Source organism: Dipodomys merriami, unplaced genomic scaffold (assembly GCF_024711535.1).
Source record: "Dipodomys merriami isolate MVZ:Mamm:240054 unplaced genomic scaffold, mDipMer1.0.p SCAF_20, whole genome shotgun sequence".
Classification (NCBI taxonomy): Eukaryota; Metazoa; Chordata; class Mammalia; order Rodentia; family Heteromyidae; genus Dipodomys; species Dipodomys merriami.
This window is the reverse complement of record NW_027203382.1, coordinates 18,974,777-19,263,134: the sequence shown is the minus strand read 5'-3', so window position 1 is coordinate 19,263,134 and position 288,358 is coordinate 18,974,777. Positions and strand designations below refer to the sequence as shown.

General features: G+C 34.5%; 2 protein-coding genes and 1 non-coding gene across 4 annotated transcripts; 1 reads left to right on the top strand and 2 right to left on the bottom strand.

Moving 5' to 3' along the window:
- Positions 1 to 63,737: 63,737 nt before the first annotated feature.
- Positions 63,738 to 82,010, bottom strand: Tmem167a (transmembrane protein 167A). Its single transcript, XM_070031148.1, has 4 exons — positions 81,923 to 82,010; positions 73,876 to 73,985; positions 71,449 to 71,483; positions 63,738 to 64,784 (listed from the first exon to the last, which is right to left on the bottom strand). Exons 1-4 carry the CDS (start codon positions 81,923 to 81,925, stop codon positions 64,714 to 64,716), a joined length of 219 nt encoding a protein of 72 aa, XP_069887249.1. The 5' UTR covers positions 81,926 to 82,010; the 3' UTR covers positions 63,738 to 64,713.
- LOC138833070 (small nucleolar RNA U109) lies at positions 73,008 to 73,141 on the bottom strand. The gene has a single exon (XR_011373782.1). It is a non-coding gene; the product is annotated as a small nucleolar RNA U109 (small nucleolar RNA).
- Positions 82,011 to 82,121: 111 nt separating the features above from the next.
- On the top strand, positions 82,122 to 275,989 carry Xrcc4 (X-ray repair cross complementing 4). 2 transcript variants are annotated; one of them, XM_070031146.1, is made up of 8 exons: positions 82,122 to 82,216; positions 98,757 to 98,905; positions 106,833 to 107,008; positions 157,931 to 158,097; positions 166,012 to 166,164; positions 167,155 to 167,261; positions 197,599 to 197,746; positions 274,891 to 275,989. In XM_070031146.1, exons 2-8 carry the CDS (start codon positions 98,767 to 98,769, stop codon positions 275,000 to 275,002), a joined length of 1,002 nt encoding a protein of 333 aa, XP_069887247.1. In that variant the 5' UTR covers positions 82,122 to 82,216; positions 98,757 to 98,766; the 3' UTR covers positions 275,003 to 275,989. The 2 variants fall into 2 exon arrangements, with proteins under 2 accessions (XP_069887247.1, XP_069887248.1); XM_070031147.1 differs by lacking the exon at positions 106,833 to 107,008 and having other exon boundaries at positions 82,130 to 82,216; positions 98,757 to 98,778.
- Positions 275,990 to 288,358: the final 12,369 nt, after the last annotated feature.

Here is a 288,358-nt window from a genome sequence, read left to right as displayed (position 1 = left end):
TGTCTTTTAAAGTAAAGCTAAAATAGATTATGTAAAGATTTTCCTTCATAAATCCTGTTTAGAACACCTTATCTTTCATGTACTTCTCCATAGTTGCTGACTCTTATGCCCAGTCCAAATAAATACACATAAAGGAGCTATCATGTCAGCATAACTATGCTGCAGTAGAGGTAAATGTGGAAGAGAAACATTTGTCTCCGTGCTTAGTCAAGCAGATCAAGGCAGGAAAACTGCACACAAAAGCAGCTTTCATTGTCCAGGGATTAAATGTCTTAGTATTTATTGTAAGAACGTGGGACATCAGCTATGATTAATTTTTCCCTTTAAGAAAATGTGTGAAAAAGGAAACTGACAGAATTTAATCCCAAAATTACCTCATTTTCAATCATAAGTATTCTCAGAAGGTGAAAGGTGGATTTATTTTGTAGGAATTTCTTTTTAATTAATTTAATTTGTTTGGGCTGGCAAAAGTGTCAACTTCATGCTATCATCTGGAAACTGAATGCTGAAGGGGGTCAGCAGAAGTTAGTTCATTTTCTCTAATTGGAATCTGAAATGGTTTATCTTTGGAAGGATGAAGGGAGCTTAGAAGAAGAAATGAAATTCTTCAACAAAAGGCTTTGATTTGCAAGAGACAACTTGTTCCTGGAAAGAAACAACTTTGAACTCTCCTGAGGTTTTAGTGGTGGGTTTTAGGAGTCACTGGTTTACTGTGTAAGACACCACATCCCCTCCATTAGTGATTCCCAAACACTTTATAAAAAAGGGAAATGAAGGGAAGGGAATGGAAGTAACAGAAAGGTAGGGAAGGAAAGGAGACAAATCTGCATAATAGCTTTTCTTTTAAGGATATACATAATGGTAATGTCATTGGAATAAATGTTTTATTGTGAAAGATTACCACCATACATTTGAAGATATAAGCTTCATGAGAGTCTAAACAAAGAATGTGTCAAAAGATGAAACTTCACCACTTTTTTCTTATATCAACATCCATTTTTCCCCCCAAACATACCCACAGACTTGATTTAAGCATTGATCTCAGTGTGTCCCTGCAGATTACCAGTAAGGTTCTTCATTACAATTCCAAGTGAAATCACTGCAAAAGTGTTTTTATGAGCTCCCCTGGAAAGCCCACGGATGGCTGGAATCAAGGCTCACATGTTATTTGTCTATGTCCCTCTCTCTGCAGTTTTTCTCTAGGCTGGCTTCTAGCAACTCTAGGCCTATCTATCTCAGGGGAGAAAACCTCCATCCCTGTACCTTTGTCAGTCCTGGATTGGGTTTTACTGATTTAACTTAAGTTTTCTGCCTATCTCTTAGCCAATTGCTGCATTCCAAGGAATGAATGTTCTTACTGGCAGTATAAAATCCAGCATCCACTTTACAGAAGACACTCATTTGCACTAAATGCAAAGTGCAAGAGATGTATTCCCAGAAGAAATTTAGGTGTTTTACCAAAACAAGAGTTAGTGTTCTACCAAAAGCAAAATTACTCAAGTCACTCCACCTCAGAAATTTGTGCAACAACAAAGGAAGTTTGCTTAATGACCATATTCTGGTAGGTCCTGGATCCACAGGGATCATGGCACTGTGGCTCTCAGGTTGGATGCAAAGGCTCTGCAGGCTGGCCCTGGCAGTTGTGACCAGTGAGGAATACAGGAAACTCCTCATGCTGTGGATCCACAAAGCCTGATGACTTGGAGGGTGGAGGGACTGGGTACTGAAGTTAGAATTCAAGATCTCATGCTTACTCAACTACTTGCATTTCTGGTGCTCTACTACTTCAACCATACCTCCAGCCCTGTTTTGCCTCTATTTTTGGACTCTCTTGAACTTTTTCTACCTAGTTGCATTCAAATTGCATTCCTCTCTCAGCCTCCTGACAGTTAAAATTACAGAAGAAGCCAGTGGTGCCTGATAATTTTAATATAAATGTGAGGAAAGAAACCAAATGGTAAGAATAACAGAATTTCCTATCAGCCTGGTATGATGAGTGCTTGGTGTTTGATGACTAATATTTATATGAAAACCCATATTATTTACAGAAAGTATTTGAATATATATAAATCCGGGCCATCGTAAAAATTATATGGCACTTTATGAATTGGTAACCATTCTGTATATCTAATATTTTTGAGATTTGGAAAATGAACACATTCCTAAGAATACCAAAATTTCTCTTAATATGAAACATTGAGAATTTACAAAATACACAATTAATTAGTATGTCCAATAAGAATACAGGTTTTGTAGTTAGACTGATTGGGTTCAAGTTCCCACTTCCAAAACAGACCAAAAATAAATAAAGAAAGAGAGAAGTGTTTCATCATTTCTAGCAGGGTGGTCTTGGCAAAGACTGAAAAGTCTCAGTCTCAGTTCATCTTTAAAATAGAAATTAAAGCAATACCTACCTCATAGGTTGATATAGGGATTAATGAAGCTATTGCTTATAAGGCATTAACGTATTTGACACATAAGTAACTTCTCGATAAATGCCAGCTGCTATGGGTCACTTCCCAAGAAAGTCTGAAATGGCCAGGGTATACCCATCACCACATTTCAAGCATCAGGGAAAATGGTAGCCTAAGCACATTTAGATACCATTGTCTGAAACTCTGAAAAGCAGACTTGCGAAGCAATGAAGAAGAGGTATACAGTAGACCCTTGGGTTCCAAGGAGTCCACCAATGAGGGAAAACCGTGAATAGTCAGAATACGTAGAGTTCTGAACTGCAGATACTTGATTCATTTTTCTCATAATGCCACTCAACTTTCACTAAAGACATGCTCCTTTCAATAAATCTAAATTTTTGGCTATTGTACTATTCACAGTAGCCAAACTAAGGAGTCAACCATGGTGCTCAACAACAGATGAGTGGATAGAGAAGATATGGTATGTTCATAGCATGGAATATTACACAGGGATAAAGGAAAATGAAACAATTTCTTCCTTGTACATAGGGAGCCAATATTTAGTGGAAAAAGCCAAGAAACACAGGACGTCAGGACATCTGCCTTTAAACCTCGGCCCACCATGTGCAATGAAGCCTACCTAAAATAAATAAATAGGATGTAGTATTTCAGGAGACAAATAGAGTAGCATAATGTGCAGCAAAATCAGTATGGTTTTAAAAAATGAATGGAGTCAACATAAAATAGCATTAAAATGAAGCTGAATTGATTTTTAAGTCTCAGTGGAAATTAGAATAGTTTCCCACAGTTAACATTCTATACAGAACTTTTATGGTCACTAAAATTAATTTTTGCTTATTTTTGGGCTCATATTGCTGACTTAATCCCAAGAAAAATTGTTGAAGATACAACGTAGATTGCTTTTATAAGCAGTAGAAATTTTAGACATGAAAGAACATCATTTGGCAGACTTTTCTTTCCCTACTTAAACAGTGATATTTAAATTGCAAAATATTTTTCATGTAGTTCCGCAAGAATAGATATACATTTTTAAAACTTCTCTGATTATTGGAATTGGCCCTAGAATTTTCTCAAAGGGTAGATTCTCAGCTGCATCCAAAATTAGTACCCTGAAAAGTTGAGCTCAGATTATCTGTGTTATTTCTAAGAATTTCTGTGACAAAGCTTCTAGTTTTTAAGCACAGATCTTGAACATTACACACTAACTATGTCTGGAAAGAGTTTATTGTTAAAAAAGAAATTGTAATTGTACTCATGTCATTCATAAACACATCCACTCAGTGGACAATGGGTGATAGAATAGTTATCAAGCTAAATAATCCTGCCTACTATCCTGATAAAAAGAAATGTGTAAACTGGGCACTAGTGGCTACTCAGGAGGCTGAGATCTGAGGATCATGGTTCAAAGCCAGCCCTGGAAGGAAAGTCCGTGAGACTCTTTTCACCAATAAACCACCAGAAATCTGGAAGTAGCACTGTGGCTCAAGTGGTAAAGCACTAGCCTTGGGCTGAAGAGCTAAAGGACAGCACCCAGGCCCAGAGTTCAAGCCCTATGACTGACAAAAAAATAAGTGAATGCAAAATTCAAATTTTATTAACACTAAGAGGCCATTGATTGCATGGTACATCATCATGTATGTACCAAGAGGAGCCAAAGTACTAATTAAGCTAGCATTCCATAAGTTGTAAGATTATGGTTTTAAAGATGATTAAAACATGCATCTTAAAATTGATGAAGTGTATAATAAATCCTACTTTTGTAATTGGAGTTATGTTGTCTGTCAGGTTGGTATTAAGTAAAAGAGGGAGATAAACCATTAGAATATTACAAGGGGAAACACACACCCATATTAATGATTCACACAAGAAACCTCTGTTGATATCTTATATGAATCTTCTCCTAAGGCTCTTCTGATAAACAGAAGTCTATTCTTGCTGAGCTCTGAGATACTATGATGGCATGCAGTACTTTGAATAAAATTGCTGGCAGGATAAAACCAGTCATCTATATGTTTGACTATAATGTATACACAGTATACACATGCACAACACAAGAATTTCTCTGAGAAGTCACCAAGAAACAAAGAATTGAAGTCAAAAAGTATTTTTCACAAGGATGACATTCAGTTATTGTTGTATATTGAAGTGAGTGAACTGATTTTAATAAGTTTCAAACTATTATTGCTTCTAAAAAAATGTAGGTTTTATAAAATTTCCTCCTGCACTAATTCAGCTTGATTCTCTTGATAAGTGCAGTAATCTTAGTTTCTCTCATTCACAAAGAGGACTTAAATGGCACATTTTTACTTTCAATCAGAAAGTAGTTTTGAAAAATTATAAAATATATTCTGGCTAAACTAACCATTTTTCCATTCTTTCCTCTTTGTATTTGTATTAAATAATGATAGTTTAGATGTATGTGTATTTTTTCACAAATATTCGTGTTAATTTTATGAACACAGTATCTTTCTTTAATGTCATATACTGTTATACTGGTTGCTTCATTAATTCTATTTCTTACAATATTCAATAGCTTGCTTCCTTTGTGCTATTGGGATAATAGCATAAAGTGTATTATATTTTTGGAAAGTGTATTTATCTACTTTATTGAGAGTACTGATGGGATTGTCTGTAGTGACTTCTTTTTTTGTTAGTCCTAGGGCTTGAACTAAGGGTCTGGAAGCCTTCCATGAGTTTTTTGCTTAAGATTAGCACTTTATTTCTTGAGCCACAGCTCTACTTCTGGATTTTTATTTTTTATTTTTGTCACTTGTGGGGCTTGAACTCAGGGCCTGGGAACTGTTCTTCCACTCTGAGCCACAATGCTACTTCCAGTTTTTTGGTGGCTAATTGAAATAAGAGTCTCATATACTTTCCTACCCAGGCTGGCTTTGAACCATGATCCTCAGATCTCAGCCTCCTGAGTATCTAGGATTACATGTATGAGCCACTGGTGGCTGGCTTGAAACATCTATTCTTATAGTTTCTTTGAAAGAAAGTAAGAACTGGTGCTGTATTTTGCGTAGAACATTGTTTTCATGGAGTCCAGGGGAAAGGCAGGATACACCACTGGAAAATATCTGCCCTCATCATCATAGATGATACGCCTTCATCTAAACACCAACTATCAGGAGCACTGCTCTTCCTCTTGGACCAGAGTGCCAATTTTTTATTGTTCACAGTTGGAGGTAGATTTCTGGGTTAGGTTTTTCATGTCCAAGCGAAGGAGATGAGCCTCACTATCCATTTCTGCTTTCCTACTAATGAACTGCAAATAATCACCTTAGCCAAGGCAAAGATCCCAGCTATGCTTGGCTTCTTCTAGCACTACTACTATTCCCCTGTGTGCAGTCTATTCACTATATTTCTGTTCAATTTGATCCTACTCTTCTTGTAATATTAATAAATTTGTGTACAGGTTTTGGTCTCCTGAGTCCTACAGCTCATTTTTAGGAGCATATATATATATTCATACATGATATGTTATATTTTCAGAAGTTAAATGGAGGATTGGATAGCTATTTAGCTTTATCTCTTCTCTGCTTCATATTTTAGGAAACTTCAGTTTCTAAATTTCCTTGTTTACTTCTGGGTCAGTTTGCTAACAGCAGATTCTGGCAAAAAGTAGAAGACTGAATTTGGCAGAAGGCCAGCATATTTTTTTCTTCTCTGTTTCTTTTGGCATCGCTAGAAATGGCTCTGTTTTCTCTGTAGCTTCAGCACTTACACACCACATCCTTTGGGAGCCTCCAGTAAAGGCAGGACCCTCTGGATAGCTCTAATCTCTCAGTTCTTACCAGAATACTAAAATACTGGTACCATGCTGTTGTATATCATTTATTGCTCTCATTGTCTCTTTTTTCTGCTTTTTAAATATTTTTGCTATGCCTTACCAGGTGGTAATTAATCTATATTAAATATCTTTTATTTAAATGATGGCTTATAGCCAGGTGAGAGTGGATCACATCTATAATTCTAGCTATTCAAGGAAGTTGAGGTATAGAGGATTACAACTAGAGGCCAACTGGGAAGAAAAGTTCACTGGAGTCCATCTGCAAAATAACCAACATAAAGCATGAATGGAGGCATGGCTCTCCTAATAGAGAGCACCTACCTAGCAAGCAAAAGTCCTTGAGTTCAAATCCCAGTGCTAAAACATTAAAAAGAAGAACAAGAAGAAAGATATGGCTTGTTTACTTGATGATCCATGAATAATACCAAGTAGGAGCCTGAAGAATATTTTGAGGTCACTATCCTGAATATCACAAAATCTTAATACATATTAAGGACACATTTTGTTGTTTAAAATCATGTAATAAACAACAAATACATTTTCAAGTTTAATTCAAGGACCACCTAGCTAAGTAATTTCTTTCCTTTTTTCTTTATGGATGTATTTGTGTTTGAACTCAGAGCCTTGTACTTGTACTAGGCATGTGCTAGGCTGAGCCAAGTTTCTATACTTTTGGGGAAGTTACTTGGATTTCAACTCACTAGAGAGGTGCTCTTCCAGTTCAGCCACTCTGCTAGCCCCACTGAACTGGTTATTTTGAAGATTTCCTGCTTGAGTGCTGACTTGGATATGATTCGCCTAGCCTTTGTTTTCTGTCATATCTGAGATGATGCGTGTGTGACATTATACTCAGCATCTTCCATTTATGGATTTTTCTGAATGGACTCTTCTGAAACTGCAGTCCTTATAATCTTAGTCTTCTATATAGCCTGGGTGAGAGGCAAGTAGCAATATGCCCATCTATGAGTTCAGAAGGGATTTCATAAACTTTTCTGCTCTGGCCTGCCTTGAATGGAAGGATTTCTCTTCTCTGCCTTCTGAGTAGCTAAGATTACAGGCAAAAGCCTCTGGTACCAAGTCTAACTAAGTAATGTGGTAGGAATTGGAATCATTGCATAGCTCTCCATTTTTCAGGATAGCAACTTCTTATTTCTTTTTCTTTTTTTTTTTTTTTTTTTGGGTCCGGTCGTGGGGCCTGAACTCTGGGCCTGGGTGCTGTCCCTCAGCTCTTCAGCTCAAGGCTAGTGCTCTACCACTTGAGCCAGAGTGCCACTTCCGGCTTTTTTTCTTTTTTGCTTATGTGGTGCTGAGGAATCGAACCCAGGGCCTCATGCATGCAAGGCAAGCGCTCTACCACTGAGCCACCTTCCCAGACCCACAACTTCTTGTTTCTATTTTGATCGTCTCAACCTGGTATAAATTTTTTAAAAAAAATTAAATTTGGGGTTGGGAATGTGGTTTAATGGTAGAGTGCTTGCCTAGCATGCATGAAGCACTGGGGTTCGATTCCTCAGTACCACATGAACAGAAAAAGCCAGAGGTGGTGCTGTGATAGAGTACTAGCCATGAGCAAAAGAAGTGAGGGACAGTACCCAGGCCCAGAGTTGTCTCCAGTACTGGCAATAAATAAATAAATAAATATTAAACTTGCATTGCATCTATTTTTGTGCTCAAAAGAGTAGCCTGGTTTTAGTGAGGAGTCACTTCCAAAGCTACCATGCTTAAAGCATAGCATAGGCAATTCCTTTACTCACCATCAATCTGGAATTACTTATATATTTTAATTTCTTTGGAAATAATTTTGTCTCTATTCACTTCAAGAACTCATGATCCTTGTACCTTCATTGTCCAGGTCTCTCGCACACTCTCTTGTTCTCTGCATTCTTGCTGATTCATGACTGGAGATGAATGACAATAATTAAGGAGTCACTGTAAGTAAACCAGGTTTTCTTTGCAAAGTGTTTTTTTTTTTTTATAGCATCTATTGCCTATACAAGAAGATTCTTTAAAATGTTTCTATACATACAATTATATCTTCATCAATTTACCCTCTTTCTCTTCCTCATCTTCCCTCCTCCTTATTATTTTAAAAACAGATTTCATTCTTCTTCATTATTCTCTAGCAAGAAAAGAATCCAAATCCATAAGCAGAGCCTGGGTTCCTTTCAAGAATCCATAAGTAGCTTCTCTCCCAATTTTCTCCTTTCTCTCAACTAACATTTGAAAATCAAATCTGCTATGTATTACTTAATATAAATGATTTAGAATTATCCAGGAACTAGTTCAGCAAGACGTATATTTTAAGTAGAGATTTTAATGGCCATACTTCTTTTTTCTTTTAATGAATGTTTATAGTTGAACTAAATACCGGAGCTTTAAATCTTCCAAGTGATGGTTTGTTCATAGGTATTTGCAATTAAAGGCAAGTCTATTTTTTAAAAATCTTTCCTATGTGAATAAGCTTCGTACTATGAATTATAAACATTCATTATAATTAAATATAATTAAAATATTCAGTTTGCATCTTCCTTTTAAAAATTAAATTTAAACCCCTCAGATTGTTTTCAAGTCAAGTAGAAACCAGTTCAGTTTTATAGCTATATAATTTTTAAAAAGTACTCTATGAAGGACTGAGTGTGCTGATACACACCTATAATCCCAGCTATTTGTGGTACAAAGGAAGGGAAATCGCAGTACAAGAGCAAAAGAGTGAGACTCTACCTGAAACTCAAACTAAGTGTAAAGAGGACTGAAGCCATGGTTCAAGAAGTACATCTCTTACAAATGTGAGGCCCAACGTGTTACAACCAGTACTACCTATCACACACAGCCTGTAGTTTTAAGAGTTCTATCCCTTCTTTGTTGAAATAAAAAAGTACTAGTTGGTTTACTTGGTGTCAAAGATTTCCAAGAACTGCTACCAGGTAAGAAAAAGAATGTTTCCTGGAATTTGCAATTGATGATTTTTCCTTCTCTTCAATTACCCATTAGTAGTGTGTTTCATCCACTGTTCTGATATACCTTATGTCAGATATTTGTTCTAATGAAAAATGCTTTCTTTCTTTCTTTCTTTCTTTCTTTCTTTCTTTCTTTCTTTCTTTCTTTCTCTTTCTTTCTTTCTTTCTTCCCTTCTTTCTTTCTTTCTTTCTTTTTCTTTCTTCCTTCCTTTCTTCCCTCCTTCCCTTCTTCCCTCTTTTCTTCCCTCCTTCCCTTCTTCCCTCCTTTCTTTCTTTCTTTGTTTCTTTCTTTCTCTCTTTCTTTCCTTCTTTCTTTCTTTCCTTCTTTCTTTCCTTTCCTGCCCAGGCTGGCTTTGAACCATGATCTTCAGATCTCAGCCTCCTGAGTAGGTAGGATAACTGGCACAAGGCAATAGCACCCGACTCAAAAAATTGCTTTATTTCTGAGAGCTAAAACAAGACACCATGGCATAGGAGTACCTCTATGGCAAGGGTCCTTTACTGAGAAAGCAGATAATGTGTATGATTTTTCTATACTGATTTACTTCCTTCAACTTTCCATGTGAATAGTAGTATTTTCAAGAAACTACTATAAACATGTGGAGGGCCAGTTTGAAAAACTGTATGAGTTCCAATGCTTCAGACATTACCTTTATTCATGTCAAGATTGGGTTCCATGGGTGTCAGCCAATGTAGGCACATTGGCTTAGTTCTAGATAACTTCTTCCTGCCTGATTTTCTGAGCAACAGAAGCTCCAATTGTGCCTACCTACTGTCTCACTGGAAATTGCCACTGAAGTAACATTTTAAAAGGGCTTTTCTACCCATTAAGCATATCTTCTTGCTAGAAGATGGCCCTCAGAAAGAAAGGTGTATGATGCCCTTATGTTTTGAGGTTATGTTTCGCTATTTTTTCATCTGATTCTTTAAGCTTTGATACTCATGGCCTCATAGTCACAACATTTTGCTTTGATTTTCAACTTTATTCAAAACCCATTATAAGTACTATAACAAGTTCAGACAAACCAGATGACAGAATTCAACCACATCCATTCACTAAACCAATTTGTTGCTGTTTTCTTAGGTTTCTGGTTCTCTATCCATGTGGCTTGGTTTGTGTGAGGCCTGATTCAATATTTTTGTCTAACTAAAGGAGTGTTAATCATTTCCACTTAATGGAGAGGTTAACATTTTTATTGCTACTTTACTGATGCAATGCCTTTCCCTAGGCAAGAAACAATAATAGAATCCCTCCTACCTGCCTATCGCAAAAGAATTCTAATCTGTCTGGGAAATAACAAACCTCAAATGATGTTGCCCTTGTTAGGATGTGAGGGGGTAGGATGTCCTCTTTGTGATGCGCTGAGACCTTATGGTGCAGTTTTTAAAAGCATTAAATTAACCAGATGGAAAGAAAAAGCTTTGAACTTGGACTCAAGAGTTCTGGGTTCTGATTCCTTTTTGATACCTGTAACCCTGGAACAAACAACCTTGAATGGCTTAGTTTTTTACATGAATTTTGAAGGATGTCAGCAAGGCTATGATAATTCTTGATCCACAACTCAACATTATATATTATGCATTAATATATATTAATATTCTATTATATGCAATATAGTATATATAACAATTACATAATATCAATATATAATATTAATATAATATTAACATCATAATATTAGTATATGATATTCATATGATAATGCTTATTAATATACAATATAATAATATTAATATATAATAAAAAGCACAGAAAGGTTCAATAACCTGCTCAAGTCTGAAAAGCTAACAATTTTCAAAGTCAGGAACTAGGTCCGGGTTTTAGTTTTCTGACTCCAAAGCCTTCCACTATACTACGATAAATAATTTTTCTTTTCTGGGTCTTAGTTATTTTAATCTTAAAAAAATAAGGTGATCTTCTAAACCTCAAAACCCCTTGACCTTGGATACTCTCTGATCCTATAATTGAGGGTAGTTCTTAAACTTGGGGAGAATACAATTTGGTTCAGTTCAAGCAAACAATACACATATTTATAAAATAAAGTTGAGCAACATTGGGTAGGAGGTGGTGTGAGATTAAGGGTCTGGTATTAATCTGGGAAAGCTTCCGGACTCAAGAGTTTTCATCTGGTACAAGCAGGAAGAGGGGAGATGTCCGGTGGCAGGTGGGAGGGGGTCAGATCAAGCCTCTGCAGACCTGGAAGAGGCACACACTGCAGAGGATTCAAAGTGAGGGGTCATTAAGCCTGTCTGCCTGACCGAATGACAGTCTCAAGATCAGGCATCATGCTGAGGAAAATGAAAATGGGCCTCTTACTCAGAATGCTTCCCTCTGTGGGAATTCAGAAAACATTATTGACTGACTGACTGAGGTGAACTGAACTTCAGAATTGCTTTGAAGCCTGCAGTTACAAGGTATAATTGAGAAACTGTCCAGAGATTCAAATTCATGGAAACCCATGAAAGAAGAATGTTTCCATGTTGCAGAGCTTGCCAAAATATAAAGTTTCCTTTCTGCTGTTAATTTCCTCCCTCTTCTAATTCATTTTTTAAAAAAAAACTTTTACATCAAGGGAAATTCTATTTTGTAACTATCCATAATTAATGTTTAGCATCTTTCTTTTCAGCGTGTTCAAAATGTTAGCAAATGTTGGCAATGTAACTTTTCTAGCAAGCTAAGGAGAAAAGGTCACTAGCTGTGCAAACTGCTATACTTTTTCCTAGGTTAAGAGAAACATTACTAAGAAAGGAATTCTAAGATCCATAGGCTTAGTACTTACAAAAATAACTAAAAAATACAAGTTGTTTTTGTTAATGTTCTTTTTTTCTAATCATCTGCTCCAAAGCTTAAGAAATGTAATCATTGAATCTATAAAAATAATTGTAACTACTAATGTGCCAGAGACCTTTTGGTAGATACTTGTTATGCATTATATTTAATTTTCTCCAAAACGGAGAAAAATTTAAAAACAGATTCAATAAAATGCAAAGTCAGGGATGCAACAATACTCTTTTTTACTCCAAATGCTTGGCTCCTTCTACTGTGTATCTGTACGCATTAGAATTATATGGGCCAACAGCTATCTGTGCTTAACCTTTGAGAAAAGTAACTGACAACATATTTAATAGTGACTTCAGAATATCTTTATACTAGCTCTTCACAGTATCCCTTGATATATGCTAGAAACCACAAGTCCAAAATATATTTCACTTTGCCTGAAAGAATAATTTTAATTTTAAAGTAAATGTATGAAACTGCTAAGAAGAATTGTGGGGGGGGGGGAAACTTGACCAGAAAACATTACTGCCTAAATGAACATCTTTGTTATGACAAAAAAAGGCAAATCTTGTGTTTGGGCAACCTTGAAATGAATGGGATCATTTTTATTTGTCACCTTGGAAGAGATAATCTTGCTGTTAGTGGGATGACACCTTAGAAAGGCTGGCTACAGAAATGACATGTAGGTCTGGTTTCCTAGACTTGAAGTTCAGAACAAATAAAAGATGGAAGAATGTTGGTCAACTGTCCACCATGGATTCCTGTCCACTCCAGGAGGCTCTGTCAGCAGCATTTGGAACAATTGCTGTAATATGAACAATATTAACCACTCCAAAAGCAGTTGATGAATTTCCTTTTTCTTTTTTAATGTGTATTTCTGCACTTACTCTTGCCAATAAAATTGTCTTTTATTCAAAGTGAAAGTCACCTCTTTTTTAAAAAAACTTATTTCATGTCTTCACTCAGGAAAAGAAATCTTTAATTTTCTTAAGATATACATAGACTTTTCTTAGTCCTTTACAATAATGTTTTTCCTTTTTCGTGCTTTTCAAGTAAGTCACCAAATAGGACTAGTAAGAATTTTTTTTCAAATTCACACAATTGAATTAGAAGACTCTAGTCATTATAGCAATTGAACAAACATTTGGAGCTTTTCCCTTATAAAAAGGTGCCAGAATAGGTGGCCCTTAAAGTTCTTTGATATATCAAACTCCTGATGCTTTCTGGGGAAGAACATGTTCATATGAATTTGGCACTACTATTAAGGATCCTAATGATTATTAATGAGACAACAAGCAAAGGAGATAGTCTATGTGTACTGACTTTGGCTCACTAAAACCTTTGCTTATAGTACCTCAAACATTAAACTACACTTTTACACACAGATTTGTCAGATCATTGAATGGACAGTCTCTGGAATAATAACCATATTTATTGCAATAACTGCTGTGTCTGATATTTGAATTATCCTCAACATTTTTCAGTAGCATTACATTTTATTACAAAATAAAAACCAAACCTAAAAAACCCTTAAGAACCAAACCTTTAATTTTTTAAATTTTATTTTATTGTAAAGATGCTATACAGAGGAGTTACAGTTACATTACAGGTAATGAGTGCATTTCTTGTCAAACCTTTATTTTTATAGATGTGGGTTAAAGAACAATCAGGCCCAAAAGGCATGATCTCTTCTTTAAATCAATGGGATTTAAGTTCTGATTGTTAATCTGTTTCAGTATTTTAAAATAAAATTGTAGTCACCAGAATTCCTTTCAGGAAAGACAATGAAATTCTTCAGGTTAAAAAATAGCCATGAATAATTTTCGGTTAAAGGAGTAAAATATATTTTTATAGTAGAATTTAGTTTTCTATTTAATAAGTATTAAATAATGCTTATTTAATAAGTACTATTGTTAATAATAAATTCCAGAATATAATTTGAATTTTAATATAAATAAATTTTTATAGGCTGCTCTGTCAAACCCAATCAAATGATGTCCTAGTTACATCAGAAAAGTGTGAAGCAAAGGAAGTGTGTGGGAAAGAAGGGAAAAGGGACAAAAAGCTTCTACTCCAAAGTAAAGCCTCATTCCCTTCATATCACAAAAAAAACCCACAGGACCTCTGCTAACTGCACTCTCTATGAGGATTAACAAATGAATACATTCATATATTTACTTATCAAAAGAGGCAAGAAGAAGAGTGTCTGGGACTAAAGAGGCTTTTACCAGAGAAGTACAAACAGCTAAAGGAAGGGAAGAAAAGCTAACGTTTAGGAATGTGCCCAGTTTTACTAATAAATACTTCAATGGAAAAACAGAGTCTGTCTGGGTTTCCTAAAGTTTTTCCAGACCCTTCTGAACACATCATAGTGAGATTCTCAGGCACAGTAATCTCCCATGTAGAAAAACACCTGTATAGAATATAGTAATCGTTGCTATTGCCTTAGATGAATTGTTTTATACTTCACGTTAGTGAGGATTTATGTATCTTATAAACTTACACTTTATCCCTATAATTCTCCGAATATTCTCCAGTGAGTTCAAACCTGGGCTGGTTAGGGACAAATGGAAATATATCAGGGACCTCTTATGTATCTGTGCAGGTTTCAAAGAATGTATAAATTTTCAAAATGTTTAAAAATTGTCAGGACTCATGATTTTAATGTATGTAGATGAAGCAAATTGTAAATGCTCTGTATGCTATTACCATGTGACAGTCCTATCTTTAGCTGAGAAATGTTAGCACTTGCCACCTCTTTTGAGTCATATGAAAAAATAAGTCTTAAATTATGCATGCCATTCAAAGGGTTCAGGAATGTGTCTTTAACAGAGTCTACCATAACCTGTTATTAAAGAAATTGTGAAGGATATCTGAGTGTGGCTCATATGAAATATGGAATTTAAATGATATGGCAGTAACAAAAATGGCAGGATGTCATTTCAGAAAGAGAAAAGAAGACATGGAGACAAGAAATCTGTGTGTGTGTAGGCAAGAGCCTATGGTCTCATTCCTTTGGAGAGCAAGTGAAAAGACTCAGCCTTGGGAGTCGGCTCTTGGTAGAAGTATTATGATGTTCTCATAATAGAACAGTGGTCAGTATCATTCAGTAAGCTTTTGATACAGCATTTGTTATAGTGAAAACCCAGAAGCAAAAGGCTGGAGGAAGCTGTATTGACTACAGCTGGGAAATTGGAGCAAATACCATGAATGTATCACTGTTCCCTGTCTTCTCCATACATTTATATGCTCAAAAGGAGTAAATGCCCTATCTTTCTGTTCTCCATACACCTAGGAGAGTCATGCTTTGTTGTTCCATCCTTTAGCCTCTCACATTGAAAAATTTAAACTAAACTATTTGAGAAGCATATGAAGGCCTTTGACACTGTATTGGTACATAATACAATATAACCATCTTCAGAAACGTTCAATATGCAGGCTGAATATAGGTTCACTTTAAAAAAAGAGTATCAAAAGCAAAATTAGATCAGAACCAGAAGTTTAAAAATACTCTCTACAGGGGGCAGCTCAACACTGTTTAATTTGAACATCAATATAATTTATATTCATTAGGTTAGTCTGCTCAGGAGCTATTATGGAAGGCATAAATGACAGACTAAGAGGATTTTGCTTAATAGGGAGCCATTGAGGGCTGCTAAACAGAGTGATGATGTGATTAGTTTTCTTCTGTAGGTAGAGGTAGCTATTAATCAATTTAAATGAGAGGAAAAAATAGTAAACAAGTGAAATCAGTAAGGGGACATTGAAATATGGCCAATGAAAGATAATGAGGAAGCTTTTTTTTTTTTAGAAACAATGGGAAAAGAGAACAAGGTATTGGTAAAGTAAAATGAGCAGGAAATTTTTAAGAGGAGAAGAGTTGTGGCTTTTTAAAGATGATAATACTTTTTCATTATGTAGAGGAATGGAAATACCATTAACAGAAGTGAGAATGCTAGAGCAAATACTGACTTCAAGGTAAAAAAGCTCAATCTTGCTTATGTCATTTCAGATATACAGGTGGATCAGCTTTATAGGAGATCTCAAGTGAACAAAAATAAAACATAAACTCAAGCCAGTTGCTCCTGGTTCATGCCTTCTAAACCTAGCTACTCAGGTGTTTGAGATTTGAGGATCTCGCCTTAGGGAGAAAAGTCTGTGAGATGCTTATCTCCAAATGATCAGAAAATAAATTGGAAGTGGAGCTGTGGCTCAAGTGGCAGAGCAACAGCCTTGAGCATAAAAGCTAAGAAACAACACCTAGTCCCTGAGTTTAAGTCCCAGTAAACACTATATATATCTTCCTTAGATATCTAATTATATTTTCAGCCAATAATACATGTGAATTAATAAATTAGTGAACATTTTCAGTTTTTATGTATCCTTATTTACAATTCTTTCCCTTTTTATATTCAAATAATATGAAATACATGTTATAGTAACAGATGTATGAACATACTCAGAAAACATTTTAAAGAAAGAATGACAGTAGTAAGTGATGAATTTGTCCCATAGTGTTTGTATTATAACTCCAGACATTGTAACATTTGTTAATTCCACTCAAGTTAATTCTACAGCAGTTGTTAGAAATTATATTTCCTTTCAATTACAAAGAGCGGGAAGAGGGCCTTCAGGCAACAACTTGGGAATAATTTTTTTTGTTTTTTTTTATCATAAAAATAGTGTACAGGGGGGTTACAGTTACACGAGTAAGGTAATGAGTACATTTCCTATCGAGTTGGAGAGTCCATAGCCAAAGTACAGCCATTCTGGACTTAGACTCCATTGTGAAGGCCTTTCCCGAAAGTACCCGTTGTAAAGACTTTCACCGAAAGTGAGAACTCAGGTTCCTCGAAAAACTGCGAAATGTCCCAATAATGTTCTGCCGGTAACTCCCCTAGCAATAGTCATCAGCGGATGACGGGAAGGTACCTAAAGCTCCAAATGTTTCTTAAGATAGCACAGTTAACATAGTTTGCTGCTTAACTGCTTAGCCTGCACACGCTAGCCAATAAGATTGTTACAAGATTCCCTCACTAAATATCAACCAATCATGTCACTGACAAGCTAGGAACCCCCTTACCTCAACTCTATACCCTATAAAAACCCTGTGAACTGAAGGGTCAGGGGCTCTCAATTCTGAACTGCTGACAGTTGTGAGTCCAGGCTCCAGCTTGCAATAAACGACTCTCGTGTGCTTGCATCGGAATCGGCTCCTTTGTGGTCTTTGGGGATCCTTATCTGGGCACAAGACATTGTTACCTCCTCTTTTGTTTTTCCTACCACCCCTTCCCTCCCCACATCCCCAACTCCTCCCTCCCTCCCCGCCACAAGTTGTAAAGTTCAGTTTTAGCATGGTGTCTTGTACATCTCGTTGTTACAATGGGTCAACCTGTATCCTTATTTCAACATTTTGTTATTTCCCTTCCCCTCTCCAAATTAGGAAACTGTATAAACAAGATGCAGGGCACCGACATTAAATACATAGAAAACAGGGGTTATACCGTGGGGGAAGCACATACAAAAGAAGCAAAAATAAATAAATAAATAAATAAATAAATAAATAAATAAATAAATAAATAACAGTACATTTTAAATACGTTAAAAACAATAGCAAGAAAGAAAAAAAATGCGTATCCCTATCTTGGGATTCATTTCTCTTAACATCATCTTATATGGTCATATGTACATAGCTTTTGACCTTTTCTGCTTGTCCTAGACATATACTACTTATTGCAAATTAGGTAAACCATGGGACTTATGTTTCTTTGGGCCTGGCTTACTTCGCTCAATATAATTTTTTCCAAGTCTTGGAAATAATTTTTAAGGTAAATATTTTTAAATTTCATGAGTGGACGGAGCTTCTCTATACTCAGCACTAACCTATGACTGATCTACTTTTGTCCCAGCATCAGCTTTCAGAACAAATAGACACTACAAAGATGAAGTTCTTTTTACCAGGCTCCTTAGTGTTGCTGATTCCTCAGCGAGACACGGGAACGGGCGTCTGGTAGGCAGAAAGCGGACCACACCATGCGGGAAAGGTTTAAAACATCATTTGCTTATATACAGCATACGGGCATAGAAAGTAAATCTGCAGTCACGGGGCAGTGAAGGGACAGTCATGGAACAGAAAGTTAACCTGAAACAATTTTCTGGGAATGCAGACAATGAGAGTTAACGACCTTTAATCAGTGAGCAGGAAGAGTTGTGAACAAAGATGGAGAAGTTCCATGGGATCAATAAAGAGATAATAAAGAGAAAGCATTGTACAGGTGGGCTCCATGAGAAAGCACAAAAGGAATCTCGAGGCATGGTTCTACGGAATGATTTGGAGGAGCACGAAGGGCACATTCCCCATGTCCTCCACCCAAGGTCGTGGTCGGGCATCCAGACCTTCGTCCAGATAGAGAAAGAGCTTCCTCTTTTCCCACCTGGAGATTGCATCTGGGAGCTTTCTCCTCGATTGTCAGCATACACGCTCACACAGCACACGAATCCTCAGGCGGCGTCACACGAGTCTGTGTCTCTGGCACCTTAGATACCAAACTCTTCCAAGCTCCTTCCTTCACCACTGTCTTGTGTAAAAAAGCTTCATCCAGAACACTCAGTTTCTAAATGGGGCAAATTTTCATTCAAAATTCTAGGTTAAAGGAAATGGACAGTGCATGCACATTGCATATAACACGTGTATATTGAAAGTCTTTTTGGTCTTTACACATCATGCCCTGGAGATGTTCTCTCATAATAGTGGGGCCCATCATTCAAAATTTTAATCTGTCACGATTCCCCCCTTTGGACTGCATGAAAGTCAAAAAATGGGGACAAAAGAAAACAACACCTGGTGTTGAGTTCAGAAATGAAAACCAGATATGCTTCCTTATCCGCATTTCAGTACACATGATTACAGTTCCGGAATGGCAAAAAAGGAAAAGGCTTAGTAATTTAATTTTTGTTTTGTTTTTGAAGAACTAGCAGAAATATTTGAAGGCCCAAAGTGGTTGTGCTCCTTTAAAAATATACAGACCATCCCTGATGATATACATAAAGAATATTAGAATTAACATAATTTTGAGAAGTAGCATCTAAAGAATTTGGGTAAGAGCTAAGTAACAGCAACCAGATAGTATTAAGGGTTCATAGATGGCTTTAATAACTTGTTTTCTGCAAATTTATGGGAGATGGCTTTCTAAATAAAAATAGAAAGCAAATAGTCAACTTGATTCAACAGTTTCATTGCCAATTCAGAATGTCATTACAAAAGAAGAAATAAACTTTTTGTTTGAAAATTTCAAGCAATGATTTACAGTATGCAACTACTAACTGAAAATATATGAAGAAATTTTGGGATAGTGATGAATAAATTTCCAATTGTGTGATTATTGCCAAGCAGCTTTCACCTCATTTAGGTTACCTTTATAAGAACCTTAACTAAAGTATATACTACTATTTCCCTTGAACAGATGACAAAAATTGCAATCTGAAAGTATATATTATATTTAAATATACAATGGTGTATTTTAGATCAAACTTCTTTCAGTTATTTTATGCTCTATTTAAAAATTACTAAAAAAAAAAAAATACAGCAAGCTATAGCCCTACATGGTTAGTATTTGGCACTTAAAAAAATTTTTTTTTCGGTCGTAGGACTTGAATCTGGGTTTGGGCACTGTCCCTGCTCTCTTCAGGTCAAGGCAAGCATTCTACCCCTTGAGCCACAACGCCATTTCTGGTTTCCTAGTGGTTTATTGGAGATAAAAGTCTTAAGACTTTCCTTGCCAGGGCTGGCTTTGAACTGTGATCCTCAGATCTCAGCATCCTGAGTAGTTAGGATTACAGGTGTGAGCCACGGGCACCTGGATGGCACTTAAGATTTTAACAGCCCTAGAAAAAATTGATTGTGTAGGCCATCAGTATTTTAAAACAAACATTAATATTGAACTTGGAATATCAGTCTAGCAAAGAATCCAACAGATATGGAACTCATTTCTTTAGTAATGAATTTTTTTCTAATTGACTTTGTAAATAAGATTTCGTTTTTACTTGCTTAGTTATATTACATGTGAACTTTTCCATTCCAAGTAATTGTATAGTTATAAAAAACAGGTCCTTTATTTAAACAAGTACAGAAAGAAAATTTTCGAATGCATAGTCTGCATTAATAAGATTTATTTTTCCTTTTGTTAGAGGGTATGGGAGGGCATCTCTTAAAATCTGTTGTACATCTTATAAATGAGAATATTGAAATGGAATCTTCCCATTTTTAAAATGGGATTTTTCTGTTTCACCATGGCACAGCCTTAGGCTATGCTTCTGAGTTAAGTTCTAAAGCTTATTCCAGTACTAGATTATCAAATTATCCAAAATAAGCACTAAGCACTAGCCCTGGGGCATTTCTCCTTTTTTTTTTTTTACTATCTCTCAATTAATGGATTATACATCTTGTCCCTTTATCTAGGATTAATAACAACAATAAACACATTTTTATTACAAGTTAATATTTCCAAATGTGAAAAAGCAGAAAAATTAGAAAATAATGGCAATATATTCTATGTGTGTATATGTGTGTGTGTGTGTGTGTAACTTATAGTATATACAGCATAGATTGTCCCTCAAAACCTATCACATAGGCAGTGAAGCTTGAATTTTTCTGTGCTAAATAAATTTCAATAATGGTTCAGAGAAGATCATTAAGATATGCAAGATTACATTGTCAGTAAATGAAAGAGTTGGGTTAAGAATCCAGGCAAATATCTGTACTCTACAAATAATTTTCAGGGGGAGTTGATCTATTAGTTTCTCTCTAATTCTAAGGCTATGATCACTTTGTTTTGCTTTGCTTTGCTTTTCTCTCTGAGTGGCATTTTTTTTGAAGTTTTAATTTACTTACTTTATTATTCTTCAGTAGTTGTACAAAGTTGCACAACCCAAAGTATCAGTTTGTGATTACCATGAAATTTGAACAGTGTCAACCCTTTCATGATCACTTTAAATAACAAGCTGAGACAAATGTGAGCTGTTGAAATGGGTGAGCTCTGAAGTCTTGTTTCAGCCCATGTGCCTGTTTTAGTGCTCTGGAGCATCATGGCATCATAGTTAAAGTACTGGCACTAAAGAGAATGCATACCTTACATTCCATACCCATTCTTATACTTAATCCCTTACCAGGATTCAGGAAGCAACTTCCTTTCAGTCAGTGTCCTCATCAATAAAATAGAAACCAGGGACCCTAAATACAAACATAAAGGCAGAATTTTTGGCCACAATAAATGTTACATAAATGTTGCTATGAGCACTTCATTTTATGATTTGTCTTTTTTCAATAAATCTCAGAAATAAATATTATGTATATAAAATATCATAGAGAAGAGAAAATTAAAACTTTTATTATTTTTAATTGCGCACAAAAAAATGGAATCGCACATGAACACTTTTCACCCAGGGGTTTGTAGTCAACCTCTTAAATTATTGCAAAGATCCTTGAATCCAGATGTGTAGGATGTATTTCTTTGCACTAAATAAGTTAATCCATCTTACATAGCTAGATGATCCCATACTCATTTCTGTATTTTAGTGGATGAAATTAACACTAATTGAAAATCTTTACTCAATTCATATGGATTTTTATTGTTATTATAAAGGTGATGTACAGATGGTTACATCCATATGGATTCCTGATGAATAAATAATGCACCATTGTAATTGTATAGTACAGAAAGGCATTGCTCTGAAAACATATTTGACTTCACTCAAAAGGGATACAAATGTTCTGGGGAAGTCTAGGTGTTAAATCTCAATCAACACTAATCTGTACAAATTATATTTTGAAAATGACTCAGTTTGATATTGATTCCTAGAGATTAGAGGATTTCTTTTCATGGATCCATTTCTTGAATGTACTTAACAACTAAATCAAGATTGTATTTGATGAAATAAATATAATTGTAAATAATACCTATTTTTCCCCTTGTGTTCTCTTGAGTTGTTTATCATCTCCAAATTGCAGTCCAGTCAACAAATCATAAATGAGGGGAATCTCTATCATAATTCCAAGTTCATTCAAAGACATTCCCAAATGCTTTCTGCAAATATAAGATTGTGCTGATTTTGTTAACATGGTTGTGTGAATAAATTCAGAATATATGCATATCTTTTCATATGCTCCCAGTTATAAGTAATATAAAAGTCAAAATCACTTAAACACTAAGGAAATTATTGGTTTGTATAGCTGAAAATTAAGAGACAAGGTGAAGTTCAGGGGGAAATATTATTGACTGGGTTGTTTTTTTGTCTTTGTTCTACCCTACTCCACAGATAATATAACTCTCCATCTGTTAGAAGATGGCTTCAGAAGGAAGATGTAAGTATAACAATTGTAAGAACAATAAGACAAATTTTTAAAGAGAGCTCTCACATCTTTCATAAAAGCAGAATACTTCTTTATTAATTCCCCAGCATCACTCTCACTCAAATAACTTTGATTAAAAGGCAGTAAACAAAAAGGCAGTGGGCAGTAGAATAATAGTTCCTCAAGGTCAGTTTCCCCTTAGTAACCAGTGATGAGAAAACAAAATTGGGATTACTTTGAAAATGCATACAACTTTATGGTGATCATAGTATCTTCTATCTCTTCCCATACCACCCATTCATTTTTGAAGAGTATTAACTAAGCTAATAAAGATGCTGAAAAATGAATACCCTTTCTGAATGCCCTTGAGAGAAAAGCCAGTGATTGAGATACTAAATAAAGTGGGTTGAGATGTGAACTCTTTATACTTCTGTCAAGAAACCATATCACAACCCTGGATGAAATTAAACCTTAAGTTTAATGGATGGGAAAAGTTCAAGTACAGGAGAACATGTAAATTACATTAAAAAGGGAAGCAGGTTTCTTATGGAAAGCAATCCTCTTTGGAAGTAGACATTAAGATTCTTAATAATTCTAGAGACTACTATAATATACAGATTAGTTTCAACCAATGATCGGTCCAAAACCTAGTATTGGACAGAAACTGCAAAATGAGATTTTTACTTATAAATTAGTTTATATATTACTGGTAATATTTACTGTAGTTTCAAAAAGTAAAAAATTAAAAACCACAACAACAAAGAAGAACCACTGTGTCCATACCTTGGGGTTCATTTCACTTAGCATCATCTTATATGATCATATGTACGTAGCTTTTGAGCTTTTCTGCTCATCTGATAAAATTATCCTAAATGTATACTAGTTTTTGCAAATGAGGGAAAACATGGGGGAAAAAAACAATAGAGTAAAAGAGAAAACTGTATAGAGGGTCTAATGAGAGCCTCTTTTTTCCAAAAGTTGGAGTTGGGATACAAGTGTTTCTTCTTTGTTGTTGTTGTTGTTGTTAATGTACTATGCGATTGTTTTGTTTCCTTTGTATGTTCTTTACCCTATGGTATATCTCCTATTGTCACTGTAGTTGATATTGGTACCCAGCATCTTCTTTTAAATTGTGAAAATATCATACAGAGGGGTTACAATTACATGAGCAAGGTAATGAGTACATTCTTATCAAGCAAGCATTGTTGACTCCTTCTTTGTTTCCCCTTCCCATTCCTTCTCCCCGCCCTCCCATTCCCTCCCCCACCCCCCACCCCGCGCTAAAGTTGTAAAGTTCGTTTTCGACATAACGTCTTGTACATCTCATCGTTGCAATGGGTCCACCTGTATCCCTATTTAAACAATTTAGTTTTTTTTTTTCCCTTCCCCTCCCCAAATTATACCATCAAATACAGTGAAAACAGGGGTTATACCGTGGGGAAGAGACATACAAAGCAACAAAGAAATATCTTTTTTTTAAAATTTAATTTTATTTTATTTGTGAACATACTGTACAGAGGAGTTACAATTATGTGGGCAGGATAATGCGTACATTTCTTACCAAGCATTGCAGCCTCCTCCTTTGTTTACCCTTCACATCCCTTCCCAGCCTCCCCCCTCCCCCCCCAATCCCAATCCTTCTCCTTCTCCCCCTCCCCCCCAAAGAAATATCTTATAAATATGTTAGAAACAGTAGCAAGCAAGAAAGAAAAACATTTGAGTCCTTATCTTTGGGTTCATTTCACCTCACATCAACTTATCTGACCGTTTTTGCTTGTCTCAGACATATACTAGTTACTGCAAATAAAGGAAACCATGGGACCTATGTTTCTTTGGGCCTGGCTTACTTCACTTAATATAATTTTTTCCAAGTCTTTCCATTTCCTAACAAATGGGGCAATGCCATTCTTTCTGAAAGAGGCATAGAATTCTAGTGTGTGTGTGTGTGTGTGTGTGTGTGTGTGTGTGTGTGTGTGTGTGTGTATACATATATACCACATTTTCTTGATCCATTCAGCTACAAAGGGACATCTGTGTTGGTTCTATATCTTAGCTATGGTAAATAATGCTGCGATAAACATATTTGTGCTGGTAGCCTATGGTAAATAATGCTGCGATAAACATAGTTGCGCTGGTAGCTTTAGTATGGCCTTGTTTGTGATCCTTTGGGTAAATGTCCAAAAGTGGGATTGCTGGGTCATAGGGGAGCTGTATGTGGAGTCTTTTGAGGAACCGCCATACTACTTTCCAAAGTGGTTAAACAAGTTTACACTCCCACCAACAATGCAGTAAGGTTCCCTTCTGTCCACATCCCCTCCAGCATCTGTTGTTATTAGAGTTCTTGATTCTAGCCATTCTAACTGGGGTGAAGTGTACCCAGCATCTTGTATATACATTTGCCCAATTTGGGGAGGGGAAAAGGAATAACAAAACGCTGAAATAAGGACACAGGATGACCCATTACAACGATGATACACACAAGACACTATATTGGAAATGAACTTTGCAACTGGGGGGTGGGAGTATGGGAGGTGGGGGAGGGAAGGGATAGTGGGAGAATAACAAAGGAGGGAGTAACAAGAAATGTACTCATTACTTATGTGACTGTAACCCCTCTGTATTACATCTTTACAATAAAATAAAATGTTAAAAAAGTAAAAAAAATGAGGGATTTTTTCAAAGCTCTCATAAAGAAAGCCATGAGGAAAATACAGACTTTACAGAAATTTTGAAGAATTAATACTTCATGAATGCAAGAACTTTTTCTAGAGTTTATTTTATTTAATTTCTTGTTCTTAAAGTACCTCCAAATAGCTATTCTTTAAGCAATTAGCATTTTTCTTTTTTAAAAATTTACTGTTGTCTTAGAGGTGACATACATCAGGGTTACCTTCACATACATCAGGTAATAAGTACACTTCCTTTCGCACAGTGTCATCTGCTCCCTCATTCTCTCCCATTCCCTACCTCCCATCTCCACACATGAGTTGCATAGTTCACTTTCATCGATGTCCAGTGCAGTCAGTTGATCTACTGCTGCACTTTTTCACCCTTTTTCCTCCCCACACCCTTCCACAGATGTGCACATGATAAGGTGAATGAGGATTTTTCTAAAACCTATTAATATTGAAAATTTATTATTTAAGTATTTTTATTTATTTTTATTTTTTTAAATTTTAACAGTTACTTTATTAAGCATCTTTTTTTATTTTATTTTATTTGTGAACATATTGTACAGAGGGGTTACTATATATATATATATATATTTATTTAAGTATTTTTAAAAAGAGGTATTATGTGTCCAGAAAGAATTATAATGTGTACTTCTTGCCCTTTAAGAGTTTTAAACTAAGCCGGGTGCCAATGGCTCATGCCTGTAATCCTAGCTATTCAGAAGGCTGAGTACCAGCCTGCACAGGAAAGTCAGTGAGACTCTAATCTCCAATTAACCACCAGAAAACCAGAAGTGGCACTGTGGCTCAATTGGTAGAATGCTTGCCTTGAGCTGAAGAGCTGAGGGACATGGCGCCCAAGCCCAGAGTTCCAGCCCTATGACCGACAAAAAAAAAAAAAAAAGTTTTAAACTATTTGAGAGATGCAGGACAGTACACAAGATTCACTCCTGTGATCCCAGCTTTTTATAATTATTAGCCTGGACACAAAAGTCCATAAGACTCTATCTCCAGCTAATCAGCAAAAAACAGGGCTGGAGTCATGGTTCAAATGGTAGAGCATTTACTGTGAGCAAGAAAGCGAAGAAAAAATAAAAAGCTCTAAGCCTAGCCTACAGTATACATGGGTACACACACACACACACACACACACACACACACACACACACACACGCCAAAACTATTTGAGAATCAATCAAACAATAAGAAACAATTGATAGTCATTAAAAGAAAACATTAAATCATCCCTTAAGTTATAGATAATAACAAATTTATGTAGAGAAGTTCAGATGAGGACAATGTGTAATTTAGGGCAACTGCAGAAATCTTCCTCATATACTAACACATGATGTACTTATGTACCATGTATTTTCCATAACACATCAGTTAGTCTAACAGTAAACCTAAATTTCCAAAAATTACTATCAATATTCTATAGATTAGGGTTTAAGACTTAAAAAGATTAACTTTCCCAAAGTAAAGAAAACACATTAATAAGAAGGACTAGCAATTAAGTACATATAATAAGATGTATAATTCAATTGCTCAGTATTTTGCCTTCATGGACCAAGATGAACCTAATGAGCACTTTGCAGGAATACAAATTTTAATCAAAGACAATGAAGGAGGGCCAGTAACAGTGAAAACATAGTTGTCAGAAAACATATGGTATATAGTGGGACTCTTAAAGAAATTGCCAGACTAAGACTAATGTGTGGACCTGTATTCAGGGAGAAAAGATTAGACATATCCAGTAAGGCTGTATTGAAGACTTTAATAAAGGTATTGATGAGTTTAAAGACTCTCATTACAAAATAAACTAGTGCAATCTCTCTGGCCTCGTTCATTCTTAGTTACACTTGAAAACTTCTAAAGCACTTAAAATGCATCACCAGAGACCACCCAAAATCCTTCAAATGTTTAGATTAAACTCCAAAGTTCAGAAGTGTTCTTAATAGCTAAAAGGTTAATACTTTTCAAATCCTGGGTCAGACTTCTCCAGGGAGAAAGCAAAAGACATATTAGTGACCTGGAAATCCCAGAGATCCCAGGTGGCCTCCAGAGGCTGCTTGTCCACATTCCACATACTTTATAGTGTGGAATGGCCCTGTCAGCCCTGGAGTGCAGGCTGCATCCTGTCAGAGTGGAAGGTTTCCTGAACTGACACGGAAAGAGCTCCAAAAGCAAGCTCATATATATGTGTTTCTAAATATATGGATAATCTCTGGAAGGAAACACTGATTTTGAAGGCTGCATATATCTTATTATGTCTTCACACACACACACACACACACACACACACACACACACACACACACACATAATAGGAACTTTTTATTGAAGATCTCAAATTCTTTCCATTTTTAAGTGATTTCTGGTTTGTGAAACCCTTATTGTACTGCCAAGTCTTTTATTAGTGCCTCCAAACTAGATATAATACTACAGATATTTTCTGGTACCAAAGCTTATAAAGAAACTGTATTCCTTATTTGCACAGCTTCATAGTTTAATTGGGCCAGCAGCTACATTATGTTGACTACATTATGTAGCTACATTATGTATGAGGTCAATTCACTGTTACTGCCAAGTTCATCTTCCACAGAATATACTTCTATAGCTGCCATTCTTAATATTCATCAATAAATCTGTTTGGTCTATTATTTCAGTCCATCAAGGCCTTTATTTGGATTTGACTCTACAACTATTCCTTTATTGTCTTTCTTTTTATGGTGTTGGGGTTTGAATTCAAGGGCTTACAATTGCTAGGCAGGTACTTTACCATATGAGCCATGGACCCAGCCCTTTAAAAATATTGTTTTTGTTTTAGTTGTTTCTTTTTTTAGGTAGGGGCTTGTGTATTTGCTTAAGACTAGCCTCACATTACAGTCTGTATACCTAAGCCTCCTCTTAGCTAGGATGATAGTCACATGTCACCAAGTCAGGTGAGGCTCTCTCTCTCTCTCTCTCTCTCTCTCTCTCTCTCTCCCTCTCCCCCCTTCTCTCCCCCTTCCTCTTTTTGCTTGAGCTTGCCTTGAATCATAATCCTCCAAATCTTACCTCTTGTGTAGATGTGAGCTACTGCATATTGTCTGCATCTCTTCTTTCTGGATTTCTACATCTGTCAATTTAATGAAGATGTCACTAAGTCATTCCTCAAGATCACTAGAAAACAAGTGGAATGGAAAGGGACCTAGCTTCAGGCTGCTAGTTTTTTTTCTGTCACCAATTCATCTGACTCACTATGCATATTCTTACTTTAACTTCAAGATGATTATGAAAAAATTGAATTTCTTGCCCAAAATAAATTAATACACACATGGATGCATTTTATAAGATGTGGTTGGGTCATTTAGGCTTAACTATTGATCAATATAAGTGAGAGAGAAAAATACGAAACAAATACCAGGTGAAAGATAGTAAAGAAGCATATTTTTAATAAATGGAATAGAAAGGAGAATTTGGCAAGGTCTTGATAAAGCAAAATGAACAGAAAAGTTTTAAGAGGAAAAAAGGTTTGACAAATATGGCAGCTATAGCTTCTGAAAATGGCAGTAGTATGTATGTATGAGAAGATTCACACATGTACCTAAAGGTACAAATATATACACTTTCCTTGGGAGAGAACACATAAGTTTCACTGGATTTTTTATAATTTTCCTGGTATATATTATGTACTCATAATAAAACTTGACCACAAAAGCCAAGATTAATGAAAAACTAAAATAAAGCATGTGTCATAGTGATACCTACGAAAGGACTAAACTAGAACAAAGTAAGGGAATGGCAAAGGCTCCCATGTTCAATGACATTTGTATAACAAACTAAATGAACTAAGGTAAGTGGGGAAAGAAGACCCCCGGCAGACAGAGCAGCAAGAACAGGGCAGGATGCTTAAAAAAAAGCCTAGCCTACCTAATAAGCCACAAAGTTGTAGCAGAGTGAGCCATGGAAGGTAGTAACGATGAGTATGACAGAAGGATGAACCGGAGGGCCAAAATAGTTCTTCACTGGGGGCCATAGTATAGCTTTCAGGTCTCTGGGTGATTTGTGCGAATGACTTTTGGTTTCCCAGTGAATATTAATTTGTTTGTACCCACACAAATAACTGTTCTATCCAAAATCTCAACAGCAACACTTTGAGAGACTCATAACTTTAGCTATTATATGAACTCTTGGTTTTATTCTGAATAAGATTAGGAACTATTAAAGGTGGTGGTGAAGAAGAATGAATGGTCTAATTTATATTATTCAAGAACCAGTTTAGCCTTTGCATTGGAGGTGAAAGTGCCCATTACAGAGACCACTTAGGAGACTGCCACAAAGCTAGACTTGGTAGTACATACTTGTAATAACATCGTGCAGGAGTAAGAGGCAGTAGGGTTATGGGTTTGAGACCAGTTTGGGCCATATAATGAGATCCAGTTAGGAAAGAGAGAGAGAGAGAGAGAGAGAGAGAGAGAGAGAGAGAGAGAGAGAGAGAGAGAGAGAGAGAGAGAGAGAGAGAGAGAGAGAGAGAGAGAGAGAGAGAGAGAGAGAGAGAGAGAGAGAGAGAGAGAGAGAGAGAGAGAGAGAGAGAAAGAAAGAAAGAAAGAAAGAAAGAAAGAAAGAAAGAAAGAAAGAAAGAAAGAAAGAAAGAAAGAAAGAAAGAAAGAAGAAAGAAAGAAAGAAAGAAAGAGAGAGAAAGGAAGGAAGGAAGAAAGAAAGAAAGAAAGGAAAGAAGGAAGGAAGGAAGGAAGGAAGGAAGGAAGGAAGGAAGGAAATATAACCCCAAAATTCTAGCTAGAATAGGAAAGAATAGATGCACACACTTCCTGGGTTGAGCATAAACATATAAGATGGAATCAGCAAGTATAACTAGTAAAGAAAGAAGAAATGTACCCTGAGCAATTGAGAAAACAGAATTGTCATTGGTTCTGATGGAAAATACCAGGGAAAGATGTGATTGGAGAAGGAGGGATTAAGAGGAAAGGCCACATATGACAACTCTTAGGTTAACAGATACACGTGTATAAGGTTAGGCATCATAGTTATAGAGAGATGAAGGTATAAGTATGGATATTGGCAGAGATAAAAATATATAATAATGATACACAAATATAGAAAGCAATCTAAAAGAGACCAGAAAAACGTTGACTAGTGCTATCTCTAGTTTTTCCGATCATTAGTAGTTGCTTTTTTTTTTTTTTTGCCTGTCCTGGGCTTGAACTCTGGGCCTGCGCACTGTCCCTGAGCTCTTCAGCTCAAGGTGAGCACTAGACCATTTGAGTCACAGTGCCACTTGCAGTTTTCTGGTGGTTAATTGGAGGTAAGAATCTCACCGACTTTCCTTGCCTGGGCTGGCTTTGAACTGTGCTTCTCAGCTCTCAGCCTCCTGAGTAGCTAGGATTACAGTGTGAACCATCAGTGCCCAGCTCTTACTTCTTTTTTTCTCACATATTTTCCAAATTATTTGCATCAAAGATATCTTAATTTTATGAAATGGAAAAATATTTTGAATAACCACAATGTAACCTTACTTTCTAAAGCTAGCTAATAACTAGCCTCTACTTTGATTTTTTTTTTTTTTTTTGTCTTTTTACTGGCCTTTCTGCTCATCTTTCTCCAATTGCTTACTCATCAGCTACCAACTGATTCTCCACTTAACAGATGCCACTTGTAGGGGTTGTTAGAGCTCAGACTTATTCTTCTGTGGTCATTATAACCACTCAATACATTTCCAGACCCCCAGGACTTGATTCCAGCGAGAAATGGTGGAATTGTTTGCAGCTGGATGTTCTTTGAAAGAGTAAGCTGCACTTATTTACCAGAGCTTTAGGGAATTGTAGAGGAGAGAAACAATTGTCACTCCAGTCCCATTCCCTGGCAGTACCTCAAAGGTTACAAAGTGAGAACAGCAGTGCCCAGCTGCCCTGAAAAGCCAAAGAGAGAGTGAAATTTAAGACTTGAATTGCCTCTCTCTCTCCTCATTATGTATTATTTGTCAATCATGGATAAAAGGTGGTTTTCACCCTCCAGCTGTTAAGCCCTGGGGTGCCTATATCACTCACTGGTTCCACTTTCTTGTGGAATATTTCAAGAGAAATCAATGATTTCACCTTTCTTTGAAAGGTGGGCTTTTTCTCTCATATTTTTTTCTTTTTCATTTTTAATCAAATGGTTTAAGCTAAGAAGGCAAGTCATGTGAACAACAAAAAAGAAAACATAAATTTTGTTCTCACAATAATAGACAACTAAGGTTTTGAAATGATACAGTTTAAAACACATATAAGGTACGTTTTGCCTTTATAGGATCCAAAATGTCTGAAATTTACTGGATTATGATAGGCAGGGGATGTTGTACTCCTTTGGATTAGGCCTTGCAAATGGGCAATAATTTGGACACTGTCTCTCAGTGGAAAATACAGAAATACAGACTTTATTTAATAGAGTCTCATTCATGGCAGCCTTTCAAATATATTTCACAACATCAGAACACATTTCTCTCATTTGTACATTTTATTTATGTGTCATAGGAATTAACTTTTAAAAATTTTAGTACCATATTAGGCCTAAGGAAACTTTTAATGGAATTATGAAGGGAGGGATAGACATGAAGTTCAGATGTTTTAAGATCATGTGCTGAATACACACCAAGTCATATCACACATTACCTAAGTTTTAATATTCAAAACAAAGTCCTAAAGCATTGTGCATCATATTCAAGTACATTCATAGAAGAAACTCTTAAGTGTCTATTTGTTCCTACAGTTTGAGTCTGAGTTTTTTATTCAGGAGAAATATAAAAAAGTGCTGAACTTTTCTTAGGATTATTTAACCAGAAAAGTACACTGAAAGCATAAATAGGCATTTTTTCTTTCAAAGTTAAATATCACTCAAAACAATTATATTGTGATAAATGTATGTATTTTACAAGTTCATCAAAATGCAACATAATTGATAACAGCAACAATCAGAGATTGATGGAACAAGATGATAGAATTTCCCCTTGTTACCCTTTTGTGCTTTGTTTCATAATTTCATCTATGAGAAGAAGTTTAAACTAATTGGAAAAATTCAATCATGGAAGCCTTAGCAAGTCAAATTTCCTTGTCATCTATTTACATGGTAATGGAAGATCATTGTCTCTATTGTTAGTTTTATAAATCATGGATTTAGGCACTGAGGCAGGTCAATGTTTTTGCCCTAACTATTTCTTCAGGCCTCTTATTTTGGCTGGGCAGGTTGGGCATCCTGAATTAGCCTCAGGATCAAATTGAAATAAAACCACTGGGAAAAACCAGTGAGAGGCCCTGAACTGCTCAGGCTTCCTCTTAAAGCTGTGCAATGCCATAAGATTTCACATTATTTCCAACTGAAAGTAAGAAGGACTAGGGAATATCTATCCATACCTTTGAATCTTTTAGGCTCCCACCTGGCCTGCTTCTGATTTATGCCTACCTGACTCCAGGCTCCCTAGAAGTCAACTTTGGTTAACTTGATACAAGTTCAAATATTCATAATCCAACCTGAAATTCAAAAGATTTGTATGAGAATCAATATCAAAATGAAGACATGTCTTTCCAAGAGATGTTTGCAATGACTGTTGATTATTTAGCCCTAATATCTGTCCCTTTTAATGTGGTGCATTCCTCAATACCTAGAATGCGTAAGAAAATTGGAACTTACAGGAAAAGCATTTGGGGACTTGGGGGTTATACAACAAACTGATTTTGAAGTATATCCTATAAAGGAGCTTCCAAATGAGAATTCTGTGGTCTTTGGAAACTAGTACCTGGTATTTTGACATTCTTCTTTTATTCTTCTCTTCCTATAAACTCACGCAACCAAAAGTGAGATATGAAGTCAGCCAAACTGAACGATAGCCCTTTTGATCTGGTCTTTTCTGTCCTTCACCTGAAATAATGTTTCTTTCCTCTACTGTATGCAATACCTACACTGTTCAGAAGACCCAGTCTATAGCTTCTTTATCCATGGAGCCTTTCCTGAATCAACTAGAAATTAATCCCTTTTATGTAGATTTGCACAGTTCTATTGAGTGATCTCACCATCATGATGTATATACACATATTGTCGCTCACATACAAATCATAACATACATACGGTCAGGAATAATGCATCCTTCTGTCACTCAAGTGTTAGAAAAATGATAGTCTCTCACTGATGTATTCAAAGAATAATTAATTAATTAATTAATGTTCATGTTTTGCAAACAAAGTCAGAAAAGACGAACATAACCTGTAATTCCCAGTGTGAAAGAGGATTATGAAGAAAACACTTTCAGGGATTTATTACTCTTTTATATTGCTACCACCCAGAAGGGCAAGCACCTCAAGTTTTCATCCACTGCTATATCCCATGCCTCATTGCTGTAACTGGCATATAACAAACACTGAATGATATTTTTTGAATCAATAACACAATGAATTTGTTGTTGGTCCTGAGGCTTCAACTGGAGGCCTTGGCACTGTCCCTGAGTTCTTTTTTGCTCATGGCCACAGCTCCACCTCTGTTTTATGAGTGGCTAATTGGAGGTAAGAGTCTTTTCTGCCCAGGGACTTTTCTGCCCAGACTGCCTCTGAACCTCAATCTTCAGATCTCAGTCTCCTGAGTAGCTAGGATTCAGCTATGCACCACCAGTGGTGCCCAGTTACAACAATACATTTGAAAAGACAGGGACTCTCTAAACAGTATAAACCTTTGGGCTAAAAGAGAAAGCTTTTGAGGCATCTGAAGATATACGTCTTAAATCAAACTACTAAAGAGGATCTGTCAATTTCTCTTATCTTGTCTAAGACTTCTTGAGCTTTGAGCTCTCCTTTACAATGTCACACTGGTGAGGCAGTCATACGCAGTCATCCATGTAAACTTAACCAATCTCTCCTTACCCCAGAGCAAACTGTACACATTGATTCTATTCCTGTGAAAGCTCTTCTCTAGAGCATTCTATTTCCAAAGTAACTCCCAATTTTTTTATAAGATCCAAATCTTTAGAGATAAGATTAACATCAAACACACAGGGGACTCAATTACATTAAGTCAAAGTAACATGTTATTTGACAGAATATTTATCTTCCCTTCTAGGCTGTGTTATTTTGCTGTGTTATTTGTACAACTTGACCCATGGGAATTCTTTTACCTAGCTATCTAGTCCTTTTTACTTCATAGACTTGATTAACTAGACATCTAAATATCTTTAATTTATAAAGTTTCAGATAGTTCTTGATTTGCTGAACATTTTATTATTTCATGCTTTATTTCATATATAAAATAAGTAATGCAAACAAATGCCTAAAAGAGAGCACATTAGGGGCTGGGAAGGTGGCTCAGTGGTAGAACGCTTGCCTTGCATGCTTGAGGCCCTGGGTTCGATTCCTCAGCACCACATAAGCAGAAAAAAAAAGCCAGGAGTAGCGCTGTGGCTCAAGTGGTAGAGTGCTAGCCTTGAGCTGAAGAGCTGAGGGACAGCACCCAGGCCCAGAGTTCAGACCCCACGACCGGACCTCTCCCCCCCCAAAAAAAAAAAGAAAAAAAAAGAGAGCACATTAGTATCACATGGAATCTTTAAAAAGTTGTGCAATGGGCCACCATTTACAAAGGAATGAAGGAAGGTTGTTGTACATTTTAATTAATTTAGTAAGGCAGGTAATATCTTGTTTGAAATTCCTCACATTTCCAGAGAGTTCATGTGCTTTTTGATGGCATCATACCTTATTTAAAAATATGCAGAAACTTTATTTATAGAATTAAATATTGTCATATCTTTTCCATAATGATTATAGGAAATTTATCATCATTTTAAGAACAAAGAAGTCATTGTTCTTTTTAAAAATATTATCTACCTGGATAATGAAAGTAAGCAGTATAAGTAAGATTATAGAGAAGTATAAGCTACTTTAATTCCTCACATACCTTTAACAGTTTAATGAGCTTCATTCACATGTTGACTACTTAGGCAGGAAATATTTTCAGTCATTAAAGTAAAATGAGAAAAATACAACCAAAATCTGTCTCTATCTAATTATATGTAAATTATTATTAGTAAGTTACTGGTTATTTTTATTTAGTTATTATAAAGAAGCTCTTTATGTTAATTTTGTCTGTTGCTATTTTCTATTGCAACTATAGCAATTAAATGTCTATAAAATGTTTAAAAAGCATATTAGTATCATATTCTCTCTTAAACTCCACTTTTATAATAACAAGAATCACTCAGTCACTTATTTTATTTTAAAATGTTAGGTTATTTGGTGCTTTATGTGTGATATGCATTCTAAGAAACTACTCATGTGATAAATTCCAATCTCAAATACAAACTATAATTTCATGCATAATTGCATTTCTGAGTTGGACTTGTGCAGTAAAATGATTCCAGAATTTTGATAAGGAAAGACTTCTCTCATTATTTTTAGTTCTAAATTTTTCATTCAAAAGCACTAAGTGACAGTCTCAATGTTGAGTTTTAGTGTAATTATATGTTCTAAGGGTTTCATTAGTCATTAGATGACAAATGGCCATAAAACCCATAATTTTTACTATGCCCTCACTCAGAACTTACTTCAGGCTGAAACAATGCTACAGTAGTCCCTATTTGTGACACTCAAAATAAGTGTGTTTAGGGGTAAGACAGATATTTCTCCTTCACTTTACATTTGAGAAATTTGAGGTACAGAGATTCTAAGGTAGTTCCTCAAGATCACACAGTAAGCAGAAGACACAGAGAGCCAGACTTGGGGTAAGGGAAGCAGAAACTAATAAAATATTATGCACTCAGATCTGCCTGAACCACCAATTCTATTTCCAATATATTTTTAAAGCAGCTGATTTGATTTTCTATGAATCATGCTAATTGATTTTTACTCTAATGAATATGTTAGTATGTTCTCTATATGTGATTTCTTTATTCCAGTCAGATTTCCAGTCAAATTTATTCCAGTCAGATTGCCCTTGGATCAAGTGGTAATAACCTTATGCAATTATTTCTATATTGTCAATCCAAAGTCATAGAAATCATCCATATTTTCAAATCAACCTGTTTTTGACAGAAATGAGGAGACTAGAAATACAATTCAGCCAGTTCAAAAACATATCCCAGAGGTAAAAATTCATTTTTCATACAGTCATGTAATAAATATTCATTAGATTCTTCCCATGTATCTGACAATGACTGAAGAAGACATTACCTAATGTTGAAAACATGCATTAAACCAACAGATGACCATAGTGTGTTACCGTATGTGGTCTAATTAGAAGAACAAGACAGAAAGCACTGAGAAATTGGAGAGTTAAAGATGGTTGTTAGAAAAGGGTACAACTAATATGGCCACTGAAAGATGAAAGGTAATTATTAGCAAGTAAAGAAGGGTAATCAGGCAGAGTACACAAGAGAGAGAGAGAGAGAGAGACAGAGACAGAGACAGAGACAGACAGAGACAGAGAGAAAGAGAGAGAGAAAAAAGAGAGTTATCAAATTAGATGTGGCACCTTTAAAGATTTTTTTTATTGTGAAAATACTGTACAGAGGGGTTACAATTACATGGGCAAGATAATGAGTACATTTCTTATCAAACATTGTAGCTTCCTCCTTTGTTTCCCCTTCCCATCCCTTCCCTTCCTCCTCCTACCCCCCCCACCCAATCCTCCCCGGCCCCCCTCCACCAAAGTTGTAAAGTTCGTTTTCAACATAACGACTTGTACATCTCATTGTTGCAATGGGTCCACCTGTATCCCTATTTAAACGATTTGTTTTCCCTTTCCCCTCACTATACCTTTAAAGATTTTTGCCTTTCTGGCAGAAAGTGATGTGTCCCATGGAACAGGGATTTTAGAATGGAAAATCTCCATATTAAAAAATCTGAACTTGATTTGGTAGTAAGGGTGAGCCATTGAAAAGTTTTAAAGCTGGGATATGCTTACATATTCATTTTAAAGGATTATTCTGAGTCTGACTCCCTAATCTATTTCATTTTTAGAATATTGGTGTTGGTCATAGGAAAATAAAAACACACTGTTATCTTCCAAATCAGTAACCCAGCCATTCAGGAAAGGAGCCCACCTGCTGGTTTTTTATTGCCCCTATAGCTAGCACTCCAAGTATCTTTGCTATCTTCTTTTTTAAAATGAATTGTTTGAGTCATCCAACCACCAGGAAAAAAGCCTCAGGTCAGCAATTCAGCAGCCAAGAAATGCATGGAAGGATAAAGAATGATTCCTAAATCTCTCATTACAAAAGCTTTGCTGGTTTATTCTTGATAAGCAGAAAGCAACTTTTTATCAAACCATATTTACTTATGCAGATACCCCAAGGTTCACTCAGTTGAAATTCAGACTGATAGGAAAAGACAAACTGGCTTTCCATGCTCAGGCTTAGAAAACACAAACCGCAAAAACAAAAACCAGATTGCTTTCTTTTTAACCATGTGTCTCATGACTCAACTGCATCACCTGTAATAATTTTCTGGAGTGAATCAGTCAACTGGGACCCTCTTTCCAACACAAATGGCAGCTGCTGTGTGTTTCTGAATGGACTGTTGCAGTTTAAATGTCTCATTCCATGGGGAGCTAAAGGAGGTGACATAACCCAGGAGTTCAGAAGTGAGAGTGTTAGTGGGGGTGGCTGAACTGTGTGACCTTCAGGGGCTACCCTCCAGTGCAGAGCCTCTGGGGTCAAAGAATGTGCTTCAGAACTTCTAGGAGCTCAGGACAAGCTTCTTGGGTGGTTTCTTTGAAATTAGAAGAAACGTTAGTCTGCAAGTAGTGGATATGATCAAAGGGTTTCTTCTATCATCTTCCACAGAAACATATTTGTAAGTAGCTAGTTAAATGATGGATGGCTGGAATGACTTCAGTTAAGACAAAAGAGGAAGTTAGTCTCAAACAAAATCCATACTACAGTGGGGTCCTTGGGCAGCAGTAACAGACAAGGATCAAGCAGATGCCAGAAAACTGAATTAACTCTGTGCCCTCCCTATTTATTGTTTTCAGCAAGAGGAAAAGAAGCCAGCACTGTTGCTTGAATATGGAATCCAAGCTACTCAGGAGGCTAATATCTTGATTAGAACCAGGCCAGGAAAGAAAAATCGAAAAGATCTTTATCTCTAACCAACAAAAACTGCAAATGGAGGTATGACTCAAGTGGTAGAGCACAGCCTGAATGAAAAATCTGAGTAACAGTGTGAAGCCCCAGGATTAAGCCCCAGTAATGATAGTTTGAAAAAAAGAAAAAGAGAATATTGAGACTATTGTAAAAACCCTGAAACCTGCATGCATGCCCGTATACACACACACACACACACACACACACACACACACACACACACACCACACACACACACACACACACACCACACACACACACACACACACACACACACACACACACACACACACTACATTGTTGGGATGAATTTTCTCATGAAGGGAAAATTTTATTTTATATTCTCAAAGTTCAATCCTAAAACTTCATTCTGGGTCAGTTTTTCTACTAAGTAGTATCCATCAGTTAGCATTCAAGAATTCCTAACACACTTGCATCAAAATTTGGGTTTTGAATTATACTCTAAAAGATATAATGCTATATAAAATTCTCTTTAACACTGGCTAAACATTCAATGTGAATATTCAAAGTGAACATTCAATGTGAATATTCCTTGAAAACTATCTATCAATATTGATCCCCTTTATGTTGGGCCGATAGTATTTTCTAGCTATATATTTTATTAATTACATTTAACAGTAATATGTACAATCAATATTTTGGAAACATTCTAGCTAGCTTACCCATCTTATCATTAAGGCTAAGATTACTATTAAAGCCAACAATAATGAAAGGATCATGGTGAGATCAAGAAAGTATTTGAAGACTGTGTGTAAAAATATATAAGGTCACTGGATAAGGCTTCATTATCATGGTAAAAGGTCATGCTTTTGATTTTACCATGATCTCCTCCTGAGTTGTATGAGCCTGAAATTTCCCAATGGATTATAGTCATATATTCCAAAGTATTCTGTGTTACATGGCTCACGAGGCTCATAGGCTCCCACCCTATGAAGTGCCACAGAATTTCTAGTGGTTATAAACAGCAAGTGGACATTGGACATGGGAGGACCCTGTCACTTTCCTATTGAGATTCTACTGACGGAAGGGTCTGGACTTCAAATCTAAAACTGCTTCCATAATACAATTTGGAAGCCAAGCACACCTAATTAAAGTTGTAAAGACTATTCCCAAAAGTTCTTTTTGAGAATAAGCTTGAGGTTCTTTTTAAGCCTTCACTGAAGGCTCCCTTCCCAACTACTGCTGTCTCTCTCTTTCTCTCTGTCTCTGTCTGTCTCTGTCTGTCTCTCTCTCTCACTCTCTCTCTCATCCCCTCTCTCTCTCTCACCCCTTCCTTTTGACTTAGAACTGGCACCATCTGTCAAATCTTTGATTCTAAGAAGACAGTTAGAAATGAAACCACTGCTTCCACAAATCAAATCCTGAAGAACTACATGTGTCACAACAGCAGAACTGATTCAACCACATCAAACTTCCTTTTGCTTCTTCTGGCCCCTTAGTCCTTAGTTGCTGGCTTTGACTCTGTTTTTATTCTCTTGTTTCTGGCTTATTTTCATGCTTGCCTTGCAAGGTTTAAATAAAACAGTTTAAAGAATGATAGTTAATAGATTAACGGAAGATCCAATGTAGTGTTCAAGAAAGTCTGTGCAGGTGATCTTCCTTGTCCTTTTCTCATATTAATCAATTCCAATGACTTGGATCAGACCATATAGCATACTTGTTAGATATTCAAAATTTAGGTGGTGGAATTAATATTGATATATTTTATATTTATGGAGTACTTTGCTGTTTCAAAAATTGTATATACTATTTGATTTGATTCTCAAATGATAGGTACAAATCATTTCATTTCAATTAAAAGGCAGCTTCTACAGATTGAGCTGTCCAACTGAAACAACAAGCCCCACAAAGAAGTGAGTTTAAGGCCATGAAGATCCTTGAGTTAAATACAAATATAATTCGAGGATTTTGTAGAAAGATCCTTGATTTGAGTAAACATTTGTATTGACAACATAATATAAGTAATAATATTGTTAGGAAAGAAATAATTGAGAACACAAAATACAGGATTTAAGAAAATTGTTTGTGTTTGTGTTTTTTGTACTCTTAGCTACTCATGAGGCAAAGATAGGAAGGACATTGGCTTGGGGCTTGCCGAGTCAAACGTGTTTTAGACTCCTCTCGCAACCAATAAAATCTGGATAGGATGGCATTTGTCTAACCATGCAGTTGTGTGAAAGGCATAAACTGAAAGATTGCAGTCCAGGGCAGCCTGGACATAAATGTGAGCTGTTGTATAAAAAATGAGTAGGGCAAAAATGGATGGGGGATATGATATGGTTTAAGTGGTAGAAAATCTACTAGCAAGCTCAAATTCCTAGTGAATTCAGACCTTACGATGATTACCACAAAAAGCATTAGCTAGTATGACCAAGAAAAAGAAAAAAAAAGTTTTTAAAAAGCAAAACCTTTGTTCAGATTATGAACAAACTTCTCAATTCACATTTAACATAGAGCTTTAAATGTTCAGTAGTTGAGCAATTCATAATTTTATAGGTTTTGTTCCAAAGTTCAATAAAAGTCTGTGGTAGTGTGGATTTAAATTGCGGCCTCTGACGAATACTAGGGGTGTGTAGCTTTTTAGGATTAATTTCAAGTGGAAGCAAGATACATTGAACTCTGAAGATATGTCTAAGACTAGGAGTATAGTATCCTGTAGAAAATGCGGGGTGGCCAGATGAAGAGGCTAGATAAAGAGCGTGGGGTTACCAAACCAGGATGAGGCAGGCCTGGATGAGGTCACTGCCTTACTGAATTAGAAACTGAGAAATCAGAACAAACCCTAGAACTGGTTTGTATTAGTGCTTCTGTAGTTGGAAGGAATACCTCTCTTCATTGCTCCAAGCCCAGTTCAATAGAATGTCTTAGTAAAATTGTCACTTGGCTTAGTCTAATTCTGTCTTAAGAAATGATGACTCCACGACTTCTTTGACAGAAAATACTAATGATTTTGTGGCATTGGGGCAAAAGAGGAGCAATACAAGGAATCTGGTCATTAGACTGACCAAATACAATTTTATTCCTAGTACAGAGGATTGAACAGAAGGTCTTGAATATGTTAGGAAAGCATTTCCCCCTATTTTCCAAGTGGGCCCTCCACTCCCACTATTTTAGGCAGGGGCAAAGGGAAAAAGAGCAGGCTTTCTCTATGTAGCCCATATAGAACTTGAACTTGTGATGCTCCTGCCTTGGCTAGTTGAGTAACCATTAGGCCTAATTTATATTCTCTTTTAATGATGAAAATATTACCAAACTACATGCTTATATTAAGATTCAACATTTATAAATTAGTTACAATTTGATCCAATAGTTTAAGAAACAATTGTATGCTATATACAAGTGCCCTGTACACAGTGCCTTTTTATCTTCAAAAACATAATCTTTTTTTTTTTTGTCGGTTGTGGGGCTCGAACTCTGGGCCTGAGCGCTGCCCCTCAGCTCTTTAGCTCAGGGCTAGCACTCTACCACTTGAGCTACAGTGCCACTTTCCAGTTTTCTGGTGGTTTATTGGAGATAAGAGTTTCATGGACTTTCCTGCCAGGGCTGGCTTTGAACCACAATCCTCAGATCTCAGCCTCCTGAGTAGCTAGGATTACAGACATGAGCCACCGGCACTCGGCCAAAAACATAATCTTTAAAAACCTTACAACCTAGTAAACAACCTAGTAAGCTCAATGACAAAATCTTAATCTTTTTTTTTTAGTTTGATAGTAGTTTTTATTTCACTTTGCATTAATACATTTCTTTCTCTGTTTTGAGGTTCAATGTGGATTTTTGCCTAACTTTGATCAGCAGAAAGGATTTGGGGGAATGTGAAGATGGGTAGTATAAAACTATGATGCTATAATTTATGATTTGTACAATGAGGGAATTACAAGAGATGCATTCCCCAAGTGGTTAGAAATAACCTGGATCTGTAATTCTACAAAACCCGGGAAAGGCACAGAAAGCCTGAGTTATTTGCAGTTACTTCATCTTTGGGGTGGAAGGTGGGACTGGTATTCTAGGTTTTATCTGTGGTTCTCCTTTTGCCTCTCTCATAAAAACCATGCGAGCAGACATACTTGTAGCAGTTTGAGAAAGTACGTAAGGATTGAACTTGATTCTTCTCTTTGAACAGAAAGAGAAAAGCCACCTGTATCTGTTTACAGTACATCTCCCACTGAGACCATCCCTGCTTGGCATTATGAATGTCATTCTCATTGCTTCGCTATGGATCTTTCCAAATGGCATTATTTTGCCTTGTAGGGCTCAATTTGATCAACTCACAGACCTTTGCAAAAAACTGTCAAATCTACAAAGCTGTCATATTACACTCTCAGTAAGAATCTTTACATGCGTTCTTATGAACACAGGAAGCAGAAAACATATCCAGTGTGTTTAAGCCCTTGTGCAAGACAGATATATTTGTCACTCTGCTCAGGAAAGGAGCCACCTCAGTGTTTTCCCAGTGTTCCAGCTTTGAAACTCAACTGTACAGGTAAGGACCAGCAAAACTCTCCCTGCCCTAGTGTGCATGGCTGAAGCACATCAAGTACTCAGCAGCTGCATGAATTGAGGTCCCTGCCAAGGGCCAGTAATTTTGCTCCCTATCATTCGTTAGCTTGTTCCTCCCCTGGGCATCTAGCCACATTGAAGAAAGTGAGTAATTGGTGATGAATAGGACAACACAGACACAGAGCCACCTTCACCTTAACACAAAACTATTGTAGCGTAGTCTTCACCTTTAACTTGTTTAAGAATTGAGCCACTGGCAGCAAGGAGGCTACAAGGAGCAGTTCATTTAATTAATTATATAGCCAATGTAAAGCATTTAATGAAGACATAATAATAAGCAGGATATCATTCATAAGTTGTGCTTTAGAGTGCATTATAAATAAAACAATAGTTTTGTGAAGCTTAACTTGTTGGCTAGTTAAATTGTTTGCTAGTTCAAATAAATTTAAAACATTAAAAAAGAAAAAAAAATGAAAAAGAAAAACAAGCAAATCTCCTGTGAGACTTGGGTAATGTGGAACCAAAAGTATATCAGAGGGTAATGGATAGTGTGTATGTGTGCAGAGGTAGAATTGAGGAAATCTTGACTGCATTGGTGTGTAAAGCATCTCTAATCTTACTCTGTAAAATCTGTCTCACCTTCTCTCTTGTCCAGGTCAGATTTATCATTTCAGTATCAAATGCTATTCACCACAGCATTATTGTTACAGCTTATTTTTATTTTTTAAAAATGGTAGCTCTTTGTAACAGGCTCCTTGGCTTCTGTTTGTGGTATTCTAGCTTTGTGATTGCAGTGAAACTTTGGGTTTAAAATTTATTTTAAATAACAACATGATGGATGTGATCTTTCCTTTCACTGGCCTCAGGAACAATTTGCATTTAAAGTTACAGAATCTATTTGGTCTTCAGATCAAATTTTATTTTTTGAATATGCAAGAAAAATTAAAATGTCTGTTTTACAGCCCTTGAGCTAATACGGAATGGCTAGCACAGTTTCTGAATGTGAACAATAGGTTAGTTCTGTAATATTGAAAAGAGAGGGCAATGCTATTCCAGTGACAGCAAGCATGCTTTAAAAATCTGCATATAGTGCTTGGTAAGAAATGTATGCATTATCCTGCCCATGCAATTGTAACCCCTCTGTACAGTATGTTCACAAATAAAATAAAATAAAATTAAAAAAATCTGCATATATGGTTTATCAAGAAATTGAAATCTTAAAGCATCCTGTGGTCTTAATCACCTAGAAGTTCTAAACAGTGCATCATCCAATTAAAAAAGAACTTCATTACTTAAAGCCTTAAAAGCAGCATTTGTTTTAAACAAGGAATATTGGTTAATCACACATTAGGGATGATTCCTTTGTTCATTATGTGAAAGTGGTCCTAGCAGATATTCTTATATTCCCATATACAACATTTGCCCTGGAAAGACAAACTAATTCAGACAGGCCAGTGTGACTTAAATAATGTTCTCTTTTTAAAATTCCTCTTAGAAAACAATTTAAGGGGTTTTACTATGTAAGTAGGATTTTTCCTTCCCCCCCAACCCTCCCCCCTCCCCCCCCCCCCGTCTTCAAAAGATTTTCTTTCAACCTCATTTTCTTTCTGTTCAGCTATAAAATGTGCCCATTACGGGCTTATCTGTCAACCACAAAGGAAGAAGTCTTCTTCTCTTTCAGCAGGTATGAATCCCAATAGCTATCTTAATCTCCAGAGAGTTCACTTCTACTCTATTTAATAAAGCACAGCACTTTAGTTATCATAGTCATTAGGAAGAAGCAAGATTGAAAAAAGGGAGAGCTTTAATCTATTTTTGTATCATATGTAATTATACCACTTATTTTTCTCAAAGGGCTTTTCAGGTTTTCAGAATTTTTTTCTTTTTTAGGAATTTTTCTGAAGGAAAATCTCTAATATGTAAAATGAAGATAAAATTAGAATTAAAAATATTCTTTCAGATACCAACATAATTCTATTACCAGACAATTAGCACAAGCAGGTGCCAGGATGTTATTATTTCCTAAATATCTCCTGAATATCATTGCTACTCTGAAGCATATCTGTTGAACCAACTGTGCCCTTTGGTCTAGTACATAGATTCAAGTTTGATAAACTTTGTGAGTAATTATCATATTGGACCATAGAAAGGACCCATAAATATTAGTTATAAAGTGTGTATTTTCAAGCTAAAATCAGAAATCCAGTATTATATTAGTATACAACAATTATAGCCAATTATTTTTTCTGATTAACTATTCCTTAAGAAACAAAAACAGTTACAATTAGTTCAAAGAGCAAAATATCCCAAAATCATTCAGTGTCATGTCCATACTAGGTGGACTTCAATGGCTGTCCATTAAGGGCATCAGATCTTCAAGGTCATCCAGATCTTAATCCTACAGTATGGCTGAGTTATGGGTTTGGTCATCTCCCACATCTTGAGTGATGATTATTTCGCACATGACCAGAAAGGGAACTAGTATCCTCTAATCATTCCTAAACCAGAAGAATTGATCATTGATCTAATCATTCCTAAACCTGAACAATTGATTTGGAAGATTTTAACTAGAGTTTCTAAACTCCCTGAGTATGTAAACAAAATGTTTATATGCATGTTCATACTTCTAGGAAGAGGATTTTAGATTTGTAATCACTTTAGATTATTTTTTTTCTGTCAAGGTGATGTACAGAGGGGTTACAGTCAGGCAATAAGTACATATCTTGTTATCCCTTCCCTCATTTCCTCCCTAGTTCCCTTCCAATTCCCCCAATCACTTAGATTCTAAGAGATTTATGACCAAAGAAAATGTAAAAGTTATTAATTTATTAATCTAGTTTTTTACCTCCATAATTTTTCTCTATAATAATATGTATTATCCTATGAATAAATAAACAACACTTTTTTCCCCTTATGTAACAGGCTGATCAATCTACCAGTGAGCATTCTGTATGTCCTCAGTTGTGCCTGGTGACAATCTCTATAAGCAATTGGTACAGTGGACATAATGTATACAATCAGAAATTTGACACCACCAATACTACCGACTACTTATCCTTGGTTCTCTAGTCAATTGTTTTATTTTAAATTGGCTATAGAAACTAAAAATCTTTATCTTTTATAAATTCATGTTGGTTTTTCAAAACTAAATTTTGTTTTATAACGTCACTTAAACAAAACTTTTTTTTTTTACATATTCAGACTTCTTGCCAATACATCAGTTAGGTGTATGCGGCTATAATTTAGAGTATTTCAGGCTTGAAATCGGAAATATGAATTTCATTGAGGGGTGAACTAGAAACCTATAAAGATGATGGGTGACATATGCACCATATGGAAAACATTGTTCAAAATTCAAATTGTATCTTTCAAGTATCTCTTGCTTCTCAACATGGTTGTGTTTTCCTAATATGAAAAGGTCAGATCGTGGGTAGGCAGTGTCTGTTGGCTAGATTTGACATCTTGAGGCACCGGAGGGTCTGCATTTATTTTGCTTTTGGACTATTTTCCTGCTGTTTGCTTACTCTCCTTTCTCCTCCACCTCTCTTATCACACATGTTCTGTGTTCTTCCCTTCCTGCTCTGCTTTCTCAATAACAAAAAGAAAGTGAAATTTGGAATGTTAGGAAAAATGAATATAAACTATCCTGAAAATTATGTGGAAACCAATACATTTATGGGTTTGTAAGTCGTTTCATCTAAATTCAAGGTGATTGTCTCTCATCAGAAATGTCTGGGAGCAGAAATGTTTCAAAATTCAGACTTTTTCAGATTGTGGAATATTTGACTACATGCAATGACCTGTGTTAGAGATAAGAGCCAAGCATAAATATAAAATGCATTTATGTTTTACATACATAGCCTGAAGATAATTTTATACAGTGTTTTTGGTGTAGCTGTATTTGACCATTTCCCATCATATAAAGCTAGGTGCATATGTTTTACCTGTGAGATCACAACATCACTCAAAAACATTTGGATTTTAGAGAATTTTATATTTCAGATGGGGAATGTTTGTAGTAACTGAAGTCAAAAGATTCACAGTGATCTGAAAATTAGGGGAGGGGATAATAGTTTAAAAATTCATTTAAAATTTAGGGTGACAGATCTTTGTGTAGATCTATTCAAGAAAAAGGGCACATGCTTGCTATCCTTTTTTTTTTCAAGTCAAGAATTCTTTTTTTAAAATTGTTCTTGAAGCTAGTGCTTCTTATTTTCTACATGCATATTCCACTAACTTCAACACTGATGACATTCATGTGTAGCTCTCACCACATTTCAGACGTGTGTTATATGAAGAAATCTGATCTTGGTGTCAGCCAAAATCTGAACTTTGAAGCATCATTAACACTGTGACTAGTGACTCAATCTTATGAAGCTGTAGTTTATTTATGAAATGTAAACAATAATGATATCTACTTAATAATCTTATGGTCAGTGTTCAATAAGATCAGGAATAGAAAACAAAATGATACACTAGGCATACAAAATCATATTTATTAATATAGTGTTTTATTATTGTTAAACTCTGAAACTTGTGCTCTCAAATCAGGTAACATGCTTCCGTGTCCTCTATTGAGCTTATAGCTTTTTCATTTTACTTTCCTGCTAGTTCTTAGGCTTGGTCTGAATCAGAATTTCCTGGAAATCTTGCTAAAATTAATTGCTGGACTCCATTTCCAGAGTTTATAATTCAAAAGTTTGGCATCAGCCCAAGTCTTTGCATTTGTAATAACTTTCTAAGTGGTCATGACGCTGCCAGTCAAGAACTAGACTTTGTACTTGGATATGTTGGCTCAAGTTTGTAACCTCAGATGCTCAGCAGGCAGAATTCAGAAGGCTCAGAGTTCAATGCCAGGCAGGGCAAAAGCTTTAAAAAAAAAGTTATCAAGAACACTATTTCAACTGAAAATGCTGGGCATTGGTGATATGTGCTTGTCAACCCAGACGTATGGAGAGTGTATAGAAGGGTTACAGTCTAATTATCCCAAGCATAGCATGGGACTCTCTTTGCAGATATAACAAAATAAAAACTAAAATGGCTGGAGGGGGTATGGCTTAAGTGGTACACCACCTGCTTAACAAGCACAATGGAACCTTGTATTGCTTAAATAAATAAATAAAGTCTCATTCAGAGTACCTGTGGTTTATACCAGAGATTGGCAAACTTTTTATGAGGCACTAGATTATGTATTTCAAAAGCGGCCACAGATAATATGTAGACTGGTGAGAGAGTATGTTTATGTTTTAGCTAATTCATTTATGCACACTGAAATTGGAATTTTCTAACAATTTCAGGTCATGATATTTTAAAATCTTGAACACTTAAAAATATGAAACTATTCTGAGCTTGTGAGTCATATAGAAATCAATGATGGTTTTTATTTGGCCTGTGGACTGATGGGAGGTATTTAGTCCATGAGGGCTTTTTACTTATGAATAGATTATTGTTCATTATAAAAAGTATACTCCCCTCTTCCTCTCTCCCTTTTTCCATCTATCTTTTTTTCCTTTTTCTTGCTTTCTTCCTTCTTTCCCTTTCTTCCCTCTTTTCTCTCCTTTTCTCTCTCCATCTTTCATCTCTCTCCCTCCACCTCCCTCACTCCTTTTCTTTTTCTTTTTTCTTTCTCCTTCTTTCTTCATTTTTGTCTCTGTCTCTTTCCCATCTTCTATAATCCTTCTGCCTTTGCCTTCTGCCTTCTGCCTTCTGCAATCAGATCATCAGGTGATGAAGAAAGAAAGTCCTAAATATACTTCTCCTGAATCTTGGTCCTCCCAGGCACCAGAACTGTGAATTATGATCATAATAAATTATCCAGTGCTAACACAAAATGTATTAAGACATACATGTTTTGCAGAATTCAAGGAATTGCTATCCAAATGCAAATTGGAGTTCATTTATGTTTAAGGTTTTCTTCTCAAGGAATTATCAATATCTTTGAAAAATGTTATTTGAAAAGAATCACATGCAGCATTCTGGAGGCCAAAATTAGAGTAAAAAATAAAGGTGTTGGACAGATGTGGATTTCGGTCTAAGTTGAGTGCACCATCTAACCATGGGTAAGTTACACAATTTACTACACTTACTAAGTTTCATTTTCATCTATAAACAGACTAATAACTACACTGACACTGTTTCCAGGATTATGAGATAGCACTGTTTCTGGCACCAGAGAGCTAAAGTATTAACTGAGTAAGTGCTTTATAAAATTCATTAACTTCAGAAGCAATAAAAAAAACAATAAATATTTCTCTTCTCTTTTTTTCTTGTGGGATATACTTCAATTAGGCATTATACTAAGAAGTAAGGGATAACAAGACAACTGATTAAACAATGTCTGTGATCTTCTTTTTTTTTTTTTCCAGGGCTGAGGACCGAACCCAGAGCCTTGCGCATGCTGGACAAGTGCCCTTCTGCTGGGCTAAACCCACAGCCCCAATGTCTGTGATCTTAATAACCACTACTTTAATGAAATTCTTGGTGTGGCAGAAAGAAATGGTTTCTTCCCATCTGTTATATCAAAAGACCATTTGAGGAAGTGAAAGGACTTTTCAAGACAAGCTGGCAGGAATTTTAAGCATTCTTTGATTCTTTCTCATATATTGTTTTTCATTATAGAGAAACCTATAACGTATCTGGAAACATCTGCATACTTTGAGGACTCTTTTGAACATAAAGTGCTTGACTAAAGCATAATTGTGACTTTTCAAGTAGAGTTAGATTCCAATTTAGACAAGTCTTGTAGAGTCTTCCAGTTTTAAAAAGCATCACTAAGCTGTTGTTTGTTTGATTTATCTACATGTTCTTGTCCTAGTAAGATGATGGGATCCATTTAGCTAGTCTCTTATTTTTAAGGATGTTAATAGGGAACACTTAACACCAAGCTCGGTTCTCTGGTAGGCATACAATAATACTCCATATTGTAAAAGTCTCTTGGGGAGGCTTGTATTCATTAAATCTGTCTTTCTACACAGGGAGCATATTTTATATTGTTAGTTTAGTTGAGCTAATTTAAGAGGCAAAAGTAAAAAAAAAAAGAATTAATGGATGAATAGGAGAAGAAAAGTTACTGGAAAAAATTTGAATGTTTTTATGATTATCTTGTCAGAATGCTCCCATTAATGTATCTTGACTCTACTAATCCCTAGCCAAAACAGACAGATTTCTTGGGTTGATCAAGTACCATCAACACCTGGATGTATCAGCTAAGTAAGGTTACTCTTGAATAAAGAAGAAAACAGCTTGGTACTCTAAGAAAGTCCAATATCAGTCCAGTATTCAGCAGTATCATTAATTTGACTAAGGTTCCTCCGACTTAGTTCTTGTCTCATTTCTCCTTTTGATTTGCTCATCTAGACTATTCTATGAGATAGCTGATATTATTCCAATGTATTTTTTCTACTTAATTTGATCTAGGTTAGCATCTGCTATTTGCAATAAAAGCCATACCTGAATTAGTCTTTATGTTTTATTGGCGGTAGAGGATTTGGAAAACTGAAATGAATTCAATAGTGGAAAAAGCAAGAATATTAGTTCATGGGATCCACAGGCAGTGGTATGGAGAATAATTTCTCTATACTGTACATACATCTTTCCCTTTTATATTTCTGAGAAGTGTCAATAGTTTCCCTTCATAAAAGCCATTTGAATAGTAAGGTAGGTAGGAAGGGTATAATTCAAAAGGAGTGCTTATTATATTTTTAATCAGTAAGATGATCTTCCTAATCTGAACATGAGTTGTACCACATTAGCACTTCTGAGCAAGTTCTAATTTCTGTACTTTGACACTCTTCTGATAAGTTAAGAACTCCTAGTGTTGAAATAATTGAGTAAAAAAATTTTGATTGAGAGACATAAATTCTACATAACACACTTCTCCAACATGGTATCCACCATTAATCTTGCTTCAATGATTAGTGTGATTATAGAAAACATTTTAAAATGTTCAAAGCCATACTTAACTACTACAAACTTATTCCCACACAGATTTTCTATTTTTTTTTTTTATTAGTTAACTCTTTTGAGGGGTCTGGTTCTTGGTAAAGTTTCAGTTTTTCAACTCTCAAAGTGCATATAATTGAATGGTATAATAAATGCCAGATTCTTCAGTATTTTACAAGGTATGTAAAATGAATAGAGATATGTTTGCCATTATTGTCATAAACCAGAAAACCAGGGAAATTTTATAAAGTTGAAACTTTTGTGCCATGAAATCCCAGATAGATGCACTGTATTTCATTTAAGACAGAAGAAAAATGTATTTCTTCATTCGAAAAAAAATATTGGACATTAGAAATTGGATCACACTCTGTTGTGTGTGAAACTTTCATTGACTAGTATATCTACATGTTAAGTTTATTATCTTTTGACTTTAGGTAAAACCCTTCGGCAGACTTTTTAAATGCATATACATTTGGGAGACGACCGAGTCTGCTTCTTGTCAGTTTTAAATGTAAATGATTTGCTTTTCTTGATGGTTGAAAATGCTTGAAGTCAAGGCATTAGAGGGCAAATTTAGTCCATTTGTGCTTCTTCAAAGAATTAAGAATTTACATGATAGATGGAAGTTTACTAAATATTGTTCACATTCTGGATTTCCCAAGACAAACAAGGAGTGACCACCCTTTAAAGACTTAGTTCATATAAAACATCCAGTTTTGAGAAAACGAGTGTGTGTGTGGGGGGGGGATATAATTTAAAAACAAAAGGAGACAGAGCAAAGATTCAGAGAAAAAAACAAGTCTTTTCCTATTTTCATAGGAATGAAACCAAGAAGAAAAAAATTAGTAATGAAAGTTACAATAAGAGTTGGAATATCAAATGGGCATAAAAGAATGGGACATGAAGGCTAGAAAGGTGGCTCAGTGGTAGAGCGCTTGCCTTGCATGCATGAGGCCCTGGGTTCCATTCCTCAGCACCACATAAGCAGAAAAAGCCTGAAGTGGCGCTGTGGCTCAAGTGGTAGAGCACTAGCCTTGAGCTGAAGAGTTGAGGGACAGCACTCAGGCCCAGAGTTCAGGTCCCATGGCCAACAACAACAACAACAACAACAACAAAAGGGACATGAAATGCAATGCATTGCTATTTATTTTATCATAGCCTTTACTAAAAATACATGGATAAAAAAAAAAGAAAAACATTTAATCCTCTTCTAGGTGAAACCATTCTTAATGCATTGTTATGCATATTTATAATTCTTTGCCTGTAAGTGTATGCACATACACGGATATCAGAAGTATTACAGTAAGGTATAACACTCCATAAACTATTCTGTAATATGACTTCATATTACGTGTATCTGCTCATGCCAAAATTTCACTTCATGTATACTAAATGACTGTACATACTCATACTTTTTTAACTTTCTTTTTTTAATTTTAATTTTTATTGTGAAAATACTGTACAGAGGGGTTACAATTACATGGGCAAGCTAATGAGTACATTTCTTATCAAGCATTGTAGCCTCCTCCTTTGTTTACCCTTCCCATCCTTTCCCATCCTCCCCCACCCATCCAATTCTCCTCCCCCACAAAGTTGTAAAGTTCGTTTTTCCACAGAAAGACTTGTTCATCTCATTGTTGCAATGGATCCACCTGTATCTCTATTTAAACGATTTGTTTTTTCCCTTCCCCTCCACAAATTATACCAACCTCAAATACAGTGAAAGCAGGTGTTATACCATGGGGGAGGGACATACAAAGCAACAAAGAAATAATCTTATAAATGTGTTAGAAACAATCATCTGAAAGAAAAAAAAACACATTAGAATACATATCTTAGGGTTCATTTCCCTTAGATCAACTTATCTGACCTTTTCTGCTTGACTCAGACATATACTAGATATTGCAAATAAGGGAAACCATGGGACCTAAGTTTCTTTGGGCCTGGCTTACTTCACTTAATATAATTTTTTCCAAGTCTTTTCATTTCCTAACAAATGGGATAATGTCATTCTTTCTGAAAGAGGCATAGAATTCCAGTGTGTGTGTGTGAGTATATATATATATATATATATATATACCACATTTTCTTGATCCATTCATCTACTGAGGGGCATCTGGGTTGGTTCCATATCTTCGCAATGGCAAATAATGCTGCAATAAACATTGAACAAGTTTACACTCCCACATCCCCTGTCCACATCCCCTCCAGCATCTGTTGTTTAATTAGAGTTCTTGATTCGAGCCATTCTAACTAGGATGAGGTGGTATCTCAATGTTGTTTTGATTTGTATTTCTTTTATGGCTAGGGAGGTTGAGCATTTCTTCATGTGTCTATTGGCCTTCCTTCTTTCTTCTTCAGAGAAGTTTCTCTTCAAGTCTTTAGCCCACTTATTTATTGGGCAGTTGTTTCTTTGAAGATTTGTTGTTGGGGGATTTAATTTTTTTGAGTTCCAGGTATATTTTAGATATAAGACCCTTGTTTATTGTAAGGCTAGTGAAGATCTTCTCCCAATCCGTGGCCTTTCTATTGATCTTGCTAGCTATGTCCTTTGCCATACAGAAGCTCTGCAATTTCATGCAATCCCATTTGTCTAACCTTTCTTGATTTGTTGTGTTTCTGGGTCTCTATTAAGAGAATTTTGGCCTGTGCCGAGGAGTCCTAGGTTTCTCCTATTCCATCCTGTAATGTTTTCAGGGTGTCTGCTTTGACTCCGAGTTCTTTGATCCATTTGGAGTTGATCTTTGGAGGTGATGTATAAGGATCTAGCTTTAGTTTTCTGCAAGTAGTTAACCAATTTTGCCAGCACCATTTACTGAAGAGGCTGTCTTTCTTCCATTCTATTTTGTCAGCTCCCTTATCGAAGATTAAATGGCTATAGGTCTGTAGGTTCATTTCTGGGTTTTCAATTCTATTCCATTGGTCCTGAGGTCTGTTCTTGTGCCAGTACCAAGCTGTTTTGATTACTATGGCTTTGTAGTAGAGCTTGAAATTTGGTATTGATATTCCTTCAGCACTGTTCTTTCTGTTAAGGATCATTTTTACTATTCATTTATTGTTCCATATGAATTTTTGGATTGCCTCTTCTATTTCCTTGAAGAATGAGGATGGAATATTGATAGGTATAGCATTGACTTTGTAGATAGCCATTTTCACAATGTTGATCTTTCCAGTCCAGGAGCATGGGAGTTTTTTTGCCACTTTCTAAGTTCTGTTTTGATTTCCCTCTTTAAGTTTTTAAAGTTTTCATCATAGAGGTCCTTCACTTCTTTGGTTAAGTTAATTCCTAGGTATTTTATCTTTTGTTGGAGCTATTATGAATGGAATTGCTTTCCTGATTTCGGCCACGTTTTTTTTTTTAACTTTCTTAAAATTAAATTTAATTGTAAAGGTGGTATACAGAAATGGTTATAGTTGTGTAAGTAAGGTAATGAGTATATTTCTTGTTAAAAAGTGCTATCCCTATTTACTTAAAATTATCGTAAAAGTAATGTACAGAGGGGTTACAATTACATAAGTTAGGTAATGAGTACATTTCTTTTCGAACAGTGTCACCCCTCCCTCATTTTCATACTTGTTTTTTGTAGAATAAAGAATTAATGAAATCTATAAAAAATTCTCATACATTGACACCCTCCCAATTCAATTATTAAACTAGAGCTATTGCCCCACTGCACCCTGAAGGTGTAAAAAAAAATATAGATGCAAGCTGGGCACTTGTGGCTCATGCCTGTAATCCTAGGTACTCAGGAGGCTGAGATCTGAGGACTACAGTTCAAAGCCAGCCCGGGCAGGATAAGTCCGTGAGACTCTTATCTCCAATAAACCACCAGAAAACTGGAAGTGACGCTGTGGCTCAAGTGGTAGAGCACTTGCCTTGAGCTGAAGAGCTGAGGGACAGTGCCCAGTCTAAGAGTTCAAGCCCTACACCAACAGAAAACAAAGAAAAAAATCTAGAAGCAAAGATGGTGAGACAATGAGCCACATGGCATTTATTCTGTTATATCAAAGGGCTTTGGTGGACTGCTCTCTGGAACCTCACCATCTTAGCTTACTGTCATAGCTCTTGTGTCCATTATTCCATCTCTATGACTTTCCAGTTGGCTAGGGTTTAATAAAAAATTTTGAATATATGGGCTGGGAAGGTGGCTCAGTGGTAGAGTGCTTGCCTTGCATGCATGAGACCCTGGGTTCGATTCTCCAGCACCACATAAGCAAAAAGAAAAAAAGCCAGAAGTGGCGCTGTAGCTCAGGTGGTAGAGCACTAGCCTTGAGCTGAAGAGCTGAGGGATAGCGCCCAGGCCCAGAGTTCAGGCCCCACGACCAGACCCCTACCCCCCCCAAAAGTTTTGAATATAGTTATTTATCTTCATTTTGATCAATATCTTGTATTGTTTCATAGACGTAGATTTAAATACAGAACTCCAGTGGCTGATACTCTTACCTATTGTGTGTAGGTACTTCATCCAGACTCATAGTGAGAGGAAGAAATTGTGTAAAATTCAGTGAGGTGCTCTGTACTCTCTACCAAAAGTTTACAAAGTACAAATACCAAGCTTTTGTCAAAATGCCATTTCAAGTTACAAGTAGGGTTGAATAGATATTTCCAAGTGACCCCAAAATAAAATTAACATTTTTGCCAACATACGTACAGTATATCTAGAACAAAAAATCCTGTTTATGAAAATTGAAGGTAACATTTTATCTTAAATACATGTGTGATATAATCTTCAAAGGATACTGATGTGATTTTTGCCATGCTGTATTACAGAATATGTCATTTCCTGAGTAGGAACAAGTTTTAAATAAATTATATTCTACAGTGAAACACTTTTTCTTTTTAAGTGGTAGAAAAGCAAAAATCTGTAAGTTATGCAAAGATGCTTCTAATGAACTACTGAATGTCAAGAGGAAGATAAAACCAGCATGTATCATTCATCTGATGAAAACAAATTGTTTTCTTCTTTACATGTGGGTACTTTGGGCTGGAAATCTTCTTTGTGAGAAAAAATGGACTGTTTTGTACATTTGTGAATCTACAAACTTCAGTTTGTAAGAAAATTCAGCATCTTTGGAGTGAGGTCAGGGTATCATGAAATTTTGTCTCCTAGGATTCTGAAGGACTTATTGCGTCATCTTTTGAGCACAGGGTTTGAAACTTAGAGGAACACCAGAACCATCCCTTACGGTGATTGCTGTGCTAGAGGAATCACTGGGAAGAGGCAACTACATGAGTGTGTTGCTTTGGCTCACAGAAAGTAAAAACACAGAGTAGGGGAAAATAATAGGTAATTAAAGCTCCAGAAGTAACTTTATTTCTGTATTTTTTTCTCTTGTGGGTATTTCCCTTTGCATGGAATAGTCAATGAGTAAGTCAATTTTTGCTGATATTCCTAGATAAATAAGGTTAATAATTAAGTCAGGAAAGGAGTAATAAATCTATGTTCCATGAACATGTCCAGCTGAAGTAATTGTTGGTGCAATTTAGTTATCTCCTCTAAGTCCTCACAAAGAATTAAGTGTGCTAGTAAGTCATTTCTGGAAGGGATTTTCTGAGTACCTTACACAAATGCAGAACTTCCAATGATAGTTTTATTCAAAACACTATCTTTGGAAAAAAAAACTCATCACTCTCTAAAAACATAGTCCATGTTCACAAAATTTCTGGGAAACAGAAATGGGCTTAAGTGAAGAACAACTTCAACTATAAATACAGGACAGTCATTGACTTTTAGAGCTGGGAAGGCTTTTGAGATTTCCTAACCCAAACCTGAGATGATTCCCAAATTCTGCACCTACTCTATAGACTGTTACTGTCCCCCTCCCTCCACCCCCCTCCCCCCAGCTCCCATGACTCCTTCCTTTCATGTGAGGGGGAAAAGAGAATTGCATTAATTTTCTCAGGCTGACCATTCTATCCTTTCTGTTTCCTCATAGTTTCTTTTGGCATTGGTGTCATACCAGCGATTATATATAGTTTATTGGATGAAATAAGAAAAAGAGTGATTTTTCTTTAAAAGAAAATTAACTATAACACTTGACATCTTATTTTTGAAGCTCATCATTTTTATCTTCTGAGAGCAGGTTATTCTGGATTTCCATGACTAATTAAAAGATGACAAGTTTGGATGGAATAGAAAAGGCTCCTATGGGATAGATTAAGGAGTGTTAATATAGTTAAGTAGAAAGGAAAGTCTTGCAGAATTGGTGATGCATGACTCAGGTAATTGTGAGGCTCTGTAAAGTAACACTGGCCACACAGACCAGCAACAGCTTCTCCAGTACCTTTCAGCAACCACTTATTTCCTTGTAACTCCACTGGGTGTGATGTGCAGAGGATCCAACATCATCTATCATTTTGTTGGACTTCTTCACCACCCCTCTGTTTCCTGGCTGAGTTATTTATGTAACGCTACCCCACATGGGAAGGCCCAGCTGTTAAAGTTTTAGAATCAGGAACAAGAACACATTTTTATTAGATCTTTCATCTTGTCTGCAGTGTTTTTCTTGGTTTAAATAATGGTAACAGCATGCTAGCTCCTCCACCATAACTCACTCACTTCTCTGTTCATGCTTTTGGAGTGCAGAATGTCCTTTTTATACTTCTGGGGCTTTAGAAGGGGATTTCTTTCAAACTAAATAGGGAATCAATGTATGGGATTTTATAACCACTGTTAAGTTTGAACTCAACATTTAGTTCAAGGCTCTATGGAGGTAAAACAATGGAACTGGTTGCAGATGGGTGATAGCAATAGGGACATGAGGAAGAAGGACATCTAGAACACTAACATGGAGATGAAGTGGTCCTGGTTTTGAAGTTAGGAAACCAAGAAGCAGATTTAGAGAGAATTCAGCTTGGCTGGGAGGAAATCTATATTGAACAGTCTCAAAGGCTCTGATGACTTTTTATCAATTTGATTAAGCTGTTCTCCATTTCTTATAATTGTTCTCCTGTGTCCCCATGTCCTATAATTGTCCTCCATGTAAAGTTCTAGTGTGGGTCATAGGAAAGAAGTGAAACTTGTTTGGCAAAGGTCGAGTAGCAATTTTACATCAGGTATAGGCCACAGACCTGCTGACTAAACTTGCTGCAAAAGGCAATGTGTGGGTCAACAACCACTTTGTCTATGGGCCAGATGTACTTAACTCTAAGACAGGCTCTGTTTTCTGCAGGTCAGTCACCATAGCAAAAGTAGAACTGATAGGTTTCAGCCTGTCCTGAAGCTTTTACCCTTCTCTTCTTGAATAATTGCCTTGGAATTTCAGCTCCAATATTAAACACAGCAGTCTTATCCACTACTATACCAGCTCTTACAATTGTGTAAAGGCAACTCTTTCAATGAGTAAGCTAGCCTTACTCACTGAAAAAAGGCTAAAAGCCCTTGGATCATTTCTTTCAAATTCATAGCATTAGTCGCTTCATTCATTGTTTATTCTCCATACTAGTGTTCTATCAGTTTCTCTAATACTTTAATTCTAAGCTTTTATCTTTCTCTTTTTATTTGCCAGTACCAGGGATTTTATACTTTCTTGGCTGATTCTCTTTATCTCTTGAGTCCTATCTCATTTGACCTTTTTGCTGCATATTTCATAGGGAGGGGGTCTCATGGACTTATCTGGGCTGTTTTTTGAATTGTGCTCTTTAAATATGCTGTTTCTTCTGTTTCTTTGATCATACTTTTAGCTGCCTTAGCCTAACCATTAGTTTCTTGGATTGGCCATCTCTGACCAACCCATTTAAATTATTAGGCTGTTTGCCATTGTCTTTAAGAAGTTGTATATGCTTTTGTAATATTTTTCAATCAGTCTTCAACAGAATTTAGGTTCTAGAAGCTGTATTTGTTTGTTGCATGATGAATACCAGGCAGTTTGGTACATGCCAGATGTCAAATCAAAGGATTTTTCTAGGAATGGGAGATATGGGAGGACTCTACACTGTGGATCTGGACTGACAGAGGCATTATTTTTTCATTCTTCAGATGGCTTAAAGTTTATTCAAGAGTTTACCTTTTTTTCTTTTTTTTACCCTTTTTCATGGGCACACTAATTGCTTAAGGATCGAATGATCATCTCAATAATACATTACATTTCTTTCTGTGACCTGTTGATAGCCTTTTCTGAAGATACTTGTAAGTAAATACTGGGAAATAGTAAGAAAAAAAATACAAGTAAAACCAATCCAACCACTACATTTTGGTTATCCACTTAGAGATAAAAGCAGTGATCCATTAGTAGATATAAGAATGCATACTTATGCAACTGTTTAAAAAAAAAGTCATCCAACATTAGTTTTCTGCAAGGTTCTTAATTCCATACTAAAAATGCATTTTACTATCCAATATTTTCATTTTCCAGGATTTCCTATTTTAACACTAGTTAAAAAGCAGATTAGATAGCATTTTTATGAAATAAAGTCATACTGTCCTTTCTCCAGGAGCCCTGACATATGTTATAGTCTCAGTATTTCCACTTCTCTAATTTTCAAGGTCACATCTTTTGGTGTTGTCCTGAACATACACAGCAGTTTTCTGTAACATGTAGAAGATTCTCTCCTTAAGGCTGGCTTCGTCAAAATTGTCCGTGCTTTCAATGTTTTGTCTGTATGTATACATGTATGTGCCTGTGCAGACTTGGGACTCAGATCTCTCATGTGTTTGCTGGAGCTTTTCACTCAAAGCCACTACTTGAGCCGTAACAATAGTCTAGCTTTTTTTTGTTGTTGTTGTTTGTTTTGGTTAACTGGGCTAAGTCTTGTGGACTTTTTCTGCCTGGGCTGGCTTTGAATCTTGAGATCTCAGCCTTAAGAGTTGTTAGAATAGGGATGAACCACTAGTACCCAGATGCTTTTCTTTTCTTCTAAACAGGACTTTAATATCTTTGCACAATACCTTTTCAGTATTTAATCTAGAATGAGTAGTTGATCAATCTTGTTGGAAGAGGCTGACAAACTCCAGGGACTGGCAACAAGCCCTAGGCCCCTACTACACATCTGTCCTAGGTCCCAGCCCCTTCCCTTGTCAAATGATGCTCTAATTAATAGAAGCACCTATGTGTCACACTATTCCTGAGTACTCTCATCCTCCACTAAGCATATATGAAGTAACATATTTTAATTCCCAAATTTATGCTTTTATATTTGTTCCTACAGATGACTGTTTCAGTGATGCCATAAATGTAAACCTTATGCTTCCTGGATACGTTAAAGTCAATGCCCTACCAAAGCCATTTTAAAGACATTTTGATTGTTTAGTCAGCAGTGACACATTCAAAGAAATGACTAAGAGTCTGTTTTTCTATACATGCCTGTAAAATAGCCAAAAACAGATATAGTTCCTTTAGTTAGATAAAAATCTTTCTATTACCAGATTTAACAGAGGTTTGCCTGTGTTACTGTTTTTCCAAGACTTTTCTTATGTTTCAAAATGTAGAAATAAAATGGCTGAATAATCTGTTTCTGACAGTCAATCAGACTTTGGCTAGAAAATGATAGATACATGTGTATCTGAAGGATCTCACTTTAGAAAAGAGAAATAATTGCTAGTTACTAGCAATTGTCACTTTCAGTTAAATCAACTGTTATCACCTCTGGGGGAATTAAAGATTCTATACCCAAAGCAAACCTACTAAGTCATTTCAGTTTTTGAAAGAAACAACAATATGACAGTAAGAACAGTTTAAGACACAAAATAATAAAAGCATTACCACTCAAAAGCCAATTATGGCCATCTATAAACTAAGTACAGGTAAAATAAAGTTTCTCTGTATGAACCTTACTAAAAAAAGGTGACAATTCCAATTATTTACCTCTAAATAATCGATTAACAAGTCTAGCAATAAGACAAAATTAGAAGTCTCTTGGCAGTTGATTGTGATTTTTATTATACATCAGACATATGAACCAGACATTAGAATGATTATCTGAACTCCTAAAAAAAAAATAGGAAATTTCCATCTCCTCCTGGCATTTTCAGATTTTAGGATTAGTTTGAGGCAAAGAATTGGAGATAGTGTATAAATAACAATTATGAAGGTAGTTTCCAGAAGCAAGTAGTGACTTTGGTTATTAAGGCTGTATGCATTGTCCAAAAAGCTATTTGTCAGCTATATTTTGGCATGTGTATTCTTACTAAATGGACACCAAAAAAGGAAAGAGTGGTTTGTGAGATTATTCCAATCTTGTTTCTTGGGACCAATACCTTTTCTAGGCTTCTACAAAAGCACAAACCTTTGCTTATTGTAGATATTTTTCTGTGCACTAGGAAATGTATAGTGCAATCTCCTCGTTTTATTCAGGTGTATACTCTTGGCAAGGACAGACGCTGTTGAAGAGTTCTTGAAAATTATGGTCCTATAGGCTAGTATTCTCCATCCTATGAACAAACTACTTAGGTGTGTCTTTGTAGGCTATACTTTTGTATTCCTGGTCCAAAATTAAAGTGGCCATGAAAACATTCAACCCTGTCAGGTCAATAGTTTTACTTCTTGAAGAACTTTGTGTTAGGTGGGAGGAAAAACATACTCAATGTCAATTTTGAGGTAATAGATAGGAACAAGAGAAATACAAAACCCTCTAGCATCGCACCTGTTTATTTTGGCCTATGTTTCAATATTTTGAAAGTGGCACAAGCAGCTGCCCTTCACATACCACTGTGATTTTGCATAGTGCTGTCTCTCTCTCTCTTTTTTTTTTGTCGGTCGTAGAGCTTGAAATCTAGGTCTGGGTGCTGTCTCTCAGCTCTTCAGCTCAAGGCAAGTGCTCTACTGCATGAGCCACAGCGCAACTTCTGGTAGCGCTCTACTACTTGAGCCACAGCACAACTTCCAGTTTTGTAGTGGTTTATTGAAGATAAAGAGTCTCACAGACTTTCCTGCCCAAGCTGGCTTTGAACTGTGATCCTCAGATCTCAGCCTCCTGAGAGCTAGAATTACAAGCCTGAGCTACCAGTGCCCGACTTGCATAGTGCCCTCATTTAGCTTATCCATTGCTCTTGTAGAAGGAAGTTCAAATCCTCAATGAATTGGCATTCTTCTTTGTTTTCTTCTAGAATCTTTTGACTATATCAATAATCACATATAATTTACACACATGAATTAGCCTACTATCATAACTATAGGGATGTCGATTTTCAATGGTAATTAAACACATGCATTCTATAAATGCTTCTTGAAAGAAATACATTTATTTACAAGTGTTAGTTTTATTTTTGAATTCTAAAATTGGAAAAGTTAATACATTTACACATCTATTTTGTCAAGTAAAGGTAGATGTATCATCTTATTACCAAGATGAAAGAATTTGTAGCTGGGCGCTGGTGGCTTACGCCTGTAAGCCTTGCAACTGGGAGGCTGAGATCTCAGGATCATGGTTCAAAGCCAGCCTGGGAAGGAAAATCCTTGAGACTCTTATTTCCAATAAACCACCAGAAAACTGCAAGTGGTATTGTGGCTCAAATGTTAGAGAGCTAGCCTTGAGCTGAAGAGCTGAAGGCAGTGCCCAGTCCCAGAGTTCAAGCCCCACAACCGACAAAAAAGAAAAAAAAAAAGAATTTATTATGGATTACTACTATTCCCAGCAGGAAAAAGTCTGAATTAAAGCCTTTAGGATTATGCCTGTCACAGACTAGGTATTAACAAAACATTGGGCTTGAATCTGAATTTTAATCCATAGAGAACTTTACAGATTCTGTGGCCTTTTCATATTTCTGCCTGGTCAGACATGCCCAACCAGGAACCAAATATCAGCACAAAACAAATTCCAAGAGACATGGAACTGAAAGATTCTAGAGTAAAAAATGGAGGACAGAGAACATTTGAACTAAACAAACATGTAGACTATTGATGGGTAAGCTGATCTTTAATTTTCCCTGAAATCCATTACTTCCCACCCACAAAGTACATAACTAAATATTCTGTGGGCTTAAGCCCACCTATACTCAGCCAGGTACCAGTGGCTCATACGAATAATTCTAACTACTCACAAAATTGAGATTTGAAGATTATGGTTCAAAACCAGAGTAGACAGGAAGGTTTGGGACTCTTATCTCCAATTAACCACCAAAAGTGCTGGAAGTCAAATTGTAGATCAAGTATTAGAACACTAACTTTGAGAAAAAAAGCTTAGGGATAGTGTCTAAGCCCCAGGGTGCTTTTTCTCTCTTCCCCCCTACACAGACACAGACACAGACACAGACACACACTCACTCTCTCTTAGCCTTTCTGTCAGCTTTCAAAGTACTAGTATTTATAGTCAGTGTGATTGGATTTGGAAATAAGCTGCCTTCTCACTGCCCAGCATCTACACATAAGTAAAATGCTAACAGTTTTCAATTTCTTTCTTTCTCTTCTTTCTACCTACCTCCACTGAAATGTCAAATTCAATGTCTTAAAATAGACTCCATATTTTTCTCTTTTCTATATTAGATATATGTTTGTGTTAACAACAAAGTTGGAAAAGCTTCTAAATTCAAAAGTCGTATTAGCAGCAGAAATGGACAGCAGATGGCTACCCAGAAATCAGAGTCCAAAAGGTGAAATACTCTGCATGACCATGCTGATACAAATTCTATTTTGGAATACCCTAAAAACCCTTGACCTAATGTAAACTCTAAGAGGCAGTTCAGAGACGAACAGTGACCATAACCTCATTCTCTGTCCAAAGCAAAATACAATCATTTAACTACCCACAGACATGAAAAAATACAAACACTTCAATAGCCTACCGCAGCTCATTTGTAAAAAAATAAAATCAGCACAAAATGGGCTTTCTTGATGCTTCCCTATAATTAATTCAAAGTAGTTTAACATGGCCTTTAAAAATCGGTTGCTTAGCTGGGCCTGGTGTTACATGCCTATAACGCTAACACTGCTCAGTCTGAGGCAGAAGGACTGCCAGTTCAAGGTCAACTAGGAGACACAGTAAAAATCTGGCTCAAAAAAAAAAAAGTTTTTGAAGAAATAGCTACTAATGACTAGTTAATTACTAAATACTACCTATAATGAGTAATTTTTAGCTAAGATTTAAATTGCTCCTAGCTTTAAAATAACTGAGTTTCAGTTGAACTTTCAGAAATACTAATCATTCTTATAACTGCCCAATTAATATATTTTACCAGTATTTCTCTTGGGTAGATTAAAGTTGCTGAGTCTTCTTTCAACAGTAAAGACATTTATACTGTAACATACAGATTAAGTAGACCTGAGAGCTGTTTATCACAGATTTATCATCACAGAAGAGATTCCAGTTCATGTTGACAGAAAGTACATAAACTAGATTTAAAGTGCTATATTAAAAATAAATAAAAAGTAAAAATTCATGGCATTTTTTGATAATATAATTAAGCATTTGATTTTAAGAGTTGACACTAAAAATGATAAAAAAAAACACATATAGTATTATTATTCTCCAATTGTATTTTACTCTTTTCATTTTATGAAGTTTGTCTTTTTCACAGAATGACTGGTCACAGTTGTGCTTAAGACATCTATACTTGACCATAGACCTTAGAGGCTACTACACCCACTGATTTTTTAAACTTTTTTTTATGTTAAATATGAACATCTTCTTGGTACTTCTTTAAATCACATCTCATTTATCTTAAGAACTGCACATGCTCATTTTAAATACTTTTAACACCTGTAATCAACCACAGAAGTTGATAGAAGTAGAGGTATACTGGCTAATGATCGAGATGTGTACAGAGGAAAAGTAAACATCACTAAGTATGAATGTAACCCTTATCAACACAACAGTGGACCGTTTTTTTCTCAATAAAAAAAGGCTATTCAAAAAAGGGACTTCTTTCATAAAGATTTGTCATTTTTAGGAATTTGAAAGGAACTTGAGTATAAATTTTGTTTTCTTCTATATACCTTAAGGACACCTTAGGAAAAACTAGTGTCTTACACAACAGAATGGCATTTGCAGAATGTAATATTAAAATGACAGTACTGGGGTTGATTACTGCGGACTGTAAGACTCTGTGTATTAAATGGTTACATCTTAACAATGTATTTAGAACATTGGTCCAATAACATAAAAATAGAGGAAAAGCATCTGGAAATTTATCTCATTCAGTATTCAGAGATAAAAAGGTTAGCATTCATTCCATTATTTCCCATAGGTAAGTCCTTGTTCACACTGAAATCTGATGGTAATTGCATTCTGGCATTTTTCCAAACTATTGTATGAAGAGGATGCTGAAGGCCATCACTATACAGCACACTGCAACATATGGACTCTTTCGTTCACCTGTTGAGAAAAAGATTTTCATCCTGATTAAATGAGTGATTCACATGGATATGACAGGTTATTACTGTGGGAGAGGGATAGATTAAAAGACATGGGAAAAAATAAGAAATTAGAAACATGAAAAAAAAACAGTTCAATGTAGAAGGAGCGAAACTGATATTTGAGACAACATAATTTTCCTTAGAAAATCTTGAAAGCACCATTCCTATGCAACTGTATTATCTGAATATTAAAGAATACCATATACTCCCTCTCATCATAGTGTCTTGTATATCTCATTGTTACAATGGGTCCACCTGTATCCCTATTTAAGCATTTTGTTTTTTCTCTTCCCCTCTCCAAATTAGACTAACATCAAATACAGTGAAAACAGGGGTTATACCATGGGGGATGAACATACAAAGCAACAAAAAAAATCACATGATACACGATAAATACATTAGAAGCAATAGGAAGAAAGAAAAAAAACACTTGTGTTTCTATCTTGGGGTTCATTTTGCTTAACATCATCTCATCTGGTCATATAGCTTTTGACCTTTTCTGCTTTGTACCAGACATATACTAGTTATTCCAAGTAAGGGAAACCATGGGACCTATGTTTCTTTGGGCCTAGTTTACTTCACTTAATATAATTTTTTCCAAGTCTTTCCATTTCCTAACAAATGGGGCGATGCTATTTTTTGATGGAGGTAGAGAATTTCATTGTGCGCGCGCGCGCGCATGTGTGTGTGTATACACACCACATTTTCTTGATCCATTCATCTACTGAGGAGCATCTGGGTTGGTTCCATGTAGTTGTAGAGGTGGGAGGGAAGAAATGGTAGGGGAAAAACAAAGGAGGCAACAGTGCTTGATAGGAAATGTACTCATTTCCTTGCTCATGTAACTGTAACCTCTCCGTACAGCATTTTAACAACAAAAAACTTATTAAAAAGTATACCATGCAGAGCCAAGTTTCAGTGGCTCATGCCTGTAATCTAGCTACTCAGGAGGCTGAGATATGAGGATCTTGATTCAAAGCCAGCCTGGGCAGGAAAGTCCGTGAAAATCTTATCTCATTAAACCAGGAATGACATTGTAGCCCAAAGTAGTAGAGCATTAGCCTTGAGCACAAGAGCTCAGGGACAGTATATTGGCCTGAATTCATGTCCTAGAATTGGCACACACACAAAAACCCCTCAAAACAAACAAATGAAACAACTACAAAAACAACCCATGCAGCATGAACCACAAAGATTTATTAAATTTTTGAGTATTCAGTTTGAGTATTTAACATTTGTGATGTAGAACTGAAAAAGGTAGTACTTAAAAACAACCACTTCTATATGCGTCAATTATCATAATTGTTTTAGGAGTGCTTATATTTGGGACTTTACACATGCTGATCTGAATTGGTTTATGAAATTGTCTTGCAAATAGAGAGCCAGTGACTGTGAGTCAAACTCACCTTAATCTCTTTAGGTTAATTGTTTAGCAATTGCAAGGCTATATTAATTCATAAGACACCAAATATAAGAAAACTCTTCTAGAGTCAAAGCTCATAGAATTCACAAACTTTATAGAGTATAACAATGACAATTTGCCTCATGAAGGTTAGAATGTTTGTGACTTTAAATATCACTATCTCAAAATACTCTGAAATTTATGTAATCACTTAATCACAATAAAAATTATATATAGGGTCTGGGAAGGTGGCTCAGTGGTAGAGTGCTTGCCTTGCATGCCTGAGGCCCTGGGTTCGATTCCTCCACATAAGCAAAAAGAAAAAAGCCGGAAGTGGCGCTGTGGCTCAGGTGGTAGAACTCTAGCCTTGAGCTGAAGAGCTGAGGGACAGCGCCCAGGCCCAGAGTTCAGGCCCCACGACTGGACCCCCCCAAAAAAATAAAAATAAAAATTAGATATAAATAAAAAGTCTTCTAGAGTCCTCTATTAGAGATTTATGATTGCTTCCCTTGTGTGGAATTTTTTTTTTTTTTCTGGTCCTGGTAAATGAAGTTTGGGCCTGGGTGATGTTCTTGAGCTTCTTTTTCGCTCAAGGCTAGTATTCTATCACTTGAGCCACAGTGCCACTTCCAGGCTTTTCTGTGATTAATTGGATATAAAAGTCTCATGGACTTTCTGGCTTTGAACCTCAATCCTCAAATCTCAGCCTCCAGACTAGCTTGGATTACAGGCATGAGCAATTAGCATTGGGCTATCCTTGTGTGTTTTTTACAATAATATTTGAGTGTTATTTTTTTTTTTAAGCTTAAAATTAGCTCTTTCCTAGTAAAGAGGTTTTCCAGGAGCAAGTTCAATAAATTACTTCTGGAAAATGCCAATCTTTTTAATATTTTAACTTTTTATTGTTATTATAAAGGTGAAATACCAAGGACTTATAGTTACCTAAGTCAGGTAATAAGTCCATTTCTTTTTGGACAATGCCAACCACTTCTGTTGCTCTCTCAATTTTTCCCTCCTATTCTCTCCCACAGTTGTATAGTTGATTTTCAACATGTTTAGTGAGTACCACTGCTGGGGAAAATGCCAATCTTAACTAATCTTTCAACTAAAACTCCAAAAGTCATTTTCATTTCCAGAGCCTTCTCATTGATCTCACATTGGTATTTTATTAATAAGTTTAAATCAAGACTTTATTCCCAATAGTCAAATTATGGACTCAGGCTAGGTTCTGATCAATGGGTAAATGGATATGAAAAAGTAGAATGGATATATACAATGGGATTCTACTTAGCCATTAAGAAGAATGTAATTATGCCCTTCTCTGGTAAATGGATGGAACTAGAATCATCATGCTGTGATAATAAGCCAGCCCTACCAAGATAAGCTAGGGGAAAAGAAAACAAAATAAAATAACCAAGATTAAAGGGAGGAGGAAGAGGATAAGCAAAAGCAAAGGGATGGTGAATGTGATGTAAATACATACACACACACACACACACACACACACACACACACACACACACACACACACACACACACACACACACACACACACACACACACACACACACACACACACACACACACACACACGGAAGTATCATTGAAAATAATAAATATTATTTCTAAACACAAAGTTTCCTCAAAGAAAAGACACAGAAATATCACCTATATTAAATTAAAAAAATCCAAACATTTGGTACTTTTCTTAAAACTTTTTAAATGCACAGATATTTGACCTTCAGTTAACTATATTCAGTTACAGAAATACCTTCATTTACAGAAAACATTAGAAAGTGAAAGGTGCTTTTGTAATACTATCACTTAAACTGGAAAAAAATCTTTTATAACTTAAAAAAATACACTGGGTTACCATTTTAAATAATGTTAATTCTTTTCTTTCTTCACAGAAAATCAAACACTTCATATATAAATATGTAGATGTCATAAGTAAGTATGTTACTCTTATTAGAGCTAGATATGCTCATTATTTAGGATAGTCTAATTCATTATCTAAAGGAAGTAATTAATAATCTCCTAAACTTTCCATCTGATGAAAATTAATTTTTGTGGAAGTTCTTTTCTTCCCTATCCCCCAACCTAGAAATGCTATAATTAACATATGGCTTTCATTTTCCTGTTTTTAATTTTCTTAAAAGAGACTGCCATGTGGTAGAGCTAAACATTTTAGGCTGAACTTGAATATAAATGTTACTTCTTGTCTAGTCTTAGGTCTGTGTAAGTGAATGTGAAACAGTTGCTGTAATGTGATGTGTAACATGATAAGATGATTTGGCTAGAGCTTTTCTCATTAAAATTGCATCCTTTCTTTGTGGATATATTGTGTGTCAAGAAGAGAGGAGCATGTGCTTGGGAAAGCAGTATGTCAGCATCAATATTTTTGGGGATAATTTGCCAAAATAAAAAGCTAATGTTTTCATATAATTGGTAAGAATGAATACTTTAGACCCTTTCAACTTATGGCATTCATACAATTGAGGGAGAAATGGAAAAAAAATAAATGAACAGCAACAACAAAAGGGAGCATTTATAACTAGGTATAAAAATGGATATTATAAAAAAATCATTAAGCTACATACTTAATATCTTCCTTTTTTTTTTTTTTTTTTGGTTATTTGGAGATACAGACTGGAGGATCTTTCTGTCCCAGCTGATTTCAAACTGTGATCCTTAGATTTTAGGGCTCCTGAGTAGGGAGGATTACAGACATAGGCGAATGGCACTTGACTTAAACTGTTATATATTCTCTTGATCTTGTGAACAAAAGACTACATGAGCTGGCTTCTGAATAGACCTGTACCCATTTCTTTGTTACACAAAAAGGGTTTAAAATACCTTAATATTTTCTTAGCAACTTAAAGATAAAACTGGGCTGGAAATTCAGCCGCTTAACACCAGACCTACTCTGTCATTATTTTCTCTTTGCAGTTTACTTGCAGTAATTGCACTAACTCTATTCCTTGGCAATGTCTTTATCTTTCTTTTCCAGGGTGACTTGCCTCTGAAGCAAGCAGTTTGGTTTAAATATAGTTATATTTCCCGTTAGCTATTAGCATTAACTACCAATGGTGCTATTTTATCTCTATCTTTCTTTTCTTGATTCCTTTTGAAGTACTTAAGATTTCTTCTGTTATTGTAGGGTTTGCAGCTGTTGTATGTCTGAGTGCCAGATAAGTCTGTACCACAAATCTCTGCAGATCCAGGCCAGGGCTTCTGAACTCCAGTACTATTGGCATGTTGGCTTGGATCATTATGTTATGAGGGGCTGCTCTGAACATCTTAGCCAGATGCCTGACCTAAAAGCACTATATATCCTTATTCTAGTGTTGATAATAAAAAACTTTAGACATTCACAAATGTCCCCTGCCTATACACTCTTATTTAAGCTACTTTTTTTTTTTTTTTGGTACAAGACAAAATGAAGTATGACAAAGAATACAGAGGGAAGATAACGGAACACATTAGAAGCACATTGAATTTGCTGGGAGAGGTCTGTTTCATAGTCACTATATTAGAAAAAGGGCTTTGACAAAAGTACTTTCCTTTGAAGTCCATTACCCTGATGTCATCACTTTATGGATTTGACAAGCCATTCCCATCATCAGATTCAGAAAAGGACTTCTAGACATCTATGACTTCCAGACTTCTACTTGTATTATCAGAAAAAGTTTAATGGAAGTTTCTTTTGTATGTTCTTCCCCCATGGTATAACCCCTGTTTTCACTGTATTTGATTCTGGTGCCCTGTATTTTGTATATACATTTTTTAAATTTGGGGATGGGAAGGGAAATAACAAAATGTTGAAATAAGGATACAGGTTGACCCATTATAACAATGAGATTCACAGACACTATGTTGAAAATGAACTTTACAGCTTTGGTGGGGGGAGGGGAAGACGTTAGGGAGGCAGGGAGGGAAGGGATGGTAGAGGAAAAACAAAGAAGGGGGTAACAATGCTCAATAGGAAATGGACTCATTACCTCACTCATGTAACTGTTACCCCTTTGTACAGTATCTTTATAATAAAAAATATATTAAAAAAACAAAAGAAGTTTAATGGAAAACAAAAAACCCTTGTGAAAATTCAATGACTAACAATGTAAGATGTTTTAAAGACATAAGTATTTTTATGCAAAAAATGTTTTCAAGTCATTTTCCTTAGAAAAATTTCTCAGTATTTTAAGAACTTTGCAGTCTTCAATTTTTAACCAATATTGTTTCTTATTCTAGACCTACTTTCTAAAATTTCCACATCTCTAAGAAGTTGAAAGACAAGATAAAAGGAACATAGCTTTTCTAAAAGAAAAGGCTGTTTTTTTTTTTAACTGTATGTTTTTTGTCTTTTCTTTTTTGGTACTGGGGATCGAACCCAGGATGTTGCACTTGCTAGGCAAGTGCTTTGCCACTGAGCTACATCCCAGCCCAAGGAAAGACTCTTAAGTCCTCTATCATACTTAAAGAGCTGGTTTAAGTCATTGAGAATTTGTTAAACTGGCTATCCTGATATATAAACTATTTTTTGCATTATGAAAGCATGACAACTGTATGAAAGAAAAAGTAGTCATGCATAAACTTAACGTTAAAGAATGATGAATTTGAAAAATATTTTTACTCTTAATAACTTAAAAGAGGGTAAGAAATATTATTCATTGCAATCAGTCCAAGTGGGTATGGGTATAAATTCCATACACACACACATACATTATATCTATATCTGTTTCTGTATATATATCTTAAGTAATCAGGCAAGTTAAGAACATGTAGAGAGTTTGTTATTCAAAAATACTTTATTCAGTTTGAGTCTACTATATGATGGGCACAGTGTTATATGTTTTCATGTCTATCTATCTATAAACGCACAGTTTATCTATAAACGCATAGTTTATCATCAATATCTACACTTATATAATGTAAACAAGTATACATGAAACTATACGTATACTTGTTCGAAACCTCTTCAAAAATCAGAGTATTTAATATCTGAATTACAAAGATTTGCTTCTATATATGTAATTATTGTAAGGAAGTTATCAAGTCTAGTTTTAAATAGTACAAGTAAAAAAAACTTGGTGGAACTCTATAAAAGTTCACATTGTGGGGAAGACTGCACTTTTAAGAACATTTGATTTCTGGATTATGACATAAATAAATTTGTCAACAATCTGTAGCTGAAGAAATGGAGAATGAGTTTAACACTTACCAATCCTGGCACACTTCCAAAATATTCCCAACAGTCTGCACAGAACAAAAGAACACAAGTGGCTACTGAATATGGGAAAGGTAAATTATTGCTGCCAGTATCATATAAAACAGTAACTATAGACTGACATTTTAGCCTTTAATGCTTTCACTTCTGAAACACTGAGCCAACATGTATCTATGAACACAGGACACAATAGGCTACTAGTCACTGATGGAAAGAAACTTCCACAAATTACAATGTATAACAGGCCAAAAGTAGAGTGAATAAATGTGAGAGTGGCAAAATTTTGCCTAAGGGCTTACTGTATTAATTCATCAACATCGTTTGCCACCTTTGAAACGAGAAAATTTATATGTTTGCTAAATTTGAGAAAATGACAAATAAAAATGACCATTTCAGATGAATTTTAACAGGTATACTAAAAAGAATTTTTCTTTTTTGTCAGTCCTGGGGTTTAAACTCTGAGTCTCGTGCTGTCCCTCAACACTTCAGCTCAAGGCTAATGTTCTACCACTTGAGCCACAGCACCACTTCCAGTTTTTCTGGTGGTTAACTGGAGATAAGAGTCTCACAGACTTTCCTGCCCAGGTTGGCTTTGAACCACGATCCATAGATCTCAGCCTCCTAAGTAGATAGGATTAGTAGCACCCGACTTAAAAATAAGAACCTTCTAAGTTTAGTGAATGGGAAAAATAGAATTTTTTTTCAAAGAATGGCTAGCTAAACAATTTTACTTTAGAAATAAAAGGATTATAGCCAAAAACATTTCTGAAAATAGTACAAGTAAACATAAAGGTAAGATTGTGCTTTAATTCAGTCATGCTTATTGCATACACAACTGTGGTCAAGTTTATTTTCTCTCTTTAATAATAGCATCTATCATCCTAAGTTATTAAATGAATGATTATACAGAAAGTCTCCAAAATAGTGATTAATATGTGCTAAAGTCATATACAGGCTAAAGTCACATGTGATATTACTTACAGATATTACTTAAAATCAGTTTCAGTTTCTTTGTCAGTAAAGAGAAGATAAAGAATAGGCATACACAAAGCCAGAATGTTCCTTGATCTCTAAATCAAGGTTTTTCTAGGTTGAATATTCTAGAAATAACAAAGTATTAATAGAGAATAGGCATAATAGTATATTAAAATCTTTTAAATGAACGAAGAATTCTAACTTTGATTTAACATAAAGATTTGTAATTACCAGTTTGGTTGTTTCAACATTATTTGTCTATGTAAGATACATTTCTGTTATATCTCAAATGGTTAAAAAACATCCAATTAGCTGATAAAAGTTGATGCAAATAATGCTTACCACAAATGCTAATCATGGTAACAGGTCTAAAAAAACTAAGTAAAATACATGTAACTGTAATAAGAAAGGATAGAAAACCAAATTTTTACAAAATATATTTGCCATATATAACAATAAAAAACATTTAACATCTAGTTAAATAGAAAGATTTTTAAAATGGCTTTCAAAACAGTTGTCCATATTAGTGTAAACTTTAGACTAGAAATGTAATAACAGGCATGCTTTTTGTCTGTTTTTTAATTAGGAGAAATATACTACAACTCAACTTCTACTATATGGCTGACAGCCTTGAGAACTTCTTTTATAATGTAGAATGTTATAGATGCATACCTATCCCAAAGGAATTTGGGGTAGACATTTCTGAATGCAAACTTCTTCCAAGAATAAAATTCACACAGCATCAAAAAAGTGCAAATATTTCATTGTATGGTTATGTAAATCTTATTTTAGTTTTTAGTGATACTGGGGGTTTGAACTCAGGGCATTGCACTTGCTTGGCTGGTGTTCCTCCATTTTAGAGTCACATATATGTCTCAAAGAGGTCTGGACTGTAATCTTACTGTTGGTTCTTCTAGAACAGCTAGGATGACATTTACAGAATTACTATGCTCAGCATTTAATGTCTGAAATGAGGTCTTGAATACGTTTTGTTCAAACTGACCTTGACTCATGATCTCCTCTCACTTCCTGATTAGTTAAGATTACAGACCTGAACCATTGCACTTGACTTCTGTGACAATTTTATTAGAAAAATGTATCATAATACCCATGTATTACATTTGAGCCCCAAATATCAGATCAACGCAAGTAAGCAGAGTACTGGTTTAGAGAACAAAATAAGACACTATCTAAAAGGAGTGTGAAACTACCGTAAGAATTGATGAATAAGTAGTATTTGTTTTAATCTTCATTCTGCTTTTTAAAAATAGATTCTATTTCAGCTTACATAATAGATCAGGTTTGAAATTTAACTTTTAATAAGACATTATGAGTCAGGATTTTAGACTTTTAAGAAATAGAGAAAAATAACAAAGTTCTTAAAAAGTAAATTATAACTAGAATTAAATGGATGGTTTGGATGGTTAGACATCATTAGCAACGTACCCAGTTTTATTTCTGTCCAGGATGCTGGGTGCCATGGATCGGATGTAAGCACACGTACATATAAGCAGCAAGATTACAGTCAACAGACTCTGAAAGTTGAAAATGGCAGACTAAAAAGAGAAAACAAAATGAAACAAATTAATATTTCAGGAAAAACTGCCTAGTAAAAAATGCAAGACAAATCTATAAGAAATTGTTTTTATTTCTTCAAAAAGTCAAACAATACAATATGTGTAATTGCCATATAAAACTGAATCATGAAATATTCTAAAAATGTACTTTCTTATGCATTTTCTGGGGCTAAAGAATGCAGGAGGTGTCACAGAAATATAAAATTTGAAAAATACCATAAACTCCAAATGGCTGACTAGAGCTGAGTCAGCCTGTAATTGCTACAGATATTCTAAGAGCCCAGACAACTTGACAGACATTCAGGTCTATTTGCTCTGCCAGTCACTGGCTAGATGGATCCTGTGCAATCACTGCCTCTCAAACTATCTTAGAACAGTAAAGCTGGTTGGAGACTGCAAAGACTGAGTATTGACTAATGTATTTTTCAATTTTGATTTATTTTCTGGGATAAGTATTTAATAGACCATGTTTCTGGTATACTGACAAATATTAGCTTATTACATATTGGTCAAAGAAAATCACCTGCTTTTCCATTTGGCCCATTTGAAAAAGGAGAGGGGTTGATTTCATATCTTGGCTATGGTAAACAATGCTGCAACAAACATGGGTTGTACTGTTAGATTTAGTGTGTCCTGTTTTGTGGCCAACTGGATAAATACACTTGCTGGATCATAGGGAAGCTCTATGTTTAGTCTTTTGAGGAACCTCCATACTGCTTTCCAGACTGGTGAAACAAGTTTACATTCCCATCAACAGTGCAGTAGTGTTCCCTTTTTGGCTATCCCAGGCAGCATCTGTTTTTGTTAGATTCCTTGATAATGGCCATTTTAGGGGTGAAGTGAATCTGAATGTTGTTCTGAATTGCATTTCTTTTATGGCCAGAGATCTTAAAAACATTTCACTTGTCTATTGGTCATTCTTACTTCTTCTTCTGAGAAGTCTCTCTTTAGCCCATTTTAATTGGGTTGTTTCTTTGAGGATTTGATTTTGGAAGGGTTTTTTTGAGCTCTGAGTATATTTTAGATATGAGGCCCTTGTCTGATGCGTAGCTAGTAAAGATCTTCTCCCAGTCTGTGGGCTTTCTATTTATCTTGCTAGTTATGTCCTCTGCTGTGTAGAAACTTTTCAGTTTGATGAAATGTGCATATGATCATATAAAATGTTTATTGAAATGAACCAAGAAATGGAAACAAGGTTTGTTCTTTTTCAATTTTCCCCCATTTCTTGCTGTTTTTATTTCTGTACATTTTGTCTTATATGCAAGTTTATGTTTTGGGGAGGGTAAGGGGAAGAACAGAAATGGTGGGATAAAGGGTAAATTAATTCAGCTGTGATACTAGTCACTAGGTTGAAAATGAACTATACAACTTGCAGAGGAAGGGGGAAGAAGGAATGGGGAACTGGGAGAAAATTAGGGAGGGAGGAGTTGACACTGTTCATATTATTTCAAAAATTAAAAAAACAATAATAAAGAATCCCTCAAGTTAAGTGCAATCTTTTTGAGGACTCCATCTTCACTCCCATCTTGTATTTCATACACAACTCTTTTCTTTCCCTCTTCTTTTTTCTTGAGACAAGGTGTTGCTATCTAACCCAGGGGTGGCTTCAAATGTGTAGGAGCCTCCCATGTGCTGGGTCTATAGGTATATGCTATATGACTGGCCCTAGAATTCTCTTGATGTACCTGATTCATGGAAGCTCAAGTAAGATATATTTTAAGAATAAAACGAGTTTTAAAAAGTATAGATATACTGCATATAATAATGAAAATTTTCATTATTCCTATAATCAGACACAGCAACCAGAAATATGCCTCTTTAGTAAACTCAGGACTCTTAAAAATCAAGAGTGAATAACAGCTATAAAATAATTCAAAAGAGGCAAAATTTCTTACTTGCAGTATGAGTGCTTATCTGAATAGTCCAAAAGAATCTAGTGAAAAATGGCTATAGACCTAAAGGGAACTAATCATGGTGTCTGAGGATATAATAAAATATTTACAATAGCTTTCATAATTATATTATCACTTAATTGACAGACATAAAAAATCGAAAAGATTGCACATCTTCTTTACCAATATTCTTTAAAACAAAAAGTACTTATATACAATGTACAAAAACTATGTGGTATGCAAAACAGGATACAAGATTTCATAGCCAGCATAGCTTTAGCTACGGAAAACTTTAAGTATGAGTAAGAGAGTTCAGTGGTTATCTCTGATAGATTTCACCTAATTCTCAACTTCTCTGGCTTTCTCAAAGACTTTGTTGCTTTTATTAGTCTGCAAAAGATTAAAAAAAAAAGATTTGCCATTAAACTTTTAAAATTTGTTTTTTTGTGCAAAGGCTTTTCTCATTGATATAGCAAAGGCAGAGTTCAATGTGGCTTGATTTTAACTAAACTGGGTTTTAATTTTATATCTATGATCATTTCCAGATAGAAAGCACAGGTTTCAAAATGCTTATCTTTTAATAGTTATAATGGCGAGCATTTATATGAGTGTTTTAATAAATAGTATTAGATAATAATTTAAAAAATACAAAGCATATTTCCTTAGTCAAATGACTAAATGTGCATGCACTATGTCTGGGGAGAGGATAGACAATCAGGACTGAAAAGGTACATGACCTGATTCCTTCCTGGAGTTTATAACTAATAATTACTGATATTCCAATAAGTGCTGTTCTGTACTTTCTAATATCTGAGATAGACATTTCTATTATCCTTACCAGATGAGTACTACTACTGAGAATATAAAGCAGTTATACTCAAGTCCGATCAAGAAATGTGCTTTCAAAATTGAATAGCAAATCACTGTTCACATTCAAGTAAAGTCTGGAACTATGGGGATAAAGGCTGTTTTCATAAAGAAAAAACTTTAAGGAGAAAGAAGGAATAGAATTGAAATACCAAGGGGAAAATTTAGGTGGAAAGCAGGCTCCCGATGAGACAGAAACATGGGGGAAAATATCCCCCAAAATAAGGATTTTCTATGTTCAGAGAATAAAAGATATTGTACTAAGGAAAAGATTCCTGCAAAGAAATTTGCCAAGTGGGTTTGTCATCTTCCTAATAGTGTCTAAGCTCAGAGTTTGGTTATATGTTCACTCTACTCCAGTGAATATCTTAATACCATATGGTTAAATGAAATGATGCTCATGCTTTTCCCTATGTTTGTAGTTGATGGTAAAATTAGTATATGGAAGGTCCTCTTATCCTTCTTTTTTACCTTCATATGTTTGAAGTATTTCATAATAAAAGATAAAAAGGCCCTTGAGAACATGCCTATTATTAAAGTGTATATATACATACATTTGCCTGTGTGCTGTCATTTATAAATGAAAACCATTTACAAGTACAAAATAAATTATAAATACAACTTTGTCTAGGGCTTAAAGACTCCAAAATTTAAACAAATAATCTTAGATGGTAAAGCCTTTTAGATGTACTTAAAACTCTGGTCAAAAGAGTGTTTCTAAGTTACAGACATTAGCCTGTCACCTATCACATTCCTCCTCCTAATGCTTTGCATCTGTTCATTGGTATAAAATTATAGTTTCAGGGTTAGATGAAACAGATGTCCCTGTTCAGTAGAAAAATGGGAATTTTAATATGAAAATGTCACTAAGAGAGAAAGCCAAAGAAGCTAAGGCTACATAATCATAAAAGATAATAGAAAAGATGGTTAGAAAGTAAAATTCATTCATTAAGTTTATTTTTTAACCCTTTAATTCATGAGCCCTTTTCCAAGGTACTGTTTTGTACATATGATAATTACTTTTGACATACTAGTGAATTAAGTCATTCTTTCAGTCTAAATTTGAGTTACCTGATCTATGAAGTCATTCCTGTCTTCACTCTACCCATTGATCTGTACTATAATTGTTTTCTCTATTTCAATGAAATTCTAATCAGTACCATGAATATTAAACAAAATGATATATAGTAGTCACTGAAAACTGGTAAAATGAACAATAATGAATATATATACACATCTAAGAGCATACTTAAATTCCAAATTAACAATGAACACTATTTTTAAAAAGTCAATGAGATCAGTGTTGAATACATTTTGTTAATTACTCAAGAGAAATCTCTACTATACTTTGAGTTTATAATTACTTATCAAAGTCATTTCTGAAAATTAATCAGAAAAAATTCCTTAGGCTTATGAGGAGGGCCTAAGCTTTAGATTAAAATAAAAGCCTGATGTAATTTCTACCTGATATTCACATCTGCTATATATATATACTAGATATACTATATATACTACATATAGCTCAGATATACTAATGTTTTTCACAAAGACATTCTATTACCCCTCTCAACTGTAGGCCTATCACATCACTTATAACTAAACAGAGTGTGCCTTAAATAACTAATGCTACAACACTGAATTGATTTAACAAAACCAAAAGAAAATAAATTTGATGACTCAGATACTTTGTATAAGCATTTTGAAGTAAACCACATCTGGCCACCATTTATACTACATAGATTAATTTCTCAACTGTTAGGCAAAGATTAATCAATGAAAGCTTAATGCTTTGAACATTAAGCTGTTGCAATCTTAACAAACCTTTAAAAAGTTTTCTAATGTCAAGTCCCTTTGAAAAGAGTATCTTTTCATATTTCATTTGTTATCATACATTATTAAGATATAATTTCTAACTATTGGTGTAATTTCTCTTTTTTTGTTTTGTCAGTGGTGGGGCTTCAACTCTGAGCTTGGGCGCTGTCCCTCAGCTCTTCAGCTCAAGGAGAGTGCTCTATTGCTTGAGCCACAGCGCTACTTCCGTGGTGTAATTTCTGAATGCTAAAAATATTCATGAAATTTTCATATTTATAAAATAGCAACATAGGTTTTTTTGAAAAAAGTATAAATTTCTAAATAAAACCACTAAGTCACTCAAGGTAATCTTTCAAATCAGAAATCTTAGGAAGCCACAGGAAACATTAGAAAAGAAACAAGTGAGCTATCCAAGCAATTGAAAGACAAAAACAGAAGAAATATACACATTGATGTTTTAAACATGCTTTGCCTAGAGACTTCTCAGTGGGTTATTATCTACACATAATCTAAAGAAAGAATTTTGAACCTATGGTATTTTCATTAGGAATAGATCACTTAGGCTTCAGGTAGCTTACAAAATATAGTATTTAACACATTTGTTGAATAAGGGCTTTTGTTATGCTTAACACAGTCTTTCTTGAGACTTCAAGATTGCTCATGTTGTAAAGTTTTATTGACATACTAATTTTTCCAGCATTACTTAAGAAGACTTTTAAACAAGAGCTGAATATTTTTTTTAAAGAATTAAAATTCCAAGTAGTAACCCTTTTACTTGGAATTTAAAAAAAGTTATTCCTCTTTGGATTGAAAGAAACTCAGAAATGACAGCCCTGATTTAATAATGATAAAAATTATATAGCACTAGAAAAAATGGGTCAGCACTTCATCATTTCATTTACAAATCTAGGTCAGGTCAATATTTTCCAACTAGTTTTTACATATAAATGTACTGGTTCTCAAATCTGAAAACATGGAAATACAGAGATATTTGCTTCCTATGAATACGAAAATGGACACATGCAGCATTTGCCCAAGATAATGAAGAAATGAATAAATGTGTATTTACTCTCTTCATCATCAATGGATGGCTAACAACTGAAATTCTAGTTATCTGAGAGGGTAAGACTGGGAGGATCCAGGGTTGCAGGCCAGAGTGGGCAGAAAACTCTGACAGAATGATTTAAAGAGAGGAAGCTGGGTAGTACACGTACCCAATACAAACTTAAAACAGTTAACAGTCTAGACACCTGCTTCTGGCAGTTAGTGAGACCTAGTTCAAAAATGTTAACATAAAGCATTTGCCCAACAAGCTAAAAGCTCAAACACAATTACTATTCCTCTCCCAAAGGACAATTTGTCCTTGAGTAATCAACAATTTTACATTTACTTGTTAGTTTCATTTGTTACACATGCATTTGATCTCATTGTTCCTGTTTCAATGATGTCTAAAAACCATTTCTACTTATATTTTCCTTTTAAGAACTTTTCATTGTCACAAGCAAAGCTTCTGCTTGGAGTAGATGCTTTTCAGCTCTGTACTAGACTGGCAACATTGGTGGTAATTTGTACTTCAATAATGGTGTAAAAGTACAGTCAAAATAGTCATTAGTGGGCTGGGAAGGTGGCTCAGTGGTAGAGCGCTTGCCTTGCATGCTTGAGGCCCTGGGTTCCATTCCTCAGCACCACATAAGCAAAAAAGAAAAAAGCGGAAGTGGCGCTGTGACTCAAGTGGTAGAGCACTAGCTTTGAGCTGAAGAGCTGAGGGACAGCACCCAGGCCCAGAGTTCAGGCCCCATGACTGGACCCCCCCCCCAAAAAAAATAAATAAAATAAAAAAATAAAAAAAGAATTAAGTCAGGGACGAAGTGGAGGTGACCCTAGTCTAGGTTTTCAAAAGGAAAACTTGTAAATATTGGGGCCAACTCTTGCTTCTTGTGGATAGATAATACATTAGACTCACATTTCATATGGAAATAAGCTGAGAATTCATTGAAATATATTGAAAGTAGTCATGCTGTGTCAGTAAACTAAATATCATCTTCTAGCAAGAATTAAAGAGTAAAGTCTACTACTCTAAGTTGAAAAAGGACTAAATTTTTGCATTAAGCTAAATGTTCATTGATGAAAACTCTTAAAAGCAAGTATATGCTATCATTTGGTAGATGGGAAAAGAGACTGAAATAGAAAATAAAAGCCTTGTCTAAAGGAATAATGTGCACTTAATCATCATCTTCATCAAGTGGTAAGCTTTTCCTCTGATTTACGTCCAAATCACATTCAAAGAAACTGACATAAAGCAGGCAAGATTAAGAATGAATCCTGACTGCTAATGGATGTTTGCTATATGGGATTCTGCTGTAACCTCTGGGAGCACATGCTTCATAACTTTTCGTTAAAGCAATTCTTAACTTTTGGGGAAGTCACAGATGTGTTTGAACTGTAATAATACGCATCCTTTTCATAAGTGTTTATAAACCCGGAGACACATGTAGTTAGTGGCTGTTGGCATCTTCCTCTACAAAAGCAAATGTTTGCAGACATGCTTTGGAGATTTTTTTTCCTGTTACCCCGTCTACTACACTCATGCTCAGGTCATCTACGTTGGCTTTACTTTTCTCAGCATGACAATTTCTTTTACGATTCTGATTTACAGTGCAAGCTTTTCTTAGAGGCCTAATCTACAATAGCACAAAATAACAGACACATGTATGACCACCCCCGTCCCGCCACCCCCCACCCCCGTCCCGCCCCAGGTGGTGGGCCAGACACAACTATGTGAAGTGCATGAAGCTCCTAGAAAAGAACCTTTGCAGAGAACCAGAAATCACTGGAGCCTGTATCTCGGAAAGTAGCACCTCTAGAGTTGCAATGAAAGGTCAATGATTCAACAGGTTATATGGAAAATGTATAGTTTAGTGGGTAGACAACAGTAACGACTGAATGAAAGAAGGAGGATGAGATAAAGGAGGCGGGGAGGAGAGAAAAAAACAGTTTGAAAGTCCGTAAACTCTATACCTCAAAAGTCAAAGGCACCGATAATCTATGTAAGCGACGGGTTAAAGCAGATGAGCACAGTTGCTCGGGGCCAGGCAGGAAGGAGGCCTTTGAGAGTCCCAGAATTGTGTGGCCCGGGAGGTTTCCTGGAACGGTGGGACCGGGTTCGCCCAGAATGGGCAGAGAAGGAGCCACATGGCTCTGCGGCCACTGCACCCTGCGAGCCCCGGGAGCATCGTTAGTGAAGGGCGTCCCGGGCCGGCGCAGGCAGGGCAGCCGCATTACCTTCCAGCCCGACCGCAAAACCCCCACAGCCCCTACGACAAGCCCAGCAGCCGCAGTTCTTACCATAGTGAGACCAGAGATAGCCCAGCCACATCACCCTTCCGGACCCCAGGCGGAAGAGGTGTGTACGACCCACCTGGGCTTCTTGCTCTCTCCGGCAATCCGATTTGCTTGATTACGCGTCCCCGCCCAGGCCCCGAGATTCTGACAGTTTGATAGGCGCTTTCCTACCGGAAAAGGCGGGATTGAACGACGAAATACTGTCCTGCGGAAGTAGCTAACACTGTCATTGGCTCGCCACATTGATGTTCCCAGAGACAGCTTTTTCGAGGAGACCGGAAGTGGAGTCTTGGAGAGGTAGGGCCAGGAAGTGGAGGATGTCTCTTTAAATGATAGTCATTTGCTGCTTTATTTGTGGTTTTCTTTTACCGTTGTTATTATTATAGGTTATTATATTATATTGCATATTATTATCGTTACAGTTTCTTCACATTTACAGCTAAAGCTACGCAGCACTTTCACTTTTCCTGCCTGGGGTCTCCCTCTGGGTGAGGGCTCTCAGGGGTGCCAGGGTACCGAGCCTCCATCTGCGGGTGTGCACCTGTTGCATTTACTTTTTGGCTTCTTTTCTGTTTTATGCGGGAGAAACTTTTAGAAATGCCAAGCATTTTGAAGGTCTATGTTGTGATCCTATTGACATTTGAGTCCTGAGGGCTGGGTTGGTTCATTTTTTTTTTTTTTTTAATTTACTTCCCAGCCGTCCTTCTTCCCACTCCCCAGGCTTGTTGCAGAATGACTGTGGGTCCCAGGACTGCAACATTCTAGGCCCCGTGGAGAGAGGAAAGGACATTTTGTGGTAGCCAGTGGAAAGGATTTGCCCTTTCCTGAATGCAGTAATTGATTAATGGAATCCTAGTAGGGTAAGCCGTTATTCTAACCCTATTTTTCGTCACCCATTTCAGTAAGAAACAGACAATCTCATGCATCATGCATTGAACTTTATAGTTAATAAGATGACACAGTTTTTCACTCTAACCTCTAGCGCATAAAAGGTATGGCAAATTTTGTTTCCAAGTAGCTGACTTATTTTTTTCTCCATCAGTATATAGTTCTTTTAAGAATGTTATCAGTTAAATTTCATTGACTTAGGATAGATAAGGAGAGTGAGAGAAGAAAGCTCATGTGAGGTATTGATTTATGATCTGCATTCTATCCAAAGGATACTCCTTAATATTTAGAATACTACAATGATTAGGACATTTGGGTCTCTGCCATATGAGATTGTATTGTTAAATTGCACAGAATTATTTTAATCTTAATGTAATTAATTATTAATTAATTATTTATTTTAATATTAATGATATTTTTGAATATATTATACTTAATTTCCACGAATTCGTCAAATATACAACTCACTAAGTTTTTCATAAGCACCTGCTTATTCGCCATATCATGAGTCAGCAGCAGAGAAAGATAATCTGTTCTTTTGAGAAATTTATTGGGGATACAGAAGAGGATAATAACTAATTTCAAAAATAAATGTATATTCTACCTGCCAAAAAGGTCATTTAATGCTGTTGTAATTGCCATACTTTCTCTTACAAGTTAAACATTCTCGATGTCATAACTGACCTTTATTACATGTGAAGATTGATACCATATTATGCAGATGTACTTCAAAATGACTTAGAAGAGTACCAGTATGCAATTGTTGTTTGAAATTGCAAGTCTTTTGTTGTAAACAAAGGTTCTTAATGTTTCCCTATGTTTTAAAACAGTAGAGAACATTTGAAATTAACTTTTTGTCTGTAGAAAAGCAAAATTGCCAGTAGATGAAGCTGAATAATTGTGTATATATAATGTCTGTTATGTTCATATAAAATAGAAAACAAAATATCTGATGTGATGAGAATTTTAGGGACATTATAGTGAGGACACTGACCACCTGCCTTTGATTTTCACTTCTAGTAAACTAGTTTAAGTAGTATTTTACATCATCAGCTACTTCAAGAATCTTTTATTGGCAACTCCTCTGTGAATTCTCATTTCAAATTATCCTGAATCATTTTCTTTTTAACAATAAAACCTAAAAATAAAACCTATGTAGTTTCTTTATTCAATGATTCTCTCTCCACAATCTAGATTATTTTCAGCATTGACTTTATTATTTTCCCAAAATAGCATATTAAAATAGACACACTGACCTTTTTCTGTGGGGAGAGTACACAGGTTACCTTATAATATGAGACTTAAAAATTAATGTAAATGTTCTAAATGATTTTCATGCAGTTTAGCACTCAGTGACTGTTGGCTGGTCAGTAGTTGGCTTTCTCCTTATCCTGCTTGTTTAATGATAGAAGAACAATTCATTTGAAAATATTAAGTATACAATAAGATGTTTTTATACTATCAGACCACTTTCTTTGCATTTTAATTTTGATTTTGGTTACTAATAGTGTTTATGGCTAATTTATATTAGTTACCTTTTACTTTCACTGATATTCACGTAGACATAGCTTAAGGTAGAGCTTATTTGTGTTTCAATATTTGCTCTAACTGCCCTACTTTCATTATACTCCATGACTCTTGGATTATGACCTATAAACTTTTTATTTGATGTGCATATTATTTCTTTCACCTTAGACGCTTCTTTTAACCTTTTCCCACTTGCACCCTTATTAATTTGCTCTTTTCTGAAATAAAAAAATGTAGTTCTCTACTCTCTAGTTCTCTCTTTTGATTCTTTCATAAACTATCGGTAAGTCTTGTCTCTTTCTATTTCATATATTTTGAGTGTTTTGTATTAGTACAATGATCTACCACTTGAATTTCTGTTATTTATCACCCATTTCTTGTTTGGATTATAGTCATAGTTCTTTTGAGAACCTTTATTTCTTAATTAGTATTCTCACTATTCTTTCTGCTTTATTCAATCCTTGCCTTTTTGCAGTTTATTTTCTAGTACTAGCCAGTAAAGTGATTAAAATATAAGTAAAAATTGTATTAAGATAGATATAGGGTTGTAAGTGTAACTAGTCATCCTAGATTGACCCAGGAACAGAATAGGAAAATTAGTGGAAAAATTGGTAAAATCTGGAAGTTTGGAGTTTGATAGTAATGTGACAGTGTTGGTGTCTTAGTTTTAGTTAATGCATCATGCTAATATAAAAATGGTAATATTAGAAAAGAGTAGATGAGTCACTTAAGAGAACTTTATGTCATCTTTATAACTTTGCTGTAACTCAAGAATAATTCCAAGATAAAAAATGTATTAATGAATGTTACTTTCTTTGCTTAAAAATCTTATTACTAATTAGAGGCAAGGTATAGGTAGTGTTCAATTAACTTACACGACTACATGAACTGGTCTTATCTTTGCACCCCTACATCTGTGCATTCACTTTCTCCCTTAATTTTTTTCCAGCTAATGTGGCCACCTTTTTACTTATAACACAGGGCCTAGGATCAACTTCTGGCTTTGCATAGGCTCTTTGTTTACTTGGAATGCTTTCTATTAACCATCAAACTAGTTATTTTTTCATCTGTTTTATGTACTTGCCGAAATATAATCTTTTCAGGTAATCATCACTATTTAAAATTGCACTTTTTCAACAATGCGTATTTTGTGTTCTGCATTTCAGTCTCCTCTGCGTCTCTTTACTGAGCCCGGGCACAGTCCCTCAGCAGTTCAGGTCAAGACTAGCACTCTACCACTTGAGCCACAGTGTCACTTTTCTGGCATTTTATTGGAAATAAGAGTCTCATGGACTTTCCTGCCTGGACTGGCTTTGAACCAGTAATCCTCAGATCTCAGCCTCTTGAGTAGCGAGGTGTGAGCCATCAGTGCCTGGCTCTGCCACAAGTATTTTTAAGTGTTTATTTTCCTTTATTAAAATGTAAAATTCTAACAGGCATCAGTGGCTCACACCTGTAATTCTAGACACTCAGGAGGCTGAGATCTGAGAATTGAAGTTCAAAGCTCAGGCCCTGGGTTCAAGCCACAGGAATAGCATGTGTGTGCACACACACATGCACACACACACACACACACACACACACACACACACACACACACCACACACACACACACACACACACAGAGTAAAATCCTAAGGCCAAGAATGAGGCCAAATTTCTTTTTTTTTTTTTAAACTGTATTTTTTTTTTCTTTTTTGGAACTGGGGATTGAACCCAAGACATTGCATTGCTAAACAAGCTCTTTACCACTGAGCTACATCCCAGCCCAAAGCCAAGTTTAAAGTAGTCACCTGAAGTATAGCCTTAGGGAATTAATTTTGGTTTAATAAATGAATTTAATTATGTATCTGAATTTGTCATTTCTGATAGATTATATGAAACAATTATTATTTTAATGTATCATTCTATTTCTTGCCACCATGCCTTTGCTCATGAATACTCTGCCTAGCTTGGTATGTCCTTCTTTATCTTTCTTCTACTCCTAAATCTTTTCCATTTTCCTTTATGAATAATATGAGAAGTAACTAAAGTATGGTCATCCAAAATAATACCACTTTTCATAGGTACTTTCTCGCCTTGCTTTTGCACTTTCCAATATCATAATTTTATGTGATGTTTGTCCTATTAGAGAGTTGAAAGTCTCTTATGTTTGGAATATCAAAGTTTGAAAACACAATGAGTATTCAATGAAAGTTTTGATGTATGACCAACCTTCAGTTATGAAGTAGTAGTTACTCATTTTTAAGCTGGGTCTTCTGAGTGCAGCTTTATTTTCTGTATCTTGTCCTTTATGGAAAAGGTAGTCAGGTAGTCATCTTTAAAATCATAAAAAGGTAAACTATTTAAATGAGAATGAGGTAGTTAATGCATTTTATAGCTCTGGAGAATGTTTTTCCTTTGTCTTTACAATGACCCAATCATCCAACAGATTATCTAGAGAACCAGCCCTAAATCACCTCTATAATCTGTAGTAGAAAGGAGATCAGTAAGGATAACAAAAGTAATTGTTATTTCTCAGGAGTTTCCATGGGTTTTTAACTTTGTGTCAGAAACTGAGGAATACAGATCAATTAAAAAAAATTAAAACAGCCTGCCCAATGTTTTCCAAAAAGGGTCTGCCAACATTTAAGTCAAGTGACTTCTTTGTAAAAATAAAGATTTGCCAGTTTTCTGAATAATCACAATGTCAGAGCAACAAGGGCTAATACCCATACTAATCAGTTTTGCACTCATAATAATGACTGATGTTATTTGCTATCATCTTTATATGATCACCTTATATTTTCCATTTTACCACAATTTCCACCCCTCAGAAAAGAACGGATAAAATTGAGCTGCTACCTCACTAGCTTGGCTCATGTGGTATTAGAACCTCTACCTTTGCTAAAGACAACTGCTTGATTTAAATTTTCAGTATGAAGTTTCATACCTATGTCCCCCGAAAGATCTCAAAATATAAACTTTTGCTTGTATCTTAGAGCTTAGAACTTAGAGTTGCCCAAAGTAAATTCAGGAATGTTGTTGAAAATAGCTTAGAGTTAGAAATTGCTGCATGGGAAATAAGTATGTAATTAAATCATCCAAATAGGAATGTAAGTACACATATGCCATTTATAACTCTTACTATTATTCAAACCGTATGAACTTGCCATTTTATAGCTTAAAATATTAAATATGGGCAATTTCCTATGATTCTTAAGTATTTTCATATGGTTAAATTACATAGTATCACAATTTATACTTGATTGTTTCTTTCCCCAGCATTAATTCCCATTATTGTCCTCTGATTTTGTATCTGATATTTTTCTTTTTTTTTTTTTTTTTGGCTTTTTTTTAAAATTTTATTTTATTTTATTTGAGAACATACTGTACAGAGGGGTTACAATTACATTGGCAGGATAATGCATACATTTCTTACCAAGCATTGCAGCCTCCTCCTTTGTTTACCCTTCACCTCCCTTCCCAGCCTCCCCCCTCCCCCCCACCCAATCATACCCCCCTCCCCCCCCATGATATTTTTCTTAAAGGTAAAGAGTACAATGGTTATTGCACATATCTTACCATTGAATTTATCGAATATCTAGGTTCCTGTCTTTGAACTTCTTTTTCATAACACTTAAAAAATATCTGTCACCAGCCAGGCACTGGTGGCTCACACCTGTAATCCTAGCTACTCTGGAGGTTGAGATCTGAGGATCACCATTCATAGCCAGCCCTGGCAGGAAACTCTGTAAGACACTTATCTCAAATTAACCACCAGAAAACTGGAAGTGGCGCTGTGGCTCAAGTGGTAGAGTGTTAGCCTTGACTGAAGAGCTCAGGGACAGCGTTCAGGCCCAGAGTTCAAGCCCCATGACCCACTGAAAAAAAAAAATCTGTCACCATACTTATAGTTTGCAAATACATTTATTCTCTCGCCCTCTCCTTTTCTGTCTCCCTCTTTCTCCCTTGGTTCATACTCCTCTCCTCCCCCTTCCTCTTCCTCTCTGTTTTTGTTTGCTTAAAAAACAATCTTGTCAAAAAATAATGTGACCAGGAATCTAATTACGACTATTAACAGCTTGTACTATGTGCAAATCTTTATTCTGAACTCACTTTAGATATCAACCTCCTTTTTTCAAGGGGATACATAATTGGTACATTAGAAATGTGCTATTAGTCATTTCTGATCTGTAAGTACAACTCCTTGGCAGAGCTGACAAAGTTTGAACACCTGCAGTCCAAGTAGCTTGAAAAGAAGCCATAACTGACTTATAAGGGAAAATGAAAGAAACCCAAGTTCAAAATAGTGTTATCAATGATATAGTGTTGTGACCAACTTAGACTGACCTAAGAGTTGGCTTCTGCACTGCTCCTTATCAGCATCTAAAAGGGCATACAAAATTCTTTGTAAACTAATTTAAAAAGTGTCTTGTTTATTCAGAAGCAACTGTGAATGGCATTTGTTCAGTCTAAGATCACATCAACTGCATACCAGCCAACAACTTATTTCTCTTCTAAGAGAGAGGCCATGCATCAAAGATACAAAGTACTAAAGATAAGCTTCTGAATTCTCAACTGTTCTGAGTTCTCAATAAAGCTACTGATGTACAAATTGGGGCGGGACCCAACTGTTTCCACCTGCAGGTTTATTTTAGCTCCTTGGCTCTTGACTGGGAGAGCTACCAATACTAGTGTGACCTTTAGTGCCCTTGGAAAACAAAACACAGGCTTTCTTATTGCCCTAATCTGTCCCACTGAAGGGAATTCTCCCTCTTCAAGTTGTTTTGGGGCCAAAAAAAACCCCAAAACTATGGCTGTTTCCCTTTTACAGGTATAGCCAGAGGAGAGATAGTTGATATGCTCTTTTTGAATTATAAAAGATGTTATAAACCTTCTTTCTGTTTCAGTCAGTGGTTTCTAAGGCATTTTGTATTTGATATTTTATGAGAGGGTACCCTCAGTACGTAAAAGAATGAAGCACTTTATAAACATTTTAATAAAAACATTCCTAAAGCAACTGAAGCACAAGATATAGGCTACTGAGTTATCTCATGTACGCTCACTAATATTTTATATGCGTGAATGTGGTTCATAGGTATCATTCAAAATTTTAAATCCTAGTGTACTAAAGTAATAGTCTTTAAAAATAAAAATCACTTAATTTCGTGATCATGTGTTAACTTAAACAGAAAATTAGAAACTATTTGAAACAGTAATTCAAGGGTATTTAAAAATTAATCTTTTTTAACATTATTGAACTTAAAACTCTTTATATTAATGCAATAGTAGAATGAGTGACTGAAAGGCATGTGTATTACTGAATTTTAAATGAATTAGTCTTTAAAATTAGAAATTTGTAACTAATTTAAAATATGATGGTGAAAAAATTGCAATGAAATCAGTTGCAGTTTTGGAATAACTAAAAGTTCTGTGTTTTGTTTTCACAAAGTTGAAACCATGTCAATTTAAAAACAAAATCAGATTGAACTGGGTGTCAATGGCTCACACTTATGAGGCTGAATTTGAGGATCACTGTTCAAAGCCTGCCTGTACAGGAAAGTTCATGAGACTCTTATCTCCAATTAACTACCAAAAAGCCAGAGGTAGAGCTGTGGTTCAGGTGGGAGAGCACTTGCCTTGAGCAAAGAGACCTCAGAGACAGTGCCTAGGCCTTGAGCCCAGGCCTTATCACTGGCATAAACAAAAAGAAAAGTAATAATCTGAGTGAGTGCCTACCTCTGCATTTGTGTCCATATGCGTGTGTTTGTATATGAGGATTAAAGAGCCGACAAATGACATTCCTTGGGTAGATTATTATTTTTTGAAATAAGTTTTTTATTATGAAAATACTCTACAGAGGGGGTACAGTTACATGAGCAAGGTAATGAGTACATTTTTTATCAAGTATTGTTGCCTCCTTTGTTTTTCCCCAGATTTTTTAACTTAAATTCCTACTCCAAGTTATGGGGTTTGAGACCATTAGAATTATATTAGCCTCTAACTGTGACATTCAATGATTGGCATAAAAAACCCCAGCAACACACAGGCTTTTTTTTTTTTTTGGTTTTGTTTTGTTTTGTAGCAGTTTTTAAGTTTATGGATTATAGAATGAGTAATTTCTGCATGTTAAACATATTGACTAATTGGTCTAAAAGTAAATTCACAAATGATTATAGCATTTCAGTTGTGATGACATTTAGGCATAAAGGATCTCATTGTATGAAAAACTTACTAAGAAGTATTTAGAGATATATTTTATATACAGTGCTTATAATACAAATATACAGATGTATGTTTACTTGAAATGTATCTATACTTGAAAAATTTACATGTTTACTTGAAGTATTTATCAAGTATTATTTTATAAAGTTATCTTTTTTGGTAAGAAGAGTTTTTCAGGAAATAATAAATTACTATTATTGCCAGTTTATAAATTTGGAAGCATCTTACTCTCCTCATTTTAACTTATTTTACTTTTACCTTGAGATTCTTTTTGGACTTCTTGTGACCTTTAATGAAATAGCATGTAGTACTGTATAATCAAGAATTCTTTCCTGTGGTTTTACGTAGTTAAAGATGTATAGTACTTTAGTTTTGCTTTGTGATATTCTAGCAAACTCCTGATTTTCATTTTCTTTTTGCGAAAAGAATGGCTTCAATTGAATAGACAAATTAAAATAGATAATTTTAGATTTGCAGTTAATTTTTTAGTCAGTTATCAATGAAATGCAAATTTACTTTGACTTTTAGTAGCTGTATTATATTTGATACAACAATTTGAACTAATTTTATACTGTCTTCCACAATCAACAGCGTCAAGATTATTATTTTCCATTTTCATCATTCTCAAAAAGAGATTGATGTCATGTGATTAAAGGATAGTTAAGTAGTTTTTTTTATCATTGAAGTTGTGTTTTTTATTGGAGTATTGTAGTAATTTTTATGTTTTCTCTGCTTCATTTAATGATAAATATATTTTAATGAAGTACACATGATTGAAGGATATTCTGGAATTAGAAAATATAGTTACTTGCTATGAACTAAAGAATATGCATCATACCAATCTGGAAAGGATTCTGGGATGATTTATCAGAAGAATCATATTGAATTCATAATGAAACAACTTCTAATCTTGAGAAGTGAGAATATGATCATGAAGTCAGGGCAGTAATTTATTTCCCCTTTAAAAATAGTATTGCTAATTTGCTAGATGAGATAGTTATGCCATGAATTCATTTTATAAACTTATGATTGTCAGAAGGAGATAGGAGTACTCAAGGCAAATAGTACAAATGATTGATCTTTATTGGAAGCTTGTTTCATTGGCAGGACTCAAAGGTCCATGCTTGTGCTCTTTCGGTTCAACATTTTGCTTAAAGGATTTGAATCACTGTGGGGAGTTTTATCAAAATTGTCAGTGACAGAGTCAGGGAGAGATTGCAAATGTATTGGATCAAGAGAATAGAATCACTCAATGTAAATTTGATAAGCAACTATCGAATATGAAATTATAGCTCTGAAAAACAATCAAGAAACAATAACAAGTTCCAAAGAGTTATTTAACAATGAAATATGTGAAAAACTTAGTTCACTTGATATTAATGTCAATTAAGGGTCTACAGAATTAAAATATTGGCCCCAAACAAAATACTGTTTACCTTTACTACTCTCCTGACCATTGGAAATAGTAATTGGAATTAAGAAAGTATACTATGTATATGACAAGTCTTTATCTTTTTTGTGATTTATAGGATGAGTAGAGTATGATTTTGGCCTTTGTGGACTATGTTTTCAGTGTACAGATTAACTGGAATAAATTCTGCAAAACATTATTTCTGTAGTGATAACATTATAAATTGTTTTTATAAGAAAGGCTATATGTTGATACACTTGGGTTTGATTTTCATGCTCCAATACTTTTTTGTTTACAGAAAGTCTTCATTGTGGTGTCTTTTGGAATTCATGATAGATATATTTAGCAGTCACTTTTCAATGAGACATAGACATCAGAATTGGAAATTTCTTGTCACTTGATCCAGACTGAGAACAGGCTTATTACTTGCAACTCATAATTGCATAATATAAGACTAGATATTACTTGGTGGAGAGCTGAAAATAAAAGTCTTGATTTTGTTTTAGTGTAGTATTGAATATTCATTTGTAGTGGTCTCATTGGGCAGTACTTATTATAGTCAGAAAGTCCTATTCACTTTTTTTTTTTTTTAATCTGGGTTTTGGTATCCTGGTTTTTCTTAACTTAAGTAGATTTCATTATTAGTGATAAACTTAAGTGCTGTAGGTTTCAGTCATTAGATCTCATTTTACCTACCTTTTTTAAAGACAATCAGTTCAAAGCCAAGTATTGTAAAAAATGGTTTTCTATCAAACCACAGTAATTATGATGAGAGATTATTATTATTAACAAGCTGACTAATAAAACTGACTAAAGATTGTAGACTCTGTGTCATATATACATTATGTTAATGGTGTAGTGTAATTGGGAAAGGTTGTTATTTAATAAATATTACTGGGTAAATGAGATATGTAGACAAAATATATTATGAGCCCTACCTAACTCTATACATAAGCCAATTCCAGATGGATTGGATATCTGAATGTAAGTGCATAATGAAGTTTTATGGTTAAAATTTAGTTCACTGGTAGTGCAGTTGCATAGATGGTTAAGACCCTGGATTTGATCTCGAACCACATAAAATACGAAGAAAAGAAAATAAGGGCTATAAAAATAATAAAAAGAACAGAGTATCTTTTAAAAATTCAAGTATATTAGTTATGACACAAGAGAACATCTTAATTGTTCATGATTTCTTAGTGTTGGCAATATTATTAAAATTTTGATGAATTGTATTTCTTTAAAATGAAGATCAACTTGTTATCTACAGTTACCACTTATGGGAGAGAGGAGATAAAAACATAGGTATAAAAGGATCAATATCCAAAATAGATGAAGAGAATATTTAAAAAGGCAGTATAACAACAATAAAAAATGACTAAATAAAACCTTTGGCATTTTTGAACAGAATAGGAAGTCAGAAAATGAATACTTGGTTATATTGCAGTCTGATCCTTTATAGTAGAGTAAGGGAATACAACTTAAGAAACTCCCTGAAAGTGACTCAGAGCAGTGGTACATTAAACGAGTTTATTAACTAGTAATTTCCTTCTGGAGTGGAGAAGAGAATTAGAATCAATATCTCGAGTACAGTGAAGAAAAGTTTGACTCTTGAGTCATAGCTCTAGTTCAGTGGTCAGTAACTACATCAAAAACAGGATTCAACCCAGTCGTGTCTAAACATGTGACTATCTTAACTAAAAGGAAAAGTAAACTAAAGCCTATAATAAAAAACTTGGCCTCAGATGAGTAAATTCCAGTACAGAAATACAAGTAATATGAGGAAACGAAATAGATAAGGCAATATGATGCTTACAAAAGTCAACAATTCCATAACCATGGGATCCAAGGTTAGTGAAAAAATTAAAAAATGATGGTTAGGGTGATAAAAATACGTTATTCTGCTTAGAAGAATTTCAAGAGAAAACAAATAAAAGGCTGAATGAACTAAGAAAGAATTCATTGAGTATTTCAAAATACATGAAGAAATGTTCAACATCCTTCACCGTAATATAAAATACAAATTAAAAAATGACTGAAATGTCACCTCTTGGTCAGAGTAACTTCTCAATAAAACAACAACAAATACTGGTGGGGATGTGATAGGTAAAACTAACCTTGGAACAGTGTTGATAGTAATTTAAATTTGTACAGCCATCCTTAAAATCAATATGGAAGTATGTCAAAAAAGAACTACTGTATGATCCTGCTATGCCATTTTTGCATATGTATCTGAAGAAATATAAATCAATATGCAATTCAGATGTCTTCAATGCCTTTTTTTTAATATAGTTCATGATAGCCAAGCCATGGAATTAGCCTTAGTGTCAGCTGATGGATGAATGAATGAATGAAGAAAATATGGTACATATACATAGTATTAGTCAGCTATAAAAAAGAATGAAATTACATCATTTGCAGAACAGATGAAAATGAAGATCATCATGTTGAGTGAGATATAAGTGAAGCTTAAAAAACTAGTTAGCTTGTATTGGTGCTCATATGCAGTATGAAATTAAAATAAGAACTGATATTTAAAGGGAGTGTTTTATGGGGAGAACCAGTGGTTGCGGGAAAGGTAAAGTAAAAGGATAATAGAGGGCAAATATACATTGAAATGCATTATGTACGTGTGTGTGTGTGTGTGTGTGTGTGTGTGTGTGTGTGTGTGTGTGTGTGTGTGTGTGTGTGTAAACAGCACAATGAAACCTACTAAACACTGGTAGAAGAACTAATACAGGGAGAGTAAAAAGAGATAAACAAAGGATCCAAGTAGTCATATATCAAGTATCACAGTGAAACTTTCTTTTAGAATTAATTTGCACTAACCAAAATAAGATGATCTGTAACCAGCAAAATACTTGTTCATCTATGGGTATGCTAGCTCCTAATGTATTTTAAGAGGTATTGTTTGACACCACGTTCTTTTTTTTTTTTTTTTTTTGGTACTCCTAGGTAAAAAAAGATTGAAAATATCTGCTAACTTCCCCTCATCCCTTTCCAAATGATACAATCCTCAGGTGATTACTTCCCTATCATCATGTATGCTTTCCAGAGTTGGCAGCTCAGCTAGAAACTTGCATTTTATAGCAAGGAAAGGAATTTAGCCAAGATGTTTTAGATGGTGAGATGATCTTGATCTCAGCCCTAACTTATGACAAAGAACTGTCTCAAGACTCAGATGTTCAAAACTACTCTATAAACTGGTTGATTGAAATATGCTAAGTGGAAGGAGGAATGCTGAAGGTTCCCAGTGAGGCTGGACGTGCTGTAGATACTATGAGTGACTAATCAATTCATTTTATGCAGAGTAGTAATCGCATGAGGCAACATGAAGTTTATGTAACAGGATAGACATTGGCACCATTCCACAGAGATGCAAGAGAATGGTATTACTTCTAACTAAAGAACTACAAGAATCCTATGAAGGAAATCTCTGTGTATAATTAATTAATGTGTTCCATGTCCCAGAATTTAGACACATCTGATAGAGAACTCTTACATGTAAGCTCAGGGATATGCATAAAGGGAGTCAGTGCAGCTTTCTCTGTAATGTCTAGCATTAGAAATTATCTAATTGTCTATGAATGTATGAAAATATGAGATATATATCTAAAATTAAATAAAAGATTCAATAGGCTAGGTTGTTTAAATACAATATATTGAAAGAGCTCAGCCTCTATTATTTATCAGGAAATGTGTATTAACTCATAATGTAATACTACTAGGTATATATACATCAAAATTATGAAATGAAAATGATAGGAAATATTTGCAGGGATGTGGATTGATCAGAATTTATTATCACTTGTGAATTTGCAGAACTCTTAAAGCAAATGATCGGCTATATAGTATACAGAAATATGTTTTCTGATCTAGTATTTAAATTTTAGGTATATATTCCACAGAGATAATACATATTGCTGCTAAAAGTTAATGGAAGTAGTTTTTGTAATACCCAAAACCCTGAAAGTATTAAATGCTGATCTCTAGACAAATACATAGATATATTTTATCTATATAATGGAATACAACATGCAGGCCCTAGAAAGATGTACAAATGTAAGACACAATCTGAATTAAATTCTCATACATATGTTGAGCAAAAGCAGCTAGGTACAATATAGAACATAATGTCATTACAGTTATGTAAAACACAAGAACACCTTGTAACAAAACAGACAGGATAGTGGTTAATTGAGGAGGTTTGTTATAGGAAAGGAGCAAGTACAAGAACAAGTGTTGGCGTATATGTTTTGTTTTTATTTATTTTTTATTTTGTTGGTGGCATTGGCATTTGAACTCAGGACATTGTGCTTACATTTCTAAGACAGCATTGTACCACTTGAGTCACTCCCCAGCCTATTTTCTTTATCTTTTGAACAGAATCTAATGTTTATGCCTAGGCTGGCCTGTACTGCAGTCCTCCTATTTATGCTTTCTTCATGATTATTATGATACACATACACATGTACTAGCTTTTGTTTTCTTTAGGTGCAATGGGATCTCACAAACTTATCTGGACTGGCACCTTGAATTACAATCATCTTGTGCTCTATTTCCTTAATAGTTGGGATCACAGGGTTGACCCACCATGTTCTGTTTTGAATCTCACTATTATATACACGGATTTGTTGAGTTGTCAAATTTGTTTGGTTATATTGTTCATTTAACTCCATATTATATAACTGACTTCTGTCTATATCTTCATTAGCCTCAGGCTATGGTAATTTGATACAACCTATCTCTATTATAGATGCTTTTGTATAAGTAGTGTTTAAGCTATTTTGGGGGCTGGAAGTGGCTCAGTGGTAGAGCACTTGCCTTGCATGCCTGAGGCCCTGGGTTCGATTCCTCAGCACCACATAAAGAAAAAAGCCAGAAGTGGCACTGTGGCTCAAATGGTAGAGTGCTAGCCTTGAGCTGAAGAGCTGAGGGACAGCGCCCAGGCCCAGAGTTCAGGCCCCACAACCAGACTCCCCACCCAAAAAAAAAGTAGTGTTTAAGCTATTTTTTAAAAAATATAGTTATTAGCATACAGTAATAATACAAAAAGGTTTTATTACAAGAATTCCACAGATACATAGTATACTTTGTACCAGTTCATCTCGTCTGTTACATCATTAAACCCCCTTCTCTCCTTACCCCCTTCATATATATATATATATATATATATATATATATATATATATATATAATCATATATGTATATATGGAGATACACAATGAAAATGACTAAATATTGTATATGTATATAAATAAATATGTATGTATGTGTATATACACTTATATCCATATATATACATGCTTTTTTTAAATTTTTGGTTGGTTGTGGGGCATAAACTCTGAGCCTGGGTGCTGTTCTTCAGCTCTTCAGCTCAAGGCTAGTGCTCTACCATTTGAGCCACAGTACCACTTTCAATTTTCTGTTGGTTTATTGGACATAGGAGTCTCACAGACTTTCCTGCAAGGGCTGGCTTTGAACCAGTGATCCTCAGATCTCAGCCTCCTGAGTAGCTAGGATTACAGACATGAACCACCCGTGCCCGACTGCATTTTTTTTTTAATCTACATTCTCTAGTAGCTTTTTTCCTCTTCTATTCTGCCACCACTAGACAGTTCTTTTAATAGTTACATTCCATTATTTTTATCATTGTCATCATCTTCATCATCATAGTTTTAGTAAAAAAACATTTTTTTGAACTTTCTTTTTCTTTCTTGATCAATACAGTGGTTTCCAGTTCTGAACATTTGCCTCTGAATGACATAATTTTACCTCTCTTTAAGGCTGAACGATACTTCATGGAATATATGTGGTATATATATACCTATATATATATAATATCACATTTTCTTCATCCATTTATTGATTTTTGGGAACCTAGGCTGATTACACAGCTTGACTATTATGAGCAAAGCTAAAAGAGACATGGTCTTCCTTGTGTACTGATGTTTTCCTCTTTCTGATATATGCCCAAGAATCATGTGATGAGCTCATAAGGAAGATCTATTCTTAGTTGTTTAAGGAACTTCATACTGATTTCCATACTGGTTGCATTAGTTTGCATCCCAATTAACAGCATAAGAGGGTTTCTTTTTACACATCTCCATTTTTTTATTCTTTGTGAATGTTATTCAGACTGAAGTGAAATGTAATCTCATTGTAGGTTTTAGTTGAATATCCTTTATGGATAAAGATGTTGAACATTGCTTCATGTATTAGCATTTGTACTTCTGAGAATTGTCTTTTCAATTCATTTACTGAATGAACTTTCCTTAGAAAAGGCAACTATTGGGTTTCAAAAATGATCTTATGATTTACTCATTTTACATGGTCTTTCTCCAGATAGCAATTAACATTCTTATTTAAATTTATCCTCACTTGTTTAATTTATATTAGTTTATAATTATAAACTAATTATAATGACATCCATTTTCAAGATCATTCTCAGGTCATTCACACAATTTTTATGACTATTTCTTTTCTTGTAGAGAAATAATGCTTTTGACTCTTGTTGAAGGGAGAGGTTAAATTTTATTTTTCATGTAGTTGAGGTGGGAATTTCTGTTTTGTTTAGTTATTTGTGGCAGTCATTTGTCATTTATACATCTCTGCTTTTGTCTTCTGTAAGCAGAATAAATCAACATTGAACTAAACTTATTTATTGAGTTCAGTTGAGTCTATTGTACAGGTTTTTGATATTTTGTATTTTCTGGGAGATTATGTAGTTGAGAAACCCATGCAAAAATATCATTTGAGAATTACAGTTTTTTAAAAATATTAATTTTGTTGTTTCATTACAGGTTTCCCAAAATGGAGAGAAAAGTAAGCAAAATCTGCCTTGCTTCTGAACCTAATGTAATTCATTTTCTACAAGTCTCCTGGGAGAAAACACTAGAATCTGGTTTTGTCATCATACTTACTGATGGTCATTCAGCATGGACTGGGACAGGTAATAGTAAAAGTAAATATTTTCAAAGCAAAATTTATTCTTCAATTCTCATTGATACGTGAAATCCAAATGTTTCTTCAATAGATTAAAACTACTAGTGACTTTACTTGTTTCATTTATCCAGCTTATAGATATTTAATGGCATTTTTTGTAATATGAATAAAAAATAAACATAGACTCCAGATAGTTGTGATTACCATATGAGTCTTAGTACTTGGACTTAAGAGGTTTAAAATGATCTATCCATATTTTTGAGATGGCATTTTTTATTTAGCTCCATTTATTGTGCCAGTCATTTGTCATTTATATGCCTCTGCTTTTCTCATCTTTAAAAATCTGTACCATAGTTAAACTAGACCATGATTAGAAGACAAATATTATAAAACATAAACAGTACCTTTTACATATATCTCTAGAAAGAGGAGAAAAATTAGCTTGGCTGGGTCAAGCATTTGTGTTATATTGTGTGGATGGCGATCTTCTCCTTTCTTCTCCCCTCCCTTCTCCCCCCCCCCTCAGTTTCTCCTTCTCTTTTCTTCTTTCTTTCCCTCCCTCTTTCTTTCCCTCCCTCTTTCTTTCTGTCCTTTCCTCCCTCCCTCCCTCCCTCCCTCCCTCCCTCCCTCCCTCCCTCCCTCCCTTCCTTCCTTCCTTCCTACCTTCCTTCCTTCCTTCCTTCCTTCCTTCCTTCCTTCCTTCCTTCCTTCCTTCCTTCCTTCCTTCCTTCTTTTCTCTCTTTCTCTCTTTTCTTTTATCTTTTCTTTTCTTTGCCTTCTTTCTACTGGTGCTTGAACTCAGGTCCATAGCTTTGTCTTTTTAAAATTAGTGCTCTATCACTTGAGCCAGAGGCCTACTTCTACCTTTTTGGTGATTAATTGAGAATCATAGGTTCTTTTGCCCAAGCTGGCTTCTAACTCTGATCCTCAGATCTCAGCCTCCTGAGTAGCTAAGCTTATAGGTGTGATCTATCGGCATTCAGCTCTCAAGTGTTTTTCTTTTTTACTTCATTTACTCATATTGTTTGAATTATTTTCCAATGAATATATACTTCATTTGTGACAAAACAGGACAAAAGTTTATAAGTTTATAATATAATGCTCAAATTTATAGAGTAAGATTTGGAATATTTTATATAATAAACTTGATTTTCATATTTTTCTGTAAATTTTTGTAAAAGCTACTTAATATAGAAAAAATGCATTTGAAGCATGGATAGAAAATGACTGATATAAAGTAAAAATATTGAAAGCTACTTTTTGTTCACATAGCAAACTTTCAACGTTCTAAAGTATTTTGTTGAAATAATTGTGTAATTATGTAAGTATGATGTTTATAGTGTCTAAGTTTTAATATATTTTCCCCAAATTTACTTCTCAATTACTATATACTTAAAAATATTAAAGTGCATTTTAAAATTCAGTTTCTTCAATTGGACAGATTGTGTTACTAACAAAACTGATTTTGCACTTGCAAAATTATTTGTCTTTCAAGACAGAACAAGAATGTTGATAGTGGGATTATTATAAAATAAAGAAAATTCATGGTCACAAATCCTTATGGTGATTCTTTACATTACATAGGTCTATGTCAGAGAAATTGGTTATTGATTGGTTGGTGTTACACAGGAGTGAGTGGAGGAGGAATTGTCAAGTTAGTCCTTTGTATGCTATTAAGGATAATACAGAAGGCCATAGCTGTAGGTTAATGCTGGTCTTTTTTGATGGAAATATATACAATTATATATAACACTGGCTAAAAAGAAAGAAAATGAGCAGAAATGCTAGTAACTCATTCTTGCCTAGCTACTCAGGAGGATGAAAAATCTGAGACTCGAGGTTCAAAGCTAGTCCAGGCAGACAAATCTTTAAGACTCTTATTTGCAATTAACCAAAGAGAAGCTGGCACTGGAGGTGTGGCTCAAGTGGTAGAGCACCAGCTGTTAACTAAATAGCCATGAGTGCTCTGAGTTCCTCAGTACTAATATACATAAATTGATTAATTAATTAATAAAAGAAAAAATGTTTCATATTGGAGTTGACATATTTTTCTTTTGAGTAAAAACCCTTCATATTCCTTTATAGTGAGCAATCATAAATTCAGTATACACTACCATTTGTTTTCACTGGGACAAAAATGAATCAAAATCCGTATATTCTGTAGTGATTTGTTAAAGCATTTACTTTCCTATGCTGCATAAGCTTACAAACAGGCTATTTATAGTGTAGTGTATGTTCATTTTAAGTATATATAACCAAATTTTTAAAATTTTGCTTATGTTTTATAGCTCTTGTTATTCATTCTTGTATAAACTTAGTGGGAAAATATATAAGCAAATAATAATAAAACACCATTTTTATGCTTATCTAGGGGTTATTACATAAATGTAATATAGTGTTTAACATATAGACAATAACATGATTAAGAATGTACAAAAAAATCGAATAATTCAAGCATGACAATAGATTTCCTTCCTATACCTCATCCTGGGATTTTTTTCTTGTTTTTGCTGTTTTTTTTTCTTTACTGTTGTTGTAGTTCATCTTTTTGATTGCTGTAACCTTCAATTAGGATGTTTTTTTTCCTCTTTTCATTTGAATTAAATTAAAAGGATGTGGAGTTCCTTTTAATCTCCCACATACTAAACTGACTGTTGTTTTGAATGTTTAAGGGTCTAATTAACATGAGGCCTATCATCACTTCAGTATTATAGAGGGTTTAGTTGCAAAGTGAGTTAATGATGAATGACCACTCTGTGACTCTTAAAAAAAAAATCACGTTGGCAGTAAGAAACTTACATTTGCCCACTTTGGAGTAGTGTTTATTTTATTGAACAGCAGTTGAAGTTTTGCTGGTTATTTTACTTTCAAATAATTGAGTTCACTAATAATTGCCCTAAACTTATGCATTTGGTAATGTCTTACATGGAAATGATATGACAGATCCCGGGGAAAATGATTTTTAATGAAATAATGAAGTATGTTTATGATGGAATCTTCAAGATTCTTATTGGGATGTTAATAATGTCTGCTTTCTGAATGATAAGAAATATAAAATGTGTACAATGCTTTGGTCAGTTATACATACATAGTGGAGGCAAAGAATCTCTCTTCATTATCTTAATATACCTACAGTGTAAAAGTGATGTCTTTTAAATTCTGGCTTGAGAATAGTTTCATTTGTTTAGATCTGCTTACATTATTATGATGTAGCTTAGCTTTACTTTTCTATTTGTTTAATTAGGTAGTAGTATTGTGAATTGAACTCAGTACCTTGCATTTGTCAGGAAAGTGCTCTATGACTTGGGCCACTTCCTAGTTGTTTCCAATGTACTTTTTTGATAGGATGAATCATTTCTAACCTGGCTGAATTCAGACATAGATCCTCCTTTTCCTGCCTCTTAAGTAACTGGTATTACAGGTGTGTACCACTCCTTTCATGTTCTTGGTGAATTTTAGTATTTCTTTTTATTTCTGGTCATTGAAGTTATATTGAAGTTTCATTATTTGGCAGTACTGGGGTATCAACCCAGGGCATTGTACTTGCTAGCAAACTACTACTTGAGATTTTCCTCAGTCAATGTCTCCCAAGTACAGATGTTGATCACCCTGCCTGCCAGTTACGGCTGTTCTTTTTATATCTGTGTTTAGCGTAAAATTGAACCTGCCACCATGTTGAATAGGAAGCCAGATTTTGACATTCCTTTTTGTGTTAGAGTAAGAGAGTGTGTGTGTGTGTGTGTGTGTGTGTGTGTGTGTGTGTGTGTGTGTGTGTGTGTGTGTGTGTGTGTGTGTGTGTGTGTGTGTGTGTGTGTGTGTGTGTGTGTGTGTGTGTGTGTGTGTGTGTGTGTGTGTGTGTGTGTGTGTCTTAGAGCTTAAATTCAGGACCCTGGCACTCTCCCTTAGCTTTTTTGCTCAAGGCTAGTGGTATGCCACTTGAGCCATAGCACCACTTTTGGCTTTTTTGGTGGTTAGGCTGGCTGCCTAGGTTAGCTGCCTAGGCTGGCTTTGAATCTTGTTCCTTTGATCTCAACCTCTTGAGTAGCTAGCATTATAACTGTGAACTACCGGTGGGCTTAGCTTCTTGTTAGAGGAAGTTTTAATTTTTTTAAATCTATGCTTTTTATGTAGTTTCAAAGGGAATAATGTAGAGAGGAAAAAAATAAAATGGCCTCCTCTAATATGTTTTTTTCTTTGACATAAATTGAGTGTACTCACAATAATTTCAGAATTCATAGTGGTAGGGATATAAGAAGGTGGCTGAGTGGTCATCTAAAGCTTTGTTATAAGATGTAAGAACTTAGTTCTCCATGTAGATGACATTTTTGTTTTAATGTTTAAATGTATTGTGCTTGGGATGATTCATGGAGCACAGTGCTTACTATTAAGCATTTTATAAGCAGATGAGTTGAATGAATAATTTCTGTTAAATATTTTCAGATACATATCTTTTCCTTTTAGTGACATTTATAATGTTCTAAACAACGTTTTGTTAATAGATTGCCTTTGAGTTTTCTTTTTCTTTCTTTTTTTTTTTTTGTCGGTCGTGGGCCTTGAACTCTGGGCCAGAGGGCTGTCCCTCAGCTCTTCAGCTCAAGGCAAGCGCTCTACCACTTGAGCTACAGCGACTTCCGGTTTTCTGGTGGTTTATCGTAGATAAGAGTTTCACGGACTTTCCTGCCCAGGTTGGCTTTGAACTGTGATCCTCAGGTCTCAGGCTCCTCAGTAGCTAGGATTACAGGCGTGAGCCACCGGCGCCCGGCTGAGTTTTCTTTTCTATTTTATTTTTTAGTTGCATTAAGGGCAACAGAGTGACTTTCTCCTCTATTAAATATTTTTTCCTTAGTACTAATAACTTTAAAAATAATCCAAATACAGAATTTTAAATTATTCCTTAAATAGGAAGTATTTGTCATTTTTGTTTTTTGTCAGACAACCATGGTATTTTAAAGCACAATAGATTTGCTAGTGATGATACTTGAATGTTTATCTATTTCAGAGAGAAAGTGTCTGGAAGTGTTTAAGAATCCCTAAGATCATGTAGGTGTAAAAAGTAATTTTTTTAAACCTCTGTTCAGAGGCTATATGACATATAGGAATCATATTATCAGGACTTGTTATTGCAAACTGATCATATAGAATGATGGATACATTATGAGATCCTCTTTTGCATCATCTGTCATGGAGTTTCTAGCTGCTTCACACAGTAAATAGACAGTCATGAAGATATGTATTTTAATCAACATTGTCTTATATTCCATAACATTTTAGGCTGATGTGTTTTTCAAAGTTAGGGAAGAAAATAATTCATCCAGTTTCTCTGCCTAAGTTCAAATGAAAGCAACTAGAGAGACCTAAGTGAATCCTAGCCTGATCACTTTCTTACTGTATTATCCTGGATATTGTCTGTCCAAGCTTTACTTTTCTGTTTTGCAAAATGAAAATCATATCTTTTAGAATTATGAGGAATAAAAATCATACCAGTCTTTATATTTTTTTTATTTTTTAATAGCCTGCATTGGCAACAGAAGTCATTTAACTGCCCACACATTCCAACTTAATGTTAAATTAAACAAAATTTTTGTGTGTGTGCCAATCATGGGGCTTGAACTCAGGGCTTGGGCACTGCCCCTAAGCTTTTTTCCTCTACGGTAGTGCTTTACCACTTGAGCCAATACTTCATATCTGGCTTTTTGGTGGTTAATTGGAGATAAAAATCTCACAGATTTCTTGCTAGACTGGCTTTCACTGCAATTCTTGGATCTCAGCCTTCTAAGTAGCTAGGATTATAGGCATGAATCACTGGTGCCCAGTTTTTAAATTTTGTGTTTTAAAAAGAAAACTAAACCAAGTCACATATGGAGAAAAAAAAAACTCCCAGTGCCATAAATGGGTAGATGTCTGAAAACTAGAAGTAACTATAGCTTCATGGAATAGCTGGATGATATATATGTCTAAGTGATTGTGATTGAAATGAAAGAGTGGGGCAGAATGCTGAGACTGCAGGCTACTTAAGTAATTAGAGTTGAACTTTCCATATAATAAAATGAACCTGAAAGAGTTATCCTGTTAATGAAATTTTCTGAAAAACACTGCTCTCTGATCTGGAGCTTCAACAGAATACTCTCTCAGGATTATAGATGTATAAAAGTCCCCAAAATATTAGAACCCTAAGCTTCTTTTATGTGTTTATGAGAGAAGGTTAAACTGGAACACTTTGTCTCAAGAGTAAGAAATTAAATTTCAAAACTGTTCCAGAACTGGTGAAATCTGAAAGTAGATACTAAAAAAGGCAGCCTTTAACCATTTAAGATAACTTCTTCCCAAAACACTTTCTACACTGTTGAAAGAAAATACGTGCTCAAATACAAGGTATAGAGGGGAAAATAAGAACAAAAAAATTTAACACAAAAATGAAAAGAATTAATACCTTAGGAAACAACCATAATAACCAATTTAAATAAATGTTACATATGTTTAAAATTTTCAAGCATTTTCAAGAAAGTACAATAGTCCATTTTCATTATTATCATAAATATCTGAGGCAGACGACTATTGAATGGCAACTCCTTTTTAGAGCTACTAAAGATAATAAAAAAATAAATGCATATTGAAAGAATGTAGTGAAAGTAAAATATTGCAGTCAATACATATAATATTTACAATTAAAGAATGGTAACACAGACATGAAAATCACAGTTCTGGAGGATGAAAGTTCAATATCAAATGATGCTGTTGGACTCTATTGAGGATTTAGTGGGAGATGACATTACAAACATGTGCTCCTCTGTGGGAGATAGAGATCACATTTTGAATCAAGAAGTCAGCAAATTAGGATCAGTATCTTCTTTGAAAAATTCTCTGTTGAAAAACTAACTCAAGATTCCCTGAGAAATACGTTATTTCCTAGGGCAGAGCTCTGCATGATCTAAGCCTTTCATAGTCTAACTAACTTCTTAAAGATTACCACCTCTTACAGAGATACATTGAGGACCAAGCTGGCAATACAAACCACATCCAAACTATAGCTTCAGGAGGGTAGAGTAAGAACAGGGCAGCCAGGTACTTGTGACTCATGCCTTTAGTCCTAGTTACTCATGAGGCTGAGAAGGAGAGGATTTCACTTCAAAGCCAACCTATGCAATATAACCAGCAATATGCTAGCTTGGAGGTATGGCTGAAGTGGTAGGGTGCCAGCTGATCAACCTATTTGGGCAAACTGGAGGCCTTATATTCAAAACCCAGTGTCATCAGAAACAACAGCAAAAACCTCAGGATATTATGAAAAATAAAGAGAGTATCTAGAATTCAAAGTGTAGTAATTGAAATTGTTTCATTGATGGTAAAATATCAACTTTAAATATAGCTACCAAAGAAAATGGGAAACCATATGTATGATATTCTATATATTATAGAGGATACATCTAATAACTAGTTCCTTCCCATTTCTTCTTTATCTCTTCCCTTCATTGACAATGAGATGAGAGGAATAATTTTTACTTAATTTGCATGTCCATGTGTATTAGAAATAGATAAGAGACTACTGAAACTTTGAGACAAGGAAGAAAGGTATTATAAAGTATTGGATCTATCTATCATTATAGGAAATGACCTATCCAATTATGAGCTCAGAGCAGGTACACAAAAACAGGCTTTTCAATAGCAACTTCAAATTTATATTTCATCTGAGATTTGAAAAGAATTCTAAGAGCATAATGCTTTTTAGCTGAAATTTGAGACTAACTTATTGTGTGTCTCAAAAATTACTAGCTCCATTAAATAGTATAATTTGGTTTAAAAAATGTATAGAATAGGGATTGATTTTGCTTTTTTCAAATTTTTTACATGGAAAACAAATTGGTAGTGATGGGTTAAATACAGTTTTTATATTTAGAATTTTTATTTTAACATTTTTATTAATATGGTTCCCATAGTTTCTGCATCAGAGATTTCCCAAGAAGCTGAGGACATGTCAATGGAGAAAGAAAAATATGTTGACGAACTGGGGAAAGCATTGGTGTCAGGAGCAGGATCGATGGACACATACAAGTTTAATTTTTCTAAAGAATCTTGTCATTTCTCCTTGGATAAAAGCCTGAAAGATGTATCAGTAAGTACAACTTTTTATAATGCCACAGCCCTTTGAGGCATTGTATCTAATATTTAAGTAAAGAGCACATTATTCCCAGAACATCTTGGAAATATAAACATGGAGAGTATTTGGTTTCCAAGTTAAAGAATGCTTTAGAGATAAAAAAGACATTATGTTAGCCAGGCACAAGTGACTCATGCTTATAATCCAAGTACTCATGTGACTTAAGAGCTGAAGATTGTGGTTCAAAGCCAGTCTGGGTAGGCAAATCTTTGAGAATTTTAACTTCAGCTAACTAGGGGGAAAAAAAATCAAGAACTGGAAGCATGAATCAAGTTTTAGAGTATCAGCCAAGAGTTTAAAGATTTGAGTGAGAGCTCTAAGGCCTTCAGTTCAAACCCTAGTACCAGCAGCACATTTTTTTCAGTTTCATATTAATAAATTAGAAAAATAATTATTGTTTCTTATTTTTAAATGCTTTATTTCTAAAATATCATAAAGTTAACTACATGAACTCACATTTTAAAAGAATGGGAATTAGAGATTTTGACAACATCTTACTAAAATAAGTTTGGAAAAATACTGATTTTTAGGAAAGAAAAGCTTATCTACATTTAGATATTTGATAATAATGAATTATGTTCTACTTTATTATAATATATTCAGACTTTCAAATGACACAATATTGGTTTAAGGATACATTATTTATGCCTTTAACTTAGAAATACTAAAATAGGAAAGAATCACTTTTAGTGCCAGCTTTCAGAGTTTGCATGATTTGTAGAAAATAATATCTGCTACTTATATCACTCAGTTCCTGCTTCAGTTTATATCAAGGTGCTAGTTTACTTATTTAAGTTCCTGTAATTATCATCTTCATATTTTACCTAAGTGGATTAGACATTAAATTTATTTTTTACCATTGGCTTATCACTTAGATATACTTTTTTTCTTTTTAGATATACTTTTTATAGTTTCAGAAAAGGAAGAAAATCTTAATTAAATTACAGACAAAATTGAGAGCTATTTTTTAATTCAAAATGATTAAAGAAATTTAATCAGAGATGTATTTTAAGAGATAAATAAAGTAGATATTTTCAGCTATATTATAGATAATAATCTATACAAAGTATCTGGATTCAGTACTTCATATTTTGAAGATGTATGTTCTTTTTAATTAACTGTCAATTCATGTAAGTTTTAATGTATTGAGGTTCTCAAAATAATAATTTAAAATAGGTGGAGTAAAGACTTGAAGTACTATCAGAATTTTGTTATCATATTTGCACTTGTTTTTTGGTAGAAGCTCAACCAGATGACCCAATGACATAAAACACTACACTAGTAGTTTAGAGTAATGCCCTTTTCCATTCATCAGCATTTATATATAACAAATAGCATTATTTTATGTGGTGAGTTTCTGGTCTTCATCAGTTTTGCATACTCTGATGAAAAACAAATCTTAACTAAGATTTTTCTGGCCAGCTGAAGCCATTTGGTATCTTTGACATGGTCAAAGGAGAGAGTTGGTGCAATGGGGATGGGTCACGTACTTGCCACGATTGGTAGTACATCTGCTTTTGGGAAGAATGAATTTGGAATCCTCATAACTCATGTTTTTTTCAATAGTCTTGTCATGTATCAACACCAAGGGCTAGCCCTAACCCTGAAAGATTTCTTGCTTTATATTTTGAAATTAATCAATTTTCTTGGAATTGAGGCCTTGAATTACTACATTTTTAACAGCTTTTCTCAAGAAATGGAAAAAAAGATTTCCAGTAATACAAAGTATGTTGGTTCCTGCAAAGTTTCTCAAAGCATTATATTTTATTTACAACTGTCCTTATTTATTCATTTATTTATTTATTCATGATAAAAAGACAGACTACTGTGCAAACAGTATGATAATTTATTCTTTTTTATGTTTTTTATTGTAAAAATAGTGTACAGTGAGTAAGGTTATGAGCACATTTCCTATTGAGCAATGTTACCTCCTCCTTTGTTTTTCCCCTATCAACCCTTCCCTCCCCAACTCTCCAACTTTCCCCTCCCCCTCCAAGTTGTAAAATTTGTTTTCAACATAGTGTCTTGTAGATTCATTGCTACAATGGGTAAACCTATATCATGGTTTTAGAATTATGTTATTTCCTTTCCCCTCCCAAATTAGAAAAATGTATATATAAGATGCAGGGCACTGAAATCAAATACAGTGAAAACAGGGGTTACACTGTGGTGGAAGAACATACAAAAGAAACAAAAAAAAATATCACATAGTAATTTTTAAATACATTAAAAACAATAGCAAGAAAGAAAAAAAATTGTGTCCCTATTTTGGGGTTCATTTCACTTAACATCATCTTATATGGTCATATGTACATAGCTTTTAACCTTTTCTGCTTGTCCTATACTTATACTAGTTATTGCAAATAAGGGAAACCATGGGACCTATGTTTCTTTGGGCCTGGCTTACTACACTTAATATAATTTTTTCCAAGTCTTTCCATTTCCTAACAAATGAGGCAATGTCATTCTTTCTGATAGAGGCGTAGAATTCCATTGTATATATATATACCACATTTTCTTGATCCATTCATCTACTGAGGGGCATCTGGGTTGGTTCCATATCTTAGCTATGGTGAATAATGCTGCAATAAACATAGTTATGCTGGTAGCTTTAGTATGGCATTGTTTGTGATCATTTGAGTAAATGCCCAAAAGTGGGATTGCTGGGTCATAGGGGAGCTGTGTGTGGAGTCTTTTGAGGAACCTCCATACTGCTTTCCAAAGTGATTAAACAAGTTTACACTCCCACCAGCAATGCAGTAGGGTTCTCTTTTGTTCACATCTCCTTCAGCATCTGTTGTTATTAGAGTTCTTGATTATAGCCATCTAACTGGAATGAGGGGGAATTTCAATGTTGTTTTGATTTGCATTTTTTTTATGCCTAGAGAAGGTTCTTCGTGTGTCCATTAGCCATTCTTATTTCTTCTTCAGAGAAGTTTCTCTTTAAGTCTTTAGCCACTTATTTATTGGGCAGTTGTTTCTTTGAGGATTTGTTGTTGGTGGATATATTTTTTTGAGTTCCAGGTATATTTTAGATATGAGACCCTTGTCAGTTTATGGCTAGTGAAGATCTGGGTTTTCTGTTGATCTTGCTATCTATGTCCTTTGCCATGCAGAAACTATGGAATTTCATACAATCCCATTTGTCCAACTTTTCTTTGATTTGTTGTATTTCTGGGTCTCTATTAAGAAAATTTCAGCCTGTGCCAAGGAGTCCTAGAATTTCTCCTATTCCTTCCTGTAATGTTTTCAGGGTGTGTGCTCTGACTTCGAGGTCTTTGATCCATTTAGAGTTGATTCTGGTGCAGGGTGATATAAGGATCTAGCTTTAGTTTTCTATAGTTGTTTAACCAATTTTGCCAGCACCATTTACCTAAGAGGATGTCTTTCTTCCATTCTATTTTTTTTTTTTTAGCTCCGTTATCAAAGATTAGGTGGCTATAGGTCGGTGGGTTCATTTCTGGGTCTTCAGCTCTATTCCATTAATCCTCAGGTCTGTTCTTGTGCCAGTACCAAGCTATTTTGATTACTATGGCTTTGTAGTAGAGTTTGAGATTTGGTATTGATATTCCTCCAGCACTGTTCTTTCTGCTAAGGATTATTTTTGCTATTTGGGGTCTTTTATTATTCCCTATGAATTTTTTAGTTGCTTCTATTTCATTGAAGAAAGGTTGGAATATTGATAGGTATTGCATTGAATTTGTAGATAGCCTGTGGCAGTTTTGCCATTTTCACGATGTTAATCCTCCCAATCTGGGAGCATGGGAGTGTTTTCCACTTCCTAAGTTCTACCTTAATTTCTTTTTTAGATTTTATTCTTGTTTTTGCTTATTTGAGAGATCTAGTTTCATATTTAATTGAGTAAAACTTTTATTGTAGATATTAAAGAATCACTATTTATTTAGCCAAAGTATTTTGGGAAACCTCTTGGATGTGTTTCTGCAGATTGATTTTATAGGGTGTTAAATTTTGTAAATTCATCCACTGACAATTAGAAACATAGCAGAATATTCTTTAAGGTTAATTGTCCTAGATTACCTAAAACTATGAAAGGAGTCTGTAATTCTTTCCTTGATATCATAGGTGTCTGATTGTTGCCAATCAGATTGTTAACCTAGACTTAATAGAAAGGGAAAAAAATAAATATGAATTGAACACAGAAAAGTTGTAATGAATTTTGTTGTGTTGACCAACTTTTTCTGTGGGAAAGAAAATTCTATTTGTTTTAAGCACACTTCCTACCCGACTCTTATCTCTGAGAGTCGAGGTGTTTAGGGATTTGTTGCCATCAATTCAAGTGTCATCTTCTTACTTGTGTATTATATATTATTGCACAATTTTTGAATATTTAAGTCATGTAATATTTGTGTGAAATTTACATTTGATCAATCCCCTTATATCTTTTAAAGGAACCATTAATTTTTATATTCATAGAAACCTGATCTTTGGAAAATACTAACTTACCTTTGGTCTGCAGATTCCAATATAAACAATTATTTTAAAGACATTATTTAACAAGTATAACCAGTTTGTTGATGCTTAGGTTAAGTTTTTGGAATGAATAAGAATTTTCAAAAGATTATTTTTCAGCTCATAATTCCCATTAAAAAACAGATGATAGATATTTTTCCCTTTCCTTCTTCCCCTTTTCCTTCCCTTCTTCCTTGTATTCCTCTTTCCTTCCCTTCTTTCCTGCCTTCTTTTCTTTTTCTGATCCAGGACATTGAATTTAGTATCTCAGGCTTGCTAGGTAAATGCTTTACTACTTGAGCCACATCCTAGTTCTTTTTTTTTTCCCCAGCTACAGTCTAACAGTTCTTGCCTTGGCCATATTTGGACCATCATCCTCCTTCCTCTGCCTTCATGTAGTTAGTTTTATAGGTATGCCTCACTATGCTTGGCTCGCTTTTAAGATCTTGCTGACCTTTGTCCAGGTTGGTCTTAACCCTTGATTCTTGCATCTCCATTTCCCAAATATTTGGAATTACAGGTATGCAACAACACATCTGGCTTTCCTATAGATGATTGCATTTAAGTTTAATCTCACTGGAATAAAATGTTGAATGCTTAGCTAGATACTACTTCCTTTTCTCTGTATAATATGAATCTCTGAGACCCTACTATGTGCTCTGCACTTGACAGGAGGTAGTTTGGGTTCAAGTTTATCCTAGTGCAAGAATTTGGAGTTCATTATCTTTTTACCCCAAGTCTTATCACTCACTCATAACAACATTCCCATATTTTTGTTACTATTGATCTGCTCTCCAAAATTCATACTGATTTGCAGTAGACACCTTATCATTGGAATAGTCTATCTAAATAAAGTAGTCCTTTTCCATTTGCTTTCAAATCTTGTTCTGTTTCAGCAGGAAAAAAGTCATTGGTGAGTAGAAAACAAAAGGCTAAATTATCATGGATAAAAAATAACTAATTGATTAACTTGATAGCTTCATGATTCTTGCTTTCTCATTTGTAAAGTATTAAAAAGATTTGTTCTATTTGTTTCTGTATATTGTACTAACATCTACATCATCTATCATCTATTCACTACATATAATTAGAGAGCTTAGTATAATTATGTATACACACATATTTACATATATACACATACACACATGTATTTACACATATGTACACACACATATGTATATGTTCCTAATAAAGGAAATCCACCATGTTCAAAGTAAAATTGAACATTGTTTTATTTGTGTGTGTCCCTGTTCTCCTGACATCAGATGGTTTAGTCTATAATTTTTCTACTTAAATAGAATGTAGGTCTTGTTGTTTTTGTTGTTTATGATGTGAAAATTCAGCAAATAGTCCTGGTTTAGTATGGACTTATAATGTGAGACCAGGGTTTTATATTGCTTTGTAACAGTTTTTATGTCATGGCTCAACATTGCTGCCCCAGCTTTACTACTGAATACACCTTTTATTCAGCAGGACAGAGTGACAAGGAAAATAAAGAGCATGTGCCTTTTATTTTAAGGCTACAACTTCCTTTTCGGATACATCCAATTGTCCAGAAGTTGGTCATATTGCTTCATCTAGATGCAAGGCAGTTGGAGAAATGTGGCCTTCAGCTGTCTTCTGTGCCTAGAAGTTTTGAATTTATACAAAAAGGATAATAGGTATTGAAGGAAAATTAACGGTTTCTGCATGTTAACATTCAGGGAAGTGAAACATTCATCATTTATAATGCTCTATTTTTATTGTTGTCACTGTATTTCTCCAGTACTTTCATTTCATTTTAGCCATGTATCAATTTAAGAAGAGTTAACAGATAAATCAAGCCTATTCTGTGTCTTACTATTGTAACTTGTATTTTTTATATTTTGGTGGTGAAATGTATCTTCAAAGCCTCTTTGCATTGAACTAAAATTTCTCTGATGTATGAAAATGAGGGAAAATAGCCTTGCCTTTCCCTGAAAAAACTAGCCAGAGTTGCTTTTATATACAACAGTCTGAAAATCTTATATTATTGCCATGTGTCTCTGTGGTTTGAAGGATTCTGAATTCAAAAGACTGTTTCCAGATGAAATATCAGAATCAGAGCATTTATTGTGGTATTCTGCCAAAGACTTTGTCAGAAATAGTAATGACTTTCAGGTTTGTGGGAATTTGGGTTACAAATGTGTTATTCAAATGCCTGAAAACGAACGGGGTATTCTTTATTCTTGAGATAAAATATTTGCATATTTATAGTAAACACTTCAGAATTTCTTAATCCTTCTGGAATGTGGGAAGTAAATCAATGTATATGGTACGTTGAACATGTTCAAAGTATATGTTCTTGTTTTTCTTGAAAACCCTCCCCTACTTTTTTTTTTTTTTCTTATGCTGGTCTTAGGGCTTGAACTCAGAGCCTGAGTGCTATTCCTGAGCTTTTGTTCTTAAGGCTAGTGCTTTACCAGTTATGCTGCAGCTTTATTTCTAGCATTTTGGTAGTTAATTGGAGATAAGAGTCTAACAGAGTTTCATGCCCAAGCTGATTTTGAATCTTGATCCTTAGATCTTAACCCTCTGAATATATAGGATTTCAAATGTGAGCCACCAATGCCTGGCTGAAAATCATTTTAAAAAATATAATTATATATCATTTTTTTAATAGAAAAAGACTTTTAAAAATTGTAATTACTATTTTTAATCATATTAGATAGTGTTTGAGTACTCCATTTCTTTTTCTTATTTGTTGCTTTGCTTGGATTTAGAATGTTAGAATGTTACCTTTTTTTTTTCTTTTTTCTTTTGTCAGCCATGGTGCTTGAACTCTGAACCTGGATGTTGTCCCTCAGCTCTTCAGCTCAAGGCTAGCGCTCTACCACTTTAGCCACAACACCACTTCAGATTTTCTGGTGTATAATTGGAGATAAGAGTTGCAGCGACTTTCCTGCCCAGGCTGGCTTTGAATTGGGATCCTTAGATCTTAGCCTCCTGAGTAGCTAGGATTACAGGCATGAGCCATAAGTGTCAGATCTTTTTTTTTCTTTTTCTTTTTCTTTAAGAATGTTTTATTTTGTACAAGAAACAACTTAGTCATTATGTCTTAATTTTTTTCAAAATTATTTAGGATAGAAACAACTTACAAAAGGACAGGAGTGACATATAAAAATTGAGCTTTAAAATGACTTTATTCTTATTAATGCTAATAGTTGCTTATTCTCAGTATACTTACTTTAACATGTATTTTTCAGTTCTCAAGTAGACTTCATATCTTTACTTCTTTTTCAGTTTTTTGTTGTTGTTGTTGTTGTTGTTGTTGTTGTTTTGTGTTTTCCTTTGTTAGTGGTGGGGCTATAAAGTCAAGGCCTGGGTCTATCCCTGAGCTTTTTTTTTTTTTAATCTGTACATTGTAATTTACTAATTATCTATCTTCTATACAAGATTGTTCCAAGAGTTATTTTATATATTTTAAGTACTTTTCTAAGGAACTTAAGATAGTGTCTAGCACTTAGAAGAAAAAAACAATGTAAATATCTCTAAAACAAAAGAAATCTCTTTTGTTGTAACTTGGTTCTTCCTTTTTGGGTCTCTTTTCTCATAATATTAACATATAGAAAAAAAGATTGATACTGTGTCCCTGAGCTTTTTTTTTTTTTTTTTTTTCCCCCTCAAGACAAGCACTCTACCAGGAGCCAAAGCTCCACTTCTGGTTTCTGGGTGATTAATTGGAGACAAGAGTCTCATGGACTTTTCTGTTAGGGCTGGCTTCAAATTGATCTTCAGATCTCAGGCTCCTTAGTACTAGTATTATAGGCATGATCCACCCTTGCCTGCAGTAGCTTTACTTTTTATACCCAAGGAAATTCAGGCTGAAAATATAATTTAGTGGCTACAAAACCTGAAGTAGTAAGCTAGCTAGGGCAGTATAAGAGACTTGATTATGATTTCCTTTTTATAATTCCCTTACTGTAATTCATTGAAATTATCTTACAAGAACAAATTATCTCTTCTATATGTATGTATGCATGTAACTCTCTCTCTCTCTCTCTCTCTCTCTCTCTCTCTCTCTCTATCATCTGTCTGTCTTTCTCTCTCTCATCTGTCTATCCTTCATCTATCCTTTTTGGTGCTAGAACTGAGGTTTAAACTCAGAGCCTCAACTATCAGCCTCAAAGCTGATATTCTACCACTAGGGGTGGTGCTCTGCTCTACCACTTCTGGCTTTTTGCTGATTAATTGGAGATAAGAGTCCCTAAGATTTGTCTGTCTCAACTTTCTTTGAACTGTGACACACAGATCTCAGCCTCCTGAATGAGCCACCAGATTGACTTTTTGTATGGATTGATAGACATTTCTTATGTGTATTAAATATTTATCATTATTTATTTTGTTGTTTGATTTATTTTGCTTCGATTTGAACACTGGAAAATTTAAGAACTTGAATCCTTATGTTGTACATATGTCTTAGTTTTCCTAGTTTTTAATTCTTTAAAATTTATTTTTATTATTATAAAGGTATATTATTAAGGTGTTATATTATTAAGGTGTTTCATAAGGTGTTTCATAAGTTCATTTCCTTTTGGACAATGTTAACCCTTCCCACCTCTTTTCCTCCTTTCCCCTTCCTATCTCTGATGACAGGTTGCACAGTTCATTTTCAACACATTATCTATTGAGTACTCTGGCTGCATTTGTTTACCCTTTGTAGATCTTTTTCTGTGTTCTCCCCTCTTGTCTCCCTTAAAAGACAGATAAAAGAACAAACATGATAAACAAACACAAATAAACAAAAAGTAAGACAATGCCCTATCTATCAGCAACAACAACAACAAAATGCCCTGTTAGCTGGGCACTGGTGGCTCACGGCTGTAATCCTATCTACTCAGGAGGCTGAGAGTGATTCAAAGTCTGCCCCAGCAGGAAAAGTCCTTGAGACTCTTATCTCCAATAAACCACCAGAAAATGGGAAGTGGCATTGTGCTTGAAGTGATAGAAGGCTAGCCTTGAGCTGAAGAGCACTGGGACAGCACCCTGGCCTTGAGCTGAAGAGCTTCACTACACACACACACACACACACACACACACACACACACACACACACACACACACACACACACACCCTCATGTTCTTCACCACACACACACACACACACACACACACACACACACACACACACACACACACACACACACATCCTCATGTTCCCATTTCCTGCAATTCCTTTCTACAAATAGTAATTTATATGTTCAGAAGCATTGCACCTTTGGGTTTCTCTTCTAAAGAGAGTCCTTCTTTGCTCTGACTGTGTGTGAATGCCTTGAACCCTTTATGATTTAATTTATCCTGGTGTATGTACCTTCGGCTTATGAGAGAAAACATGTTATATTTATCTTTCTGAGCTTGGCTTAGCTCAGTTATCACAATTTGTTCTAGAGCCATCCATTTCCCTGCAAATTACATAATCTTATTCATTCTAATGGATGTGTAAATTTCCATTTTGTATAAGTACCACGATTTTTTTTTGATTCACTCATATATTACAGGCTGTTTCCATAATTGGCTATTTTGAATAGCGCAGCAGTGAACATAGATGGTATCCTGGCTTGTGATGTTCTGGGTAGGGTTGATGCTCAAGAGTAGTATGGCTGGGTCATAGGAAGATCTATGTTTATTTATTTATTTATTTATTTTAAGAAACTCCAGATAGCCAGTCATAGTGGCTGTACTAATTTACATTCCCACAAACAGTGCAATAGGGTTCCTTTTTCCCCCGTATCCCTGCCAGCATTTGTTGTTCAAATTCTTAATGTCCAGTCTAACTAAGGTGAGATGGGATCTCAAAGTTGTTTTGATTTGCATTTCCTTTCTGGCCAGGGTTTTTGAGCATTTCTTCTTGTGTTTATTTGCCATTCTTACCTCTTTCTGTGAGAAGTCTTTCCTTAGCTCTTTTGCCCATTTAATGAGGCTTTGTGAGGGATTAATTTCTTGAGCTCCTTGTATATTTTGATATTAGGCCTTTGTAAGATGTATTGCTGGTAAAGATCTTCTCCCAGTCTGTTAGCTGTCTTTCTAGTTTAGTAACTTTATCCTTTGCTGTGCAAACCTTTTCTATTTTGCTATAATCACATTTGTCAAGTGTCTCCTATGTTCTGTGCGCTTGGGACTCTTTCTAAAAGGTTTCTTCCTATGTTTATAAGTTTTAGTGTTTTTCCTATTCCCTCTTGCGCTAATTTCAAAGTTTCAGGTCTGACATTGAGATCTTTGATCCATTTTGAGTTGATATTAGTGTCTCTCAGTTATTTTTGAGCATGACATAATTTTTGCATGACAGGAATATACCAGATTTATATTGTTTTCTCTAACCCAACCCTATAGTCAACCATGTTGTCACAAGCCATGATTCCTTTCATTAGAAATTGCATTTAGTAATAAAGCTTTGAGTGTTTCACATGCTCATTGTTAGTGAAGTGCTATTTTCTGGGTTCTTTCAGGAGGCTAGCAGGGGAATGTGGCAAATATGTGTGTGTATGTATATACACATATACACTCATACATGTACAGACTTACATATATGTGTATACACATATATGTATATACAAATATAGTATGTTCATGCATTTTTATACTCCCATGTTAAAGAGTTTATGGCGTGCTCTCTCTCTCTCTCTCTTCCTCTCTCTCTCTGTTCTTGGAGCCTCACACTGGCTACTTCTAAGCTGTATCCCATTTGTCCCAGGTACTGATTATTTGATTATTTATGAGACAGGTATCTGTTCTGCTATACTCTTATTTTCTACTTGCTGTAGTAGCTGGGATTACAGGTGCTTGCCAGCATGCTCAACTTCTTCCACAGAGCTGAAATTTCATGAATTGATTTTCCCGAGATGATCAAGCTTAACTGTCCTGATCTAAGCCTTTAACCTAGCTGATATGACAGTTATGCATCACCATATTCAACAATTAATTGAGGAGAGAGTCTTCCAAAGTTTTTACATGGACTGGCTTTGAATAGCCTTAGGCTGGGGCGTAGCCAGAAGTATAGGCTGAACTACTATATCTAATTTCTTTTTTTCTTATTTGTAGCTTGTTTGGCAGTAAAATTTTGATTTTCATTATCCACAGTATACATACCTATTGAGTCAGATTTGGCTTATGACAATCGAATTCTTAAATTAACATTTAAAAAATTGCTAATAAATTTCTGTATAAAAACCTAATTTTCTACATAGTACAATGCTTTTATATTTATTCTTTATCCATAGAGTTGGTTCAAAGTGTGTAGAACTAGTTATTTTCTTTCGTATCTTGTGAAATGTTTCTGTTTCATTTTATGTGTATCCAATGTCTAGTTGATATTATTTATTTACTGGTGTGTGAACACTAACAGAAGAATCAGAACTGTATAGAAAGATATGTTCAGAAACATTTCATTTCCCCATTATCCTTTCAAACTCCTTCCATATTTTTATTTCTTCATTGCATTCCTCACTTCTTTAGGCAATCATGTTTGCTAGTTTCTGGCTTATATGTCTTGTACTTTTTCTGGGCAAATTAATGCATATATTTTTTGAATTCTATTTATATAGAGGATAGTGCAGTAGAAATGCAGATTTTTGCACCGATTTCTTTTCCTTTTTTTATTATAGAATCAACATGTCTTTATTAATTAATAAAGATCCTTTTCCTTTGTTTCTTTAAATGTCTAATTCTTCAATATGTGGATATGCCAAGTTTTCTACCTCTCCCCTATGGCTGGGCATTTACGTTGTTTCTTGTATTTTTATAATAACCTATGTGGTTTGTGACTGTGGAGGTAAATCTTTGTGACAAATTTTACATCATTATATATATATTGTTTTCCTGGATGTTGCTAAATTTCTTTTCAGAGGAGTTAGACTAGTTTTTATTACCATACTTCCAATAAATGACATTATCTAGTTTTTTCCTATCTGATAATGAGAAGTGCTACCTCCAAATTTTAATTTACATACAGTAAATTTAAACATTTTTTCTTATATCTGAAGGTTAAGTATATATATATTTTTGTGTCTTCTCATGTCTTTTTATTTCTATTGAATATTAGTGTTTTCTCAAATTTTAAGTTAGTTGTTTAAAAAATATTAAAACATTAGCATGTTGCCTCTTAAAAGTATTATAAGAATTTATTTGGTGTATTGTTAGTTTGGAATAGCACAGGTGATTGAGAATGCAGATACATAATTTTATATATGCAGATACATAAATTTATATTTTATGTTGATTTAATATTTGGAGAGTTGATTTTGCTGTTATCATAACCTACTTCCATATTGAAAGCACTTAGTTATAATAATGTTTTAATTTACTATTTACATGTTTATAGGTGTGCCTATAACTAGAAGGAAAATATAGAAAGGTAATTAATATAATATAGTTTCCTGACCTAGTTTTAATGGATTAACTCTTTCACATTGGACATTTATCCACTTTTATATCTGTTCTGTATTTAATTATGAATAAGGAATGCTAAAACCAAATTTAATATTAATTATGAAACTATTTCTTTAGCTTTCTTTTTATTTCTTTCTCCTGATTGAAATTTTCAACTGGTATCATTTTGTTGTAGATGAATGTTTCTCTAACATTTTATGTAGTACTACAAGTGCTAGATTTACTTTTTTCTTAAATGCCTTTATCTTACAATCTTCAATCTTAAAGAAAGTTTTCAAAGAATATTGGATTAAAGTTTCTTTAAGTTTTTTTCAAGAATTTTAGTGTATTGATTTTCATTTAAAAAATAGTTTTGAGTAGTTCAAGTCAACCTTTCAGTTTGTTGAGTTTTTTTCTGATGAGTGAGTTAACATTCATTTGGATTATTATTCTGTAAATATTTGATTTTAATTTATATGTAATTGGTTTTAATCTTTTCTGCTTATCTTGATTCTTAGCATTTTACCATAATGTGATTGGGAATGTACTTTTAAAAGTCTTACGAAAGTTGGCTGAGTTTCTTGTTTGCATAAGTTTATTTCTTTTGCCAAAATTGGAAAATTCTTGGGTATTTCTCTGTTTTTCTTCTTCTATTCTTTCTACTTTCTTTTTGAAAGGTCTTAAATCCTTTTTTCTCTCTTTGCTCCAAAATTGATCTTCTTGCTCATACCCCCTTTCATTCCAATTTTTAAAAAATTTCTAATATTTCTATATTTTCTGTAGCTTTCCTTTCTTGAGTTTCTCTGTCTCTTCACTTGCCATCATCATATTTTACTTGTCTTCCAAAAAAACTATTTATAGATAATTTTTTAAAAAGTGCTGTAAAAAAACAGCAAGTGATTTCTAGTCCCTTTCTGCTAATTCCAACATTTGGATAAACTCATGCCAATTTCTACGAATTATTTTTTTGTTAAGAGCATCTATATTTTATACTTGACATTGTTAATAATATGTTCTAGAGACTATCTTCTGTGAGACACATTTGATGACTGCAATGTTATTTTTTCTGTTTCCAAACTAGTTAATTTGGCTTTACTCCAAGGTCAGGTTCTATTTTCCCTTAACATGCTGTTAGCTGAAACAGTAGGTCAGTTCTTTTCTGCCTGTGAGTCTGTCTCATATTGATGACTTAAAGGTTTAGCAAGAGATTTGAATTATTATGTCTATACAATTTAGAGCTTACTTTCTGTGGTTCTTATCTTACTAGAATTATCCCTCCCATTCATATTTTCCAGATTCTTAGAGTTTGTCTGCTAAGTCCTCAAAAGTATAAGTCTACGATTTCAATTGTTTTAGCTACTCTATATGGGAGATTGGTTCTCTTAAGGTCATAAAATAGTTATCATGATAAGAGTTACTTTTATTAAAATCAGCTTTGCATTCTCTTTCCTATTAATTTAGCTGTTTAAAAAGAATTCTTTGTTTAGCGTTTGTAATTATTATTTATTGAAGAGTTGATTCACAGGAACAACCTGAGCATGATTAGAGACAGAGCACTGCATTACCTTTTGAGCTTTAGTTCTCCATGTCTCATGACCTTCTCCATATTTCACCGAAAGTATATTTATACTGTTGAACATTCTGCTTGTTCAGAAATTGGTTTTCTGACAGAATTCTTCAGAATCAGTTTCGCTGCTGTTCTAATTTATGCCTTGTCTAATTAAAGTCATGCCTGTTTGAAAAGTGAAACATTTGCAGGGTAGCTAAGCAGTTGATAAGTGACACTGAAATGTTTTATGAAATGAAAGTAAGCAAAGATTTAGTCAGACTGAACATCAGTTCATGGGCGAGACTAAACAACTGAGCTATTTCACACAGAATTGGAAAAGCTAGGGGCAAAAAATAAAATTAAAAAAATGAGCCAGAACATGAATTAGCAGTTAGACAGTTTGCATGATCTCATTAATTACTTTTCCTGGTGTCCATATAACTGTGTGACTATTAGCAGAAGGGACTTTAGATTTTGCAGTATTAATATGAGGTTTGAATTGGAATGCAAAAGTAGATTTCTCTAAAAAGATAATAATTGTTTAAAAATCATCTTGATTGGTTGGAATTGTATAGTAGTATTCATTTCTATCTTGTCTTTATTAAATTCTGTCTGAGCAGAGACCTGAAGTGTCTTTACATATTTTACTTTGGGGACTCAACAGAGTGCCTCATTCATATAGGTATTCAGTAGTACCTACATCTTCTGTTCGTACTCTGCTTAATTACAAAGTCACATACTCTTAAAATGATGTCAGTTATGGAAAGTGATAATTCAGTTTGGTTGTTTCCTGTTATTTCTCTTATTCTTCTCAATGTTTCCTTTTTTCTATTTAAGTTCAGAAACATAACTTTAAGTGTTTAGTTTTCTTTGTAGTTTTGGCAACAGTAAAAATAATTTGTCCTGATTGCAAAATGTATCAAAGGAAAGCAGAATATCAAAAGCTTTTGCTAGATGAGGGAATATTAAACAAAGTGACTAATCAGACTGAATCTGAAGTTAGAGTGTCTTGACCTTAAATTCTGGCTACAACTATCCCTAGTCTACTCTATATACATATTTGAAGACATCATCTTATGAATGACAAATATGTGCAATTTTAATATTAAAAATGAATTATAAGGTGTGAATAATATGTCTATTATGAAAACAGTGAATTTAAAATGAGTATACTAATAAAATCATTATTACCATATATACTAGGTACACAATAGATACTCAATAAAAGATGCATTTGTAATTGTTACTGTGTTCATTTTAATCCCCTTTGTATTTTCTTATTTTAGTTGTTTTTATTTGTTTAGATAGGATTTTACTCTGTAGCATAGGCCAGACTTGAACTTGAACTTGTCATATACTAGCCTCATACTTCAAAATTCTAGGTTCACAGGCACGCATTACCTTACTTACCTGTTTATATTTTTTAGAGAATTGATTTTTTAATGTGGTCAGTTATTTGCCCTATAATCTTGTTCATTTTTGGCTTAATTTTTTAATGCTAGTTAAGTTGTTTATGGAATTAGGCTTTCGTTAGGTTAGATATTGTCCTTTATGCCAACTTTGCTTATTGAAACTTCTTAGAGTGATGTTCTTTGTGTGTACTGAGGTTACTTTTTGCCTCCCTGAGTCTGACTTGATAATATTTGGTAACTTGATAGGCTCAGTGTTCAACTTTCACTTGATGACAAGATAAAACAACGAGATTGTATCATGTTTAAAAATATCTACTATGCTTTTATAACAATATTTAATAATCTATGATTACTTAAAACATTTACCAGCCAAAGTGAAGGCTTTATGATATTTTATTTTTTAAAACATTGTACACTGAGTACCAGTAAAAAACTGTATTATTCATCCAGAAATTTGTATTTCTTTATCAGACTGTACCCCTGGCCTGTTAATCTAACTGCAGTGATTTATATGATTTAAGTTCTTGTTTTTGAATGGTTCTTAATCCATACATATATTTAGATCAGCCTGTTGATCCTCTTTTTTGATAGATCTTGAAATATGAAAAACTCTCCCATGTATATTCTCTTCTGTTTTTCACAAAGCTTAATTTTGGCTCTTTTGCTGCTAATTAGTAAGTATTAAAATGGTTGAACTATAATACAATATTGTACTTTATCTTCTGGAGAATATTTTTAATTTTTTTTTGAGATTTAGGCTACATATATATGTATGTGGAATAGATACGTCAGTATGTGTTATGCTTTTATACATTATAGTTAATAGTACATGTAGTGATCAGACACAATTTTAAAGCAAAATGAATTATTCATTCAATCCAACAAAATCCCAAATATTTCCAGCATTCTTAATTATCCCTTTTCTCTTTTGAACTAATGATCAAAGAAGTCAAATTTCTGTGTGATTCAATATTTAAATACTTAGTTCCAATTCAAAATAATATTTTATACAAAGAAATAATGCTGTTAGAATTGATTTGTAAGTATACAAATAAACTTAACGCTATAACCTTCTATTTGGTAGTTGTAAATGTTCTATATGATTGCCCCTTTTTATCATTTTGAGTTGTGAGAATGCCATGTTATCGTTCTGTTAAAATAACAATTTGTTTGGTATACTGTGCTTGAAACCAGCTGCAATACCGTAATGGACCACCCACAGAGAGACTAGGGAGGGTTTATTGAGCCTTGGCTCCCTAAACTACTGCCACCTAAGTAAATACCATTTCCCATTCTGTGATTTAGTGCTTGATCTAAGTGAATACTTAGAAGTGAATCTTTCCAAGTGCTTGAGCAACTGAGATTCTTTATTAAAAATAAGAATAATAAAACCTTTATAATAACAATAAAAAGATTTTTAAAAAACCTGAAAGAAACCTCTTTGATACAATTTAAAGTCTGATAAAAACTTTCAGAGAGGCTACAGTACAATATTTTGTGTCAGTATAGGTTATTATGATTGTTTTAAATAATATTTAATTAGCTTATGGACAAAATAATTATTTAGTAAATGTTTCCTTTATATTGTTTGTCTATAGTTTAGTATTAGAGTAGGGTTTTGCAAATATAAAAAAAGTAATTGTTACTCTTTGATCAATTTTATTGGATATCCTTGATTCAAAGAAATATATCACAGTGAATAAGTACATTACTTTTCAGGCCAAACTTCTTGGTGTTAAAAAGTTTCTAAGCATGATTTGATAGGTCAGAGTTTGAATGGCAATGTAGTTTTGTGGCCTGATGATGTAGTCTTTGAATAGCAGACATAATTTGTAATTTAACTGCTCAACTGAGGGTAAGATTATATTCAAAGTGTTGTGTCCAGTGGTCAAACAGAGATATAGTAAAGACTGTACTGTATGAGAATTAAATACTGACTGTGTCTACTGCTTAGTGAAGAGTCACCACACACACACACACACACACACACACACACACACACAAACACTTAGGCTGATAGAATATAAACATACTAAAACATGAAAATAAGGGAAACCATGGGACTTATGTTTCTTTGGGCCTGGCTTACTTCACTTAATACAATTTTTTTCCAAGTCTTTCCATTTCTTAACAAATGGGGCAATGCCATTCTTTCTAATGGATGCATAGAGTTCCATTGTGTATGTGTGTGTGTGTGTGTGTGTGTGTGTGTGTGTGTGTGTGTGTGTATGTATATATACATATCACATTTTCTTAATCCATTCATCTACTGAAGGGCATCTGTAGGACAAGCAGAAAAGGCCAAAAGCTATGTACATATGACCAGATAAGATGATGTTAAGCAAAATGAACCCCAAAATAGGGACACAAGTATCTTTTTCTTCCTTGCTATTGGTTCTAACGTATTTATAATGTATCATGTGCTTTTTTGTTGCTTTATATGTTCCTTCCCCACAGTATAACCCCTATATCAGTGCCCTGGATCTTGTGTACACACTTCTCTAATTCGGGGAGGGGAAGGGAAAAAACAAAATGCTTAATAGGGATACCCACTGTAACAATGAGATGTATAAAACGCTATGTTGAAAACAAACTTTACAGCTTTGGCTTGGAGGGGGGTAGTTGTGGAGGTGGAAAAGAAGGGATGGTAGGGGGAAAACAAAGGAAGAGGCAACAATGCTCAATAGGAAATGTACTCATTACCCTATTCATGTAACTCTAACTGCTCTTTTTTACAGCATTTTTACAATAAAAAACATACAAAAAATAAAAAGCAATCATTTGTCAATATCATGTATGCATATATTTAATTCCAATGTGAAGTTGAATCATCTAGCTTATACTAGAGTATTTTAAAGCCTATGCCAAAAAACAGTAGCTTAGATTGTAATAGATGAAATACTTTTCCAATGTATCAAAATATGCAGTTAAATTGCCATTAACACAGGGTAGACATGATTAAAATTTAATTAATATATGAAAGGAATTTCAGCATTTACAGTGCATGAAAAATCTGCACAATTTTAATTATTTGTCTAACAAGATTAAATTTAAGAAAACTTATTAGAAGAATGATTTGTTAGAAAAAAAACAACAACCTTTTGACCATAGCTATTTCTAGGATATTTGGCTTACACCTATTGTTATTTTTACTTGTTTTTCTCTAGCTTATATAAGTAACATAAATTGAATAAATCATCATGATTTTTTTCTGATTTATTGATTGATTTTTTTAAATAAATTTTTTATTGTGAAAATACTGTACAGAAGGATTACAATTATATGAGCAAGGTGATGAGTATATTTCTTTTTCTTTTTCTTTTTTTTTTGGGGGGGGTCTAGTCGTGGGGCCTTAACTCTGGACCTGGGCGCTGTCCCTCAGCTCTTCAGCTCAAGGCTAGCGCTCTACCACTTGAGCCACAGCGCCACTTCTGGCTTTTTTCTTTTTGCTTATGTGTTGCTGAGGAATCGAACCCAGAGCCTCATGCATGCAAGGCAAGCACTCTACCACCGAGCCACCTTCCCAGCCCCGAGTACATTTCTTATCAAGCATTGTTGGCTCCTCTTGTTTTTCTCCTCCCATCATATTGAACCAACCCAGATATCCCTCAGTAGATGAATGGACCAAGAAAATGTGGTATCTATACACAATTGAATTCTATGCCTCCATCAGAAAGAATGACATTACCCTTTTGTTAGGAAATGGAAAGACTTGGAAAAAATTATATTAAGTGAAATAAGCCAGGCCCAAAGAAACATAGGTCCCATGGTTTCCCTTATTTGCAATAACTAGTATATGTCTTCATGATTTTTTACATATTGACTTGTCATGTAAATTGCTTTGAAGCTTACAAAAAGTAAACTCTTTTCATCTTTATTATGACTGATATTTGTTTTGAAATGAAGTTTGTGTAATGAAAAAGTACTGTTAATAATTTTATTTTGAAAATTGTCAAAGGTGAAACCAACAGAGACTACAGTATTTTATTTGAAGTGAGGTTTTCTTGAATTATTCATTTACAGATATGTATATTGTTTAGGGAGTGTAACCTATTTTTGCCATTTTAGTAATAAAGATAGTTGAAAATTTAAGACATTCATCAAAATAATTCTCCTGCCAACACTACTCTTGTCTCTGTAGAATTTTCTTGAGTGCCTTGTCTGAGCTAGTTTTCAACTTCAGAGAAAGTTTTCATTGCATTGTTTTTTAAAAAATCATTAAATGGGCTTTTCTTTAAATGAATGTTTTTTCTTCATTCAGTTGCATCCTGTATGTCTTTTTACTCATTTTTTTCTCTCTCTCTTTTGCCTCCATTCCTACATTTGTATTTATGTGAAAATGGTTAATTGTAAAGAAAGCAAATGTCTTATAAGAAATTATCTATGTAGTGTACATGAGCCTAAGTGAATGAATTTATGTTTTTAGGGTATCTAAATTTTAATAACAGTCCATTCTATTAAGTTTTGTTCTTAAATTACTTTTTCTCTATATTCTTTACTTAAGTATGGATTCTAATTTTTTATTGAATTGAACCATTTGGTTTCAGGACTAGCTGTACTTTTCCTGTATACAGACATGGAGTATAAATGTATAAGAAAAGGGCATTACAACAGGATAAGTCAGAGAGTCCTACTAGAAAGTATGCTACTTAATTTTGATGTATTTTGGAAATTCATGTTATGGCTATATCATATAGTTATGTAATTGCATTATGAATCTATGCAAATATCATCTGAAATAAATGAACAAATATAATGATTGCTTTTAACAAATTAAATTTATAGTTGTAGGAATAATTATATAATAAATATCTCAACCCTAATGTATTATATTTGTTATTTTTAATGATATTTACAAAAATTTATAATATAATTACAGGATTATATACATTTGTGATTTCAATAATTTATTTTTTCCAAAACACAAAATGGAATTCTATACACTTAGAAGAGTTTTACACACTTTCACAGAACTAAGTCACTTATTAAGTGAAATATGGAATAATAAAACTTATCTTTTTCCCTCATTACCTGGAGCTTATTTTGATAAATATTATTTTATATGATCAGAGTTGCATAGGCATTGCACCTTGTGTTCCTCCTCTAAGAATATCTTACTTTGGTATCATTGTATAAAACTTGCTTTTTTTTATTATTGTAGAAATACCATACAGAGGGGTTACAATTACTTGGGCAAGATAGTGAGTACATTTCTTATCAAGCATTGTTGCCTCTTCCTTTGTTTCCCCTTCCCATCCCTTCCCCTCTCCACACCCTTACCACCCTCCTACCACCCCACCTCCCACCCTGCCAAAGTTGTAAAGTTCGTTTTTCGACATAACGTCTTGTACATCTCATTGTTGTAATGGGTCCACCTGTATCCCTATTTAAACAGTTTATTCCCTTCCCCTCCACAAATTATATCAACATCAAATACAGTGAAAGCAGGGTTTATACCCTGGGGGAGGTACATACAAAGCAACAAAGAAAATCATCTTATAAATATGTTGGAAACAATCACAAGAAAGAAAAAAAACATTTAAAACTTGCTTTTTGAAAAGAGTTGTTGGGGAGAAAATAAAGGTGTTAAGTGTTAAGTTAGTATTAAGAATTAACATATAAAAGCTCAAAAATCAGATTTCACTATTATGTGCAAGTAGCATTTATTAACTTGAAAGTTGTAATTATTTTAAAAGATTGTAGGATTTCTTTAATTAATTTTTATTATCTTTAAGTTGTAAAATGAATTTCAATTAAACATATTAATTCATGAGTAAATGTTAACTTTATCAGTGTGACTCTATTTTACCTCTTGTCTCTCCCAACCACATGCATTCCCTAGTATTTCTAGTATTTTTTGAGTGTTATACTTTAAATTATTCCCAATATATACTTTAAAAATAAATCAAGTCATTCTTGAGAAATATGAGCTTGTTACAATCTAAGTTTTTTGCCCTCCTCCTCTCCTGTCTGTCCTTCTCTGCCCTTAGCTTCCTTCCTCCTTCCCCCCTTTCCTCCCTTCTCTCCTTTCCCTCTCCCTTCCCTTCCCTTCCTATCTCCTATCTCTTTCCTTTCCTTCAGGTTCATCTCTGATTCAGGACTTAGCACTAGGTAGGCAGGTAGCCTGTCACTTGAGCATTGTCCCCAGTCCTTTGTTTTGCACTAGTTTATCTTCAGAAGGTATCTGACATGGTCTCTGACCATGATCTTCCTATGTATAGTGACCTTCTCTATACAATGACCTTTCAGATAGCTGGGATTTATGGATTGTGCCACTTACATTTTATGGATTGAGATTGGGGGGGGGGAATGGGGGGAGTAGGGGGGGTGGCGGGTCATAGTTAGCTTTGTTGCCTGGGCTACCCTCAAACTGCTGTCCTCCTGATCTCTGTCTACCAAATCATTGAATTACAGGCAAAGCCACACATCCAGCTAGTCTTGATATTTCCTAGCAAGAAAATGTTTTTGGAAAGTAGAAGCCTGTATTAAATTTACCATCAGTTTTTTTCGTGCTAAAAATAACTTCTTATTAATTGAAGAAAAAAATGTGCTGTAACTAGGAAGTATTTCAGACCTCTGACATAAACATAGCTAAAACTATTGTCTTCAGTTTTTATTTGGTAAAATATGAACTATGATAAAAACATGTATATTAAAATATACACAACTTCACTATATTGATAATCTTGTTGCGGAACTTTTGTTCATTTAACTAAATGTAGATATGCACACTTATTTATTTTTTTACCTTATTCTGTTTTCCATTTTTTTCTTTCTGGTCAAATAGTTACTTTAGTCAAAATATAGGTATTAACATTAAGTCAGATGGATCTCCATGCCATTGGCATCCCCTATTGGCAAACACTCTCCTGGATTTTTTTCTTCCAAACTAATATTGCCCGTTCCTTTACAGAAATAGTCAAACAGTATGCCATGTGCTGTAATATGAATACTATATCTTTCAACATAACACTGAGATTCTTTCAGTAGCCTTTTTCTTCTCATTATTGTACAATATTCTATATTATTATTATACCACAATTGGACTATTCTACCAGTGGAAGGACACCTGCATGAATGGCACTATTATAAATAAACCTACCATAAATACTCATGTGTAAATATTTTCATGAATGTATTTTTTCTTTTTTTTTTTATTGTGAAAATACCGTACAGAGGGGTTACAATTACATGGGCAAGGTAATGAGTACATTTCTTATCAAGCATTGTTGCCTCCTCCTTTGTTTCCCCTTCCCGTCCCTTCCCAAACTCCCTCCTGCCCCCCCTACCCAATCCTCCCCCTGAATGTATGTTTTGAATAAATACCAAGGAAGGAAAATAGTTTGGAAAGTAGGTAAGAAGAAATAGTATACTAATTTTTTTTTGGGGGGGGGGTCTGGTCGTGGGGCCTGAATTCTGGGCCTGGGTGCTGTCCCTCAGCTCTTCAGCTCAAGGCTAACACTCTACTACTTGAGCCACAGCGCCACTTCTGGCTTTTTTATTTTTGCTTATGTGGTGTTGAGGAATCGAACCCAGGGCCTCATGCATGCAAGGCAAGCGCTCTACCACTGAGCCACCTTCCCAGCCCTAATTTTTAAGTTTTATAAGAACTAGTTTTTAAGTTTTCAGTTTTATAAGAAACTGCTTCTCTGAATACCTGGATTTGTCTCTTCTGCCCAGTATGATCATCCTTCACTTAGTGAGAGACTGGGCTTTCCCTTTCTTCTTTGTGGTAGCTAGTATCCTGAGAAATCTGCACAAGTTGGGAGTTCAGTTTGTGCATTTCCACTATCACAAGGATCGATTCATGTTGCATCTACTGCCTGAAACATGATTTCACAGGTTTTTCCAGATTTACAGTATATATACATACAGTATATATGTATTCATATATTGTCATTCAGGAATACAAGCCTGGTACCAATTCTCTGCATTGATCAGAAGTCCCTATTTCTCAGCCTTGTTTTAGTTTAAGTCAGTGCAGTTGACGAGTTTGCTTTGCTTTGATCTTTATAGTGAAATTTCTGTTCAAATATTGAATCGACATAAACTCAATTATCATGATGAATATGCATTTGGTAACTAGTTTATTTTGGAATTAAGGATTTGATTGTGTTTACAATTCATATGCAAGTATTTGAACTAATTTTTGTAAACATAAGTGGTAAACCTAGGGATTGATTATACCTATAACTTACGTACTTTTATGTGGCTCTCCTGTTTGAATTCTAGAAAGAAAAATACGTTGTCAAAAGAGAAATGTGTTGCCATATTCAAGAGAAGGGGGGGGAGAGAGAGACAGAGACAGAGAGAGACAGAGAGAGACAGAGACAGAGAGAGAGAGAGAGATTAAAAGTGTGGTGTGGAAGTTTGGAATTATAAATGAAAGGAGAGGAAAAGAAAAAAGTAAAACATTCCTGGAAACAAAATGTGAGCATTTAGATTGTGACAGTATTATCCATTAGTTTTTAAATGTCAGATACTGTTTATGCAGTGATGTAGTCTTCAAATTCTTCCACTTAACTATTTGTTTAGCTAGAGAGTATAAACTAGGTATATGGTCTATTAGCTCGCACAAATGTCAGATTTCTTTGAGTGTCTTTTACTCCTCTAATAGCTCATATGTGCTTTTTTGTAACATAACAGAAAGTCAATAATTTTAAAAAGCTGAGAATAATAAAGGATATATAAGAAATAGCTGTTGATTTGGGAATATGGCAGGGAAATGAACAACTAGTGTTGTGGAAACAAAGTCTTAGAGCCATTAGGGAAGGTTGAGGAGCAAACTGCTTGCTAAGCAGAGAGCCTGAAAAATTAGATAATCTGAACGTGGGGGTATAGAGCAGTGTGGAAACCATGAAGCTTTAAGGCTTATCATGGACACTTAGACCACCCAAGTAGCTAGGAACCTATTTCTATTTCCTCTCACTTTCAGAAAAAAAAAAATCTTCATTTACAATACCAAATACAGCTGAAGAAGGACTACACAAAGTGCACAAGGATTAAATAGGATTTTGTATTATTAAAAACGGAAAATGTTTTCTTACCCTTCCTCAATTGCAAACACAGTCTCAGCTACTCCTAATAATTCTTAAATACAAGAAGGAGCTGATCAAGAGAAAAATCTCAGATACTAGTACCTGAGGAAGGGGAGGGGGTATCCTTGAATGCAGTACAACAACTAAAACTAATGCGTGAATAAAAAATGGGTCTAAAATATTTGGTCATTCTATTATGGAGAATACCTATCCCTATTTTCAGATTTTATATCTGTTCTTCTATCTAGCATAGTCATATAAGCGAACAGTGCATTATATGACTAATATTTACTCAAATGTAATTTAGATTTGATCTCTCCATTATTATTCCCTCTATTTGGAAGCGCTCACTAAATCTAAATGCTTTGTGTGAGATAGCTCTTGAAATTAGAATGAAACAATCTCATTCACTAACTTGAAATTTGTCAAATGGTGAGGGTTTTACCAAGTAAAGGATTTGTACAGCCTCTTCTTACGGTCTTTTTCTATGTGAGGAGGAAAATACTCTACAACAAATAGATCATATGCTCTGTTTTTCTGTTTGAGATTTCTTGTTTTCTTTTTAATAAAGTCATGCTACCTATGGTAACAGAGACTGGATGTCTTTGTAGACTGTGAGTCTTATTGACTTCTAGTACCAAGAGAAAAGGATTTATGTTGACAGTCAATACAAGACTGTATTGAGGAAACTTTATCCTGGGTACATATTTAAAATAAACCAATTAAACCCACTTATTATACATACATAAAGTAAAAATATTTTATACAAAGATGTTAATGTCAAATATTGTGAAATTATAGATTTTGAAAAAATAAGGAATATGAAGTAAAAGTAATTATGTGTCAGACAAGGATAATTTGATGACTAGTTTTTATCATTCTTAATATTTTTTTCTTAATAATTATTTTCCTTCACAAGAAAGTAGCACATTAGGTTAAATCTATCCAAATTATTGTTGTTGTTGTTGTTGTTATTATTATTATTATTTGGTTGGTCATGGGGCTTGAACTCTGGGCCTGAGTATTGTCCCTCAGCTCAGCTTAAGCTTAGCACTCTACCACTTGAGCCACAGATCTACTTCTGATTTTCTGGTGGCTTATTGGAGCTAAGAGTCTCATAGCTTTTCCTGCCTGGGCTGGCTTTGAACCATGATCCTCTGATCTCTGCCTTCTGAGTAGCTAGGATTACCAGTATGAGTCATCGGCACCTGGCCACATTATTTTAACTATACAAATAACAGGAAAATTTTACCTAGTTTTATAGAAAAGAACTGTAATTTTCTTCAGTTATGAAATAGAAAATAAGATTATCATGATGAACTAATCTTGTATTAATTACATTGAGAAAAATATGAAATGTTTATAGTTTTTAATATATATATTTATTGTAAAGATACCGTACAGAGGGGTTGCAGTTATATGAATGCTTATAGTTTTTTTAATTGGTATAATTATGCTCATCTTCTTATAATTCTCCTTATGGTTCCCTCACTGAATTGCTTCTCTTTATCCGTGATGTATGCTACTGTGAAGTCATACCAATAATAACCAAAGCTCTTCAGTATCCTACTTATACAAAGTAAAAGAAGAAATATATTAGGTTAAATTTCTGATCTAGGTGTCAGTGACTTAAGATCTGCAGTTCTCACCATTTAGGAGGCTGAGATACAGAGGGCAATCTATACAGAAAGGTCCATGAAATTGTATCTCCAAAATAACCAGAAAAAAGGTTGAAGGTATTGATCAAGTTATATAGAGCCAGTTGAGTGAGTGGATATGAGATTGGGTTTAAACCTTTAGTGCTGTTAAAAAAGTAAAATAAATAATGATAACTTACTGAATTTTGTTTGCTAATATAGACAAAATAAGGAAATAAAAGAATGCTTGGAAATGTAAAAATGTTTTATAACTTCAGAAATAATTAAAATTGTTATATTCTTTTATTCTTTAAAAAAGTAATGGTTATTTATTTCAATTCTGTTTCTATTTTGAAATCATATTTTCATCTATTTTAAAAACAGCTCTTATCCTTTGCGAAATTATAAGCTAGTAGATTTTTCGATTTTCAAGGATTATAAAAATGTTTGAGTCTAGGGAATGTTTGTTCCAGATTGCTATTTCATCAAGTAAAGATTATTATCTATGAGTATTCCAGAATACTATTGTGTGAGTGAATCTTATGTGGACACATTGACAAAATAAGTATTTAGATTTAGTGTATCTGGTGAGTGTACAATCATGATACAGTCATGCATTACCACAGTGTTTGTATATAGGGAAGTTTTGCTATGGTGATTGGTGAACAACTATGATGTTACTTCACACAGGTTGAATCTCTATTTTATTTACTAATGTCTGGTTGTGTTTAAAATATGGAAGTTATTTTGTAGTCATAAAGGTGGGGGAGAAAGAGTTGAGAGGATTAAAAACTTTCATATAAAATGAGAACTTAAATTTATGATGATCAGAGTCTCCTGGAAAAATACATTAGAACATTCTTGGCAACAAAATCCACATTTACAGAAGATATCAAACAATTCTATATCATTTCCAAATAAGAGTTCTAGAGAGACATTGATAGAATTGAAGAATATATTGTTTAATAACTACTGTAAAAATTTAAATCTTGTGGTTTGATTATGAATATTTCAGACCTGTAATTTTATTATATGATTACAAATCATATAATTTTACATAAAATAATTATACATGCATAGAATTTTAAATTAAAATATATAATTACACGTGAACTTTTAGAAGAGATCCTAACATAAAGATCTGTTTTTGTTTTTTGATTTTTACTTTGGTAGGGGGATTGAACTCAGAACCTTGCACATGCTAAGCCAGGGCTCAATCACCTGATTACTGACAAATGCTCCAGGGCCTTTGGACTTTGTCTTCCTGTCTACATCTAATGAGTAGCTGGGATTACAGAGATGCAGCACCTTGCTTTGCTTGGTGTTTCTTCATTTTCCAGTGTTCCATCAGCAAAAATAAAAATAAAACAGAAATTTTTCTGATTTTTGTCTTTTAATTTTAAAAACACTTTTCTGATATTAAAAGTAGATCTGTCAGATTATACTTTCTTTTTTTTATTTTATTTTATTTTATTTTATTTGAGAACATACTGTACAGAGGGGCTACAATTACATGGGCAGGATAATGCATACATTTCTTACCAAGCATTGCAGCCTCCTCCTTTGTTTACCCTTCACCTCCCTTCCCAGCCTCCCCCCTCCCCCCACCCAAATATACCCCCCTCCCCCCCCACACACCGACATTGTAAAGTTGGTTTTGACATGACATTTTGTACTTCTCATTGTTGCAACAGGTCCACCTGAATCCTTAAACGACTTGTTTGTCCCCATCTCCTCCACATGTTATACTGACATCAAATATAGTGAAAGCGGGGGTTACACTGTGGGGGAGGGACATACAAAGCAACAAAGAAATAATCTTATAAATGCGTTAGAAACACATGCATGAAAGAAATGAAAACATTAAAATACATATTTAAGGGTTCATTTTCCTAACATCACATTATGTCAGATTATACTTTCGAGAGGCTTATAAAGTAATAACTTTAGTGAAGCATTAGTTTTAAAGTGAGAGAAAAAAAATAGCCCATATTTGAGTAGCAACTTTCAAATTCATGATCAAGTATATTGATTGTATTTGATAACTTTTTGATAACTGTTATTAAATCTAATTATATATGTGTTGTATCAAATGGGAAGGTAGTCTTATCAAGCTTTGTCATATATACCAGATACATTTTTACCATGAAATCATTTTATAATTTTGAGCATACTTTTCCATGTGAATTTTTCTCTGAACTCTAGAACTCGGTATTGGCTTTCTAGAAACATAAATGAAGAACAGATGGTTGTTCACACCTCACCCTGAATACCAGGGGACAGAAGAGTTTCATCATATCTTTCATGGTCCCTTTCTTAGCTGTCATGTGGTGGACATCTGTGGCTGTTTGAAGTTGTCTCTATGGCTGTTTGGGGTCTCCCCGGTCTTGTGTCAGTCCTCCTTACAGAACCTTATTTTCAAGCACTTGCATTTCTTAGTCATTAATTAGTCTGAAAAAAAAATAAAGACATTTCAGAATAAAGTTAAGTTGGTATACCAAAAAAGGATGCTCTTCTTTTTGACTGTCTTACAGTCCTCAAACTTTTACTTATTATTAAATGTGGAAATTTAACTTCCTAGTGAAACATTTTCTAGACATATATACATACATATATATATATATATATATGTTTATTGACACAGCATTGTAAAGCAAAATAATCCATTTATCTTCCTTGGGAGAAGACCAAATGTGAACATTTAAATCATGGATTTATGTTAATAGATTCCTGGTATTTATTGCTTTATCCAAATTATAGTAATCTATAAGGGCCAATTATTTGGAATGGTCCAGCATTTTTACATAGTATAGATTTTTTTTTACATAGCTATGAATTTTAACTTCACCTCTCCAGATTCTTAGGTGATAGAATGGCTTCATTCAGCCATATACATGAGACATTGTTCTGTGCTTGTCATTGCAGTAACATTTCTAATGTTCAGGTATTGTGACTTTCTAGATAAATTGTCATCAAATAAAGGAAATTTTAGAGAATGTTGAAAGTTCTCTTGAGAAGTAACAAAATATAGTGCATCACACTTCTTTTCTTTTCTTTCTTTTTTTTTCTTTCTTTTTTTTTTTTTGGTCCGGTCGTGGGGCCTGAACTCTGGGCCTGGGCGCTGTCCCTCAGCTCTTCAGCTCAAGGCTAGCGCTCTACCACTTGAGCCACAGCACCACTTCTGGCTTTTTTCTTTTTGCTTATGTGGTGCTGAGGAATTGAACCCAGGGCCTCAGGCATGCAAGGCAAGCGCTCTACCACTGAGCCAACTTCCCAGCCCCTCTTTCTTTTTTTTGTTGGTTTTGGGGCTTGAACTCTGGGCCTGGGTCTGTCTCTGAGCAATTCAGCTCAAGTCTAGCGCTCTACCACTTGAGCCACAGCACCACTTCCAGTTTTCTGGTGGTTTATTGGAGATAAGAGTCTTACAGACTTTCCTGCCTGGGCTGGCTTTGAACCATGATCCTCATATCTCAGCCTGCTGAATAGCTAGGATTATTGGTGTGAGCCACTGGTGCCTGGCTGCATCACATTTCTTGAGAGCAATATTGCTTTGAAAATACCATAAGCTAAGAGAAAAGTTTCTGTTTTTGTCAATGTGCAGAATTGCCAAAGTTGTAGGATATTCAGACCGCATATCAAAGGTTTTCTGTATGGAATTTGAAAAGAAATACTATCAGTGCAGATGTTAAGTTTTTTTTAAAGATCTTTTTCATTAGCATACATTATTTGTATAAGGACAGATTCACTGTGACACGACATTCCAACATACACACAATGTACTCATCACTCCATCCCCCCTCCTTTATTGTTCTATTTTCTTATATGTCTTTAAAGTATTTTTACCATATTCATCCTTTAACAGTCTATTTTATTCCCTTGTCATTCTTTTTGTATGTGGTTATGAGTGCATGTGTGGGTGTTTGTGTATGCATGCACGTGTGTATATGTATCAGTTATACCAAGAGTTTTACTATGGTATTTCACATGTGCCTATGCTATAGTTTAATCAGAGTAATTAGAGTAAGTCCTTATATTGCTCTCTTTCTCCATCCCTCTACTCCCTATTATTCAACACCTGTCAGGGTCATTCTGTATGCTTTTTTCATACATAGATCCAGTGTATTTCTGTAATTTGATATTGCTTATCCTACATAATTTTCTTCCCTCTCCTGTATCTCCCCACTTCTCCTCCAACAGTTGTCTAAGTTAGGTATTTTTTTCAGGACCTCGGGGACAATATAATTCAAGTCCTGAAAAAAATACCTAACTTAGACAACTGTTGGAGGAGAAGTGTTTACTTTGTGTTTACTGATGTGTTTACTTTGTGTTTACTGATGTGTTTACTTTGATATATGACTTAGCACTTCTCTGTTGTAGATTTTAATATTATTTCCTTATTGGGTATATTTGGTGTTTTAATTGTAACACGATACAAAGAAGTTCTTTTCTGATCTTATCTATTTGAAGTTCTAATGCATGGGTGAGAAACCCCTTTTTTTCTGCCAAGGTCCATTTTAATATAAAATCATTTGTGGGTCATACAAAATTATCAATTGCTATAGTTAGTCATTAACTTACTCCTAATGTGTCTTTGAAGAAGCATATAATTTTAGCTGATATTGATGATTTTGCTACTCATATTTCTGTATTAACATTGGTTCATCTGGAGTACAATCAACTCTGTGATGGTAAATTGAAAAAAAACTACTCATAGCAATAAGTTGTACGAAACACAAATGTGTATTTCAATTTATATCTTCTCAAAGTGGGAAATTCAGCATTGCTTATGTAACGTTTCTACAATTCAAATAGTGGGTGGTTGTTTTACCTGGCTTTATTTTTGCTTTGCAGCTGAATGATTTCATGTTGTATATTTTCAGGTATATCATCTGCTTTGCTTATCATCACATTAACTGGTTTCAAAAAGTCAATTCCATTTGTTTACTTTTCATGTCCTTTATTCTTTCATAAAATACCTCAACTAGGTTTGCACATTAACCAGAATATTCAAATATTGTAAAAAGCTTTTATCTTTCCAGAGTGGGGTACCATGTTATTCCTTTTGAGCTGCACTTTCCACAATCTTAATTTAGCTTCAGATGACTTCGTGTTTGAAAGCAGAGATTTGAGAAGGGTGTTGTGGGCTTGAAGCTTGACATTTGCTCTTGGTACTTGGTAATGCCCATCATGAACTCTAGATCACAGAGCCATTTTCTTTCATTGAGTGAGTTCCCTGATAATTTTCACCTCATCTTCATGAACTTCTTGAATTAAACCTATAAATGGTAAAACCTCTTGAACTTGTTTCAGTTATTCAGCTATTGCACTTCACAGTGATAAGCAAGATCACTATATCAGTATTATTCAGTGGCTTCATAAAGCAGCTGTTAAAATCTCTGCTTTTTCAAAATTATGCATGGCACTACTGTTGATATGACATTGCTGAGCTGTAATGGATGTGCATAGAAATGTTCTTGGTATAGGATGGTGTGGTACATAATTAAAACACTTTTGTCAAGAATAAGGCAATTCAATTCTTTCTTGATAAATGCAATTAAACCTTTTTTGCGTTTCAGTCATGAGTGAATCTTTGTCTATAGTTTGGTCATTTAACTCTTCAAACGTTGGCTTAAGTTTTTTTTTCATGGGTAAAACAAATCTCTCAAGTCTCTCATGAGTTATGATGACTGGTGATAGCAGTTCCTCTTGCATGTCTCACAAAAGATGCCACTTGGGCATTGTGTGTTTAGTCTGTTGTCTCATCACAGGCCAAAAAGGAAAAGTGGAAGTGTGTGTGTGTGTGTGTGTGTGTGTGTGTGTGTGTGTGTGTGTGTGTGTGTGTGTGTGTGTGTGTGTGTGTGTGTGTATTTACATTGCAGATGCTAGTTCATATGCAACGATGCCAAGTTATTGGTTGGAAGTTTTCATCACCTGTAATTTTTCAGTTGAAATATTCGAAGTGTACAGTCAGGGCTGGTAGTGGAATGGTTAGTGAAAAGCTTCTCACCAGTGGACTAAAAGGCTTGACTCAGTAGTCAAGAATTTGCCTATATGGTCATGTCACTATGCCTAATCCTCAGCACTACTCCTAGAGAAGGAATCTAGCTGAAATATCTTCCAGTTCTTAATCAACAGGCTAGTGTTATGTATGTGTAGAGAACTGGGCCTGTCTACAGAGCATTTTCTACTTTAAGACTGTTTTCACCCTAGAAGCTTTCCTTCTTTGTCTACCCAAAGACATTAGTGGCTACAGAGAGCTCTGCACCCTGTATATCACTTATCTTCTTACTTGCTCCATAGCCTCATCCCCTAGTTTGTGACCTCAGGAACATCAAGTGTCTAAGACTGAAGATATCCCTTGAATGTGTGATGGGGTGAGGAAGCAAACTGAACCCTGAGTTCTGGGTTAGAGTGAGAGAACTGACTTGGCATGTCAGTCTTCATGCCTCACACCCCCCATCTAGTACTCAATATCCCTGGGAAAGAGGAGGGAAAGCTACATGATTCCTGGGTCCTAGATTAGATCTGAGTACCTTCTGGTAACAACTGTCATGCAACAGGAAGGCAGAAGTCAAGCACTCCACCAGCCCTGTGCTTGAAGCTCTATTTTCACAGTGATCCTTTGGCCACCAGCCTTGTTCCTTTCCAGAGATGTAAAGGCCATCATATACCAGTGGTCATTGCTCCCTTTCACTCTACTTAACCTTCTCAACAAGTCCACATCATACCATCAAACTCTCCTCATCTTTGTGATCCCTCTTCTGGCCTCTTATGGGTGGCTTTATCTTTTACTAAACTTAAAGAAAGTACTTTAGTTCCATTAAAAAAATATGTTAGCTGGGCATAGTAGTTCATGCCTATAATCCTACCACTTAAGAAATTGGTGACAGGATGATCATGAGTTTGCCAACCTATACTACATAGTGAGATTGAGGTCAGTCTGGGTTCTATATGAATTCTCTGTCTGTCTTTCTCTCATACACACAGACAAAAATACATAACTTCTACTATCATGAATTTAAATTCTGCTTGATTTATCAGAGATTGATTTTCTTGTACTATCTGATAGGATAGGATAAACTGTTGCTTTTATTTGAAAAAGAAATGATTTTCTTCTCCTTGGGAAAGAGAGTTGAAAGTTGACCAGAGAGATGAAACACAAGGCAAGTGCTGCGCTTCCTAATGTAAAGTGAAAAAAATGGACGTAGTAATCATAGGTTGCTTGTCTACCTCAAACGAATAACTAGGCTCAAAAGTGAAGAAAATGGACATAATGAATCTTAGGATTTTTGTCTACCTCAAAAGAATAACTAGGTCCATCTGGGCCATCCTTCTATTAAGCTAGAACAGCTGGAGTTTGACATTTTTCTTAAAACTAAAGACTGGAAATGGTCATATTGGATCTAACTTGTCTTTTAAATATCCAGTCTCCTGTGTTCTTTTTAACTGAAGAACTTGGTTAGTGTGCAGTTGGAATCAGAAGGAAAAATAACCATCTCATTTGAGGATTCAGTATTTAAAATAAACAGACTTTGTATTTATTACTGTAGAAACCAGACAGTAAACACGAGCATAAATAGAATGATTTCAAAAGCCCAAGTGACTAAATGCCAAAAGGAGTGCAAGTTTATTTCTTCTCTAATTATTGAAATGTGCTTTATGAAATAATCTTGGGATGTATATGTCAATATTTTGACACACATTTTAGTGGAAACTTAGTCATCTTTTCTGTTGACTAGACAAACTTGAAGGTTTAACTTGTTTCAGCAATTCATGTCTAGAACCTCCTGGAGATATTAAATTACCAGGAAAACATTGTATTTTGTGATCATGAGCTACCTGTGAATAGCTGCATCCATCTTCTTTCTGTAGTCTTTTCATAGGTGAACACCATGAAAAACCAGTTAACTGTCGAGCTCTTTAACTTTTACATGATCACAATGATTATTTCTATTTGTATTGAATTATTTTGTGCCTGATATGATATTTGAATAAAGCATGGAGAGCCCAAGATTTATTTTCTAGTTTATTGCTAGAAAATAAACTTAGTTGACTCTCATTCATGGAAGCTTAACTTTATCTGTAATTTGTTTCTGTAGTTTTATTTTTAATCTATTTTCAAAAAAAACCCACCTATTTTTATGTTAATTTTACACTGAAGGTTAATGATTTTTTAATAGACAACATTATAAATCTATAGCTATTTTTAATGCAATTTTTTGTAGGTAAGTCAGTGGGGTTTCTGGACAGGGACTCTTAAGGTTGAAATCAAAGTATCATCTGGGTTATGCTGTCATCTGGCAGTTATGTGTAGTTGCTGGCAGGATTCAGTGTTTTGTTGTCTGCTAGCTGAAAGTGGCTCTCAGCTCCTAGAAACCCATTCTCATGATACAGTCTGTCCTGAAGGCCAGCAACACAAAATTTCCCTCCAGTCTAATTTCCACTCTTCATTTAATTGTTTTGGTGATGTTGCTGCTTGAACTCAGGATTCTCTGCTCATGAAGGGCAGGTACTCTATCACTTGAGCCACATCTTCAGACCTTTTTGCTTTTGTTATTTTTCAGGTAATGTCACTCATTTTTTGTCAAGTCAGCCTTAGATCCCAATCCTCAAATTCATCTCCCTAGTAACTGTATAACAGGTGGAGACTGCTATACCCAGCTTGTTTTGGATAAGATCTTGGTATTTCTGTCTGTCTCTCTGTCTGTCTGTCTGTCTCTGTCTGTCTGTCTCTCTGTCTCTCTGTCTCTCTCTCTCTGTCTCTCTCTCTGTGCTTGTCCTGGGGCTTGAACCCAGAGCCTGGACACTACCTCAGTTATTGTTGTTGTTGTTGGTTTCCTTCAAGACTAGTGCTCTACTTTCAGCATTTTGTTGGCTAATTGTAGATAAGAATCTCATGGCCTTTTCCCCTTGGGCTGGCTGCGATCCTTAGATCTCAGCCTCCTTAATAGCTAGGATTACAGGTACAAGCCACCAGTACCTAGCAGTCCTATGTCTGTCTCTCAAGTACCTGGCATTACAAACATGAACCATTAAACCCAACCTAATTTCCACTCTTTAAGAAAAAGACCACGGCTTCCTTAAAGCTCACTTGATAAACATTCTTTTTCTTTTAATAATTTTTTTGTGAGAATATCATACAGAGGAGTTACAATTACATGGGCAAGATAACGAGTACATTTCTTATGAAGCATTGTTGCTTCCTCGTTGTTTCCCCTTCCCATCCCTTTATTGTCAAGATGATGTGCAGTGTGGTTACAGTTACACAAGTAAGGTAATAAGTACATTTCTTGTCAACTTTTTTACCCCTTCCCTCATTTTTTCTCCTACTTTGCCTCCCTCTCAACCCCCACCCCAAGTTGTACTGCTCATTTCCAATATATTGTTTTGTGAATGTCACTGTTGCATTATCCTTTGTCTCACCATTCTGTTGTTCCCCTTCCCTTCTCTAATTCAGATAAACGTACCTATAATACCAGAGTACCAAATCAAATACAGTGACAACAAGGGATATCCATTCTCAAATCTAAATCTAATTATAAGAGTATCCCATCCAGTTCATTACTTTTGCACAACAAAGGGAGAGAATATAAAAGATATATCTGATCGTCAGAGTCGTCAGAGCCATTTGAGAATTCTGTGTAGTCACTATGGTATTATAAGGCAGTGATATGTTTTTTTTTTTATTTTCCATGTTCAAATGTGGCTACATTTCTTTTTTCTTCTAATTTCAGAAAATGAAGGAACCTTATTCTAAGTCTAAATTCTTCCCTATTAGTAGTTCCTGCATTTTCTAAATTATACCCGCTTGTGTTCTCCCTCCCATACTTAGCTTGTGTCTTGTATTTTCAGTGTTACCCATCTACTGTTCCCATCCCTTAAGTCAGTGCTTACTCTCACTATCTTACTCTCACTATCTAGTAGCTGTTCCCAAGGATGAGTAATATCTTCTATTGTTTACCTTTCCATTCATTTTTCTGGTTGAGCCTATCATTCTGTCTCCAAAGACATTTTACTTTGCAAAGGTTGCTTAGTGCCTTATATAGCATTCAGGATGTATCCTGTCTGTATTTCATTCACTCTCTCAAATTCTCCTGCCTTTTAGTTGCATGACTATATTTCACTTTCTCTCCTACCATGTTATAATTTTCATAAAGATAAAAATTATGCTTTGTTTATGCTTCCCCCTTCAGCCCTTGCACAATACCTTAGACACAGAAGAAACTCAGTCTAAGTGATTTAAATGGTGCTGATGGTACTCTTATGCTGACATCTGATTTTATGGGTTCATATACAGTTAACCCTACATGTACTTCTTTCACATCCACAGATTCTTCCAAATAGACATTTAAAACTATATCTCTTCTGAATATATGCAAGCATGCTTTTCATGTCAGTTCCTAAAGCGTAACAATTTTAGATCATGTGATATAAGGGACTTGTGGATTTTAGTATCCATAAAAAGTCTAATAGTAAGCCCCTATGGAAACAGATACTTTGATTGGCCAAAAGTCCACACAGAATTATGTATCAGATCACTAGCATATTTGATTATGTATCAGATCACTAGCATATTTGAAAATCTCAAAGCAAAACTTTATACCGAAGGGAATCAACAAGGTCATTTTAATTACCATAGTGGTACTGTGCTGGTTCAGTGAAATCTCTTCAGCATTATCACTGTGTTGATTCTTTCATTCTTTGAGGGAACTGTGAAAACTGAGACTTCCTGACAGTGCTTATGCTCAGTCCTTTGGAGCATACTACGAGAAAATAGGGCTTCTAGTTGCTTTTGATTCTTTCTTGGGACAGTATTGAAAGTCATTCTATTTTTGATCATTGTAAATCAATGCGTATCCTAACTTTTGGTCATTACTAGTCTTCTATTTTATTTATTTGTTTATTATTATTTATTATTATTATTATTGTTGTTGTTATTGGTCATGTGGCTTCAACTCAGGGCCTGGGTGCTGTCCCTGAGCTTTATTTGTGCAAGACTAGCACTCTACCAATTTTAGCTACAGCACCTCTTCCTCATTACTAGTCTTTTAAAGTATATTTTAAGTGGATTATTTAATATCTTTTTTTGAAATGAGGGGTTTGGTTATTGGAGAATTAAGTACAGATGATTAATGTAATTTTCACAGTAGTATTTTGTGTCCCTGGTTAGTTAACACATGAACATGTACATGAAATTGTTAAACTAATTGTAGCTGGGTAAAACTTGCATTGTATGCTGCTTACTTTCATTGCCCCTTAGCCAACACTTCTTCTAGTGAATTTAATTCTGGTTTTCAGAAATTTTGATTGAACTGTAAGAATATATATATATTTTATCAGTTTTTGTACAAAGTATTTTTTATGAAAGCTGAGAGCCTACATGTGTTACAAAGAATCATACATTGCTGTTGGCAAGCAAAAAGGAATTATATTTAACCTCAAACAGGCTGGCTCAGTTATTTAATGATGATATAGCAATGGAACACTTTCATTGATTTTTAAAAATTCTATCTGTTATGTTACGAGCAAATTCATTTTGTGTTTAACAGATTCAAAACCTTCTTTATGTTCTTTATGTTCTCTTTTTACAATGATAATAGTGATGAGGTAAGATACCTCCAAGTCACTGTTTTCTGCTGTGTTCTGTTACTAGTCATTCTTGGAATAATATTGATTTTGTTTTTAGATACTGTTCCAGGATTTCTTCTGTTACTTCTACTTTTTAATCGACATCCTTAAAAAAAAAAACATGGATAGAAGTAGCTCTGGTGCTTTTTACATTATTCTGTTGAATTAGCTAGAGGTTTGCCAAGTCAGTCACAGAGTGTAGGAAATGAGGAATCTTAAAAATATCACTGTTGACTCTGTGAAGCTTCAATATGAGTCTTGTATATTTCTAGTCCTGTTGGAAGTCTGAAAATTGTCCTGTATATTGGTATGTCTGGTTTTCACACTGCTTCTTATTATCCTTAAAATGTGCATTCATCTTTTTTTCTCTTTATCTTTTTGCTGATCTTGGGGCTTGATCTCAGGTCCTAGACACTGTCCTTGATCTTTGTTGCTCAAGGCTAGTGCTCTACCACTTGAGCCACAGATCCACTCCTAGCCTTCTTTTTTGGTAGTCAATTGAAGTTAAGAGTCTCTTGGGCTTTCCTCTCTGGTCTGGCTTCAAATCATGATGCTCAGATATCAGGCTCTTGAGTAGCTGGGATTATAGGCATTTACTACAGGCACCTAGCAAGCTTACTATTTAAAATTAGTGTACTTATGAAAACCATTAAATTATTAATGAACATCTTTTAATAATATTTGTTCTGTATAAAAGTTAATTCTTCACAAATCTTTTTGCATGTTAAGCTGAATGTTACTTTGTGGGAGCCAAGAGCATTGTTTCAGGAAGTTTATTTGAGGGAATTATTGCAGATACTCAATTTAATATAAAATGTATCAGATTTCCTATCATCGAACTGAAGAGACCTACATACATGACCTCTAAAGGTGGACATGTACTAGAAATATCAAAATAAATGAGACTATGTTGGTTGTGGTAGGTATTCACAAATGGAATATGGCCTTTTTTGGCATATGCCTAGCTGCTAGTTTCTATAAAAGTAATATTCAATCAACTGATATATTAGTTCAGTTTCATCACAAATAATTATGTAACCTCATGAGGAACCACCTGAAGTTTTTTTTTTTTTTTGGTCAGTGGTGGGGCTTGAACTCTGGGTCTAGGCGCTGTCCCTCAGCTGTTCAGCTCAAGGCTAGTGCTCTACCACTTGAGCCACAGCGCCACTTCCGGCTTTTTCTGCTTATGGTGCTGAGGAATCGAACCCAGGGCCTCATGTATTCGAGGCAAGCACTCTACCACTGAGCCACCTTCCCAGCCCTGAAGTTGTTTTTTTGTAAAAGTCACCTCTGCTCTGATACTTCAAGGAAGATAAAGTATATCTATATTCACTTAGTTTATAGAATCCTGTAGGAATGAGTTTAGGTCAGGACACTTTAGAAGCAGTCACCCATTCTGGGACTCAATTGTTATAGCCTCCTCTCATCTCCCCTCCCCTCCCCTCCCCTTTCCTCCCCTCCCCTCCCCTCCCCTTTCCTCCCCTCCCCTCCCCTCCTCTCCCCTCCCCTCCTTTCCCCTCCCCTCCCCTCCCCTCTCCTCCGCCTGAACTTTGGGCCTGGGCACTGTCACTCAGCTCTTCAGCTCAAGGTGAGTGCTCTAACACTTGAGCCACAGCGCCAATTCCGGCTTTTTCTGTTTATGTGGTACTGAGGAATTGAACCCAGGGCCTCATGCATCCCAGGCAAGCCTTCTACTACTGAACCACCTTCCCAGCTCTTTACAGTTTTCTTGACTTATACATTGATCCAGTTAACAATAGGTGTGTGTCAAATATGAACTTATCCAAAATATGAACTTGTAAAACTTTTTATGAATTTTCATATTTTTATTTATCAGTATAAAAGTTAAATCAAGCTTCAGGAGCTATCTTTCTAAGAAGGGACTGGGTAGGAAACAGACCCACCAAGCATCAATTTGTAGCCAAATATTGATTTATATACATATCTGATAATATTATAAGAACCTATATTCCATAGATTTTTGAATTGTTTTATTTCAAGTGCACTTACTCTCCTTACTTTATTGTAACTATGGCCATAATTACCAAACATTTCTAGTAGTTGAACATAAATCTTTGTTCTGACCTCATGAGTCATTCAAGAAAAAACTTAAAAATTTTGTCAAATATTTATTTCCATAGTCTGTTTACCCATTGGGATGTGTTTTCCTATAATTTTATGTCTTAGTATGTATTGTGTTTTCAAAAGCACACTTTCCTTTTTGGAATTCAATCTTAGCACCCCATGGAATGAATTATGATTACTTTAAAACATAACAATGACTGCTATACTATTTGAAAATGTTTTTGGCAATGAGTGAGTGTTCTCTGTTGAGATTGCTTCATAGGAAACAGTTCATAGAAGTGGAAATATGGCATGCCAAAACAGTTGATTTCTTTTTGGGCATAAAAGTACATTTCTGGTTTTAATATTGCTAACAGCAAGGTGCTATTCTTTGTAACATGACTTATTTACATAGTTACCACACAACATTTGGTATTTTATGTAGTAAGGGCATTATTTCACTGTAAACAGTAAGTTTAGTGCAGTAATATTTCAACTCTTGTCTCTATATTTGGAGCTTTAAATGTTGAGCATTCATGGTTGTGGTATTATGTTTTTTAATAATGAATTTATTAACATTGTAGGCCTTATAAATTGTTACTATCTTTTCCATTATATAAAGAAATATTGTTTCATCTTTCTATAAATATAGGTTGTTATATTCATATACATGATAGAACTAAAGAAAGAATTTCAAGTTTTCCTGTAGAATTCTGCAAACTTTGAACACAGTCTCTATACTATTTTACTCTTAGATCCAGAACACAATAATTTTTTTTGGTTGTTTGTAGGGCTTGTACTCTGGGCCTGGGCACTGTCCCTCAGTTCTTCAAGGTTAGTGCTCTACCACTTGAACCACAGTGCCACTTCTGGTTTTCTGATGTTTTATAGGAGATGAGTCTCACAGTCTTTCCTGCCTGAACTGGCTTTGAACTGCAATCCTTAGATCTCAGCCTCCTGAGTAGCTAAGATTACAGGCATGAGCCACCAGCGCCTGGCGAACACAATAAGTTTTGAACCTAAGGCCTCATGATTGCTAGAGAAGTGCTTTGACACTGAGCAGCATACCTAGTCCTTTTATTTCTAATTTATTTATTTATTTATTTATTTTGGGGGGGGGGGCTCTGGTCATGAGGCCTGAACTCTGGTCCTGAGCACTGTCTCTCAGCTCTTCAGCTCAAGGTTAGCGCTCTACTACTTGAGCCACAGAGCCACTTCCGGCTTTTTTCTTTTTGCTTATGTGGTGCTGAGGAATCGAACCGAGGGCCTCAGGCATGCAAGGCAAGCGCTCTACCACTGAGCCACCTTCCCAGCCCCTCTAATTTATTTTTTAAGTAGGTTCTTGTTGTTGAGGACTAGCCGGAACCTGTCATCCTCCTATCTCAGCTTCTATAGTCGCTTGGATTACTGGTGTAGGAAATGTATATTATTTAACTCCTGAAATGTTAACTGACATATATTCTTGAAATATAGTAAATACTCAATATTACTTATCTTTAGTAATAATATATTAGAACAAACGCATTGGTAGTAATTGCAGTTTCCCCACTTTATTCCAGTTATACTTCCATAAAGTTATGCTTAATGAAACTAAAATGATAGATTTTATTCTCTTCCCATATTAAGAATATTTGGAAAAAATTAACATATGCATATATATATATATATAGACATATAACATGGAGCATCATAAGTGAATAGATGTTATTAGACTTTTTAAATATTAGATAAACTACTTGCAATTCGAATTATTTTTACCACCTTACTTAACACTAATTACACCCAAGTAAAGTTGGCAGTATAGCCATTTCTAGCCTTTTAATTAATGTTAAATTATGATCTGTATTAAATATGATTTAATATAGTTTGAAGTGAAGACTATACATGGTTTTTCGGTTTTTCCTTCTCTGAACTTTCTTTCTTTCTTTTCTTTTTCTTTCAGGCTTGAACTCTGGGCCTGGGTGCTCTTCCTCAGCTCTTCAGTTCAAGGATAGCACTCTACCACTTGAGCCACAGTGCCACCTCTGGTTTTCTGATGGTTTATTGGAGATAAGAGTCTAATGGGGGGCTGGGAAGGTGGCTCAGTGGTAGAGTGTTTGCCTTGCATGCCTGAGGCCCTGGGTTCGATTCCGCAGCACCACATAAGCAAAATGAAAAAAGCCGGAAGTGGCGCTATGGCTCAAGTGGTAGAGCGCTAGCCTTGAGCTGAAGAGCTGAGGGACAGCACCCAGGCCCAGAGTTCAGACCCCACCACCGGACCCCCCCCAAAAAAAGAGTCTAATGGATTTTCCTGTGCGGGCTGGCTTTGAAACATGATCCTCAGATCTTAGCCTCTTGAGTAGCTAGGATTACAGGCGTGAGCCACCAGCGCCCAACCTAATTTTTACGTACATGTTGTATAAAGGTATTTCTTTAACTTGATCTAATTTACAAAGTTGTATACATGTATGTATTTGTGGGTATGGTGTGTATGCATATATTTGTATATATGTAGAAACGATTTTCAGAGAAAAAGGTCACACAAAATAATGGGAAACAATCCTTGCAGTCAAGGTTAATGAAATTATAATATAAATCAGGTTTCCAGACAAAATCATTAAAATTCTCTTTGCTAAATATGAAAATGTTAAATATGAAAGTGTTTTTATTTTCTTTCATAATAAAAACCACATAAGTTACTCAAACCTATATCATTTTTCCATGACTGACTTTAAATGTTGCTTCTAGCAAACAGAGAGCTATGTAGCTTTCCTACTCTGTTTATAAGTTATTGTCTGATTTTAAAACAACCTTTGAAGTTTTATTAAAAAATACATAGAGCATTTGCAGAAGCAGTGAGTTTAAAACAAAAGGCCCAAATCAAGACAGGTAGAAGAAGAAACCCTTTCTTTGAACAGCTTTAGTTTTAAAAATTATAAATATTAATTTAAAAAGATTTTTTAAAGATTCTGAAGAACAATTTATTATATTGATCCTCCAGGTCTATTAAATTGTAAAACAGTAGAATTATCAGGCTTGTAGGGTTTGTTCATTATAAAATATTTTTATTGATTTTGTTTCTCCAAAGATATTGATCATGGTTCCAAGTATATGAAGGATATTGAGAAATACAATGAATAATAGTTAATATAGAAATTTTGCAGGTGATCCTGCAAAGAGCTTTTTTTTTTTGTACTTTTGAGCTTTTATTGAAATCTCTGGATAAAAATAATTCTGAAAGGGTCTGCATGGTATAGTTTAATTATACAATAGATAGATTCACCAACATACAATGTATGAGAAAATAGTACAAAGATTGTGGTAGGAGTGGCAGATTACAAAAATTTTAGGAAAGAGAACCAGGTGTTAGAGATAAAGCTGAATTGATAAGGGGACTACAGCCATGATCAATCTTGCATTTTTGGCAGTGATAAGACTTTAATATCTTAAACCAGGATTTTTGTAATTTGAAACTTACTTTATAAAAGATTACTCTGGTAAATGTAGAGAATGAAACAATGGACTGGGAGTGTAATTGGAAGGCTGTCACAGTAATCTAAATGACTTAATGGGGATTAGATTTAAGACCTAAGTAACTAAGATAGAGATAAGGTGACATATTTGAACTTTTTAGGCCGTGGTGTTGACCGAATTGGTGATTGAATGGATGTTGTGATAAGGCAAAAGAAAAAAAAACAAGGATGATTCTAGAGATTTTAATTTGATCCTACTAGGTGGCTTTAATTTGGTCTACGAGGGTAGAGGCTTTGCTTATGAGACCTTAAGCAGGCTGTGGGACAAATAGATGATTTCTGTTTCAAAGATGGTAAATTTGAGTATTCTGAGACTTAGAACTGTTGACAGCAGTAGCATGCTTAACCTATGGGTTTGATGCTCAGAATACTGAACTGAGTTAGATACACAAGTGGAATAGGTGGAAGTTATCCTCCTATTGTCACTAGATGAATCATAGACTATTTGAACTTACTTTCAGAGTGAATGAGGAGAAAGAACAGGAGTTGGGACAGTATAACTTATTAAGGAACTGGCACAAAAATAGAAGTTTTCAAAGAATACTGATAATTGATAGGGAGCAAGAGGGCATAAAGGATGAAAACCAGGAGGATTTGATGTCATAGGTTCAAAGCCAGTACAAATAAGTAAAACTGTGGCATGTTCTCTTGAAAATGGAAGTCTCTGTTTCAGTGGAGAATGGAGAGGGAAGTGAAAGAAGTCAGTAATGCTACAAATAATAATATTAAGGAAAGTTTTTAAAATACAAAACTTTCAAACTAAATTATATGGTGGCAAGAACAAATACTACAATGGATAAGGATTTCTAAATGCCAAAGAGAATTTTTTTGTTGTGTTTTGTGTTTGCTGTTTTGTTAGCCTATATTAATTTTACAAGTGTGGTTCCTTAGGATATTTCCCACTGTGTATATTATATACTTTGATCAAATTTCCCTTTCTGTTTCTTATTTTTCCCATCTCTACAATCTTTTAGACTTATTAGTGGGCTTCCTTATGCTATTTTCATATACATATGTGTGTATGATGTATTTTATCACCTTTATTCTTTATTTTCCCTCCTCTCATTGGTTCTCACCCAGTAGTCCTTTCAGCACGATTAAGGATTAGAAGTTCTTGTAGATCACTTTTGACTGGGCCTACAGTTTTCAGAAGATGAATTACCTCTTACATATAAAAGCCATGCTATCAAACTATAAAAAGATACTTTTGATAATGCTAGATCTATAGAAAATTCTGTAGTCATAGCAAATAGCCTAAAAATAGAAATAATTCACTTCATCTGTTTGTTTTTATTTTCATTTTTATTTTGTCGAAGTTATAAATATTTCACTTTTTTTAACAGTCAAATCGTTTCCACAAAACTTACAGAGCAATAGGGCATCTCTCACTGTCTTACTTTCAACTCTTTTTGCCAATTTTTATTTACCACTGGCTTATATTTCTATTTCCACTTTTTTGTTGTGAATATTATCTAATGACATTATTATGATACATAATAAATGTTACTTTTCAATTTTTTCTCTTTTGTTTTTGAAAGGACACATGTATTTTTAATCTAGTAGCTGAATGTACTGTGGCCTTCCTCTTCAACTTTCCAGCCTCTAAACCTGTGAACAATAAATTACTTTTGTTTATACATTATTTAAATATATTATGTCAGTAGTATGAGTCAACTAAAGAATGGACCTTGTCTCTCTTTTTTATTTATTTTTTGTTTGTCACAACTTCTGTGTATTGTGTGTGTGTGTGTGTGTGTGTATGTGAGTGCACACACACGTGTGTTGGTCTTGGGGCTTGTATTCAGGGCTTGGGTGATGTCTCAAACAGCTTTTGTGCTCAAGGTTAGCCACAGGACCATTGCTCCACGTGTGTGTGTGTGGGGGGGGGTTAATTGGGGGAAAGAATGTCATAGACTTTCTTCACTTGGCTGGCTTTGAACCATGATCCTCAGTTATTCTTCTGAGCCACTAGCACCCAGAAATATTATTAAATACCGTCTTGTCTATGTTGTTATCATTTTAAATGCACTAATTTATTGACCTCTAGGACCAGAAGTCAATGAATTAATTTCCAGCGAATTTCAGTTTCTAATGAGAAAGAAATTGAGTATGTTTCAATTCCTGCTTATTTTTATGCTATCTCTTTCATGGCTCTGCAGGCTTTCAGAATCCCCTTTTTGTCAGAAGTATCTAAAATTTAGTGATCTTATTTTGTTATATATTATGTTATATTTCTGCCTGGAAATGTAAATCTTTCACCTTATGAATCTTTTTCTTGGTCTGCTTTTTAAATCCCATCCCATCTTTTGTTTTCTCTATTGCCTAATTCCATTACATAGAATTTAAACTTACCCTTTACTAATTAACTCTCTAGTTGCATTACATATTTTTCTCTTCATTTGTTTCTTTACATTGTGTGTGTGTGAGAGAGAGAGAGAGACAGAATGAGAGAGAAGAGAGACAGAATGAGAGAGAGAGAGAGAGAATAGAATATCCATGTGCATAGATGTGTGTACATGATTCTCTTTCTTTGGCACTTGAAGCCAATAAGTGTGATTTGTAGTTAAGTTACAGGACTCTTCATGTAGACTAGAGTGTGCCCTCTGGGAAAGAGCCATGTACACATTGATTTTGCTATTTGGTTGTCCTCTGTCTCATTCTCCAGTCCTTTGAAACAGTGTTATGTTTGGTGTTGCTTTTGGATTTTGATTTTGTTTATTCCTAGAGCTTATAATTACCTTCAGGAGGGCTAGTCAGGCACAACTAACTTTAGAATGATTTTCTTGGCAACTTTTTATTATTGTATTCAAGAAAATTTAATTAAAGATGTTTACAAGTAGAGAGTACTCTACTTATTACCAATTTCAGAAAATATACACAATTTTTATATTTTACAGTCAACTCATACTAGAAAAAATTTAAATTTTTATACAGTTTATTTTTCCCTTGTCTATAGGTAAAGAAGAGAACAGACAAAATTAACTATTGCTAGTTATTTTATATTATTATTTTGAGGAAATTTGTTTGTTAAACTTAATTATGCTAAGTAAAGATTGATTCAGTAAATATTTTCAGCTAAAAAAATACATTGGCAGGAGAACTTTTGATCTATAGTTTAAGAAGCAATCATTAACCAAACAAAAGTTAGCATTTTTCAATTCCATGTTTTATGATTTTATTTAAATTGGAAATTTAGGATCACTTGATAATTTAGCTTGTGTTTAAAGAATCACCACTTTGGAGTTCATTCTTTTATGTAAGCAAATGATTTACTGAATTATAACTAGCACAGTAATGTTTATGAAATTTTTTTCTTCTAATATCAGTGTAATAATACCTTCAAACCAATCCTGCTGTTCTACTGATTAGTGGAAATTATGGCTTCTTTTTAGTGGAGCAGGGACAGGAAGATGTTGGCCTTCGTATCTGATATTTCCAAATGGGAAGTAACCAAAATTTTATAGTTATGTTAAAAAAAAACAGATTTTACTGTTGTTAATTTCCTAGAGAAAGTTGTAAGACAGTTGATTAATTACTAGAAATAGTATAAACTTGCTCAAATTCAGAAAGAAATGCCCTTTGTAATTTCATACTATGTGCTATTCAACTGTATTTCCTAGGAGTCCCACAGTACAGCATTTTCTCACATTGTAACTTTTGTCTGGTGTTTGCTTGCTCACTGTTTCTGTGAGCAACAGAAGCTATGCAACACAAATAGTGATTCTGTCCCAGTGAGATATTTCACTGTCTTAGCACTCTGGAACGCTACTATGTTAAAGTAATCAACCATTTAAAAAAGCAAATCAAGTTCTGAATAGGTAAACCAGGGTTTTGTGTCTCTTTAGGGGCTATTTTCTTTTCTTTTTCTTTTTTTATTTTAATTTATTGTAAACATGCTGCACAGAGGGTTACAGTTACATGAGTAAGGTAATGCATGCTTTACTCATTGTTACCCCTTCCCTTGTTGTTGTACCACTATCCCTTCTCTCCCCATCCCATACTCCTCTCCATCCTCCCCCACCCCCCACCCTAAGTTGTAGAGTTCGTTTCCAATATACTGTCCTGTGGGTATCCTTGTTGCAATGGGTCATCCTATGTCCTTGTTTCAGCGTTTTGTTATTCCCCTTCCCCTCCCCAGATTAGTCAAATGTATATACAAGATGCAGGGTGCAGTGACAACAGGGGATATACCATAGAAGGAAGAACATACAAAGGAAACAAAAAAATTCACATAGTACATTCACAACAATAACAACAAAGACAGACCTCTTGTGTCCATTATCTTGGTATTCATTTCACTTAGCTTTTGAGCTTTTCAGCTCATCTGATAAGATTATCCTATATGTATACTAATTATTGCAAATAAGAGAAACCATGGGACCTAAATTTCTTTGGGACTGGCTTACTTCACTTAATATGATTTTTTTCCCAAGTCTTTCCATTTCCTAATCGGGTGGTGTCGTTCTTTCTGATGGAAGCATAGAATTCCAGTGTGTGTGTGTGTGTGTGTGTGTGTGTGTGTGTGTGTGTGTGTGTGTGTGTGTGTGTGTGTGTGTGTGTGTGTGTGTGTGTGTGTGTGTGTGTGTGTGTGTGTGTGTGTGTATCACATATTCTTAATCCACTTATCTACTGAGGGGCATCTGGGTTGGTTGGTTCCATATCTTAGCTATAGTGAATAATGCTGCGATAAACATTGTGCTGATAGCTTTATTATAGCCTTGTTTGTTTTCATTTGGGTAAATGCCCAAAAGTGGGATTGCTAGGACATAGGGGCACTATTTTCTTTATAGTGTATTTGTAAAACTCTTTATGGATAGGCCTTAGATATTGTTCACAAAGCTCCACTAGGATTCCTCATTATTTTGAGCACAGAGGTTACAATTGCTCTTGTTAGGAGCCATTAGAGGTAGATGTCAATATCCAGGCTCTAAAGCAATGATTTCTAAGATTTATATAAAATGTACAATTGTATTGATATGAACACTGGCTACAGTCTTAGCCCCAATTATGGATTTTTTATAATTATTACCAAGTATAACATAGAAAGGGTAATTTAAGCAGTGGGAAACTTAACCAAAGGAAATTAAAATAACTATTGGTTAGATGATATTATGATAATAATATGAAGCGTCTTCCACAGTCTCATGTATTCGGAACTATCTTGTCAGCTAAAGGATTTTTGAGAAGTGATTGCATTCTGAGGATCCACTTTGATCATTGTGCATTATCAATTACCTTCATTAAAATACATATTTTTGTTGATCACTCTGATCTCTGATGCCTAGCATAAAGTCCATGTTCAAAAGTTCTGATTAATGAATGCATGAATATATTCTTTTTCACCATGTAAAAATGGAAATACAAATACAAGTAATATGTACCCTTGTTTCTTTCCTGCCTTTACCCTACTGCAAGAAAAAACCAATAGGGGCTGGGAAGGTGGCTCAGTGATAGAGTGCTTGACTTGCATGCATGAGGCCCTGGGTTCGATTCCTCAGCACCACATAAGCAAAAAGAAAAAGGCCAGAAGTGGCACTGTGGCTCAAGTGGTAGAGCACTAGCCTTGAGCTGAAGAGCTGAAGGACAGCGCCCAGGCCCAGAGTTCAGGCCCCACGACCAGACCCCCCCCCCAAAAAAAAAGGAAAAAAAAAACAATAGAACATACTGTAACACTGTACTTCTCACAAGACCATGAAAGTTAACTGAGTCAATTGTGAATGTCTATTGAGTCAGAGAGATGAACAGTAATTTTTATTTTAACATTTGAAATTTAAGGTTTATGTAAGATATCCTGGTGGCATTAAAATAGATTAATATGTATATAAAATTTGAGCTTAAAGTAGACTCTACCTAGAGATACAGATTGGATAGTCTTCAAGTATATGGAATAACAGAAGCTCTGAATGTGAATACTTCTATAAAACTCTATAGAGTAAAATGAGAAGTGGGTGAAGTAACCATTCAAGAAAGTTTTACTATGTACCATCTGAGTAGAAAATGGAAAAACACTCTGAGAAGGTATTACTGAATATGTATGATGATGTTTGAAAGTGCTGAGGAACACAATAAATATTTCTTTAATAGAATGTATTGCTGCTAAATAATACAAGAGAAATAGTGCCAGGCAAATAATATGTAACACCTACCTTTCTCCCCACATCCAGTATTAGTATTCTATTGATAGATTAGAGTTATACAGCTATGTAATTATTTTTATTATAGTTCAATGATTTTACAGATGTAATATTAAAGAGTATTATTACTAATCATTGCATTTCATTATTCTTATATGTGAAATCAGTAATAACTGTGTTTCTTTCAGAATTGCATAACTACAATTAAAGCTGTATTATACTATTTAAAGTGTCTCCTAGTAAGGGATTAAGTGGGTTTGTTTGTTTGTTTCTGGCAGTATTGGGGTTTGAACACAGAACCAAGTGTTTGCTAGATTAGAGCAAACTTGTTTAGGACAGTTCTAGCAAGTTTTTCTTCCCAGGGTGGCAGGTAGATCTCACTCAGTCTCTAGCTAGGTTTCCACTCATAAGCCACTAGTGCCAGGATTATTTTTAAATCTCATCTTTATGACAAAGTAATTTATAGTGAGAAATTAATCTCTAAATGAAAGGTAGAATACCAGGTTTTCAAAACTCTATTTTTAAACATTACCAAAAATTTTATATTTCTCAGTGATATATCATTTATTCTAATTTATCATTTGTATTAATAGAGTTTAGAATTACATATCTTCATGTCTAACTCCTTTTCTTGTGTGCAGAGTGATATAAAATAAAGTTTTAGAGGAGGAGGCAACAATGCTTGATAAGAAATGTATTCATTATCTTGCCCATGTAATTGTAACCCTCTGTATGCTATTTTCACAATAAAAAAAAATAATAACAGCAAAAAAATAAAGTTTTAGCAAACAGATGGTATAGATTGCCTAATGGTATTTATATTGCTTTCATTACTGTGTGGAAGTAAGTGTGATTTATCAATTATATAGTTTATTTTTAGGTTATTTGTTCATTGATGATAAACATTTGTAGAAAGGGAAGTAGCTCCCTTTTTGTTCACTCTACTTGAATCTTGTATTTTATTTCAAAAAATAAACTATATATCTTTAAAACTGGACTTCTTAATCTTTATATTATTCCTAAATTAATCGTGTTTTCCTGTTGTTTTAGTTCAGACTTGGTTCCTTCAACTTAGAAAAAGTTGCAAACACAGCTGAAGTCATTAGAGAAATTGTTTGTTACTGCTTGGACACCATTGCAGAAAACCAAGCCAAAAATGAGCACCTGCAGAAAGAAAATGAAAGGCTTCTGAGAGATTGGAATGATATTCAAGGACGGTATGTACATAGTGTTCTTGCATTAAAAGAACATTGGGCTTTCTCATATTATTGAAGGTTTGTGATTCATAGGTTTACGTATGTAGAATAGCCTATAATTAAAACAAAACCTTTCATTAATTATACAAGTAATTATAGTATTTGATAGGAAGAAACATACAAGTATATAAGGAGTAATTGAACTCTGAGCATTAGAATTCTGTATTGTAATGTTAGTTACTAATGTTTAGCAATATAGTTATAGGTATAGCTTAGTAGTAGGGTATGTTAAGTATGCTCAAGACCCTGGACTCCATCCTTTTTACCTCTTAAAATAGTTAGTAGATGTTTATAAGACTAATACTGAATAAAAATACTTGATAAATGAGCACAATTGATTTCTTACTTGGAATCAAAGAATGGTAACTATTTTAAATGATACCTGCTTTTGTTTTTACTACAGACTTCTTTTTTCCTGGCTGAAAAGTCCTATGATAGGTATTTTTGATACATGACACCAAATTATGGCTTCTGAATAAGACATGTAGGAGTCTTTTATTTTCCTAGGTTTGTCTCTTAGTTTTTAAATGATGGAAAATAGTTGCATATTATCTCTGTTATGAACTTTCTCACCTATATTGTAACCTAGATGTCTTTTATGTAACTTGTATTGTGCTGTACAAAGGCTATTTTTTGGAAAGAAAATGTTTTATGAGCCCTTATATACCTATAGAAACATAGATGAAAAGCATATCTTGTTTGTGTGTGTTACTTGAAATAATTGTATTTATTTGTAGTAATAATATATAGATTTCTTACCTCACATCCAAGTTGATTGTTCTTGAACACAAGAACCTGTACCATGAAAAATCTTTTTTGGGCAAGCATTATTATTCTACAAAACTATTCATGAGTATACAGGTAGTACAAGAAACAATGAGTTTTACAACTGTCTATGAATGTGTATGGAAAATTACTAAAAAATTAATTTTTCTGTGTATTTAATTCTAAACATAGAAAAATTTTCACACATAAAAACATAATTAGATTCAACTGGTATTTATTGCATTAGGAAAATATTTGTTGCATTCATTTTTAATTGTAAATTAATTTTTTTCACCCATTATCAAATAAATATGTAATATAGTCTGATACAATGTTGATATATTAGTAAGCCATATAAGAAAATAAGTGAAATTTTCTTTTGCCTTCTGTTTAATTCATTTAGTATGAATCAGTATTAAATGTCAGTGCTACAAAGCATTTCATGGATTTGTATTGTAGTTTAGGTTTCTTTTTTTATTTCTATATGAAATCAAATTAAAGGTGATGCACTGTGTTCATGATAAGCCATTATGTTTTTATATTTAAAACTCAAAATACTCTCATCATGACAGGAAATTTTATCCATAAATTGCCCACAAAAATGCAGACTGGATACTTGGTACTTGAACAAATTGCTTTAAAATGTGTGCCAGAGGTTGAAAGAAATATTATCTCATCAGTATTCAGCACCATTCCCATTGAATTGAAAGCAGCAGGGTACGAAGATGAGGTCTTAGAGACAATTGCACCCTGTGCTATGAAACTGTGTGTGTGAAGGATACAAATATTATGTGGAGCACAGATGTTTGATTTGCTCTTCCTGAACTCTCCTGAAAATGCCTTTGTCTTACTGTAGCAAATGATTTCATGTTTGTTAAAAAGCACAGCCACATGTCCTCTCACCATTTTGATTATTCTTGTTCAGGTGTCTTCTTTTTTATGATATTCTTGTTCACATTGGGTCAGATAGATACCTTCTTTGGAAACTGACAATATGTGCCACTGGGTGAACTGACAAACTGAGAGGAAAAGTACTCCGTAGAAAATTCTAGGTTTTTTTTTTTTGCATAGCAGATTGAAGATTAATAGCTTTATCTAGTTCCTAAATTTTGGTTTGCTTCCCTTTGAGAGGACAAGTGGTTCTTTTAAAAGCTGTAAAGGGGAGACATCGATCAAGACACACTGTACTCACAGACTAATGTATTGAATTGAAATATCTTTGTATAACTACTTAAAAATAATAAAAACAAATAATGTGAGACCCATTAAGAAAAAGAGCTGTAAATACACCTGGACATGGCTGTCCATAGAGCACTTCCTAAAATCTTAATACTATTGCAAGTCAGATTTTTATCTCCAACATCCAAATCTAAGGCTTATCTTTAGAGAGCTTAGAAATAAGATATTAGTACACTGTTAGGTAACTGGGTATAGAAACATTCAAATGTGTAACCTAATGTTAGGCCTAGCTATGTTTGGGTTTTCACAGCAGGCTCTAATTATGACAGTGTCCATCCAACATACAATCATTTCTTCCTTACCACTACTCCAGACTGCATGTGAAAAAGAGGGATTGAAGAAGGGAAAAGGTACACAAAGAAAAGGATGGAATTCCTCTAGCAGCTATTCTAGATGGATTTGAATATATGTGATTATACAATAGGATATATTTTGAGCAAAATCGATTAGGTACACGAGTTTATTAATGTGAAAAGTATTTATGCTATAGTAAGAGAAGACATTCATTAGCAAAAATGTGAATTCTATCTCATTTTTGCAAGAATTTGTTCAAAGAATATATATGAACAAGGGAAAAAATGTTACTAGATATAGATGTTTAAAAGGAAAACTTAAGTGTTAATAGTATATAGTGGAATTATACATAAAACGTTCCATTTTGGATGATATTTTTCACATGTTCCTGTGTTAAAAGTATAGTACTATTATGATCAAATCCAAATATCATCCTATTTTTATTTGGGGAGCATTATAAAGAAAAGAGGCTCAAGTGAGGAAAGATGTGCTACAACATGAATATAGAGAGCAATAAATGTATTGCTACTGCCTTATAGCTACTATGGAAAATTGTGATCTCTGCTTAGATGTCAGATGATTTAAGTTTAAATTAAAGATGATGTATTAGAAAATATTGATATGAATCATCAGCTTATAAGCTATATTTATTTCATGGTGTTTCCTACTTAATTTCAAATGAAAAACCCTCAAGTTTCATGTTACTGAATGGGTCTTTTATTGAATTCAGACCTCAATTTAGAATTCCTCTGGCTTTATTCTAATAATAGTAATTAAATCCATAACAGGAGGCATTTTAGTGAATTGAATTGACACTTATGGAATCATTAGAAGACCTTGAGTGCTCTTTTACTTTTTTCTTCTGCCTTCAATATAGGATCACGTTATCTCCAGATAAATTCAATATGATGTTTAAAGAATATATTTATATCTCTGTGGTAGCCTATCTAATATTGAAGAATAGTCTCAATGAGAAAATTTATACTTTAGTCTATTGGTAATAAATGTTTCACACTCTTGTTAAAGGTCATTCCTCTTATTCTTTCAGCAGAAAGCATGAGGGGCAGCTGTTTACCATCTTCTTCAAGAATTAAGCCTTAGTAATAAATCTTTACCACTGATTTCTTTTCTATGTCTTTAGCATTCCTTGTCTTTTGTACTTCTTTGGCTTTACAACCTTGATTGGGATTTAAATGTTTCCAGAACTGATTACTAATATAATGATTTCTACAGTGTTTCACTAGCAAATGTCCACATTTATTGTTTTATTTTATTTATTCTGTTTTATTTATTATTTTATTTGGATGTTATTTCTGCATGAAATATTTCACTTGCTCATGTTTTCCTTACTGTTTTAACATATTCCCTAGATATTTTGGTAACTAAAAATGTTATTTTTAGTATTCTGTTTTTTCTATATTTGTCTTTTCATCCTTTCAGTTTTTTTAAATTACTCTGTGTTAGTCCAAGGCATTAGATATCTCAGTGTTAATGTTATAAATTAAAGTTACTATCATTGGTCTATTTTGATAGTCACCATTGAAAGCATTAAACTTTTCTTGTCTGTTGCTCTTTATGTTTTCATCTAGTTTGATCTTAGGCATTATCTAAGACTTGGGCTTAGATGTAGTTCTTGGATTAGTTGTTTTCTGTCCTAATGGTATATGGGCTGACTTTTAGTGTCCCTAGACTTAGCAGTGAATCCCATATCTCTTCTCTACTAATAATCTCACCTAGCAATTTCTGCTCAATTCTTAAGACAGAAGTTTACCAGGAGGCAGGTAATGTGTAAAGCTTAGTAATATAGAAGGCATAGTAAGCTCATATTTCTATAGAAGAGGAATACTGCCATGTATCTCTTGAAAAGTATTGAAAGTAATAAGTAAAAGTAGATGTATGTCCTGCAACTGTTCATCTCAACATTTCTGAAAAGTCTTATTCAGCATGATGGCAAAAAGTTTGGTTGCAAAAAAATTGCAAATATCAAGATGCTTAGCTAACAACCATTCATTTTATTTAATTATTTTTTCTTATCAGAGAAGTGATGCCACAAATACTTTGGGTGCCAGTTATTTAGATTATAATATTTTAATGAAAATTATAGCTATTTCATTATAATAACCAAAATTAAGGTGTATATACACATTAAGTTTAATGAAGCTTGTGAGTTGACAAATGTACATAATGTTTTGGGCAAACATTTGGAAATAAATTATATGGAATTAAATTGTCTAATTGGTGGCAATTTCTAAAATCCTATTTAAGACATATATAAGATTTTAAAAATCATTTTTATTTTTATTATTACATAGAAGTTATTTTAGTTATATGTGTGTTGTATTCACATTAAATGTTTGTTATTGTGTTGCATTAGAAAAATGTGAATATTAGCTATACAATATCATATAATAATTACACTATATTTATATATAATATCACATCTGAAATATAAATGCAGCATCATTCTTTTGCTTAAAATAAGCTGTCAACATTGGTAGCACCTCTTTAATTTTGACCCTATTTTTCCTCATATTTCTTTTTTAAAAGCTTGGCTTGATGAAAAGAATACTGATATAGATATACACATATTATTTGCAACAAAAACTCAAAAGCCAAGGTAGATGGGCAGGTTTGTGCACATGCGTGCTCACGTGTGTGTGTGTGTGTGTGTGTGTGTGTGTGCGCACGTGCGTGCGCTGGTATTAGGGCTTGAATTAGGGTCTGTATGCTCTCCCTTAGCTTTTGCACTTAAGGCTAGTGTTCTGACACTCGATCCACAGCTCTACTTCTGGCTTTTTTCTGGTTAATTGGATATGAGTCTTACCAACTTTTCTGTCTGGGCTTGCATTGAACTGCAATCTTCAGATCTCAGCCTCTTGAGTGGCTAGGGTTACAGGTGTGAGCCCCTGGTACCTGGCTATGATTAGTAGCTTTTAAATAGTGAAAAATCCATAAGTAGTCATGCAGTATAATGATGTTTCTGCTAATACAATTTCTGTTAATAAGATGATGGCGCTCATACATTTCTATCTCTATAATATTGTAGCTTTCCTAACATCTTAGTGCAATGCATTACTCACATTTTTTAATGATGCCAGTGTAAAACACATCCACTATACTGCCAGTTGTTTAATTTATAGTATATACAACTGGGTATACCCACCACAAAGCTGATATTAATAATATTATTGGTTTGTGTATATATGGTGCTTTTTTATGTTTTTATTGTGAAAATAGTGCATAGAGGGGTACAGTTACATGAGCAAGGTAATGAGTACATTTCTTATCATCATGATTTTAAAGTGAATATTTTCCACTCATTGAAAAAGGGAAGATTCCTGTAAGGCAGTATGCTATGTTGCACCAACTATAGCCTCATTGATCTCATGTGTACTGTATCTCAGTTGCATAAAGAGGTAAAATTGAATGATTGAGCTATACTATCTATAAGTGTATTCTAAAGGGTTTGTACAATGTAAATTTTTCTAATAGTGAAATTTTAGGATGTACCTTATTCATTAAATAAGGCGTTTACTTCTTTATACTGTACATATTAGGGGCTATTGCTATAACTCAGTAGTAGACCATTTGCCTAGCATACACAAGCCCTAGGTTTGATCCTCAGCACTGCAAAAGAAAAAAAAAGATATTCCTGTTAGTGTTTTTTATTCACCCATTCTGCCATTCTTCAGTGAAAGCTATTGGCAGTTGGGGTGGCAGCTCAAATGACATGACCCTGAAACCCCACTGTCATAGCAGTAACTGGCCTGAGGCCACATGATTCAAACTACTGGCCAGAATGATCGATAAATTTAAGGACTAGCAGTCAAAATAAAAAGCTTGATCCAGTGTCCTGCATCTGGACCCATATTACCCCTAGTATGAGGCTCCACAGTTAAGTATCAAACCAAAGCATTAATTTAGCATGAGCTTCAGTTTTTAAGAGTTAAATGTAGTAGGCATCCTGAGAAAGGTGGCTCTGAACATAGATATGCCTGAGTATTCCAAAAGTCTCAACATGCCCACAGCCCAAGAAGGCAAAAGGTTTGGCTAAAGAACTCAAGTTGGCTATCCATTTTGTTAGAACCACTGATGCTCATAAGAATATGCAGAAACAGCAAAAAGCCAGTCATCAACCAAGGAGTAGAACTTCAACATCTTTGAAAGCCTTTACACATCCCAACCCAAATGCCTGACAGAAAAAATAGTCAAGAACAGGAAGTAAAAATAATAGCCTTGACAGAGACATTACAAATGGAAAAAAATGTGTTTATTAACTCACCTACTTTATTCACGTATCCAGTAAATACCTACTGAACATTTGTCAGATGCTAATATGTTACTGGGCATTGAGGATAAAGCAGCCAGAAAAAACACACATGCTCTCACTGCTCTTATGAAGTTTACAGCTTAACAGAAGCTCTGCTATAAAAAATTTCTGTCATTGCTTCCAGAAATATACTGGCATATGTTCTTTTGCATCCTGTGAAAAGTTTTTACATCTCTAAATAAGTAGGTTGTAGAAAGAATTGGCTTTTTGTGAAAAGTATCACATGTCAACATTCTCCTTTCTATTTTTCTGAAATTTATATTTGTGTAACTATATATGTAAGATAAAAATACTAATATACATACAGAAAGAACAACAGGGATATGAATTGGCAGAGTGAAAAAGAGAAAAAGAGGCAGAGCATAACTACATTTAAAAGAATATTTTAGAAGAAATAATTTGTATTTTAATCTGTAAATCTGATGACACTGATCAAGATGCTTTGTATTCATAATCTGACCTGTTGAATTGAAACCACTTGTACAACTACTTAATTATTTTAAAAATAAAATAAGTAAAATTCCTTGTTAGTTCATGTAAGTATTGTAAGAAGAATTAAAATAATACAAAATCCTGTAAATGTCTTTGATATCTAAAACTGAAGATATATATATTGTTTCATATTTCCTATTTTATTATTATCAGCTAGGAAATATCAAATACTTTTATTCATTATCTTTGTGTGCATGTGTTTGTATGTGTGTATATTTGCATGCACAGCAGAGTTACAAAATATATCTCATTTATGTTGTGTGGCAGTTCATATAGTCTAGTGGGAAAATCAAACAGCTATACTGCTTTATTACAAACAAAAACATGATGTGTTACAATATTATTAAGAGAGTACTGAGGAAGCAAGGTTATATTTCTATTTGAAATTATTTACATGAAAAAAATATTTTGGGGGGTTAAGATTCAGCTCAGTGGGAAAAAAAAGCTTAAAATAATCCCCTAAAGCATTCTTTTGTAAATAAATATATGTGAATAAAAATTTACATTTAGATATTTAGAAGTTGTAAAGATTTATTTCTATCAGATTTTGATTTTATTATCCAAGTATGTAAATTAAAAATATTAAAATAATTGCCAACTTATCCTTAAAATGTTTAAATCAATGAAAACAAATATAAAACAGATTTTACTTGTATTTTTTCTTAAATCTTTTTTGAGATGTTTATGAGTATTAGACTGAATAAAATTAGTATTTGTGAAAAACGAATGACATGTTTGTTTGGTTAATTTTTTAGGTTTGAAAAGTGTGTGCGTGCCAAGGAAGCACTGGAGTCCGATCTTTATAAAAGGTTTATTCTTGTGTTGAATGAAAAGAAAACAAAGATCAGAAGCTTGCATAAACTGTTAAGTAAATTTCAAGACTTGGAAAAAAACGCTGAAGATAACAGGTATAACATTTCTAAGTTTAGATGACAAATTCAAATAAATATAAACAGAATTTCACATAAACTTAATAAAAGTAAGGTAAAGATTGTTAGTAATGTGAAATCACTTAGTAGTTTGGGTTAAGATATTCTGGCTGTTGGGCAAGGGAACTCACAAGGTAGAGAATTCTCAAAATGTTATCTTCATATATACCCACTGCTGCACTTAACTATCAGACTACCATGAGGGTGATCTAAATGGTATTTATTTAATTCTTAGATATGACTAAGGAAGAACTATGCTAGAAGACTCTCATTCAAGACTGCAAAGTTGTATGCACATTTATGATTTGATGTCCAAACGGCTTACTTTAGGAATTATATGGTTAATGTTGAATTTCACAAAGCATTTATATTCTCTGATTAGAGTGTGCTCTCCCTCTCACTGTTCTTTCAAGTTTTTTTTTCTGTGTGTATATAGATGCTTGATTGCTAAGGAAAATTACCTAGGTCATGAGTATTTGGCTTAGGTTTAGACAATTATAATCTGAAAGGAAGCACAGTTTTACTACTGAAAGAGTATAAAATGACAGATTGTTCTCGTTCAAATATTATATGGTGCTGAGTATATATAGCCATAGGCAAGTCCTTTTACTTTCCATGCTTCATTTTTGGGACAAGCAAATGAAATGAAGAACTGCTCTAGTATTATTAAAACATTAAAAGCTCTGACATACATAGGTTATTTATTGGAATGATATTTTGATTAAAGAATAGAAAATGATAAAAATTGATTCAGGAAGCAATAATGTGCACATTCACATTGTCCTGGAAAAGAAACTTTTGCTTAACAGTTAATACACAATTAATATAAATTTTATCTAAATCAAATATCTTACTATTTTTTATTAAAATCTCTTTCCATCAATGTTTTATATGACTGTTTATTGATGAATTTGGTATTTGCCTAGGAGTGAACCAATGATTTACTAATTGCACTTTTCCCTTTTGTAGAGAAGCTACAACCTTCTCTGAAGTATCTGCTAACCAAGATGCAATTTATGATGAAAGCACAGATGAGGAAGGTGGAAACATGACTGGCCCATCTGTATTGGATTCAGGTAAGAGACATTTATGTGTTTATTTGTTAATTATCTCACTTGAACCTTTTACTCTTTATATATATATATATATATATATATATATAAATAATTGTGAAGATACTGTATAGGGCTGGGAAGGTGGCTCAATGGTACAGTGTTTGCCTTGCATGCATGAGGCCCTGGGTTTGATTCCTCAGCACCACATAAGCAGAAAAAGCCGGAAGTGGTGTTGTGGCTCATGTGGTAGGGCGCTAGCCTTGAGCTGAAGAGCTGAAGGACAGTGCCCAGGCCCAGAAAAAAAAGATACTGTACAGAGGGGTTACAGTTATGTAAGCAAGATAATGAGTCCATTTCCTAACAATGCTTGATAGGAAATGGACTCATTACCTTGCTCATGTAACTGTAACCCCTCTGTATAGAATCTTTACAATAAAAAATATATATTAAGAAAAAAACACCAATGAAAAATATTATCAAACCTTTGCTTTTTGTAAAAATTGTCTTTAATTTTTATTCTAAAAACTTCAAATAGTGTTAAAAATATTGTGTAAAATGTATCAATTCATTAGCAACAGTAAGGTAAATGCGTGTGTGTACACATTATATGCCAAGGTAAACTCATACTAAACAAAGATTCCTAAGCAGTGATGAAATACACCTTCTTGTTGACTAGTTTTTGAGAACTTATCTAGCTAAGGCTATAGGATAAGCATCATAATAGAGTAATCCAGCCCTGTTACAGATAACTTGAGCCTGTTCTGAAGTTGAAACTTTATCTCACTCTTCAGGAAAAAAATTCTGCCAAGGGTAGAGGAAAATAGAAGGGAAAATAACAGTTCAGTTTAAAATATTGCTGCCTTTTTCAGTGAAACTTAAGTGCCGAGTACATGTTTACATCAATGGGTTATTTTTCTAGAATTTACACATTTCCTAGGGAGAGTGTAAGCAGTATAAAATGAATATCCAGTTCATTCATTTGAAAACCTATTAAGTTGTTAGGAATTTTTCTGGACAGTGGGGACAAAAATACAAAACCCATGTAATTATGGGATTTAAATTTCAGGATAACACATAAAAAGATGAATTGAATATAACATATGAGTTGTGGTAAGTGATCAAGAGATAAAAAAGAGATGATACAAACAAGTGATGATAAGAGATGATAGCAGTGGCAGGATGGTAATAGGATATGGATTGTCTATGATACAAGAAAAGGAATTGAATCAGAAGGTGACAGATCTATTTGGGAAAAAAGCCTAACAGGCAGAACAATATACTTATGTACAAAGCACCTAATATGTTCAAGCCAAAACTCAAAGGTGAATATGGGTAGAGTGGAAAGATCAATAATAAGAGGACTATGAGACTTATATTTTAACAATATTAATCTGCTTTTGTGTTTAGAATAGAATGTAGGATTGCAAGTACACAAGAACATATAACAGCTATTTTGTGACTGAGTACCTGAATGATAGTGAAAGTAGTGAGCAACAGGGAAGTTCATGATAGATTAGATAAGAAAGCTTATTTAGTGTGAGACTGTAGTCAGGAATAATTCTATTTATTTTTATGCATTTATTGAGATCTAAGGGAAGATTAATGGGGTTTAAAAGAAATTGATCTGTAATAGTCTTATGAATAAATCTCTTATTTTTTCCAAGGTCTTAAATTTTTCTCATGATTAAAATTAGAACAAGTAGTGATATATAGTCCAACCTAACTTGAGCTATTGTATAGTATACTAGGTAGCATGATAAACCTCAAAAAGGGAGAGAGATGAAGGTTATTGGTAGAACATCATTCTGATATTATGAGGAAGGTACTGCATTGCAAGTGTAGCAAAACATCACATAACAAAACAAAATAAAGTAAAACTGCAAAAACAAAATACAAAACAGAACAAACCCTATAAAGCACTTATTAATAGTTCATTAGCTAAAAGAAGATCCTTAAACATTCTGAAATTTGAAATTCACAGGCAATACCAACCCTCAACACATTTTATATTTCTCTACTAATATTTATTTTCCTAAAGTCTTTTCTTTCACAATTTATATATAGATCATAGTGACATTTGTGACTTTGTTTCTTAAACTGTGGCTAGCTATTAAACCCTAGGCTTCATAAGGTTTTCATTTTGATTCAGATTAAGATTATAATAGATATAGTAGTTTTTATGGTCTCTATTTGTATCTCTGTCTCTGGTTTACAAGGAAGAATGAGTAATTTTTATACCTGATAGACTTTAAGAATGTCTGGATGCTGTGCCTCCATGCCACTATATATATATATATATATATTTGTGATGAGAACTTGTTGATTTATTATACAAATTGTGAAACTTTGTATATAGCAAATTTTGTTTCTTTGAATCTAAATTAAAGGAACATCCTAGCTTAATTTGATTGATACTATAAATTCACCAAACTCTATAAAGAATTAGACACCATTAATATAGAAAGAGACCAATAGCTGTAGCATTTCTCCCACTGCCTTTCATTTCCCCAACAGTGTCAATTTATCAATTGTCATTAAACAATTTATCATTATGGAATTTTAAAATATTGTTTCTTTACTCTTCATGCTGTAATAGCTTGTGAATTGTGTGTGAAATTTAATTTTAATATAAATAAACACTGCAAGATTTTAGCCATTGTATTTCTTAGCCATAACCTAATTAATACGCATGCAGATATTTAGTGGAAAAATTGAATTTTCTTAATTTGATCATTCATGTGAAACATTCTGAAGTTGTGCCTAATTGGCTCCCAGTTAGTTATGACATGCAGAATTATTTTAAAATCTTATTACAGTGTTTTTGCATTGTAATTATTTCTGTTAATGGAAATTGACATTATTTCTTATCATTACAGATAATTGAATTGGGCTTATTAAAATACAGATAAGAAATACATTTCTATAATATACCTTACTTAGCTTAATATTTAACATTCACAATTATCATAAACAAAATAACCCCTCTTTCCACTTTTCTGTGTAATTATTATCCTAAGATTTAGCACATTCGTTTAATTAATCCTTCTTAGCCAACAGGAAGTTCCTGTATAACTGTTATCAGTCATTTGGGCTTCTACTTAATTGGTAGTCTTCCTGAGAGGAAGTGTGGTTATAGAATGGCCTTTTTGAAAATAAATGAATGGCTATGTTAAACAGTTGATGAATACTGATATAGTTGCTTTTTGAAATAGAACAGAATCCAAAATTTCTAAGTATCAAAGGGCTTGTTGCTTTAAACAGTGAATGTCTGCTCACACAGGGGATAACAACATGTCCTGCCAAAGAGATTACTCAGAAACTCAACTTTAGAATCAGAGATTATGCTCTTAAACTTCTCCAGCATGTTTATCATAGGTCCTTTTATTTATAAGTTTTAAATGAAAAATTTGATTGGATAGAACCTGTCACCTAGAAAAACATTTTGAGTGTATTTTCTAGCATCAATGACCTTTATATGCAAGCCTTGTTGCCATGATTCTAGATTTTTTTTTTTATTGTGAAAATACTGTACAGAGGGGTTACAATTACATGGGCAAGATAATGAGTACATATCTTATGAAGCATTGTAGCCTCCTCCTTTGTTTCCCCTTTCCATCCCTTCCAATCCTCCCCCCGCCCCCCAACCCAATCCTCATCATCCCCCCACCAAAGTTGTAAAATTCATTTTCAACATAACGACTTGTATATCTCATTGTTTCAATGGGTCCACCTGTATCCCTATTTAAACGATTTGTTTTTTCCCTTCCCCTCCACAAATTATACCGACATCAAATACAGTGAAAGCAGGGGTTGTACCGTGGGGGAGGGACATACAAAGCAACAAAGAAATAATTTTATAAATGTGTTAGAAACAATTGCATGAGAGGAAAAAACATTAGAATACATATCTTAGGGTTCATTTCCCTAACATCAACTTGTCTGACCTTTTCTGCTTGACTCAGACATAACTAGTTATTGCAAATAAGGGAAACCATGGGACCTATGTTTCTTTGGACCTGACTTACTTCACTTAATATAATAGTTCTACTTCAAGCCAGTTATTGTTTCTGTAGAGGTTAAGTACATAACTCTTGGTCACACAGCAAAGAAAAACGACAAAGCCTTTGCCATGATAACAATGTATTAATCATATTTACAATGTACTTTTGAAATATAAAGGCCATTAGAAATTTCAAAACTGTAAGGAAATTATTATTGATGCAAGATAATATTCAAAATCTCTTTTCCTTTTTGACTCTAGAAAGGAAAGATTTTATGTATATGATCCAGAATATAGCCTTCATCATCAGAATGAAGCAATTAAGTCTTCATGATATTTAATTTGTAGAAAAAATTCAGGAATGCATTATTTCTATTGGGGTCATTCTTCTACATATTATTTAGATTGACTTGCCTGAGACTTCTCTGGTGCTTCAAAAGTTGTTAATAATCTATAATAATTTTTCCATTCCATACTATTAAGACAAAACTTTGATATGTCCTCCTACAGAGCTATATTTACATAGATACATGTAAATACATGTATCTGTACTATATCTATATAAGCATATATGTAAATACATAAGTATGCATTATGAAAGCAGAAAAATGCCTCTAAAATTGTCTTTTTGTGAATGAATCTAAAATTGATGAAAAATAAGTAAGCAGCTTTATTATAAAAACTATGTCTGCTTACTATTTTTTATTCTTCCTTCCCTCTCTCTCTTCCTTCTTCCTTCCTTCCTTCCTTTCTTTCTTCCTTCCTTCCTTCCTGGGCTTGAATTCTGGGCCTGGGCACGTTATCTGAGCTCTTTAGCTCAAGATGAGCACTCTACTACTTGAGCCACAGCTCCATTTCCAGTTTTCTGGTAGTTCATTGGAGATAAGAGTCTCAGGGACTTTCCTGCCTGGGCTTGCTTTGAACTGCAATTCTCAGATCTCTGCTTCCTGCTTAGCTAGGATTACTGGCATGAGCCACCAGCGCCTGGCTTTGTTTTAGTTTTTATGCTATTCTTTGTATTCTCCTGTAGTTGTACGTGGTTCTAAAATCTCAAAGCCTTATTTATGCAAAAGATGCAGAAATGTTAAATGTGTCCATTTTAATACTGTTTCTACTCTACTTTGTTTGAGTCTGTTTAATACTAAAATTATTAAAATAAAAAGAAAAAAAGCAAATAAGTATTTTTGAAATACTGCATTGTTGGTGGAAGTGTAAATTGTTCAAGCACTTTGGAAGCAGTATGGAGGTTCCTCAAAAGACTACACATAGAGCTCCCCTATGACCCAGCAATCCCACTTTTGGGCATTTACCCAAATGATCACAAACAAGGCCATTCTAAAGCTACCAACACAATTATGTTTATTGCAGCATTATTCACCATAGCTAAGATATGGAACTAACCCAGATGCCCCTTGAATGGATCAAGAAAATGTGATATATGTATCTCTCTCTCTCTCTCTCTCTCTCTCTCTCTCTCTCTCTCTCTCTCTCTCTCTCTCTCTGTGTATGTGTATGTGTGTGTGTGTGTGTGTGTGTGTGTATATATATATATATATATATATATATATAATTCTATGCCTCCATCAGAAAGAATGATACCCTCTCATTTGTTAGGAAATAGAAAGACTTGGAAAAAACTATATTAAGTGAAGTAAGCCAGGCCCAAAGAAACATAGGGCCCATGGTTTCCCTCATTTACAATAACTAATATATGCCTAGTACAAGCAGAAAAGGTCAAAAGCTATGTATATATGACCATAAGATGATGCTAAGTGAAATGAACCCCAAGATATGGACACAAAAGGTTTTTATCTTTTGTGCTGTTGTTTTAAATGTACTTATAATATACTATGTGATTTTTTTGGTTTCTTTTGAATGTTGTTCCCCCATAGTATAACCCCTTTTTTCACTGTATTTGATTCCGGTGCCCTGAATTTTTTATATACATTTTTCTAATTTCGTGAGGGGAACAGAAATAACAAAATGCTGAAATAAGGATACAGGTTGACCCACTGTAGCAATGAGATATACAAGACACTACGTTGAACACCAAGTTTATTGCTTCAGTGGTGCGGGGAGGAGTTGGGGAGGTGGAGAGGGAAGGGATGGTAGAGGACGGGGAAACAAAGTTTGATAGGAAATGTACTCTTTACCTTTCTCATGTAACTGTAACCCCTTGTACAGTTATCTTTACAATAAAAAATACACATTTAAAAATTTAAAAATATTAAAAGTAAAACAAAAAGAAATACTAGAACTTTTTGTGCTTGAAACATTGAGAAAGTTTTGTTAAGAACCGGTAGTATGTAATCACTTTTCCTAGGATTGCCCCTATTGCTATGTGCCCTCTTTTCTAAGCTTAGTCAGTATGGAAAGTTTTCCATGGCCTGCTAGCTCTAGGACTTGAAACTGTTCAGACTGGAACATAAAGCGTTCATTTGCTTTTCAACAGAAAGCATAATTATACCTGGTGGCATTTCCCATAGAACTAATGATCTTGGCATGAGTGAAAATTGATTTTGACCAATATTGAGGTTATGTTTATGAGTGGAACAAACTTTTCTTGAGAGTAGCCATGAACACTTACCATGGAAACTGATGAGTACTTAAGACTCATGTTATCTATATAGTTCTAGTTTACCCTGAAGCTATATACACATATGTAGAAAAATGAAAGTTAATGCTTGACCTTTGAAATAACTATATAACCATAAAATTAAAAAAAAGAAGAAACCTTAATGGTTTGAAGTGTTTGGCATAAACTCCATAAATTACTGACTGCTGGTTTAAGCTCTCTAGACTCAAGGTAACCCATTGGAAACCAGGCTTTAAAAAATAACAGCAACAATAACAAAACAAATGAAATAAACTATGCAGAGGTATCACTGATGAAACTTAATAAACTTAATAAACAGGAAACTTAATAAACAAAACAATTAAAAACGATAGATAGCAACCTTCACAAGAAAATTAATAAGAGAGCCAGGCACCGGTGGCTCACGCCTGTAATCCTAGCTACTCAGGAGGCTGAGATCTGAGGATTGGGGTTCAAAGCCAGCCCGGGCAAGAAAGTCCGTGAAACTCTTATCTCCAATAAACCACTAGAAAATCGGAAGTGGTGTTGCAGCTCAAATGGTAGAACGCTCGCCTTGAGCTGAAGAGTTGAGGGACAGCACATAGGCCCAGAGTTTAAGCCCCACAACCAACCAAAAAAAAAAAAGAAAACTAATAAGAACCCAGAATTTTTACAATATATTATTTAAATTGCTAGTTTTCAACAAAAATACATATATATTTTCTCAAAAGAGAAAAATATACAGTAGACACTGTTTAAAATTTTCTCCAGATGTGGAATTTTTATGCAACAATTTCAAAGGAAAATTAACATATATTAGAAAAACTCAAAGAAGACATATTAAAGAATTGGAGAATAGTATGAGAATATGAAACATCAAATAAAGATTCTCAATACAAAACAGAAATACTGTTTCAAAAAGAATAAAATGCAAAGTCTAGAGTTGAACTAGAGCAGTTCAGCAACACAGAAAATGTTAGAAGAGAAACAGCAGTGTTTTTGAAGATAATCAGTAGAGTAGATAATTTTTGAAGAATAAAAAATAAAAGATTCAAGATAATTGAACAGATCACTAGAGACACGAGACAACATCACATTTTTCAATATAGGTGTAATACAAATTCAAGAACAGGAAAAATGGGAATGTAAGAAAAATACTTGAAGAAATAATGCATGAGATCTTCAAAATTTTACAAGAACATTAAGCTTCCAAAACGTAAGTAGAGTAAATGCCAAGAAATATGTACTGAGACACGTTAACACAGGCAAAGATTTGAAAACCATAAAGACAATTTTGATAGCAGAAAAATAGATAATAATAAATAAATCACCTATCAGAAATACAGGAGCATCTATATTACATTATTGATACTAATGAAGCAATGGATGCCAAAAGATAATGAATAATATTTATAAAGTTCTAAAAAGCAAAATACCAACTGATATTTTATACTCACAAAATTTTTTTCTAAATGAATCTAAAATAAACCATATTTACTAAGATATCTATGCATAATTTATCTCATCAGAAATATTATAGGAAATCCTTGAGGATGTTGCAACGTGATAACCAATAGTAACAAAAATCTGCAGGAAGACATAAATATAACTGAACAAAATATTTGGTCAATATGAAATACTTTGTAAATGATGCATATTATTTTTATACCTATGACAGCAGCTTATACAATGCAATAAGTATAACACTGTTATGTTGGGTTTAGGAAACAGATTTTATAGATAGCAAACAATGTAAGAAAGACAGCAATTATATTGGAATATATGTTCTGTATTTACTCAGAATTAGAATAATTTTACTCTAGATTAATAAGTAAATATATTTAAATATTTTCATAAAGTAGATCATTGGCCCAGATGGCTTCATTTTTATTTTTATTAAATGTTTATAAAGAATTAGTTATTCCAGTTCCTACTTAATCAACTGGCTTTCATATTATTGAGACTGAGGTAACCCATCCAACATCATTCTATGAAGCTAAAAGATCATGACAGAACCACCAGAAAATGCCAGAAAACAAAAAGTAATATACATGAACATAGATATAAAAATACTACATACACACACATATATATATATACATCTATATATATGCAAACATGTATTTAATAAATAAGCCAAAAACTATTAAGAAAATAATTGTCTTCATTAAAAAATTCAAAACTTTTATATTGAATAATTAAAAGCTTTGATAAAAAAAGAAGACTTTAATTAATTAAAAATATCTTAGACTCACAGACTGGAAGAGTTAACATTGTTAAATCAAAGACTTCTGAGTTGATACAGTTTTATTGCAATCACTGGTAAATTCTCAGTTGGTGTTTCAGCAAACACATTCATCTTTAAATGCACCTATAAACTCAACAGTCAGATAGGCAAAGCATTGAGTTGCTACCAAGATACAGAAATCAAGACAGCTTGTTTTTGCATAAAATTAGCCAATGTATCCCTCCTTCACTCCCTCCCTCCTTCCTTCCTTCCTTCCTTCCTTCCTTCCTTCCTTCCTTCCTTCCTTCCTTCCTTCCTTCCTTCTTTCCCTCCCTCCCTCCCTACTTTTCTTCCCTCCCTCTCTCCCTCCCTCCCTCCATTCTACACTTCCAATACTGGGTTTTAAATTTGGGTAATTGCACTTGTTAGGCAGATACTTTAACCTCTGACCAACACCCTCAGCCCTACTTTCTGTTGGTAATTTTGGTGATAATGTCTCCGTTGTTATCCAAATATGCACCTAGGCTAAACTCTCTGAGGTGTCCTTGCACATCATCATGTCCAGCTCTTCATTAAGAAGGGATCTCTCAAACTTTTATGCCCCTGCTGGCCTTAAACCGAGATCCCAACAATATTAGTCCCCCAGTTAAGATTATAGGTGTGAACTATCAGCTCCTGGCTTCGTTTCTTTCATAAGGCCCTCTTGCTGTAATTTTTGCTGATTATTTGTCAGATAAGGTCTTGCTTCCTGCTTGGCCCATGTATGGACATCTATATTGGTATTCCTTGTAGTCCGTATAACAGATAAAATTCAGGTTCTTAGTTGAGAAGGGGAACACAGACTTTTTCTGCTTCAAGCTTCCTTCCATTTTATCAATCTCAGCTTTCTTGTAGGTAGGAGTATAAGGCTTGAACTCTGAATGTCTGATTCAATTTTTTTCTCTTTATGTATTGTGCTACATGTATTAATTTGTGTATAATGAGCCATCCTACGTCTCAGGAAAGAAACTAGCTTGGCAGTGATGTATAATCTCTTTAAATCGGTTGGTGAATTTAAATGGCAAGTATTTAATTGAGAATTTTCATGTCTACATTCATCGAAGTAATTGGTCTATACCTTTCTTACTTTCTGTGTGGTCTTAACTTATTTTCATGTCAAAGTAATACTGGTAGCATTTTCTCCTTTCTGTTTTATGGAACAGTTTTAGGAGAATTGGTTTTAATTCTTGCCATAACAGTTTTTTGCTTTTCTCTATTCTTTCTCCATTCTTTTCAGTTGGCTTGTTAACTTTTTCATTCTCTATTTTTGTCCTCAGAATATAATCTGTCTTGTGTAATTTGATTCTTCTCATTCATGTAGTCAAAATGGCCAATGTTTCTAGTTCATCCTTTTGTCTCTCTGTTTTGCCTTTTATTTTAAACATTAGTGCCTTTAAAAAAATTAAGATGTGATCAGATATTGCACCTATTACATTTATACATTTGTTATATATAATCTATATATAAATAATTGATAAATATCAAAGTTATCATTTTTAATATTTATAGTTCTGGGTTGGGAAAGTGGCTCAGTGGTAGATTGCTTGCCATGCATGCATGAGGCCCTGGGTTTGTGTCCTCAGCACCACATTAGCAGAAAAAGCCAGAACTGGCACTGTGGCTCAAGTGGTAGAACAATAGCCTTGATCTGAAGAGCTGAGGGACGGTGCCCAGGCTCAGAGTTCAAGCCCCACAACTGAAAAAAAAAAGTATATATATATATATATATATATATATATATATATAGTTTCTGTGCTACATAGAAATAGGATTATTGATTAATGGACATTAACAACATAATTGAAATCTATGAATAATTGTTTAAAGTAAATACAAATAACATTAGAATATAAGAAGTGGAGGTCAACTTTTTCCATGTCTTAGTAAAAAGCTTTACCACCTCTTCCTGGAGTAGGTTTTGAAAAATTGAAAAGGAATTGAGAATCAATTATAATATAAATGAGAACTTTAGAAATTTTTGTGTGAGATGAGCTTGAATTATGAGGCATTGACATATGTGTTGATCTCAGGCATATGTTTGGCAAATATTGTGATAGCTATAAGATTCATTAACTAAGATTTTATAGCTTAAGTTCTTTCTTTAATATATTATCTTGGTGAATTCCAAATTACTGGGGCCATGAGTAATGACAATGGTGAAAGGAGATCAGCGGTGGTTTCTAAAATTGCTAACTAAAAAGAACAGTGATGGATTTCGAAGAAGCAGCCAATTTTTTCTGCTCTGAATACATTTCCAATAATTTTATTGAGAAAAAGTGAAAGTTTAGTGTAAAAAAACCAGAAAAGTAAATTTGAATTAGAAAGATATCTTTAGAAAAGACCTTCTTTCTTTTGTACTTATTTTCTAATAGAAAAAAAATAAACTTTTTATTATTTTTTTTTACTAAGCATGTGATCTATAGCCAAAGAAATTTGGAAAATACTGAGTTAACAAAAAGTAAACAAATTTCTTTACTTATAAATTTTTCACTCTTTAATATGGTAATTAATATGCAGTTTCACTTTTATTAAATTGGAAAAAATAGCATACATCATTTTCCACTTTTCTATATTTGCATTATTAGACAAATTTGAAAAGAATGTGCAAAGTAAAAAATTAAATGCATAGTAGTGTTTGATATACTCTCAATTTCTTATCTATTAAAAACCATTTCATTGATATTAAATTAGACCTTTAATAAATGATACAAACTAAAATAGAAATTTTTGTCTATATCTGTAGTAATTTATCTTTTTATAGTCATTCTGCTTCCTATTGATATGTGTCGTATATTTAGTTTGGGAATGTAAAATTATGAAATTAGGCAAAATTGTCTTTTAAAATGAAAATTTAATACTACCAATTTTAGGAAATTAAAAAAATCATGAATAGTTTTACTTTATCTGACAAACTCTTGCCACATTTTTCATTTAACAACAAATTCTAAAGGCTAATTACAGTGGCTTTCATCACAAAAGTCTGGCTATTTCTTTCAGGATTTTTCAATGATGAAGAAGCCTATGTATCTCTTTCTCTGCTATATTATGATACAGTTTTCCAATCTGAAATAAATTTATACTTTGCTGTTGTTGTGATCAGAGTTCACATGGACAATTTCTGTATTATGTGTGCCAAGTACTGTGTACTTGTAATTTTCAATATAAATGAAATCAGGATTAATGAATTCTTATTAAATTTTATTTTTTATGACAAGCTGTCATTTATATGTTTTGTTGTTATTGTTGGGTGATCTTACTGGGGCTTGAACTCAGAGCTCTGTGCTTGCTATCCAGGCACTCTGCTACTTTTTGTTTTTAATTATTTTTCAAATAAGGTGTCCCTTTTGCCTAAGAGAGCTTCAGACTATGTTCTTCCTATCTACAACTAAGTAGCTAGAATTATAAGCAACAACCACTGAACCTGGCCCTCTTATAATATATCAAGATAAAGAAACCAAACCAAAAAAATAGTTTCTGATAGTTACTTGGTGTGCTTTCCATAGACATTCTGCCAGTTAGAAAAGCATTTATAACCAAAGCCACTTATTATAGCTTCAGTATGATTAGCAACTAGGTCCCTTGGTAACAGAGAACAAGATTACATAGCTTGAGAATATAAGATAACTTTACTACCACTCTGTAAGCATCTTTCTATTACTCCATGTCATGATTACTTAGGGTTCCAAATTAAATACATTTTAAGAACTAATCTTTGTTTTCTCTTAAAAGGACAATATGACATTTTTCTAAAGCCTCTTGTAATTAATTTTAAAGTGATCATGTACCTCTTCTGTAACATAATACATGTTGTTTGTATATTCTACTTTCTTGTTTTAATATACATAAATTAGAAGCATTTTCATTTTTTTATTTTTCAGTGTCAGTAGTATAAAAATAAAATACATTTCATAAGTAAAGCCAGAATAACCCATTGGGAAACCTTTAGACTGCAAACTGAGGGTTCATGTTTAGTCATTTTTTATTGTGAATGATAGACATTCTTTACCCATATATCCAGCAAGGATTCTGAAAGCCATATATATGTAAAAATATTTGCACTTTGTGGTGTGCAGATTAATATTGTTCTTATGAGTTTTAATACTTTTAGTTTAAATAAGAATGTACAAATGCAGTTTTCTTTGTTTACTATATTTCATACTCTTGTTCTCTGTGTTCTAAAGGTAATTCAACTGACCAGGTATTATTCCTGCCCAGTTCAGTGGCCCAGTTCAGTGCCTATTCAGAATAGGTTTTTTATTTTTCTTTATTAAGTGGTGAATGAATCCTTTACAGAATAATTGAATATATTAGAGGCAAAAATTAAAGTGTAAATTGGATGATTATTTTAAAGAGTATTACCTGCCATGTTATTTAAATATCACCTCTAAAATTGTGGACTTTTTTTCATTACTATCTTGCATATCAAGACTACCAAACAGTTTATTTGAGAATCAAAAGAAAAGCCAGTAGTTATTATTTTTATCTGACACAATTTCCTACCTGTTTCAGAAAGATGAACTATGGCTTGTATGAGTTCTTTTTCTCCAAGCTCCATAACACTTAGTTAAACATTGTGTTGTACCCAAATTAGTCTAAAAGACTCTATTCATTTTCTGTTCTTTGGCTTGTGTGCCACTTACTCACAAATTCATTGACTATGATTGATTATAAACTGTCAGTGAAACCTACTTCCATGAATTCGTCATTTGATGTATTTCAAGTGAGTCACAATTCCCTCTGCTATGGGATTTTACAACATGTAATAAGGTGTTTTTAATGCTTTTCCTTACAAAGTATATGCCTTTCTTTTGTAGGTCAGCCTAGTTTAAATCCATTTTGTTGGACATGATCCCAAAGAAAATTTTTATTCCTCATTATCCTTTTCTTTCCATGAACTCATATCCTAGTATGGTCTTGTTTGTGAGCATTTGGATAAATGCCCAAAAGTGGGATTGCTGGGTCATAGGGGAGCTCTATGTGGAGTCTTTTGAGGAACATCCATACTGCCATCCAAAGTAGTTGAGCTAGTTTACACTCTCACCAACAATGCAGTAGGGTTTCCTTCTAGCCACAACCCCTCCAGCATCTGTTGTTATTAGGGTTCTTGATTATATCCATTCTAGCTGGGGTGAGGTAGAATCTCAGTGTTGTTTTGATTTGCATTTCTTTTATGGTTAGAGAGGCTGAGCATTTCTTCATGTGTCTATTGACCATTCTTATTTCTCACAAACAAGACCACACTAAAGCTACCAGCACAACTATGTTGATTGCAGCATTATTTGCCATAGATGCCCCTCAGTAGATGAATGGATCAAGAAAATGTGATACACACACACACACACACACACACACACACACACACACATACACACACACAAACGCACACACACACACACTCACACAATGGAATTCTATGCCTCCATCAGAAAGAATGACATCACACCATTTGTTAGGAAATGGAGGAAATGGAAAGACTTGGAAAAAATTATAATAAGTGAAGTAAGCCAGGCCCAAAGAAACATAGGTCCCATGTTTTCCCTTATTTGCAATAACTAGTATATGTCTGGGACAAGCAGAGAAGATCAAAAGCTGTGTACCTATGACCAGATAAGATGAAGTTAAGCAAAATGAACCCCAAGATAGGGACACAGTGTTTTTTCTTTCTTTCTATTGTTTCTAATGTATTTGTAAGGTACCACGTGATTTTTTTTTTGTCGCTTTCTATATTCCTCCCCCATAGTATAACCCTGTTTTCACTGTATTTGATGTCAGTATAATTTGAGGAGGGGAAGGGAAAAAAACAAATGTTCAAATAGGCATATAGATTGCCCATTGTAACAATGAGATGTACAATTCATGATGTTGAAAAACAAACTTTACAATTTAGCTGGGGGGGGAGGGGAGTTAGTTGTGGAGATGGGAGGGAAGAGATGGTAGGGGAGAAACAGCGGAGGAGGCAACAGTGCTTGATAAGAAATGTACTCATTACTTTGCTCATGTAACATGTAACACCTCTGTACAGTATTTTCACAATAAAAACTTATTAAAAAAAGAAATCATATCCTAGGATATTTTAAAACCTAGAGTACAAATTAATTTTACCTCCATAAAATACTTACATAAAAATAAGAAGTTATAACTTTCTGTCAATCTTTTTCCACCAACATCACCTTTAGAATTTTATAATATACATAACTAAGCCACTGTTTTACATATATGTACTTTTCTGATTGTGAACTCGGTAAGTAAATAGATAAAGCGGTGGTTATCAGCCCAGCACCAGAATATTCTTTATACTTTTTGAGTGTCTAATATATTTTGTCAAATTTTATGTCCTATTATTTTCATTTAAGAGCTATACAAAATACCTTACTATGAATGTTCTACAAAAATCCTAGAACTGTTGCCTAAAGCCAAAATGTCAAAAAGAAGAGCTGAGTTTTCACATGATTCTCAATGTGTAGATAAAAGACAAAACATTACAGAATTTAGTCTTTTATCTGAAACTACTTGTTCAGTTTGCTCGGGAGAAGTGAAAAGTGTTCAATTTTTATCCAGATCTCTCCTCATCACTCCTTACCTCGCTTTCTAAACAACGCCTAAAATAGTATGACTTGGTTTACCTTAATTTTTTTTCAAAAGGAGTGTCATTGAATATTGTTAAGTTTCTGTGAAATTAAGGGAGGTCAAAAAACACTAATTTTATGCTGTTCTTTTAGGAGTATTTTGCAGTTAGTTGCATTGCATAATGCATTTTATATCATCTTGATTATCATCAATATTAGGCCTTAGAGTTTTTATTTCAAGTAATAATAATTTGTTCAAAGTTACATAATGCTTAGGAGGAACAGCTGAAAGTTGTACTTATTTGTGAGTGGCAGAAAAGACCATGCCACTTAATTGTTCATTATTTAGGATCTTTTCCTGTCATCTAATACCTACATTTTCCCCCCAAACAAATATTAATTGATGTGGGCGAAATGACAGAGTTTAAAGATTGAAGTAAAAATGTCAAGTTGTCACTTATACTGGAAAGTACTGAGCCATCAGTTAAAAGTAAATTGGACACACGGAAAGTATCTATGTGAAAAGAAAATATCAAAGTGTGTTATGTCTGGTTTCAATGTAAATCATATTTATCTATTCAGTTGTGAGTTGTATTACCACATGTTCTGCATCTGTCTGTGCAATAGGCCAATGGAAGAAGTCAGTTGATTCTGGTTTTCTTTAGAAATGTATATAGAGAGATAATAAGAGCTTTCTTTCTATTTTTTCATCCTTAAGCACTCTAGAGGAGATCTTATTATTAAAAGGCAGGTACATCACATTTTCTTTTCATTTACAAGAATTTCTGATCAATTAACAGTGTAAAGACATTTAATTTGAGCGTGTCCATTTATGGATATAGCACATCTTGCTCAGTTATCTTTTCAGTCTCTGAGTAGTAATTTTAGTTGAATGTAAGTTTGTACTTTGCTTACCATTGCTTCATTAGGAGGAAAGTACAGATCTCTCTCAGATGTAAGTCTTATCCCAGAGCTTCTATATTTTATGTTGACCTAGCCTACCTATCAGATTGCAAGCAGAAAAGGTAATAGTAAGGGATCTGTTATATTTATATACCTGCCAATTGCTTCTGCCAGTAAAACTATGAGATGGGTTTTATATAAAACTAAATGCAGCTTTTTAGATGCTGCTTCTTGCTGAGATCAATTTTATATATTTTGTACTTATAATACTTTTAAAGAAACTAAACATGCTCATATATTAGCAATATGTCAAAGATAAATCACATCAGCTTGAAGCATTGATGTAAATCACTTCATAAAAACCCCATCCTGAAAAAGAGCAACATGTTAAAATTACTTGTGTTGAGTAGTGTTCTGAGAATGATCCATTAAGAAAGTTTGTTTTTCTTTGCCTTTGAAGTCCTGGAGTAACAAAATAAATATTATTTTGTACTTAATAAAAATAAATTTGGAGACAGCAACAGGTGTTTTGGTAAGAGAAAAAAATCCTCTTCAGGCCTAAAACTATTTGGTTGGGCTGTTTTCTTTATTGTAATTACTAAAATAAGAGATTTTGAAATTTATATGTTGCTTTATAGACTTGGTAAAGGTAGTCTAGGAAGTAAATTACAAGACTCTTTTGATCTTAGGCCTATCATGTTTAGTGTAATTACCTCATTTGTAGATTTGAAATAAAACATAAATCAGAAATGTGTAGTTGCTAAAAATAGGAATTTAATTTGTGTGTGTGTGTGCTAGTCATGTTGCTTGAACTGAGGGCCTGGGTGCTGTCCCTGGACTTTTTTACTCAAGGCTAGCACTCCACCACTCTAACACATCAGTCCAATCTCCACTTCTGGCTTTGTGTGTGTGTGTGTGTGTGTGTGTGTGTGTGTGTGTGTGTGTGTGTGTGTGTGTGTGTGTGTGTGTGTGTGTGTGTGTGTGTGTGTGTGTGTGTGTGTGTGTGTGTGTGTGTGTGTGTGTGTGTGTGTGCGCGCACGCGCTTAATAGTAGATAAGAGTTCCACAGACTTTCCTGCAGGCTGGCTTTGAACTGCTATCTTCACATTTCAGCCCTCAGAGTATCTAGGATTACAGACATGAGCTACTGGTAACTAGCTAGAAATTAGGAATATAATTTGTATTGATGTTGTATTCATAAAATACTCAATAAAATAGAGGAGAAATTTTAAAATGATGTTTTAAATAATTGTTTAAGTTTTATTTTTGTCTTAAAATACATAGATGTTAAAAGGATCCAGTTGAGGCTTCTAATAGCAATGTCATTCTATATCTATATTTAAAAGGAATGATTATTTACTTAAAGAAACAGATATTATTAAAGAAACAGATATTAATTTATAATAAATAATTCTCTGAAAACATTTGACATGATCAGAAAGGAAAATACAAATTAATTTTAGAAAAGGTTCAGTAAAGTATTTTTGATCCATCCTCCTTTCACCTCTTTCTTTCTACCTCTTCCCCTCTTCCTTTTCCTTTCCTCTGCAGCAATCACATGACCTATTAGAAATGGATCATTGCTTATGGAACAACCATTCTTGAAGGTCATTGTTTCTTATACCTTAATTTTTCTATGATCTATATGTTTATCTATATCTATCTATACAAACAGTACCATAAATTGAGGCTTTTTTATCTGTACATTCCCAGCTATGTTATTGTAACCTCCCTTGTATAACCATGTTTCTTGACTAAGGTATCTGGGAGTGATTATTTACAAATAATGTATTCCTTTGTACAACACTATGAAATTTTCTACAGAGACATTTTAAATGCTGACTTTAGTTTAATATATTAGGATTTGAATTCAGGGTTGGCCATACAATGAAAATTTTTGAATAACCAGTCAAATGTTTACTTGGTTGCTTTTATTAAAAGTCTGTATTTAATTAGAATAGTATTGCTGTCATTTAGATTGAATTTATAAACACTTCAGTATTTATCTTGCTACTGTTTTTTAGGTAACTAGTATATACCAAGAAATATGATAAAACATTTTATAAATGTCAATTTTATTTGAAATATCAAAAATATGAACATACATGAAGCTTATACTTTGTTAGAAAGAAATTTATTGTATAGGCACCTTTAAAAGCCTTTCTTTTTTACATTCTATATGAACAGCAATAATAAAATGGCTAGCTGCTCATAGTAAATTTGTCCATCTTAGTTGATAACTATAAATTAAAGTGAATATTTTTGCAACTGTTCACTTTATAGATTCCCGAAAGAATAAGATGGAAAACTCTTTTTTTTTAATTTTTTTAAATTTTTTTTTGAGTCCGGTCATAAAGGCCTGGGCGCTCAAGGCTAGTGCTCTACCACTTGAGCCACAGTGCCACTTCCAGCTTTTTTCTTTTTGCTTATGTGGTGATGAGGAGTCGAACCAGGGCCTCATGCATGCAAGGCAAGGACTCTACCACTGAGCCACCTTCCCAGCCCAGATGGAAAACTCTTGAGTAGTGCTGTAGTACCTAACCTTCCTTCTGGCTTTAAGATTAAAATACCTGAAGAAATTGAAATTTGTACTTCCTGGTCATAGTAGCCACACACACACACACACACACACACACACACACACACACACACACACACACACACACACACACACACACACACACACACACACACACACACACACACACACTCACACACACACACACACAAACACACACACACACACCCCTGTATATACACACATATTTGTTTGTATGTGAATATATATATGATGTCCTCTAATTGTATTTTCTAGGCAACTGTAGATTTTGCAAACAGAAAAGGAAATGAAATTTTCACATTGTGTATACACACACATATAGTCGAGAATTATTCAGTTGTGAAGAAGAATGAAAATAAGTCACAGGAAAATGGATGGAACTAGAGATTATCATGTTGTCATATCTGTCATCCTCATCAGAGTGGGGATAACAAATACCACATGTTCTCTCACACATGCAAACATCTCTTACTTAAAAAAAGAAAGACAGGAATGTTAATGAAATTGTATTTAGAATGAGTCTCAGCAGTTGCAGGGAGAATGTAAGTAGAGGTGACATGGGCATGAATACTATGAAGTACTGTTTACATATATCTGGAAAAGATAATTAAACATGCTGAAATTTCTTTAATTAAGGTAGAAGGGATATGAAAGGGAGTTGAATATAATTGGAGTAAATTTTATACTTGTATGGAAATATCACACTGAAATTCCTATCCCAATAAACTCATACTAATTAAAATGTTTAGAAAAGATGTAAAATATATGTAAAATATGGATATGAATATAGTATGGATTTAAACATAATAATTCCAAACAAAATTCTGTATACCTAATAATAAATTCTCCAAAGAATTTTATGTAACAGCACCTATAGTGTCTTTGGTAAACGATTAACAGACCCGTGTTTGTGATTCTTCTTACCTATTTTATTGATCCAATTGTTTTGTTATTTAATTATTTGGTAAAGAAGTTTTTTTTCTTGATTTCTTGTAAAAGTTTGCCTGACTTTTGGTTTGAAAGCTAGTTGAGACATGTCTAGCATCACAATCTGGCAATCTCCTTTTTAAAAGTCATCCCACACTTCAAGCAATGACTGAATTTCTCATCATATTCTCCACTTTTAAATTAATATCACAAAGATATTAATGATATTATTAAATATCTTAAAGAGACACAAACAGAATGCTTTTCTTCAATGTATGAAAATTAATCCAGTTTTTCCTGAGATTTAGAATGCATGGGCAAATTAAAGTAGAATTATTAATGTCAAACTCAGCCAAATCTTTGGCTGGTAATGATCAGAGAGAGTTTGTACCACACATAATGTCTCATCTGCCCAGTTCACCTGTAATCTTGTAACTTTTTGACACTTTAAAGTAGTAGTCAAGCTAGTCACCCTTTCCTAATTCTCACTAGTTTACTTAGATTCTATATAAAGTTCTTGTATCTTACATAATTTTGTCTATTTTTTGCTTCCAACAAAATCACCTCTAAGTTCTGTAAAAGGTTTCATAAAAAATCGTTATGTTGAAAAACGAACTTTACAACTTTGGCTGGGGAGATGGGGGCGTGGGGGGTTAGGAGGGATGAGGATGGGGGGGTTGGGAAATGGGAAGGGATGGGAAGGGGAAACAAAGGAGGAGGCAACAATGCTTGATAAGAAAGGTGCTCATTATATTGCCCGTGTAATTGCAACCCCTCTATACGGTATTTTCACAATAAAAAAAATTGAACCAAATTATGAAAACAAAATTTCAAAAATCTTTCAAAATCTGCATGAGCAAAACAAAATGTCTTCGGTTGATCAAAGTCCATACCTGACTGGATACAACAATGAAAGCTTTATGTTGGCTCCAAGCATGTCCTGATGTTGCTAGCTGTTGAAAGCCGAGAAATTGTAGTTTTATTTTTTGAAAACTTATTAACCATTAAAGTACTTTGCAAGGTTTGTTATTTTTAACTGCAATGTGATATAAATTGAAGGCTTAATGTTGTTCTTTCATAAGCTGTTTTTCTCAAATAACATATTTCTTTAAGTTACCTGGCATGACAGAGCAGGTATAGATAAATAACCGTGTATTTCACATGTATGCAAAGTAATTCTTAAGGAATTATTTACTAGTAGCTTCGTTGCTATTTAAGAGTTTATAGCAGTTAATCAATGAGTATTTGTTGAGGGATTACTTCATTTCACATTGTGTTAATACAAACAATGAACAGAACAAATTCAGCCCAGCTTTTATGATTCTTATAAATATTCCAAGTGTAGTTAAATCTAAAGATGCTGGGAAAAAGTCCAAAAAGATGACTGAACAGTTTCAATTCACATTTACTGCTTGAGTTCATTCTGAAACATCCTCTGTGAGTTGGAGGTGCTGATCAGTGCAGAGCATTTGTTTGCATGTATGAGACCCAGGGTTTGATCACCAGCACCACAGGAAAAAAAAAATCATGCACTGAAAGGTCCTCAAAACCAGATTTTCTTAAATCTGCATGCTTAGATACTTTGGAGTCTGTAGTTTATCTTTCGTGGCCCACCCTGTCTCTGACATTTAGAGTGTTGTATTTCCAAAGATGACCTTTTGGGTTAACCCAATTTTAATAGTTTTTTTTATTGAGTCTGATTTCCAGCTGTGTTGTCCAATAGGCCTGGCTTTTGAAAAAGTAAATGTAAAGGAATCTATACATATATACACATACACATATACCCACTTCTTAATGTTTTTTGCTATCAGTTTATTTGATTGCTGACTAAAAGATCAGACTATTGACAGAACTAGAAACAATCATGGTAAGTGAAGTAAACCAGGCTCAGAGAGGCAAACAGCATATGTTTAATTTCATATGAAGAAGTTAGATGTAAAATACAGCTAGGCATGATAATATATACAGAGATCAAATATATTTGCATACAAACTGATTAAAGGAGGGCATACTCAGAGGAGAAATCTAAATGTATAACACCTGAAAAGCTACAGTACTATTTATCAAAAAGAAATTAGGAAGGGACTGGGAAGGTAGCTCAGGGGTAGAGTGCTTGCCTTGCATGCATGAGGCCCTGGGTTCGATTCCCCAGTACCACATAAGCAGAAAAAGCCCGAAGTGGTGCTTTCGCTCAAGTGATAGAGTACTAGTCTTGAGCTGAAGAGCTGAGGGACAGCGCCCATGCCCAGAGGTCAAGCCCCAAGACCTACCAAAAAAAAAAAAAAAAGAAACCAGGAAATAGAACCCTGTCTTTATGAGGAGGGGTGGTAAAGGAGGGCACAGGAATGGAGGGAGGAAGGGTGAACAAATACAACCATTGTATTAAATACACACTATGAAAAATATGAACTAGGTAACTTGTGAATAGGGATGCCAGGGAGAAAATGTAGGAAAATGAAAGAAGGGATGACATTTGTCTAAGAAGAAAAAAAACTCCTAACCTGTCTTATGGAATTGTAACTGCTTTTGTGCAACTCCTTAATAATAATAGAAAAGGACGTATTATAGGCCTTTACTATAGGATAGTCATCAGTTACTCAGGTAATATTATGAAAACTGGGCTGTTTCTGGTAACCTATCTGGAAAAAGGGTTATTTGATGAATAGTGAGGGAAAATAGTGTTTACTTGTTTGGTCAGATTGGAAATTGACTCTTAAGATAAGTTACTTAAGATGCTCTTTTTTGAAGTGTTCCTGACCCACTTTATCTCAGTTCCTTTTCCTGATTATCTGAATTCTTGTCAGTAAGACAAACTACAGAGGCACAAAGTACCCTGAAGTCTTCCCTGGGAAGAAAGAATCTGTTTTTGAAGCTTGAGATTTATTTAGGATTGTATTTTAAGGTTTGACTTTTTCTTCTTTGTGTGATAACTTGAAATTAAAGTACAATGACTTGTTGGTATAAATACCTAATGGATGCTTTGGGATGAGTAAATAAATAAATAATCGAACAAAAACAGCCCCAAACAATGTATGGTGGCTTGTGACTACTGAATTATTTTGAATTTAGAAGCACCCACTTGTATTATGGGTTTTTCTTTCTTTTTATAAAAACTTCCTCAAGTCTTGAAAATCAATTTAATCTTTTCTCAGAATACAGACATTTTGACATCTAATGTATCTGACACTTATTGCTTAAAAAAACAATATAAAATGATATAAAATGATTTATAATCATTTTATATCATTTTATATTTTACATCTTAGAAATCATGGGTAGAAATCATGGTTAGTATATACCTCAACCAAGGGCCTTCTAAGACTGTAATGTGCCCAAGGTAAGTGGTAGAACCAGTTGCCCGGACTCAGCTCTTTACACTTCAGTTTCTTCTACATCTTATCTGAAGGTCTATAAGAAAGTATGTTTTCATTAAATAAGTAAAATACACTTTTTAAATCAAGAGCTCCAAGCCTTCATATTTTTCATGTCTAAAACTATTGAGTACTATGTTAGGAATACAACAGAATGTAAATAGTAAAATCTCACTGTACAGTGTTCATACTTCAACGGGGAAAGAAAGATAAATGTTAAAAGAGAGTAACAGTAGGAGATAGTATATGGAAAATGAGTGATTTAATTTGTAAATTCAAAAGAAAAAGAGGAAAGTTGCTGTGGTTTAGGAATGCTAGGATGACTGAAGTGACTTGGTCTGGCTACACTGGAAGAGAACATTGAGGTGACCAGTAAAACAATGGAGAATATTCAAAACAGAAAAGTTAGCAATGAAAGCAGATGTAGCCATCCCTGGTACCTTAGAATATCTTAGAGAGAGTGGTAGAAAACTTGGGAAATGTGTTAACAAAGCAGGTGAGGTCACATTGTGGGGGAATTTGAATATAGATATAAGATGTTAGGATTTTATGATATGAGCATTGGGGAACCACTGATGGTTTTTGCTTGGCTATGGCATACATAAAGAGCACATATTATTTTTTCCTGGTCAAAGGACTTGATGGACTTTCCTTGTTATATAATTTAATCTGAGAGATATTCTTTGTGATGAATAATATGCTTCAGGATGCTTATGTGTTTATCTACCTGTGTATGTATGTATAAAACTTTAAAGGGAGTATTTAACAGTCTGTTACATAGAAAGGAGAAGAAGTGGTAACCTCCTTTATAATATTGTATTCTTTCTTTATACTCGGTGTGCATCATATGAAGAGAGAAAAGTCTAAATATGACATAATGCTAACCTCATGAAATAAATTATATCCTTGAAATGTTGTTTTACAGAATATTAAGATTTAAGAATTTATTGACAAGAAACTGAAGTTTACCAGGTAGTTTAACTCATGAGATTTATCCAAATTCCTGACTATTTGGCCAAGTATCATTTCATTTTGACATTGAGAATGCCCAGGGAAGCCAACATTCATCTCATTTCTTTTCTTTGCTGCCAAGATCCTGCAGTTCTTCTGTCAGATGAGAAGAAGTGTGGCTTTTTGTGGAGCCACCTTTCACAATAGCAGGGCTTGTGGAATGAGTCTCCATTTTCTAGATGCATTGAACCTAATGAAAACTTGAAGTTCATCCCACAGCTACTGTCAGTCAGTATTTCAGCTGCCGTAGGTTAATTGGCAATGGATTTTACCCCCTTTGGTTTTGTTTTCTTTTTTAAATAAAAATTTCACTGGAAATGGTGGAAGATACATTGTCATGACATAGAAACTGATGATAATAATTAAAACTGAGGATTCTGGAAGGTGAATGCTCCCGAGGGAAGGGTAAATATATACTCTTCTGCCTAGCTTTGAAAGCTTACAGGTTTATATAATGTAAGTCTGTGTCTTCTTCACTTCTCGTATTTCTTTTCTACTGTCCGTACTTTTCTAGTTTCATTGCCTGCATTTTTTTTTCTCTCATGAATATGACTCCAACTGGGCCATATCCCTTCCTTGTTACTCCTTGAATATTAGTTATTCTCTTTCAGCTCTATTCACAGTTGTCTGCATATCTAAAACAAGTGTATATGATCAGTTAAATTTAATATATTTTTAATTAGATGCATGATTTAAAAGGGAAAACTTGAATTGTTACATTTATAAAATTATATTGGAATCAGTGGATGAGTAGTTCCAGACCCTATCTGGAATACCAAAATCCAGAGATGTCAAAGTCACTTTTATGGGTATTGTGTTTTTATATCACTTATACATGACTTTGCCTTTAGAATACTTAATCCATTATAAATGCTGTCATTCCACATTGTTTGGGGAATAATGACAAAAAAGTGAATACTGTCACAAATTTTTGAACATTTTTCATCTGAGATGAGTTATAATCATAGATGTGGGATCCACATATCTGGAGGGACAAGTGTCTATAAAATTATAGGTAGAGTAGTCATCTTGGAAGTCCCTGTATTTGCCTTTCTATCACTATAGAAAGATCCCTTCTGTTTCAATGACACACTTGTACTTACTTGTAGATTCACAATCATTGTTTCAAGGGATTCACTATTAGAATAGAAATGTAATAGACAACACGAAGAACACTGGAAAAAGAAAGGTAGAGTGTGTTTGTGATACACTCCAACTATATATGGAAACAGAATGATAAACCTAAATGAAAACTGTTGATCAATAGTTGAGGGAGTAGGGAAAGAGAAATTGGCTCTGTTTAGGGAGTACTAGTGACAGGGATTTGGACTAATGAGGTTGGAAGAGGATGGATTTTGTCAAAACAGATTTCAGCAATTATAAAAGTAGAACAATGAAAACTTGAAATAATGTTACAGTAAGGCAGTATTAGGAAAGAGGAGTAAGTTGAATGATAGAGGTGGGAATTGATTGTAATACATTACGTACTTGCATGGAAATGTCACAGGAGATGATCAAATGTTTTGATATTTATTAAAAGCTATCTAGATATAAAAATTCCCTTGACAGCAGTGTATAAAGAAAGAGAATCTGTTATAATAGAATCAGTTATTACATGTACCTGAAAACTAAAGGAAGCTTTGTTTCCCATGGTGTAGACAGAAACCAAGACAAAATATTCTATTTAAAGAGTAACTAATCTTATAGAGCTGCCCCTTTTCCTCATGACAATTTTAGAAAGGCTCCACTGTAACTGTCAAGAGAAATGAATTATAATGTTGAGGCGAACTGCAAGGAATATGTGGCCACACACAACTTCAGCTTTATGGTGGTAAATAATAAATAATAATAATCACCAAGAAGTTGAAAAATGTGATATTGTGTATATGTGTGTATGTATGTATGTATGTATGTTTTCCCCACATTTTGCTTCAAAAATAATAATTTTCAAATTAAATTTTCCATAAATGGAATTTTTATCTAAATATTTACAAAATCCTTGAACCTGCCCTATAGGCTTGAAGAAATTTAAAGCTACCTGTCCTTTCAAGTTCACAGTCACTATCCATATAAATGATCCACTTTTAGCAAATAGAGTCCTGAAGTAAAAATGATAATATCATCATGCAGCTACATTGTCCAGATCTTGAAACTGAACATAGAACAACTTAGCATAACATCCTAGAACCTCTAGCATAAGAAATCATTTCTAAGAATAAATAGGCTTTGTGGGATTTTTATAACTTGTACATAAAACATTGAGGAGTAGCTCTAGAGTATTTTAGCTAATCTATGTATCTCTGGTATCTTTCATTTCACATAGACAGCACATATGCCATATTCAGCATAGTATTTTTCAGACATACCTTGTTTTTACTAAAAGGTTCATATTTTTTATTCCACCACAATAACTACTGAACTGTCAGTTATTGATTGAAAAATAAGTAGCAAAAATGCCTAGAGTATTAATCAGGAATCCTTTTCTTTTGTTTTGTTTTTACTCTAATCAAACTTACCTTGGTTTGTCTGTTACCTGGGTTATAGCTCATTCTAGCACACATTTAGAGACATGTATGGTTTATATTTGTAAGCTAAATTATTCACTGTTTTGCCTTTTAGCTTTTTGAAATATATTGTGCATTGTGTATAATCACTCTACTACACCATAGTACACCAGAGCTTTTTATGCTTATCTAGCTATAAATTGGTACCTACTAATCAACTTCTCCCATTCCTTTCTCCCTGCTTTCAGATCAACCTTTTTAGCTTTCACATAAGATCAAGTCGCATGGTATTTTAAAATGAGTTGTAGACATTATAGAAATGGTATAACTATTTCACAAAAAATATATCCTTTCTACTCACCAGTTTGTCAGCTGTCATGTGGAATTCTAAAATAAATGACACAAGTTTTTGTAACTTGTTTTTAAATTTTTACCCTATATTTTAGTTAAAACCTAAATGTCCTCTATCTCAAGCTTAGCGTTTTTTTAAATAAATTCTGTACTTGCAACTTAACAAGATAGATCAAAGCTTAATAAAGGAAACCATTTATTTTGAATGTGTTAAAATAAATAGAACATCCTTTTCTTTCTTTTTTTATTTTATTTTATTGTAAGGGTGATCTCAGGGGTTACATTTACATAGTAAGGTAATGAGTACATTTCTTGTCGACATTGTTAGCCTTGTTTTTCCCACTTTTCTCTATTCATAATATGCTTTTTAGAAGTCAATAAAAAATGTACAAGAAATCTTATGGATGGGACTGGGAAGGTGGCTCAGTGGTAGAGCACTTGCCTTGCATGCTCGAGGCCCTGGGTTCGATTCCTCAGCACCACATAAAATAAAAGCCAGAAGTGGCGCTGTGGCTCAGGTGGTAGAGTGCTAGCCTTGAGCTGAAGAGCTGAGGGACAGCACCCAGGCCCAGAGTTCAGGCCCCACGACTGGACCCAAAAAAAAAAAAAAAAAAAAAAGAAATCTCATGGAACGTGTATATTCTAATAAGTTAACAGCATTGAAAATAAAATCTGCTTTGCTGGACATTCAATTGATATTTGATCAAGGAATATTTTAGCAACTAAAGAAAATATTTTTAATTGTCAAAATGGTTTGATCTGGATGTCTTGGTTTCCCCATAAATATAATTAATATATCCTTTTCAGAGTTACTTTAAGGAAAAAAAATGTACATAAAATACATACCCCAGTACCAAGTATGTGAGTTCTTAAAAGTACTACTTATGAAGAAAAAAAAAACAAAGAATAGAGAAGAGTTTTGAGCAAGTAGCCAGGAGTGTCGGCTAATCAGAGAAAGAGATCAAATCAAGTGTACACTGTATGAGAGATAACTCAACATGCAGATTTCTCTACTAGACATGTGTGCATGCATGTATCTGTAAAATGATTTTGTCTGCAGACTTCACACTAAAAATAATGGAATAACAGGGAAACATAATGATGTTTGGGCAGTAAGTCCATAATCCATGCAGTTATGTCATTGCTGTTGTTAGGTCTCTAGTGAAAATCCTAGTAACAAACATATTCATAATCAGCATCATCAGTCAGCAAATCCTTTGCATCACACTTTATCTAAAACAGGAGGAAATGAGAATTTCTGAGTGCATTTGATTCCAACCATTCCATTAACTTAAAAATCTGAGTCAGGTAGTACCTGGTGGCAAATGTGTGCATGCATACACACACACACACATACACACACACACACACACACACACACACACACACACACACACACACACACAAATCTGATTCAACATATAGGAAGGAATGTTGTTATATTTCTTTTTCTTCGTGGGACCTGAACTCTGGGCCTGGGCTGTCCCTCAGTTAATCAGCTCTTCACTCACTGAGAGCTCTTTAGCTCTCAGCTCTCAGCTCTTCAGCTCTTCACTCTACCACTTGAGCCACAGCACCACTTCTGACTTTTTCTGCTTATGTGGTGCTGAGGAATTGAACCCAGGACCTCATGCATGCAAGGCAAGCACTCTACCACCGAGTTACCTCCACAGCCCCTTTCTTTACCTATAATCAACACTTCATCAGAGTCTTATATTTCTTTAGCTATAATCAACACTTCATCAGAGTGTTAATCTTTGAAGGTATGTATGTTTTAACTCATATACACTAAACCTGACCCTATTTGTTTAAAAAAAATAAATTATACATTATTTTGAATTTCGTTTGCCCTCGTTTTAATTTTTGTATATTGCCAAAGCTTTCTAACTGGAATAAAAACTTTCCCCTGTGCACTTTTAAATATTTCTATGTTAGAAAAAAATATCAAATACATTGAAGTTCAAAAACAGAAAATGTTATCATTGCAATATTTCCTAATATCAAAACACCCGTCCCACTTCTTTTGTGGGTCCCGGATCATGAACTGAAGGCCGGGGCACTATCCCTGAGATGTTTGCTCAAAGCTAGTACTCTACCATTTCAACCATAGCTCCACTTCTAGCTTGTTGATGCTAAGTTGAAGATAAGAGTGACTGTTCTGACGACCTTTTTAGAACTAAGTTTTAAATTAAGAATATAGGAATATCAATTCAACATGTTTCTATTGTTGCTTCTGTCTCACATAACCAAAACAGAGGGACAATTTAGTAATACCCAAATGGGATACATTTTTAGTATTTCTCTACTTTTCTTTTTCTTCAAATTTTGCCTAAAAGTCTGTGAAATTAAGTTGATTGTGGGCCACATGCCTATGATTCTAGTTGTATGGGAGGTAGAAAAAGGATCTGGACTCCTCAAAAAAAGGTAGTAAGAATTTGTGTCAAAACAACACATTGATCAACACATATATTTGTCAATTGCTTTGTTAAATGGCAACTCCTTTGTACAACCACTTAATTTTTAAAAAGTGGGAAACAGGGACTGGGAAGGTGGCTCAGTGGTAGAGCGCTTGCCTTGCATGCATGAGGCCCTGGGTTCGATTCCTCAGCACCACATAAGCAAAAAAGAAAAAAGCTGGAAGTGGCGCTGTGGCTCAAGTGGTAGAGCGCTAGCCTTGAGCTGAAGAGCTGAGGGACAGTGCCCAGGCCCAGAGTTCAGGCCCCACGACTGGACCCCCCCCCCAAAAAAAGTGGGAAACAGTATATAAAAAATAGAAGAAAAGAAAAGGGGAATTACCTTACAAAAAGGCTAGGAAGCAAATCTCATATGGTTTAGAGCACTTAGCTAGTTCAAAAACTAGTACCAAAAAATGTTTGTGATATTACCTGATTCACGAAGATGCTTGTAGATAATTACTGTTTAACATTAATTTAATTTAGATCATTTCTTAAGCATTTCAGCATCTTTTTCCCCTCAACACATTTTTGTGGATGCCACTAAAACTTTTATCCAATTCTAGCATTAAAAATTTAACTACACTAAGAATGTGTAAGAGAAGGCTTTTGTCTGATATAGGCAAAGATTGATCAAATAATTCTATTTTGTGTACAATATATATAATGTTTTATGTTCACAATGAAGTGTTATACCACATCAACTGACTCACTTCATTAAATCTGCATGAGTGTTTGAGAGATTAGTTTTACTATAATTTACTTGTAGCGATTTGTGTTAAATGCTAAAGCAGTTAAGTTGAAGGTTTATTTACAAGCTACGTGCATAGTATTCTTGGATTACATACTTAACTTTTTTTTTTTAATTTTAGACACATTAAGTAAAGATGACTCCATTATTTCAAACCCTGATGTCACTGATATTGCACCAAGTAGGAAAAGGAGGCAACGAATGGAAAAAAATCTTGGAACAGAACCTAAAATCATTCCTCAGGATCATCAACTTCCAGAGAAGGAAAAGTAAGGCATTTTATTATTTGTTGAATAATGAGATGAGTTTTTTAAGCTATTAATTATATAAGTGTTAAGTTTATATTTTTTCTGAGGTTCCATGTTTTTAAGAAGAAAAAATATGACTTATGGATATTATAAACTGAGTCAATACATTCTCTGCTATTTGGTTAATTCATATTATTATTTAAAGCAGAAATGCTAAAAATATAAAAAATATATTTTTCATATAATTCTCACAGATTAATTATAGATGACACATAACTTACTAAAAATATTAGAACCCATCTTATGTTCAGTAAAGTGTTTCAATCTAATTTACTGTTTAAAGGGAATTATGCAACATTCAAATTTCCTACTATATTTGGTTATGCTTGGTATTTTTTTCAGCTGAAATATTATTTCTATTAAATTTTGGTACTTTGTGTTTTATTTTTACTGCTCTTCACTTTTTTAGACTTCCTCTCATCAATCTGCATTCAAGTTTAGGTTTAATGAACTGAAAAGTTAGGATAAGTGGTATTTCATTACATCAAGTCAGTGAACATTTATAAGTAATATTATTAGTTGAATTTGCAATGGATGTACAAATCATGTGTACATTTGGCTATATGTGTATAAATTGTGGAAATTTTTCCTCAAAGATTTTGGTTAATTTAGCAAATAGTCATTAAATGATGATCATGTTCCAATTTATTATGAAACTTCAGTGATTTTTCAGAATGTGGAAGGATGACCCTTGGGGAATCTCAGAGCCATTTGTAGAGGTGATCCTCCCTTCTTTAGTTTCAGACCTGTGTGAGGCTAGATTTTCTTCATATGGGTTCATTAAACAACACATATGACCAGATAAGATGATGTTAAGCGAAATGAACCCCAAGATAGGGACACAAGTGTTTTTTTCTTTCTTGCTATTGTTTCTAACGTATTTTTAATACACTATGTGATCTTTTTGTTGCTTTGTATGTTCCTTCCCCATGGTATAACCCCTGTTCTCACTCTGTTTGGGGGAGGGGAAGGGAAAAAACAAAATGCTTAAATAGGGATACAGGTTGACCCATTGTAACAATGAGATGTACAAGTCACTATGTTGAAAAATGAAGTTTACAATTGGGGGGGGAGAGGTAAGAAAGTTGTGGAGGTGGGAGGGAAGGGATGGTAGGGGAAAAAAAAGGAGGAAGCAGCAATGCTTGATAAGAAATGCACTCATTACCTTCTCCTATAACTATAACCCCTCTATACAGTATTTTTATACTAAAAACGTATTTTAAAAAAACACATCACAGCTGATTAAATGAAGAAAGAAATGAAAAGCTAAGCAGATTTGCAAAAATATTAATATTCTAATAAGTTTTTTGTTTGGAAACTACAAAGATATTTCATTAAACTTTATTATTCTCAAATAATGTGTGGTTTGACATGAACTATACATTTATAATAGCTTTACATCTTCTAATCGTTATATTCCTTAGAAAAGTTTTTGATATGCATGTTATAAGGATGAAATGTTAGCTCTATCTCATGACTAAGTGTGTGTGGGGGGGGGAGGGTGTCTGTGTTGTGTGTATGTGTGTGCACGCATGCTAGACCTAAGGCTTTAAGTCAGGGTCTGAGCACCACCCCTGAGGTTCTTTGTCAAAATGTAGAGCTCTACCACTTGAGCTACAACTTGTTTCTGACTTTTTGGGTAGTTAATTGGAGACATGAGCCTCATGGGCTTTTCTGCCCAAGCTGGCTTCAAACCATGATCCTCTATCTCAGCTCCTAAGTAGATAAGGTTAGTGTGAGACACCAGAGCCCAGCATGACTAAATATTTATGTAGCTTTTTTTTTTTTCTCCAGTCCTGGGGCTTGAATTCATGGTCTGGGCTCTGTGCCTGAGTCTCTCTGTGCGCAAGGGTAGCACTCTACCACTTAAACCACAGCACCACTTCTGGCTTTTTCTCAGTAGTTTATTGGAGATAAGCATTTCACACTTTCCTTTCCAGGTTTTGAACTGTCTTCCTCAGATTGCAGTTGTAGAATTACAGACATGAACCACCTGTGCACAGCAAATGTAGTTTTTTTTTAAAAGACACGGTTTCTGCAAACATCCACACAATTAATAACTATCATATTCCTTTTCACTTTTGATTATATCAGCCTTTATCTTATTGGTATTTCACATTTAAATAATTGAGAGACACTACATCAACTTTTTTGAATCATCTGCTAAAAGTAACAGAAAATCAGTTTGTTATTATTGTGTTATTCTTGTTATTATCTTACCAAGTTAAATGTTAGTTTACCATTAGCCATTCAGTGCTTTTATGTAACTGTTTAACTACAAGGTGTTTCTCATCAGTTTTACTAAGGAAAGAATCACATACATACAAAACTTATTAGCCACACATGTAATATCTCCTTAAGTAGGTTCCTAAGTACATTCAATAGAAGTAGATCTTAGTGATCATTATTGAGTTTTTAGAAATTCCAAATACTTTAAAGTTTTTATGAAAAATACAGTTAATCTATAACATTCATATTTCTTAAGTCTTTATTCATGTTCAACTGGAAAGGATTAATGAAGAATGAATGTAATATCCACACTTATTCTTTCTTCAAAAGGAAATAAATTGCACAGGAAGCTGTGATTTGTTTACATCACCATGGCATACAAACCCGTATAACCCCGTGAATTCATCTGGTATCCTGACCTGATCAGCTGTTCTACTTGAATCCCATGCAAGATCTCACACACATTTGTCCATTCCTCTCAATATTGCCTCCTCTTTATCTCCTTTGTAACCTCAGTAAGGAGTTTATTCACTGTTGGACTTCCATAATTGAATATTGAGTAGGAATATGCACAATAAGCATGATTATTTATCAAAAACAAAAGATTTTGGTGATTTCCCATCACATTACTGTCCCCACATAGCTTATTAGTCTAGGAGTCTAAAAGAGTGTCTAGAAGACATAACTATTTTATCATTACATAAGTTTGTGAATGTAAACATTTAAAGAAATTGGGATTTGATCAAAACAGAGCAAAGATAGCATTGTTGGAAAAATTGTCATTGGATCTGAAATATGAGGGATGAAGACGAGTCACAGAATAGGGAGTAAAGAGCATCAGGTTCAAGGAGAAAAACTGCTGTGCATCTCCGTCGTGAGAGCAGGGTAGGAATGGTATGAGCTCAGAGGCTGAGCTCTTCCTTATGTGGGCCTTGTTAGGACTTCTGCTGTTCCGCTCATGTAAGAGTGCATTGCTGCTTCTTAAACGCAAAGGACTTTCCTTCTGTTTCCCTGTCTTTCTAAACTGCTTTGTAACTCTTGATCAATTTGAGGGTTGAGTAGAAATCTTGATACTTTGGCTACAATTGTATCTTTTCAGTTTAATCTTTTAAAAGCTCTCTAGTCATTTTACTTGGATTTATTTTTCTTTTAAACTCTATAACTTGTTCAATGTGAACAATTTTAGACGCCAAAATGAAACTTTCATTCTCTTTAAACATAGGAAAATAGAAAATTAAAAACATACTGAAATTTATGTAGAGTGCACACGACACTAATCACTTAAATTGGCATATGTTAATGGTTGTAAGGTGTTGAATTGTACTGCCATTTTGTCTTTTTCTGGTACACAAATGCTGGGTTTTTTAGCAGTATTTTGGGATTGTTGATGATTTCCCACTTTTAGTAAGACTTTAAAATCCTTGAGTCTGGTATCTATTGATAAATATTCATTTAAAAATTAGTGTAACTAATCCACACAATATGATTTTACTTCAGGAACACTCATCCTGTGCTGTCAGCTAGCATCAACACTGAGAGTTATTATGACTATAACCATATGCTGTGCATCCCTCGCTGTTTACTATCTTGCACCACTTGCAGCTGTGATTTATCGTCATTCCCTATGGTCTTTTAAATTCTGTATGTTAAACACAATGAACCAGCTGACAAAGACTCAGAAATTGTTTAATTACTTTTAATAGTTATATACTTGCAATAATATCAGATGAAATTATGAATATAAAGAAAGAATATTGTAAAAGTTTGTAATGGCAGGCTGAATGTTATCATACACACCTGTAAATCCCAGCCATGTGGAAGGCATAGGTAGGAAGATCATGATCCAAGTTTGTCCTTGGATCAAAACACGACACCTCATTTGAAAAAATAACTGAAAGCAAAGAAGGACTGGGGTATAGCTCAAGTGATAAAGCACCTGCCTAACTAGCATTAGTCCCTGAAGTTGAACTCCAGTATGGCTAAAAACTAAAAAAAAAAAAAATGAAAATGAAAATTAAGTGTCTCAAAATATATCAAAAATAGTGCTCTATTTGGTTTAATACTAGATTTAAATTTTTAATGATATCATGTTTTATTATACAATATAAGGGCCAAGTAAGAATTATTCATTTAAGTATTTACATTTTTAAATTATTTCTCCCAAAATCTTATAAAAATGAGCACAAATAGTTCTACCTTTGTTCATATCAGTAGATAAAATTTTAAATAGACTTCTGTTAATATGGCTGGAAGTCACTTCTGACTAGTCTTATTTTAGGAAATTGATTTCTTCATTATCTGCTTATTCAGGGAAATTGAGTCTATTTTTCAGTTTTATTGAGTTTTGCAGCTATGCAATAAAATCAACCAACAGAGTGCTCAAATTAAATAATTTAATGCTTTCAACTGTGGCCACTTATTTTCCTCCAGATGGAAATTCAATTTTTCCTTCTAGGTGTTCTGTTTCCTGTTCTATGGGTAGTTTCTCTCAAAAGCAAACTAATTTTTAAGGGATATAGGATTACCATCTAAACAAAGACTTAGTTAACTATTCACAAAGATTAATAAAACTTTTTGTCTCAGAATTAGAACTTTAGACCCTAGGAAAGGTGACCAAGTAGAGAGGCAAAACCAAATTGCAATGAAACCAGGATTATTTGGGAGACCTAGATGGAAAATTAAACACATAGTTATACCATATGCACTCCATTTTCAATATTGGGATATAAAATCCATGGCTGTCTAGGAAAAGTTAAATAGAAGCAACGTTCCCCCAGGTATGAGATATAGATATAGATTTAGGGAAGAATGCCAAGGCATTTGCTGAAATTAGGTAAGAATGTGTTCAAAAGTTATATCATAAATCCGTTTACAGGCTTCATTCTATAGACAACATAAAAGATGAGTTCTCAAACGAACTTTACAACTTTGGTGGGGGAGGATGGGGGGGGAGGGAGGATACGAAGGGACGGGAAGGGGAAACAGCAAGAGGCTACAATGCTTGATAAGAAATGTGCTCACTATCTTACCCACGTAATTGTAACCCCTCTGTACAGTATTTTCACAATAAAAATATATTTAAAAAATAAAATAAAAGATGAGTTCTCTATAAAGCAATCCACTTCCAAGGAAGTACATATGCCTACCACCTCCCACAGTGCTTGTGAACCTACCCTTCAAAACTTGAAGATTTATATGTAAAAATTGTGGAGTAAGTGGAGTTTGAGTTGTCAGATGCACTTAACAATAGCCTTTCAAGCATGCTTCCTCTATCCACCAAAAAGGGGAAAAAAAGATGTTAGTAACAGCCTATGGGATAAGTAGACAGTATACATTCAAAGAATAGGGGCTGGGAAGGTGACTCAGTGGTAGAGCGCTTGCCTTGCATACCTGAGGCCCTGGGTTCAATTCCTCAGCACCACATAAGCAAAAAGAAAAAGAATAGTAGTTTGGGATATACGCTTTCAAAATTCTTGAATATCAATGATTTTAAGATGTAAAAATTTCAGCCATAATTATAGAATGATAGTTATTAAAATGAACTACTTATTTTTTTTAAATGTGAGGTTCCCTTGACTCCCTCCCCACAACCCCCTACTTAGGGAATTGTCTGCTAGCTGAGGAGAGCAGAACCAATGATAAGAACACAATTGGGAAATACCTGAGAGTGGCCACTCAGCAACATCCTATCTCTAGAATATAACTATTAAAGTAGTTGGGGCCAAAAGGAAAAATAAAATACGTATGGTATTTGTTTCTACAGACTAGCAGGTGAAGAATATATAGGTTGACATATTTTATGAAAGGTTCCATACACATGATTTAGTCTTGTGTGTGATGAATATCTCCCAAAAACTAGAGTTCAAATATACTTTTCAAAAATCCTAAAAATATTATTATTAAAAGTTCACAGATGAGCTGGGAAGGTGGCTCAGTAGTAAAGTGCTTGCCTTGCATGCATGAGGCCATGAGGCCATGGGTTCGATTTCTCAGCACCCCATAAGCAGAAAAAGCCGGAAGTGGCTCTGTGGCTCAAGTCATAGAGTGCTAGCCTTCAGCTGAAGAGCTGAGGGACCCAGGCCCAGAGCTCAGGCCCCACAACCTACAAAAAAATAAAACAACAACAACAATAATAATAATAATAGTCCACAGATGTTGTTCCTTGAGACAAGAGTTTTAGCTGTTCTGAGTCACCTTTTAAGTGGTATTGGTGAGTTTTGAAGCTGTAGAATTTCAGGTGAATTGTAGATGGTAAAACTCCTACACCTTGCAAGTTTTATATAATTTCATATTTAATCTTTAAAATTAAAGCCATTATTTATTTACTTGTTTATTGTTTATATAGGTTCATACTATGCTGCTCAGACTGGGCTCAAATGCACAATAATCCTGCATCAACCTCCCAAATAGCCATAATTATAGACATGCATCTCAGCCCACAACTTCTCAGACATTTATTGGTTATTTACATTTTATCTTCTACTTGCTACCTGTTTATAACTTTAGCTGACTTCCAATGGAGATCCTTTTCTAATTGTTTTATCAAAGCTCTTATATCCTAAATATTAATTTCTGCCTTACTCAGCTGGTCATTTTCCTCTCAAATTTTGTTAAATTATATTTTGTATTCATATAAATTATGGATACACTTGATCTTATATAATATTGATCATTTTTATCACTTTTGAATATGTGTTATATCCTAAACACTTCATAGACCATTTGAATAGGTACTATATCCTAAACACTTCATAGATCAGGGGCTCAAATGTAAAGAACTTAGATGATGTGCTCGAAGTAGGTTATTTTGTGAGTTTTGAATTTAGAATCATCTTATTTCAAGGCTTATACTTTTGTAAGATTTATGGTGGAACTGGGATTGATCTCAGAACCCCTCATGTGCTCAACTTATGCTCTATTAATTCAACCATGCCTCCAGCATTGCTTTCTGCTGCTTATTTCGGAGATGGAAACTCTTGGACTTTTGTGTCTGAGCTGGCTTTGAATCAAGATCCTGTGTATCTCAGCCTCTGGCATAGCTAGGATTACAGGTGTGAACTACCAGTGCCCAGCTCCAAAGTCCACACTTTTATGCAATTTTATACTGCTTCAAAAGTAATGTGAGCAACTAATATTTTTTATTTAGATACAGTAAGCATTTGAATTTCCTTCCATTAATTCATTTAATTCTTTCCACAATTCTGTGAAATAGGGCCATATTTTTATGCATATTTTTGTTACTAGCTAAATAAAGATGAGTTTTGGTGAGGCTTGACTCTTCCTGACATCACTGCAATAACCTTATTGAAACAAAGCTGTAAGTGCTGTGACTGTAGGCATTGGGTTAATGGTATCCTGCTGCTTGCCTTTCAGATGGCCATGGAGATTAAGTGAAATCCTGTAGGAAGCCAGATGTTCTGAGAATATTCTATACTACTATTTTTTTAAGTGCTATTCCCTCTGCTTTTGGCTGAATCTTAGAATTCTTTTCCTATGAAGGAAACTGTATTAATGGAAATCAAGTCTAAAATAGTTCTTTGAAAAAATTCTTTGGAAATGAAAATTGCTCATAGCTTTTTATGTGTTAATTCAGCAAATATTCTTCCCTTCTATTAGTAACTAATAAGACATATCGATGTAATGTTATAACATTCTAAGTAACATAATATTCTTCTCTTCTATTTAGTAACCAATAAGATATATCGATATAATGTTATGACATTATAAATAACATTATAAATAAGATAAAATGTTGGATGAAAAACAACATATTTAGAAGATTGTGTTTCAAAGCAGTTGATTAAACTTAAGTCATGCATGTGTATACACACATACGCATTTAGATATATATTTGTATATATGTATACATCTGTATATCTACATAAAATTTCATGTACCATTTTCAAATGTGGTAGCTGTCCATCCTGTTTTTCAATGTGTTTTTCCTGTGTTTAAATGTTGTTTCTTAAGAATCACTTATAACTTACTGCATTTTTTTTCTGGTTTAAATCCCAAACTGTTTGAAATTTTCCATGTGTATGTTCAATGTATTTGGAGAATACAAGCTTTAAACGTCTTTTGTGTCGAATTTGGAACATAAAATGAGCTCTCTACTGCTGTGTATTTACTTTGGTCATCATGAACAAACCTCATTTTTTACTCAGATTTAATTTTATCATAATGTTTATGTTAGTTACAAAAGTAAACATGTGGTGGTTTTAAAAGGAGATACGTTTTTATTAGCTTCCCTCATTGTTTACCTAACTGATCAGGCTGCAGCTCTCGCTTTCCTTGCTACATGTGTTGATTAATGGCTCCTTGAACTTGTTCCAGGGTATACTGATTATGGTCAGAACACTTCAAAGATGATTTATTAATTGTGTTTGCAACTCAAAATAAGTAAATATTAACCATAAGCATTATTATGTATTTGCCAGTAAAATCAGGAATTAACATTTTAAAGTAAACTTTGTCTGAGTGAGTTTAACCTATATAGGAAGTACAAAATATTTTATTTTTAAAACATATTCAGTATTAGTTATAGCTTTATGGCCTTTCAAACCACTATTATTAAATGCTTAAGAATCTTTATCTTGTGAGTGAACACGTTACATTCTATTTGAACAAAATCTGAAGATAATATGTTTTGAAGCAGCTTACAAGGGTGTTCAAAAATGTGAATTTCCATGTTTATAATTTACCCTGGGAGCAACCCTTACTCAAACCCCAAGTTGTTACACGTATATAAATGTCAAATTACTGAAAATCTTAGATTTTGTTTAAAAATAAATTTAATAGGAGTCTATTATAAACTTTCACGTAAACAGAATTTCTTGTAGCAATGTACAGTGGCTCATGCCTGTAATCCTAGCTACTTATGTGGTAGAGATTGTGAAGATCGTGGCTTGAGGCCAGCTCTGCCAAAAAGTTAAGGACCCCATCTCAACCTAAAACCTGGATGTAGTAGGGGTAGATGCCTATCACTGCAACTACAGAGGAAGGATTCTAGAGGATCATGGTCTGGATAACGTAGCAAAACTAGAGGCCCCATTTGAAAAAAAACTAAGGCAAAAAGGGCTTGTGGCTCAAGGGGTAGAATTTTTCCTAGCAAGTTCAAAGCTCTAAATTCAAACCCCAGGACTGCTGTTGAAAAGAATAAATGAAGAAAAAATGAAAAAGAAAAGGAATTTATTATGTTTCATATGTAAGCGGATAATAATTATCAGATATGTAAATTCATAATTGTTATCCTTTCAGCCATGTTATACTTTAGGCACTCTAACAAGGTTGGATAATGTGTAAGTAGTCATTATAACTGTTTAATGTCATTATTTCTCAAAAGAAATGTCCACCTGCTATAACTTGTATTTCAATATCTTAAAATATTTTATTATTTTGTATAGTGAGGTAGTTAAGTTTTTAAAATTTATATTATATCTATTATAATTAAGTGTAAAATAAACAATTTTAGATATTAAAATATGACAAAATAAAAAATTACATCCCACTAGAAATAAAATCTTTTACCCCACTTGAAATGAAAGATATCTTATGTGTTCTAAATAAAATACTAGTTATGCCCAAGTAAGGTTTGAGTCTATTAGTATTATTTGGTGGTTAACTGGAGATAAGATTCTCATGCACATTCCTGTGGAGACTGACTTTGAACTGTGATTCTCAGAATTCAGTCTCCTGAGTAGCTGAAATGATAGGTTCAGCCACCAGCACATGGATGCATTTTACTTGTGTGTGTGGTATGTGTGTGTGTGCCTGTCCTGGAGAATAACCTGTATGCTATTCCTGAACTTTTTGCTCAAGGCCAGACCAACACTTGAACCAACATAACTTTACTTTCAGCTTCTTTGGTAGTTTACTGGAGAAGAGTCTCATGGACTTTCCTGCCTGGGTAGCTTTGAATTGCAGTTCCCAGATCTCAGCCTCCCAAGTAGCTAGGATTACAGGTATGCATCCACAGTGCCCAGCAAGCTGCATGTTACTTTTTAAACCATATAAAAATGTTAGAAAGTTTCCTGTTTCTAGTCATTTATACCTCACATATACACACACACATATTTTTTTCTTGGTTAATTTAAGAACTAGATATAAGTCTGTTTTTGAGGTGGAAGTTGGAATCTGACTCAGGGCCTTGTAGTTGCTAGAAAGATGTTCTACCACTGGAGCCATGCCATCAGTCCTTTTGTCATTTCTGAGAGAGCATCTCATTCTATGCTGCCTGGGGTTGCACTCTTCGTACTTGTGCCTCGTTGGGTGTCTGGAGATGACAGTTATTTGTAACTATGCCTAGTTATTGTGCTTCCCAGTAGCTGGGATAAAAGGCATATGGCACCTTACACAGTCACTGGTTGAGAGGGAGGCCTGATAATGCTTTTTCCAGGCTGGCCTTGAACTGTAATCCATGATCCTCACCTGGTAAGTAGGTAGGATGACAAACTTCAGCCATTGTTCCCGCCTTTGTATTTACTTTTAATTAGACATTCCAGCTCTACCCAAGCCTATTACATAACATGGCCTCATTATCACACTATAATTATTTCATTGGTATATTTCTATAATTACCTCTGTCCCTCCTTTAAAGAAAGTGCCTAATCTATCTTATTTGGTGTTAGGGCCCCAGTACTAAACACAGTGTTCGGTATTTGGAGGATAGTCTTTTAAACAGCTTGTAAGGCTGTTTTCTTTCCTATTCTGTTTTTTTTTTAAATTTTTCCTTTTCTGAAGTTATTATGTGTTCCCAACAACTTACATGGAGGACTCTAAAAATGTACTATAAACCTGAATGACCATGTTATCATTCAGAGAGAATACTGAGGTTTCCATCTACCTTTCTTACCCTCTTAAAAAAAGGGAACAGATACAATTTTTTAACAGTTTGTATGTTTTATGGTACATTTTATTGTTAATCAAAAGTAAATCATGATAAGTAGGAAGTTATTTTAGGACATTTCTGTGATTACTCTGTGAAAAGCAGTAATAACAAAAGAAATCAAGTAGGAGATTTTACCATATACTATGTAAATAAGAAATGTTAGAGATTTTACAGTAGTCCAGGTGAAAGTTGGTAGTAACTTAGGTGACTTGGAGAAATAGAGGCATTCCTAAATTCTAAGTGTGTGTTACCAGTAGAATTGCAAGGACTCACTGGCTTCAGTTCAGAGACTAGGGTAAAGAGGGGAATCAGTAGGAATTCCCATCTTCAGTTTGGTAAGCTAGATGTACTGATGTAGTTTGCAAACAGGGATAGGACTGTCAAAGAAGCATATTTACTAAACAATAAAAGGAATTCTGTTTTGGCTAGATTAAGTTTAAAAAACATTCATATCAAGATATAGGAGTCTCAAGTTCCTGGGATAAATGAGATTTAGAGATAAAGATTTGTGACTCTTAGACATTTGGAACTTTTGATTATTATCTTAAAGGAGAAACAGATAGCTGGGGTAGATGTTTTTTTTTTTTTTTTCTTGACAATTCATGAGTGAATTCTAGTGTGTAAAGTTAAAGAGAGCTGTTACTGTAGTACTAGATCTCCATGTTTTATTGTACAATGGTGACCACATATATGGGGGGAAAAGGTAGTTCGAATTTGAATTTATATATATGTAACATATATATATAATATATACGTGAGAGAGAGAGGGGAAGGAGAAAAGAAAGAAGGAAGGAAGGGAGGAAAGAAGGAAGGAAGGAAATAGAATGAAAGAAAGAAGGAAAGAAAGGAAGAAGAAAGAAAGAAAGAAAAAAGGGAAAAGGATACTAGGAGAACAGCCTTACACCAATACAATTACTCTATTTAAATCACACTTTAATTTGAGTTCTTTTTGTATAGTTGGACCTTACATATACATGTATAGTCAATGAGTCAAACAATTTATTCAGAGCCTTTTAAGTCATAGATTCTGATTTCGTACTCTAGTCAGTAGGGAAAATAAAGATACCTTAAAAGAAATAGAGCATTTATTTGGGTAACTGTGATAGTCATTAGTTCTGTTCACCAAATGTTTCCAGCTCTCTGCCTCTGGATACAAGATAAAATTACACTTCATGGCTATATTTGAATGAGGCTATTAGACTAGTTATTGCCAGCAAGTTTTGATTAAAACTGACATGTATAACTTCCCAGCCAGAGAACTTTCTTTCCTTCTGCCTTACTGGCTGGCAATGTTGGTGGCTAGCCTGTCATTGTAAGTTAAGGAATGAGGACAGCAGGGAGTAGAGCCTCCAGGCCATCTATCTGTGATAAACAGCATGAATAAGAAATTAAATCTTTGTTTAAAACCACTGAGATTTATGGTGTTTGTTACTGCATATAATCTAACATTCTGACTGTTAGGATACAGAAACTTGTCTAAATATGGCATATTCTTAGTACCATCGCATTCCTCTGTCCTAAAAACAAACACTAAACAAAATGTGTTAAATGCTTGTTACCACTGCTCTGAAGTGAATATTGACTCAGAATAGAGGATTAGAGAAAGTCCATTGCCTAGCTTTGTTAGCAGATTTATAAACATAGAATTTATTTTTGGATGATATAATTTGGGCATTTTGTTTTCTCCCAGTGCCAGTGTATGTGAAATTACCCATTGTATTTACCAATGTAATATGAAAACTTTAAGTTAACTAAAGATTCTCTGATAATTTCAAAAAGAAGGATAAGAATCTGGTTTAATATAGAATAGACAGCATTTTGAACTCATTTTTCAAGCAGGTAGTAAGAACAACTTTTATTAGTCACAGAACTATTTAACAAATGCTCTTTCACAAACTCATACTGTGCCAATTGGGCAAAAGGAGTCAAGGCCCTATCCAAAAGGTTAAGAGAGAAAACAGCGATTTGACATCACTTCACCCCACCTAATGACTTCACTTTCCATTTGACTTGTTTGCTGTCTGGCTTATTCATTGAACTAATATATATATATATATATATATATATATATATATATATATATATATATATATATATATATAGAGAGAGAGAGAGAGAGAGAGAGAGAGAGAGAGAGAGAGAGATACTAATATATGTACATATATATGTATATGTATGTTTACACTAACCAAATTGAAGCTGTATTCTTCATTCTCACTAAACATACAGACATTAGCCACAATGCAGATGATCCAGAAACATTAATTGAATAATTTTAGTCATAGAATTTGTGAGACAGAGATAGAACAAGGAAGTACTTTCTCCTCCTTTATTTCATATTTAAATAATGTCTGTCTTCATCCATTTGTGATAGTAAGACAAAATCTCACATATTAGGTTAATCTTTTCTTTATTCTCTTGAAGTAGTTGAACAAAGGAGTTAGCATTCAGTGAGTCAGTTTACAAATACAAAACTGTTGTCAAGGTTCTAGATTCTTTTGAAGTCCATATTTAAGGTGTTGACATTCATTGTCTGGTGAGGGCCTTTGTGCTGAATCTTTACATAGTAAAAGAGGTCAGGGCTGGGTCCTAACATAGTAAAAAGAGAAAGACTGGGTTCCCTTCAGCCCTTCTGAAAGACACTAATCCAGTAATAAGAACAGAGTCCTCAGGATTGAATCACTTCCCCCAAGTCCTAATTCTCAATGTTCCCATAATGGGGATTAAGTTTCAACAAGAAATGTGAAAGGAAAATTGTCATTGAAGTAACTGTAATAGCTTTAGCCATTATTTACTTATAAAATAGATACAAATTTTGGTTTTTTTTTGGAGGGGGGGGGTTGTGTTTTGTTTTGTTTTTGCCCGTGCTGGGGCTTGCTCAGGCCTGGGTGCTGTCCTTGAGCTCTTTGGCTCAAGGCTAGCACTCTACCACTCAGTGCTATTTCCTGGTTTTTGATGGTTAATTGGAGATAAGAGTCTCAGAGAGTTCCCTGTCCAGGCTGGCTTTGAACCACCATCCTCAGATCTCAGCCTCTTGAGTAGCTAGGATTATAGATATGAGCCACCAGCACCCTGCAAAGAGGATGTTTCATTCACAGTCAATGTCTATTTCCAATAACTTTTCTTCACAATTTCTTCTTCTTTTTGAAGGGCGGGCAGAGGGGGGGGAAAGGGATGGGGGAGATAGGTGGGGCTTGAACTCTGGGCCTGGGTGCTATTCTTCAGCTCTTCAGCTCAAGGCAGGTCCTCTACCACTTAAGCCACAGTGCCACTTCCAGTTTTCTGATGGTTTATTGGAGACAAGGGTCTCCCGGACTTACCTGCCTGGGCTGGCTCTGAACCATGATCCCCAGATTTCAACCTCCTTAGTAGCTATGATTACAAGTGTGAGCCACCGACGCCCGGCCACAATTTCTTTTTCATCCTTTATCTACTCTACACTAATATATGGAAAGAATCTCCTCTATGCCTTCTAAAGTTAAAAAAAATACTACTCCATTCAAAAAGATGTCATAATTGAGTACAATGATGTATACCTGTAATTCTACCTTTGGAATGGGCAGGGCTAAGTCAAGAAGATCATGATTGCAAGGACAGCCTGGGTTACATAGCAAGACCTCATCACACTCAAAACTAATAGTTATAAGGAAAAAAGACATTTTATGATGATTTGTTATGAAAGTGTCAGATGACATGATCTTGTATTTAAAGAATCCCACGGACTCCACTCCCAAATTACTCAAGCTGATTGGAAACTTTGGCAAAGTACTGTAAGGTCCTGGATAGTGAGCAGACTCCACCCTCCTCCCAGCAAAGTCTCTGCCCAGTACCTGTGTTACCTAGGCAACAGGCACACCTGGAAGAGGTCACATCTGAATTTGATGTGGCCACACCTTTCTCCTCCCAGACCCTAGATAAAGCCTAGCCCAGGTCCAGAAGCTCTCTTTTCCTAGCTCTTTCCCAGCTCTTTCTCAGCTCCCTCTCTTTCCCAGCTCTCTCTTTTTTCTCAACTATTTCCTTCTCAGCTCTTTCCCAGCTCTCTTAGCTCTTTTTCCCAGCTCTCTCTCTTTCCCAGCTCTCTCTTTCCCACCTCTTTTCCCAGCTCTCTCTCTTTCTCAGGTCTTTCCCAGGCCTTTCCCAGCTGTGTGGAGTGCCAACCTGGCCTGGTCCCAGCAGGTCTACTGAACAAACCTACCCCTTACCTGAATACCACGTGCATGGTGCTGTTCTTACTCGGCTACCTCTTTTTAAAAACCTAACAAGTAACAGGGTATAAAATTAACTCTCAAAAATCAATGGCTTTTCTGTATGCCAACAATGAAAAGAGAGGCTGAAATCAGGAAAGCAACTCCATTCATAATAGCCCCAGAAAAAATAAAATACCTAGGAATTAACTTAACCAAAGAAGTGAAGGACCTCTATGATGAAAACTTTAAAAACCTGAAGAAGGAAATCAAAACAGAACTTAGAAAGTGGAAAAACCTCCCATGCTCCTGGATTGGAAGGATCAACATCGTGAAAATGGCAATACTTCCCAAGGCTATCTACAAAGTCAATGAGATACCTATCAATATTTTAACCTCATTCTTCAAGGAAATAGAAGAGGCTATCCAAAAATTCATATGAAACATTAAATACCCTGAATAGCAAAAACAATCCTTAACAGAAAGAACAGTGCTGGAGGAATATCAATACCAAATTTTCAAACTCTACTACAAAGCCATAGTAATCAAAACAGCTTGGTACTGGCACAAGAAGAGACATCAGGACCAATGGAATAGAACTGAAAACCCAGAAATGAACCCACAGACCTATAGCCATCTAATCTTCAATAAGGGAGCTAAAAAAATAGAATGGAAGAAAGACAGCCTCTTCAGTAAATGGTGTTGGCAAAATTGGTTAAGCACTTATAGAAAACTAAAGCTAGATCCTTATATATCACCCTGATCCAGAATCAACTCCAAATGGATCAAAGACCTCGAAGTCAAAGCAGACACCCTGAAAACATTACAGGTGGAATAGGAGAAACCCTAGTTCTCCTTGGCACAGGCCAACATTTTCTTAATAGAGACCCAGAAACACAACAAATCAAAGAAAGGTTGAACAAATGGGATTACATGAAGTTGCAGAGCTTCTGCATGGCAAAGGACATAGCTAGCAAGATCAATAGAAAGCCCACAGATTGGGAGAAGATCTTCACTAGCATACAACTGACAAGGGTCTCATATCTAAAATATACCTGGAACTCAAAAAATTAAATCCCCCAACAACAAATCCTCAAAGAAACAACTGCTCACTAAATAAGTGGCTAAAGACTTACAAAGAAACTTCTCTGAAGAGGAAAGAAGGATGGCCAATAGATACATGAAGAAATGCTCAACCTCTCTAGCCATAAAAGAAATGCAAATCAGAACAACACTGAGATACCACCTCACCCCAGTTAGAATGGCTATAATCAAGAACGCTAATAACAACAGATGCTGGAGGGGATGTGGACAGAAGAGAACCCGACTATTCTCTATTGAGAGGACATTAACTTTTAATTTACTAAAAAGCCCCATTACTAAAGTTTGAGGGGTTGTTTGTTTTTTGGCATTTGCATTTGCATTCCACTACTTCCTTATATCTAACCATTTTTTTAGTGTTCATCATTGATAACACTAAACTGTACAGGAAACCTTTGGTATCAGCAAGTATACAATTTCAATATAATTGCTCAGTATGCACATTCTTCAGTCTTCTGTAATTGGTCAAATGTGCTTATACTGTATATACTATAATAGATCTGATTATCCATAACTTGAGACCTCATGGAGTAGGCTACATTATTATAGTGTTTGAAGTGATTTTGAAAAATTCTTCAGTATACTGAAGTTATCCCAGGGTGGAACCTTGTGGTTTTCTTATTTCATTCCTTTTTCTGTTATCCACCCAACTTACAAATGGATATTCTTAATCCTCACTTCTTCCATTTCTGTCTATGTACTTGGTGTATCCATCATTGCATTGTTTCTTAATTTTTCCTTTGAATGAAAACGAATATTTTGAAATGCCAGACTCTAAAATTTCTTTTGTAGAAAAATTGGCAAAAATTAGGACATTAAAACAGGTTTAAAATGTATATGACATTCATTGCTTCTTCAATTACTGTTTTATTCACTAATTCATTAAATATGTATATTCACTTAGATTTAAAATTGGGAAATGAACTAAACTGACCCAAATCATATTTTCCTTCATTTTGGCATCTAGAAGGAAGACATTAGATACATGTTCCATCTGCCCCACCTTCCTTCTCAGACATGAATGTATTTGTGAAGCACCCTGTTTTGTATTTTAGGATCTTAACTCATCTCTGAGCTATCTTGCTATGATGACAGTGTCCTGTCCCTCTCCCCCCCCCACCACACACACACAAGTGTAATGGCTTTGGGTAATAATTTTACTCATGTATATATCAGGATCTTCCCACAGTACTTTTTATTTTCATTGCAATGTTGATATTGCAAATTGGGTATCCAATTGAAAATCCTTCAGAGATAACATGAGATGATTTATTTCAAATAAAGAAAAATAAGAAAGTTAAGAAATATCATTCATTCCCTACCAATGACCTACCTACTTTCATCCCCACAAACTAAATAGTCCATAATGCAAGACAATGAGAACAAATATATAGGGAATTTTTATTTAAGGTCGATATGACATAGTTACTATTGATTATCCTTTTAATGAAAAAAGAAGGGCTATGTAGACCATTCATCTCATTTTGTATTTAATTATTACAATAAGAAAAAGAAATTAATATGCTCACTAACAACTCTATAATTAACCCTACAATATTATTCTGTGATTCACAAAGTAAGGAAAAAATTTAATGTTTTAAGTATTATATATGGAACACTTTATTTAAATGAATTATAATTTAAATTATACTTGCTAAGGTAATTCTTATAAATACCATATGCAAAAGATTTAGGTGACTTTAAAAACTATTACATTAGGGCTATCATGCATTTGCTCTGATAATTAAGCACAGACGCTTACAGATTTGAAAATGCAGTTGGAGCAGGGCAGTGGTAGCTCATATACTAGCTACTCAGGAGGCTGACACCTGAAGGCTTGAGGTTTGAAGCCAGTCCAAAAAAATTGTCTGTGAGATTCCACCTCACATATAATCACTAAAAGCCTAAACTAGAGTTGTGGTTCAAATGGTAGAGCTCCATAGGGGCCACTGGAGTTCAAACCTTCAGTACCACTAAAAAATGGAGTTAGATTTGTAAGTTATATTTGTAATCAAATATATTTTTATGAATTAACTTTTAATATATTTTAACCAATAGCACATTCATGTATAGGAATAACTCATCAGTAAACATTCACTATTAAAATTTCTTGAGACATATTTTGATGAAAGTTTTAAGTTAAATACTTGTTATTATGTATTTACAGAGTCATCATACAACCAGATTCTTTTCTAACTAGTATTGTTTTCTAGAATACTAGTTCTAGAATACTAGTTTTCTAGATAGTATTCAAAACAGACAAACACACTTTACTTCATTTAGTTATATCCAAACTGAGAGAGAAATACAAGAAGAATAATTAAAAATGAAAAATATACAGAATTTCTTGATTATTTATTTGATAGATTAGGCTAGAACCTTTTGCATTTTGTGGACTATACTACTGATTTTTTCTTAATATATATATTTTTATTAGAAAGATACTATACAGAGGGGTTACAGTTTCATGAGCAAAGCAATGAGTCTATTTCCTATTGAGCATTGTTACCCCCTCTTTTCCTCCCCGCCCTCTCTCCCCTCCCCCCCAAAGCTGTAAAGTTCATTTTCAACATAGTGTCTTGTACATCTCATTGTTAAAATGGGTCATCCTGTATCCATATTTCAGCATTTTGTTGTTTCCCTTTACCTCCCCAAATTACAAAAATGTATATACAAGATGCAGGACACTGGAATCAAATACAGTGACAACAGGGATTGTACCATGGGGGAAGAACATACAAAAAAGCAAAAAAATCACATAGTACATTATAAGTACCTTAAAAAGAACAGCAACAAATATAAAACCTCTTGTGTCCCTATCTTGGGGTTCATTTCACCTAGCACCAGGTTATATGGTCATATGCACATAGCTTTTGACCTCTTCTGCTTGTCCTAGACATATACTAGTTATTGTAGATAAGAGAAACCATGGGACCTATGTTTCTTTGGGCCTGGCTTACTTTACTTATTATAATTTTTTACAAAACCTTCATTGCCTAACAAATGGGGCAGTATCATTCTAATGGAGGCATAAAATTCCATTGTGCATATATATATATATATATATATATATATATATATATATATCACATTTTTCTTGATCCATTCATCTACTGAAGGGCATCTGGGCTGGTTCCATATCTTAGCTATGGTAAATAATGCTGTGATAAACATAGTTGTGCAGGTAGCTTTAGTATGGCCTTGTTTGTGGGTAAATGCCTAAAAGTGGGATTGCTGGGTCATAGGAGAGCTCTATGTGTAGTCTTTTGAGGAAACTCCATACTGCTTTCCAAAGTTATACCACTGATTTTTAACCTCTACAAACAAGTACATTTACCCTAGGATTCCCTATATATTAAAAAAAGAAAGTTGTAGGATACATACATAATAAAAACAGTAAGTTTCATATATTTTCTGTTGGCACTATAATGAACAGAACAGTTACTGTTAAGATTGCTTGTCTCTGGTGAGTGTAGGAGCTGGAATCGATGAGGGAAGATATCTCAATGAGAAGTTTAGCCTTTTCTGAAATACAATCTGATTGTATTCAAGCATGTCTGGTAAAAATATTCTTTTAACTTTAAGAAATTAACAGGTATACCTTTTTTAGTTCCTGACTATGCCAGGCAAGAATAGTGAAGGTATACGAGTAGACACTGTAATTGTGTAAATAATAAAAACACGTCATGGGAATAACTACGTAATATTTTTCATCAGTTGTTTTGACCTACTAGCTTGTAGAAACAAAGGAATTGAAAGTAAGCATCTTGCCAGAATAGTTCTGATTTGTTCAAAGTTTTGGGAAATATTCAGCAAAGAAATATTGGCAGTGGTGCCATATTGTGCAACAAATTAATATCAATTGAGATGAAGGGGTTGTTTGTTTCATTACAATGACCTTGATAAATTAAAAGTAATAAATTTAGTTGAAAACCATGAGGATGTTCTTGTAATTCTGAGTTGTACTTTTTTTTTTCTGGTCTCATTGGAATTTCCTCTGGGCTTTCTTCAGAGGGGCGGAGGCAAGGTCTGTGATTCCCTCCACTGTCACTCCACCCTCCTGGAATGTAGCAACTGATTTTCAAAGGTTAACAACATGGCTTTTCAAAGGAACTTGTTATTTCTTTTTATTCAAAGCCTACTTGAGTTAAAAGTAGGATTCGTGTAAGGTACTTCTGCCCTTGGCATATTTTACTGCAGAAAAGCTAATCGATCCAGGCTTTAATTCTTGGTTAGTAAGATAATATTCATAACTGGGTGAGGTTCTAGAGATGGAATAACTTGGCAAAACACATCTCTGACTAAAATCTAAATGCCACCCTTGGGACCAACTATGAATTGGTCTGTCTGTGTGAATTTCAGTTTCCCTTCTCAACTAATCAACTACAGTCTGCAAATGTCTAAAAGAAGCTCCCTTTCACAGTTTTGTTCTGACCTTTCTAGCTTACACATTTGCTTTTCTATCTGTCAGTTTGTAACCTTTATTCTAGGACCAAAGCAACCAACAGTAGTTGCTCAGTGCCTCTCTGGTTTAATTTTCTAAGATGCATTTTTAATAATTTGGGAGAACCTCTATCTTAATGATAACATTAATAGCATGGCAATTATAGCCAGCAGTTACCTAGCTTTGTTTACATACCACACAGAGTCTGTCTAATATGTAAAAATTTTGCAAAATGGCGCCAAGACATGAACAAACAGAAATATGAGGTAGGTACTATGTCCTATCATACACAGCAAAATTAAAAGAAAAGAAAAGATTTAAATCATGTTCAGGTAATATACTCCAAGAAAAACCTACCCAATAGTAAATCTTACTCTAAAGTGATAACAAACAGTAAGAATTAAAGGGATACATTGCTGTCAAATTTATTCCTCATAACATCTCAGTTTCCTCTTGTTTGATTTTTGCTATAACTTAAACAGATACAAGTTGGACTGCTGAAAGATAATTAATATTAGTTTTCCTGGCATTTTCCTGGTTTTAAAGGCTATATCATATGCTATTTTTTAAGTCTTCATATTACTCTGATTATCTGCCAATCATATTACAATGCTGTGAAAATGCTCTGAAATATTGACCTTTGATAAGTAAAACAATGTCAGTGTACATTTACAGGGTTGGAAAATTGAAAATCAGTTCTATTCAGCCAAAATTATTTTAGGCTGAGTATGGTAGAACAGGCTTATGATCACTGTAGGGGAGAGGTAGGAGGATCATAGTTCAAAGCTAGTCCTGGCAAAATCACTAGGAGACCTCGTCTGGAAAGCAAACTAAAAGCAAATAGACTGGTTATATAGTGTGAGTTGTAGAGGACTTGACTGGCAAACATAAGGTCCTGAGTTCAATCCTTGATACTTAGATGATAGATAGATAGATAGATAGATAGATAGATAGATAGATAGATAGATAGATAGATAGATAGATAGATAGATAGATATAGATAGATAGATAGATAGATAGATAGATAGATAGATAGATAGATAGATAGATAGATAGATAGATGGATGGATGATAAAATCAATCTTAATGAAATAACACTTATGAGTCAGGCACCAGTTGTTTACATCTATGACCATAGCTACTCATGAAGTATAGATTGAGAGAATCATTATTTCAAGACCATTCGAGACATAAAGTTTATAAGACCTCATCTCAACTCCAATAACATATTTCACAATGTTGAATTTTCCTTCTCCTGAACAAAATCAATATATCGTTCTTACACATTATCCATGACAACCTGATAGGATTCTTTAGTAAAGGCTAGATATTTCCAGAGATAGTAATGTTTTGCTGTCATGGATGGTATTCCACATTCCGAACCTGTAGACAACATATTAAAATTCCCATTCAAGTGTTCCCATTTCTGGGCTTCAGTGGCTATTACTTCTGGTAAATGCATCTCAGCTGTTACTTTTGAAGTTCACTTGCCACTAGGTGTTAATAATGATTATGTGTTCTACAAGCTTATTAACTGATACATGAAAAGATTGAATTTCAATTCTTTAGTTTTGACTTACAAAGATAGTAGTGAAGAATATATTTTTTATTGTGAAAATACTGTACAGAGGGGTTACAATTACATGGGCAAAATAATGAGTACATTTCTTATCAAGCATTGTAGGCTCCTCCTTTGGTTCCCCTTCCCATCCCTTCCCATCCTCCCCCTGCCCCCCAACCCAATCCTCCTCCCTCCCCCGCACCAAGGTTGTAAAGTTCGTTTTCAACATAAACGACTTGTACATCTCATTGTTGCAATGGGTCCACCTGTATCCCTATTTAAAAGATTTTTTTATCATGAAAGGAAAGCTAGACATCTCCCTCGTGTCATAAATTAAATTTAATACATAAAAATTTAAAGCCAACATACTAAATGACTAGGTGTTTTATTGTAATTGAAAAATTATAAAAATTGAATAGTATATATCATATGAGGTCATTGTAAAGTAGATTACATTTGCCCAATATTTAAGTAGAGAAAAAAGGAAATATGTACATTTTGTTCATTTATATTTATTTTATGAATACTGTGTCTTTAGTACTGATTCTTCACTGTACTATGAGATTTATAAAGATTTTCTGCTAAAGTCAAAATTGTTTTATGTTAATAACTTATAAAGCATATTATTAGGGTGTACCCTGTCAATTTCTTGTCTGAAAAATAACTCAAAAGAATCTGTTTCACTTTATCTAATGGTTACATACACCAAAAATTTTCATTGAGAGTTCTTGAGAATACATGTAGCACCTTAGTTTAGGGATTTTATAAAAACAAAGAAGTAATATTTTCAGTACAGTGTTCTTTTTTCTAATCCACATAAGTTAAGTTTTATCCTTTTGTCATTATTTATGATTTTATTGCTATCATTTATAATGTGCTATAAAATTAAGACTTCTTATGAATAGTAAGTAAAATCTATTCTTCCTTAGATACTATGTATCAATTTACAAAAGGAAAGGTAGTATACTCACAAAATCAGTATATATACTCACAAAATTTGTTTTTTTGTTTTTTTTTTTGTTTTTTTTTTTGGGGGGGTCCGGTCGTGGAGCCTGAACTCTGGGCCTGGGCGCTGTCCCTCAGCTCTTCAGCTCAAGGCTAGCGCTCTACCACTTGAGCCACAGCGCCACTTCCGGCTTTTTTCTTTTTGCTTATGTGGTGCTGAGGAATCGAACCCAGGGCCTCGAGCATGCAAGGCAAGCGCTCTACCACTGAGCCACCTTCCCAGCCCACTCACAAAATTTGTATAGGTTATGAATAGATACAATATGAATTGGTTTAAATAGAATATAAAATGAACTTTCTGGCAGCTTTAATTCTCTTAAGCTATCTATGTATGTATAGCACAAATACATGAAATGTGTGAAAACTCTCAAAGGAAGACAAAATGAAACAAAAAATGATGAGAAGCACCATGTTGACCTAGAAAACTTGACAGATTATTTGAAGACCTGATTTCTAAGCCTTGGTTATGCTAGTTTTATATAGTTTGGAGTTTGCTTATACTTGTCTCTCTTTTCAATATTTCATCCATAAATTGGAATCTTGTTCACGATTATTAGTAGGAGTACTTTGAGATTATACATTACATACTTCTGTAGTTTAGCCCACAGCAAACCTATGTAATAAGGCAATTATGAAATTTATAGATTTTTTTAATAGATGTGATGTCTTTAAAATTTGTCTGAAATTTTCTTTCATTTTTTTCTGTATTCTGTATGGGTAAGGGTAAGAGAACAACAATGAGAAATCAAGTACTTTTTCCTAAATAAAGTAGTATTGCTTTTCTTATTTCGAGTTTTATTACTGGGATGACACTTATGTTAAGTGGACAGATACTTGTGTAGGATAATTCTTGGGTCGCAAACTAGAATATCTTTCCTCATACTTCATCTATCGATGTTCCACAATGGATGCCTCTTTCTTTTGTTTTAGGTTAAGCAGCCAGACTATCCCTTTAAAACTCATGGGCATCTATTACTTCACCGCATCATCTTAATTTGTCATAGATTCTTTATGACATCTGACTCAGAGACACTATAGTAGAAAGAAGGAAAGAAAGAAAAAAAGAAAGAAACAAAGAAACAAAGAAAGAAGGAAAGGAAGAAAGGAAGGAAAGAAAGAGAAAGAAAGAAAGAAAGAAAGAAAGAAAGAAAGAAAGAAAGAAAGAAAGAAAGAAAGAAAGAAAGAAAGAAAAAAAGGAGGAAAGATGGCAAGAAAAAATAAGTAGCTCCCCAGTGATTACACAGGAAAGGTAAATGTTGCTCTTTAGAGAGATGGATAGATAATAGATAGAGCAGATAGGATATAAATCTTTATTTCTGTATTTTCATAATCATTGTATATGGTGTGTGTGTGTGTGTGTGTGTGTGTGTGTGTGTGTGTGTGTGTGTGTGTGTGTGTGTGTGTGTGTGTAGAGGATGGTATTCTATGGTGTAAGGTAAGATGAAGGACTGTGTACATCCTATGAATGAGATACAAAAAAAGTGAATTTAAACTATCAAGCTTTGTCCAGAAAAATATAATTTCCCTATTTTTTATATGATAGACTCTGATATACAGTTTATTTCTTGAAATGGTAGAAAATGCCTGACAAATAACATACTCTAGTCATGCACTTTTGGGAAACTTTGCAGACTATAACACTTGCCTAAGATTCACAGTATACTCTGGCATGCTAGCTTTTTTGAATCAACATTTCCCAAATGTGTTTGAATTTGAAACCACTTTAACTGTAGTGCTCTGTATGAGATTAAATTATTATTATAATTATTGCTACCTCAAGTATGTATTCCCCAGAATAATTGGGAGTGACAAAATATTTATTGAGTGCAAAACTCAGCAAACTTATCTAATTTAAAGCAAATCTTTAAATATGCATTTGACATTTTCATTGTTTGCCTTATGGTAATGAAATATTTTGATAAATGACTTTTGAATGGTACTGTATTTACAAATTAAATGATTTAATTTATTTTCCTAGATGAAATTAATTTATACTTCTTCAGGTTGAAGAAAGAGGTATTCTTTTCACTCTTCCAGATTAACATTCCTCTTCTCCCCTAGGAAAAAAAAAAGCCTGAATACACAGAACAGTTCTTTTTTCTTTCCCTTCTTTTGTTTTTTTTTTTTTTTTCATTTTTAACTCAATTGTTGGTATAATAGCATATAAACTGAATTTTTTCATAAATTCACAATTTAATCGATGTGTGTCTTTTTTTGTTATCTAGACTAGATGACAGAGTATATTTTGGATTTCTCTTAGTTCTCAAGAAAAAAAGGAAGTTGTTCATGTAATGACAGGATAAAGTGACCTTCTAAATCTCAGTATATGACAATCTGGATAGAATTAGTCACAATTGTCAAAACAATAAGAAATACAATGACATTTATTATAGACCTGTTCCTTGCTCAATGTAATTTTATTTAGCAATTACGAATTACAATGTAAATGAGGATGTGGAACTCAGTGTTTGTCAACTAACAAAGCTTTTCTCTCCATGGATTCATTTCCAGGCCACCACACTGGAGACTCTGTGTCTCTACTCTTGGGCCCAGGAGATATTCTCCACTATTTATTTATTATCATCATTGGTACTTCTCTTATGTATCCCCACAATTTATTCTTCACTTTCCAAAGGAAACTTTTTTTTTTCCATGACCAAATCTCAAGAACCCTAACTCTTAGTTTTTACCTACCTATCAGTGCTTCTCTGAAATTAGACTTACTGGAATTCTTCAAAAATTTCCCTTACTCTTTAAAGCTTCAAAAATTTCCCCTTTAACTGTTATTTATTGAACATCTTTTTTCTTCATAATTTTTGTCTTATCATTTAAAAATTACCTCTTCTACAAGGATTTCTGGGAAACCATAAGAGTAGCTTTTCTTTCCTCTTTGATGTTATGCACATCATGCACATCATCCCATCCATTTTTGTCTTGTATCTGTATATGTGCCTTTCCTACACTTTTACTTTGTAAATTACATAAGAACTTGGGCTGACTTCTACAGTCCTCTTTGAGTGATAGGTATGCAAGAAATATTTGCTGAACTAATAAGTCAATAAATGTGTTTTCATATCAGATTCTCTAAGAAAGAAATTACAGTATCTATGTACAGAAGCAGTTCTGGTTTTTGAACAGAGTACATTGTAAGACAATCTATATAAAAACACTATAAAAATTACTATACCTTCCATATAAAATATTTTAATAAGTTTTTTATAAAAATATATGTGTATACATATATATGTACATATATATTTATACAAAGTGATGATAACATTAATTAATATCTAGCTGTAACTCTTCTGGCATCTTTTAAAATCTCAGAAAATGTTCAAGGATATTTGTATATTTAACTTTATTTTTGTTTTTGTTTTTTCCTTTTCATCCTAGGTAGGTATAAACAGCGTACATTGTAGACTGAAGAATTAAATTATAGCAAACAGAAAATAGCTATTTCTACCTTTTCATATCATTTGTTGGCAGCAACCAGATAATCTTGCTTAACCAATTACATGGGTATCTATAAAAGAATATAGAAGGTGCTGGGAAGGTGGCTCCATGGTAGATTGCTTGCCTTGCATGCATGAGGCCCTGGGTTCGATTCCTCAGCACCACATAAGCATAAAAAAAAAGCTGGAAGTGGTGCTGTGGCTCAAGTGGTAGAGTGCTAGCCTTGAGCTGAAGAGCTGAGGGACAGCACCCAGGCCCAGACTTCAGGCCCCACAACCGGACCCCCCCCCTCAAAAAAAGAATATAGAAGAATCATGGAAAACTTTTTCTTTCCTAATAGTGGTTTTTGCCAAAGGCATACATTTAAAAAGAATAAAACATGGGAAGGGGAAACAAAGGAGGAGGCTACAATGCTTGATAAGAAATGTACTCATTATCTTGTCCATGTAATTGTAACCCCTCTGTACAGTATTTTCACAATATAAAAAGAATAAATAGATTAAATGAACAAAATGAAAGATTTACATTTGTTGGATTTCTAGAGACTTAAATTGATAGTGTTTTGAACAAAAAACAACATGAAATTATGAAGCAGCTCAAATATGGATTGGTATCAAAAAGCCTTAGCAATGGAAATTTATCTTTATTATATTATGCTATAATATGCCATAGACCTCAAGTACCATCACTATCAGGGCAACTTAAGATAAACTGTGTAAGCAAAAATATTTCAAGACCGATAGACATCTAAAGGATTTCTGTGGCTTATAAAAGCAAGGACAGAGGTTGCTTAAATGACTTGTAAGAAGTAAGAGCACTTGATCATCTTATTAGTTTACAAACAATAATAATACTAGTATAGCTATGGTTAGAAGATCATGTATAAAAATACAACGTATAAAAATACAACATATAGAATGCAACATCTGTAAGCAAAATCAGTGATTTTTATGAGTTCATATAAATTTTGTTAGCTTTATTGATCATTTTTTCCAATACCATCACACATTTCTGTGCATGATTTTATATTGAAGAGAATTTTTATTTTTGAAGCATTAACTGACACTATGGGAAAAGCCATGAATCCATTTATATAGATAAATAGAAATGTTAACAAGTAGTTCTACCACTAGGCTCCAGAGCATCATTTCTCAAAATTTTTCATGGTTTTCTTTTTTCATGTAAGTACCTCAGAAACTTAGTGAATGTTGAATAAGGAAGAAGACAAATTTTTTTTTTTTTTAGGATCAGCAAAAGTAGTCATCAACAGCCTTGAACTGAATAAAAAGGTTTCTTTTCAAGGCTTTTGCTGCCCTATCCACACATCATAGAGTCTCAACAGGGACATACAGTATAGAGCAGCATTTTGACTACAACCCTTTTTCAGAAAAAAGGGTTACACACATACTAGTGTGTAACATGTTTTCTAACACTGACCACTGACCTAGTGTTTCTACATGGAAAATATAATAGACAGGTTTAACAATTTACTTTATATTTTTGTAATAAAAGCTTCATGAAAATGTCATAAAAAGACACATACCTTATGGTCATCATGAAGCCTTTGTGTCTGGTTTGGTTTAGTTCGGTTTGGTCATGGGGCTTGAACTCAGGGCTTGAGTGTAGTCTCTGAGCTTTTGAGCTCAAGGCTAGTGCTCTACTACTGGTTTGGGGGTGGTTAATTGGAGATGAGTCTAATAGACTTTTCTGCCTGGGCTAGCTTAGAGCTGTGATCCTCAGATCTCAGCCTCCTAAGTAGTTAGGATTACAGGCGTAAGCCACCAGCATCCAGCTAAGCTTATATGTTTAAGGAAGAAACTTCATGAATAGGCAGAATTTTTTTTAAAAAGCACATATTATGATAAATGCTAAAAGAGAAACAAATAGGGAATCATGATAGAGAATTTCAGAAGATATTTTCTTTAGGTAAGGTGATCAGAAAGAACTCCAGGGAGGTAATCTTGAAGCTGTCATTTTTGAATGAGGAATTTGGAGATATGCAAAGGCTGCACAGATGGCCTGGGGAACTTAGCATATTTAGGTAGATAGCAAGGACATAACGCATGTATATAGAGACAGACACACAGACATACACTATTTAGCATCAAGGAATAGGAAAGATTTAGAGAATGAAGAGCTTAAGTACCAAAGTTAGAATATTTGCAATTTATTCTGTATGCTTAGGGAGGCTTTGGCAAGATTTTAACCAGTTTTCCTTATGGTTTTACATTATAAGAAGATCACTTTTTCTATAAGGTTAAAAGTGGGCACAAGTGGAAGTCTGTAATATCCATTAGAAGAATTGAAATCAGGGGATAGATGAAAGGGACAATGTATTGTCGGCACAAGACATAGTTTGATGCTTTCCAGTGGGAGATAAGAGGACAGAGGGGAAGAAGCATGACTTTGATCTCTTTTTCTTCTTAAGTTCTTCTTTTCAAATAACAAACCAATGACATTTAGCCCTACCTTATGCCAAAGTATAAAGTATACAAATTAAACATTTCTTTTGACTTGCCATGGTATTTAGAAAATTTCCAAAATAATTGATCTTACATGTCAAATCCCTCAAAATCACATTTTCTCTGTTGCCTGTTAAATTCATCTTATTCTAATTTTCAACATACATTCACTTTGAATGAACATGATTTGTTTTCACATCAGTTATTCCAGTCTTATAAGAGACATGCAAATGCAAATTAAATTAATATTATGAGAAATATAATGTTTTTGGAAAGGATGTGCCCAGTGGCACATGCTCATAGAAATGCTTTCATTCCTCATTTATACTTGCCAGAATTTCACTTATAACTTTTGAAGAGCAATAAAAAAATTAAAAACACAACTAACTTATGAATGAGCTTCTTCTATGTAGAATACTATGCTATATTCAAATAATAAGCACATTTAAATTAATTTAAATTTCATGCATTTTTATGTTAGACAAATTTCACATTAAATTTGTATTATCAGGAAAATAAATAGACAGTTTGGCTTAGGATTTGTCTTGCTTTCATGAACAAAGTGAGCTTTTCCAAAACTATGCTTATGAATGTTTTCCCCTTGATTTTCTAAGATTACGGAAGTGAAGATATAATAGGTATGAATTTAAGTAGCTGTTAACAAAACAGTGAGTACTTTTGCTTTGACAAAATGATTGCCAATGAAAAATACCTAATCATGGCGATTATTAAATGCAGACAGTATGAAGGATCAGATTATAAAATTTTTTAAAAATAGACTCACTCTCTATGGAAGTGGTGCTATGGCTCAAGTGATACAGAGCACTTGCCTTGAGCTGAAGAGTGCAGGGACAGCGCCCAAGCTCAAGAGTTCAAGCCCCACGACCGACAAAAAAAAAAAAAATAGACTCACTCTGAGTCAGTTTCTTATATGGTTTAGAGATCTACATTAAAGATTGTTTCTACATTATGTTGGAAATGAACCTTACAACTCGGGGGTAGGGGAGCCAGTGGGGAGAAGAAAAATGGGAGAAAATGAAGGAGGGGCTCACAATGTTTGACATGAAATGTTCTCATTATCTCACTTATGTAACTGTAACCTCTATGACATCACCCTTACAATAAAATTAAATTAAAAAATCTTTAAAAGATTGTTTCTGAATTCATCTATTTTAGGGAATAAAATAATATGTGTATTACTATGTTATTCACTATATAGTTACAAATCCTTTCACATATTTGAAGCTTTTGTATTTCTTTGTTGTTGTTGTTGTAGAGGTGCTATACAGGGGAGTTACAGATACATGAGTCACATATAATTCTTTTTTATTATTGTGAAAATACTGTACCGAGGGGTTACAATTACATGGGCAAGATAATGAGTACATTTCTTATCAAGCATTGTAACCTCCTCCTTTGTTTCCCCTTCCCATTCCATCCTCCCCCTATCCCCCCACCCAATCCCCCTCCCCCCCCCACCAAAGTTGTAAAGTTCGTTTTTGTATGTTCCTCCCCCATGGTATAACCCCTGCTTTCACTGTATTTGATGTTGTTATAATTTGTGGAGGGGAAGGGAAAAAACAAATTGTTTAAATAGGGATACAGGTGGACCCATTGCAACAATGAGACATACATATAATTCTTTTTGAACCATGTCTCACCTGCCCTCTCTCCCTCCCAGTTTATTCCTCCCATCCCTACCCACAAGATGTACAGTTCATTTTCTACAAAAAATCTCACTAGATACACAGTATCTAGTGAGTAACACTGTTGTATTTGTTCGCTCCTTTTGTTCTATCTTTTCTATGTCCCTTCTTACTCTCCCAAATACAAACAAACAAACACATAAGACAAAGGAAAAGAAACTAAAAAAAAGAAACAGCAACTAAAAATATCTTGTTTCTTTTTCTTGGAGATCATTTCATAAATATTTTATATGGCCATAGAATATATATATATACACAAATGGAATTCTATTCGTCCATCAGAAAGAATGATATTTTACTATTTGTAAGGAAATGGAAAGATCTAGAAAAAATTATATTAACTGAAGTAAGCCAGAGCCCAAAAAAACCCACCTCATTTGTGGTAGCTAGAATGTGCCTATAAACCTACAAATAAACACACTGAATGATGTGTGTGTGTATATGTACCTACACACACACACTAGAACATAATAAATTATATAGGTTTCTAGACATTCACACACTGAGAACAAAGGAGGGTACTCCCAGGAGTAGATGACAAAGGCTCAGAAGTTTTTATATTTCATATCTTGTTTATGATCATTCCTTTTTTTGGGGTGGGGGGTCCGGTCGTGGGGCCTGAACTCTGGGCCTGGGCGCTGTTCCTCAGCTCTTCAGCTCAAGGCTAGCGCTCTACCACTTGAGCCACAGCGCCACTTCCGGCTTTTTTCTTTTTGCTGATGTGGTGCTGAGGAATCGAACCCAGGGCCTCGAGCATGCAAAGCAAGCGCTCTACCACTGAGCCACCTTCCAAGCCCCTTATGATCATTTCTTGCATATATATTTGCTCACATCTAGATTGTCCTTTGTCTAAGCTGTTCTTTACCTTGCTACCAAAATTATATTTCTATATACAACGTATAATATCTTGTTTGAATTTATTCAGGCTAGTTTTTTCATCATGGGTAGGAACTATTAATGTATCTTCTCTCTCCTTCCCTATGTTACTTAGCAGAAGCATTCTCTGACAATGGTGGTGGTGGTGACGATGATGATGATGATGACAACGACAATGTTTGATGATTACAGTTTTACTGTTGTTCTGTAGTTGTTGGGTAAAATGTATTGTAAGTATTTAATGGTTCTGATTTTGTTAGGAAGATTCATCCCCAATCCATTCTTCTATGCTTTTATAGTAGAAAGAGATATATTTAAAATTTCCTATTGAGAAAATAAATACCAGTATTCTTATAGTTATCAGTTTTTCTATTGTAAGATAAAATAATTTCATCTAAAGAATAGAATAGAATCTTTCATTATTATGAAAAACCTTTTGTCATTTCTAGTAATCCTTTTCTATCAAAACTTTTTTTTATCTGTTACTAATACAGTGTGAAGCCTTATTCAGTTAAGATGCTATCTGTAATTATAGTATGTTGTCCTTATTTCCTTCTGCCTTTATCTGTGTGGCATTTTAGAAATCTCATACAGCATTTTTGCTGGATTTATTTATTTATTTTTATTATCTTTAAGAATTTTTTTCTTACTTCTGTCTGGCAGTTTTATCCTTTGGGATTATAGAGAAAACCCTGCTTTCTCTACTTTTACTGTCTGTTGTAAATTCTAAAATAATTTCCTAACATATAAAAGAGCACAATTCATGCAGTAATCCTTTGCTCCTGCCGACAACATTCAGAAGACTTTATTGAACATTTTAATTATCTAGAGAAAGGGGCTAAAAAGGAATACAAAGTTTTGGTTTATTATTGCCCAGTAAGGGATTATAGATAATATATTGTGTATGTCAGAAATCAAGAAGAAAAGGTTTTAAATGTTTTTATTATAAAGAAACAGATATGTTTAATTTGACTTAAACATTGTGCCCTATCCAGGCACCTGTGGCTCATGCCTATAATCTTAGCTATTCAGGAGACTAAGATCTGAGGATCTTGGTTTGAAGCCAGCCAGACTCTTATCTCCAATAAACCACAAAGAAGCCATAATGGAGCCATGGCTCAAGTGGTAGAGCACTAGCTTTGGGCAAAAAAATTCAGGCAGAGCCCTCTGGTCCTAAGTTCAAGTCCCAGTACTGGCAAAAAATATGTTAAATTCTTATTGTTTTATATATTGAGATAAATTTAATTTAAATCAATAAAAGAAAATTCCTTTAATTTACTTACTCATTAATTTTCAAGACTGCTAGCAACTTATGGGAATTTTTGTTTGCATATATGAGAATAGTGCATTTTTTTTCGAAAGAATAAGAAAAGGGAAGGGGTAACAATGATCTACTCATTGCCCTACTCATGCAACTGTAACCCCTCTATATAGCATCTTTACAATAAAATAAAATTTTAAAAAGCACAGAAACTATTATTTATTATTTTTCCCCTTGAATTTTTTCTCTATTATCTAGAATTATTGGCAATTTTGATGTACATTGTTTTTACCATTCAAAGTATAATCTCATTATATAGTATCATTATACTATTATATAGTATTATTAACAAGTATTATGTAGTAGTGTACATGTCACTTGTCCAGTAATTTTACTTACTTAGTACCACCACAAAGGTGAGGAATGCCTTTTACCATGGCATTAAAACAGCTCTGTGTCACTAAGCAAGGGGAAATTTCAGTTCCATTATAATTTTATAAGACCAATATCATATATGTGGTCCTTTGCTGACTAAAATAGCACTATATGGTACAGGTGCATAGGATAACTTTGCTGGCAGGGTTCATTCTTATGAGAGTGAACCTATTTCAGTCATCTCTCACTATTTTTCTGGAAGACTCAGCCATTTCCTAACCTATATATGGCATATTCTCCCTATCTTCATCTTTTTTTCTCTATGTCTGTTGACTTATCCATATTTCTTCCCTTTATAAATAATAAGGTACATAATAATAATAAGACAACTAATATTTAATTAGTTTATCTTACTAGATCATTTGTAAAACCCTTGTTTGCAAACAAGTTTACCTTCACAGAAACTCAAGGTTAGGAGTGCAAGGCCTTTGAAGGGAAATAAAGTCGATTCTTTAGAATTTTACCAAACTTTCTTTAATAACTACAAATGATTTCATTTTTATCGCTTTTAAGTTTCTAGTAGAGGTAAACTTTTAAGTTAATTTTCTTTCAGCATAGTAATTCTAAGAAATTCAGCATAGTAATTTCATGAAATATTGAATTGGTTAACAGTTTTAACTTTCATATTTGTCTTTTCTCTGGCTGTTTTAATATTGCTTCTTAGTCTTTAGTGTTATGAGATTTTATTATGATAGATTTAGGTAATACATTTTCATTAATTTGCCAATTATTTACATATTTTGAGGATGAGGATTGACAAAATTGACTTTCACCAGTTTTAAACTTTTCACAACAATAGTTTGTCAAATAACTTTTCTTCCCTATACTTTCAGTCCTATCCTTTAGAAGCTCCAATTAGAACATGCTAGACAAAAAAAATAACCAACCCTTAAAGGGCTGGAGGGATGACTCAGTTTGTAGAGTGCTAACCAATGAGTGGAAGTATCAGGTACTGAGTTTGAGTCTGGATGTCAGACCTAAAGTCAAAAAATAGAATGTTAAACTTTTTCACTGTAGGTTCCATGTTTCTTAACTATTCTTTGCATTCTATTTCTATGACTTTCTGAATTAAAATTTATATAATTCTTGCTACTCTTTCAGTTTACTGATTCTCTCTTCACATATATGCAACGAATCCATTAAACTTTGCCAATGAATTTTAAGTTTTGGGTGTTATATTTTTCATGTTGATACTATGTTTTTTTGTAAATATGCTTTGTTACAGTTTTCTGTTATAATTATAAGCTTATGCTTTATTTTTCTTCAAATATGACAAGTATGATTACTGTTAGTTTTAATGTTTGAAATCTTCACAACTGCTTCCTATTTTTATTATTTCTATTATTTTCATTAATATGATTTGCTTCCTTGTGAGTAATTTTCACTGTGCAATATCTATTTTGGAAGGAAATTCTTTGAGTCTGTTATAAAGATATTTTCTCTGAAATGGACTTGACTTTGTTCTGCCACCCACCTGTAACCTTGATCCATTTTAAACTAATGGTTTAGAATTTTTAACAATTCTGTTTATTTCATCTGCATGTATTACCAGTGTCTGGTTTGGAGTTTCAGAGTCAATGTTGTCTCACTTTCAAAGGGAAAGGACCTGTTGGACTTCCTATTTTGATGAGGACTTAGGTTTTTGTCTCTTCCCCACCATACTCCAAAATCTGTGAAAAATTGAAGCTTAAGTTCACTTAATTTCAGTAAATATTCTTAGGTTGAAAAACAAAAGAATTTCACTATGTTTTATTTCCCTAGGGTCCCAGCTCCATTTCAATTTTAGCTTGATAATGTTCTTACTACCTTGCTAGTTCTCCAGTAGTATTAAGGACAAATTGCATACTTGAATAAGCACGATGCAAATCGTTTTAGTTATTTTAAGCAGGAGGTATTAACTAAGCACAATACTTATATATTATGATAAACAATGAAATCCATGAATTACTGAAATTTAACAAGCACTGTACTATAGATATAATAACATTTTAAAAAATGACTGCATTATTATATTTTATTATATTATATGTTATTATATAATATAGATATAGAATAGCATTTTAAGAAATGACTGCATTATATTTTATATTATATATTAATATATAATGTAGATATAAAATAGAATAGCATTATAAGAAATGATTACATTATATTTTATAATATATTACGTATGTATAATAATGTCACTGAATATCAGCTCATTATGACACTCATATTTCATTTTAATAGCAAATAAATTATAGATCTAATTTTAAAAAATAACTTATATTGGTTCTTGGGATGATAAAAAGAAATGCCACCACCATTAAAATCCAATAGTAGTTGCTACTATCAAAAATTTGTGTTACAAAATCTTTTCAAAGTGTTTAACATACATTCACTTGTTTGGTCATGGTATTAATTCCACATAAGTTAAATTTTTATTCTCATTGTATATACAAGGAGATTAAGGGTCACATGCTCAGGGTAACAAATGCCAAAAAAGGAAGTCAACTAATAAACTAAAGTGCATACCCTATATTATATTGGTATAGCAGTAAAAAATGAAGATTATTTTTATTTATGTAAAAATGAAAGAATCAGATATATTTGGACATAAAGGAAAATACTTGTTTGTAAAGATTATAGTATAGCCATCACATAAATGTTGGTGACAACTAAATGCTTTATTACAAGAAATTTTAATTATAACTATGATGTTATAAACTATCCTAATCTGATAAAAATGAATAGCTATCGTTTATAATATTTCTTTATTATAAAGATATTATAAGAAATCTTTTCAATGTCATCAATTAAAATATCCTTAGTTTTATGCCACTGTAACTTGAGAAAATTAATCTACCAAGGAAACTATAAATAATATATTAACATATCTAATTAGAGAGATAAGGACATCCATATAGCCTCTGTGTATTTAATGTTTTATGGAATAAACTGCTGAAGAATGAAAAATTTAAGATATAGATAAAAATGACTCCAATTTGTAGTTATTAAAAATGATTACAAATGCAGTTTTTTAACTTGATAACATTGTAACTACTATTGTAAATGATACATGGAAAATAAGGGAATAATTTGAAAATATAATCCCACAAATTACTTTGAATTCAATTACAGTTAATTATTTTGCATAACTGAGGCAAAGAATAGATAGAAAATGAAACCAGAGTTACCCAAAACTGTGGGTAAAACAGTACTCAGAACTCATAAAAATATGAAACTAAACAGATTTATTAGTCATGTTACATCTTAGGTCTGCCCATAAATATTATTCAAACACATAAATTGAAAAAAGTACACATGATTTGTATCAAGTCACATAAATTATCTGCCAAAAAGTACTGGGTTAATGGCTTCTTTATGATATTTGTGAAGTATGAATTAAGCAGAATATACTTCATTCTGATTCCTTACTTTATTACCTAAGTTTTACCAAAATTCTTTGCTCTGAGTTATTAAAATACATAAACTCATTTGGAACCCAGACTACCAAGCCCTCTTATACAATTTAGTATTATCTGTTTTTGAGTGTCAATGGCTTTTGGTAGACAGACAATCTGTAGCTATTTTGATTTAATTTTTTTTGTTTATAGGTAATTTGTAGCATATTCTGATTATTTTATTAAATACAACACATTGTCATATAATCAGTAACCAACTACCTTCCCAATCAAACTATGAAATTTAATTTTATTTTGCTTCTATAAATTTTTAAATAAATTTCCTATAATATATTGATTTTTCTGTAAGTTGGGTCCTATATAGGACTCTGAATGATGTTTAATTTGCTTCAGAAAACTGCAACGTAAGCTTTTAAGTCTTTCCTATGAAACTTATTTCTCTATGAATGGAGAAATAAAGAATAATTCTAATGAATTAGTTTTAGAAACCAGATGAAGATTTCTCAGCTGTAACCAGTAGAGCTGAGACTTGAATGAAGTCCACAGTTTATTCAAATTTCTTCAGTTTTGTATAATCCAAATTAATTTTACAGATTGTTTATCATTGTTCCAGGGTGCAGATGGAAAAAATGCTATTGGTAAAATAAGTTTAGGCAGTGGTAATTTAATTTAAATTAAATTACATTAAAATTTACTTGAAAAACTCAGAACTTTTAGAATATATAATTTAAATGTCAACATAGCATCTGGAATATGTTTTACTTTCCAAAATGATTGGATGAGTGAACTGTTCAAGTGAAGAACATTTCATAGAAGTTCTTATGGAGAAATACCTGCCTATAAAGTTAGGAACAAGTAAATCTCTTTACATAGTAAAGATACTAGTAAGTTTTCTTGTTCTCTTGATGTTTTTAATGAGTTGGGCTGTGTTTTGAAGTGTTGCTACAAAAACTAACTTGAGATAATTATGAATAACTTTTAATCCGATGGTAAATTCTGGAGGCAGAATATCACTTTTGACTTTAGTTATTTTTCAAATAAGATGCTGTATTTGTACTACAGACAACTTGAATCCTAAGGTTCTTTTTATACTTCCTACATAGCTTGGGTGACAGGTGCATGCCACCATGTCCAGCTTTTATTGGTTGAGATGAGTTCTCATGAGCTTTTTTGCCTCGGGTCTCCTTTAACTGTGACTTTTCCAAATGCTTCCTTCTGACTAGCTAGCAATTTAAGTGTGACCACTGTGGCTGGCCAGTTTTATATTGACACAGTGTCTCACACCTGTTATTTCAGCTCAAAAGGTTGAACTCAGTAAGATTATAGTTTGAGGGTAGCCCAGACAAAAAGTAGTAAAACCCTGTCTTGATAAATAAGTAGACCATGGTGGTATACACCTATCATTGTTGCTGTGCAGTAGTTATGAGTGGGAGGATCACCGTCCAAAGCTAGTTCAGACAAAAACATAAGGCCCTATATGAAAAATAACTAGAGAATGAAGAAGGTATGGGGTATGGCTCTACTTGTAGAATAGCCACAGTTCCTTGAGTTCAAATCCATTTTTAAAACATTGACTTTGAGTAAGATTTTTATAGTATCAAAAATAGTTTTTAATCAACAGGTGCCAAAGCAGTAGAATAATATATACAGGCACTTTGCCCAATTTAGGATTCTCAGATTAAAGAAGCAATACTTGGGATTGGTGAAAGTTGGGTGATGTGAGCAAAGCCCAGCCACAGCCTCCCTCCCTCACTCCAGGGAGAAGGTTGATTAGGCAATGGAGCCTACATCACTAAAGTGCTGCAGCTTGGTCAGTCTGTATGTTAGAGATGCTGGAAATCCTGACTCATCCCTTTGTGGCTTAACTTCCTAGATGAATCATTCAACAGACCAGAACAGAGAAGAGAATGTGAAAAGGGAAAGAGAACAGAAAAAAAGAAATTTCATGACTCTCTAACATGTATAAGTGTTCTAAATTGTTCTCTGTGGTAGTGAGTAGTAAGAGTTACTTATATTTATAATTCAGGCCCTTTACTATATAAGCCAAAGGAAGTCTTTGCTTCATTCCCTGTCTTATTATATTGTCTATGCTCATTCTCACCAAATACTGAACAGAAGCACGAACTTCTTTTTTTTCTGAAATATTTCAGTCCAGTGAATTTACTAGTAGAAGAATTCTAGAAGCTTGAAATTAATTCTGGTGGGAATTTTAGTTTCATTAAGCAAAATGAGAAATGTTTATTGTATGTTCTGGATACAACATCATCCCTAGAAATATTTAAGATTCATGTGGAGAAGTGAAATTGGAAAAAATACATAGAAGTTCTATTTGTGGCTATTGGACAAACAGTTTTGACAGGTTCCATACTATTGTCAACCCTGTGGAAGCTATGAGCTCTCTAATGAAGACTCTTAAATATATTTATAAAGTAAGGAATAAATACAAAAGCAGGATCACATTTTGGAGACAATATAGAATACATATCAAGAAAACTATGAATAAAATATATTTTTGTTTTAATCATAAGCAAAGTGTTTTAGATCAATATGGGGATAAGGACTTGCTCAGTTGTAATTATTTGTAATCATTTTTTGTTCTTGATATATTTTTTATTGTTAAGATACTGTACAAAGGGGTTATAGTTACATGAGCAAAGTAATGAGTATATTTCCTATTGAGCATTGTTACCCCCTCCTTTATTTTTCTCCTACTAACCCTTTCCTCCCTACCACCCCAACTCCTGTCTTTCCCCCCCCACCACCTCCTGCAAAGTTGTAAAGTTTGTTTTCAACATACTATCTTGTACATCTCATTGTTACAATGAGTTATCCTGTATCCTTATTTCAGCATTTTGTTATTTCCCTTCCTCTCCCCAAATGAGAAAAATGTATATACAAGACACAGAACACCGGAATCAAATACAGTGACAAAAGGGGTTGTACCATGGGGGAAGAACAAACAAAGAAACAAAAAAAAATCACATAGTACATTATAAGTACATTTAAAAGAACAAGAAAGATAAAATCTCTTGTGTCCCTATTTTGGAGTTCACTTCAGTTAACATCAGCTTATATGGTCATATGTACATAGCTTTTTTTTTTTTGTCTTTATCAGATTTTTTTATTGTGAGAATACCGTACAGAGGAATTACAATTACATGGGCATGATAACCAGTACATTTCTTTTTTTTTAATTTAATTTAATTTTATTTGTGAATATACTGTACAGAGGAGTTACAATTACATGGGCAGGATAATGCGTACATTTCTTACCAAGCATTGCAGCCTCCTCCTTTGTTTACCCTTCACATCCCTTCCCAGCCTCCCCCCTCCCCCCCCAATCCCAATCCATCTCCTTCCCCCCCCCCCCCCCCCCCGACGTTGTAAAGCTTGTTTTGGACATGACAACTTGTACTTCTCATTGTTGCAACAGGTCCACCTGTATCCTTAAACAACTGGTTTTTCCCCATCTCCTCCACAAGTTATACTGACATCAAATATAGTGAAAGCAGGGGTTGTACTGTGGGGGAGAGACATACAAAGCAAAAAAGAGATAATCTTATAAATGCCTTAGAAACACATGCATGAAAGAAAAAAACATTAAAATACATATCTAAGGGTTCATTTTCCTGACATCACATTATCTGACCTTTTCCGCTTGACTCATACCTATACTAGATATTACAAATAAGGGAAACCATGGGACCTATGTTTCTTTGGGCCTGGCTTACTTCACTTAATATAATTTTTTCCAAGTTTTTCCATTTCCTAACAAATGGGGCAATGTCATTCTTTCTGATGGAGGCATAGAATTCCATTGTATATATATACCACATTTTCTTGATCCATTCATCTACTGAGGGGCATCTGGGTTGGTTCCATATCTTAGCTATGGTAAATAATGCTGCAATAAACATTGTTGTGCTGGTAGCTTTAGTGTGGTCTTGTTTGTAAACATTTGGGTAAATGCCCAAAAGTGGGATTGCTGGGTCATAGGGGAGTTCTATGTGAAGTCTTTTGAGGAACCTCCATACTGCTTTCCAAAGTGGTTGAACAAGTTTACATTCCCACCAAAAATGAAGTAAGGTTCCTTTCTGTCCACATCCCCTCCAGCATCTGTTGTTGTTAGAGTTCTTGATTTTTGCCATTCTAACTGGAGTGTGGTGATATCTCAGTGTTGTTTTGATTTGCATTTCTTTTATGGCTAGGGATGTTGAACATTTCTTCATGTGTCTATTGGCCATCCTTCTTTCTTCTTCAGAGAAGCTTCTCTTTAAGTCTTTCACCCACTTATTTATTGGCAGTTGTTTCTTTGAGGATTTGTTGTTGGGTGGTTTAATTTTTTGAGTTCCAAGTATATTTTAGATATAAGACCCTTGTCCGTTGTATGGCTAGTAAAGATCTTCTCCCAATCCGTGGGCTTTCTATTGATCTTGATAGCTATGTCATTTGCCCTGCAGAAGCTCTGCAACTTTATGCAATCCCATTTGTCCAACCTTTCTTTGATTTGTTGTGTTTCCGGGTCTCTATTCAGAAAATTTCGACCTGAGCCATGGAGACCTAGGGTTTCTCCTATTCCATCCTGTAATGTTTTCAGAGTGTCTGCTTTGACTTCAAGGTCTTTGATCCATTTGGAGTTGATTCTGGTGCAGGGTGATATATAAGGATCTAGCTTTAGTTTTCTACATGTAGTTAACCAATTTTGCCAGCACCATTTACTGAAGAGGCTGTCTTTCTTCCATTCTATTGTTTTAGCTTCCTTATCGAAGATTAGATGGCTATAGGTCTGTAGGTTCATTTCTGGGTTTTCAATTCTATTCCATTGGTTCTGAGGTCTGTTCTTATGCCAATACCAAGCTGTTTTGATTACTATGGCTTTATAGTAGAGTTTGAAATTTGGTATTGATATTCCTCCGGCAGTGTTCTTTCCATTGAGGAGCATTTTTGCTATTTGGGGTCTTTTATTGTTCCATATGAATTTTTGGATTGACTCTTCTATTTCCTTGAAGAATGAGGGTGGAATTTTGATAGGTATTGCGTTGAATTTGTAGATAGCCTTGGGAAGTATTGCCATTTTCAAGATGTTAATCTTGCCAATCCAGGAACATGGGAGGTTTTGCCATTTTTTAAGTTCTGTGTTGATTTCCTTTTTCAAGATTTTAAAGTTTTCATCATAGAGGTCCTTCACTTCTTTGGTTAAGTTAATTCCTAGGTATTTTATTTTTTGTGGGGCTATTACAAATGGAGTTGCTTTCCTAATTTCAGCCACACTTTTCTCATTGTTGGCATACAGAAAAGCCATTGATTTTTGGGGGTTAATTTTATAACCTGCTACTTTGCCAAAGTTTTGAATCAGCTTGAATAATTTGGGAGTGGAGTCTATGGGATTCTTTAAATACAAGATCATGTCATCTGCAAAGAAGGAGAGTTTTATTTCTTCTTTCCCTATTTGGATCCCCTTTATGTCTGCATCTTGTCTTATTGCTGTAGCTAGGCATTCTAATACTAGATTGAAGAGAAGTGGAGAGAGTGGGCATCCTTGTCTTGTTCCTGAGTTAAGAGGAAATGGCTTTAGTTTTTCACCATTGAGTATAATGCTGGCTGTAGGTTTGTCATATACAGCCTTTATTGTATTGAGGAATGTTCCATGGATTCCTAATTTTTCCAAAACCTTCATCATAAAGGGGTGTTGGATCTTGTCGAATGCTTTTTCTGCATCTATTGAGATAACCATGTGGTTCTTATTCTTGCTCCTGTTGATGTGATGAATATTAATTGATTAGCGTACATTGAACCAGCTTTGCATCCCTGAAATGAATCCTGTTTGATCGTGGTGTATGATTTTTTGGATGAATTGTTGAAGTCGATTGGCCTAAATTTTGTTGAGAAGTTTTGCATCAATGTTCATCAAAGAAATGGGTCTATAGTTCTCTTTCTTTGATGAGTCCCTGCCTGGTTTTGGGATGAGGGTTATGATGGCTTCATAGAATGTGTTGGGTAGTGAGCTTTCTCTTTCAATTTCATTGAAGAGTTGGAGGAGTATTGGTGTGAGCTCTGCTTTGAAGGCCTTGTAAAATTCTGCTGTAAAACCATCTGGTCCTGGACTTTTCTTAGCTGGGAGGTCTCTTATTGCTGTTTCTATTTCAATGCTTGATATGGGCCTGTTAAGCTGGTTTAACTCATCTTGGTTTAGTTTTGGCATGTCAATATTTGCTAGGAAAAGGTCCATTTCTGTCAAGTTCTCAAACTTATTAGCATAAAGTTTTGAGAAGTATTCCCTTATAATGTTCTGAATCTTGGTTGTTTCCGTGGTGATGTTTCCATTCTCATCTCTGAGTTTATTAATTTGGGTGTGTTCTCTTCTTTTTCTGATAAGATTTGCTAAGGGTCTATCAATTTTGTTTGTCGGTATACAAGATGGAGATCAGCAGTGCTGGGGGGGGAGGGGTGGCCTTCCCTCCTCTGCTTCCTGAGAAGGAGTGAGGACGTCCTGGGTCGTCTCTGGTCTGCAAACTGCAGGATGAAGATATCCGCTCCGTGTCGGTTCTTGCTGGTGTTGAGTAGAATCCGCTCGCCCGCTGTGTCTGTCTCCTTTGTCACGGACTCTCTGTGGTTCAGGTTTAGGTGCCCTGTGGTCGGCACCACGACCCTGCCGCCGCCGCCACTGCGGCTGCTGGCAAGCGGTCAGATGTGTCTCCTTGCCTTGGCTTCCCCTCTCTTGTCTAACTCTCTGTCCTGTGATGGCACACTTGGTGTGATTCTCTGGCTTAGGACTGTTCACTGGAACTCTAAAACTGCTTTCTATGCGAGAGCTTGTTCAGATTCCAGCTTCTCCTCCGCCATCTTCCCGGAACTCCCCACCAGTAGTACATTTCTTATCAAGCATTGTTGCCTCCTCTTTGTTTCCCCTTCCCATCCCTTCCCATACTCCCCCTCCTCCCCCCATCGAATCCTCCCCCCTCCCCAAAGTTGTAAAGTTTGTTTTTCGACATAACGACTTGAACATCTCATTGTTGCAATGGGCCACCTGTATCCCTAAACAATTTGTTTTTCCCTTCCCCTCCACAAATTATACCAACATCAAATACAGTGAAAGCATGGGTTATACCGTGAGGGAGGGACATACAAAGCAACATAGAAATCATCTTATAAATATGTTAGAAACAATTGCATGAAAGGAAAAAAACACAAACGACACACCACTTCCGGTTTTCTAGTGGTGTTTTGGAGATAAGATTGTCAGGAACTTTTCTTCCTGGGTTGGCTTTGAACCATGATCCTCAGATCTCAGCCTCCTGAGTAGCTAGGATTATAGGCGTGAGCCACCGGTGCACAGCTATGAGAAAGTCTTTTTGTAAGAAAGTATTTTTGAAGAATCCAATGTATTCTCTATCTTACTAAAATATATACTCTTCTTTCTCTAGTTTTCATGGAGCCCTAAAAAAATCCTGAAATACTGCAGAAAGACCAAGAAAGTTGGTGGATAATGAGATCTTTCCCCACTTCCTGTCCATTCACAGAGCAGCTTAGCTTTTTACTAATTTTCTTGGTAGAAGATACTTCAAAGGAAGTGTAGATATCTAATAAAGAGTTCCACCAGTAAAGCAAAGTTTGGAGCTAGGCATCGTAACACATGCCTCTAATCATAGCTACTTGGAAATAGAAGCAGACGCATTGCAAGTTTAGTGCTAGCCCAGACAGAGTTAATCCAAGATCCCATCTCAAAATTAAACAAGGGCAGGGATATAGTTCAAGTGGTAGAGATCTTGTCTTTCAAGGCCTTCAGTTCAAGCCCCAGTACTGTTTAAAAGAAAAAAGTTTGTGTCTAGTGAAATATTCTTGCAAATTCCTGTGTACCTTTTTTTTCTAAGTAAAAGTATTAGTTTATTCTGGGCATTCTATTTCTCAAGACAGACACTTTTGTGCGTAGAGACATGGATAGAAATGTAGCATATGGATGGAAATAGTATGTGGTATAAAATACTTAAAGGGATATGTGTATAAGGTATAAATTAGTATCTGTTTACAAATGGGCCACTTTTAACCATTTGTAATTTGGAGAAGTTTAATTTTTTGTTTACTCTGTGCACTTAGTTGTTTACAAATAATTTCATAGTTTCATTGCAGAGATTGCTTCTAAGTTCTCTCTAGATTTTAACCTGATTTTTGGCCTTAATTCAAAGGCCTCTTTTATTTAATTTTTATACTGTCAAGGTGATGTACAGAGGGGTTACAGTTACATAAGTAAGGTAATGAGTAAATTTCTTGTCAACCTTGTTACCCCTTCCCTCATTTTTCTCCTACTTCCCCTCCCCCCCCTTACCCCATGTTGTACAGATCATTTCCAACATATTGTCTTGTATATGTTGCTGTTGCATTGGTTCCCCCGCTTGTCCTTTCATGATTCTGCTGTCTTCCTTACCTTCCCTAATTCAAATAAACACATATACAATAACAGGGTACCAAAACCAAATACAGTGACAATGGGATATACCACAAGGGGAAGAACATACAAAAAAATCACATAGTACATTAAAACAACAAAAACAACAAAGAAAAACCTCTTGTGTCCATGTCTTGGAGATCATTTCATTTGGTGTCATCTTATATGGTCATGTTACATAGCTTTTGAGCTATTTTGCTCATCTGCTAAGATTTTCCTATATAAATACTAATTGTTGCAAATAAGGTAAACTATGGGACCTATGTTTCTTTGGATCTGGCTTACTTCACTTAATAAGATTTTTTTCTAAATCTTTCCATTTCCTTACAAATGGGGTGGTATCATTCTTTCTGGGAAACACAGAAATCATACACACACACACATACACACACACACACACACACACACACATATATATATATACATATATATATATATATATATATATATATATATATCACATTTTCTTGATCCATTCATCTACTGAGGGCCAAATAATGTGTTGGTAACTTTAGTGTGGTTGTGTTTGTAATCATATGAGGTTATTTATATGACCACTACAGGTTTCATTACTTCCTGTGGTTTTTTAAAATTACTTTCTAATTCTAAAGGTCCAGCACAATGGCTCACACCACTAATTCTAACGGTTCCAGCGACACAGATTGTGAGGATTGTGGTATAAGGTGTGACCACACAAAAAGTTCACAAGACTCTATCTCAGCCAATAAAAAGCTAGGCACTGTCATACCTACTTATCATCCTAATTATATAAGAAGCATAAATAGGAGGTTCCTAGTCCAGACAAATCTGGGTATAAATGTGAAATCCACTTGAAAAATAATGAAAGCCAAATATGCTTGAGGTGCATCTAATGTGGTAGAGAACCTGCATGGCAAGCAATATGGATCAAATAACATGATATCAGTTAAGAGAGCATCGTACAGCAAACACCTATTGTATGAGGGGCATCAGGTGATTTCTTGGTGGAGAGATACTTAAGAATAAAAAGCCTTGCCCCTGCTCTTAGAAAGTGTGCATGCATTCAGCAGAAAGAGAACTAATGCCTGTGTAGGAATAAAATAGGTAAATTATCTTTAGATATTACGAGTGACAAAGGTAGAAATGAATTTAGCAGTCTTTCTTATGGCTGGAGAATTTGGAAGAAGAGACTTTCTTTATTTGGGAGCATTGTAAATGCATTTCTGGGTTGTGGAGAAGAGAGACAAGCAAGAGTAAATTTATTCCTTTGTGTGATTGCAGTTGGTTGGTACAGGAGTCAGCAGGGAGAAGTTATGGAAATGAGAGTGCTAAGATTGATGTTGTTGCTAAGTAACCAAGAAGCACAAAATGAGGAACTGATTTTTCTTAGGGAAATTGTTGTAACTTAGTAAATCTTTTGGACTAAAGTCTGAGAACAGAAGTTAGGAAACAGAACACTTGCAAAATGTCACGTCAGGATGCTGAAATGGCATCCAGAGGTCAAAAAGCAAACATCTTCTATGGACTACTGATGAAGTTTGCCTACACAGAGATTTAATGATGGTATACAAGTGACTCCTTTTCTTGACTTTTGGAAGTACAAATGACAACACAAGTAGCACCAAATACCATAATATAGAAAAGTACAGAAGGAAAAGGAAAAGCTCTGTACCCTACTCTGCATTTTTACCTAAAAATTTCTACTCACTTTTTTATGTATCCTTCTGTAAAAGTTTTCTGATACAAAGACCACATAGAATTGTACACAAAGGGAATCATAAAATGTGCATAGTACTGACCCTATATCTTGAGCTGTTTTTATACAAAATGTATTTAAATTTCATGAATCAAAATATCTCAATAATCTATGTGACCCGTTATTGTTGTCAGACATGTATGTAGGTTTTCTTTCCCATTTTGAAATAATCTGTCTCATTTATCCTTCAAAAAATCATCGCCTATTCTATTCTTTGCTTACTCTGCTCTGGTACAGAAACCTCCAGTATATTCTCCAAGTAGAAGTCCTGCTTTTACACAAGCATTCCTCTCTCTGGAGTGTTCTTTTTGTAGGTAGCAACTTTCTCCCCATTTCAACTTCTCAGTGAGACAGAGCTTAATATGATAACTTACCCCACTCCTAATCTTGATCTCTCATAAATTTTCTCTGTTGATCATACCACCTTCTAAAATATTATACTCTAATTTATTTGATGATTTACTTCACTAAAATGTGAGGTTCAAGTGACTAGTAATTTGTGTGTGTGATTAATTACTAGTAGCTTTCTAAGTAAAGAATTTCCAGATATTTAAGATGTACTCTTAAATATCTTATTTTTTTATTAATACTATTTAGACATTACTGACTCACAGCGTTGCTTGGTTCTCCAACATCATATACTAGGTTTTTCCTACAGTAAATAAAAGTATTAGCATATTTCCTAAAGTAAATAAAAGTCATAGCATCTCATAGCTACAAAGTTTAAATATTTTTTCACTCAAATGAATAAATTAGATCCCTTATTCTAGAAATGAGTAAAAGTAATATGGTCACTTACTTAAATAATTACCTTTTCAAATAGTTTCTAGGTAATAAATACATTAGTGATGTCAGAAAGTCATTTGATATGATAGTAAAGATTCTATTTATAAATAAAATTGATATGTTTAATAGTCTGGTTGCTCAACAACCAAAATAGGAAGAAATGGCAATGAGTGTAGCTCAAATTTAATGATGTAGAAAAAAACAGGTTTTGTATTTTTAATTTTAATTATTGTTATGTAATTATAAAAAGGAGTCAACATTCAACACATCAATTCTTCAATAAAATGTATCTTGATCGATGTTACCCTTTTCATCATTCTTCCCCCATCCCTCAAACCCTACTCTTTCTCTCAATTTTGTTATATTTTAGGATATGCATTAAATTTTGACTGCATTCTTCTTCCCAAATAGATTTTAATAAAGAATGTTTGTCCACTATTCACAAAACAGCAGTTTTAAACATTATGATTGCAGTAAATTTCTACTGGTTTTACTTCATTTAAGTTGCAAAATTTACCACAACTTTCCTCAGCTATTTCGGAATGACGCAGCAGAATGTATCAATAAAACCCCAGTTCTTTTGACAAATGTTATCAGAGCTTTTTCATTTCTTCCCACCACGGAAACACCTGTGTATTAAGATAGAAAGCTTAGATGAAATTATCTCCTTTAAAAATTAAATCATTTTTCAGCTGTGCATGTTCCTCTTAAGCACAGCAGACATTAATCAGTAAGACTTTTTTATTTTTAAAATTGTTGATAATCTTAGCATACTATGTCAGAACAAGAATATATCATACATAGAAACAATCTTATAGCTGGAAAAAAAAAAGAACATCTAAATTTGATCTGTTACCAACCATTTAGGCACGGGAATGGAGTTCTTGAATAGGGTAGGGACATAAAATAATCACAGAAATGTGGTAATACCTGAAGAATGAGGTAATAACTTGAAGAATTCCATGATCAAGATGCAGAGGTTGCATTGTGTTCTCTTATCCCTTATTACCCATGATGAAATAGTAGCAAAAAGGTGCAAAGCCTAAAAACTAGCCATCTGTCCACTAGAACATTTATATTCAGCTTCTGAGAGGTCCATTTGGCATCTGTTAATTAGTGGATAATTTGTTTTTAGCGAATATTTGTCATAATTTAGTATCTAGAATTTCACATAAAATGCTTCTTTGGGTAATTATTTTAAATATGAAATAATGAACTTGTATTGGTAAGTTATTTATTTTAGTATATGTTCTATGCTTTCACTTTTGAAATTTACTTATCCATTTGTAAATTCTAGAGTAAATTCTTTCACTAGTGAGTGGGTTTAAGCCACCAAGTTTGTCTTAATGTGCTTAGCAGTCACAAGAAGCAAATACACTGAATACTAAATATCGTTAGACACTAAGTGGAGTCTATAAAGCAAAATCAGTTATTTACTATATAGGAACATTAAAGACACTACAACTAGCCTGTTAATTCCTTAGTTTTTCTCAAAGCTAAACTCTACTGAACACTATAAAGCCTTAATTTTTCCCTGAGTTTTTTCTGGAATCTTTATAATATTCATTTATATGTAATTATTGACATCATAGAAACCTCATATGTACTTGTTTAAAAATTATATAGCACCTAAGTAATATGGTAAGAACTGAAGGTACTAATCTGAAAAAGAAATTACTCCCTCACTGAGTGTGGCTGACTGAATAATAACTCAAGATGTCCGTGTCCCAATCCTTTGAACAGGCAATTGTTACCCTAGCAGGCAAAGACTTTGAAGATAAGATCAAACTACAGATGTTGAGATTAACATAGATTTGACCTGGAGTGTCCACATAGGCTCAAATGCAATTCTATATTCCTTAAGAAAGAAAAGCACAACTAGACCTGGCACACGTGGAATACAGAAAGGCAATATAATAATGGAAGCAGAGATTGTGGTGTTGTGGCTCCAAACCAAGGAATGCCACAACCGCAGAAGCTTGAGGAGACAAGGAACAGATTGTGATACTTTCATTCTGTCCCAGTGATTTATTTTGGGACTTTGGACAACAGAACTGTTGGAATAAATGTGTGTTATCTGAAACCACTAAATTTGTGTTAATATGCTACAACAGGCATAGAAAACGAATTTATCAGTGAAATATATTTAGTGAAAGAAACAACATAAAAGCAAGTAGTTAGAGTGAATGAGAACCTACTGCAATTTGGGAGAAGAAAAGGGAATACAGAGGCAGAACATTAGCAGTAGAAGATTTAGGTATTAAAAAAAATGTAGGAAGTAGGCACTGGTGGTTCACACCTGTAATCCTAGCTACTCAGGAGGCTGAGATCTGAGGATCATGGTTCAAAGCGAGCCCGGACAGAAAAGTCCATGAGACTCTTATCTCCAATAAACCACTAGAAAACCAGAAGTGGCACTGGGCTCAAGTGGTTGAGCACTCACCTTGAGCTGAAGAGTGCAGGGACAGCGCCCAAGCCCAGAGTTCAAGCCCCAAGACCCATCAAAAACGAAAAAAAGATAATAGCAAAGTAGATAAAAGTTATTTCCACATATGGTGTCATTTTGTCAAAGTACTTGCAGGGATGTTTGAACAAAATTTCAGAGATTTGAGCTCCTAGTTTTTCAGACTAGATAGAATTTGGGTGAGTTTTGAAATTCATTTTTTAATAATGATTTCTGCAATTGAGAGAATAGCAAGATATGTTATAGAAATGAAGACTTACTATGATATAGATCAGGTATCCATCATTTGGTTGTAGAGAAAAGAGAAGAAAAAGATAAATAAATTATATAAGGAACAAGCCATGACTAGAAAAGTAAGAAGGCAACTATTCATTTTAGTTCTATACCTGGAGCTAACAAAATGAATTACTAATCATTAGATACTGGGAACTTCATTCCCACATTACAGCATTAGACATTATCTAACCTTTCAGTTTTCTAGGGAAAGAAACCAAATTCCTCCGTAGGACTTCCTAAAGTACTAGAATTAGAAATGATACTTTGAACATATGTACCAGGTGCACTGTGGAAACCCAACACTTGCTCACTTCCCCAATATCTCCTCTTACATGAGAGCCATGGAGCTCACTGCCCCTTTCCAGTCACTCTTTCTGGCTTCTGGCCCAAACACTTGGTAAACTGAACCATGTCTACATCCCAATTAGATGCAGGTTTGCAAACTCAGCCCATCAGGGAGGTCTCACTTCATGTTTTATTTTGGCAAAGATTTTCGAGGGATAATTGGCCTGTGTTGCAGTCTATGTAACATTGCTATTAATGCTTATGCACACAGCATTGCAAAAGAGATTATAATTCATCTAGACATATGGCAGTTTTCTGTTTGGTTTTTTTCCATAATCTAAGAGAATTCTATTGATAAAACTTTTTAAATGTTTTATTCATGTGTACAACAATTTGGCTTAAATAATCAGTGGTACATAGTCTAGGGAATCCTTTTTCTCATTTTCCTAGAAGCATAGCTTTATTTTGTTTTTCTTGGCATTTATCACTTTATGAAACTATCAAAATAGTAATGTTTCAGTAAAGTCCCCTATGGTTACAATACATATGCTAATATTCACCTTGAAAAGATAGATTTAAATATCTTACAATTTCTACTTTTAATTTTACTGCAAAACAAAATTTCTATGACTATTTTAACTATATTTAACTTTTAGTTTTATGACTAGATATACTGGTGTTTTATATGTATTGGAAATACCAGTTATTCAGATGTTCATTTCTATTCATTTACATGTATTTTTCATAAGTTATGCTATTGTCTCCTCTTTTAACTGTCTGTCTGCCTTTCTCTCTCCTTCTTCTTTGCATATGCGTGGGAAAGTCTTATACTACTGTGCTATCTCTGTCTCTTTTATTTTAATCCCAATCTGTCTAACCCCAGAAATTTAAGCTGTTCCAAAATTATTTCATCTGCATAGGGTCTAATAAACCACTTCCATTCTTACCATTTGAGTATACTAGAGATACTGGAATGAAAAATAGATGCCTATTTAATCAATGACAGAATGAATCTTATAAAAGTAACAATTACATTTGAGAAACTATATTTATTTAGAATTTCAATAGGACTCATGCATACTGAAGGGGCCAACAGCATTTCAAAGTGATCTTTCTTGGACCATTTTACATTGAATGCTGGTGACAGGAGAATCACTGTGGATCTCTACACTTAGTAGCATCATTTTTCCAATTGTTCATTTTGAATTACAGTATGGTTAACTTCTTGAAGTTTACTTTGACGAGTATAATATTGTCATTGCAAAATTTGACTTTTAAGTTTCATATGGCACATTTTTTGTTTTGTTGCAAATCAATTTATACCAGAAAGCAGCTTTTGATTTATTAATCTATTTCTGAAAGAATAAAAAAAAAACAGAAAAATCTAAAAATACATAGTGTCTCTTGAAAGCTTGATACTAGTAAGCCCTCCTTTGCTTGTTGCTTTCTTCAATTTGGGGAGACTTGAGAAGGAACTCATACTGCTGTTCCCTGGGTAGATATTTCAAGATATGAAACACAATTTTGTTTAAACATAAGATTTTTAAATAATGTCATAAATCCTTATGTTAATTAAAAATAAATTCTCATTGGGAATATTAAATTGTTGAGAAATGCTCTTGTGAAATAAGATTACTACTTTTAAATTTTGTTTGTTTTACTTTGTTGAGGCATAATTAAATTATGTAAGTCAAAATGTGAAGTCAAATTCAGAATTTTTAAGTGTGCAGTTTATGAGTTGTGGTGACTTCATATGATCTCTTTGGGAAAACTTCCATTCTCCCAGAAATTTTCCATACATATCTTTGTAGTCAATGTTTTCTCCCTATCCCCAACCCTGTCAACCACTGACCTGGATTTGAAGGGGAGGTGTTTGTTTTGTTTTTCTAATTTAATTTTATTGTCAAGGTGATGTAAGAGGGGTTACAGTTATATACATGAGGTAGTGAGTACATTTCTTGTCAAACTTGTTACTTCCTCCCTCAATTTTCTCCCACTTTCCCCATTCCAAATCCCGTTCCCCAAGATGTACAGTTTATTTAGTAAGCCAGACCCAAAGAAACATAGCTCCCATGTTTTTCTTCATTTGTAATAATTAGATTTGTCTAGGGTATTCCTAGCAGATGAGCAGAAATAGCTCAATACCTATGTACATATGACCATATAAGATGATGCTAAGTGAAATGAACTCCAAAAAAAATGGAAACGAGGTTTTTTCTTTGTTGTTGCTGTTTTTAAAGTACTATGTGATTTCTTTTTTTCTTTTGTGTCTTTTTTCCTATGGTTTATCTCCTGTTGTCACTGTATTTGATTTTGGTGCTCTGGGTATTGTATGTACATTTGTCTGAATTAGGGAAGGGAAGGAGAACAACAAAATGGTGAGACAAAAGACAAAAGGCAAACAAAGACCTAGTTTTTGTAATTATAAATTATAGATTATACATTTACAAATTATAAATAATTATAAATTATAAAATGTTGTAGAAAATTACATATCATGTCACCTTTTAAGTCCAGTTTTTTTATGTAGTTTAATGCATTTGAGACAATTCCATGTAGAAGTGTAGCAGTGTTTCATTTCTTTTTATTTGTACTACTACATATGGAAACATACAACTCTATCCATTAGCTTATAAATTATTTATACTACAAACAATAATTACCACTATTGTTATTTATCATTACTTCCTTTATAAAATATAGCTATTATTTTAAGATTCTTGTATATGCTTGCTACATTTTTTTTAAAGATTCAATGGCATAACATATAGCATAATTTTTTTTTTTTTTTTTGTCGTCGTGGGGCTTGAACTCTGGGCGTGGGTACTATCCCTCAGCTCTTCAGCTCAAGTCGAGCACTCTACTGCTTGAGCCACAACGCCACTTATGATTTTGTTATTTGGAAAACCATTTACATATATTAAAAATCTCACAATTAATAGAATAGAAAGAGAAGTTTTCATATATATTACTTTAAAAAACTTACAAAAAATGCCAAGAGCTGGTGGCTCACACCTGTAATCGTAGCTACTCAGTAGGCTGAGATCTGAGGACTGAGCTTCAAAGCCAGCCTGGGGCAGGAAAGTCAGTGAGACTCTTATCTCCAATAAATCATTCAGAAAACTGGAAGTGGTGCTGTGGCTTAAGTGGTAGAGTGTTAGCCTTGAGCTGAACAGCTGAGGGACAGTGCCCAGGCCCTGAGTTCAAGCCCCATGATCACCACCAACAACAACAAAAAATGTCTGGTTGCTGATGGCTCATCTCTATAATTCTAGATACTCAGGAGGCTGAGATCTGATGATCACAATTCAAAGACAGCCCAGACAAGATAGTTTTTGACATTCTTATCTCCAGTTCACCACCAAAACACCAGAGGTAAAGCTGTGGCTCAAGAAATAAAAGTATCAGCCTTGAGGGAAAAAAATAAATAAAAAAAATTAAGGAATAGTACTCAGGCCCTGAGTACAAGCCCCAGTACCAACACACATAAGAGAAAAAGTTACATAAAATAATTATAATATGATTGTAGCAGGAGTCCTTAAGTAATAGTATCATACAATATTATGAGACATTGAAAATAATGAGACGGGTGTTGCTTAGTGTTGAGTGAAAGAAATAAGTTATAGGAAATTATAGGTAATTACACATTAGTACTCTTCTTATAAAATAACAGCAGCATTTCTACAATACATTATTTAGGAATATTTACAAACATAATAAAACTTTTAAGTCAAGGGGATGATTAACACATAATATATGGTAAGTTCCTACTTCTGTGGAGAGAGAGGTATAACTACACTGGTAAATTAGGGCAGGGTAAGCAGTTCAATTTTAAGAATGTCATATACTTTCTAGCTTACATATATGTTGCGTATTATACTGAAAAAATATTAGATAAAATATTATTAAATACTTGAAGTCATATGTGATTTACAACAGATTTTGATTTTACATATTGAAAACCAAAATCTTTTTAATATTGTTGGTGATGATTTTTGTTTGTTTCACTATACCATACTTTGAACACAGAGCTTTGTGCTTGCTAGGCAGATACTTGACCACTTGAGTTATGCCATCATCCCTTTTTACTTTTTTATTTTTTCCAATAGTGTTTCACGTTTTACTAGGTCCATGATCCTCTTATTTATATTTCCTATATAGCTGTGATGTCAAGTATATCATACCACCCCAGCTTTTAATTGGTTGAGATGAGGTGCGGTCTTACAAACTTTTTGCCCAGGCTGGTCTCAAATGTCAGTTTTCCCAATCTAGCCTTCCTAGTAGCTAGGTCTAAAAGTGTGAGCAACTATACCTAACTGCAGGAAAATATGTTAAGTCTGGAAAGGAAAAGCGGAGATGGAAAAAGATATACCCATAATGTAGCCAAACAGTAATGAAAAAAAATCCAGAGTTATGGCATTAAAATATAGGTTCGTAGTGTGTTCCAAAGGCCTGTAATTTGAGTCATTTAAAGCTGTCTCTATGTTCCTCACCATCAAAGTACAATAGGAATAGTTGTACACCATGTTCTGGACATGTTTGGCTCTGTCTTCCTTCCCTCCCTGTGAAGTATCCTAACTAAAGTCTTCCATAGAAGTAGATTTTGGAATGCTGATCTTCTTTGTTTAAAATAATGTGTTTGCAGCCAAAATGTGAACTCTAAAAATTCTTTGCTCTTATTGAGTATCATTTCTATTTTTCACAATATACTCTAACACATGGGGGAAAAACAAGCAAATAGATTCTGTAACTATGTAGACATCTTTATGAAATACAGAATAGTGATCCTTGGAGCTATAAACGTCAACATTATAAAACATAGACACTCTCTGACTGCCTTTACATGCACTTTGTTTATTTGCATTGAATCCTTATAAATTATTTCATCATTTTGACTAAATATAAAATAAAACATTTATAAGATGATACTGAATTCATATTCTGATATAAGTGAAGTTTTACTCTGATGGCTATTAATTAAATCAGTAAGAATTATGTAGGCATTAAATGTTTTATTTTCTGTTCAAATAAATTCCTTTAGGGGGAAAGATAAATTCTAGTGGTACAACTTTATGTAAGAAGTGGCAACACATATCTATTTCAAAGGCCTTTTTTTGTTGTTGTTGTTCAGTCATGGGGATTGAACTCTGGGCCTAGGTGCTATCCCTCAACTCTTTAGCTCAAGGTTAGTGCCCTACCACTTGAGCCACAAGGCCACTTTTGCTGTTTTCTGCTTACGTGATGCTGAGGAATTGAACACAGGGCCTCATGCATGCAGTGCAAGCACTCTTACCACTGAGCCAACTTCCCAGCCCCTCAAAGGCTTTTGAATAAGAACATAGACTCATCTTTTACCTTGTCACAAAGATAATAGAGCAAAAATTACAAGACTTTATATTTCAACATATTGAAGTAGCTATTTTTGTATTTCTACTACTTCCGGGTGGATATTTCCATATGGCTTCCTTATAAATTGACCTGTTACTAATAAATGAGGACTGATGTATAATTATGTTTTCAGTGATTCATCTGTGAACCACCCTGGATTATTTTACATGGAAGCATCTGGTTCCCATGTGTATAGTGGTTTTTCTGAGCTGATTGACATCTGTATTCTTCTAATAAAGTCCTAGTTGTACAGATGGGAGCTGTTGACTTTTTTATACAGAAAGATTATTTAAAGCTCCATTTGAAAAATCCTTACATCAACCTTTCCATTCTTCCTTAATATGAACATTCTAGTCTTACACACACATATACTCACATACACACCTACTTTACACTGTGACTACAAGATAATATAAATATTTCATGCAATCTATTTTAATCATTGCACAGTTGTATGCAGGCACCTTTATCTTTTTCTATATTTATTTATACCATGACATCTGTTTTAGATTGTAAGCTCAAAGAAGGCAGTGACCATGTCAATTTCATACTATTCAGACAGAATCCAGTAAATCATAATTCTCTTTTAAGGATGTGCCACATATTTATCAATCAAGATTGTGATGTTAGTGATATTAGAAAATCCTAAGAAAAATAGCATTTATAATTTGACTGTAAACATCTTCTGTACTTTAAGAGGTATTTGTCATGAATGACCTGCCATCAATTTCACACACGATATTTATCCAGGTAACAAGTGAAATTCACATTTTTTGAGCAGAGTCCATTTATGTTAGAATAATTCTCAAGTGATTTGTGAGCTGGGATTTTAAAGAGACCAACTTCAAGCCATACTTCATGAAAGAAATTACATTTGAGTTGAGACATACAAGATAGATAGAATTCCTTCCTATATAATAAATGCCATGCATCATAATACATAATAATGAAAGGAAAGACATTTGAGTATTCCATATATTATAATAAATTTCATGCATCATCATAATAATGAAAGGAAAGACATTTGGGAAATAGGGAAAGAAGAGAAACAATGCAAGGACATGGAGGAAGAAGGAAGACCTGAGTTCAAATAATTCTCTGACCATTTATTAGTTGAGAGGTCTGGATGAATCACTACTCTGTTTTAGTCTCATCTGGAAAAACAGCCATTGAATGATTGCATAGATAAGGAACTTAACACAGTACTTGCATATAAGAACATTTAGTAAATGTTAACTGTTAAAGGTATATCAACCATTATTGACATTCAGTACTATTGAATATTGAACAACAACAACACACACACACACACACACACACACACACACACACACACACACACACACACACACACACACACACACACACACACACACACACACACAAACAGAACAGCAGAGAAAATAGAAAGGAGGGGAGGGGAGGAGGGAGAGAAAGAGGAAACAAAGAGGGATGCCCCAGGCTATATGCAAAGATCTGAAGCTCAAAATTTCTCAGAGATATTTACAAAGAGAGAGGTTAAACAATATTTTTATTCCTAAATTACTCTTCTGTTACAGGTGTAGGGGACTAGCATCAAATTATAATCATGCATAATTCAACAAATACTATGACAGCCAGGCATGAGGACATACACCTGTAATCTTGTCTACTTGGAGGCAGAGGTGGGGGGATCTTGAGCACAGACTATTAGTCTTAGCAGTAGGTAGACCCTATGAAAAACAGTTTAGAAAAGAAAAAAAGGTCTGGAAGCATGACCATGACTTGCAGGGCACAGGACTTGTCCTGCAGGCAAAGGCAATTTGTTAATCCCCAGAGCCACACACAAACAAGAATAAAAAATCAGTGTAAGTTTTTGATACATATGCTCCCTTTCTTTTTAAGGCCATTTACTTATCTTCTGTTTATACTGGCCAGAAGTTTTGTCAGGTTTTACTGTTTCTGAATTACACCTGTATGCCTTATTTCCAAATCAATAATAAGACAGTTATTTAATATGTAAGAAAGAATGTGTGTCCCAGACACTTGCACGAGTAGATGTAAAACATTATGCATAACTGGTAAGAGGACCTCATTTAAATGGTACAGGTGCACCCATTGCAACAATGAGATGTACAAATTGTTATGTCAAAAAACGAACTTTACAACTTCAGTGGCGGGGGAGGTTTGGGTAGGGGGGATTGGGGGGATGGGAAAGGATGGGAAGGCGAAACAAAGGAGGAGGCAACAATGCTTGTTAAGAAATGTACTCATTATCTTGCCCATGTAATTGTAACCCCTCTGTATGGTATTTTCACAGTAAAAAAAATTAATGGAAGTTGGACTATGCATATGATACCTGTAACAGTTTATGACTGTCAAGCAAGAGACAGAATAGTGAGAAGGCATGAGGATGGGGGTATAGAGGTTTTCAAAGAAAAGCCTAAGAACTTTTTTAAATATATATTTTTATTGTAAAGATACTGTACAGAGGGGTTATAGTTACATGAGTAAGGTAATGAGTACATTTCCTATTGAGCATTTTCCCCCTACCATCCCTTCCTTTGTCACCTCCTCAACTCTTCCCTCCCCGCCAAGAACTTTTAGTCACTTTTTTGTTAAAGTAATTCAGTGTTTTACTACATGCTTTCTCTATCCCACCAATACTTATCTTTATTTCCAGGTTTTATGGACAGTTCCAATGGTACTTGTTTACATCAACTTCATTATATCTATGTGTACTTAAATCTTCCAATGTAAAATCACAAACTGGAACTTACATTGAAAATTAAATGGATTCCCAACTAGTAAAATAACCAAGTGTACTGCTGTCTTATAAACTGTATTTCTAACATTCTTTGGAATAAAAATTTTCAAACACTAAGTATTACAATGAACCTCTTGTAATTAGAATTAAATAGACATAGTGCCTTAACAGAGTTAGCAAGAGAAATAGATGGAAGGATATTTATTGAAATGTGATATAAAAAGATACTTATAGTTTAAAATTCTTTACTTTGGAAAAAGAATCAATTATATTTTAACTAATAGAATATTATCTGGTCATTAAAGATGACTATTGACAAAGGAACTCATTCTTTAATAAAGTGTTAGGGGAAAATGGTACAAAGAATTTTTTTTGTGTGTGAAAATACCGTACAGAGGGGTTACAATTACATGGGCAAGATAATGAGTACATTTCTTATCAAACATTGTTGCCTCCTCCTTTGTTTCGCCTTCCCATCCATTCCCATCTCCCCTTTCTCCCCCCACCCCCCACCCCAGCCAAAGTTGTAAAGCTCGTTTTTCGACATAAGGACTTGTACATCTCATTGTTGCAATGGGACCTTTTTCCTTTTTTTTTTTTTGTATTGGTTCTTGGGCTTAAATTTAGGCCTAGGTGCTGTGTCTGAGCTTTTCTGCTCAAGACTAGTGCTCTACCACTTGAGCCCACAGCTCTACTTCAAGCTTTGTGGAATTGATTGAAGTAGAGTCTCATGGACTTTCCTATCTGGCTATGATCCTCAGATTTCCTTCACCTGAGAAGATCAGATTATAGGTGTGAGCCACTCTCATATGTTCAGTAGAATTACTTTTTAAAGACTATATTAACCTGGAAATGTAACTGAGGTGATGGATATAATAATTGCATGGACTGTAGAAAACATTGCACTCCGCACACTTTGAATAACAAAATAAAAGAGCAGTATATTGGCTAAAATAATAAAGTACAGAAAATGGATACATATTTTTAAACATCAGTAAGACACAAAATTAGATTATTTTATTCTATTTTACTGAATTTTTTTGAATTCTTTTTAGCATAAATACACTAATTTAGTACTGAAATAAAATTTGCTACTATTGGTACCCACTGAGATTTAGAATTAATTTAGAATTTCTGATTTGAAGTTCTGACCTTTTTTAAGAAGTGATAAAAGGTTATTATTTGTTTATACCAAATGTTTAAATATCTATTTTGCCCTAAAATAAATATAAAATAAATTATGATTCAACACACAAAATAATTAAGAGATTTGTAGAAGGTTTAGCTTTATAATTAGGCCTCTATGAAACAGTATGTTCCTACAATTAGATTTGTTACCTTAAAATGGATTTGCACAACCACTTTGGAAAGCAGTATGGAGGTTCCTCAAAAGACTTCACATAGATCTCCCCTATGACCCAGCAATCCCACTTTTGGGCATTTACCCAAATGTTTACAAACAAGACCACACTAAAGCTACCAGCACAACAATGTTTATTGCAGCATTATTTACCATAGCTAAGATATGGAACCAACCCAGATGCCCCTCAGCAGATGAATGGCTCAAGAAAATGTGGTATATATACACAATGGAATTCTATGCCTCCATCAGAAACAATGACATTGCCCCATTTGTTAGGAAATGGAAAGACTTGGAAAAAATTATATTAAGTGAAGTAAGCCAGGCCCAAAGAAACATAGGTCCCATGGTTTCCCTTATTTGCAATATCTAGTATATGTATGAGTCAAGCGGAAAAGGTCAGATAATGTGAGGTCAGGAAAATGAACCCTTAGATATGTATTTTAATGTTTTTTTCTTTCATGCATGTGTTTCTAACGCATTTATAAGATTATCTCTTTGTTGCTTTGTATGTCCCTCCCCCACAGTATAACCCCTGCTTTCACTATATTTGATGTCAGTATAACTTGTGGAGGAGATGGGGAAAAAACAGTTGTTTAAGGATAGAGGTGGACCTGTTGCAACAATGAGAAGTACAAGTTGTCATGTCCAAAAAGAGCTTTACAACGTCGGTGTGGGGGGCGGGGGGGAAGGAGAAGGATTGGGATTGGGGGGCAGGGGAGGATGGGAAGGGATGTGAAGGGTAAACCAAAGGAGGAGGGTACAATGCTTGGTAAGAAATGTATGCATTATCCTGCCCATGTAAGTGTAACCCCTCTGTCCAGTATGTTTACAAATAAAATAAAATTAAATTTTAAAAAATGGATTTGCATTCCTACCAATCAGTACTTTGTATGCTTATCACCATTGGATGTTTTATTTGATTATTCAAATATTTTTTTTGGTCAACCAGACTGTGAGAGTTTTAAATATGAGGTGATTTTTGATGTGTTTTTTTTTTAATCTTTGCATGTTAAATCCTAGCACAGTGCTGAGACTGGAGTAAAGAATTATGATTCAGGGCTGTGAAGGTGGCTCAGTGGTAGAGTGCTTGCCTTTGCATGAATGAGGCTCTGGGTTCGATTCCTCAGTACCACATAGGTGGAAAAAGCTGGAAGTGGCACTGTGGCTCAAGTAGTAGAGTGCTAGCCTTGAGCTGAAGAGCTGAGGGACAATGGCCAGGCCCAGAGTTCAGCACCACGACCAACAACAACAACAACAACAACAAAATATATATATATATATATATATATATATATATATATATATATATACACACACACATAGTGTCTAGTAGTACAAATTCATAAACTACAAAATCACTTTGAAAAATAAATGTTAGCTCATAATACAAATACTGGCCAGCAATAATTGTCAGAAATGAAGAAATCTTTTTATGTGATAATATACCTAAAATGTCCATATTGCTGCCTTTTTTTGGGGGGGGTGTTGGGGTCGTAGGACCTGAAATCTGGGCCTGGGCACTGTCCCTCAGCTCTTCAGCTCAAGGCTAGCACTCTACCACTTGAGCCACAGCGCCACTTCCAGCTTTTTTCTTTTTGCTTATGTGGTGCTGAGGAATCGAACCCAGGGTCTCAGGAATGCAAGGCAAATGCTCTACCACTGGGCCATCTTCCCAGCCCCCATATTGCTGCCTTTTTATCTAGTCTAGATTTTCTGTAAAAGTCACATATAAAAGTGATAGCTTTTTACACTTAACTCTGAGGGGGGAAAAGTACATATCTTGATAAAATTCAATTTATTAGGCAGTTTCTGTTCTCAGTTTAAAGGAATTGTGCCAATTTCTGAAACAAGCAATGATTCTAAATTATAGTCTCTGTTCTCAAGTTGCTTACCAAGACATGCAGAATTAAAACCTATGTTTGACACTCCTCCCATTGGGGTGTGTTTCTGTATTCCTGTTCCTATGATTTAGAGGCTGCATCAGAAATAATCTTATGATTGGCACCTTTTTATTTTAGAAGTCTAGCTACTGGAGGCTGACATGTTTCAAGGAAGCCACACCATGTAGTCTCTCCAGAAGGCAGATCTACCTTTTGAGACCTTCCAACCTAAGCACCAGATACAAGTGAATAGATGTTTAGATGTCCAGCCTTTGTGTCACTCACTGTTTTCTAATACTTCTGGCAAAGGCCTTGACACCATGGACCATAAACAAACGATCCCTACCTTGTCTACATTGCTAACTCACAGAAATATGAGCATAAGAAAATGGTATTTGTTGCATGCATAGTTTCAAATGGCTTATTAGTGACACAAATACCTACTTGATTTAGGATTTACTTTGGAAAATTATTTGAAAATGTCTTTCTCTCCTAGAAAATTTGTGGAAGATTTATAGTAGTAAAATTTAAATTTGTCTTTGAATGATGAGTTAAGAGCCTACAAAGTAAATAAGATAAAAGAAAAATGTAAAGAAAAGCAGTTTGGCAGGAAAGAGCATTGTAGACATGAAGTGGAGTTGTAGACATGAAGTTACAAATTGTGCAATAATTTTTTTTTCACTATGCCAAGAAAATTTTAACTGAAGCACTGTAGGAGTGGAATTTAGAAATCAGATCTATCTTGGAGAAAAATAGCTTGTTGGTAGCAGTAGTATGGAAAAGGAACTGAGAGCCAGTCATGTTCCATATTCTTATAAGCCAGAACACTTGGAAGATAGAGGTAGGAGGATCATAGTCCTAGGTTGACTTGGGCAAAAACACAAAGCCACATCTGAAAAACAAACCAAATGCTAAGGACTGAGGGTATGACCAAAGTGGTAGAGCATCCCTAAGGACAAAAATGAAAGAAAACAAAGAAAAATGGCCTCAAAGAGAAAAAAAGAAAAATCAAGAAAATAACAATCTAATAACAATTTTTCTTTTTAATAACATTAAAATAAAATCTACTGGATAACAATAATTATTAGAATTGGTAATCCATTTATTCTGGATATGTTTGTTCAAGGCACAATTGAATGCTACAGCCAAACCAGTATCTTGGTAAATTGAACAACTGCCTTTTACAAACCATTGATTTTAGTATTTCTGAGTGATGTGTGAAGCTTTATCCTCTATCAATTTCAAAGAATTATATTAAGAACATCATTCTTCCATTTTTATTTTAAGCCATTAATTGAGTATATTTAAAGAAATGAAATCGTGCCAGACACCGGTGGCTCACGCCTGTAATCCTAGCTATTCAGGAGGCTGAGATCTGAGGATCACAGTTCAAAGCCAGCCTGGGCAGAAAAGTCCATGAGACTCTTATCTCCAATTAACCACCAGAAAACCAGAAGTGGCGCTGTGGCTCAAGCGGTAGAGTGCTATCCTTGAGCTGAAGAGCTGAAGGACAGTGCCCAGTCCCAAAGTTCAAGCCCCACAACAACCAAAAAAAAAAAAAAAAAAGAAAGAAAGAAAGAGAAATGAAATCACATTGTATTGGTTACTACACTAATTAACACTTATGCATACTTAACTCAGCTTCCTCAAAACAAATATTAGTTCCATGTAAAGTCTTGAGAAAATGCTAATGTATGTATAGATCCATATTTTAGTGAGAAAATGTATATAATATGCTTAGTTGACATAGTTATATGAATATACCAAAACTGTATTCAAGATCTTTCTGTATGGATTTGAATGACCTTTAGATAATACTTGAGATTATTTCATGTATTTCAAGTATTAAACCAGAAATATAATAATGATACAAACTTTTATTGAAATAATGATACCATACATGCAAAAGACTTTTCAAAAACTTTTCAAAAGCTCTGAAATTTGAACAATAGACTCCATGGTTTATACATCATCTACATAGTGAAGCAATGTTATTATCCAGAGATCAGTTTTAGAAACCTTCTCCCTTCCTGTACATTTTGGTTTTATTCAGAGTTTGGTTATATTTTAAACATCAGCTGAAAATCTTAATATTTTAACTCAAAATCAAAAGCCACAGTATTTTATATTTTTCCATCTGCCTTTTCCCAGGCTTCTCTTTCCTGACTCATTTGTTCAAGAAAGACTATCTCCTAGAATTTGAAGAGTGGCCATACATTTACTCATAAACCAAGTTGAATTAGCACACTGCACCAAGAAATAGTTTTTGTGGTTTTTTTTTTCATTTTATCCTCCAGTTATGATATATCTATTATGTAAAAAAATATCGTATTGGGAATATGACAAAATACTTTATCTTTTTTTTTTTTAATTCAAGCTTCTGAGTCATCCTAGCCAGACATTTTATAGAAAGGCTGGAGAAATCAGAATTATAGCAGTTTAAAGCCCTTCAGCCTTATGACCCCATGAGACTGACAGATTACAGCTCATTATGAAAGCTCATAATGTTTTGTGTTTTTTACAGCCTTGTTTGTAGAACTGTGTAGTTAAAGTAATCTGTGTTATTATCTTACAGACAAGGGCTACGATGACCATGTATTTAGGGGAGTTCAGAAGCTCAATATTGCTCATGCAATAATTGGGCTCTGTTTTTAAAAATCTTAACTACTTGGCTCAATGTCCAGCCCTTGATAGAACCTCAATCAACAGCAAAACAGCAGAGGGTTGATAAGTGGTGAGGGGTGGTAATAATCACCAGTCTGTCTCAGTATTTCTGACTTCATTAATCTCTAGAGAAGGTCCAATGTGCATTTTTAAAACTATGGGTCATACTGCAAGGACCTTGCATATGCCCTGCCCCCTTCCAACCAGCTAGCTTTGTTTGGTTCATTTTTGTTGTTTTGTTTGTTTGTTTGTTTTAGCTCTGGACCTTGTGTATCCAGTACCTAGATACCTTGTTGTTTACTCAGATTTTCTGAAATATATTTGTCTGGGAGTTTAGCTTAACAATTGAATCATAATAATGTTAAAGCTGGAATGGGAATAATGCCCTTCACCCAAAGTCCACATCTTAATCCCTAGTCTCTGAGAATTGATTAGCTTACATGAAAAGCAAAGGAAGGATGCACATCAATTGACTTTACAAATCACTTGAATTTAAAATAGTATGATTATTCTGGATTATCTAGTTAAGGCCAATATAATCACAAAGGTTTTTTTAAGTGACAGAAGAAGAAAAGGAGTGAAAGGAAGAGATAAAATAGTGCACACAGTGTGGGAGGGAGGTAAAGTAAGGACACCTGATGTTGCTGGCTTTGAACACTGGAAAGGAGAGGCTTCTAGGAGCTGGAAAACTAGGAAATAGCTCCCCACGAGAGCCTCCGGAGAGGAACACAGCCGTGCCAGTCCTTGATTTTAGCCCCATGAGATGTCTGTCAGCCTTCTGGCCTCCAGAACCGTATGATGATAATTTTGTGGTAATTTGTTGCAGCCGCCACAGGAAAGCGCAACAGCTGGTTTCTCACTGTGGGGAAGCCATCATTGTTGGCCGCAGGTTTCTTGTCACTGATCTCAATGACTGTTTCTTTCTACCCATGTGCTTTCTTCGTCCCTTAGTTGGCTAAAAGAAGATTTCTACCTGCTTTTTCCTTTGTTTATATCTCTCTTTTTTAGACTACCAAGTTTGGGGATTTGGGCTGGTAGATGTTTTCTCAGGAGGCAAGTAATACAGCCTGTTCCAGAGAACACTGGTTGGTTGAAGATTTTCAGAAAAGAAACACCAAATGCTAAGTTCATTTGGAAAACCTATGTTGAGCACAGTCTTTATTTTCTTAAATCACTTTTTAAAATATAATTTATATGATTTCTCTTTAAATCTGAACATTTTTTAAAAATCCATCAAACGTTATCCTTATTTCTCATCACAAGTAACTCTCTACCATTACCAGTCATTTGTATATTCTCCTAGATCTCTTCTACACATACAAATACGTGTGTATATGCATGTATCTATGTGTGTATTATATATTTTTGTGGATGAATGTGTCTGCACACATTCATGTACACACATGTGTGTAAGATGCATGTGTACCCACATTCACATATGTGTACAATATATATCCATACTCTAGTTTTCTGCACACTTTTCTGTAACTTGCTTTTACTTTAGCTTTACCTAAAAGTTTATGTAATAAATGTATTTATGGAAGAACTTTTGCCAACTTTGGATGTATAATATGTAAATAAAATAATTTGAAGAAGCAGAACAAATATTTTCCAAACACTTTGTACCACAGATCTCATTTTTCAAAGAATATTTCACGAAAGTATGTTTTGAAACATGCTGCATATTTAAAACTATGGGTCATACTGCAAGGACCTTGCATACACCCTGCATATGCTACCTTTTTTAGAAAAGGGGGGATATCCTCTGAAATAGAAATACAGGTTAGTGTATCCTCATGTAGCATGAAGAGGATGATTTGAGGATTTGAGAAAGAGATAGGAGGGGTGAACGAGAGAGAGGGAGGGAAAGAGAGAGATCTAAGCTAACACTCAGGTTATACCACCAACTTGCATTCCTGTTTATTTCCATACTAATTGATGCCTCGATTTGGACAGGTTAAGTTTATTCAGTGTTATAAGTTCTATCTACATTATTTTTAGTTATTTTTTACTAGTTAATTGTGCCAAATTAAGCTAAGTCCCCCCAACAAGAAAGTTCTATATCAGTAAGAGAGGCTTCATGCAACAGTAGCTCACAGATCACCTGACCTGTCTTAAAATTATGTGGAACAATTTTCTACCAAGGTGACACTTCCCTACTTTTGTAGGCATAGATGAACAATCAAATATGACATGTATACTATTTCAGAACTTAATAATGGGTGACATTGTTCAAAGAGAATTATACTTTATGTGACTTATATGACTTATGTAACTGTAATCCTTTGGTCACCTTTATAATAACAATAAAAACTTTTTAAAAATAACTTAATAATGCATATAAATCAAAAGGGAGGTTACTATAAGTATTTTATGCATTGTTTTTCTTAAACGTAACTCTAATGCATTATCAGGACAATGCTATTGATCTGTATAAAATTTAGCAAGACTGACACAATCTTCTAAGTTATTATGAAATTTCAACATTAGTAATTGGCATCCTTGTGTATTGTGGTTATGGCTATATTTGTTTTATTTTTTCGTCAGTCATGGAGCCTGAACTCTGGGCCTACGCGCTTTCCCTCAGTTCTTCAGCTCAAGGTTAGCACTCTACAATTTGAGCCATAGCACCACTTCCAGCTTTTTCTGCTTATGTGGTACTGAGGCATCCAACCCAGGGCCTCATGCATGCTAGGCAAGCAATCTACCACTGAGCCACCTTCCCAACCTGCTATATTTATTTTAAAGATTTGTTTAATAATCAAATCATATAGAACAAGAAAACTTTTCTTGATGGCAGTTTTGGTGCTTGAACTCAGGGCTTAAGTGCTGTCCTTGAGATTTTTAGCTCAAGATTAGTGCTCTACCATCCAAGCCACAGCTCTACTTAGGGCTTTTTGGTGTTTTAATTGAAGACAAGAGTCTCACATAGTTTCCTGCCTGGGCTGGCTTAGAACCTGCAATCCGCAGATATCAGCCTCCTCACTAGCTAGGATTACAGGCGTGAGCCACTGGTGCCCATCAATATTATTATTTTTTAAATCTATATGTATTATGCAGGAAAAATTTCCCCATTATCTATAAAGAATATGAATTCATTGTATCATTTAATTATATACTCTTCATTATCTTTCCTGTTTCATTCAAAATCTTTAAGAATTTAATTGAAAGTAACTAAAGCCATTTCTTTTATTTGCCACTTTGGTTGCCAGAAAGAGTCAGCTTCTCTTCTTTCACTTTCTCAGGCCAGTGCAATGACGTGTAGTCCCGGTGAATTCCAGACAATGTGCAACACTGGTTTTACGGGATTCTGATGGCTTCAGTCTGTTAATTTATTTAGGAGGTGCTTCTGGATTTTTATAAGGTCAACTCAGAATTTGTAGACTACTTTTCCCATTTGGTTTTGGAAGTAGTAATGCTTAATTTGAAAATACACTAATAACTTTAGTGATGTCAAATATACTAAGTCTGTTGTTTAAAACTTTTCACATAAAAGATGTTTCTATAATTGAATTTATTTATTAATGGAAACTGTTAAGGTCAATATGGTAGCCATTTAGTTGCTTAATAGGAAGTATCTAAGATATCGGTTTGACTATTTTTTAGTTTGTTTGGTTTTTTTTTGTTGTTGTTGTGGGTAAAGCTGTGGTAAGGTCCTTTTGATGAAGATTTGATTGGGCACATGATAAAAATCAAATTGTGTGTGTGTGTGTGTGTTTATGTGTGCACTTGCCAATCTTAGGTGGTGTGTGTGTGTGCGTGTGTGTGTATGCGCACGCGTACTTCGGTGTGTGTGTTTGTGTGTGTGTGTGTGTGTGTGTGTGTGTGTGTGTACGTGTGTGTACGTGTGCACTTGCCAATCTTGGGGCTTTTTTAAGACAATCAATGTGTGTTATCTTGGCTCAGGCCCCAAAGTTCAGGTAAGAATAGGCAAATACTCATTTTTTCTAATTTGGGGAGGGGAAGGGAAATATCAATGAGACATACAAGACACTATGTTGAAAACGAACTTTACAACTTTGGAGGGGTGGGAAGGGATAGTAGGGGAAAAAGAAAGGAGGGGGTAACAATGCTCAATAGGAAATATACTCATTACCTTACTCATGTAACTATAACCCCTCTGTACAGTATCTTTACAATAAAAAATTATCAACACAAAAAATAGGTGTATACCAATATATCTAGCTTATATTTTGGTTTTATTAATACCAATAATAGCTAGGTACTAGTGGCTCATGTCTATAGCTATAGCTACTCAGAAGGCCGAGATTTAAGTATTGTTGTATCTGTGTCAATCAAGGCATAAAAGTCCATAACATGCTTATCCCCAGTTAATCACCAAAAGAGCAGCAAGTGGAGCTATAGTTCAAGTAGTAGTGCCCCAGCCTTGAGTAAAATAGCTAAGGGAAAGAGCTCTGGGTTCAAGCTCCAGAACTGGCACCACCACCACCACAACCACAATGATAATAATACATGTCTATGGCCCAGCCATCATTCAGATAGTCTTATCTAGTATGTTGTTTTTTTCCCTACCTCTTATCTTTATTCCCCTCCCCATATCTGAGCTTTACTGCAAATCCAAACAAAAGGCAGAAATGTAGTTACAGATGGCTGGGCACGATAAAGTAAATCAAAGCTATCCTGTACATGCATTTTGTGTATGTTTATGTGTGTGCACACACATGTACATGCACATGCGTGCACAGTCATGGGACTTGAACTCAAGGCCTGGGTGCTCTGTCTGAGGTTTTGGTTTTTTTCTTTGCTCAAGGCTAGCACTCTACCACCAGAGCCACAGTGCCACTTCTGACTTTTCTTTTATTGGTTAACTGGAGGTAAAAGTCTCATAGTCTTTTCTAGACTGGCTTTGAACTGATCCTCAGATCTCAGCATCCTGTGGATTACAGGCATAAACTACCTGCACCCAGCTGTATTTTTATTTTCATATAAGAGAAACAGCTATGTCAGAATTCCCACTTTGACAGCTAAACAGGAATTGAACACTGGGTACATTTTTACTGTGACTACTACAATAGAAGAGTGTAAGATTTTGTTCTTCCACAAAGAAATCATTGTCTTTTCTTGTTTGTTATAATTCATTGGAATAGTAGTATCCTTCTAGATTATTCTTCTGAATTTCAGATAATTTGTGAGTGAATTAATATACTGAATGTATGTTTTCAGATGCATCAGTTAAAGTTTTATCAAGATTTAGTATTTAAGCAGTAAGGGGAAGTAGCACAAATTGTTGGCATAGAAAATAAGAGTAATTGTAACTCCTCTGTATTGTATTTTCACAATAAAAAAACTTATTAAAAAAGGAAAATAAAAAGAATCCTTGCCTTCTGTTACAAGACTCCCCAGTGATTATCTTAATCTGTCCTTTTCAATTTTTCTTCATTTATTTCTCTCCTTAGGTGTCTTGCTGCAATCTTAATCCACATTATTTATCTTCTCAGGACTGTCTCTTCAAGTCATTCATTTCCCTTTAGTAAGCAAGTGATACGGAGCGTCCTGATTACTGTCTCTACAGCTACTCCTCACTTCTTCCCCAAGCTCAAAGTCAACCCTTATTAACATCCTTCTGGTAATCCAGACTCTCTCATTATGTCTAAATCTCTTTATGCCTAATACTTTTCTTCTATATTGTCATCTTCATCATAGCCAAAGTTACAAGAACTAAAAATATAAACACATTGTCATAGATTAGACATTTTATAAAAATACAAATTGTTCTCTCCTGGAATAGCAGATAAAATCTGCTATGTATATATAATCTGCTGTGTATGTATAAACATACACAGGTAGATTAATACATACACCCCCACACACACACACATACACTGCTGTTCAAGCATTAATATTACCTCATTTTGCGTGTTTTTGAACTTTAAATAGTCTTATTTGTGCATTGTTCTTGGTCTCAACATTATGTATGAGATGCATGCATTTGTGTAGCTGAATAGTAACACATTCTGTGAAAATTCCGTCATTTATATGCCATTTTTCATGTGCAAAGACATTCAGGTAGCTTTTAAGTTTTCACTATAACAACAGCGCCCCTAAGATTGTACATATCTCCTGATTTACACATACAAATATTTCTCCTAGCAGCTATTGCCATATGGTTCTCTAAAGTGTTTTAATCCCATTAGCAATATTTAGTGTAATTATTTTGCATTATCTAAAAACCTTAATATTGTTAAAGATTTTAAGTTTTTATGTGGTATAAACTATTTCACAATGAGTTAAATTTGTTTTTCCTTGATCACTAATGAAACAGATATATTATCATTTGCTTATTTACCTCCATTGTCCCTTTTTGGTATAAGTTACTATTGTCTTTGGCACATGTTTTTCAATCATACTGAGCTTCTTTAAATTATTTTCAGTCTTTTTTGGGTACTAACCTTTTCATAGTAATATATGTTGCAGTACTTTCTCATAGTATATGATGTCCCTTATCTTTAAGGTATCTATCTATAAATAGAAGCAATTCTTTGTACTTTTTCATTCTCTTTTTTATTTTTATATTTTTGAGGATGCTGAGGATTAAAGAAGTATTTATTTTTAATGTGATAGATCAACCTTTATGGTTTTTCATTCTGACTTAAACAAACTTTCTTATCCCCAAATGCTAAACATTTGCCTTTACTATCTTTTACAAGCTTTAAAGATTAGCTTTTTTGGTATAATTGTTTAATTTGCTTGGAATTCAACTTTATGTATATTGGCTCAGAATGAAACAGAGCACATCCTTTTTGTCTAGGTAGAGATATGTTAGGCCATATAAAATGTCTTTCATTTCAGCAGCAGTGTTTGTGTCAGAAGTCAAATGAGCATGGATTTTAAAGTGTCATGATCTCATCAATCATTACACATTTTTCTGGACCTCTGAATTTTCTCTGGTTGACACGTTGACACATTTCAGTAATATTCTTAGAATATGTTCTAAAATGCAACTAATTCACTCCAAACTATACTAATGCTTCTCATTTGAATAAGATTACTTTCCCAGATGTGATATCACTTTCCCAGTGATACCATTTTAAAGTTGGCTAAGAAAATGTCTTTACCAAAATATGTGTGTCTGTGTCTGTGTGTGTGTGTGTGTGTGTGTGTGTGTACACACACACACACACACACACATTATTCATTAGAAAATGGTAGTATAATTTTGATTTAAGTTTGTATGTGTGCATGTTCTTGCACTGTGAAGTTAAAGAAATAGAACATGAGAATCTCTAAAGTCGTTTTTTTTGTTGTGAAAATAACGTACATGGGCAAGATAATGAGTGCATTTCTTATCAAGCATTGTTGCCATCTCCTTTGTTTCCCCTTCCCATCCTTTCCCATCTCCCCCCTCCCAAATTGTCCCCACCCCCCTGCCAAAGTTGTAAAATTCATTTTTTGACATAACATCTTGTACATCTCATTGTTGCAATGGGTCCACCTGTATCCCTATTTAAACAATTTGTTTTTTCTCCTTCCCCTCCACAAATTATACCAACATCAAATACAGTGAAAACAAAGGTTATACTGTGAGGAAGGGACATACAAAGCAACAAAGAAATATCTTATAAATATGTTAGAAACAATTGCAAGAAAGACAAAAAAAAAACATTTGAATCCTTATCTTGCAGTTCATTTCGCCTAACATCAACTTATCTGACCTTTTCTGCTTGTCTCAGACATATACTAGTTTTTGCAAATAAGGGAAACCATGGGATCTATGTTTCTTTGGGCCTGGCTTACTTCACTTAATATAATTTTTTCCAAGTCTTTCCATTTCCTAACAAATAGGACAATGTCATTCTTTCTGATGGAGGCATAGAATTCCATTGTATATGTATACCACATTTTCTTGATCCATTCATCTACTGAGGGGCATCTGGATTGGTTCCATATCTTAGCTATGGTAAATAATGCTGCAATAAACATAGTTGTGCTGGTAGCTTTAGTGTGGTCTGGTTTGTGATCATTTGGGTAAATGCCCCAAAGTGGGATTGCTGGGTCATAGGGGAGCTCTATGTGGAGTCTTTTGAGGAACCTCCATACTACTTTCCAAAGTAGTTGAACAAGTTTACACTCCCATCAACAATGAAGTAAGTTTCCCTTCTGTCCACATCCCCTCCAGCATCTGTTGTTCTTAGAGTTCTTGATTATAGCCATTCTAACTGGGATGAGGTGGTATCTCAATGTTGTTTTGATTTGCATTTCTTTTATGGGTAGGGAGGTTGAGCATTTCTTCATGTGTCTATTGGCCATCCTTTCCTCTTCAAATTTGGCACATAAGCCAGCTTTTAGTCATGCAATAGAACTTATTCTTTTTATTTTGGGTAAAAAAAAACATACTGCAGCCTTTTAACTCTACAGTTTCTTATTTTGTCATTTACTTTTTCTCTTTAATTCAAATAACTCATTGTTTCCTAGAGGTTTTTTGTTGACTGGTATTTTGCAAAGTAGTTTATGCTCAGCTATTTAAAGAAAACTATCTCAGAACTTGGGAAATGAGAGAGCTCCAAATCATCTATAGTAACTAAATTTCCACAAATTAAATTAAGAAAATTAAGTACAGAAAGGTGTAGTGACCCAACCAAAATCTTGATGTCATGGAGCATTTATAATGATCTCCTGATCCTGGACTCAGAATTCAGAATCCTTCCTATTAAAACATGTTGCCCATGGGAAATTATCTGAAAATCTGGGGGAGGGGAGTATCTACATATTTCTATTATATTTATAGAGATTTCTAAAGTGATAAATCATTCTGGGTGAACATATTACTTTATACTCTTACCTTCACATTAATAATTTTAGGATAAAAATACATATTTGAACAAGTAAAGTAAAAACTGAGGCTTTCTAAGATTAAGAGTTATATGTTACACTTATTGTACTCATATTTCCTTAACACAATGAGTTAGTTATTCCTGGAGCATTTTCAAAATTTTTTGATTAAATGAATAAAACTACATATTGTAATGGAGGGTACAAATATTAGGTATTCTAAATGCTCTGAAGAAAAAACTATCAGCCTGGATGTGATTTTTTTTTAAGTTTTTTTGGAAAGTTTTGAATTTAAACTAAGCCATAACTAATGACTATAATTTAATTAGACAGGGGGAACTTCCAAGTTTTAAATTACTTGTTTAGCTCATTTCCTACAGACTTTCAGTTCAGGTTCTCTGAGTTTTCAGAGTTTAGCTACACATGATTTCTAGAAACAAGTACGTTCATGAAAAATAATATGGTATATATGCTGAGATCTGTATATATGGATATTAATTATTTTGCATAATTTAACAATAATACAAAAAGTGGGATCAACCCACTTTTAAATATCAATTTAAATATCAATTTTTAAATATTAATTTAATATGCCAAATTGAAACTAATGATGAATGTACATCTGAATTGTTCAATGTACAAAGATATTAAACATATTGTGAGGGAAAAATATCTAGACTTGAAAGGCTATAAATATGTAAAGTTATCCATTTTTTTCTAAAAACAGAAGTAATGCAAAATAAGGAAAAGACCATTCACTGTTCTCTTTGTGCCTTTTCTGAGTTTACTAAAAGTTTTTGAAAATGATTCAATTTTTATTGTGAGAAGAGTTCCAAATTTCCTCCCTTGATTTTCAATGGATATGAAAACTATTAACAGTGATCTCCACTGACCAATTCTTATGAACCTGAACCCTGTTGTGAATGAGTACTCTAAACAGGAGTCAAAATCTACTTTAAGCACCTCTTGATTTCGAAAGAGATGAAATCTATAAATATAACACTAAGAAGCTATTTCCTTCAGACTTGTCACATATGAGTGCAATTTTTGTCTGATGATGATGATAATTTAAAACAAAATTGATAGATGTCTGTGTTCTTCTTGTATAAGTCCTAGACTGTGAACAAAAGATTTACAGAAGCCGGGCGCTGGTGGCTCACGCCTGTAATCCTAGCTACTCAGGAGGCTGAGATCTGAGGATCGCGGTTCAAAGCCAGCCCGGGCAGAGAGACCGTGAGACTCCTATCTCCAATAAACCACCAGAAAACCGGAAGTGGAGCTGTGGCTCAAGTGGTAGAGTGCTCGCCTTGAGCTGAAGAGCTGAGGGACAGCTCCCAAGCCCAGAGTTCAAGCCCCACGACCGACAAAAAAAAAAAAAAAAAAAAAAAAAGATTTACAGAGCAATTTCCAAGTCTGAAAAAATTCCGTTCTGTTGGTTTTTTTTTTTTTTCTAAACACAATTCTAAGTCATTTATTACCGGGGAAAAATGTGAAAATGTTTTAAGTTGGCATTGAAAACTGTTACAAGTATAAAATGTACTCTTATTTGTACAGTTATCATTTTGTTCTTCTTTGGAGGAACGTGTTTTGCATATTTACCCATTAGTATGATTTTATTGTGTGTGTGTGTGTGTGTGTGTGTGTGTGTGTGTGTGTGTGTAATTTTAACATTGCAATTCCAGAGGATTGCACTTGTCATATTAACAATCTACTAATGCCTAGCACCTTTGCATTTCTTTTTTTTTTTTTTCCTGTGGGTCATGGGCTTCAACTCTGGGCCTGTGCACTATCCCTCAGCTCTTCAGCTCAAGGTGAGCACTCTACTGCTTGAGCCACAGCACCACTTCCGATTTTCTGGTAATTAGTTGGAGATCAGAGTCTCACAGACTTTCCTGCCTGGGCTGGCTTTGAACCATGACTCCCAGATCTCAGTCTCTGAGTAGCTAGGATTACATGCATAAACCACCAGCACCTGCCTCCCTTTGCATTTCTGTAAGGCTTTGTCATCTTCACTTGACTTGTTCAGGATAAGAGAACAAATCCCAGATCTAGTGATAGCCATTCCATCTAATTGTATGTACTCAAGAGGCCAAGGAAAATATTTGATGGATTCATTTCTAATTAACTTTGCAAGTAGAATTACAGGGTTTTTAAAGTTCTCATCATCTACACATCCTTAATATTTTTGGATTAAACTCTTATGTAGTTTATTCAATATTGGCAGCTAGTGGTAATGGTTTCCAAATGTTCTGTGGGGATTTACAAGTATTTACATAACCTTAGTTAGTCTTTAGACCACCTGTGATGCAGACATTGTTTTGCCAATTTAACAAGTGATGTAACGAAAGTGTCACCAAGTTAAATGATTTGACCAAAGTCGCATCACTGGTAAGAAATAGACTGAATTCAACCCTGTGTTCTAACTTCAAACCTTAAGCTCATTCATCTGTTTGGAGCTCCTGTGATGCTGTCTATGACTTTGAAGTTGGAAAGATAGAGGTATTACTGAGTATAACCAGTTAACCAGTCTGATCCATCGTAATCATAATTGTCTCATTGGTTACATGTAATTGTTCATACTGAGCATTTGTTATTTTGATTCTATGGGCACTATCATGGTTTATTCAAGAACATAACTATATATTCAAAGATTTACTTTGATAGCCATCTTGTCCTCCCTCCACTCAGCATATCAATGGTGATTATTGTAGAGAAGGAAACATTTATATAGAGAGAGATCAGTTCAATAAGGCAATAACTTCAGTTCTGGACCTAAGTAAAATTTAGTTTACTCAATGAAAATATATTATTGTGAACTTATAACAGTTCATCAACAACTGCCACAATTGTGAAACGTTTTTATATACATCTAATCATCTGATCAGCTGACCACTAGAGGAGATTCATGCCATCAGAACTTCCTGCCACTGTGACATTAAAAATGGATGGCCATAGTTAAAATTATTTGGGAATCATTCAAAGAATGACTTGAAAAACTTCTATCTTGGTCTAAACATGATTACAGCACATTATTATTTCCTGACCTTGATTGTGACTAGATTTTCTTGAATTCATATTAGTGCATAATAGAGATAGAAGAATTCTAAAGCAATTAAAAGAAATAAATGTCCTTCATCTCTTTTTCCCTATAGATCATAGTATAGCCAAATCTCTAAATCATAATTAAACAGAATTTAACTAAGGTGTGTCTTCATTTTCTTTGACTGTACAATGGAATTTTTTTTAACTATGGTATCTTGATTTTCTTTTACTCCAGGTGTGACCCTTCACTGCCTGAGACATTGAAAAAGGAGCACATCTCTGCTGAGAACATGTCTTTAGAAACTCTAAGAAACAGTAGTCCAGAAGACCTCTTTGATGAGATTTAACAATCCTGGAAAGTACTTTGCTGATCACTGGACTGTGATTTTTTACTCATTTCTTCAAAATCAAAAAGGAATATGTCAATTCAGCCACAGATAATACTGTACCTTATATCTTAATTACATGTATGCTTAGTTGAATGCATCCTAAGAACTTGATTGCACATGTTCATGAAAATATGACTGGATGACAGTGGTATGCTATGCTAAACCATTCCCCTTGTCTATAATGACATGAAATCTGACACATTTATTGTATTTGTTCATGAATATTGTATGTAATAGCTGTCTTTTCAATGTCTACAGTTCCTTTAGGTTAGTAATATTCTGAACAAGGAGAGATTTTAATTTGTTGGAGGATATGTAGAGTGTCTTTAGTTTGTACATAATGATAGTAAAATTTTTGTAGCTGAAAATTTTGTGTTCTTGTTAAAATGTGTTATTTACCTTATTTCTTATGGTAAAATATCTTTAAAAAGTGGTTACTAGCATTTATGTAATCTGTCTTCTTTATGTCAAAAGAATTAATATGTTTTTCAAGGATCGTTGGTACTATTTTACACATACAAAGGCACTATTTGAAGACAAAAATTTTGCAATATGTTTTGCAAGAAATACCCAGCACTCTTCATTTTAACTCACTAGTTGTATTTCCCAACCTCTGATTCTGTCCTCACTTCTGTCCAATTGAACATCTATTTCCTCTGAGACCCTCAAAATAAGCTTTGCAATAAGCTTTGTTCTTTGGAGTTTTCTCTCTGGTCACATTTCTTTAGACTTCTTGGTTGATTCCTTCTTTACTAAGTAGGTGAATGTTTGATTGTCCTAGAGTCAATTTTCAGCACTCTTCTGTTCATTTCCCATATTATGTAGGTCAATATAGACACCTTAAACTGTGTGTAGTTTAAATCTCCTCTATATGTTAGTATCTCCTAGTAAGCACAGTTCTCTGTATAGTCAAATATATATAATTATATTAATATACAGAGATATCTTGACAGACATATACACACAAAATTGTAAGTATATGTGTATATATAAACATATATAATTTGAAATTGATTTGTCAGAAAAGGTTTCTTAAATTTTCTTAGAAATTATCCCCATATCAAATCTGAATACATTTTGACATATTCCAATATAGATGTCTCTGCCTGTACTTGGGATATTTTAATACTCACAAAGCAGAGATTTAGTTATATTGCAGTTGTAATTTCACTTCCATTTACCCAGTTGCTTCATGCTAAAAACCCTGGAATCTTCCTAGGTGTTCTTGCTTCTACAAATCTGTGTGTTTACCTCTCAAACTCAACTTGCCTTTATCTGCCTTTCCCATTGTAAAGGCCTTCACCTTGGCCTCTGTGCTTAATCTTCTTCCCTAAAATCCAACCAAACTTTAGTACCCTACCTAACATCATTTCTGTGCCTAAAGACTCTAACAGTAATCAATTGCTCTTTAAGTAAACCACATCTTTACCATGTTATGCAAAGTCCTGCTTCCCCAGCCTGATTTCCTGAACCTGTGTCTATCCATTCCTCCTATACTGATAAGACACTAGTTCCCAAACCCGTTCTACTGTTGACCCCTCTGACTAGAGTTTCCATCATTAGATGGTTGATTTATTCTCAGCATTCTAATCTGGAACCAAATGTTATTTTCTTAAAAGAACTTTCCCCTACTTGTTGTTTTTTTTAATTTGTATGACCTTAGCGACCCTCAGGTCTCATTACAATTTTTTTCACTGTGTGTATCACTTCACTGTCTAAAGATTTTTAAAATTATAAAACATGAACTTCTCATCCATATTGAAATTTAATACTGAATTTTCTATAACCCAACATTTACCTCAGATTTTTCTATGGGAATTTTATACAAGAAATAGACCACAACTAACTAAAAGCAGTAAATAACTTAGTGTGTGTATGTGTGCATAGGTGTATGCATACACATTCCTAAGCAACCATATCAAGAGAGTCTATAAAGTTAATAGTATTTACAAACTTTTAAAAGTTTTTATTTTCTGGAGCATTGAATCTTTTTCAGCTATTGCTAAGATACCAGGCTGATTCAATTGGTTAGAACAAAGTACTAAACCTCTAATATTGGGGTCTTTTCTATCCAGTGTAAAGAAAATGAAGACATGCTTTCTTATATCAATGGAGAGCCATAGATTTGGTATTAAGAGGTCTAGATCCTGCCCTTCTACTCCATGTTTTTTTTCCCTCACTTTTTCCATTGTCTGTATTCTAAAACAGATTTTCAGAAGACCAATGTAAGGCACAGAATGTGAAATATATCAAAGCATAGCCTTTTTCCATTTTAGTATCTTCACTTATAAGAAAGGGAGATTATATTTCTTTTTTCATGGAATGTTTGTTTCTGTTATCTTTATGTAGTTGTACAAAAGAGATTCCATTCACCAAAGCAGTTTATTAAACAGTACATCTTGATCAATGACATCCCTTTCAGCATTCCCACCTACCCCTCCCAACCCATGGCTTACATTACTGAAGGTTTGTTTTCACCTCGAAATTTATCATCCTTGCCCCTGACAGCAGATCATATGGTACATCATCAAAAGAAAAAATAATCTCTCAGGAAAAGATCCCTTTATTTTGTGATTTTAAAAATCAGGAAACTACTTTTTAAAAGTTTGCTTCATGGTCTGTAACTCCAATGTATAAGATGCAGGAGTCTTTGAGCCTTTATCCGATAAGCTTGCTTCAACAAATGTTTGTGAGGGAACAATTACAATACAAAATATAGACCTGGGTCATATGGGAGAATTGGAAGGTAACTTCATACATTTAACAAATATTCATTAAGTATTTGTGCCTGTCTCTATTCTGGATGCTAAGTGAGCAGTGACTGGAGTATGTAGAAAGGAATTGGCATCAAAGTCAGGTCCTGAGACCACTCTGTAATTAGCTGAAATATAAGGAGAGGTAGGATTCATGGGGAAAAAAGAATGAAAAGCTATGAATGAGCTACTATAGAAAATAAAAAATTCAATAAGAGATAAAGAAATTAGATGGAATTGGAGAGTAAGCAGAGATATAAGTAAAAAAAAATACTAGGGTCATGGTAGAGACATGAAATAATTACATTGATAATTGCACAGTATTGAAATAAAGAAGACAAATTAGAAGATAGTGCCAAAGATTGACACTACAGGTATGTGTCTGTCTATGTAGGAGATGAGGAGGATCACAGTTCCAGCTTAGCCCAGTCAGAAACTCTGAGACTCCGTATGAAGGGAGGAAGCTAGTCATGATGTTGCACCTGCCATCCCATCTACAGCTGGAAGTAAAAAAAAAATAGCAGGCTTGTGGCCCAGGCATGTGCCAATGCAGAAGGGTGAACCCTATTACCAGTACAAAAAAAAAAGGAGGCCATAGGTTTGAGTCAGTGAGAGAGCACCTGAGTATCAAGTGCAAGAATCTGAACTGAAACCTATAAAAAAATTATCACGGGCTGGGAAGGTGGCTCAGTGGTAGAGTACTTGCCTAGCATGCATGAAGCCCTGGTTTGATTCCTCAGTACCACATAAACAGAAAAAGGCAAAAGTGGTGCTGTAGCTCAAATGGTAGAGTGCTAGCCTTGAGCAAAAGAAGCTCAGGGACAGTGCCCAGGCCCTGAGTTCAAGCCCTGGGACTGGCAAAAAGAAAAAATAATAATCACTAGGAGCTATACTGGTTATGATTATAGAGGTATAAAATAAGCTAAGTAATGTAGGTAATACAATGAAGACATAGAATTAAATTCTGCAGTTCTATAGACACTTCCTTCAGGTAATGGGTTTTCTGTGGATGGGGAAAAGGGCCAGCTAATAGAGCTTGTATTATAGATAATCTAGACGAATCACAAATCCTTGTCTTTTTATGCATGTGTTTGTCATTTTTGTACCTCATATTCATAGAATCTAGCAAGTGAAATTACACAGCTGACATTAATTTTTTAAAAAGGCCTCATGAATTTATAAGTTTGGAAACACAGAAGATGAGTACCTACATTTTTTCCCTCACTCTAATGATTGTATAAGGGAGTAGAATATCCAGAAATGAGAACTGAATGTGATCTGCAAGCTAGAGGCAAATACCCTGACACCCTTAGAAGATGTCTAGCTCTACCAATGTGAATAAATGAAAAGACAGTCACCTATCTTTACTGTCATGTGAACATGAGAATAACTACTAACTACAGAAAAACGCTCCAATTTGGAATGTTTTATTAATCTGTATTATTTTTACAATGCATGGCTGACAGACACAGTTACTCATATAGAATAACATGGAGGCAATCTACAACATTTATAGTGATTTTACTTGATGTGTGGGACAGGAATCATGTATCTTCTGGCTGGAACCTGGTAATTCAATAAGTAGGGATTAGGAATGTGGATTTGAGGAACAGATCAAAGCAGATTACTACATGCTTCTCTCAGCTAACAACAATGACTCTGAGCAACTTATTTTCTCTGAACTGGGCTTGTTTTCATTCACACAATTAGAATTAAGAATGAGAAATACATAAAGCAGCACAGTGCCTGGCTCACAGTAAGTGAAGCATGTATGGAAACTCATAGCTGTTACTATTTTGCTGTATCAGCAGATAATGGATCAAAGCTATGTATGAGGATTTTCTATCAAAGTATAAAAACTGAAGTGTTCCAGAGAACAGCATTTCCTGTAGAGGGTGAGGGCACAGCTCAAGAGCAAGAGTTGTTGCATAGGCCTGACTTAATCCCTGGAACTACAGTAATAATAATAACAACAATAAATATACATATATAAATTAATTATTTAAAATTTTATAGTGTGGTTATATCTGATTTAAAGATAGATTTTTATGGCAAAAATTTATCACCCAAAGGCTGTGTGTTTAGTGAAAAATATTATATTCTGCAAGAATAATGGAATTTGCTAGAACATGTATTTCCTTGATTAATTCTGTATTATTCCAATTCTATATTACTCCATTACTGCATTTCTCCATTTTTGAGAATATTTTTTTCTTTTTTTTTCTTTCTTTCTTTCTTTCTTTCTTTTTTTTTTTTTTTTTTTGTTTGTTGTTGGTGGTGGTTGTGGGGCTTGATGAGCGCTGTCCCTGAGTTTTCTACCTCCTTGAGCCATAGCCTCACTTCAGGTTTTCTGCTAGTTAATTGGAGATGACAGTCTCATAGACTTTCTTTCCAGGGTTGGCTTCACACTATGATCCTCAAATCTCAGCCTCCTGAGTGGCTAGGATTACAGGCATGAGCCATCCATTTCTGAAGAATATTTCCTTTTGACTTTTCTATTAAAATCTTATCACTGACTTTTATGACTATATATAATGGTCATATCTTACCCAAAGATTGGGTAGTAGAAACTCAATGTAGTCTTTCATTTTATGTAAGCATCATACCCATAATATTGTTTCAAGAATTTGAAATTTGGACTACATTTAAGGACATGAAGCCTATAGCATAAACAAAGTTCTCAAATGTAGTTAGAACATAATCCCAATCAGTATAGTTTGTGTGTTGACTTATTTGCCAACAGTTTACCGAACATTTTGTCCTAAGCATTCTGGCAACCAATGGGGATATAAAAACAAAGAAGACAGCATCCTCATCTTTCCAAGAATTTGGAGATCTAGACAAAAGAAGAAGTCAGTCGAGTACACAATCCAGTTATATGATAGGTGCTATAAAAGAGATGTGCCCAATATGCTCAAGGAACACAAGGGGAAATCAGGCTGTTCTTATTTCTTTTGGAGAGTTCAGAGAAAAGAGGTTGGAGCCAAAAGAAATCTGAGAGGGAGGTAGAGAAGTTTGAGCTGAGCTCCAAGCATCACTCGGGCTTTGCCAGGTGTCTGGAGTGCACTCAGCCATGTGTGAGGCAGAGAGAAATGCTTGTGGCATGTTCACAAACAACAGGAGTGAACCAGGGCCTAGGAAGGGAAGGTAGCTTCTCCACTAAGATTCTTGGAGATTTTCATCTGAGTGTACAGCACAAGCAAGTTTTTGTCTCATTTTTAATTGCCCCCAAATATAGCTTTCATTATGATGTTTTCATATGTATGAATACACTGGTCATACTCAATACTTCACTGCTTTTTATTTCCTCTTTCCCCTCCTATTGGCTCCATTCATCTTCCCAAATAATAACTTCTTTCATATCATTTTCTCTTTTTGCAACTCAAGATTCTGCATAGGAGAGAAATTCATCTCTCTCATTATCTGGCTTATTTCACTCAACAGGTTTATCAGTAGAATTAGTATTACAAAACTGTCTGTATTACCGAAAACTGTCCTCAAGAAACAAAACATAAAGGGATGTTAAGGGAAGTGCTTTTCAATAGGAGCCATGGATGTAAGGTGAAGATACACCTATGTGCACTCAGAGGTCTCTCTTTTCCGTGATTTCCTGATGCTCTTTCTGGCCTGTTAGAACATTATCCAACTCCACTTCATGCAAGGAAGCAGATATTACATTTTTTCCAATTATCTTTGAAAGTTAGAAACCTATCAATTGATACATGACCCAGTCATGTCTGGTGCTCATCCTTTGGGCTTGGGTCACATCTTTGGGAGATATCATTAATTCACCTCTTGCATCTCTTTCTGGAAGCTATAAGTGCAACTATGCGTAATGAATTTTCACATTTCTTTCTTAAAGTTAGAACACTTTGTGAGAAGGTGCCAGTTCTGAGTCCGTCCTTATAGGGGCAAGGGGGAAGTGGAGTTCCATACACTGGTGCCATTCAATGGATGTTAAACAACATAAAGCATTGTGAATAGGAGCTTATACCCTGAAAGGAGACATTGTGAACTTTTTATTTCCTGGGATTTTGATCCCAGGACAATTAAGAACCATAGAGTACTGCCCTCCTTCCACAAAAAAAGTGACAGAAATAGCACTTTTTAAAACATCTAATTGTGTTTTCAAATATTAACAGAAAAGTTAAGACAGTGTTTGTCAAATCAACTCCTATTTCTCCCACATATCAAGGGAAGGGTGGGGGCAAATGCATGAGGAAGCACTTTTTCCACCTCTCTGATGATTTTTGCAGTAAACTGAACTTTATAGGGATAAAAAAAATAAAACATTTCACCAGTCAATCTTCTAGTGCACTTGAAAGTAATTAGCTTTTCTATCATTTCCCTCATCTTTTTATCTGAGAAATATTTGCAACCAGACTTTCTACGAACGTGGCTAGAAAACATAATAGCATCATTGAGAGCGTGTTAACATAAAACAACTCCCAACAGCCGGGGAGCCCAGACACAGGTGCCAGCATCCCCACCCAGAGCCATCCATCAGCCCTGCTAATGGAGCAACTCCAGCAGCCTCGCCTTATAAAGAAATGTGAGGTTTATTCCTTATTTTATTCCACTTAATTAAAGAACAGCTGAAAATCCTGTCTTGCATTTTCAACACATGGATCCAATTAGCGCTGTGGAGCAGGCCCCTGACTTTGATAAAAGCACTGACGTGTACCTTTGGTGCCTGTACAATGTACTCTTTCATTTTACAAGGTGGCTGAAGTGCAGTTCTAAATATCCTTTTTGTAATGTTAACAAAAACCCAGGGGTATAAGCTTAGAGAAAGGTGAAGAGAAGCAAACACAATTTTGTGTGACTTGCCTGCAATAGACTTCTAGAACCCAGTTTGCTCAAAGGGGAGTATGAGGTAAAAATCTGCTGCTATGAGCCTTTGCCGGCTTGTGTACAGAAAGTATTACAGTATTCCTGAGAATTACACTCAGAGACCATTACACAGGAGCTCCGTTAGCTCAGGAAATTCCACTTGTGGTACTGCAAATGTGCTTAATGTGATGACTCTGCTCGAAAGGTAATGGAAATCCCCATTCGAATAAATTGTTTCAGACCACACCATAGCTGATGGGACGTGGATCTGCTGGAGTCCCAGAATCTGAGAATTCCATGTAGAAATGCTCAATTTAGGATATCACATTGCACTTTCTGCCAAAAAGCAAGGGAACTTGTAAGAGAAAAAGATAAAGCAAGTAAAAGGTTTTATGGCCGCTTCCCATGATGTGTGTGCCACTCTGCCCTGGGAGCACTGGGAGTTTTCCACCCTGGGCCGTGGGAAAGCAGGATGTCTCAGAAGGCTGAGACATTTACCCTGTTGTGATGCCTGCGTGAAAGCTAAGGGTGAACATCTCATTTTTCCATTCCATTTCTCCATTCTGGACACATAATCCTCCAGCTGGGAAAAACATGACCATCAAGAACAAAAATCTCTGTCCCAGGGACTCACTGCCCATGACATTACTCCAAAATTTATCTGAGAGTTAAGACACAGACAAAAATCTGAAAAGATAAAACTTACCAAACAAATTCTTTATTCCTTGTGTCAATGAAAGAAAAAATCATAATTAAGATGGTCTTTCTGATGGCTCAATGTCAGAAGACTATGTGACAGAGAGACTCTATATCCTCCTCTAGTTCTTACAGTTATAATATGGTTTTCCACAGTTTCAGTAGGAACATATAGTAACTTTGCAGAGACATGCCTATAACCATCCCTCATCTCTCCCTTAGTCTACCTTCCCTGTGAACCATGCATGATACACCTTTATTGAATTACTTTAGAAAAGGATGTCGTTTTTGATAGCTTCTTAAGTACCTCATTAAGTCTTGTTGAATTATTTATATATGAGTAGTTGGTCACCATTGAAGTTTACTCCATCCCAACCAGCAGTTCTCCCATTCAAGCAGTACAGTACTAGAAATTCACATTGTTAAATTTAGTGGTCATTCCTAAGTCCTTATCTTAGTCATTCTGACTGCCACGTTGATAAAACACTTTGTGTTTTGTTCACTGATCTCTATTAGCTGGAAATTCCTTCTTTAGCATTTTCTGATTCCTCCTAAATTTCTCTGTATCCATGAAGTGTGGCTCAGCAATTGGGCATTGGCCCTTGCATGTACTTTGCATATAAAATTTATATGTTGAAGCCCTACCTTGCAATATGGTGGTATTTGGAGGTGAAAATTTGGTATAGTCATTAGAGTTTCAATTAGGTCATAAGGGTAGCGTCCACATAGTGGGGTGAGTGACCTTAAAAGAAGAGAAAAAAAGGGCCCCATCAATTTCTGAAAGCAGAGACACAATGAGAAGGTAGCCATCTATAAGCTTTAAAAAAAAAAGCCAAGATGGAATCAGTCGGGACTGAAATAAAATAAATTTCTTCTGGAAGCTACCCAGTCTATGGAATTTTCTTATGACAATATGAGCTAACCAATACAGTTTCCTAAGTGACTGCAGAGCTTTAAGTAATGCAATAGCTTTAAGTAATGTAATACAATGAAAAATGTCAACCTCCTCCTGGCCTTCTCTTCTGGATGCCCAACTGACATGTTAAATCTAACATTGAACAATTCTCCTCAATCTTTCTTCTTTCCCATTTCACAAATGTCAGCCCCATTCCCAAAGTTCTTCATGATTTATCTATTTTGCTTACATCCTACATCAAATTCGCAAGCAAAATGCATCCAGAATTGAACTCTTTTATTTTTGCAGAATTTCAGAGCTAGAATAATTCAGAACCCTTTTTAGCCTGAGTTATTCTAATAGCCTCCTAACTAGTCCCCTTGCAAATCTTCACATTGTAGCCCGTAGCCAAATTAAAATGTCAAGTTCACTTGCATTTCCCCCCCAAAACTTTCTGATGCCTTCCTTGCACACTCAGATAAAAGTCCCAATCTTTACTATGGCTTAGAAGGTCCGGGAAATAACCTTGCATCCTCATCTCCTTGACTATCTTTTGTCTGTCCCTTGTTCTGCTCCAACCACATTTATATCATAGTGATGCCTTCAAATACCTCCTGCTTTTACATGTCTACTCTGACTGGAATACTCCTCTTCTTCTCTGAACTCATGATTACTTCTTGTGTTTCAGTTCAGGAAGTCATTCCCTGATCACTCTATGTATAATCTCTCATTCTTCCCCTTCACAATCATTCAATTATCCCCCTTGCCATGATGGGTCAGTTCTTTTTTTTCCAAAGTACATATAAGAACCTAGCATTGTAGTCAGAAAGCTTATTTGAGTCATCTTTTCACACCAGACTATAAACATGATCAGAACAAGACTTTAGTCTATTTCCTCTTCCCAAACAACCTAGTGTTTTTAGAGCAGTCAATACTTGGTACACAGTAGGTACCTAATACAATTTTAAATTTACTTAAAATCAGTGTCATGATAACTATGGAGTCTTAATGTACAAAGGCCATGAGATATAATTTACTAATTGGTTCATTGAAATTTTAATAGAATAAATCATTTACTAAATCCAACTTCAGAGAGTGGTGAAAGGGACACTGCTCTTAACATTGACAGGATCCAAGTTTTATATTTCCATCTGCAACCTTATGTCTATGCCCCATCATTGCAGAGCTAACACTGAAATCATATTATATTTAAAGATCTAAATTAAGACCTCAGCCTTCACCATATGACTGTTGGATTATTCTCCCTATAAATCCATTCTGGTTATAGTTTATCATTTTAACCAGCCATGTGGCTCAACCTCTAGGTTTCTGTCCTTCCTTAGATTATGGCTCACTTCTGTCTTCCTGGAAAGGGTTACCTTATCTCTTGAAGCCCACTGTATTGTCTCATTCCCCAAAGTGGGGATCAAGATTTCTTTTGCAACTTGACACACACAAATGACATGGCTTTGCTTTCTTCTTCTCCTCCTCATCCTGGGCTTTATTGCCTATCCTGGGACCTGTCTCTTTCTGACATGATTGTGTTAATTCTCTAAGGGATGCTTCTGACTTGGCTTTAATAAATGTGCTTCACCAGACAAATAGCTCTGGGTCAGTGCATTTCTCTTAAGCTAAGGCTATTCAGTCACCTATTATAGTTGTATAGTTGTATAGGGGCATGTATAGTTCTTGTCTACAATATTTTAAACATTTTTATCTTTAAGCTCATCCAGCTTTCCCACAGCCTTTTCTGTCTCAGGCTCTAAGATCTTGAGGTTGTAAAATAACCATACTACAAACATGCTTGCATTTATAGTACACATCTGCATACAGATAGACTTAGATTCTCTGAGAGGGCTTCCCTAAGAATAAATAATATATTAATATAAAGCAGCATAGATACATATATAAATAAAAAGGAATGTTTTTTCTCTGAATTTTGATTTCTTCCACCACACAAATTGTCTTTGGAAAAAGAGAACTCTCTTTTAGGTCATGTTTAGTTTATGTGGCTAAATTGAAGACCTGTCCTCTGGGTTAAAAGTATCAGATTTCAAGTTGTCATTGCTTCCTCAGGACCAGAGAGTGTTACTTCATTATTCAGAATGGAGGTGCACATTGGATTGGTTTTTTCACATACAAGGCCCTCTGCTTCTAGATATAGAAAACAGATTGTAGTACAAAAAATGTGGATTTTCCAGCTTCTGCCTTTTGCTGTTCAGACATTTTGAAGTGCATCTCTTCTCAGGAAACTACAATACATATGATGTGACAAATATTTATGGCTTCTACATGTTACTTCTCTATAATCTTGGTTTCCTAGATAATAGCAGTGCTTTGAAATTGAAAGCATTTCATTCTGGTAACAAATTCAAACATCATCTTTTCTGAATTGTGAAAACATAGACATTTCTAGATTGAAAACAGTAATATTGTTTGAAATGTTGAAAGTAGAAAAAACTCACTGTAAAGACAAGACACGCTGTGTAGTTATTTGGAGTTGTCTAAATTAACTGTTAGTGATTGTTAGACTCTTCAATGAATTGAAACATTTTTTCCCTTGTGTATCTACAACTTTATTATCTTAAAAAATAACTTTTTTCCCTATTTGTTCATTTTTCTTAGATTTCTTTGATAGACTTCACTGTTTCTAGATTTCCCATGAACAAAACACACCTTTCCCTATCTCTCTCAATAGAATGCTCCTCAATAATAAAGGAACTAATGAAGTCATCCCAAAGACACACCGAAGTTTCTATCTTCTCATGTGAATAGTTTAACAGACTTTTGATTATCTATACCAGAGTTACAGATAATAAGATTTTTTACAAGCTAGAGACAATCAGAGATTATCCTTTAGTCTATTGGAGGTTCAAAGTGAAAAACATAGGCCATAGGCCATTTTGTATTCATATGCATGGTCAGAAGCTGACCCACAAGCTGTACAGAGAAAAGACAGTGAATGCAGATGTTTCAAACAGCTTTGTTGTGTGGAGGTGCAGGGAGGGGGGTGGTGACCTCAGGCCCTGAGCTCTTGTTTGGCTTTTCTCATGGCTGACAATCTATCACAATTTGCTATTTTGCTAATTCATTGAAGATGGAATCTCAAAAACTATTTTACCCAGAATGGTTTTAAATCTCAATCCTCAGATCTCAGCCTCTTGAGTAGTTAGGATTATAGATGTAAGCAGCAACAAGCCCCAAAGTATTTGTAAAACATAGCTGTTGACTCTAATTTCACTTAGCTCTTCTTCAAATCAAGATATATAAAACCAAGCTAAATACAGACTTCTCAGAAGAAGGAATAAAAATGGCCAATAGACACTCAAAGAAATGCTCAGCATCTCTGGCCATAAAGGAATGCAAATAAGAACAACACTGAGATTCCATATCACCACCGTTAGAATAGCCATCATCAAGAATAAAACCAATAGTGTTTAAGTGGAGGGAAAGGTACCCTAATACACAGTTGGTGGGAATGTGAACTGGCACAACCACTCTGGAAAGCAATGTGGAGTTTCCTCCAAGAATTAAATGCAGAACTATTCCATGATCCAATAATACCACTCTTGGGCATTTATCCAAAAGATCACAAATCATAATACAGTAAAGCTACCTGTATAGCTATGGTCATTGTGACACTATTCACCATAGACAGGTATATAATTAGCTCCGATGGCCCTCTGTGGACAAATGGATCAATAAAATGTATATATACACAACATAATGTTATTCGTCTATTAGGAGAATAATATTACAGTATTTGTAAAAATAAAAACAAAAGCAAACAGAAAAACAAAAACAATGGATGGACTTAGAAAAAACATTTTAAGTGAAGTAAATCAGGTGCAAAAAAACAAAGTATGAATGTTTTCCCTCATGTATGGAAGCTAGAACTAACATAAATGTACTAGTAAATACATTAGGGTTTTACTCAAGTGTACAAAAATATATTAACCAAAATACAGTATTTTCAGGCAAGAATTCAAATGGTGTAGTTCCTTAGAAAGTCTAATTCACAGTCTAACAACTTGAAAACCAGGAAAGGGGTACTTGAAAAGTGGAGGTGTCTGAGGGAGTGAGTAAAAAAAAATGAAGAGAGGAAGGGAGAAGAATACACTCACAAAATTTATGCAT

Excerpts from the sequence above, each read along its gene's own strand:
- Tmem167a (XM_070031148.1), bottom strand. Across the intron at positions 71,484-73,875 it reads CTGGACAGAAATAAAACTGG|ACTGTTGGGAATATTTTGGA; the intron begins GTACGTTGCTAA and ends TGTTCTGTGCAG. Across the intron at positions 64,785-71,448 it reads TTGGAAGTGTGCCAGGATTG|GTGAACGAAAGAGTCCATAT; the intron begins GTAAGTGTTAAA and ends TTTTCTCAACAG.
- Xrcc4 (XM_070031146.1), top strand. The coding sequence starts at position 98,767 with ATGGAGAGAAAAGTAAGCAAAATCTGCCTTGCTTCTGAACCTAATGTA. Across the intron at positions 166,165-167,154 it reads AAAAACGCTGAAGATAACAG|AGAAGCTACAACCTTCTCTG; the intron begins GTATAACATTTC and ends TCCCTTTTGTAG. Across the intron at positions 167,262-197,598 it reads CCCATCTGTATTGGATTCAG|ACACATTAAGTAAAGATGAC; the intron begins GTAAGAGACATT and ends TTTTAATTTTAG.